The sequence below is a fragment of the Oncorhynchus clarkii genome, chromosome 12 (assembly GCF_045791955.1).
Source record: "Oncorhynchus clarkii lewisi isolate Uvic-CL-2024 chromosome 12, UVic_Ocla_1.0, whole genome shotgun sequence".
NCBI classification, from domain to species: Eukaryota; Metazoa; Chordata; class Actinopteri; order Salmoniformes; family Salmonidae; genus Oncorhynchus; species Oncorhynchus clarkii.
The window spans coordinates 90,368,563-90,610,594 of NC_092158.1; the positions used below are offsets into that span (position 1 = coordinate 90,368,563).

General features: G+C 42.4%; 6 protein-coding genes and 1 long non-coding RNA gene across 10 annotated transcripts; 4 read left to right on the plus strand and 3 right to left on the minus strand.

Annotated features, from left to right (window-relative positions):
* The first annotated feature begins 1,878 nt into the window (after positions 1-1,878).
* On the plus strand, positions 1,879-8,723 carry LOC139422597 (NLR family CARD domain-containing protein 3-like). The gene is made up of 9 exons (XM_071173742.1): positions 1,879-1,895; positions 2,255-2,371; positions 2,683-2,843; positions 3,171-4,962; positions 5,203-5,376; positions 6,188-6,361; positions 7,340-7,513; positions 7,692-7,738; positions 8,170-8,723. Exons 1-9 carry the CDS (start codon positions 1,879-1,881, stop codon positions 8,721-8,723), a joined length of 3,210 nt encoding a protein of 1,069 aa, XP_071029843.1.
* A 17,214-nt stretch (positions 8,724-25,937) lies between these two features.
* Positions 25,938-32,035, minus strand: LOC139421636 (NLR family CARD domain-containing protein 3-like). Its single transcript, XM_071172704.1, has 7 exons — positions 31,994-32,035; positions 31,642-31,864; positions 29,475-31,275; positions 29,007-29,180; positions 27,361-27,534; positions 27,077-27,123; positions 25,938-26,491 (listed from the first exon to the last, which is right to left on the minus strand). Exons 2-7 carry the CDS (start codon positions 31,844-31,846, stop codon positions 25,938-25,940), a joined length of 2,955 nt encoding a protein of 984 aa, XP_071028805.1. The 5' UTR covers positions 31,847-31,864; positions 31,994-32,035.
* Positions 32,036-32,308: 273 nt separating this feature from the next.
* On the minus strand, positions 32,309-42,939 carry LOC139421638 (uncharacterized). Its single transcript, XR_011635662.1, has 3 exons — positions 42,889-42,939; positions 39,888-39,986; positions 32,309-32,425 (listed from the first exon to the last, which is right to left on the minus strand). It is a non-coding gene; the product is annotated as an uncharacterized lncRNA (long non-coding RNA).
* Positions 42,940-56,391: 13,452 nt separating this feature from the next.
* Positions 56,392-90,905, minus strand: LOC139421616 (epidermal growth factor receptor kinase substrate 8-like protein 1). Of its 4 annotated transcripts, none has more exons than XM_071172679.1 (15): positions 90,885-90,905; positions 77,046-77,151; positions 76,845-76,903; positions 76,257-76,389; positions 75,082-75,170; positions 74,084-74,158; positions 72,735-72,883; positions 72,001-72,145; positions 70,977-71,032; positions 68,189-68,297; positions 67,685-67,825; positions 66,968-67,100; positions 61,520-61,685; positions 60,480-60,612; positions 56,392-56,899 (listed from the first exon to the last, which is right to left on the minus strand). In XM_071172679.1, the coding sequence occupies exons 2-15, from the start codon at positions 77,149-77,151 to the stop codon at positions 56,813-56,815; spliced, it is 1,581 nt and encodes a 526-aa protein (XP_071028780.1). In that variant the 5' UTR covers positions 90,885-90,905; the 3' UTR covers positions 56,392-56,812. The 4 variants fall into 4 exon arrangements, with proteins under 4 accessions (XP_071028780.1, XP_071028781.1, XP_071028777.1 ...); XM_071172680.1 differs by lacking the exon at positions 90,885-90,905 and adding an exon at positions 82,088-82,137 and having other exon boundaries at positions 77,046-77,129; XM_071172676.1 differs by lacking the exon at positions 90,885-90,905 and adding an exon at positions 82,088-82,131.
* Positions 87,981-118,335, plus strand: LOC139421611 (sodium-dependent neutral amino acid transporter B(0)AT2-like). Its single transcript, XM_071172669.1, has 12 exons — positions 87,981-88,241; positions 92,571-92,811; positions 101,016-101,173; positions 106,540-106,666; positions 106,959-107,134; positions 107,687-107,797; positions 108,207-108,448; positions 109,169-109,349; positions 111,393-111,594; positions 112,322-112,481; positions 115,884-116,046; positions 117,696-118,335. Exons 1-12 carry the CDS (start codon positions 88,239-88,241, stop codon positions 118,029-118,031), a joined length of 2,100 nt encoding a protein of 699 aa, XP_071028770.1. The 5' UTR covers positions 87,981-88,238; the 3' UTR covers positions 118,032-118,335.
* A 9,328-nt stretch (positions 118,336-127,663) lies between these two features.
* LOC139421613 (vesicular glutamate transporter 1-like) lies at positions 127,664-187,719 on the plus strand. The gene is made up of 13 exons (XM_071172672.1): positions 127,664-127,741; positions 154,863-155,115; positions 157,939-158,057; positions 159,525-159,639; positions 159,846-159,933; positions 167,689-167,775; positions 169,204-169,346; positions 169,586-169,735; positions 172,344-172,476; positions 182,244-182,354; positions 185,627-185,754; positions 186,601-186,670; positions 187,301-187,719. Exons 1-13 carry the CDS (start codon positions 127,680-127,682, stop codon positions 187,558-187,560), a joined length of 1,719 nt encoding a protein of 572 aa, XP_071028773.1. The 5' UTR covers positions 127,664-127,679; the 3' UTR covers positions 187,561-187,719.
* Positions 187,720-191,687: 3,968 nt separating this feature from the next.
* On the plus strand, positions 191,688-198,741 carry LOC139421635 (GTPase KRas-like). The gene is made up of 5 exons (XM_071172703.1): positions 191,688-191,983; positions 193,619-193,731; positions 195,004-195,182; positions 196,692-196,851; positions 197,706-198,741. Exons 2-5 carry the CDS (start codon positions 193,621-193,623, stop codon positions 197,817-197,819), a joined length of 564 nt encoding a protein of 187 aa, XP_071028804.1. The 5' UTR covers positions 191,688-191,983; positions 193,619-193,620; the 3' UTR covers positions 197,820-198,741.
* The last annotated feature ends 43,291 nt before the right edge of the window (positions 198,742-242,032 follow it).

The following is a 242,032-nucleotide window of genomic DNA, read 5'->3' on the forward strand; positions in this document are numbered from 1 at the left end:
CTTTCAGTTAAGCGCGAATGCTCCCATCTACCATATTGGTAAATGTGTCAATATTATTTGCTGAACATACTCTGAACATATCCCAGTCCGCGTGATCAAAACATTGTTGAAGTGTGGATTCCGATTGGACAGACCAGTGTTTAATAGTCCTTACCACGGGTGCTTCCTGTTTGAGTTTCTGCCTATAGGAAGGGAGGAGCAAGATGGCGGGGGTGGGCCTTTTATGCATTCCTGACGGTAGTGTAACAATGGTTGAGAGTTTTACCTGCTCGAGTGCAACAATTGATATGTTGATAGAATGTCGGAGCCTTTTTCTCATATGCTTTGTTAAAATCCCTAGCTACGATACATGCATCCTCAGGATATGTGGTTTCCAGTTTGCATAAAGTCCATTGAAGTTCTTTGAGGTACGTCGTGGTATCGGCTTGAGCGGGCATATAGAAGTTTTGCATGACACAATCACTTTGCCTACTCTTAATTATTGCCTAATATGTTGGCACGCATCTTTTTTTTTTTACCAATTCTGATGGTTGTTACAAGTGGAATTTTGACAATTTTTATAGGATTCTTTGACCAGAACTCTAGATGTTCTTCTTCGCTGAAACAAAATGGTTCCATATAGAACCCTGCATGCTGCCAATTGTGAGATAGGCCTACTACTATTAAATAGTAATATTTTTTTCTGAGAATATAATTTATTCTTAGCAAAAAATAGGAATGTTTGAAATATCACATTATTAATTTAAAGTATCATTGGAAATAGCAGTGTTGGGGAATTTGGAAAGCCATAGTCAGTCAATCAACAATAGAATAATACATCTTTAACTTAGTCTGTGGATCGACGCTGAAGATGAGAAGCAGGTATGAGGAGTTTAACATTTTAATGAGGAACAGAACGGTAACAGGACAGGAACAGCGTCAGCTCACGGGTATACAAAGCCATACGAACGTTAATGCTGGAGGGGGGAACAGAGCGGGGGAACAGACGGGTGAATCCAATAATCGCTGATCCGCGTGGCAGGGGAAGGCAGGTGTGCGTAATGCTGGGGAACCTAGCACTTTTGTGCGCCAGGGGGGAAGAGCAGGAGCAGGCGTGACAATACCCTTCCCTCTAAAGGCGCCACCCGGAGTCCCACCTGGGTGAGCCTGACGGGCCGGCCAAGGCAAGGGCGCTGGACAAGCTGGCTGGGCGTGAAATCCCGACAAACTAGCAGAGGCGTGAAAGACTGGTGAGCCGGCTGAGGCACAGGATCCTGATGATCCGGGTGAGGAATGACTGCCTGTCAATCCCGCTGAGGCATGGGAGCCGGCTGGGAGTAAATACCTGACGATCCGGCTGAGGTCTGACGTGGAATGGGCACCTTCCGAGCCAACTGGGGCAAGAAACCTCTTGAGCCAGCTAGGGCGTGACATCCCAACGAGCTGGCTTAGGCACCCCCGGTTCCATCGGTGGCGGCCCCCGGACCCGACGTCACCATTAACCGGAAAGCCAGCACTCCCTAATGCTTCGTTTGGTGGCTTCAGCATCCTGTAAGGACCGACGCTGGAGATGAGAAGCAGGTACGGGACTTGAACATTTAATGAGGAACAGACAGGTGACAGGACCAGCATCACACAGGTATACAAAGACATACGAACATTAATGCTGAAGCGGGGAATAGAGCGGGGGAACCGATATAGGGGAGGTAATGACGAGGTGATTGAATCCAGGTGAGTCCAATAATCGCTGATGCGCGTGACGGGGTAAAGCAGGTGTGTGTAATGATGGGAAGCCTGGGAGAAAAGCAGGAGCAGGCATCGCACTATGCGACTAGAAAGGTTCATGTAAGACATCACAGCACAGTTGCAATATATTGGGCATATGGGAACCAAAAGACGATGGTCTATGGAGATAGGTGAGCTGGGCTGAGAGTAGCAGAGGAGTGGGATTAAAGAAGCTCATGCTCGGTAATATGAATTACTGTAAACACTATAGATGTCTAAGTATCTATCCAAAATGTAATGTGTATAATGAATTATTTATATGTATAATATATAAAATATATTTTATTTTCATTGAACAACATAATGCCATGATGACCTAGTGAAAAAAACACACCAGTTGCTTTCATAATTTCTTTAAACAATAAGATCAAATCTACTAGCATTTCCCATAAATGGATATGTATCATTTTGGAAGGAAACGTTTCTCATGTTTCCCCATCTGAGCTCAGAGTAGATGAGATTCCTAATGTTTGTCTCTGTTGTGTTGAAGTCCAATCAAGCAGGAGAGACCAGCCTCACCTGTACCCAGCTGTGTGTCCATGAAGAGTGACTGTTCTATGCTTGAACCTATAAAGTTTAGAGAAGTAGACTTTTCACCTGAACAAAGGTAAGAAGAACTCATGGGTTATGGTCAGTGAGTTAAACAACACTGTCTCTTGTCATTTCTCCTCTCCCATTTTCCCATTTATTTTTGTTGTTTTCATAATCCATAGGCTTATCCTTTTCTTCCATTTTCACAGTCCTAAAACAATATGAAACAAACACAACATTCCCTCCGTGTGTGTGTGCACTCCTGCAATGTTTTGTCCACAGAAACCAACAGGAGGGATCAGAGTCAGAGATTCTCAGTGGTCAGTCTTCCCAGAGTCAACATATAGACCTGACCATATTCAGTGTATGTCGTCCTGTTTTCCTTAGTCCAGAACTCGCACATGTCTGTGAGAGTCAGAAGCAGGATAAAGAATTGGACGCTGAAGATGAGAAGCAGGAGAGAAGTGCCAGAAAGGGGTCTCTGAAGATCACACTGCACGACCTGAGGAAAATGAACCAGAAAGAGCTTGCTGACACACTGGAGAAAAGTAAGAGCTGTCTGCCTCATGTTGAATGCTGTTTTATAACATGTAAAAGCTGTAGCTAAAGTACAGCTAAAGTAGCTGTGTAACTCAATGTTATTGTAGCAGCCTTAACACACACCTACTTATAGAGAGACAACATTAATGAAACCATCAATAATAATATAATCAGTAACACCAGTGTGTAATGCATTAAGAAAACATTTACATGTTTCCACAGGAATTTAAGATAATAATTTATTGTAATGTACAACCTTCTAACACAGTCCTACAATACAGTAGGCAATAAAACAGATGTAATATTAATATCCTTTGTGTTATTTCTAGATTCAGACGAGCTTGCTGAGATTTGCCAACGTGAACTCAAATCTAATCTAAAGAAGAAGTTTCAATGTGTATTTGAGGGGATCGCTAAACAAGGAAACCCAACACTTCTCAATAAGATCTACACAGAGCTCTACATCACAGAGGGTGGAACAGGAGAGGTCAATAATGAACATGAGCTGAGACAGATTGAGACAACAACCAGGAAACAAGCAAGACCAGAGACTGCAATCAAATGTAACGACATCTTCAAACCCTTAACTGGACAAGACAAACTTATCAGAAATGTCCTGACAAAGGGAGTCGCTGGCATTGGAAAAACAGTCTCTGTGCAGAAGTTCATTCTGGACTGGGCTGAAGGACAAGCAAATCAGGATGTCCAATTTGTATTTTCGTTTCCTTTTCGGGAGTTGAATATGATGAAAGCGGAAGAACACAATTTGATTGAACTTCTCAATCACTTCTCAATGGAAACCAAACAATCAAGAATCTCCAACTACGACAAGTACAAAGTTCTGTTAATCTTTGATGGTCTGGATGAGTGCCGACTGCCCCTAGACTTCCAGAAGAACAAGATCTGTTGTGACGTCACTGAGTCAACCTCAGTGGATGTTCTGCTGACAAATCTCATCAAGAGGAATCTGCTTCCCTCTGCTCTCCTCTGGATAACAACCCGACCTGCAGCAGCCAATAAGATCCCTTCAGAGTGTGTTGACCAGGTGACAGAGGTACGAGGGTTCAATGATCCACAGAAGGAGGAATACTTCAGGAAGAGATTCAGTGATCAGGACCTGGCCAGCAGAATCATCTCACACATAAAGACATCAAGGAGCCTCCACATCATGTGCCACATTCCAGTCTTCTGTTGGATTTCTGCAATAGTCCTTGAACACATGCTGGAACATAAGAGAGAAGAGATGCCCAAGACTCTGACTGAGATGTACACACACCTTGTGGTGTTTCATACCAAACAGAAGAATGAAAAGTATCTTGGGAAAGAAGAGACTGGTACACTCTGGAATCAAGAGAGCATTCTGTCACTGGGAAAACTGGCTTTTCAACAGCTTGTGATTGGCAATCTGATTTTCTATGAAGAAGACCTGAAAGAGGCTGGCATCGATGTCAATGAAGCCTCAGTGTACTCAGGATTGTGCACACAGCTCTTTAAAGAGGAATGTGGGCTGTACCAGGACAAGGTGTACTGCTTTGTGCATCTGAGCATTCAGGAGTTTCTGGCTGCTGTATATGTGTCACTCTTATTCATCAACAACAATGAGAATCTAATGGCTGAACCTCAATCAACGTCAAGGGACTTTTCTTCGCTGTTCAGAGACAAGCCTGACGTTACTTTCTACAAGAGTGCTGTGGATAAAGCCTTACAAAGTGAGACGGGAAACCTGGACCTTTTCCTCCGCTTCCTTCTGGGCCTCTCAATGGAGTCCAATCAGAAGCACTTACGAGGTCTACTGACAAAGACAAGAAGCAGCTCACAGAGCCATGAAGAAACAGTCAAGTATATCAAGGAGAAGATCAGGGAGAATCCCTCTCCAGAGAGGAGCATCAATCTGTTCCACTGTCTGAATGAACTGAATGACCATTCTCTAGTGGAGGAGATCCAAAGATACCTGAAATCAGGAAGTGTCTCCAGTGAAGAACTCTTACCTTCACAGTGGTCAGCTCTGGTCTTTGTGTTGCTGACTTCAGAAAAAAATCTGGATGTGTTTGACCTGAAGAAATACTCCAGATCAGAGGACGGTCTTCTGAGGCTGCTGCCAGTGATCAAAGCCTCCAGAGTTGCTCTGTGAGTACATAAAATGACATTTAAGTACTAATCATCAGGAAGAAATATTATGTTTAGAGAATATTGAATCAATGCATTGCTGTTCACATTAGTATGACAATAAGCGCATACAATTGTAGGAGACGGAAGATGAATCTGTTTTTTGAGAGAATAAGCCAAATGCATCTGACATTGTCTTTCTACACTACTTGTGTTAAATTGACAGTATGTTTGAAATCATAATGATGATCTCTTTGTCAGGCTGTCAGGCTGTGGAGTCACAAAGGAAGGCTGTGCTTCTCTGGTCTCAGTTCTGAGGTCAAACCCCTCACACCTGAGAGAGCTGGATCTGAGTAACAATGACCTGAAGGATTCAGAAGTGAAGCTGCTCTCTGCTGGACTGGGGAATCCCCACTGTAAACTGGAGACTCTGAGGTCAGTGTTCTTGTATTTGGAATACAATGATCCACATGTGTTTACCAGACACACATATGTTAGCATGTTTTGTTGTAGCCTCTGTACCTCGCTCTCATTATTATTCATGATTCATTCATGCTTTTCTTAATGATGGCATCATCAGGATTAATTTAATAGTGTTTAGAAGCATGTTATCTACTCACTTAGAAATAAAATTACTCCAGTCATCATCCACAGTTAGTATTGGGCAAAACATAAACCAAAACAAACTGCAAATGCAACCAACTAGTTTTGGACTGGATACTAAGCTGTTTACTACTTTAATACACTGTAAGTGAATTGGTCAAAATACTTATGACTTCTTCAAATAGGTGGACTAGATACATAAAGTGCATTAATTTCTAAACGGTGAAACAGATATGTATGAAAATACCCTCAAATAAAAGGTGGCATTATACACTGTCACCTCATAGGAAACATTTGATCTCAAATCCAAAATGCTGGAACATAGAGACAAATTTAAAATGATAGCTTCATTGGCAAACTAGATATGGTGTGGACTTTTTACTGAATACAATCTAAATCTGATACCTCACTGTTTTTTGACTGATACTGCTTTTTAAACTGGTCTGGTCAGTCTACTCAAATATGTATACTATATATTTCTCTCTACAAGCAATACTTTGATAATTTTACCTTTTTAATAATGGTGCATCCGTTTATGAATAGCTATGGTAGGTTTATGGACACTGACATATCTGAAAATGTTGAAAAAATATACTGCCACAAGTTTAGCAGTGTGATTTTAAAATAATTTTTCTCTTTGCAGGCTGTCAGGCTGTCGAGTCACAGAAGAAGGCTGTGCTTCTCTGGTCTCAGCTCTGAAGTCAAACCCCTCACACCTGAGAGAGCTGGATCTGAGTAACAATGACCTGAAGGATTCAGGAGTGAAGCTGCTCTCTGCTGGACTGGGGAATCCCCACTGTAAACTGGAGACTCTGAGGTCAGTATTCCTGTAGTTGGTCAACAATTGATAACTGTTAATTTAACAGATCCACATGTGTTTACCAGGCACACACAGTCCACACCATATGTCTTTGGACAGTGAAGATTACGGTTTTAAATTTAGCGCTATGCTTCAGCATTTTGAATTTGAGATGCGACGGTACAGAATGTCACCTTTTATTTGAAGGTAATCATACATATTTGTTTTACCGTTTAGAAATGACGTTTGTAGTTCTCCCATTTGAAAAAGTTTTAGTAAGGATGACCATTTTGTGCATTTTGTAGTCAAAAGTTTAGTATTTGGTCCCATATTCTTTGCCTGCAGTGATTACATAAAGCTTGTGACTCTACAACCTTGCTGTATGCATTTGCAGTTTGTCCTGATTGTGTTTCGGATTATGTTTTTCCCAATAAGAACTGAATAATGTCCTGTCATTTTGGAGTCACTTCACTTGTATTTTAAGTAAGAATAGATGATGTTTCTAAACACTTCTACATTCATGTGGATGCCACCATGATTATGAGTAATTATGAATGATGATGAATGAGAAAGTTACAGAGATCATACTGTTATTGGTAATGCTGAGAGATTATATACTGTCACCTCATATGAAACATTTGATCTCCTATCCAAAATTCTCTAGTATAGAGCCACATTTGAAATGTTAGCTTCATTGTCAAACTAGATATGATGTGGACTCAATACAATCTAAATCTGATACCTCACTGTCTGTCTTTTGACTGATACTGCTTTTTAAACTGGTCTGGTCAGTCTACTATAATATTTGCACCATATGTTTCTATCTACAAACAGTACTTTGATCATTTATCATTGTTAATAATGATACATCCATTTATGAATGAATGTCTGGTTTCAGGACTCTGAAATATCTGAATATATTGGAAAAATATACTGCCACACTTTTCCCCAACACAGAATAGCAGTGTGATTTGAACATGATTTTACTCTTTGCAGGGTGTCAGGTTGTCTATTCACAGAGGAAGGCTGTGCTTCTCTGGTCTCAGCTCTGAAGTCAAACCCCTCACACCTGAAAGAGCTGGACCTGAGTTACAATCACCCAGGAGACTCAGGAGTCAGACTGCTCTCTGCTGGACTGGAGGATCCACACTGCAGACTGGAGAAACTCTGGTATGTTTATGGGTTTATGTCAATGTTCATATCAGACATGTTTGATTTAAGACAAACAAAGTTATATGCTGTGTGTGTGTGTGTGTGTGTGTGTGTGTGTGTGTGTGTGTGTGTGTGTGTGTGTGTGTGTTCACGTGTATCACTCATTGACTGTCCATTATTCTGCTTACCGCTACAGTGTGGATCATGGTGGAGAGTACACAATGAAACCTGGGCTTAAAAAATGTGAGTGTTTACTGCTGTGAAGAATATGACTAAGAATAAGTCTTAATTCAAGTTAAGCCAAAGTCAAAGACCACCATCATGACTTACTTGGTCATATTAAATATCAGCTGTGGTTCTACAGAAGCAGAAATCAGGGACACCAGGGTCTAGAAAGAGTTGGTTTGACAATGTGTGTGTTTGTTACACTAGTCAGGTGTGTGTGGTGTGTGTTTTCATGCATGCATACAGGTGTAATTGTGTGTAATTAATCAGAATAAGTGTGTTTTATGTTGCCCTACAGTATAACATATGATCTTTCAACAAGTCTCAAGTCACCATAGCTTCTCATTTTGATACCTAGAAACATCTACATCAATTAATTAGTGAAGTGAGTTAACATTCTAATGTGAATGATGATGATTTCTAATATTGTGTCTTGTTTCATCCATCAGATGCCTGTCATCTCACACTGGACCCAAACACAGTAAACAGACACCTCTCTCTGTCTGAGGAAAACACAAAGGTGACATATAGGACAGAGGAGCAGCCGTATCCTGATCACCCAGAGCGATTTGAGGACTGGAGACAGGTGCTGTGTAGAGAGGATCTGACTGGGCGCTGTTACTGGGAGGTAGCGTGGAGTGGGAGAAGGGCTGATATAGGATTAACATATAAAGGCATCAGCAGAAGAGGACAGGGTGATGACTGTGTGATTGGATGTAATGACAAGTCCTGGAGTCTGGTCTGCTCTGACAACAGCTACGATGCCTGTCACAATTATAATCTCCATACCATAGCCGTCCACTCCTCCAGATCCCACAGAGTAGGAGTGTATCTGGACTGGCCAGCCGGCACTCTGTCCTTCTACAGAGTCTCCTCTGACACACTAACCCACCTGTATACATTCCACACCACATTCACTGAGCCCCTCTATCCAGGGTTTAGGCTTTATAATGACTCCTCAGTGTCCCTGTGTCAGGTCGTCCCTGTGTCAAACACAACATAATGTTTCACTCTAATCATGTGTTTTTATGTTTGATCACATGGAGTAACACACACACACTCCAGTTTCAGCCAGTTTATTCCTGTAAACAATAACCATGGTAACTCTCTCTTTCCGTGATCCTGAACCCTGAGAGAACAGTTCAGACACACTGGACACACACATACACTGGACATAAATGCACTGGACACACCCACATACACACCAGTTTGGGCCAGTTTATTCCTGTAAATACACGGAACGAAAATAAACATGTTTCATGAGCTGAAATAAAAGATCCCATCCTTTATTCCTTTATTACTGTTGATTTGCTAAGATCATCCATCTGTTTCAAGAAGCTGATTAAAGAAGTGCACCTTCCCTGGGGACAGTAAAAGATGTGCAGTTTAATCAAATAACACAACGCCACAGATGTCTCAAGTTTTAAGGGAGCGTGCAATTGGCATACTGACTGCAGGAATGTCCAAAAGAGCTGTTGCTAGAAATTTGAATGTTCATTAGTCTAAGCACCCTTGAACATTGTTTTAGAGAATTTGGCAGTACGTCCAACCGGCCTAAAAAATGCATACCAAGTGTATGGTGTAATGTGGGTGAGTGGTTTGCAGATGTCAACGTTGTGAACAGTGGTGATGTCATGATATGGGCAGGCAGGGTAGCCTAGTGATTAGAGTGGTGGACTAGCAACCGGAAGGTTGCAAGTTCAAATCCCTGAGCTGACAAGGTACAAATCTGTCGTTCTGCCCCTGAACAGGCAGTTAACCCACTGTTCCTAGGCTGTCATTGAAAATAAGAATTTGTACTTAACTGACTTGCCTAGTTAAATAAAGGTAAAAACAATTAAAAGGACAACGAACACAAGTGCATTTTATCGAGGGCAATTTGAATGCACAGAGATACGGAGATGAGATCCCATTGTCGTGCCATTCATCTGCCGCCATCACCTGATGTTTCAGCATGATAATGCACGGCCCAATGTCGCAAGGATCTGTACACAATTCCTGGAAGCTGAGAAAAAAGTTATTCCATGGCCTGAGTACTCACCAGACATGTCACCCATTGAGCATGTTTCGGATGCTCTGGATAGACGTGTACGACAGCGTGTTCCAATTCCCATCAAGATCCAGCAACTTTGCACAGACATTGAAGAGGAGTAGGACAACATTCCACAGGCCACAATCAACAGCCTGATCAACTCTATGAGATGTTATGTCACGCTGCAGGAAGCAAATAAATGGTGGTCAGACCAGATACTGACTGGTTTTCTGATCCATACTTTCTTAAAGTGTCTGTGAGCAACAGATGTATTTCCAGTCATGTGAAATCCATAGATTAAGGTCTATTAATACATTTTATTATATGAACTGTAACTCAGTAAAATCTTAGAAATGGTTGTGTTTATATTTGAGTTCAGTATAATAAAAAAGAGCAGTTCTTTTTTTTTCAATGTAAAGTTTTATCAAGTTTTCTTGTTTTTCAATCAACCAACAAAACACATTCCACATTCACAGGCTTTAAAAAAAGAAAAAGTCAAAAAATAATAATACATATGAAAAAATAAAAATACAATTAAAATGAATGATAAAGTCAAATAAAAGCATTTATTTTCCTTGGTGCATATATATATATATACACACACACATACGCACACGTACTCAAAAACGAAATTAAAATAAAAACACACAAAAAAAACATATAACACTTGCAGCAGCACTATCAAGGTTCTAAATGTTTGACATATTACCTCAACTAACCGGTGCCCCCGCACATTTTTATTCCTTTTTTTTATTTAACCTTTATTTAACCAGGTCGGCCAGTTGAGAACACCTTTATTTAACCAGGTCGGCCAGTTGAGAACACCTTTATTTAACCAGGTCGGCCAGTTGAGAACACCTTTATTTAACCAGGTCGGCCAGTTGAGAACACCTTTATTTAACCAGGTCGGCCAGTTGAGAACACCTTTATTTAACCAGGTCAGCCAGTTGAGAACACCTTTATTTAACCAGGTCGGCCAGTTGAGAACACCTTTATTTAACCAGGTCGGCCAGTTGAGAACACCTTTATTTAACCAGGTCGGCCAGTTGAGAACACCTTTATTTAACCAGGTCGGCCAGTTGAGAACACCTTTATTTAACCAGGTCGGCCAGTTGAGAACACCTTTATTTAACCAGGTCGGCCAGTTGAGAACACCTTTATTTAACCAGGTCGGCCAGTTGAGAACACCTTTATTTAACCAGGTCGGCCAGTTGAGAACAAGTTCTCATTACAACTGAGACCTGGCCAAGATAAAGCAAAGCAGTGCGACAAAAACACCAACCCAGAGTTACACATGGAATAAACAAGCATACAGTCAATAATACAGTAGAAAAATCTGTATACAGTGTGTGCAAATGAAGTAAGGAGGTAAGGCAATAAATAGGCCATAGTGGCAAAGTAATTACAATTTTGCAATTAACACTGGAGTTTGCAGATAGGACACCGGATAAATCAGGAGAAACACTCCAGATATGACAAACTGACCCTAGCCCCCCGACACATAAACTACTGCAGCATAAATACTGGAGGCTGAGACAGGAGGGGTCAGGAGACACTGTGGCCCCATCCAATGATACACCCAGACAGGGCCAAACAGGCAGGATATAACCCCACCCACTTTGCCAAAGCACAGCCCCCACACCACTAGAGGGATATCTTTAACCGCCAATTTACCATCCTGAGACAAGGCCGATTATAGCCCACAAAGATCTCCGCCATGGCACAACCCAAGGGGGAAGAGCACGTCAGTGATTCAACCCACTCAAGTGTCGTACCCCTCCCAGGGACGGCATGAAAGAACACCAGTAAACCAGTGATTCGGCCCCTGTAATAGGGTTAGAGGCAGAGAATCCCAGTGGAGAGAAGGGAATTATAATGACAGAGTATTGGATATTATAATTCTAGAATAGTAGATAATATAATGACAGACTAGTGAATATTATAATGACAAAATAGTGGATATAATAATGGCAGAATAGGAGATAATATGATGACAGACTAGTGGATATTATAGTGACAGAATAATGGATATTATAATGACAGAATAATGGCTATTATAATGACAGAAAAGTGGATATTATGACAGAATAGATCATATTATAATACCTTAATAATGGATATTATGACAGAATAGTTAATATTATAATGACAGAATAGTGGATATTATAGTGACAGAATAATGGATATTATAATGACAGAATGATGGATATTATAATGACAGAATAGTGGATATTATAGTGACAGAATAATGGATATTATAATGACAGAATGATGGATATTATAATGACAGAATAGTGGATATTATAGTGACAGAATAATGGATATTATAATGACAGAATGATGGATATTATAATGACAGAATAGTGGATATTATAGTGACAGAATAATGGATATTATAATCACAGAATGATGGATATTATAATGACAGAATAGTGGATATTATAGTGACAGAATAATGGATATTATAATGACAGAATTATGGATATTATAATGACAGAATAGTGGATATTATAGTGACAGAATAATGGATATTATAACGTCAGAAAAGTGGATATTATGAGAGAATAGTCATATTATGACAGAATAGTTAATATTATAATGACAGAATAGCGGCTATTATAATAACAGAATAATGGATATTATAATGACAAACTAGTTGTCACATCTGCTCCTGCAACACCTTCTAATGCTCATCCTGTGTCTCCTTGACCTGCCGCCACTCCCCAGTACTCTCTCCTTCTCCCTCCCTCCCTCTCTGTGTGTGTGTTTGTGTGTGTTTGTGTGTGTGTGTGTGTGTGTGTGTGTGTGTGTGTGTGTGTGTGTGTGTGTGTGTGATTGTGTGATTGTGTGGGCGGAGACAGGTGTGCTGGAGTCAGAGCAGATCCCCACCAGCTGCAACCTGTTCCATAATCAAGACCTCTACAAATACTCAGCCCTGCTACTTCCACACTGCCAGATCGTAATCTCTTCTCAGTCAGTCTACGTTTCCAGCCGTTTGTTACTATTCAGATCCTGTTATCCTGGTGTGCCTGATTTCCTTGCCTGACGCTGTTTTCCTCTCTGCTACAGTTCTGCCCGCTCTGACTCTGGTCCCTGTCTCCAGTCCCACGTCTCGTTATCCTGCTACTCTGTCCTGGATTCCCCACTCAAGCACTCCGTTGGATTCCCCTCTGGACCTGCTTACCTTGTCTCAACCCCTTTCGCTTCAGCCTCTGCCTCCGCACCTGGTTTCCAGCAACCTGCCCAAGCTTCCCCTGACCTGCACTCCATTGTCCCCCTGTGTTTCAATAAATACCTTGGTTACTTCATCCCAGTCTCCTCGTCTGAGTCTGCTCTTGGGTTCCCTGTTCCACTCCGCGTAACAGTACGATCTGGCCAAAGAGATGAACCCAGCAGACTCTGCTACTCTCCACAAACCCTCGTCGGCCAAGGTGCTCTGCTCGAGCAACATGACCAAGCCCTGAAGACCCTTCTGGAGCACATCAAGGAGTTTTCAGAGCCTGTCTGACCTACTGGGCCGACCCTTCGCCCAGAGCTCACAACCAGTTCCAAGTCCTTCTCTTCCGCTCTGGGAGCCGTTTGTTCCGACTCCCGAGCGTTATGATGGAAACCTCGGAGCTTGCAGAGGCTTTTGGTACAATGTTCACTAGTATTTGAGCAGCTGCCCTACTCTTATGTTAGCGAACGGGCCAAGATTTCCTTTCTGATTGGCTGCCTCGTGGAGCAGCGCTCACCTGGGCCACGGCGGTGTGAGAGAGACGGTCCCCAATCTGCTTCTCCTACTCCAGATTCACGGAGGAGATGAAGAAAGTCTTCGACTGTGCCTGTGTCTGTGAGAACCGTCCCTGTCATCCTGCGTCTCTCTGGAAATCACCAGTAAAAGATCCGTTTCCACATAATCGACTATCCTTACTCTCCCCTGGTTCTTGGCCATCCCATGGTTAAAGCTACACAACCCACAGATTGACTGGACTGCCGGAAAGGTAACCACTTGGAGTTCATTTTGTCACTCTAATTGTCTATATTCTGCCCTTCCCCCTGCCTTGTCTGTGCCCAAGTTCATTCCAGAACCTCCGGACCTGTCATCAGTTCCTCCCGAGTATCATAATCTAGCTCCTGTGTTCAGCAATCATCCCGCCCTGTCGCTGCCACCTCAACGGCCGTACGACTGCGCCATTGACCTCCAGCCTGGAGCTCCTCTCCCCAATAGCCGGTTGTGTAACCTCTCTTGCTCCGAGTAAGAGGCTATGGAGAAGTACATCCAGGATTCTCTGGCTGCTGGACTTATCACGCCATCTTCCTCCCCGGTGGGTGCTGGGTTTTTCTTTGTGAAGAAGGATAGGTCACTGAGGCTGTGAGTAGACTTCTGTGGGCTGAATGATATTACAGTAAAGAACAAGTACCCTTTGCCACTCATCAGGTCTGCTTTTGCCCCCCTCCATGGTGCCACAGCGTTTACCAAACTCTACCTCCGGAATGCCTACCACCTTGTTCGCATAAGAGAGGGGATGAGTGGAAGACTGCGTTCAACACACCAGTTGGTCACTTTGAGTATTTGGTCATGCCTTTTGGTCTTACTAACGCCCCTGCTGTTTTCCAGAAACTAGTCAATGACGTGCTGAGGGATGTGATTGGACGCTTCGTTTTTGTCTATTTAGATGACATCCTGACATTTTCCAAGGACCCCGAGGCTCACCAGCAACACGTTCACCAAGTTCTTCAACGGCTGTTGGAGAATAAGCTCTTTGTTAAAGCTGAAAAATGTGAGTTCCATGCTGCCTCAGTGTCTTTCCTGGGTTATATTATTGCACAGGGACAGTTACGAATGGACCCCACCAAGGTCATGACAGTCACAGAGTGGCCTGCGCCCTCTAACCTGAAGCAGCTACAGCGTTTCCTGGTAGGCATATAGGCTTTTCACTAGGGTTGAATTTACTCATCAGTAAACTTTGGAAACAGCTTGATTTTACTACTTTTAATGATAAGAATAAGCCCATATCTGATTGATCAGAGGGGTTATGTCCACATGTCAAGCCAACAGGCGCAGGGCGAGAGCTTAAAACGCTTCGTTTTTACAATCTGAACACCTGAATCACTACATGGACTAGGGTTGAATATACTCATCCTATAGGCCAGGCTACACATATTCATATACAGCATACATAGGCCTACAAGGTCATACAGATTTTAGGTTTTAGGTCAGAGGCATGGTGCCGCGACGTGTTGACTCACTTGAAGCTGACTGCTGTGTTCCTGAGTGAGCCGAGATAGAAGGGAGTTCTGTGTTACCATCTGAACTCTGACTCTCATATCTGCTGCCGATGAAACAGGTTTAAAGGGCTCTATTCAATCCGTGTCACTGAAGTCAAGCTTTACAGCGCAATTAAAATTTAAGGAAATGTTCCTGCTTTCATGGAGACTGCATTCACGGTAAACGCTGCATATGTCGGATCAATCTGAAATAGGGCTGTCCCGAGCCATACCATTACCCAGCATCCAAGAGGATACTTCCATGGGCTTGGAGGTAAAGCAGCTGGAAGAGTGGGCCACATCCAACAACATGATCCTGAATGGGAAAAGGTCTGTGGAAATTGGGATATGTTTTTCTAGAGACCATCCGCAATCTGTACCATTGATAGAGGACAGGAAGTACTAGTGGTAACAACCAAGTATCTTGGTTTTCATCTAGACTCGAACCTCAGTGGTAACACACATGTGTGGCAGTCAGTGAGGAAGGCCTCAAAATTGAATATCTGGTCAGTCTATACTACACTGGTCAGTCCTTGTCTGGAATACGGTGGAGTGCTGTTAGTTGGATGCAGTAACACGGTGGAGTTCTGTTAGTTGGATGCAGTAATACGGTGGAAGGCTGTTAGTTGGATGCAGTAATAAGGTGGAAGGCTGTTAGTTGGATGCAGTAACATGGTGGAGTTCTGTTAGTTGGATGCAGTAATAGGGTGGAAGGCTGTTAGTTGGATGCAGTAATAGGGTGGAGTTATGTTAGTTGGATGCAGTAACACGGTGGAGTTCTGTTAGTTGGATGCAGTAATAGGGTGGAGTGCTGTTAGTTGGATGCAGTAACACGGTGGAATGCTGTTAGTTGGATGCAGTAATAGGGTGGAGTGCTGTTAGTTGGATGCAGTAACACGGTGGAGTTCTGTTAGTTGGATGCAGTAACACGGTGGAGTTCTGTTAGTTGGATGCAGTAATAGGGTGGAGTGCTGTTAGTTGGATGCAGTAACACGGTGGAATGCTGTTAGTTGGATGCAGTAATAGGGTGGAGTGCTGTTAGTTGGATGCAGTAACACGGTGGAGTTCTGTTAGTTGGATGCAGTAATAGGGTGGAGTGCTGTTAGTTGGATGCAGTAACACGGTGGAGTTCTGTTAGTTGGATGCAGTAACACGGTGGAATGCTGTTAGTTGGATGCAGTAACACGGTGGAGTTCTGTTAGTTGGATGCAGTAATAGGGTGGAGTTCTGTTAGTTGGATGCAGTAACATGGTGGAGTTCTGTTAGTTGGATGCAGTAACACGGTGGAATGCTGTTAGTTGGATGCAGTAACACGGTGGAATGCTGTTAGTTGGATGCAGTAACACGGTGGAGTTCTGTTAGTTGGATGCAGTAATACGGTGGAATGCTGTTAGTTGGATGCAGTAACACGGTGGAGTTCTGTTAGTTGGATGCAGTAATAGGGTGGAAGGCTGTTAGTTGGATGCAGTAACACGGTGGAGTGCTGTTAGTTGGATGCAGTAATAGGGTGGAATGCTGTTAGTTGGATGCAGTAATAGGGTGGAAGGCTGTTAGTTGGATGCAGTAATAGGGTGGAGTTCTGTTAGTTGGATGCAGTAACATGGTGGAGTTATGTTAGTTGGATGCAGTAATACGGTGGAGTTCTGTTAGTTGGATGCAGTAACACGGTGGAGTTCTGTTAGTTGGATGCAGTAACACGGTGGAGTGCTGTTAGTTGGATGCAGTAATAGGGTGGAATGCTGTTAGTTGGATGCAGTAACACGGTGGAGTGCTGTTAGTTGGATGCAGTAATAGGGTGGAATGCTGTTAGTTGGATGCAGTAACACGGTGGAGTTCTGTTAGTTGGATGCAGTAATAGGGTGGAGTTTTGTTAGTTGGATGCAGTAAAAAGCAGCAGGTCAACTAGACAGGGTGCAGAGGAGGGCCTTGAGGATAATCTCCAGAGGTGGAGCAGTCCAAACACAGCTCCCCTCACTGCAGAGCAGGTGAGATCAGGCTGCAGTGCATCTGGTGAAGGACATGCACACTCTTGACCATCCACTGAATGACCTGCTAACCTCCAAAAAGAGGGAACTGCACCACCAGACTCTTGAGAAACAGCCACAAACTGTCCTGTATGACTGTCCTGTACAACTGTCCTGTATGACTGTCCTGTATGACTGTCCTGTATGACTGTCCTGTATAACTGTCCTGTATGACTGTCCTGTATAACTCTCCTGTATAACTGTCCTGTATGACTGTCCTGTATAACTGTCCTGTATGACTGTCCTGTATAACTGTCCTGTATGACTGTCCTGTATGACTGTCCTGTATGACTGTCCTGTATAACTGTCCTGTATAACTGTCCTGTATGACTGTCCTGTATAACTGTCCTGTATGACTGTCCTGTATGACTGTCCTGTATGACTGTCCTGTATAACTGTCCTGTATAACTGTCCTGTATGACTGTCCTGTATAACTGTCCTGTATGACTGTCCTGTATGACTGTCCTGTACAACTGTCCTGTATAACTGTCCTGTATAACTGTCCTGTATGACTGTCCTGTATGACTGTCCTGTATGACTGTCCTGAATAACTGTCCTGTATAACTGTCCTGTATGACTGTCCTGTATAACTGTCCTGTATGACTGTCCTGTATAACTGTCCTGTATGACTGTCCTGTATGACTGTCCTGTATGACTGTCCTGTATAACTGTCCTGTATAACTGTCCTGTATAACTGTCCTGTATAACTGTCCTGTATGACTGTCCTGTATAACTGTCCTGTATAACTGTCCTGTATGACTGTCCTGTACAACTGTCCTGTATGACTGTCCTGTATGACTGTCCTGTATGACTGTCCTGTATAACTGTCCTGTATGACTGTCCTGTATAACTGTCCTGTATGACTGTCCTGTATAACTGTCCTGTATAACTGTCCTGTATGACTGTCCTGTATAACTGTCCTGTATAACTGTCCTGTATAACTGTCCTGTATGACTGTCCTGTATAACTGTCCTGTATGACTGTCCTGTATGACTGTCCTGTATAACTGTCCTGTATAACTGTCCTGTATGACTGTCCTGTATAACTGTCCTGTATGACTGTCCTGTATAACTGTCCTGTATAACTGTCCTGTATAACTGTCCTGTATGACTGTCCTGTATAACTGTCCTGTATGACTGTCCTGTATAACTGTCCTGTATAACTGTCCTGTATAACTGTCCTGTATAACTGTCCTGTATGACTGTCCTGTATAACTGTCCTGTATGACTGTCCTGTATAACTGTCCTGTATAACTGTCCTGTATAACTGTCCTGTATGACTGTCCTGTATGACTGTCCTGTCCTGTATGACTGTCCTGTATAACTGTCCTGTATAACTGTCCTGTATGACTGTCCTGTATGACTGTCCTGTATAACTGTCCTGTATAACTGTCCTGTATAACTGTCCTGTATGACTGTCCTGTATGACTGTCCTGTATAACTGTCCTGTATAACTGTCCTGTATGACTGTCCTGTATGACTGTCCTGTATAACTGTCCTGTATGACTGTCCTGTATGACTGTCCTGTATAACTGTCCTGTATGACTGTCCTGTATGACTGTCCTGTATAACTGTCCTGTATGACTGTCCTGTATAACTGTCCTGTATAACTGTCCTGTATGACTGTCCTGTATGACTGTCCTGTATGACTGTCCTGTATGACTGTCCTGTATAACTGTCCTGTATGACTGTCCTGTATAACTGTCCTGTATGACTGTCCTGTATGACTGTCCTGTATGACTGTCCTGTATAACTGTCCTGTATAACTGTCCTGTATATCTGTCCTGTATGACTGTCCTGTATGACTGTCCTGTATGACTGTCCTGTATGACTGTCCTGTATGACTGTCCTGTATGACTGTCCTGTATGACTGTCCTGTATAACTGTCCTGTATGACTGTCCTGTATGACTGTCCTGTATGACTGTCCTGTATAACTGTCCTGTATAACTGTCCTGTATAACTGTCCTGTATGACTGTCCTGTATGACTGTCCTGTATAACTGTCCTGTATAACTGTCCTGTATGACTGTCCTGTATGACTGTCCTGTATGACTGTCCTGTATAACTGTCCTGTAACTGTCCTGACTGTCCTGTATGACTGTCCTGTATAACTGTCCTGTATGACTGTCCTGTATAACTGTCCTGTATAACTGTCCTGTATAACTGTCCTGTATGACTGTCCTGTATGACTGTCCTGTATGACTGTCCTGTATAACTGTCCTGTATGACTGTCCTGTATATAACTGTCCTGTATGACTGTCCTGTATAACTGTCCTGTATGACTGTCCTGTACTGTCCTGACTGTCCTGTATGACTGTCCTGTATGACTGTCCTGTATGACTGTCCTGTATACTGTCCTGTATAACTGTCCTGTATGACTGTCCTGTATAACTGTCCTGTACTGTCCTGACTGTCCTGTATGACTGTCCTGTATGACTGTCCTGTATGACTGTCCTGTATAACTGTCCTGTATGACTGTCCTGTATGACTGTCCTGTATGACTGTCCTGTATGACTGTCCTGTATAACTGTCCTGTATGACTGTCCTGTATAACTGTCCTGTATGACTGTCCTGTACTGTCCTGACTGTCCTGTATGACTGTCCTGTATACTGTCCTGTAACTGTCCTGTATACTGTCCTGACTGTCCTGTATAACTGTCCTGTATGACTGTCCTGTATAACTGTCCTGTATGACTGTCCTGTATGACTGTCCTGTATGACTGTCCTGTATAACTGTCCTGTATAACTGTCCTGTATAACTGTCCTGTATGACTGTCCTGTATGACTGTCCTGTATGACTGTCCTGTATGACTGTCCTGTATGACTGTCCTGTATAACTGTCCTGTATTACTGTCCTGTATGACTGTCCTGTATAACTGTCCTGTATGACTGTCCTGTATAACTGTCCTGTATAACTGTCCTGTATAACTGTCCTGTATGACTGTCCTGTATGACTGTCCTGTATACTGTCCTGTATGACTGTCCTGTATAACTGTCCTGTATAACTGTCCTGTACTGTCCTGTATGACTGTCCTGTACTGTCCTGACTGTCCTGTATAACTGTCCTGTATAACTGTCCTGTATGACTGTCCTGTATAACTGTCCTGTATGACTGTCCTGTATGACTGTCCTGTATGACTGTCCTGTACTGTCCTGTATGACTGTCCTGTATAACTGTCCTGTATAACTGTCTGTACTGTCCTGTAACTGTCCTGTATGACTGTCCTGTATGACTGTCCTGTATAACTGTCCTGTATAACTGTCCTGTATAACTGTCCTGTATGACTGTCCTGTATAACTGTCCTGTATAACTGTCCTGTATAACTGTCCTGTATGACTGTCCTGTATAACTGTCCTGTACGACTGTCCTGTATAACTGTCCTGTATAACTGTCCTGTATAACTGTCCTGTATAACTGTCCTGTATAACTGTCCTGTATAACTGTCCTGTATGACTGTCCTGTATGACTGTCCTGTATAACTGTCCTGTATGACTGTCCTGTATGACTGTCCTGTATGACTGTCCTGTATAACTGTCCTGTATAACTGTCCTGTATAACTGTCCTGTATAACTGTCCTGTATGACTGTCCTGTATAACTGTCCTGTATAACTGTCCTGTATGACTGTCCTGTATGACTGTCCTGTATAACTGTCCTGTATGACTGTCCTGTATAACTGTCCTGTATGACTGTCCTGTATAACTGTCCTGTATAACTGTCCTGTATAACTGTCCTGTATGACTGTCTTGTATGACTGTCCTGTATAACTGTCCTGTATGACTGTCCTGTATAACTGTCCTGTACTGTCCTGTATAACTGTCCTGTATAACTGTCCTGTATGACTGTCCTGTATGACTGTCCTGTATACTGTCCTGTATAACTGTCCTGTACTGTCCTGACTGTCCTGTATAACTGTCCTGTATAACTGTCCTGTATAACTGTCCTGTATAACTGTCCTGTATAACTGTCCTGTATGACTGTCCTGTATGACTGTCCTGTATAACTGTCCTGTATAACTGTCCTGTATAACTGTCCTGTATGACTGTCCTGTATGACTGTCCTGTATAACTGTCCTGTATGACTGTCCTGTATGACTGTCCTGTATGACTGTCCTGTATACTGTCCTGTAACTGTCCTGTATAACTGTCCTGTATAACTGTCCTGTATAACTGTCCTGACTGTCCTGTATAACTGTCCTGTATGACTGTCCTGTATAACTGTCCTGTATAACTGTCCTGTACTGTCCTGACTGTCCTGTATGACTGTCCTGTATAACTGTCCTGTATGACTGTCCTGTATAACTGTCCTGTATGACTGTCCTGTATAACTGTCCTGTATAACTGTCCTGTATAACTGTCCTGTATGACTGTCCTGTATGACTGTCCTGTATAACTGTCCTGTATGACTGTCCTGTATAACTGTCCTGTATAACTGTCCTGTATGACTGTCCTGTATGACTGTCCTGTATAACTGTCCTGTATAACTGTCCTGTATAACTGTCCTGTATAACTGTCCTGTATGACTGTCCTGTATGACTGTCCTGTATAACTGTCCTGTATAACTGTCCTGTATGACTGTCCTGTATAACTGTCCTGTATAACTGTCCTGTATAACTGTCCTGTATGACTGTCCTGTATGACTGTCCTGTATGACTGTCCTGTATACTGTCCTGTAACTGTCCTGTATGACTGTCCTGTATGACTGTCCTGTATGACTGTCCTGTATAACTGTCCTGTATGACTGTCCTGTATAACTGTCCTGTATAACTGTCCTGTATGACTGTCCTGTATGACTGTCCTGTATAACTGTCCTGTATAACTGTCCTATATAACTGTCCTGTATAACTGTCCTGTATAACTGTCCTGTATAACTGTCCTGTATAACTGTCCTGTATGACTGTCCTGTATGACTGTCCTGTATAACTGTCCTGTATGACTGTCCTGTATAACTGTCCTGTATGACTGTCCTGTATGACTGTCCTGTATAACTGTCCTGTATAACTGTCCTGTATAACTGTCCTGTATAACTGTCCTGTATGACTGTCCTGTATGACTGTCCTGTATGACTGTCCTGTATAACTGTCCTGTATGACTGTCCTGTATGACTGTCCTGTATAACTGTCCTGTATGGCTGTCCTGTATGACTGTCCTGTATAACTGTCCTGTATGACTGTCCTGTATGACTGTCCTGTATAACTGTCCTGTATAACTGTCCTGTATAACTGTCCTGTATGACTGTCCTGTATGACTGTCCTGTATGACTGTCCTGTATAACTGTCCTGTATGACTGTCCTGTATGACTGTCCTGTATAACTGTCCTGTATGACTGTTCTGTATAACTGTCCTGTATAACTGTCCTGTATGACTGTCCTGTACAACTGTCCTGTATAACTGTCCTGTATAACTGTCCTGTATGACTGTCCTGTATAACTGTCCTGTATAACTGTCCTGTATGACTGTCCTGTATAACTGTCCTGTATAACTGTCCTGTATGACTGTCCTGTACAACTGTCCTGTATAACTGTCCTGTACGACTGTCCTGTATAACTGTCCTGTATAACTGTCCTGTATGACTGTCCTGTATAACTGTCCTGTATGACTGTCCTGTATAACTGTCCTGTATAACTGTCCTGTATAACTGTCCTGTATAACTGTCCTGTATGACTGTCCTGTATAACTGTCCTGTATAACTGTCCTGTATGACTGTCCTGTATAACTGTCCTGTATAACTGTCCTGTATAACTGTCCTGTATAACTGTCCTGTATGACTGTCCTGTATAACTGTCCTGTACAAACCACCTGAGAAACCCACTCTGCTGTCAGACTGTATGGTAACTCTACCAAACATTATATTTTTTACAATCACATTTTAACATTTTAATTTCCATCATGACAAATGTCCTGTAATGGATCAACTGTTCTGTATTTTATTCATGTCACTTATGTGTTATGTATTTTGAATGAGTTTTTTTGTTATTATTCATTTTGGAAATTCTGCATTTCTTAAGTTTTATCCAAGCAAGAATAAATAAACTCAAACTCAAACATGATTAAAGGAGCCCAAGGCACCTTGATTACATAGATCACACAGAGGAGAGGTTATGATGTTCATTAAATTATGTTTTCTAGGTGGAAGTTATACCTTGTGTATGAGATTAAAATGTATCAACTGGTGATTAGGATGAACCCACTAAGTTCCTGATGAAGTCAACTAGTGAGCCTCTATAGCAGCTAGTTCCATGGACAAAGTGATTTCAATGGACTTTGACAAAGTCAGATGACTTTCAGTCAACAATCTCTTTTGTGTAGCTTCACTCCGTAGCCCACATACTAGTGGTGTCATTTAGAACACCATTCAACTCAGTGTTCTGATAGTTTCTTTAATGCAGCAGCAAACGTTGTCACCGATTCTCCCTCTTCCTGATGTCTCCTGTGTAACCTGAACCTTTCAGCATTAACTAGTGGTTCCTGTGAAAAATGTCCTTTAAGTATCTCCACAATATCCCCATACGTCTTATTACCTGATCTGTCTGACTGTAGCAGGCTGCCTAGTAAATTACATGTCACAAAAAAAATGGAGGCACAATGTTATCCGCATCAATGTCCTTTGCAAGAGCAAAATATTCAAACCGTTCTATATATGAGCTCCATTGCTTAATACTTTTATCAAACTGTCCAATGTTTCCAACACTTGCAATCATTTTTTGTTTCTCAATAGGCTCCTGATTGTCACTCACTTCAATATTGTCCTCAAGCACAGCAATATTTTCCTCATTCACATGATCTTCATTCACTTCACTTATTGATGTTTCCTCCTAAGTTTGCTCATTTAGCACTTTTTACTTCCAAAGTTTGTCTTGAAAAGTTGAATAAATGTCCTTTCCTTTACTCATTCCTCCCTTTTCAATCACGTTGTTTTCCTGCTCCGACGTCCGTCTCAGGTCCTTTTCTGCCATCCCTGACGATGTTAACTCTCTCTTTCTTAGCTAGCTCCACTATGCACTTGCCTCTGCTAGCAATATACTGCGCTAACATTAGCCTATACTGCACCACAGAAAATAACAGTTTTAAACATTTGTAACAACCGACTTCTTCCAGACAGAATAGTTCCTGTAGATTCAGACTTACTCATCACCAATCCTTTGTTATGTCTGGTGGGTTTCATAACCACGTCTGTATGACAATTCAATAATGATGAGACAGGAGACAGGAATCAGTTCAACCATTTATCTGGAACGCGATCATCTCAACACATACAAACCCCCATGATGCTCTTCTGCACAACCCCAATATACAACCCCAAGCAGACAAGAACACTGAGACGTGTGAGGAGGTCAGGGGTGAAACACTAGATCAGGACATGATAGAAATGGCAGGGCTGGAAATAGACACAGAGACACATTCTGATCATGGTGCATACCTGACCTGAGACACCCAAACAGAAGATGCCATAGCAAAGTCCTGACCTGAGACACCCAAACAGAAGATGCCATAGCAAAGTCCTGACCTGAGACACCCAAACAGAAGATGCCATAGCAAAGTCCTGGCCAGTAAGTTATATGGGATTTCCTTTCATCAAAATCCAGAACACTGACATGAGGCATCTGTCAATATAAAGTTACTTTAGAGCTTTAGTGAAAGGATGGAATGACTTAGTGTTACTACCATTTAGTGAAATCAAATCAAATCAAATGTATTTATATAGCCTTTCGTACATCAGCTGACATCTCAAAGTGCTGTACAGAAACCCAGCCTAAAACCCCAAACAGCAAGCAATGCAGGTGTAGAAGCACGGTGGCTAGGAAAAACTCCCTAGAAAGGCCAAAACCTAGGAAGAAACCTAGAGAGGAACCAGGCTATGTGGGGTGGCCAGTCCTCTTCTGGCTGTGCCTGAAAGGGTGGAATGACTTATTGTTACTATCATTTAGAGAAAGGATGACTTAGTGCTACTAACATTTAGAGAAAGGATGACTTAGTGCTACTAACATTTAGAGAAAGGATGACTTAGTGCTACTAACATTTAGAGAAAGGATGACTTAGTGCTACTAACATTTAGAGAAAGGATGACTTAGTGCTACTAACATTTAGAGAAAGGATGACTTAGTGCTACTAACATCATATCAGTAAAGAGAGTCACACACAGCGAATAAATTATAAGCTATAAAAAAATAACGTGCTGACTAACGGCGAATAAACTATAGACTTTAAAAATAAAGAGAGTCGCACACTCCATATTTAACCTCCCAGCCATTTATTGGGTAAATCACCAACGTTTCGGCAAGGTACAGTGTTAAATGACTGCGAGTTTATATATGGAGTGTGCGACTCTTTATTTTAAAAGTTTATAGTTTATTTGCCGTTAGTCAGCACCTCCACACAAAATCATTTTTTAAATATTCTATTAACATCATATCAAACATAAAACATTTAGAACTGCTCTTTTTTATTATACTGAACTAAGATATAAACGCAACAATTTCTAAGATTTTACTGAGTTACCGTTCATATGAGGAAACCAGTCAATTGAAATAAATTCAATAGGCTCTAATCTATGGATTTCACATGATTGGGAATATTAAATTATCTAGCAACAGATCTGTTGGACATTCCTGCAGTCAGCATGCCAATTGCACGCTCCCTCAAAACTTGAAACACCTCTTGCATTGTGTTATGTGACAAAACTGCACATTTTGGAGTGGCCTTTTATTGTCCCCAGCACAAGGTGCACCTTTGTAATGATCATGCAGTTTAATCAGCTTCTTGAAATGTCACACCTTTCAGGTGGATGGATTATCTTGGCAAAGGAGAAATGCTCACTAACAGGGATGTAAAACTTCTAAGCTTTCTGTGTGTATGGAACGTATTTAAACGTCATATTCTGATCAAACATAAAACACATGATTAGAGTGAAACATCATGTTGTGTTTGACACAGGGACCACCTGACACAGGGACACTGAAGAGTCATCACAAACACTAAACCCTGGATAGAGGGGCTCAGTGAATGTGGTGTGGAATGTGTAACGGTGGGTCAGTGTGTCAGAGGAGACTCTGTAGAAGGACAGAGTGCCGGCTGGCCAGTCCAGATACACTCCTACTCTGTGGGATCTGGAGGAGGGGACGTATTTGGTAGTGAGATTATTATTGTGCCTAGCTGTGTAATTATTGTCAGAGCAGAACAGACTCCAGGACTTGTCATTCTGTCCAATCCCACAGTCATTAACCCTTCCTCTCCTGCTGATTCCTTTATATGTCACTCCTATATCAGCCCATCTCCCACTCCTCTCTACCTCCCAGTAACAGCGCCCAGTCAGACCCTCTCTACACAACACCTGTTCATCATCCTCAAATCTCTCTGGGTGATCAGGATACGGCTGCTCCTCTCTCGTACATGTCACCTTTCTGTTCTCCTCAGACAGAGAGAGGTGTCTGTTTACTGTGTTTGGGTCCAGTGTGAGATCACAGGCATCTGATGGATGTAACCAGACACAATATTAGAAATCATCATCATTCACATTAGAATGTTTACTCACTTTTCACTAATTAATTTCATGTAGATCATTCTAGGTATCAAAAGGAGAAGTTAAGGTAATTTGAGACTTGTAGAAAGAGGAGGGAGGGAAGCGCTACTAAGGTACACAACAGTACATTTAGGTAGATGGAAGGTGCTCTTTGGTAAAAGGGGTAAATTGGACATCAAAAAGAAAGGAGGACCAAGGCACTCTTCATATAATTGATTAAAATGTAACTTGAGACTTGTTGAATGATAATATGTTATCCTGTATGGTAATGTAAAACACACTTATTCCATTAATTACACACAAACACCTGTATGCATCATGAACACACACAAACATTTCTAATGTAACACGAACACGACACACACATTGTCAAAGCAACACTTTCTAAACTTTGGTGTCCCTGATTTATGCTTCTGTAGAACTAAACTTATTTTTAATGTGACCAAGTAAGTAATGATGGTAGTCTTTGATTTTGACTTAACTTGAATTAAGACTTATTCTTAGTCATATTCTTCACAGCAGTCAACACTCACATTTTCTAAGCCCAGGTTTCATTCTGTTCTCACCACCATGTTCCACACTGTAGCGGTAAGCAGAAGAACAGACAGTCCTTGAGTGATACACATGAACTCACACACACACATATAACTTAGTCCAACCTGTCTGAGGGGTTGGATGCATTCAGTTGAACAACTGACTCGGTATCCCCCTTTCCCTTTTCTCAATAGGTGGTAAGAATGTTTGTCTTAACTAGCTTGATAACGCCTGATAACGCAAACATGTCTGATATGAACATTGACATAAACCCTGTCCATACTTGAGTTTCTTCAGTCTGCAGTGTGGATCCTCCAGTCCAGCAGAGAGCAGTCTGACTCCTGAGTCTCCTGGGTGATTGTAGCTCAGGTCCAGTTCTCTCAGGTGTGAGGGGTTTGACTTCAGAGCTGAGACCAGAGAAGCACAGCCTTCCTCTGTGACTAGACATCCTGACAGCCTGCAAAGAGTCAAATAATTAAAAAAAACAAAATTCTGTTCTTTTCTTTAGATATATCAGTGTCCTGAAACCTGCCATATCTATTCATAAATGAATGTATCATTATTATAAATGACAAATTATCAAAGTATTGCTTGAAGAGAGAAAAATAGAAATAACAAACTATTTGAGTAGACTGACCAGACCAGTTTAAAAAGCGGTATCAGTCAAAAGACAGACTGTGAGGTATCAGATTTAGATTGTATTGAGTATACAGCCCACACCATATCTCAATGGTCATCCCCAAAGCCAATTCTTCCTTTGGCTGCCTTTCCTTCCAGTTCTCTGCTGCCAATGACTGGAACGAACTGCAAAAATCTCTGAAGCTGGATACTCATATCTCCCTCACTAGCTTTAAGCTGTCAGAGCAGCTCACAGAGCCCCTGTACATAGCCCATCTGTAAACAGCCCATCTATCTACCTACCTCATCCCCATACTGTATTTATTTATTTATTTTGCTCCTTTGCACCCCAGTATCTCTACTTGCACATTCATCTTCTGCACATCTACCATTCCAGTGTTTAATTGCTATATTGTAATGACTACGCCACCATGGCCTATTTATTGCCTTACCTCCCTTATCCTACCTCATTTGCACACACTGTATATATACTTTTTCTACTGTATTATTGACTGTATGTTTGTTTATTCCATGTGTAACTCTGTGTTGTTGTATGTGTCAGACTGCTTTGCTTTATCTTGGCCAGGTCGCAGTTGTAAATGAGAACTTGTTCTCAACTGGCCTCTCTGGTTAATAAATAAAGGTGAAATAAATCAAATAAAAAATAAAATATATTTTGACAGTGAAGCAGCATTTTTAATTTGGCTCTATAATCCAGCATTTTGGATTTCAGATCAATTGTTTAATATGAGGTGACAGTATATAATGTCATTGTTTATTTGAGGTTATTTTCCTACATATCTGTTTCACCGTTTAGAAAAATAAAAGCACTTTATGTATCCCGTCCCCCCATTTGAAGAAGTCATAAATATTCTGACAAATTCACTCAAAGTGTAATAAAGTCATTAAATGTTTACTATCTGGTCCCATATTCGTTCAACGCGACGACTACATCAAGCTTCTTTGACTGTGTTTTGGGTGTGTGTCCAGTGTGTGTTTGTGTGTCCAGTGTGTGTTTGTGTGTGTGTGTGTGTGTGTGTGTGTGTGTGTGTGTGTGTGTGTGTGTGTGTGTGTGTGTGTGTGTGTGTGTGTGTGTGTGTGTGTGTGTGTGTGTGTGTGTGTGTGTGTGTGTGTCCAGTGTGTGTATATGTGTGTGTGTGTCAAGTGTGTGTGTGTGTGTGTGTCCAGTGTGTGTATGTGTAACTTCACTGTCCAAACACACATGGTATGGACTACAGTATGTGTGCCTGGTAAACACATGTGGATCTGGTGAACAGTTATCACTTGTTGACCAACTACAGGAATACTGACCTCAGAGTCTCCAGTTTACAGTGGGGATTCCCCAGTCCAGCAGAGAGCAGCTTCACTCCTGAATCCTTCAGGTCATTGTTACTCAGATCCAGCTCTCTCATGTGCGAGGGATTTGACTCCAGAGCTGAGACCAGAGAAGCACAGCCTTCCTTTGTGACTAGACAGCCTGACAGCCTGACAAAGAGATCATCATGATTTCACAAACACAGTTAATTTAACACCAGTATTGTAGAAGGACAATGGCAGATGCATTTGGTTTATTCTCTCAAACAACATATAGATTCATCTTCCATCTCCTATAATTATATGGTCATTTTGTTATACTAATGTGAACATCAATGCATTGATTTAATATGTTTATCAATATAATATTATATATTATATAAATATTATAATACATATTTTTGTCTAAATTGAAAATGTCTTTCTTCCTGATGATTAGTACTTAAATGTCATGTTTGTACTCACAGAGCAACTCTGGAGGCTTTGACCACTGGCAGCAGCCTCAGAAGACCTTCCTCTGATCTGGAGTATTTCTTCAGGTCAAACACATCCAGCTCTTTTTCTGAAGTCAGCAACACAAAGACCAGAGCTGACCACTGTGAAGGTGAGAGTCTGGCTTCTGAGAGACTTCCTGATCTCAGGTATCTTTGAATTTCCTCCACTAGAGAATGTTCATTCAGTTCATTCAGACATTGGAACAGATTGATGCTCCTCTCTGGAGAGGGATTCTCCCTGATCTTCTCCTTGATGTACTTGACTGTTTCTTCATGGCTCTGTGAGCTGCTTCTTGTCTTTGTCAGTAGACCTCGTAAGTGCTTCTGATTGGACTCCAGTGAGAGGCCCAGAAGGAAGCGGAGGAAAAGGTCCAGGTTTCCCGTCTCACTTTGTAAGGCTTTATCCACAACACTCTTGTAGAAAGTAACTTCACGCCTGTCTCTGAACAGAGCAAAAAAGTAGCTGAACATTGATTGCGGTTTGGCCATTAGATTCTCGTTGTTGTCGATGAATGAGAGGAACACATATACAGCAGCCAGAAACTCCTGAATGCTCAGATGCACGAAGCAGTACACCTTGTCCTGGTACAGCCCACATTCCTCTTTAAAGAGCTGTGTGCACAATCCTGAGTACACTGAGGCTTCATTGACATCGATGCCAGCCTCTTTCAGGTCTTCTTCATAGAAAATCAGATTGCCCTTCACAAGCTGTTGAAAAGCCAGTTTTCCCAGTGACAGAATGCTCTCTTGATTCCAGAGTGTACCAGTCTCTTCTTTCCCAAGATACTTTTCATTCTTCCATTTGGTATGAAACACCACAAAGTGTGTGTACATCTCAGTCAGAGTCTTGGGCATCTCTTCTCTCTTATGTTTCAGCATGTGTTCAAGGACTATTGCAGAAATCCAACAGAAGACTGGAATGTGGCACATGATGTGGAGGCTCCTTGATGTCTTTATGTGTGAGATGATTCTGCTGGCCAGGTCCTCATCATCACTGAATCTCTTTCTGAAGTACTCCTCCTTCTGTGGGTCATTGAACCCTCGTACCTCTGTATCCTGGTCAATACATTCTGAAGGTATCTTATTGGCTGCTGCAGGTCGGGTTGTTATCCAGAGGAGAGCAGAGGGAAGCAGATTTCCCTTGATGAGATTTGTCAGCAGAACATCCACTGAGGTTGACTCTGTGACGTCACAACAGATCTTGTTCTTCTGGAAGTCTAGGGGCAGTTGGCACTCATCCAGACCATCAAAGATGAACAGAACTTTGTACTTGTCGTAGTTGGAGATTCTTGATTCTTTGTTTTCCATTGAGAAGTGATTGAGAAGTTCAATCAAAGTGTGTTTGTCCTCTTTCATCAAATTCAGCTCCCGAAAAGGGAATGAAAACACAAATTGGACATCCTGATTTGCTTTTCCTTCAGCCCAGTCCAGAATGAACTTCTGCACAGAGACTGTTTTTCCAATGCCAGCGACTCCCTTTGTCAGCACAGTTCTGATAAGTTTGTCTTGTCCAGTTAAGGGTTTGAAGATGTCGTTACATTTGATTGCAGTCTCTGGTCTTGCTTGTTTCCTGGTTGTTGTCTCAATCTGTCTCAGCTCATGTTCATTATTGACCTCTCCTGTTCCACCCTCTGTGATGTAGAGCTCTGTGTAGATCTTATTGAGAAGTGTTGGGTTTCCTTGTTTAGCGATCCCCTCAAATACACATTGAAACTTCTTCTTTAGATTAGATTTGAGTTCACGTTGGCAAATCTCAGCAAGATCATCTGAATCTAGAAATAACACAAAGGATATTAATATTACATCTGTTTTAATGCCTACAGTATTTTAGGACTGTGTTCTAAAGTTGTACATTACAATATTTTATTCTCTTTACTGTGTAATTAAATGTGTAAATGTTTTCATAATGCATTACACAGTGGTGTGACTGATTTATATCATTATTGGTATTAGTGATGGTATTGTTCATGTTATCTCTCTCTCGGTCTCTATCTGTCTCTCTTCTTCTCTCTGTCTAAATGATTCAACACAACGCATCCTTGCTGCTACTTGATGAGGTCACTAGGGGTTGTGTTAAGGCTGCTATTTCATCATTGAGTTACACAGCTACTTTAGCTACAGCTTTTAAATGTTTGTACTTTTCTCCAGTGTGTCAGCAAGCTCCTTCTGGTTCATTTTCCTCAGGAAGTGCAGTGTGATCTTCAGAGCCCCCTCTCTGGCACTTCTCTCCTGCTTCTCATCTTCAGCATCCACCACTTCCTGCTTCTGACTCTCAAAGCCTTCTGGGAGTTCTGGACTAAGAATCCTCTTAAACATCTTCAGCTCATTCTTCACAAATGTCATAATATTCTCTTCAAGCAACTGAAATAAATAAAGTAAATAAGTTAAGCAAGAGAAGAAACACTTTCTCATCAACACATTAATGAATGATTGACAGATCAACTTGACTTGATGTAAACCAAAATAAATGTACATAACAGGACCACATACACTGAATATGGAGGTCAGGTCTATATGTTGACCCTGGGAAGATTGACCACTGAGAATCTCTGACTCTGATCTCTCCTGTTGGTAACTGTGGACAAAACATGAGATTACATCTCCTCATCCAGGGAGGTCACACACACACACACACACACACACACACACACACACACACACACACTGTTCATTGTTTTAGGACTATGGAAATGGGGGGGAAAGGATTAGCATATGGATTATGAAAACAGCAAAAGTAAATGGGAAATGGGAGAGAAATGACAGTGTTGTTTAACTCACTGTCCATGACCCATGAGTTCTTCTTACCTTTGTTCAGTAGAAAAGTCTCCCTCTCTAAACATTATAGGAGGATCCATAGACTCATCACTCTTCATGGACACACAGCTGGGTACAGGGGAGGCTGGTCTCTCCTGCTTGATTAGACTTCAACACAACAGAGACAAACATTACATCTCTCATCTACTCTGAGTTCAGATGGGAAAACATAAGAAGAGTTTAATTCCAAATGTTGGTAAATTAGCTTTTATTGTTCAAATAAATTCTGAAAGAGATTGGTGTGTTTTGTCACTATCTAATCATGGCATAGGGTTGTTCAATGACAGACATGTATTTGTTTAAAATCTATCAATTCATGGTTTCATTTGAGACAAATATATATATTGTTAAATGCTAAACATTTTCCTCAATCTCAGAGAAGTAAGTAGTACTGCTTGGTTTTACACAGTCAAATGTAACAAATACAGTGGGGCAAAAAAAGATTTTGTCAGCCACCAATTGTGCAAGTTCTCCCACTTAAAAAGATGAGAGAGGCCTGTAATTTTCATCATAGGTACACTTCAACTATGACAGACAAAATGAGGGAAAAAAATCCAGAAAATCACATTGTATTAGTTTTAATGAATTTATTTGCAAATTATGGTGGAAAATAAGTATTTGGTCACCTATAAACAAGCAACATTTCGGGCTCTCACAGATCTGTAACTTCTTCTTTAAGAGGCTCCTCTGTCCTCCACTCATTACCTGTATTAATGGCACCTGTTTGAACTTGTTATCAGTTTAAAAGACACCTGTCCACAACCTCAAACAGTCACACTCCAAACTCCACTATGGCCAAGACCAAAGAGCTGTCAAAGGACACCAGAAACAAAATTGTAGACCTGCACCAGGCTGGGAAGACTTAATCTGCAATAGGTAAGCAGCTTGGTTTGAAGAAATCAACTGTGGGAGCAATTATTAGGAAAGGACAAAGAATGCTGAGTTGCAGCCAAAGAACACCATACCTACTGTGAAGCATGGGGGTGGAAACATCATGCTTTGGGGCTGTTTTTCTGCAAAGGGACCAGGACAACTGATCCGTGTAAAGGAAAGAATGAATGGGGCCATGTATCGTGAGATTTTGAGTGAAAACCTCCTTCCATCAGCAAGGGCATTGAAGATGAAACGTGGCTGGGTCTTTCAGCATGACAATGATCCCAAACACACCGCCCGGGCAACGAATGAGTGGCTTTGTAAGAAGCATTTCAAGGTCCTGGAGTGGCCTAGCCAGTCTCCAGATCTCAACCCCATAGAGAATCTTTGGAGGGAGTTGAAAGTCCGTGTTGCCCAGCAACAGCCCCAAATCATCACTGCTCTAGAGGAGAACTGCGTGGAGGAATGGGCCAAAATACCAGCAACAGTGTGTGAAAACCTTGTGAAGACTTACAGAAAACGTTTGACCTCTGTCATTGCCAACAAAGGGTATATAACAAAGTATTGAGATAAACTTTTGTTATTGACCAAATACTTATTTTCCACCATAATTTGCAAATAAATTCATTAAAAATCCTACAATGTGATTTTCTGGATTTTTTTTTCTCATTTTGTCTGTCATAGTTGAAGTGTACCTATGATGAACAGGCCACTCTCATCTTTTTAAGTGGGAGAACTTGCACAATTGGTGGCTGACTAAATACTTTTTTGCCCCACTGTAACTACATTTTTTATAAAGAGCTGTACAAATGATAGATCTGTGACATCAATATTTATATGCAAAACTTAACAAATAATTATATACAGTAATCTGTATGTAAAATATTTACTTTTGAATTTAGCAGATGTTTTCATCCAGGGCCCGATTTCACAACGGCATCTCAAGGCTAAATTCATCATTAAAACCTTCATAGGAGCATTGTGAAATCTCTGAGTGGTTTCCCAAAACCATCAAAAACGCCCAAAATCTAACACCTGCCTCAGACCAAGCATAGAACAGCTAAGGTCATTGGTAGATGCTTTTTCACCCTCCCGCATCATTTTATACACAGAAGAGCTCTGTTAAAAATAGAATCACCAGTGGTTAAGGGCGCTGTACTGCAGCGCCAGCTGTGCCACCAGAGACTCTGGGTTCGCGCCCAGGCTCTGTCGTAACCGGCCGCGACCGGGAGGTCCGTGGGGCGACGCACAATTGGCCTAGCGTCGTCCGGGTTAGGGAAGGGTTGGCCGGTAGGGATATCCTTGTCTCATTACGCACCAGCGACTCCTGTGGCAGGCCGGGCGCAGCGCACGCTAACCAAGGTTGCCAGGTGCACGGTGTTTCCTCCGACACATTGGTGCGACTGGCTTCCGGGTTGGATGCGCGCTGTGTTAAGAAGCAGTGCGGCTGGTTGGGTTGTGTATTGGAGGTCGCATGACTTTCAACCTTTGTCTCTCCCGAGCCCGTACGGGAGTTGTAGCGATGAGACAAGATAGCAGCTACTAAACAATTGGACACCACGAAATTGGGGAGAAAACGGGGTAATAAATAAAAAATAATAAAATAAAATAGAATCACATGGTTACTCCGTCTCTCTGTGACTGCTGATAATTTCAGTACATAGTTGACTACAAATACAAAGTTGCAAGTGTCTTTGAAATGTATAGAAACAAGCGATGTATAAAATGATGCTTCAAATGAAAGCCCAGATGACTGCATTAAAATATTAACAGTAGGCTATAGACCTATTTCAATCATATTGAAATACATTTCATGGTCAATCAATTGAGCTAAATGTTGCTTCTTGTAGACTACGGTCTGTAATTTGCCTCAGTATATTTCAGTGATGTGTCGAATCTGTGACTTAGTACATTTTTATTGGGTAGGCATTAGAATAAGCCGCCTCAATATTTTCAGGCGTAGGTGATAATATCTCTCTAGGAGCTGATCCATCATCAGTATTGTGAAATAAATATAATGTTAAGGAAAGATGTGAATGGAGAAAGAGCAAGAGCAGCGCTCCCTTTCTATCAATCCTCTAAATAACAACATGCTCCAACAACGCTCTTAGTGACCGTTCTCTCTGCGTGATGCATGGGAAACATATGTTACATCTTCAGCCGTTGTGGGAAAGATATGGGATCAATATCATGCTAAATGTATTGTGAACTCACAGCATGCATTTTGTATTTGTGTATCATTATCTGTACAAATAAGTACCAATCCACACATGTAAATCACCAATCCACAAATGTAAATCACCAATCCACAAATGTAAATCACCAATCCACAAATGTAAATCCCTTTCCTCAAATGTAAATTACTATCGACAAATGCAGTTCACTATCCACAAATGCAGTTCACTATCCACAAATGCAGTTCACTATCCACAAATGCAGTTCACTATCCACAAATGCAGTTCACTATCCAATAACAATCACCTTTAAATTTGTATTTGTAAATCGATATATTGCATTTGAATGTGTCACGTTCTGACCTTAGTTCCTTTTTTTTTTTTTTTTTTAACTCTGTTTATTAAGTTTTGAACATACACACACACAGACAAGACAAAGCAATATAAATAATATACTCAACTAGAAAAAAAAATACAAATAAAAATACAAATAAAAAAATAGCTATAAAGATACCATACTTTAGACAAGTTAAACACACCAGGCAGAAGGCTACAGAGGTTAAAGGGCAATCTATAGTACAGGGACAGGGCAAACATCTCACCATTGTTCCTGTAAACAGTCAAGGGATAAGGGTGGAGAAATGCAACCACTCACAGAGAGTCATGGCCACAGACCGACCATCCACTGGACAAAAAAAAAGTTTACAATGCTTTAAAATAAAAAATGATTATTCATGTAGGCGTGAACAAAATGTAAAAATAACTGGGAAAAACAAGCTCACACTTCAGTCTCTGCCTGGGCAAGATGAACAAGGCATCTGCGGACCACAATCAATAAGCACATGGACCTTAATACCCCCCAGCAAAAACACAGAGAGAAGCTCCTCCAACCCTTAAGTCACAGACTTATTTTAGTATTAATTGGGATGCCATCAGAGGATGGACTGTTTAAAGTAAGACCGGAATGGAGCCCAAGCCTCATCAAACAGTTTGGGGTTCCCACGTGAATTTAATTGAATTTTTTCTAGTTTCAGAGAGCACAACACATCCCTCACCCAATATTTATAAGATGGGGGAGCTGCCATCTTCCAGTTCTGTAGTATTAGCCGTCTAGCTAAAAGAGTTAAGTATAAGCAACAGTGTCCGACTGGATTCTTGATAGGGGGGTACCCATGGTCAATACTCCAAAAAGGGCTGTAAGGGGAGACGGATCTATAACAGTGTCATATATATCAGAGAAACATTTAAATATTAATTCCCAGAAACCTGACAGTTTATGACAGCCCCAAAACATATGCAACAGTGTGGCTGGTTCCACCTTACATCTGACACAGGTAGGATCAAAATCAGAGAATATTCTTCCAAGTTTGGCCCCCGACCAGTGGATACGGTGAACCACCTTGAATTTAATGAGGCTGTGTCTAGTGCTAAAAGAGGACGAGTGCACCCTGTGCAGCACAGATTCCCAGGCGTCTTTCCCAAGTTCCTCCCCCAAATCCTTTTCCCATCGAGTCTTTAAAGGCACCAAAGAAGGGTTCTGTAAGTCATGAATGATTGCATATACATCTGAAATTGCGCCCCTAGGAAGCTTGTTCAGCTCCAAGATGCTCTCTATAGCTGTATTCGCAGGCCTATTGGGAAATCCAGGTGTGTTAGCCCTGACAAAGTTTCTAGTCTGGAGATAGCGGAAAAAGTGGGATTGGGGGAGATTTAACTTTTCCTGCAGCTGAGAAAAAGAGGCAAATGTACCATCAAAGAATAATTGGGCTAGCGAGGAAAGGCCTAGTGAGTGCCAAATGCCAAAAGCCCCATCATTCAAAGATGGAGGAAATAAAATGTTCTGATTGATTGGGCCTGATAGAGAAAAGCCTCGGAGGCTAAAGGCTAAACGGAACTGATTCCAAATTTGAAGAGACTGCTTTACAATTGGGTTGGCACACCTTTTGCCTAGGGACACTGGGAGAGACGAGCACAGCACAGAGGAAAGTGCTGCAGGTTTACACGATTCAGACTCCATCTGGACCCAGAGTGGTCTAGGGCCAGTAGGATCAGTCTGCAGCCAGTACAGAACGGCTCTAAAATTTGCAGCCCAGTAGTATGTCTGAAAATTTGGTAGAGCTAAAGCCCCCAATGACCTAGGCTTCTGTAAATGTTTTCTACCAATCCGTGGTACCTTGCCATCCCAAATAAAATGCATGAATGTTTGATCCAGTGAAATAAAAAAAGATTTTGGAATAAAAATGGGTAAACATTGAAATAAATATAGAAATTTGGGCAACACATTCATTTTAATGACATTAATCCTTCCGATAAGAGAAAGGGGTAGCGAATTCCAAAAAGTAAAAGATTGTTTCAATCTGTCTGCTAGAGCAACAAAGTTTTCCTGAAACAAATTAGAATATTTCCTTGTCACTTTTACTCCCAAGTAAGTGAATTGATACCTTAGTTCCTTTTTGATGTCTCTATTTTTGTTTGGTCAGGGCGTGAGTTGGGGTGGGCATTCTATGTATTTCTTTCTATGTTTTGTTCTGTGTGTCCTATTTCTATGTGTTCGGCCTGGTATGGTTCCCAATCAGAGGCGGCTGTTTATCGTTGTCTCTGATTGAGAACCATACTTAGGTAGCCTGTGTTCCCACCTGGGTTTGTGGGTAGTTGCTTTCTGTTTTTGTGTGTCTGCACCAGACAGAACTGTTTCGGTTGTTGTTTTGTTTTTTATTCATTTAGGCCAGCAGCATACCACCCTGCATACCACTATCGGCTTGCTTCTGAAGTTAAGCAGGGTTGGTCCTGGTCAGTCCCTTGATGGGAGACCAGATGCGGCTGGAAGTGGTGTTGGAGGGCCAGTAGGAGGCACTCTTTCCTCTGGTCTTAAAAACATCCCAATCCCCCAGGGCAGTGATTGGGTACATTGCCCTGTGTAGGGTGCTGTCTTTCAGATGGGACGTTAAACGGGTGTCCTGACTCTCTGAGCTCATTATAGATCCCATGGCACTTATTGTAAGAGTAGGGGTGTTAACCCCGGTGTCCTGGCTAAATTCCCAATTTGACCTTTGAACCGTCACCTAATAATCTCCAGTTTACAATTGGCTCATTCATCCCCCTCCTCTCCCCTGTAACTATTCCCCAGGTTGTTGCTGCCAATGAGAACGTGTTCTCAGTCAACTTACCTGGTAAAATAACAGATACATAAATAAAATACAATTCAGTGTTCAGTTCAAAATAAAAAGACGAATACGTACCACGCTGAACCTTGGTCCTCACCTTCTTCAACCCACGACGGCTGTTACAGAATTTTTTAATAACTGCAGATATGCAGGTAATTTCTAAGGGCCTTAAGTAAAATGATTGTCTTGAAGAGGAACGGGTGTACACCACAATAGTGTTGCAAATATAGAGTAATCTAGGGCTATGGTTTTGATTATTTACGTTGGACTTACTATGGTTACACACATGGTTAACATATTATGGTTACCATAGTTTTTGCTACCTTGAAAGGCAGGCATCAAAATTGCATCAAAATCTATTAACACAAATCGCTTTCTATTTCTATTCGTGATAACCTTTAGATATTTCTTGTCATCAAATCCCTGCCAAAAGTCAGGTGACCTAAGCTCTTCCAAACATGGAGTTGCAGGTTTACCATCTGTCATATTTGCGCATAACTCTCCTATGTGCAAGTCTTTAAGGCAGTCAGTTTACTTAAGGCCTTTGGAAATGACCTGCATATCTGCAGTTATAAAAATAAATCTAATGCAATACATCGATTCACAAATACAAATAAAAAAGGTGTTTGTTTGTGGACAGTGAACTGCATTTGTGGATTGGTGATTTACATTTGTGGATTGGTGATTTACATTTGTGGATTGGTGATTTACATTTGTGGATTGGTACTTATTTGTACAGATCATGATACACAAATACAAAATGCTGTAAGTTCACAATACATTTAGCATGATATTGATCCCATAGAAAGACACATCTTAAAACAGCCTAAAATCCATCGCTATCTGGAAACTGGGTCAGAGTGACTTACAATACAAGTTAGCGTACTGTAGTGTATTCAAGCTTTAAAAAAGGCTTCTATCGTTTGTAATTTCCAATTTAAAAAAATTCCATCTTAATTTGCCCTAACACATTTTTGTAATGCATTATAAAACACATAATAGTTCACATGTCCTGTTGCTGCAGGATTATTTCCCTGCTGTGAGAAACTGGGTCAAATTAACATCTATCTGTAAGTGCATTCATCTTAAGATATCTAGGTGACACAACCACATATCACAGTCAAATAATCAGGATACCAACATTTCATTCCAGTTAAACAATGGGTATATAGCTTTTTACAACAACAAAAAACTACTTTCATACACATCTAAAAACTATTAATAAAACATTTTGAGAACAGTAATATTGAATGTACCCACGAGCAATAATGTCTGATGAAAAAACTAATGTGAAAGAATTGTGGATATAGGTTTTTGGAAATAAACATAATAAATTCTTAAAGAAAATTGTCATCTCACCTCTTAGCTTTGGTGTCATGTTCCCCAGAGAGACTCATTTTAGAGGCAGGGCTCCCCTCCTCTCTCTCCCCAGAGAGACTCATTTTAGAGCACTGACCCCTAAACAGAGATCCAGCATGTTGGTTGTGGTTAACACAATGACAACTAATTATTTAATGTCAATCGTTCTCATGTATTCATTATCTCTTATAAATAAAACATTAACTAATAGACACATCCAAACAGTTAGGGGACTTAATGCAATCACATGAACATGTAGTTGTGACGTCACTTCTCCTTGGTAACTGTCAATAATAATAAGCCACTGTTTGTCAAGGTAGTTATAGACAGTGTGGAAACACAAGGCCATGTCTCACACTTATTTTTATACAATTTTATAAATTTATTGTCTTTTAATTGGTTATTTTCTAAACGTATCTGAGAATGTAGACAGAAGGGCTAAAATGGGCATGATTGATCTGAGGGGGAAATCATTGATTCGAACAAAAGTTTTTTTTGCAACAAGTAAGAGATTTTATATTGAGTAAAGCAGGCTATGTTCAAATGTGTGACAGTGGTTTGTTAGTGATATTCAGATGAATGTCTTTACCTCGGCTATAGTCTACATATTCTAGATGACCAACCTAAACCTGTTCAGATCAGTTCACATAATATACTGGCCTACCAGTAAGTAGCAGGACAGAGCATGTACACTATACTGTATATACAAAAGATTGGCCCGTACTGAAGAGCTCAGTAACTTTCAACGTGGCACCGTCAGAGAACGTCACCTTTCCAAAAAGTCAATGTGTCAAATCTCTGCCCTGCTAGAGCTGCCCCGATCAACTCTAAGCACAGTTATTGTGTAGTGGTTACGTCTAGGAGCAACAACGGCTCAGTTGGTGGGCCACACAAGCTCACAGAACGGGACCGCAAAGTGCTAAAGCGCATGAGAATCGTCTGTCCTCGGTTGCAACACGCACTACCAAGTACCAAACTGCCTCCGGAAGCAATGTCAGGACAAGAGCTGTTTGTCGGGAGCTCCATGAAATGGTTTTCCATGACTGAGAAGCCGCACACCAGACTAAGATCACCATGCGCAATGCCAAGCATTGGCTGGAGTGGTGTAAAGCTTGTCGCCATTGGACTCTGGAGGAGTGGAAACGTGTTCTCTGGAGTGATGAATCACGTTTCACCATCTGGCAGTCCCTCGGACTAATCTGGGTTTCGCGGATGACAGGAGAACGCTTCCTGACCCAATGATTTGTGCCAACTGTAAAGCTTGGTGGAGGAGGAATAATGGTCTGGGGCTGTTTTCCATGTTTCGGGCTAGGCCCCTTAGTTCCAGTGAAGGGACATAGTAACGCAACAGCATACAATGATTCTGTACTTCGAACTTTGTGGCAACAGTTGGGGAAGACCCTTTTCTGTTTCAGCATGACAATGCCCCGTGCACAAAACGAGGTCCTGACAGAAATGGTTTGTCCAGATCAGTGTGGAAGAGCTTGACTGGCCTGCACAGAGCTCTGACCTCAACCCTAGTGGGATTCATTGGAACGCCGACTGCGAGCCAGGCCTAATCGCCCAATATTAGTGTCCGACCTCACTAACACTCTTGTGGCTGAATGGAAGCAAGTCCCCTCAGCAACACTTCAACGTGTAGTGGAAAGCCTTCCCAGAAGAGTGGAGGTTGTTATAGCAGTAATGTTCTAACACAGTGGAAAGCCTTCCCAGAAGAGTGGAGGTTGTTATAGCAGTAATGTTCTAACACAGTGGAAAGCCTTCCCAGAAGAGTGGAGGTTGTTATAGCAGTAATGTTCTAACACAGTGGAAAGCCTTCCCAGAAGAGTGGAGGTTGTTAAAGCAGCAAAGGGGAACCAACTCCCTATTAATGCTCATGATTTTGGAATTAGATGTTAAAACAAGCATTATTTTGGTCATGTAGTGTATATAGCCTAATCTATAGCCTAGGCCAGATATTTTTCACAATATGTCCAATGCAGACCATCAGGTCGGTCGGCATGATAAGTGATCATAATGTAGCTCAAACCTACTTTGACTATTGAATGTCTGACGACGACCTAATTTTATAATAGTTAGTAGTCTACACACCACAATCAGCCCTTCAAATCAACAAATATATCCCTCTTCTAATGGTGCCAAGACATATGCGCCACAGTTTCAGACATTTTGTAACTGCGTAGGTAATATTTCTGATTGTCACTGGGCAAGTTCGTTTTCCATGGCCCGGTTACCCAGATGAGCAGAGTTTGCACATTGTAGACCATTCAATTGGTCCTTAAGTGAAATGTCCACTCACTCAAAGCACCGGGTCATGCCAAATGAACTGTCCCACTGGTGCAGGGCACAGAGTTCTAAACCCAGAGGCACAACATCACAAGACTTCAGGGAATGTTTCATGGCACGACACCTTTATATAACAACAGTAACCAGAGGGTGGCGCTAACAGTCAGTTGCATGCCACAGCAGTAACTCATGACATTGTACCGAATCTTGTTTTGTTTCAGGTTGGTAGTCCTCCTTCAAGACATCTCTCTTCCATTAATTTAGCTAAACATATACTTTACTGGAAACCAGGTTTAGTTGTAGTTTTTTTTTCCTCGAATGTGATTTACTGTAGTCCTTTAAAAATTGTAAACGGGCCTGCCCTACAAACCCAAAAGGTTTTAATTTGAGAATGTTAATTTGTATGCCTCAAATATTAAACTGTCTTAAAATATTTGATGATTAGTTGAGTCAGGTGTGTAAGTGCTGGGCAAGAACAAAAGGACTGAGAAACCCTGAGATAAACATAAAGCCCTATAATGTAAATGCTCCTCCACCATCTTTACCAGACGTTTGACTGATAACATGTAGGTCTACTGATTAGTTTCCACAAAACTGCTGTCTGTCAGCTACTCAGCTGTAGAAGTAGAAGTTCTACTAACTAGTAATATCTCATTCCAAGTATTCATTCTCTTACTCTGTCCTTTAGAATATATTATTGTTCAGAAATACTTACTTTATTATTACTTCTCTCCAGATAGTGTTTTCTGCTCTGTCATCTCAAAATGGATTCTGTACAAAGGAACAAATGTACTTTCTGTTTCAGCTCGGTGGACTCCCACCCTGATAATAAAGTATTTTATTAGTATCTTCCACTAGATGGCAGTAAACACCTGCGGTATCTAGACTTTACAACAGTATGTGTTCCGTGTCTTGGTCCTGGTGAATCCACTTCTCCATAAAGGCAGTGTACTAGAAATGGACTACAGTATCAGGTCCTCCTCTCCATGTAATCTGACTCATTATGATCTAGGATCAGGTCCTTCTCTCCATGTAATCTGATTCATTATGATCTAGGATCAGGTCCTCCTCTCCATGTAATCTGATTCATTATGATCTAGGATCAGGTCCCCCTGTCCATGTAATCTGATTCATTATGATCTAGGATCAGGTCCTCCTCTCCATGTAATCTGATTCATTATGATCTAGGATCAGGTCCCCCTGTCCATGTTATCTGATTCATTATGATCTAGGATCAGGTTCCCCTGTCCATGTAATCTGATTCATTATGATCTAGGATCAGGTTCCCCTGTCCATGTAATCTGACTCATTATGATCTAGGATCAGGTCCTCCTCTCCATGTAATCTGATTCATTATGATCTAGGATCAGGTCCCCCTGTCCATGTTATCTGATTCATTATGATCTAGGATCAGGTTCCCCTGTCCATGTAATCTGATCAATTTTGATCTAGGATCCGGTTCCCCTGTCCATGTAATCTGATTCATTTTGATCTAGGATCAGGTCCCCCTGTCCATGAAATCTGATCCATTATGATCTAAAAGGCTAAACTGATCCTCAGCACCCATGCTATTTTTTTATACTGTGATAGGTGACTCCTCAAGATGAGGCTCATGATTTCTAAGTTATATTCTTTAAGAATAAATTAATTGAATTACAGTTTTTTCCAACTGGTTACACACAAAATCTTTTCATGTCACACAATTTTTGAAACCTCTCACTCAAAGTGCAAAACTACACACCAAATATCCAAAACCATAAGCTATTTCTCAGCCTTTGACTCAGTTATCAATTGCATAAAACACTTTTTTCAAAACACTACACACAATTCTCTACCTAAAACACAAAAATCTAACAGGAAGTGACTTGCTTTCCTTTTCCAAACACAACCAATCAAAATGCTACAATTATTCACCAGGTCACACACACACTCCTCACATGTGCAAACACTAATAGCTTAACTGATCACTTACCAACCACTGCTTTACTGTAGTATAGGCCTATAAATAGGTCAAAGGTCAGATTACCTGTTTTGAACAATGGATGCCAACAATGAACAGAGAGCAAGAGGAGTAGGAGGGAGAGGAAGAGGAAGAAGAGGACGGGGGCAAAGAAGAGAAGGAAGGAGAGCCATCTCTGGTGAGATTAGGGCAACACTTGTTGATCATGTGATCAACCACAGTTTGACCATGAGAGAGGCTGGACTGAGAGTCCAGCCCAACTTGAGTCGATTTACAGTGGCGTCCATAATTCGACCCTTCAGAAATGAGAACAGGTATGCAACTATAGCCATCCATTTACTGCAATGCAATGAATGAATGAGGTTGGTTATCATGCTGTACTACATTTTTTTGTACATTGTTTACAGTTCCTATGCTGAACACATACTGTGTTTGAATTCTGTACAGAGTGGAAAGGCAAAGACATATTGGAGGACGAGAACGCTTGTTTACAGATGTACAAGAGACTGCAATTACAAATATGGTTTTGGCCAACAATGCAATTAGGATTCGGGAGATAAGAGAGCATATCTTGAATAATGACACCATATTTAACAACATCAATGCTGTAAGCCTGTCGACCATACAACGCATCCTCCAACAGCACCGAGTGACGATGAAACAACTTTACAAGGTGCCATTTGAGAGAAACTCTGACAGAGTCAAGAATATGCGGCATGACTTTGTAGAGGTATGTATGCAACACTACTTCCAGTACTTCAGACATATCAAATTTACTCATCTGTATATCCTTTTGTCTGTTACAGAGAGTATTGGAGCTGGATGCCCATGTAATTCGCCATGAATTTATTTATGTGGATGAGGTTGGCTTCAACCTCACCAAAACCAGGCGCCGCGGAAGAAATGTAACAGACAGAGGGCAATTACCAATGTCCCAGGACAGCGTGGGGGTAATATAACTGTGTGCTGCCATCACTCAAAACGGGATCCTCCATCACAATGCCACACTGGGTCCGTACAACACCGGCCATATGCTCACTTTCTGGATGCAATTTACACAATGCTTGTCCCTGATCCAGATCAGGAGCCTGCTAGATTTGTGGTTTTATGAGACAATGTTAGTTTTCACCGGGCTGTTCTGGTCCAAAACTGGTTTGCCACCCATCCACAATTTGTAGTTTTGTACCTACCCCCATATTCACCTTTTCTAAATCCCATAGAGGAATTCTTCTCAGCCTGGCGCTGGAAAGTGTATGATCGCCAACCCTATGCCCGCATGCCGCTTCTCCAGGCTATGGAGGACGCATGTGGGGACATAGAGGTTGCCTCTGTCCAAGGTTGGATACGCCATGCTAGGAGATACTTCCCTCCATGTGGGGACATAGAGGTTGCCTCTGTCCAAGGTTGTATACGCCATGCTAGGAGATACTTCCCTCCATGTGGGGACATAGAGGTTGCCTCTGTCCAAGGTTGGATACGCCATGCTAGGAGATACTTCCCTCCATGTGGGGACATAGAGGTTGTCTCTGTCCAAGGTTGGATACGCCACGCTAGGAGATACTTCCCTCCATGTGGGGACATAGAGGTTACCTCTGTCCAAGGTTGGATACGCCATGCTAGGAGATACTTCCCTCCATGTGGGGACATAGAGGTTGTCTCTGTCCAAGGTTGGATACGCCATGCTAGGAGATACTTCCCTCCATGTGGGGACATAGAGGTTGCCTCTGTCCAATGTTGGATACGCCACGCTAGGAGATACTTCCCTCCATGTGGGGACATAGAGGTTGTCTCTGTCCAAGGTTGGATACGCCATGCTAGGAGATACTTCCCTCCATGTGGGGACATAGAGGTTGCCTCTGTCCAAGGTTGGATACGCCATGCTAGGAGATACTTCCCTCCATGTTTGGCAAGAGAAAACGTATCTTGTGATGTGGACGAAGTATTGTGGCCAGACCCAGGCTGGAGAAGAGAGGAAGCGTAGCTTAGCACTGGTGACTGCCCCCCCCCCACCAATTCCTGGACTGCCCCCCGGGACCCCACACACACAATTGTGTTCTTTACTGTATTCTAAAGAATATACTTTTGGTTTACATATGTTACAGTTTTTTTTGATTGCTTACACACTAAAATTAAAAGTAGTACACTATTATCAAAACCTTACACTCAAGAAGCAAAACATCAGCCCATATTTGCACAACTATAAGCACATTGTCAACCTCACACTTGTTGCAAAACTATACACACAGTGATTTGCAAAACACTAAACACACTTAACATACATTACACACAAAAATCTATCATGAAGTCACGTCCTTGCAATACCAAAGCACTGACTGTCAAATTACCACACCGTCCAACCAATTGGTTCAACACAGTCATCAGGTGTGCAAACACTTGTTTGCTTAATTGTAGACACACCAATCAGGTGTATACACTAGCACTATAAAAAGCAGCAGGTGAGTTCATCGGTCTTCAAGCACAATGGAAAGAGTCAGAGAAAGAGTAAGACGAGGAGGAGGACGACGACGACGAGGAGAACGAGGAGGAGGAGGACGAGGAGGAAGAGGAAGAGGAAGACAAGAAGGTGCTCATAGAGGACCGAATCTGACAAATGAGATCCGCTCAACACTGGTTGACCACGTTTCCAACCACGGCCTGACGCTGAGGGAGCCAAATCTAAGCCGATATACAGGGGCAAGTGTGATGAGAACATTTCGACTGGAAAATAGGTATTGTAAAAATATCATCATATCAAAACCATCTGCACGGTTTCAGTAACTGCTTACAGTACTGTATTCTCTGCACTATCAGCACTTCTGTTACCTTTTCCTGTGAAATTACTGTACTATTGTATACTGTTTTTTATACATAGGATTGAGGGTCAGGGACGACAAGGGGGAAGGCCTCCTATGTTCACAGAACAGCAAGAGAAGGAGATAGTAAACATGGTTTTGGCCAACAATGCTATAACACTCAAGCAGCTCCAAGCTAACATTGTCAATAACCACGCCATTTTCCACGATATCCATCAGGTCTCAACATCAACACTGCCACGCATCCTAAAAAAAAACATATTCAAATGAAGCAAATTTATCGAGTGCCTTTCGAGCGCAATTCCGAAAGGGTGAAACGACTGCAGCATGATTATGCAGTGGTTTGTATTCACTTTAGCAGTGTGATCTTGCTAAAAGATCTCACAATCTTTTACTGTACTGTAATATGTATACTAGATCTACACTGAACTACACAATTTTGCCTGACACTGTTTTTCAGAGTTTTACGAATGGATGGAGAGGAGATCCAGCATGAGTTCATTTACGTAGATGAGGCTGGGTTCAACCTGACGAGTACACGAATGAGGGGAAGAAACATCATTGGCCACAGGGCTATAGTCAATGTCCCAGGGCAACGTGCAGCCATTACCCAGAATGGGGTCCTCCACCACCATGCCCATATGGCCCCTTACAACACAGCACTCATACTTACATTCTTGGACCAATTGCACAACATAACAGCAGCAAATCAAATCGATCATATGCAATACATTGTTGTCTGGGACAATATGTCTTTCCACCGCTCTGCTCTGGTTCAGAACTGGTTTCAGCAACATCCACATTTCACCTGTTCTATATCTTCCACCATACTCTCCATTCCTCAACCCTATAGAATATTTTTTTCTCGGCATGGCGGTGGAAGGTATATGATCTCCGTTCCAGGCTAAGGTAACCCTCATCCAAGCCATGGAGGAGGGCTGTGACCATATGGAGGTAGCAGCAATGCAAGGATGGATTCGTCATTCAAGACGTTTCTTTCCAAGGTGTCTTGCTAATGACAACATTGCCTGCGATGTTGATGAAATTCTCTGGCCAGATCCAGCTAGGCGAAAAGACAATGTCTAGTTATTTTTTTATTTATTTTTTTGAACTTACAATATGTAAAGTGACGTTTGGTTACAGTATTATGAATCTCCATGTCAACATTTTGGGCGTGTTGAGAAATAAATTAGTTTCTTCAGTCTGCAACATTGGTCTTGTGTAGTGTTTGGTGAATTTACATTATATTTGTACTTTGTTGATAGTAGCCTACTCTAATCATAGGGAAGTAGAAGTGCTAAAAGTGTTTTAGGTTTATCACAGCAGAGTGTAACTCGTGTCAACAGAGTATAGTAATGTGAAACGTGTGTGTTTCATATGGTAACAAAGTGTGGTTTTTAAAAAGAAGTGTATAGTTTTTACAAGAGTGTTTAATTTTGCAAAGGATCTGTGGTGTTTTGCTATTTGGGTGTGTGGTTGTGCTAATTGTGTGTAGTGTTTTGAAAACACGGGCCCTGTTTTGAAAATCGTGCTTAAGCAATCCAAAAAAACTGTAATGGTTTTGTTGTATGCTACTGTATACAGCAGTAATGTTTGGCCTAATAAATATTTTTTGTTTCTACATTGCATTGGTGTTTACAGTGTACTTGTTACCCCTCTCAGCAGATTACTTTCACTGTAGAACATTGTATTGAAATGTAGATATAAGCCTATGAAAGACCAAAGAGCTCTAGATTTAGAACAACAGTGTTTACAGGGTATATCCAAAAATGTACTATTATGAAAGCAGTGTTTGCCATTTGACGCAAATGCTTCATTCTGACATGTGTTTATGGCATTTTGAATGCAGTGTTACATTTTGAAGGAGATGTGAGGCATTTTGCATTTTGTGTGTGCAGTTTTGGGAATTGTGTGTAGAGTTTTGAAGAAAAGGAGACAGTTTTGAAAACGTGTGTAAGCAGTTGGAAAAAACTGTAATTGACCTGCTTTGCCATGAACAGATCTATGAGATCTTAACGTAAAGGTACTATATAAACCTTATGCTCATTTTAATGGGGTTGAACATCCATCCCATCAGATTGTGTAAAGGATTTTATGACTTCAGAAAAATACTGACTTGGAAGCATCTCCCTGACCTCATTCTGCTGAAACACACTCAAGTGAAGACCACATAGCTACAATTATATTATACAGTTAAATGCTTTTCTGTTTTTACCCACAGAGAGAATAAAGTAGACGGCACGGGTCAAAATTTTGATTTATGACCCTGTGTCCATGATGACGTATACATGTCCAAATATGGGCCTCCGGCCAGGACATCCTGTTCCTGTGGTCACGTGTTAGAGAGTGTGTTATTTTATATCTATATTGCATCATTTGAAGTTGTCATTCTGATTGATGTCTAGGGACCTGGTTGAACTGGGGGGTTCTGTGTTTGAACTTTTGAAAGAGTATGGCCCCACACCCCCAGTTTTATTGTGGTTGCTATCTATGAAGCAGGAATGTGTGTGTGTGTGTGTGTGTGTGTGTGTTAGAAACAAGGAATGTGTGTGTGTGTGTGTGTGTGTGTGTGTGTGTGTGTGTGTGTGTGTGTGTGTGTGTGTGTGTGTGTGTGTGTGTGTGTGTGTGTGTGTTAGAAACAAGGTCCCTTGGGATTGTGTCCATTTCAAGCTTTCAACAATAAACTTTCAGTAGAAAGTGTAATGGAGCATTTGCTGTGAACTTTGACCTAATGGGAGGGGAAATAGTCGGTGTCGCAACAGAATGCCATTTTGCTGTGGCGCATTTCTCAGTGAGTGCTACGGCTGTTCCAATCAGCCCCAGATGAAAACGAATGATTCGGTTGGAACGTTATTGGATATATATGATTATAACATCCTGAAGATTGATTCTGTACTTAGTTTGACCAGTTTTTTCGACCTGGAATATATATTTTGGAAGTTATCTTGGACCAGAAGTCAGTTTTTGGGCACGTGAGCTGAAAGTGATAGCAAATGCTGCTACTTGGACACTAGTATTGGACATTATGGAACAAAACAACGATTTATTGTGGAACTAGGACTCCTTGCACTACATTCTGATGAAAGATCATCAAAGGTAAGGGAATATTTATGTTTTAATTTTGTATTTCTGTTGACTCCAACATGGTGGAGAAATATTGTTACGTCTGAGCGCCGTCTCAGATTATTGCAATGTTAGGCTTTTTCCGTAACGTTTAAAAAAAATCTGACACAGCAGTTGCATTAAGAACCAGTGTATCTTTAATTATATGTAGAACATGTATCTTTAGTCAAAGTTTATGATGAGTATTTCTGTTATCTGGCGTAGCTTTCTATAATTCCTCCGGATATTTTAGAGGAATTTCTGAACATGGCGTCAATGTAAACCGAGATTTGTGGATATAAAATGCATATTATCGAACAAAACATAAATGTACTGTGTAATATGTCATATGACTGTCATCTGATGAAGATTTTCAAGAGGTTAGTAATCCTGCTTTTGTGATTTTATCTTTGGCTGGAAAAAATGGCTACGTTTTTTCTTTGGTTTGGTGGTGGTCTAACATAAATATATGTTGTGTTTTCGCTGTAAAACATTTTAAAAATCTGACATGATGGGTATATGAACAAGGTGTTTATCTTTCATTTGAGGTATTGGACTTGTTAATGTGTGGAAGTTAAATATTTCTAAAGAATATTTTTGAATTCCCTTTCCCTTTCAGCTGAACGGGGAGTGGAGTTTCCTGATGGGAACGCCTTGCCCCAACAGGTTTTAACATTCTGGGAACCTGGTCTGTAGGAGAGGGTGAAGGAAAAGCGGGTGAAAAACATGGCCCACCTTGCCTGGCGATGGTTCAGTCTCCTCGCTGCTCGAATGTACTCCAGATTGCGGTGGTCAGTCCAAATGAGAAAAGGGTGCCTGGTCCCCTCAAGCCAATGTCTCCACGCTTTCAGAGCCTTGAAAACCGCCAACAACTCCCTGTCCCCCACATCATAGTTTCACTCTGCCGGGCTGAGCTTCTTCGAAAAGAATGCACAGGGGCGGAGCTTTAGTGGAGTACCCGAGCGCTGAGACAGCACAGCCCCTATCCTTGCCTTGGATGCGTCCACCTCAACTATGAACACTAAGGAGGGATCAGGATGAGCCAGCACGGCAGCCGAGGTAAACAGAGCCCTCAGGTGACTAAAAGCCCTGTCCGCCCCAGCTGACCACTGCAGTCGCACCCGTCCCCCCTTCAGCAGTGAGGTAATGGGAGCCGCTACCTGACCAAAACCCCGGATAAACCTCCGGTAGTAGTTGGCAAACCCTAAGAACCGCTGCACCTCCTTTACCGTGGTTGGAGTCGGCCAATTACGCACGGCTGAAATGCGGTCATTCTCCATCTCTACCCCTGACGTGGAAAAGCGGTACCCTAGGAAGGAGACGGACTGTTGGAAGAACAGACATTTCTCAGCCTTGCCGTACAGGTCATGTTCCAACAGTCTACCAAGCACCCTACGTACCAGGGACACATGCTCGGCGCGTGTAGCGGAGTATATTAGAATGTCATCTATATACACCACTACACCCTGCCCCTGCAGGTCCCTGAAAATCTCATCTACAAAGGATTGGAAGACCCGTACGGCATGACTAGGTACTCATAATGCCCAGAAGTGGTGCTAAATGCTGTCTTCCACTCATCTCCCGCCCAGATACGCACCAGGTTGTAAGTGCTCCTGAGGTCCAATTTTGTGAAGAAGTGCGCCCGTGTAATGACTCGGTCATACTGGCTATGATGCGCACCAGGTTGTAAGTGCTCCTGAGGTCCAATTTTGTGAAGAAGCGCGAGCCGTGTAATGACTCGGTCATACTGGCTATGAGCGGTAGCGGGTAACTGTATTTTACCGTGATCTTATTTAAACTTTGATAATCAATACACGGGCGCAAACCTCCATCCTTCTTCACAAAGAAGAAACTCGAGGAGACAGGTGAGATGGAAGGCCGAATGTATCCCTATCCCAGAGATTTGGTGACATATGTCTCCATAGCCGCCGTCTCCTCCTGTGACAGAGGATACACGTGACTACTGGGAAGTGCAGCTTCTACCAAGAGATCTATCGCACAATCCCCCTGTCGATGGGGTGGTAATTGAGTCATATGCCAAATCGGCATAGTCGGGGGGAATGTGCATGGTGGAGACCTGGTTTGGACTTTCCACCGTAGTGGCACCTAAGGAAAGACCTACACACCTCCCTGAGCACTGACGGGACCATCCCTTGAGAGCCCTCTGTTGCCACGAAATAGTGGGATCATGCGAAGCCAACCAGGGAATTCCCAACACAACAGGGAACGCAGGAGAGTCGATGAGGAAGAGACTAATTCTCTCCCTATGATCTCCTGCGTTATCATAGTGAGCGGAGCTGTGACCTCCCTAATTAGCCCCGACCCCAAAGGACGACAGTCTAAGGCATGTATAGGGAAGGGAACATCAGACACGAGGGATCCCTAATCTCATAGCAAAAGAACGATCGATAAAGTTCACAGCTGCGCCTGAATCTACTAGTGACTTATGCTGGGAACACGGGGAAACCTCTGGAAAATTGATCGACAACCACATGTGTGCAACAGGGAGCTCTGGGTGAGTGGTGTGCCTACTCACCTGGGATGACCCACCAGCACTCAGCCTGCTACCTCTACCTCCTGGGGAATCCCCCCAGCACCAACCAGCAGTGTGCCCTCTGCGGCCACAGTTGGTGCAGGGAATTATCCCCCCCCGGTCCCCCTCGTTGCAGCCTCCCAACTCCATAGGCATTGGATCAGGAGCGCTGGGTGTGACATCAGGTTTAGGTTGGTCATCTATGATATGTATTTTTTTATTTATGTATCCGTTATTTTACCAGGTAAGTTGACTGAGAAAACGTTCTCATTTGCAGCAACGGCCTGGGGAATAGTTACAGGGGAGAGTGAGCCAATTGTACAGGAGGATAAATGAGCCAATTGTAAACTGGGGATTATTAGTTGACTGTGATGGTTTGAGGGCCAGATTTGGAATTTAGCCAGGACACCGGGGTTAACACCCCTACTCTTATGATAAGTGCCATGGGATCTTTAATGACCTCAGAGAGTCAGGACATCCGTTTAATGTCCCATCTGAAAGACGGCACCCTACACAGGGCAGCGTCCCCAATCACTGCATTCACTGGTATTGGAATATTATTTTTAGACCAGAGGGAAGAGTGCCTCCTACTGGCCCTCCAACACCACTTCCAGCAGCATCTGGTCTCCCATCCAGGAACTGACCAGGACCAACCCTGCTTAGTTTCAGAAGCAAGCCAGCAGTGGTATGCAGGGTGGTATGCTGTAGGCTATAGCCGAGGTATAGATCTCGATCTGCATATCACTAACAAACCGCTAATATACATTATAACCTAGCCTACTTTACATAATATAAAATATCTTGTTGCAAAAAACCTTTCTGAATGGATCAAGGATTTCCCCCTCAGATCAATCATGTCTGTTTTAGCCCTTCTGTCTACATTCTCAGATACGTTTAGAAAATAACAGATTGAAATGAATAGCCTACTTTTAATGAATACACATAAGTTTGAGTGGGTGGAAGGGCTGACAGGGATGTGGCCTTGTGTGGCCGCACTGCCTATAACTACATAAAACTAACAGTGACACATTAGTTTTCCTTTTCTGGTTCAACTTTAGTGGGCAATCATGGTGGGTGTCTTTTAGGTCCCACTTTCTTGTTGCTAGTCAACATTCAGTGGGCACTAGTGATGGGACGACTGATATCGGAACTCTGATGCTCTGATGCAGTTTTAAAAGCACTACTGATTCGACACAACGTATCAATGCAACGATTATGGATAAACTGACAAGATACAAGTCTCTCTGCCCTAACATGGCGAGTCGTTGTCCACAAAGCAGCACGGCAGGCGTTCTAGCTCCCGCCTATCCTTTCTTTGGATTGGTGGATGCATCTCATTATTGTAATCCTTTTTTGAATATTCGAGGGTTGTTGACGTCAACCTGTCTGTATTCAATAGAGAGAGGTGATATGCTAGCAGGGCCATGGTTGTGGGTTCGATTCCCAAAGGGGACCAGTATGATTTTTTTTTAAATGAAATATAACACTCACTACAGTAAGTCACTCTGGATAAGAGCATCTTGTAACAAGATGGCACCGACTGAAAGGGCAGTTCTGCTTCCAGCTCCTTAGCAACTTTGCAGTGTTTTGTTTTTTTTGTGTGTATTTCTTACATTACTAGCCCAGAAAATGTTTTGTGTTATTACATACAGTCAGAAATAACTTTTGGATATCAGAGCGGCGGTAACTTACCAGCATTCCAACCGGGAATACGACTTTCCCGAATTGGATCGTGTTTTTGTACTGTACCCCCCAGGGCAATTAAACTGATTCCAAAGGCTGATCCAAAACACAGCCGATGGAGAAGAGGTATTCGGAGTGGACTTTTAGTCCGACTCAGTAGGCGTGCACACCATCCACCGCTTCCGAGTATATTACTATCTAAAGATCAGTCTCTGGATAACAAAGTAGACAAGCTCAGGGCAAGAATCTCCTTCCAGAGAAACATCAGGGATCGTAACATCCTATGTTTCACAGAAACATGGCTCTCTCGGGATATACTGTCTTTGTCTACACAGCCAGCTGGGTGCTCAGACAGGAGTAAAGAACTCTCCAGGAAGAAGAAAGGTGGGGGTGTTTGTTTCATGATTAACTACTCATTGTGTGATTGTGATAACATACAGAAACTCAAGTCATTTTGTTCACCCGACCTAGAATACCTCACATGTTCCGGGTAGCCTCGAAGAATAACATTGGCAAATACACGGACACGGTGACTGAGTTTGTCAGGAAGTGTATAGGAGATGTTTTACCCACTGTGACTAGTAAAACCTACCCAAACCAGAAACCGTGGATAGAGGGCAGCATTCACACAAAACTGAAAGTGAAAATCATCGCATTTAAACATGGCAAGTTGACTAGGAATATGGCCGAATACAAAAACTGTAGTTATTCCCTCCGTAAGGCAATCAAACAGGCAAAACGACAGTATAGAAACAAAGTGGAGTCGCAATTCAACGGTTCAGACACGATACGTATGTGTCAGGATTACAAAGTAAAAACTAGCCACATTGCGGACACAGACGTTTTGCTTCCGTACAAGCGAAACACCTTCGCCTGCTTTGAGGATAATACAGTGCTGTCGATGCGGCCCGCTACCAAGGACTGTGGGCTCTCCTTCTCCGTGGCCGACATGAATAAGGTATTTTATATAATTTAACCATTATTTAACTGGGCAAGTCAGTTAAGAACAAATTCTTATTTACAATGATGGCCTACACCAGCCAAACCCGGACGACGCTGGGCCAATTGTGCACTGCTCTATGGGACTCCCAATCATGGCCCCACTTGCTTCAAGATGTCCACCATTGTTCTTGTACCCAAGAAAGCAAAGGTAACTTAACAAAATGACTCTCGCCCCATAGTACTCACATCTGTCATCATGAAGTGCTTTTCCTTCTACTTGGAGGATTCCCAGATTTCCTACTTATTCCCTCCCCTAATTTGGGGAAATGTGTAACATTAACATATAACCTTGAAGTCATCCTGTCTAACACAAACCAGGTCAAACAGCAGCAGGGGAAATGTGCAACATTAACATATAACCGAGAAGTGTCATACCCTGATCTGTTTCACCTGTCTTTGTGCTTGTCTCCACCCCTCTCCAGGTGTCGCCCATCTTCCCCATTATCCCCAGTGTATTTATACCTGTGTTCTCTGTTTGTCTGTTGCCAGCTCGCTTTGTTCATCAAACTTACAGCGTTTCCCCCTTGCTCCTGTCTTGTTCTAGTTTCGGTTTTCTAGTTTTCCCGTTTTTTTTTTTTTTACCTTTCTGCCTGCCCTGACCCTGACCCTGCCTTTCTGTACCTTGTCACACCACATTGGATTATTGACCTCTGCCTTACCTGACCCCGAGACTGCCTGCTGTTTTGTACCTTAGGGACTCTGATCTGGATTACTGGCCCCTGCCTGCCCTTGATCTGTCATTTTGCCTGCCCCCTGTTCTAGTAATAAACTTGTGTTACTTCGACACTGTATGCTTCTGGGTCTTCTCCTAAAATGTGATAGACTGCTTGCAGGGTAAAGGCGTCAGCAGGCTTCAGTTTGGCTGGCGCCTAGCTGAACTCGGCTAGCCGAACTGAACAAAAAAATCGGCAACAGTACTGTTTGTCCATTTTGAGATGCCGTAACCAGTATACACCTCCTCAAAATAGTCAGATTTGTTCTAAGATACTGTAACTCAAGAAATCTGTCATTCATTTTGACATTTTTTCAGAGGAGATCTTAGTCATACAATTGTCCATCTAAAGATGTTTGGTGCAGTATTTCTCAATGAAAACTCTTGCATGAAAATGAGTCATCTCTCGTTGAATGACAACAAAGACTTTATTGAAAAATCCCTACTGTTGACCAATCACAGACGAAGGGGCGTAGACTTCGACTCAAAACTTCTGCTTGCATCCAGAAAAATGTTGTGCCTGAACAGCCTAAACAACCTTCACCAATGTCCAAAACAAACAACGTCACAAAATGTCATCATAATATAAGCACAAACTCTTCCGAACTGTTTTGGCTGGGAAGCATGCGGACGCCTTAAGAAAACCAAGTCATTTTATAGTTTGGGTGAACTACCCTTTAAAAGTGAAATCTCTGTATCAGAGTATCCATATAGACAATGTTAGTGAGTGTGTGTGTGTCCTCTTAATGAGTGACAGTGATGTTATTGTGTTGGCATCCATCAACCAGTGATATCTGTGTTTCAGTGATATACATGTGTATAGCTTGTTCTTGGTCACAGCCTCCTGCTCTCCAGCTGGAAGTCCGCTTTCTGTTTCTGTTTCTCCATCATTGTCTCCAGCTCTGTGGATTTGCGGACATCCTAATAGAAATGGAGAGAGAGACCGAGAAAGAAAGGAAGAAATACAGTCTGTTAAGGCGCTAGTAGTTACTTTGCTAACATTAGGGAGCTAGTAGTTACTTTGCTAACATTAAGGAGCTAGTAGTTACTTTGCTAACATTAGGGAGCTAGTAGTTACTTTGCTAACGTTAAGGAGCTAGTAGAGTTACTTTGCTGACGTTAAGGAGCTAGTAGTTACTTTGCTAACGTTAAGAAACTAGTCTGTAGCAAAGCACAGTAATGAAAGGTCAAGTCACTACTGGTTGGTCAGATTATAAAATGTGAGTGAACTACTCTCACTTCCAGTGAGACAGTATGTGCTGTGATATTGTAGTGAACTCAGGGGGAAGCCCAGACTGGGACTCCAACCCAAGTCCAGCCAACACCTAGCAACCTCGTCAAGAGGTTCAGACCTCTTGGCGTAACGGTCATTACCCCCTTCCTTCTGGAGAGTGTATCCCCACGCTTTACCAAGTCCCTCATGTGTACGCACCTCTCCGATGGAGGTGCCTTCCTTGAGTCATCCCCCTTCTGACATGTAGTCCTGGCCACAGTGTAGCAAATTCAGGGGTAGCCCAAACCGGGACTCTAACCCTGGTCCAGTGACTGTCAAGCTAACACCCTAACCATTACACCAAGAGGTCTGAACCTCTTGAGGAAGTCTCTAGGTGTTGGATTAAGGTTCTATAATATATTGGTTAGATTCCAAAATGGAAAATGACTCACTTCACTCCCTTCATTAAATAAAACAGAAAGTATAGTCCGTTTAACATAACTTGACATTTTAAACAACCTTGTCCATCCAACAATATATTGTATGAGATTCATGTGTTACACATCTAACACTTCATTAGAAGTATTAATTCATCTGCACCCAGAAACTCCCAGAGACTCCCAGTCACACTGAATAGGAAAGAGGAGAGAGAAGGGGGGATGGAAGAGGAGAGAGAGAGGAGAAGGAGGGAAGAGGAGTGAGAGGAGAAGAAGGGAGGGAAGAGGAGAGAGAGGAGAAGGAGGGAGGGAAGAAGAGAGAGAGGAGAAGGAGGGAGGGAAGAAGAGAGAGAGGAGAAGGAGAGAGGAGTGAGGGAATATGAGAGAGGAGAAGCAGGGAGGGAAGAGGAGAGAGAGGAAAAGGAGAGAGGAGTGAGGGAATATGAGAGAGGAGAAGCAGGGAGGGAAGAGGAGAGAGAGGATAAGGAGAGAGGAGTGAGGGAATATGAGAGAGGAGAAGCAGGGAGGGAAGAGGAGAGAGAGAGGAAGAGGAGTGAGGGAATATGAGAGAGGAGAAGCAGGGAGGGAAGAGGAGAGAGAGGAAAAGGAGAGAGGAGTGAGGGAATATGAGAGAGGAGAAGCAGGGAGGGAAGAGGAGAGAGAGGAAAAGGAGAGAGGAGTGAGGGAATATGAGAGAGGAGAAGCAGGGAGGGAAGAAGAGAGAGAGGAAAAGGAGAGAGGAGTGAGGGGAATATGAGAGAGGAGAAGCAGGGAGGGAAGAGGAGAGAGAGGAAAAGGAGAGAGGAGTGAGGGAATATGAGAGAGGAGAAGCAGGGAGGGAAGAAGAGAGAGAGGAAAAGGAGAGAGGAGTGAGGGAATATGAGAGAGGAGAAGCAGGGAGGGAAGAGGAGAGAGAGGAAAAGGAGAGAGGAGTGAGGGAATATGAGAGAGGAGAAGCAGGGAGGGAAGAGGAGAGAGAGGAAAAGGAGAGAGGAGTGAGGGAATATGAGAGAGGAGAAGCAGGGAGGGAAGAAGAGAGAGAGGAAAATGAGTGAGGGAAGAAGAGAGAGAGGAAAAGGAGAGAGGAGTGAGGGAATATAAGAGAGGAGAAGGAGGGAGGGAAGAGGAGAGAGAGAAGAAGGAGGGAGGGAAGAAGAGAGAGAGGAAAAGGAGAGAGGAGTGAGGGAATATGAGAGAGGAGAAGGAGGGAGGGAAGAGGAGAGAGAGAAGAAGGAGGGAGGGAAGAAGAGAGAGAGGAAAAGGAGAGAGGAGTGAGGGAATATGAGAGAGGAGAAGGAGGGAGGGAAGAGGAGAGAGAGAAGGAGGGAGAGAAGAGGGGAGAAGGAGGGAGGGAAGAGGAGTGAGAGGAGAAGGAGGGAGGGAAGAAGAGAGAGAGGAAAAGGAGAGAAGAGTGAGGGAATATGAGAGAGGAGAAGCAGGGAGGGAAGAGGAGAGAGAGGAAAAGGAGAGAGGAGTGAGGGAATATGAGAGAGGAGAAGCAGGGAGGGAAGAAGAGAGAGAGGAAAAGGAGAGAGGAGTGAGGGAATATGAGAGAGGAGAAGGAGGGAGGGAAGAGGAGAGAGAGAGAGGAGAAGGAGGGAGGGAAGAAGAGAGAGAGGAAAAGGAGAGAGGAGTGAGGGAATATGAGAGGAGAAGGAGGGAGGGAAGAGGAGAGAGAGAAGGAGGGAGAGAAGAGGAGAGAGGGGAGAAGGAGGGAGGGAAGACGAGTGAGAGGAGAAGGAGGGAGGGAAGAAGAGAGAGAGGAATATGAGAGAGGAGTTAGGGAATATGAGAGAGGAGAAGGAGGGAGGGAAGAGGAGAGAGAGAAGAGGAGAGAGGGGAGAAGGAGGGAGGGAAGAGGAGTGAGAGGAGGAGGGAGGGAAGAGGAGTGAGAGGAGAAGAAGGGAGAGAAGAGGAGAGAGAGGGGAGGGAGGGAAGAGGAGTGAGAGGAGAAGAAGGGAGAGAAGAGGAGAGAGGAGAAGCAGGGAGGGAAGAGGAGAGAGAGGAGAAGGAGGGAGGGAAGAAGAGAGAGAGGAAAAGGAGAGAGGAGTGAGGGAATATGAGAGAGGAGAAGGAGGGAGGGAAGAGGAGAGAGAGAAGGAGGGAGAGAAGAGGAGAGAGGGGAGAAGGAGGGAGGGAAGAGGAGTGAGAGGAGAAGGAGGGAGGGAAGAGGAGAGAGGGGAGAAGGAGGGAGGGAAGAGGAGAGAGAGGAGAAGGAGGGAGGGAAGAGGAGTGAGAGGAGAAGAAGGGAGAGAAGAGGAGAGAGAGGAGAAGCAGGGAGGGAAGAGGAGAGAGAGGAGAAGGAGGGAGGGAAGAAGAGAGAGAGGAAAAGGAGAGAGGAGTGAGGGAATATGAGAGAGGAGGAGGAGGGAGGGAAGAGGAGAGAGAGAAGGAGGGAGAGAAGAGGAGAGAAAGAGGGAGAGAAGAGGAGAGAGAGCGGGAGAGAAGGAGGGAGGGAAGAGGAGAGAGAGGAGAAGGAGGGAGGGAAGAGGAGAGAGAGGGAGAGAAGGAGGGAGGGAAGAGGAAAGAGAGCGGGAGAGAAGGAGGGAGAGAAGAGAAGAGAGAAAAAAGCATGGGAACCAAGGATCTATCTATAATGTGAGAGTTGTGTCAACCAGAAGAGAAGGAAACAGAGGGAAATGAGAAATAAGAGGATTAATGAGGAAGTGATGTGTTTTGATACAACACTATAAGAGTTGTGATGAGAATGGGGTTGCCAGTGTATGAGGCTGCCAGTGTATGAGGCTGCCAGTCAATAGGGTTGCCAGTCAATAGCATTGCCAGTCAATGGGGTTGTCAGTCAATGGGGTTGCCAGTCAATGGTGTTGCGAGTTAATAGGGTTGCTTGTACCTCCAGTAAAGCCTTCTGCACCATCATCTGGCTGTACACTCTGGCACCCTCCTCTGGTGAAAACATACGCAGGTCCTCTTTACTCAGGGCAAACAGCTCAGCACCAGTGAGTCTCCCCAGCAGTGTTACTGTCCTGAATGGAGAGAGAGATAAGGAACAGTAAGGTGGTTAGAAGTGTTACTGTACTGAACGGAGAGAGATAAGGGACAGTAAGGTGGTCAGAAGTGTTACTGTCCTGAATGGAGAGAGAGATATGGGACAGTAAGGGGGTCAGAAGTGTTACTGTCCTGAATGGAAAGAGAGATAAGGGATAGTAAGGTGGTCAGAAGTGTTACTGTACTGAATGGAGAGTGAGAGATATGGGACAATAAGGTGGTCAGACATGTTACTGCCCTGAATGGAAAGAGAGATAAGGGATAGTAAGGTGGTCAGAAGTGTTACTGTACTGAATGGAGAGAGAGATATGGGACAGTAAGGTGGTCAGAAGTGTTACTGTCCTGAATGGCGAGAGATAAGGGACAGTAAGGTGGTCAGAAGTGTTACTGTACTGAATGGAGAGAGATAAGGGACAGTAAGGTGGTCAGAAGTGTTACTGTCCTGAATGGCGAGAGATAAGGGACATTAAGGTGGTCAGAAGTGTTACTGCCCTGAATGGAGAGAGAGATATGGGACAATAAGGTGGTCAGACATGTTACTGCCCTGAATGGAGAGAGAGATAAGGGACAGTAAGGTGGTCAGAAGTGTTACTGTCCTGAATGGAGAGAGATAAGGGACAGTAAGGTGGTCAGAAGTGTTACTGTCCTGAATGGAGAGAGAGATATGGGACAGTAAGGTGGTCAGAAGTGTTACTGTCCTGAATGGAGAGAGAGACATGGGACAGTAAGGGGGTCAGAAGTGTTACTGTCCTGAATGGAGAGAGCGATGGGATAGTAAGGTAGTCTTTATTATGGCCATGCTAGAAAGGATAGACGTGTGACAGAAGTATAGTGTATATCAAGTATACTGTAGTAGATTGAACTAGCTCCACTACACCCACTCACGGCTCAGTGAAGCCCTTCCCTCTCAGCCAGCCCTCTACCTCCGCAGGAGGGGAGTGGTAGTCCAGGGGGGCCGAGGTGTCTGTGGTGCGGGGGATCACTAGGGGACGGATGGAGCCCGCCCTGCCGTTGGCCAGCCGCTGGAGGAGCTCATCGTTCACCATAAAGCCTGTGTACAGGGGTCACACACACATTTAATGTCAGTGAAGAATGTGCACATACTGTGTACACACACTGTTACAAGCATGTTCTCACTTATAAACATGTATTCTATCACACACACACAACTACACACGCGCGCGCACATCTACACGCACGCACGCACACACACACACACACACATTGACTACACATTGACTACACAGCTTTAGGGTTAGACATTACATTGACTACATTGACTTGGACTACACAGCTTTAGGGTTAGACATTACATTGACTACATTGACTTGGACTACACAGCTTTAGGGTTAGACATTACATTGACTACATTGACTTGGACTACACAGCTTTAGGGCTAGACATTACATTGACTACACAGCTTTAGGGTTAGACATTACATTGACTACATTGACTTGGACTACACAGCTTTAGGGTTAGATATTACATTGACTACATTGACTTGGACTTCACAGCTTTAGGGTTAGACATTACATTGACTACATTGACTTGGACTACACAGCTTTAGGGCTAGACATTACATTGACTACATTGACTTGGACTACACAGCTTTAGGGCTAGACATTACATTGACTACATTGACTTGGACTACACAGCTTTAGGGCTAGACATTACATTGACTACATTGACTTGGACTACACAGCTTTAGGGCTAGACATTACATTGACTACATTGACTTGGACTACACAGCTTTAGGGTTAGACATTACATTGACTACATTGACTTGGACTACACAGCTTTAGGGTTAGACATTACATTGACTACACAGCTTTAGGGTTAGACATTACATTGACTACACAGCTTTAGGGCTAGACATTACATTGACTACATTGACTTGGACTACACAGCTTTAGGGTTAGACATTACATTGACTACATTGACTTGGACTACACAGCTTTAGGGTTAGACATTACATTGACTACAATGACTTGGACTACACAGCTTTAGGGTTAGACATTACATTGACTACATTGACTTGGACTACACAGCTTTAGGGTTAGACATTACATTGACTACATTGACTTGGACTACACAGCTTTAGGGCTAGACATTACATTGACTACATTGACTTGGACTACACAGCTTTAGGGTTAGACATTACATTGACTACATTGACTTGGACTACACAGCTTTAGGGTTAGATATTACATTGACTACATTGACTTGGACTACACAGCTTTAGGGTTAGACATTACATTGACTACATTGACTTGGACTACACAGCTTTAGGGCTAGACATTACATTGACTACATTGACTTGGACTACACAGCTTTAGGGTTAGACATTACATTGACTACACAGCTTTAGGGTTAGACATTACATTGACTACATTGACTTGGACTACACAGCTTTAGGGTTAGATATTACATTGACTACATTGACTTGGACTACACAGCTTTAGGGTTAGACATTACATTGACTACATTGACTTGGACTACACAGCTTTAGGGCTAGACATTACATTGACTACACAGCTTTAGGGTTAGACATTACATTGACTATATTGTAGTCATTTAACCCATTTTACCAGAGGGATCTAGAGTGGGTGGATATTATCAGGAGGCTTAGCAACATGATACAGAACATGCAGGTATAACACAACCACTAAACCTTTAGAAGTAGCCAGCCGGTCTGCAGTGCTATGAACAGAAAACACAGTGTCTGATAAGAGTAGTGCTATTCTGAATCCCAAATGGCACCCTATTCCCTATATAGTGTACTATTTCTGGTATTGAATTGTATTAAAAAAAAAGAGTAGTGCACTATATAGGGAATAGGATTGTTAAAACAGCCACACATTCAGATTTAGTTATTCTCTATACACCCCTAGTTTGTCCCTTTATTTACAATGCCTAACAGCTCATCAGTCAATCACCCCTAACTTTCTACCCAATCAGAGACATTCTCTTCCACCTGTTAGTTGTAAGTCCCGCCTCCAGCCAGTGAGTTGCAGTGATGGAAAGTTTGGCTCTTTTTACTGACTCGGATCTTTCAGACTCGTTCAGTCAAAAGAACAAATGTTTTGACTCATTAGGTTCATTTGAGTCAGTAATGCCCAGAGCGTGCAGGACCCCCTACCGGCGAACAATGAACTGAAAACTCAAAAAACGTATGATTCTATAAGCCTCTCATTCACATGTTGTTCACCAGCCACCATAAATTCATTAAAAATCCTACAATGTGATTTTCTGGATTTTTTTTTCTCATTTTGTCTGTCATAGTTGAAGTGTACCTATGATGAAAATTACAGGCCTCTCTCATCTTTTTAAGTGGGAGAACTTGCACAATTGGTGGCTGACTAAATACTGTTTTGTCCCACTGTATCTTTATTATAGTGGTTACTTTATGTCTGTAAGACAGTCATATATTAGTTATAGTGGTTACTTTATGTCTATAAGACAGTCATATATTAGTTATAGTGGTTACTTTATGTCTATAAGACAGTCATATCTTTATTATAGTGGTTACTTTATGTCTGTAAGACAGTCATATATTAGTTATAGTGGTTACTTTATGTCTATAAGACAGTCATATATTAGTTATAGTAGTTACTTTATGTCTATAAGACAGTCATATCTTTATTATAGTGGTTACTTTATGTCTGTAAGACAGTCATGTCTTTGTTACAGCAGTTACATTCTATGCAGAGTTGGTGTCATACTGTACAGCCTCCTCACTACTGCAGCAGCTTATTAGTCATGTATAGCATGTTGAGTTGGGTTAGTGAGCTATGAAGAGTTAACACGGCTGTCATAGAATGTTGTAGTGTCATGTAAATGAAGAGTTAACATGGCTGTCATAGAATGTTGTAGTGTTATGTAAATGAAGAGTTAACATGGCTGTCATAGAATGTTGTAGTGTTATGTAAATGCAGAGTTAACATGGCTGTCATAGAATGTTGTAGTGTCATGTAAATGAAGAGTTAACACGGCTGTCATAGAATGTTGTAGTGTTATGTAAATGCAGAGTTAACATGGCTGTCATAGAATGTTCTAGTGTCATGTAAATGAAGAGTTAACATGGCTGTCATAGAATGTTGTAGTGTTATGTAAATGAAGAGTTAACATGGCTGTCATAGAATGTTGTAGTGTTATGTAAATGCAGAGTTAACATGGCTGTCATAGAATGTTCTAGTGTCATGTAAATGAAGAGTTAACATGGCTGTCATAGAATGTTGTAGTGTTATGTAAATGCAGAGTTAACATGGCTGTCATAGAATGTTCTAGTGTCATGTAAATGAAGAGTTAACACGGCTGTCATAGAATGTTGTAGTGTTATGTAAATGCAGAGTTAACATGGCTGTCATAGAATGTTGTAGTGTCATGTAAATGAAGAGTTAACACGGCTGTCATAGAATGTTGTAGTGTCATGTAAATGAAGAGTTAACATGGCTGTCATAGAATGTTGTAGTGTCATGTAAATGAAGAGTTAACATGGCTGTCATAGAATGTTGTCGTGTCATGTAAATGAAGAGTTAACATGGCTGTCATAGAATGTTGTAGTGTCATGTAAATGAAGAGTTAACACGGCTGTCATAGAATGTTGTCGTGTCATGTAAATGAAGAGTTAACATGGCTGTCATATAATGTTGTCGTGTCATGTAAATGAAGAGTTAACATGGCTGTCATAGAATGTTGTAGTGTCATGTAAATGAAGAGTTAACACGGCTGTCATAGAATGTTGTAGTGTCATGTAAATGAAGAGTTAACATGGCTGTCATATAATGTTGTCGTGTCATGTAAATGAAGAGTTAACATGGCTGTCATAGAATGTTCTAGTGTCATGTAAATGAAGAGTTAACACGGCTGTCATAGAATGTTGTAGTGTCATGTAAATGAAGAGTTAACATGGCTGTCATAGAATGTTGTAGTGTCATGTAAATGAAGAGTTAACATGGCTGTCATAGAATGTTGTAGTGTCATGTAAATGAAGAGCTAACATGGCTGTCATAGAATGTTGTAGTGTCATGTAAATGAAGAGTTAACATGGCTGTCATAGAATGTTGTAGTGTCATGTAAATGAAGAGTTAACATGGCTGTCATAGAATGTTCTAGTGTCATGTAAATGAAGAGCTAACATGGCTGTCATAGAATGTTGTAGTGTCATGTAAATGAAGAGTTAACATGGCTGTCATAGAATGTTGTAGTGTCATGTAGTGTCATGTAAATGAAGAGTTAACATGGCTGTCATAGAATGTTCTAGTGTCATGTAAATGAAGAGCTAACATGGCTGTCATAGAATGTTCTAGTGTCATGTAAATGAAGAGTTAAAATGGCTGTCATAGAATGTTGTAGTGTCATGTAAATGAAGAGTTAACATGGCTGTCATAGAATGTTGTAGTGTCACGTAAATGAAGAGTTAACATGGCTGTCATAGAATGTTGTAGTGTCATGTAAATGAAGAGTTAACATGGCTGTCATAGAATGTTGTAGTGTCATGTAAATGAAGAGTTAACATGGCTGTCATAGAATGTTGTAGTGTCATGTAAATGAAGAGTTACCATGGCTGTCATAAAATGTTCTAGTGTCATGTAAATGAAGAGTTACCATGGCTGTCATAGAATGTTGTAGTGTCATGTAAATGAAGAGTTAACATGGCTGTCATAGAATGTTGTAGTGTCATGTAAATGAAGAGTTAACATGGCTGTCATAGAATGTTGTAGTGTCATGTAAATGAAGAGTTAACATGGCTGTCATAGAATGTTGTAGTGTCATGTAAATGAAGAGTTAACATGGCTGTCATAGAATGTTGTAGTGTCATGTAAATGAAGAGTTAACATGGCTGTCATAGAATGTTGTAGTGTCATGTAAATGAAGAGTTAACATGGCTGTCATAGAATGTTGTAGTGTCATGTAAATGAAGAGTTAACATGGCTGTCATAGAATGTTGTAGTGTCATGTAAATGAAGAGTTAACATGGCTGTCATAGAATGTTGTAGTATCATGTAAATGAAGAGTTAACATGGCTGTCATAGAATGTTGTAGTGTCACGTAAATGAAGAGTTAACATGGCTGTCATAGAATGTTGTAGTGTCATGTAAATGAAGAGTTAACATGGCTGTCATAGAATGTTGTAGTGTCATGTAAATGAAGAGTTAACATGGCTGTCATAGAATGTTGTAGTGTCATGTAAATGCATCATAATGCAGAAACCTCATTGGCTAAACTATTTAAATACATGGAGGAAAATGTGTCAACGGTCAGAGGGAGGAATGTGTACCTGGAGGTGGGTGGTGACACTGACCACTATAGACCACCAAACCACAGGCTTACCTTTGTCTCTGTCGCCCCCTGTCATGGTGGAGGGGGACATGCTGTGAGGACGGCGGGGCACGGCGGGGAGGTTGGCCCCTTCTCTGCTGGAGGGGGTGTAGGAGAAGTGCCTTGCAGGGGCGAAGGGCACCTTCTGTCAAACAGAAACACAAACACACAGGGTAACTCAGATGAGTCGGTGAGTATGTGTCTATTAAGCCCAGTTCAGATACAACAGCCGAGATGAGACGGTTTTATGCCATTTTAGAACGAAATTAGCTTGATCTGTTGTAGTTTTAGAACGTCTCATGTTGTCTGCGGTAGTTTCCAAGATTCAACACCTCAAATCTTAGCTAAAGATGAAATGGATCCGTTTAGCCAATCAGAAAACAGTGTGCTGACATTCTGTGTTTAGCCAAGCAGCTAGCTAGCTAACCAAGCAGACCACTAGCTAGTTAACCAAGCAGACCACTAGCTAGTTAACCAAGCAGACCACTAGCTAGTTAACCAAGCAGACCAATAGCTAGCTTGCTGATATTTATCTGACAAGTCACAAAGTGTTTATTTCATAATACTTGTTTGCTACAACAAGTGGGGACTTTGTATCAAAGTTGTATCACATCATTGTAAAGAGGCACCGTTAGTGTGGAAATGGTGTCAACCGTGTGCGTGTGCGTGTGTGTGTATGTGTATTTGTGTGTGTGTGTGTGTGTGTGTGTGCATGCGTGCGTCCATTACCTTGGACTGTCTGAGTGCCACTGGGCTATCCCTATGGTTGTTGTTGAGGGCAGACAGAGGCTCCAGAATGTTGAAGGGAACAAACCCAATCTGGTCAAAGTTATTGCGGCACTTCCACCAACGATTTGACGACTCAATCACCTAAAAGAGAGAGGATTCGAATTAGGATTTTTATTCATAATATGGAATTGTGATTCACTTGTTGTTATAAATAATGTGTTTGCTCTATGTGTTCATGGCCGTGTGAGATATACTGAATCAAGACAATAAAGCTCACAGAATGGAATTAATTTGTGAGAACTGTTTAAGTAAGGAGGATAATTCAATACATGTGAACTTCTGTAAATTATAGTTGAGTGACACAAGGAGACCTTATAGGCTCTGGTCAATGGAAGCGCACTATATATGGAGTAGGGTCTTGTTTGAGACTCAGACAGTATTTAACATGCAGTTCACACATTATTATAGTGTTGTCATGTAGTACAAACATTCTAGAATAAAAACCTCCAGAGTTTCTCCCTGCAGCACGGAGAGTTCACTGCTGTTCCTGGCAACAAAGCCGTAGCTGCAGCTGAACATTCTCTCGCCCTCAGGTGGGAGTTCACTGCCATCTCTGGAGGATAAACAGACAGTCCTAGGGTCAATCTCAGTTGTCAGACAGTCCTGGGGTCAATCTCAGTTGTAACAGACAGTCCTAGGGTCAATCTCAGTTGTAACAGACAGTCCTGGGGTTAATCTCAGTTGTCAGACAGTCCTGTGGTCAATCTCAGTTGTCAGACAGTCCTGGGGTCAATCTCAGTTGTCAGACAGTCCTAGGGTCAATCTCAGTTGTCAGACAGCCCTTGGGTCAATCTCAGTTGTAACAGACAGTCCTAGGGTCAATCTCAGTTGTCAGACAGTCCTGGGGTCAATCTCAGTTGTCAGACAGTCCTGGGGTCAATCTCAGTTGTCAGACAGTCCCTGGGGTCAATCTCATTTGTCAGACAGTCCTAGGTCAATCTCAGTTGTCAGACAGTCCTGAGGTCAATCTCAGTTGTCAGACAGTCCTGGGGTCAATCTCAGTTGTCAGACAGTCCTGGGGTCAATCTCAGTTGTAACAGACATTCCTTGGGTCAATCTCAGTTGTATCAGACAGTCCTTGGGTCAATCTCAGTTGTCAGACAGTCCTGGGGTCAATCTCAGTTGTAACAGACAGTCCTAGGGTCAATCTCAGTTGTAACAGACAGTCCTAGGGTCAATCTCAGTTGTCAGACAGTCCTAGGGTCAATCTCAGTTGTATCAGACAGTCCTAGGGTCAATCTCAGTTCTATCAAACAGTACTGGGGTCAATCTCAGTTGTATCAGACAGTCCTAGGGTCAATCTCAGTTGTATCAGACAGTCCTAGGGTCAATCTCAGTTGTATCAGACAGTCCTAGGGTCGATCTCAATTGTATTTCCTTGATTCCTCAAGTCCAATCTCCTCGCCAACTTCTCAGCCATATTGGATTAGAAGGTTGACAGTCCCTCCCCTCTGATCTAATTGAGAATTGAGGAAAGATGAATTTGCCACCCTTCTGCCAAAGCATGCACTTGCCCACTCCCTATCATGGTGAGTTTCCAACGTTGGTAAATCCATAATGGGGAATGTGCACATGAAGAGACGGGTGTAGATTAATGAAACTCCCATTGAACTGTGTGATCAGTTTGTGTTACATGTCATTTAACTGTGTGATCAGTTTGTGTTACCTGTCATCTAACTGTGTGATCTGTTTGTGTTACCTGTCATCTAACTGTGTGATCAGTTTGTGTTACCTGTCATCTAACTGTGTGATCAGTTTGTGTTACCTGTCATTTAACTGTGTGATCCGTTTGTGTTACCTGTCATCTAACTGTGTGATCAGTTTGTGTTACCTGTCATCTAACTGTGTGATCAGTTTGTGTTACCTGTCATCTAACTGTGTGATCAGTTTGTGTTACCTGTCATCTAACTGTGTGATCAGTTTGTGTTACCTGTCATCTATCTGTGTGATCAGTTTGTGCTACCTGTCATCTATCTGTGTGATCAGTTTGTGTTACCTGTCATTTAACTGTGTGATCCGTTTGTGTTACCTGTCATCTAACTGTGTGATCAGTTTGTGTTACCTGTCATCTAACTGTGTGATCAGTTTGTGTTACCTGTCATCTATCTGTGTGATCAGTTTGTGTTACCTGTCATCTAACTGTGTGATCAGTTTGTGTTACCTGTCATCTAACTGTGTGATCTGTTTGTGTTACCTGTCATCTAACTGTGTGATCAGTTTGTGTTACCTGTCATCTATCTGTGTGATCAGTTTGTGTTACCTGTCATCTAACTGTGTGATCAGTTTGTGTTACCTGTCATCTATCTGTGTGATCAGTTTGTGTTACCTGTCATCTATCTGTGTGATCAGTTTGTGTTACCTGTCATCTAACTGTGTGATCAGTTTGTGTTACCTGTCATCTATCTGTGTGATCAGTTTGTGTTACCTGTCATCTATCTGTGTGATCAGTTTGTGTTACCTGTCATCTATCTGTGTGATCAGTTTGTGTTACCTGTCATCTATCTGTGTGATCAGTTTGTGTTACCTGTCATCTATCTGTGTGATCAGTTTGTGTTACCTGTCATCTAACTGTGTGATCAGTTTGTGTTACCTGTCATCTAACTGTGTGATCAGTTTGTGTTACCTGTCATCTATCTGTGTGATCAGTTTGTGTTACCTGTCATCTAACTGTGTGATCAGTTTGTGTTACCTGTCATCTAACTGTGTGATCCGTTTGTGTTACCTGTCATCTAACTGTGTGATCAGTTTGTGTTACCTGTCATCTAACTGTGTGATCAGTTTGTGTTACCTGTCATCTATCTGTGTGATCAGTTTGTGTTACCTGTCATCTCTCACACACAGATGTTGTTTCTTTATAATATTGATGGTGTTTTGAAAAACAGTAGGACTGTTCATTACAGCGTGGAATAAAGAGTTAATAACATGGGAGTAAAGGAAACTAGTTTTAATGACTTACTGTTTTACTATATTAATGATGTAATTAATATATAATTAATATATAATGTTATATATTATATATGAAATATGTAAATAGTAGAAAAGTAATAACTTTAAAAAAAAACACCCCTCTGTTTTATGGACACAGGAAGTTATTGGATCCAAGCACTCTATCATAAAACTTGGTGAAAGGTGAAAGGTGCCACAATCGGTGGTGAAACTGTGTTTCTCGTGAACTGTGTTTATCAGTAAACAAAAAGCTTTACAGCAGTTATTGGGGAAGTCAGAAACGTACGATTCGTCAGTGTGCTGGACTGAGCTGGGTCCTTCCTCAGCCTGGTCAGGAGGGTCCTAAATTAGGGAAGGAATGATTACATAATTAATTACATCTAATCAATTACAATCTAAGATTAAGATACCTCTACACTGTACAGTTCCACTAGACAATGCTACAGTAAGTATACCTCTACACTGTACAGTTACCCTAGAAAATGCTACAGTAAGTACACCTCTACACTGTACAGTTCCACTAGACAATGCTACAGTAAGTACACCTCTACACTGTACAGTTCCACTAGACAATGCTACAGTAAGTACACCTCTACACTGTACAGTTCCACTAGACAATGCTACAGTAAGTATACCTCTACACTGTACAGTTCCACTAGACAATGCTACAGTAAGTACACCTCTACACTGTACAGTTCCACTAGACAATGCTACAGTAAGTACACCTCTACACTGTACAGTTCCACTAGACAATGCTACAGTAAGTATACCTCTACACTGTACAGTTCCACTAGACAATGCTAGAGTAAGTATACCTCTACACTGTACAGTTCCACTAGACAATGCTACAGTAAGTACACCTCTACACTGTACAGTTCCACTAGACAATGCTACAGTAAGTATACCTCTACACTGTACAGTTCCACTAGACAATGCTAGAGTAAGTATACCTCTACACTGTACAGTTCCACTAGACAATGCTACAGTAAGTATACCTCTACACTGTACAGTTCCACTAGACAATGCTACAGTAAGTATACCTCTACACTGTACAGTTCCACTAGACAATGCTACAGTAAGTATACCTCTACACTGTACAGTTCCACTAGACAATGCTACAGTAAGTACACCTCTACACTGTACAGTTCCACTAGACAATGCTACAGTAAGTATACCTCTACACTGTACAGTTCCACTAGACAATGCTACAGTAAGTATACCTCTACACTGTACAGTTCCACTAGACAATGCTACAGTAAGTATACCTCTGCACTGTACAGTTCCACTAGCCAATGCTACAGTAAGTATACCTCTACACTGTATTGAAGAGCGTCCTGTTTGTGCTGTGACTTGATTGGGTCCTCCCAAAGTTGACCTTCTGGGTCAAAGGCCTCAGGCTGCCATCCATCCAGAAAGACAGGTGAGTATGGAGGGACAGACTCAACAAGCTGGGAGCTGGGAGAGAAAGAGGCCAAGGGTCAGGACTTGTCTTGAGCCTTGTCTATGGATGACAATGTGCATATGAACTACACACAATCATACAGATGCCTTATCTTAATTTGATAATCCTGTTGTTGCAGGAATTTTCCTGCTCAGCAGGAAATCTTTACTTGTAGTGTATTCCAGGGTTAAAAAGGCTTCTAAAGTTTGTATTTTCCATTTTAAATGTCTTACTTACACCCTGCAAAAAATGTCTAACTATAATCTACACAACAACACACATTTCCTGTTGCTGCAGGATTATTTTCCTGCTTTGTGAATCATGCTCAAATTAAGATACTGCATCTGTACAGCAATAAGCACAGACATCATAGCAGTACACACACACACACACACACACACACACACACACACACACACACACACACACACACACACACACACACACACCAGTTTCACCTATAGTTCAGTTGGTAGAGCATGGTGCTTGTAACACCAGTATAGTGGGTTTGATTCCCGGGACCACCTATATGTATGATGCATAAATGACTGTAAGTCGGTTTAGATAAAAGCATCTGCTAAATAGCATATATGATTATATTACCAGTGTAAGGTCCAGTTAGGCCCTAGGGAGATCCAAAGCTCCTTCTCTTCATCGGTCAGGTGTTTCTGCAGTAGAGACACAGCACCACTGGTCAAGGCTGGACTGACCACAGTCGCCCCCATCTCTGGCCCGTCAGTAGTCTTCACCATCTGAAACCAGAGAGCGAGAGAGAGACATGGATCGATATCAGACTTAACACTGATGTCCACCTGTGACACAGAGACAGATAGACAGACAGACAGATAATCATACAGTATCACCACAGATAGAACAATGAACCAGATATTTCAACAGGTGAATGTGAAGCATCCGATTGGCGTTTCCACTCACTACCAAATATGGTCATGAGAGGAAGCTCATTGATTTTGGCCGACATTCTGCTAATTTTCTCATTGCTGAAACATTTGATCTCTATAAAGTTTTCTGTTCCCAAAACTATAATTTGTTACGAACAGAGTGGACTAAGTTTTGTAGACTTTACCGTTTGCCAAAGTTTCTAAAATGTGCGTTGTTTAGAAGGAGTGCAAGGGTGGATGGAGTTATTGCACATGCACACTTCACAGATAGCATTGCTGGTTAGGTATCCTGTGGCTGTGCTGATAAGGAGTGAACATCTAGCCTGGTCCCAGGTATGTTGGTACAGCATTGTCAGCAACCAATGGAGTTGGCCACTACAGAACACACAGATCTGGGATCAGGCCAGTAAATACCTACCAAGACCAGTGGACAGATCTGGGACCAGGCTAGTAAATACCTGCCAGGCCTTGTGGACAGGTCTGTGATCAGGCTAGTAAATACATACCAGGCCCAGTGGACAGGTCTGGGATCAGTCTAGTAAATACCTACCAGGCCCAGTGGACAGGTCTGGGATCAGTCTAGTAAATACCTACCAGGCCCAGTGGACAGGTCTGGGATCAGTCTAGTAAATACATACCAGGCCCAGTGGACAGATCTGGGATCAGGCTAGTAAATACATACCAGGCCCAGTGGACAGATCTGGGATCAGGCTAGTAAATACATACCAGGCCCAGTGGACAGATCTGGGATCAGGCTAGTAAATACATACCAGGCCCAGTGGACAGATCTGGGATCAGGCTAGTAAATACATACCAGGCCCAGTGGACAGGTCTGGGACCTGTGGACAGGTCTGGGATCAGTCTAGTAAATACCTACCAGGCCCAGTGGACAGGTCTGGGATCAGGCTAGTAAATACCTACCAGGCCCAGTGGACAGGTCTGGGATCAGTCTAGTAAATACCTACCAGGCCCAGTGGACAGGTCTGGGACCAGTCTAGTAAATACATACCAGGCCCAGTGAACAGATCTGGGACCAGTCTAGTAAATACATACCAGGCCCAGGGGAATAAAGACGTGATGCACCAGCTCCCCAGAAGACGGCTCTGTGATGGACGACTTCAGGCGGTCCTGAAAGCAAAATAATGGAATCATAATAATCATAATATTTATCCTAAGCAACTTAACAGTCGTGCTGCATATATTTGATGTACGGCTGGTCCTGGGAATGGAAGCCTGCCGATGCTAATGCTCTACTAACTGAGCTACAGATAGTAAAACAGAGGACTGAGATTCTTTTTCTAAAGGGAAAACAGAGATCTGTATTTTTATTACATGATAGGACAGATGTAGGAACATATTGGGAGATAGACAGAGGGCAGACAGATGTAGGAACATATTGGGAGATAGACAGAGGGCAGACAGATGTAGGAACATATTGGGAGATAGACAGAGGGCAGACAGATGTAGGAACATATTGGGAGATAGACAGAGGGCAGACAGATGTAGGAACATATTGGGAGATAGACAGAGGGCAGACAGATGTAGGAACATATTGGGAGATAGACAGAGGGCAGACAGATGTAGGAACATATTGGGAGATAGACAGAGGGCAGACAGATGTAGGAACATATTGGGAGATAGACAGAGGGCAGACAGATGTAGGAACATATTGGGAGATAGACAGAGGGCAGACAGATGTAGGAACATATTGGGAGACAGAGGGCAGACAGATGTAGGAACATATTGGGAGATAGACAGAGGGCAGACAGATGTAGGAACATATTGGGAGATAGACAGAGGGCAGACAGATGTAGGAACATATTGGGAGATAAACAGAGGGCAGAAAATATGTAAGGATGCTGGAACCCCGTCTCCAAGGGGACATGTGTTGTCCAGAGTCGAGAAGGTTAGCACTACACCAGACCCCGGAGTATACTGAGGTGAGAAAATTAGAAAGAAATTAGCCTTTCATACGAAAGATTGATTTTGTGTGACAGAGAGGGACAATGGACAGAAACAAATGCCTCTGTTAGTCCACTAGATGGGCTCACCAGCAGACAGAAGGAGTACTTGACTTTCTGAAAAATGTCAACAAACTCCTCCTCAGGTGGAGGGCAGGCTTTCAGGGTCAGCAAATCATCTGCACACAAAACACAAAACAATCAACTACTATGATTTGGATTCATCAATGAAATAACATGTAACAATAGTACCCAGAACGCATGTACAACTTTATTCATTTCACTAGACCCTTCCTCCTGCTAGACCCTTCCTCCTGCTAGACCCTTCCTCCTGCTAGACCCTTCCTCCTGCTAGACCCTTCCTCCTGCTAGACCCTTCCTCCTGCTAGACCCTTCCTCCTCCTAGACCCTTCCTCCTGCTAGACCCTTCCTCCTGCTAGACCCTTCCTCCTACTAGACCCTTCCTCCTGCTAGACCCTTCCTCCTGTTCATCGCTTCTTGAGGTGCCACTGTACAGTTCCACTAGACAATGCTACAGTAAGTATACCTCTACACTGTACAGTTCCACTAGACAATGCTAGAGTAAGTATACCTCTACACTGTACAGTTCCACTAGACAATGCTACAGTAAGTATACCTCTACACTGTACAGTTCCACTAGACAATGCTACAGTAAGTATACCTCTACACTGTACAGTTCCACTAGACAATGCTACAGTAAGTACACCTCTACACTGTACAGTTCCACTAGACAATGCTACAGTAAGTATACCTCTACACTGTACAGTTCCACTAGACAATTCTACAGTAATCTACACTGTGTTGAAGAGCATCCTGTTTGTGCTGTGACTTGATTGGGTCCTGAGATTGCTACATGAGTTTTCTTACTTTTAAATTAATGATATGTGCCCATTGATTATTGAAGAATATAACTTCTAAATGCCTTATGAGCCATACCCCATCAGAACCCGAAATATATTTTTTACCTCCAATGTTTGTAAACAATGCAATTGTAAACAAACACTGTATAGCCAAAAAACATGGCTAAAACTATTATTTTGGTCTCATTTTTGGTCTCATCTATTTTTGAGAGTTGAGAGTGGTTACATTCCTCCAGCCCCATCCGACAGCTGTTTACCACCTTTAATAACTCTCTCTCTCTCTCTCCCACCCTCTCTCTCCTCTCTCTCTCTCTCTCTCTCTCTCTCTCTCCTCTCTCTCTCTCTCTCTCTCTCTCTCTCTCTCTCTCTCTCTCGCTCGCTCACCATCCTGCTTCTCTTTCTTCTTGCTTTTTCTGCTCTTCCTCTTCGTCTGGTTGAGGATGCTCTGAGCCTCAGCAGCCTGCTGCAGGCGTCCCATGAAGCGCTCCACGTCATCAAAACAGTGGTTTAGGATCTCCTGAAGGAAGAACACATCCCAGCTTAACCAGACACATCAATGCATTGGTCTGGTGAGAGCAGCCATGCACACACACACAAAGAATCACAGACACACACACACACCTGCACATGCACACACACACAAAGACACACACAGATACATACACGCACAAACACAAAGACACACGCACACACACACGCACGCACACAAGCGCGCGCACATACACACACGCACATGCACACACACACAAAGACACACACACAAAGACACACAAGCACATGCACACACACACACACACAGACACACACACACATGCACACAAACACACACACAAAGACACACAAGCACGCAAACACACGCGCACACATGCACCCACACACAAAGACACACAAACACACACACAAAGACACTCACACACATGCACACACACATTTGCATACATACTGTATGAACACACAAATACAGATACATACCACCTCTCTCTCTGCATGTCCTCGAGATGTGTATTTTGGCTCACTACTGGCCCCATTCACTGACGAGAGATATAACATAGATGTCAGTTTAAACAACACACACACACATTCACGCACACATACACATACAGTGCACACACATACACACACACACACACATGCACGCACACATACACATACAGTGCACACACATACACACACCTTTGAACACCTTTGCGTAGCCATGGGAAGGAAGTTGACCATCATGGGGCATGACTCTAACACCTGATGGCTTCCTAGAACGTACTGGGGGTGGTGTCCCAGACATCTGAGAGGGAGGGAGGGAGGGAGTTAGGGAGGGAGGGAGAGAGAGAGAGAGAGAGAGTGTGTGTGTGTTTAAAAATATATAGTTCACCTTTATTTAACCAGGTAGGCCAGTTGAGAACAAGTTCTCATTTACAATTGCGACCTGGCCAAGATAAAGCAACGCAGTTCGATACATATAACAACACAGAGTTACACATGGAGTAAAATAAACATACAGTAGAAAAATAAGTCTATATACAATGTGAGCAAATGAGGTGAGATAAGGGAGGTAAAGGCAAAAAAAAGGCCATGGTGGCAAAGTAAATACAATATAGCAAGTAAAACACTGGAATGGTAGATTTGCAGTAGAAGAATGTGCAAAGTAGAGATATAAATAATGTTGTGCAAATGAGCAAAATAAATAAATACAGTAGGGGGAGAGGTAGTTGTTTGGGTTAAATTATAGATGGGCTATGTACAGGTGCAGTAATCTGTGAGCTGCTCTGACAGCTGGTGCTTAAAGCTAGTGAGGGAGATAAGTGTTTCCAGTTTCAGATAACTGGAAGAAGAGGCAGCCAAAGGAAGAATTGGTTTTGGGGGTAACCAGAGAGATATACTGAACCTGCTGGAGCGAGTGCTACAGGTGGGTGCTGCTATGGTGACCAGCGAGCTGAGATAAGGGGGACTTTACCTAGCAGGGTCTTGTAGATGACCTGGAGCCAGGGGGTTTGGCGACGAGTATGAAGCGAAGGCCAGCCAACGAGAGCTTACAGGTCGCAGTGGTGGGTAGTATATGGGGCTTTGGTGACAAAACGGATGGCACTGTGATAGACTGCATCCAATTTATTGAGTAGGGTCCTGGAGGCCATTTTGTAAATGACATCGCCGAAGTCGAGGATCGGTAGGATGGTCAGTTTTATGTTTGACAGCATGAGTGAAGGATGCTTTGTTGCGAAATAGGAAGCCAATTCTAGATTTAACTTTGGATTGGAGATGTTTGATGTGAGTCTGGAAGGAGAGTTTACAGTCTAACCAGACCTAGGTATTTGTAGTTGTCCACATATTCTAAGTCAGAACCTTCCAGAGTAGTGATGCTGGACGGGCGGGCGGGTGCAGGCAGCGATCGGTTGAAGAGCCTGCATTTAGTTTTACTTGTATTTAAGAGCAATTGGAGGCCACGGGAGGAGAGTTGTATGGCATTGAAGCTCGTCTGGAGGGTTGTTAACACAGTGTCCAGAGAAGGGCCAGAAGTATACAGAATGGTGTCGTCTGCGGTGGATCAGAGGTGGATCAGAGACTCACCAGCAGCAAGAGCGACATCATTGATGTATACAGAGAAGAGAGTCGGTCCAAGAATTGAACCCTGTGGCACCCCCATGTAGACTGCCAGAGGCCCGGACAACAGGCCCTCCGATTTTACACACTGAACTCTATCAGAGAAGTAGTTGGTGAACCAGGCGAGGCAATCATTTGAGAAACCAAGGCTATCGAGTCTGCCGATGAGGATGTGGTGATTGACAGAGGCGAAAGCCTTGGCCAGGTCAATGAATACGTGTAATGGTGATGCCATCAATAAGTATTTTTGTTATAGTTCTTAAGACGTCAGCATGCTTCAGTTCGTCTGGCGGCTAGTCCGAGTGTGCTTGCATACTTCCCGAAAAGACTTTCGCTTGAAAAACGAGAAAAAAGCGTCAATAGTACTGTTTGTCCATTTTGAGACGCTGTAGCCAGAATACACTTCCTCAAAATAGTTATCTGTTAATTTTGACGTTCTTGCCGAGGAGATCTTAGTCGCGCAATTTTACATATCAATAAATGAGTCTAGCGACCAGCTATCTAATTTAAATTTGATCTACTCCCTATGGCAAAATATGCAGAATTGCAGGAATTTAACTAAAAACATATAGAATATATTGATGTTGGCAGACCTAAGAGCAACTGAGGTCCCTCATGATGAGTTCAGTTTTTTTGTGGCCCCACCCCCATCAGTTACCCATCCCTGATCTACACTGATCCACTTCCTTCAGATCTGTAATGGCTCAATAGGTAGGGACTAGCACTTAGATTAGGACAGAGATTCAATCAAGATGTAGGGACTAGGATTTAGATTAGGACAGAGATTCAATCAAGAGGTAGGGACTAGGATTTAGATTAGGACAGAGATTCAATCAAGAGGTAGGGACTAGCACTTAGATTAGGACAGAGATTCAATTAAGAGGTAGGGACTAGCACTTAGATTAGGACAGAGATTCAATCAAGACGTAGGGACTAGCACTTAGATTAGGACAGAGATTCAATCAAGAGGTAGGGACTAGGATTTAGATTAGGACAGAGATTAAATCAGGAGGTAGGGACTAGGATTTAGATTAGGACCGAGATTCAATCCGAGGCAGGTTGTAGCGCATTTGACATTAACCTTTGGTGACTAGAACTTGCAACCCCCAAAAATTCCTAACTTTATGCAAACGTCAGCACTTCAACCGTGCAATAACCAAATGGGGGAGGGAAGCTCTCACTAGCAAACTTTGACATAGACTACCACCATGTGATTCAGAAGGCAGTACAACCATAGACTATCACCATGTGATTCAGAAGGCAGTACAGCCATAGACTACCACCATGTGATTCAGAAGGCAGTACAACCATAGACTATCACCATGTGAATCAGAAGGCAGGACAACCATAGACTACCACCATGTGATTCAGAAGGCAGGACAACCATAGACTACCACCATGTGATTCAGAAGGCAGTACAACCATAGACTACCACCATGTGATTCAGAAGGCAGTACAACAACCATAGACTATCACCATGTGATTCATTAGGTACTGTACAACCACGGGGGGATTTCATTTTAACTGCCCGGTCAGATCTCACCAACAGGGGGCAGCAGTTTAACTGCCCAGTCAGATCTCACCAACAGGGGGCAGCAGTGTAACTGCCCAGTCAGATCTCACCAACAGGGGGCAGCAGTGTAACTGCCCAGTCAGATCTCACCTACAGGGGGCAGCAATGTAACTGCCCAGTCAGATGTCACCAACAGGGGACAGCAGTGTAACTGCCCAGTCAGATCTCACCAACAGAGGGCAGCAATGTAACTGCCCAGTCAGATCTCACCAACAAGGGACAGCAATGTAACTGCCCAGTCAGATCTCACCAACAGGGGGCAGCAGTGTAACTGCCCAGTCAGATCTCACCAACAGGGGACAGCAGTGTAACTGACCTGTCATATCTCACCAACAGTAGTATAACTGCCCAGTATAACTGCCCAGTCAGATCTCACCAACAGGGGGCAGCAGTGTAACTGCCCAGTCAGATCTCACCAGCAGGGGGCAGCAGTATAACTGCCCAGTCAGATCTCACCAACAGGGGACAGCAGTATAACTGCCCAGTCAGATCTCACCAACAGGGGGCAGCAGTGCAACTGCCCCGTCAGAATACAAAAGGTAGAAAAGTTAAGAGAAATACAGTCGGTTGTCTTATGACAACACAATGCTTAACAGAGACATACATAACGCATTGGACATTACAAATATATTGCAGAAAGTCAGGTCAAAAGTGCATCAGCACGAAAGTAAAACAAAAATTGCCTTGTGGATGAAGTACCTTGGTCAAGGGCACAACGGCAGTAGATGGCACATGAGATTGTAGCAGTTCTCATCTCACTTATCTCCTGTAAACTCTTCCACATACAGTACATACACCCTTAACAACATAAATCACCAACTGACTTTTTAAATACCGTGAGGTATTTTACTAGGCAAGTCAGTTACAATTACGGCCTACCCCGGCCAAACCCTCCCCTAACCCGGACAACGTTGGAACAATTGTGCGCCGCCTCTATGGGACTTCCGATCACGGCCGGTTGTGATACACCCCGGGATCGAACCAGGGTCTGTAGTGACGCCTCTAGCACTGAGATGCAGTGCCTTAGACCTCTGCGCCACTATTATCAGTTGATAGAAACATGCTGTGTGAAATGAAATATGTGTCACTCCAGTCCTGAATAGCTACTGGGAACGTGTGTTCGTTCCATCCCAGCAGTAATACACTTCATCTAACTCATTGTGGTCCATATTGAAGACCATGCTTCATTAACTGAAAACAGTGGAAGATGAGATCCCTCTACTACCTGTACTGTAAAACAATAAATACAACAACAAAAAACAGGAAGAGGCCTGAGGTGTGCGTCACATTGTCACATTCCCTCAGCTGACAGTGAGAATGCTGTTTAGCATTCCAATGTGTGTGTCTGTGTGTGTGTGTGTCTGTGTGTGGGTCACTGACAGATTCAGTGCAATGACATCATAGACCAAATCCATAATCCAAGTTATTTTCCTGATATTGACTTCTTCTATTGAAATCCATAAGGCTGATTTAAAAAATGTATTTTAAAGAAAACCGTGTGTCAAAATATGTTTCTATAATTCTGATCAGACAGTCTGCCTCTAAAGGGTACTGTCAAGATACCCTGCTCCTTTTAACAATGTATTGACTTTAACTCACATGTCAAACTCATTCCACAGAGGGCAGAGTATTTTTGCTCCTCCCTTGTAATTGGTTGATGAATTAAGGTTACTAATTAGTAAGGAACTCCCCTCACCTGGTTGTCTAGGTCTTAATTGAAAGGAAAAAAACAAAAACCAGCAGACGCTAGGCCCTCCATGGAATGAGTTTGACACCCCTGGTTTAACTGGTCCTTACTCTGCTCATCTCTCTCTCTGTCTCTCTTTCTCTCTCACTCCCCTTGTCTATATTCACAACAACTACACACGACTGACAGTCCTGTCTAACCTCACACCAAACTGTTCATGATGGTCTTCACATCTTTCTCACACACACACACACACACACACACACACACACACACACACACACACACACACACACACACACACACACACACACACACACACACACACACACAGGGTATAATCCATATAGAAATTGTCAGTACCTTTTGGTGTGTGTCTGCGTGTATTCCTCCAGCCCAGTCCAACAGCCTTGTCTGTCTACTGTCACATCCTGCTCTGTTTACACCAGTCTGTCTGTCCCTCCTTCTGGAGATATGCAAGAACGAGAAAAACAAGTCTAGCCTTCCTCTCTCCACAAATCTCACTTGGTTTCTCTCTCTCTCTCTCACTCACTCACTCACTCACTCACTCACAGACACACACTTTCTCTGTGACACAGTTCTGTGCTAAGGGCTGATCTGATCTGAATCTGAAGTGTAAATAAGCCCTGCCATGCAATCTCCAATGACAAACACGTCTGTTTAAATATGTTTTCCTGTTCTTAGTAGCGTTGTTATCAATGAATGTCTAAGTGTCACCAAACACCTACATTTTCAAAACATGATATTGCCTTGCAGTACAATTCTTCAAATGGTAGAAGTTGTGTGTACGTATGGACATGGCCCGAGGTGTCTGTGGAGATACTTTCCTGTCTAGTTCAAATTGAATAAATATCCACCTTTGCAGGAAAAGGAAAACTGGAGCACGAAGGTTTGGAGTCTTTTCTTGTGCGTATGCACCTTTAATACGTGATAATGAGATGAGATGTATTTCATTGTTTGTTAACTTACAGAGAACATAAACATCTCTATGCTCACAACTCAGACACACACATCCTGAAGGTCTGGAAGCTATGGGTCGATGGAGGTCCCAGGGCTGTGATCACACACATCCTGAAGGTCTGGAAGCTATGGGTCGATGGAGGTCCCAGGGCTGTGATCATTTGAGCCTGCTGCCAGCGGTGCAGGTCACCTTCATATCCTGGGACCTGCAGGTTGACTCTCCAATACCTCACCAGGTTTATCTGATTGATCCTCTACACCACCCTTTGAAGCTGGTCCTTTTTAAAACATTTCCAATCCCTCCTCTGTAAGATCACTGAGGTCCGATATGCCTCCTGTGTGTTCGTAGGTCTGACAGGACCTGGAGAAATCTCAAGTCAACCTCTGACTCCACATTACAAAACATGACCCACATAATGCTGCGTATAAACAACACTGTCTGTGTTTCATAGGTCTTGTGTCTGTGTGCTGACATGGTTTGGTGGCTTTGTGGCTTTCCTCCATTCATAACTGACTTGTGCCTTCCAGTGAGATACTATAGGATCCATGTGGTGTGGCTGTGTGGCTGTGTTTGTTTCACAGTCTGCTTTTCTTCTCATCTCTCTCCACCCCCACCCTCTCTTGCACTCTCTCTCTCTCTCTCTCTCTCCCTCTCCCTCTCACTCTCCCTCTCTCTCTCTCTCTCTCTCTCTCTCTCTCTCTCTCTCTCTCTCTCTCTCTCTCCCTCCCAAACTCTCTCTCTCCATCTCCCTCCCTCTCTCCCCTCTCTCTCTCTCTCTCTCTCTCTCTCTCTCTCCCTCCCAAACTCTCTCTCTTTATCTCTCTCTCTCCCTCCCTCTCTATCATTCTGTCATGGTGTCTGTGTTCTGGTGGAGCTGGTTTGTCCAGGGTCATAAAGTCACATAGCTTCAGTCTCTCTCCATTGACCTGTCTGCCACAATGCCTCACACTCTCTCTCTAACCGGTTATGGATGACACACACACATCACACCCACATCCCCACCCACACACACCCACATCCACACCCACACACATACACACAGAGACGTCACACGATGCATAGTATCAGAAGAATGGTGTTACTTCAGTGGTGTAGGCATTCGTGTTACATCTCCATGAATTAGTCACAACAAGTACAGTTACTATATACAGTAGTGATAATATATGATACAGCAGCTAAGGTCCTCAGGTTGTACTGCATAGAGCCATGACTACATGGAACTGATACAGCAGCTAAGGTCCTCAGGTTGTACTGCATAGAGCCATGACTACATGGAACTGATACTGCAGCCAAGGTCATCAGGTTGTACTGCATAGAGCCATGACTACATGGAACTGATACTGCAGCCAAGGTCATCAGGTTGTACTGCATAGAGCCATGACTACATGGAACTGATACAGCAGCCAATGTCATCAGGTTGTACTGCATAGAGCCATGACTACATGGAACTGATACAAGCAGTAGAATCAGATTTAAAACACAGATACAAATACACCTAATGGAACAGCGGGGACTGTGAAGAGACACACACAAAGGTACAGACACACACTTACACAGACACATGACTAGACACACTCTACACACACGTACTGTACACATTCATTTTGTATTGTAGATATGTGATAGTAGAGAAATGGCCTGAGGGAACACGCTTAATGTGTTGTGAAAGGAACTAATATGGATATGGTTTTGGTAAGGGAGCCTAGTGGTAACCAGACCATATGGTTTTGGTAAGGGAGCCTAGTGGTAACCAGACCATATGGTTTTGGTATTGGAATCTAGTGGTAACCAGACCATATGGTTTTGGTAAGGGAGCCTAGTGGTAACCAGACCATATGGTTTTGGTATTGGAGTCTAGTGGTAACCAGACCATATGGTTTTGGTAAGGGAGCCTAGTGGTAACCAGACCATATGGTTTTGGTATTGGAGTCTAGTGGTAACCAGACCATATGGTTTTGGTATTGGAGTCTAGTGGTAACTAGACCATATGGTTTTGGTTTTGGAGTCTAGTGGTAACCAGACCATATGGTTTTGGTATTGGAGTCTAGTGGTAACCAGACCATATGGTTTTGGTAAGGGAGCCTAGTGGTAACCAGACCATATGGTTTTGGTATTGGAGTCTAGTGGTAACCAGACCATATGGTTTTGGTATTGGAGTCTAGTGGTAACCAGACCATATGGTTTTGGTTTTGGAGTCTAGTGGTAACCAGACCATATGGTTTTGGTTTTGGAGTCTAGTGGTACATAAGGATGACAACAGTGGAACTGGAGCTTAGCCAGTCGTGGTGCTACCAACTCACAGCCTTACCTTGGCATGAACTAATTAACTTATTATGTGGGTAGAGAGGAGGATGGATGGTGATGTTATTGTGTGGGTAGAGAGGAGGATGGATGGTGATGTTATTGTGTGGGTAGAGAGGAGGATGGATGGTGATGTTATTGTGTGGGTAGAGAGGAGGATGGATGGTGATGTTATTGTGTGGGTAGAGAGGAGGATGGATGGTGATGTCATTATGTGGGTAGAGAGGAGGATGGATGGTGATGTTATTATGTGGATAGAGAGGAGGATGGATGGTGATGTTATTGTGTGGATAGAGAGGAGGATGGATGGTGATGTTATTGTGTGGATAGAGAGGAGGATGGATGGTGATGTCATTATGTGGGTAGAGAGGAGGATGGATGGTGATGTTATTGTGTGGGTAGAGAGGAGGATGGATGGTGATGTTATTGTGTGGGTAGAGAGGAGGATGGATGGTGATGTCATTGTGTGGATAGAGAGGAGGATGGATGGTGATGTTATTATGTGGGTAGAGAGGAGGATGGATGGTGATGTTATTGTGTGGATAGAGAGGAGGATGGATGGTGATGTTATTATGTGGATAGAGAGGAGGATGGATGGTGATGTCATTATGTGGATAGAGAGGAGGATGGATGGTGATGTTATTGTGTGGGTAGAGAGGAGGATGGATGGTGATGTTATTGTGTGGGTAGAGAGGAGGATGGATGGTGATGTTATTGTGTGGGTAGAGAGGAGGATGGATGGTGATGTCATTATGTGGGTAGAGAGGAGGATGGATGGTGATGTTATTATGTGGGTAGAGAGGAGGATGGATGGTGATGTTATTGTGTGGGTAGAGAGGAGGATGGATGGTGATGTCATTATGTGGGTAGAGAGGAGGATGGATGGTGATGTTATTATGTGGATAGAGAGGAGGATGGATGGTGATGTTATTGTGTGGGTAGAGAGGAGGATGGATGGTGATGTTATTGTGTGGATAGAGAGGAGGATGGATGGTGATGTCATTATGTGGGTAGAGAGGAGGATGGATGGTGATGTTATTGTGTGGGTAGAGAGGAGGATGGATGGTGATGTTATTGTGTGGGTAGAGAGGAGGATGGATGGTGATGTCATTATGTGGGTAGAGAGGAGGATGGATGGTGATGTTATTGTGTGGGTAGAGAGGAGGATGGATGGTGATGTTATTGTGTGGGTAGAGAGGAGGATGGATGGTGATGTTATTGTGTGGGTAGAGAGGAGGATGGATGGTGATGTTATTGTGTGGGTAGAGAGGAGGATGGATGGTGATGTCATTATGTGGGTAGAGAGGAGGATGGATGGTGATGTTATTATGTGGATAGAGAGGAGGATGGATGGTGATGTTATTGTGTGGATAGAGAGGAGGATGGATGGTGATGTTATTGTGTGGATAGAGAGGAGGATGGATGGTGATGTCATTATGTGGGTAGAGAGGAGGATGGATGGTGATGTTATTGTGTGGGTAGAGAGGAGGATGGATGGTGATGTCATTATGTGGGTAGAGAGGAGGATGGATGGTGATGTTATTGTGTGGGTAGAGAGGAGGATGGATGGTGATGTCATTATGTGGGTAGAGAGGAGGATGGATGGTGATGTTATTGTGTGGGTAGAGAGGAGGATGGATGGTGATGTTATTGTGTGGGTAGAGAAGAGGATGGATGGTGATGTTATTGTGTGGGTAGAGAGGAGGATGGATGGTGATGTTACTATGTTCTGTAAGATTTAATTCTATCTATTTATGTATTCTATGTAGAAGTAGCAGTCATTTTTAATTGTCCAAGACAAATTCTCCCTTGGGACAATAAAATACACTGAGTGTACAAAACATTATGAACACCTGCTCTTTCCATGACATAAACTGACCAGGTGAATTCAGGCGAAAGCTGTGATCCCTTATTGACGTCACTTGTTAAATCCACTTCAATCAGTGTAGATGAAGAGGAGGAGACACGTTAAAGAAGGATGTTTAAGCCTTGCAACAATTGAGATGTGTATTGTGTAGGTGTTCCATTCAGAGAGTGGACAAAATATTTAAGTGCCTTTGAACAGGGTACGGTAGTAGCTGCCAGGCGCATCGGTTTGTGTCAAGAACTGCAATGCTGCCGGGTTTTTCGCACGGGGGAGGGGGGGGGGGGGGGTAAATCATATCCTATCTCATCCTCCCCCTTTGGGCAGGTGTAAAGCTCTCTGTAGCTTAACTAATAAAAAAAGGTTTTAAAAAGTCAAAACACACTCCGGACACCCATTTGTGTGTGTGTGTGTGTGTGTGTGTGTGTGTGTGTGTGTGTGTGTGTGTGTGTGTGTGTGTGTGTGTGTGTGTGTGTGTGTGTGTGTGTGCATGTGCGTGTGTGTGTTTTCAGGATGAGCTCATGAAATACCATGTGTTAACTTAGAGCTCCCCACTGTGGATAAAGTTATTACATATGAACTGACCAGTCGAATTCCACTATTGGAATGTCATTCAACATTCAATAGTGCTACTTGTGAAGAGTTCATTTAACACTAAGAGTAAGTCAAAAACTAAGTATATAAAGTAGGCAGGGTCTTAAATACCTAAAGACACAGTAACAATTTCAGATTAACGCTGTCACGTCGACGCTGCCTAATGAATAAGATATGTTCTAATGAATAAAAAATAGAGTGATTATCTTTTAAAGCTGAATTGATTGTTTATAGTCATGCACTAGGCTTACAACGGTTGTCTCTCCTACAGTTCCTAAAAAAGGACACTTGACATGAAAATTACTTTACACCGAATTGCAATTTGTTGCGCATTTGTGGCATGTAATTCAAACACTTCGGTCAACATGCAGCTAACTAAAGAAACCAATCTCAAGCGAACCACTGATATCGGCCCTGTGTGTATTTTGTAATATTATAGGGGGCTGTGAAGGGAGGGACTGTGAAGGGAGACCAGAGCCAATCAAAAGACGAAGGGAGTTGGTCTTCTTGATATCTTGGCAAGACGACAGATCATGCTTCTTACAGTGCTACAACGTGGCGCCTGTGAAGTTTTGTATAGGATTCCGAATAGCAATGATCAAGTTGAGCGCTCCAGAGAACCCTTCGTTATTATTTGCGTCAACCCAGACGTAATTTAGAGACAAGACAAGGTTCTCGTTCTGCTGGGGTAACGGACCAAGACTGGCAGTGAGAAGTTGTCCGACGTCAGAGACTACTCCCCCAAGTGCACAGCGCGACGTAGAGGGCACACCATGGTATGTTCAATATTACCACTGAGAACGTTATTGAATATCTTGTTAGGTTGATGCACTCATGCGCTGTTTGCAAGTGAGACTTGGTTTTAAAAGCGTCTTTTCTTTTACACAGAACCCCCCTCTTCCTTGCGTTCTAACCTTAATGGCATCATGACTACATAGCGACCTTTGTCTACCCTTTTACATCTTTTAAAATGTTCAGTAAATAGCCTAATTGTTTTTCGTTTACTGCCGATTGCGTGTGGGTTATTTTCTCACTTGAAAAATGTGTACTATTACTTATGGAATAGCCCGATTGGCAGCAATTCAGTTTGTTTCTTTTCACTTCGGGGTAGTAATATTTGTGTAATATTCATGTAATTATAATTCATTTATTCTGTCCTATTTCTATGGTAATGCCCTGACCTCATTTCAAATGATATGGATGAAGGATTTTTTAAATGTACATTTTTACATTGTTGTCAGTTTGTCTCAACCTATAAACTGTTTTCTGTGTAGCGAAAGTGTAGGACTATAGGACCTCATCAGAGAAATAAGTAGGCTAGCAACCTTTTTATAACCCGACAAAGATCAGAGTTTACGCCAAACAATGCTGTTCCCAAGGTGACTTGAAGAGCCAGTACCCAAACTCATTTTGGAAAGTACTTTGTTAAGGCTGGAAAGAAACACTTCGTTTTTCGTTTGGGTTGGAAGTAAAAAGAGACATTTCCATGTTCTGAAAAGAAAATGGACTGGGAAATATTCTTAGACAACAGAAAATCGTACACACATCTTGGTCTGTGTCCGTCTTTGTCTGTGTGTCTGTTCCAAGTGTCTTGCCAAATCTAAACATGTACAGGGTTTCTGTTGAGGTTGGAAATATGTTACTTACTGCAACATAATAAATAGTATTTCAACCAGTGTAGGGTTTTCACAGTGCCATTGTCTGTGGATCACTGACATTCACTCTGTGGATGGATCTTGCTGCGATGCACTTTGCATATTGAACTAGAAGGTAAACAACCACATGCTAGTAAAGTTCCGTTCTCATTATAACACATTATACAGTTACAATAGATCCACAGGATTATGATGCACTGGTGAGTTTAGTTAGCATATAATCTCCATTACAATGTACCTGTAGTGTTAGTTTGTCCCATAGGGCTCTGGTCAAAAGTATTGTCAAACAAAACGTTATGTAATATTATTTCATTCAGATTTCTCTCACTTACAAATACATTCATGTAACTGCAACTGAGTTATTGACCGGAGGCGTGGGGTTTATTATGACCCAGTCTGAGAATCGCTGTTTACACACAGTTAGTTTTTTTACAAATCAAGTGTTGGGTGTGTATTTATTTAACATAACACTTTGGGTGTGTGTGGCTCTCTGGGACGCCATGTTCTCTCTTTACTGATAGTGTTTCACTGACCAGTAGCCTAGTTAAATAAAGGTTAAATATATATATTTTTTTTTAAATAGCCCAAAATGACCATGGACTCCATGTTCTCTCTTCACAGACACAGTGTTTCACCGACCAGTAGCTCAAAACAACTCTGGACACTGAACCACTATGGGGGGCAGAGGGTTAGGGGTGAAGAGGTAGAATTAGAGGTGAGCTATATTTAGAGAGAGGCAGAGAGAGAGGCAGAGAGAGAGAGAGAGAGAAGAAAGACAGAGAACTAGAGGAGTCAAAAGGGGTGATGTGTTGAAAGAGTGAATGACAAAGCTGTTTGGAGTTGAGTACTAAAGTCTAACCTGTTTAGGACTACTCCTGCAATACCTCCTTGAGAGGCTAAATTGAAATGAGCAACATCAACATGAGAGTCTCAACAACAAAATGGACCCTCAAAAAACAGCAGCAACAACAACGATGACAACAACAACTAAAAAGACTCTAAATCAGTATACAACCTATAGTCTTGTCTATACCTGTCCTCTCTTACTAAGCACTGACTGATGATAGCTGATGTAGATGAATGTACCCAGCTGAATGTACCTAGATGAATGTACCCAGCTGAAGGTACCCATCTGAATGTACCTAGATTAATGTAGCCAGCTGATGGAACCAAGCTGAATGTACCTAGATGCATGTACCCAGCTGAATGTACCGAGATTAATGTACCCATCTGAATGTACCTAGATTAATGTAGCCAGCTGAACGTACCCAGCTGAATGTACATAGATTAGTGTACCTATATTCATGTACTCAGCTGAATGTAACTGTAAGAGTGTCTGTAAGAGTGTCTGCTAAATTACCAAAATGTAAATGTAGCCTAATAGTCAATCTACCAGTTTAACCAGAGTGTATTGGCTATTGTAAACCAATCAGCTCAGAGCAGATCTAGTAAGGTGCTCCAAATAGCTTCCCTATTCCCATAGTAGAATGACTCTGTGGTAACTCCTGCCAGTAGTAGTGTGGATCCATTACAATACCCCTCCTCCTGCTGTAAACCAATGTAACCCTCGAGTCACACTTGTCAGAATAGATTTACCCAATGGAAACCACATGTTTGACTCTGTCTCATTAATTACATTCCAGCCATTACAATGAAGTGTGTGTGTGTGTGTGTGTGTGTGTGTGTGTGTGTGTGTGTGTGTGTGTGTGTGTGTGTGTGTGTGTGTGTGTGTGTGCGTGTGCGTGTGCGTGTAAGAGACACTACCTGTTCTATCTGGCTGCAGCTAGGTTCTTCTCCACTCTTACAGCTGATACTAGCCGTGCCCCTGTGCCAAGGAGGTCACTATAGTAAATAACCTTGCACAAGCCTTGGCCTCTGCGAGTCAGAACGCCTCATAGGAGCCTGTTTCTGTAGCATGAGGCAGCTTGATGTTCAAGTACATCCCCTGGACAGGAGACTAGTGGTGTAAATGTGGTTCCCCGGTGTGGAGAATCCAGGGTGGGTTCAGTTGGCAGTTGGTTTTATCACCAGAACACAGAGCAGTGGTAGAGAGATCATGGTTGATATATCTGCTGCTCATGGTAACAGAGGGAGACCACAGCTTCTATTTGATACTCTAACAGCTTCCATTTGATACTGTAACAGCTTCTATTTAATACTGTAACATAAAATGGATGGACTGAATCCCGTCGAGTCACCAGCTGTGAAAAACAAGTACCAGACAAATAACAGAGTCTGTGGGGAAACAACCTTTGTTTATAGTCTATTGACACCCACTCACTATCAGAACCTGTACATTAAGCCCCATGTTTATAGTCTATTGACACCCACTCACTATCAGAACCTGTACATTAAGCCCCATGTTTATAGTCTATTGACACCCACTCACTATCAGAACCTGTACATTAAGCCCCATGTTTATAGTCTATTGACACCCACTCACTATCAGAACCTGTACATTAAGCCCCATGTTTATAGTCTATTGACACCCACTCACTATCAGAACCTGTACATTAAGCCCCATGTTTATAGTCTATTGACACCCACTCACTATCAGAACCTGTACATTAAGCCCCATGTTTATAGACTATTGACACCCCCTCACTATCAGAACCTGTACATTAAGCCCCATGTTTATAGTCTATTGACACCCCCTCACTATCAGAACCTGTACATTAAGCCCCATGTTTATAGTCTATTGACACCCACTCACTATCAAAACCTGTACATTAAGCCCCATGTTTATAGTCTATTGACACCCACTCACTATCAGAACCTGTACATTAAGCCCCATGTTTATAGTCTATTGACACCCCCTCACTATCAGAACCTGTACATTAAGCCCCATGTTTATAGTCTATTGACACCCACTCACTATCAGAACCTGTACATTAAGCCCCATGTTTATAGTCTATTGACACCCACTCACTATCAGAACCTGTACATTAAGCCCCATGTTTATAGTCTATTGACACCCACTCACTATCAGAACCTGTACATTAAGCCCCATGTTTATAGTCTATTGACACCCACTCACTATCATAACCTGTACATTAAGCCCCATGTTTATAGTCTATTGACACCCACTCACTATCAGAACCTGTACATTAAGCCCCATGTTTATTGTCTATTGACTGTTTATTGTATATAATATGAGACATATCTAGCAGGCCTGTGAAGAGCCCCCCTTGCCTTTCCTGCTCTAACACCTGCACTACCACTGACTTTTCTCATAGATTCTTTACTGAGGGAAGATCTACTTAATACAACTGTGATATGTGGTTGTCCCAAACAGCTAACATAATATATAATGTTAGTCGCTCTGGATAAGTGTCTGCTCAATGACTCAAATGTAAAATGTAAAAAGAAACCAATGTGGCACACACACAAACACACACACTCACACACCTATCTCTATTGGGACACCTGTTCTTCGTTTCCTTTGTCTAGATGGAGAAGCCTCCATTGCCTAGCGATGAGGAGGGCACTAGGATGGGAGAGAGTCGGTCGGAGGCGGAGCTCCTGGACTTGGGAGTGCAGGGGACCTCCGGGGGCGTGGCGTCGTCTGGGGATGCAGACGACCGCCCGGCGTGGGACAGCAAGCTGCAGTATGTACTGGCTCAGGTGGGCTTCAGCGTGGGCTTGGGGAACGTATGGAGGTTCCCCTACCTCTGCCATCAGAACGGAGGAGGTGAGTTTCACCCTGAGAGGGAGAGTGAGAAAGGGAGTGAGAGGGAGAGGGAGAGAATGGTATATTTCAAATTCCATAAGGCAACTTTACATGCACTCTTAGAAAAAAAGGGTTCCAAAAGGGTTCTTTGGCTGTCTCCATAGGAGAACCCTTTTAGGTTCCATGTAGAAGCCTCTGTGGAAAGGGTTCTACATGAAACCTAAAAGGTTCTACATGAAACCTAAAAGTTCAACCTCGAACCAAAAAGGGTTCTTCAAAGGGTTCTTCAAAGGGTTCTTCAAAGGGTTCTTCTATGTGGACAGCCGAAGAACCCTTTCAGCAGCTACTCCTGAATTATTTGACATATTTGACATAAATACACAAATAAAGGGGGAAAGGGGGGGATTCCTAGTCAGTTGTACAACTGACTGCATTCAACTGAAATGTGACATCCACGTCTTTGTTGCCCAGGGAACAGTTGGTTAACTTAGTTTGAATTTTGTAAAGTTAGTGTGGGAGAGGTGGGGAAATTATTGTTATCGATCAATAATGACAAATCTCCTGGCATTGACAACTTAGATGGAAAGCTACTGAGGATGGTAGCTGACTCCATAGCCACTCCTACTGAGGATGGTAGCTGACTCTATAGCCACAACTACTGAGGATGGTAGCTGACTCTATATCTACTCCTACTGAGGATGCTAGCTGACTCTATAGCCACTCCTACTGAGGATGGTAGCTGACTCTATAGCCACTCCTACTGAGGATGGTAGCTGACTCTATAGCCACTCCTACTGAGGATGGTAGCTGACTCTATAGCCACTCCTACTGAGGATGGTAGCTGACTCTATAGCCACTCCTACTGAGGATGGTAGCTGACTCTATAGCCACTCCTACTGAGGATGGTAGCTGACTCTATAGCCACTCCTACTGAGGATGGTAGCTGACTCTATATCCACTCCTATCTGTCAGATCTTTAATCTGAGTCTAGAGGAAAGTCTTTCCCTGGAGGGAAGCCAAAGTCATTCCGCTACCCAAGAGTGGTAAAGCAGCCTTTACTGGTTCTAACAGCAGACCTATAGGCTTGCTGCCAGATCTTAGCAAACTGTTGGAAAAAATTGTGTTTGATGAAATACAATGCTATTTCTCTGTAAACAAATTAACAACAGACTTTCAGCATGCTTATAGAGAAGGGCACTCAACATGTACTGCACTGACACAAATGAATGATGATTGGTTGAAAGAAATTGATAATAATAATATTGTGGGAGCTGTAGATTTCAGTGCAGCCTTTGATATTATTGACCATAACCTGTTGTTGAAAAAATGTATGTGTTATGGCTTTTCAACCTCAGCTCTGAATCCACGATATGGCAATCTATCTAATAGAATTCAATGGGTTTTCTTTAATGGAATCTTCTCTAATGTCAAATATGTAAAGTGTGGTATACCGCAGGGCAGCTCTCTAGGCCCTCTACTCTTTTCTATTTTTACCAATGACCTGCCATTGACATTAAACAAAGCATGTGTGTCCATGTATACTGATGATTCAACTATATATGCATCAGCAACCACAGCTAATGAATTCACTGAAATCCTTAATAAAGAGTTGCTGTCTGTTTGTTCTGGTCCTGAACATCTCTAAAACTAAGAGCATTGTATTTGGTACAAATCATTCCTTAAGTGCTAGACCTCAGCTGATTCTGGTAATGAATGGTGTGGCTGTTGAACAAGTTGAGGAGACTAAATTACTTGGCGTTACCTTAGATTGTAAACTGTCATGGTCAAGACATATAGATTCAATGGTTGTAAAGATGGGGAGAGGTCTAGTCGTAATAAAGAGATGCTCTGCTTTTTTTGACACCACACTCCAAAAAGCAAGTTCTGCAGGCTCTAGTTTTGTCTAATCTTGATTATTGTCCAGTCATTTGGTCCAGTACTGCAAGGAAAAACCTAGTTAAGCTGCAGCTGGCCCAGAACAGAGCGGCACATTTTGCTCTTAATTGTAATTAGAGGGCTGATATAAATGCTATGCTGCCAGTTTCTCTTGGCTAAGAGTTGAGGAGAGACTGACTGCATCACTTCTTCTTTTTATAACAAACATTGTTTGCATAGTCAACATCCCAAATTGTTTGCATAGTCATCTTACACACAGCTTTGACACACACACTTATCCCACCAGACATGCCACAAAAGGGGTCTTTTCACAGTCCCCATATTCAAGAAAGCCTACAGTATTATATAGAGCCCTTACTGCATGGAACTTCCATCTTATATTGATCAAATAAACATCAAACCTGGTTTAAAAAAACAGATAAAGCAAAACCTCACGGCACAACGCCTCTCTCCTGTTTGACCTAGATAGTGTGTGTGTATGCATTGATATGTAGGCTACGTATCAATGTGTCTTTAAAAAAATGTATGTTGTTCTGTCCTTGAGCTGTTCTTATCTATTAATGTTCTGTATTATGTCATTCTGTATTATATTTCATGTTTTGTGTGGACCTCAGGAAGAGTAGCTGCTGCTTTTGCAACAGCTAATGGGGATCCTAATAAAATACAAAAAAAAATGACACGCTCAGGGGCAGAACAACAGATTTTTACCTTGTCAGCTCGGGGATTTGATCCAGCAACCTTTCGGTTACTAGCCCAATGCTCTAACCACTAGATACACAATACACAATAAATTAATCAACAAACGTTTTATCACTAATTATTATTACAACCAGCACTTTCAGTCCTTATTATGTGGGACTAGGACCATCACTATCAGACTTTATGCTGTGGGACTAGGACCATCACTATCAGACTTCATGCTGTGGGACTATAACCATCACTTTCAGACTTAATGCTGTGGGACTAGAACCATCACTTTCAGACTTTATGCTGGGGGACTAGAACCATCACTTTCAGACTTTATGCTGGGGGACTAGAACCATCACTTTCAGACTTCATGCTGCGGGACTAGAACCATCACTTTCAGACTTTCTGCTGCGGGACTAGAACCATCACTTTCAGACTTTATGCTGCGGGACTAGAACCATCATTTTCAGACTTTATGCTGTGGGACTAGAACCATCACTTTCAGACTTCATGCTGGGGGACTAGAACCATCACTTTCAGACTTCATGCTGTGGGACTAGAACCATCACTTTCAGACTTCATGCTGTGGGACTAGAACCATCACTTTCAGACTTCATGCTGTGGGACTAGAACCATCACTTTCAGACTTCATGCTGTGGGACTAGAACCATCACTTTCAGACTTCATGCTGTGGGACTAGAACCATCACTTTCAGACTTCATGCTGTGGGACTAGAACCATCACTTTCAGACTTTATGCTGTGGGACTAGAACCATCACTTTCAGACTTCATGCTGTGGGACTAGAACCATCACTTTCAGACTTCATGCTGTGGGACTAGAACCATCACTTTCAGACTTTATGCTGGGGGACTAGAACCATCACTTTCAGACTTCATGCTGGGGGACTAGAACCATCACTTTCAGACTTCATGCTGTGGGACTAGAACCATCACTTTCAGACTTTATGCTGTGGGACTAGAACCATCACTTTCAGACTTTATGCTGGGGGACTAGAACCATCACTTTCAGACTTTATGCTGTGGGACTAGAACCATCACTTTCAGACTTCATGCTGTGGGACTAGAACCATCACTTTCAGACTTCATGCTGTGGGACTAGAACCATCACTTTCAGACTTCATGCTGTGGGACTAGAACCATCACTTTCAGACTTTATGCTGTGGGACTAGAACCATCACTTTCAGACTTCATGCTGTGGGACTAGAACCATCACTTTCAGACTTCATGCTGTGGGACTAGAACCATCACTTTCAGACTTCATGCTGTGGGACTAGAACCATCACTTTCAGACTTCATGCTGTGGGACTAGAACCATCACTTTCAGACTTTATGCTGTGGGACTAGAACCATCACTATCAGACTTCATGCTGCGGGACTAGAACCAATCACTTTCAGACTTCATGCTGTGGGACTAGAACCATCACTTTCAGACTTCATGCTGGGGGACTAGAACCATCACTTTCAGACTTCATGCTGTGGGACTAGAACCATCACTTTCAGACTTCATGCTGGGGGACTAGAACCATCACTTTCAGACTTTATGCTGTGGGACTATAACCATCACTTTCAGACTTCATGCTGTGGGACTAGAACCATCACTATCAGACTTGATGCTGTGGGACTAGAACCATCACTTTCAGACTTCATGCTGTGGGACTAGAACCATCACTATCAGACTTCATGCTGTGGGACTAGAACCATCACTTTCAGACTTCATGCTGTGGGACTAGAACCATCACTATCAGACTTCATGCTGTGGGACTAGAACCATCACTTTCAGACTTCATGCTGTGGGACTAGAACCATCACTTTCAGACTTCATGCTGTGGGACTAGAACCATCACTTTCAGACTTCAGGCTGTGGGACTAGAACCATCACTATCAGACTTCATGCTGTGGGACTAGAACCATCACTTTCAGACTTCATGCTGTGGGACTAGAACCATCACTTTCAGACTTCATGCTGTGGGACTAGAACCATCACTTTCAGACTTCATGCTGGGGGACTAGAACCATCACTTTCAGACTTCATGCTGTGGGACTAGAACCATCACTTTCAGACTTCATGCTGGGGGACTAGAACCATCACTTTCAGACTTTATGCTGTGGGACTATAACCATCACTTTCAGACTTCATGCTGTGGGACTAGAACCATCACTATCAGACTTGATGCTGTGGGACTAGAACCATCACTTTCAGACTTCATGCTGTGGGACTAGAACCATCACTATCAGACTTCATGCTGTGGGACTAGAACCATCACTTTCAGACTTCATGCTGTGGGACTAGAACCATCACTATCAGACTTCATGCTGTGGGACTAGAACCATCACTTTCAGACTTCATGCTGTGGGACTAGAACCATCACTATCAGACTTCATGCTGTGGGACTAGAACCATCACTTTCAGACTTCATGCTGTGGGACTAGAACCATCACTTTCAGACTTCATGCTGTGGGACTAGAACCATCACTATCAGACTTCATGCTGTGGGACTAGAACCATCACTTTCAGACTTCAGGCTGTGGGACTAGAACCATCACTATCAGACTTCATGCTGTGGGACTAGAACCATCACTTTCAGACTTCATGCTGTGGGACTAGAACCATCACTTTCAGACTTCATGCTGTGGGACTAGAACCATCACTTTCAGACTTCATGCTGTGGGACTAGAACCATCACTTTCAGACTTTATGCTGTGGGACTAGAACCATCACTTTCAGACTTCATGCTGTGGGACTAGAACCATCACTTTCAGACTTCATGCTGTGGGACTAGAACCATCACTTTCAGACTTCATGCTGTGGGACTAGAACCATCACTTTCAGACTTCATGCTGTGGGACTAGAACCATCACTTTCAGACTTCATGCTGTGGGACTAGAACCATCACTTTCAGACTTCATGCTGTGGGACTAGAACCATCACTTTCAGACTTCATGCTGTGGGACTAGAACCATCAGTTTCAGACTTCATGCTTTGGGACTAGAACTATAACTTTCAGTCTTTATGCTGTGGGACTAGAACCATCACTTTCAGACTTCATGCTGTGGGACTAGAACCATCACTTTCAGACTTCATGCTGTGGGACTAGAACCATCACTTTCAGACTTCATGCTGTGGGACTAGAACCATCACTTTCAGACTTCATGCTGTGGGACTAGAACCATCACTTTCAGACTTCATGCTGTGGGACTAGAACCATCACTTTCAGACTTGATGCTGTGGGACTAGAACCATCACTTTCAGACGTCATGCTGTGGGACTAGAACCATCACTATCAGACTTCATGCTGTGGGACTAGAACCATCACTTTCAGACTTGATGCTGTGGGACTAGAACCATCACTTTCAGACTTCATGCTGTGGGACTAGAACCATCACTATCAGACTTCATGCTGTGGGACTAGAACCATCACTTTCAGACTTCATGCTGTGGGACTAGAACCATCACTTTCAGACTTCATGCTGTGGGACTAGAACCATCACTTTCAGACTTCATGCTGTGGGACTAGAACCATCACTTTCAGACTTCATGCTGTGGGACTAGAACCATCACTATCAGACTTCATGCTGTGGGACTAGAACCATCACTTTCAGACTTCATGCTGTGGGACTACAACCAATCACTTTCAGACTTCATGCTGTGGGACTAGAACCATCACTATCAGACTTCATGCTGTGGGACTAGAACCAATCACTTTCAGACTTCATGCTGTGGGACTAGAACCATCACTTTCAGACTTCATGCTGTGGGACTAGAACCATCACTTTCAGACTTTATGCTGTGGGACTAGAACCATCACTTTCAGACTTCATGCTGTGGGACTAGAACCAATCACTTTCAGACTTCATGCTGTGGGACTATAACCATCACTATCAGACTTCATGCTGTGGGACTAGAACCATCACTTTCAGACTTCATGCTGTGGGACTAGAACCAATCACTTTCAGACTTCATGCTGTGGGACTAGAACCATCACTTTCAGACTTCATGCTGGGGGACTAGAACCATCACTTTCAGACTTCATGCTGTGGGACTAGAACCATCACTTTCAGACTTCATGCTGTGGGACTAGAACCATCACTATCAGATACTTTTTGAAGAAGTAGGTTTCTTTCTCTCTAACTCGCCCCCCCCCCTCCCTCCCTCTCTCCCTCTCTCTCTTACTCTCTACTTTATTCCAATGTTTTATCTCTCCCTCCCCTGTCTCCTTCACTCGTGTTTTTCCATCTGTTCTCTGTCTAACCCCATTCACTCTCTCTCTCTCTCTCTCTTTTTTCCTCTCTACTTTATTCCATTGTTGCATCTCTCCCTCCCCTGACTCCTTCACTCTTGTTTTTCCATCTGTTATCTCTCTAACCCCATTCAGTCTCTTTCTCTTGAGTGGCGCAACGGGCTAGAGGCGTCACTACAGACCATGGTTCGATCCTGGGCTGTATCACAAACTGCAGTGATTGGGAGTCCCGTAGGGCAAGGCACAATGGTACCAGCGTTGTTGGGGTTAGGGGAGGGTCTAGTTAAATAAAGGTTAAATAAAAAAAAATCTATATATTTTCAATATCTCTCTCTCGTTAACCCCATTCATTCTCTATCTAGCTCCATCTCCATTCAACTCTTACAGAATCTCTCCATCTGAGGCATAACTTTGTATCTTAAAGGGTCAATCTGCGATTGCTACATACATTTTGGGACTTATCTTTTCATGATACAGTGGGGAGAACAAGTATTTTATACACTGCCGATTTTGCAGGTTTTCCTACTTACAAAGCATGTAGAGGTCTGTAATATTTATCATAGGTACACTGAGAGACGGAATCTAAAACAAAAATCCAGAAAATCACATTGTATGATTTTTAAGTAATGAATTTGCACGAGAATTTTCAATCCCAATGATAATAACTAACAATTATTAAAGCTTTGACTAATTCCCGAGGTTTGTAAGACCTTGGGTTTAATAATAATTTAATAATAATTAGGCCAAGACTCAGCTTATGCAAAAGGTTCATTGTAGTTTATTCATGAGAGCTCTAAAAATCATATAATGCGCATAGCCTTTTATATAACTCCTACAAGCACCTACAAGTCTACAAGCGCATCTGTTCCTCCCTGGGTGGAGGAACTTTATCTCCTGTCTTTGGTCTCACAGTACCAAAACATGTCTGTTGTCAAGTTCCTCTTTATCACACACAAACACAATGTTCCCACTGACTCACAATATTCTAGAATTATGTCTAAACACATTGTCTAAGCTTCTGTAACTATTAGGGTGAAATACTTTAGTCATTACTCTTAATGTCATTCAGATTCTCTTATTATTACTCTAAACATATACATTCCCTTATCAATAACTTAAAAATGCCTCATGACCTTAGTTCAACTGTCTAATTCCAAAACTCAAGAAATAAGCTTGTTTTGTTCATTTGTTTGTAAACAATGCAATTGTAAACTATATATGTTTTAATCTTATGGATTGTCAGTCCTTGGATCATAGCTATGTCTTTGAATCTGAGAGTGGTTACATTTCTCCAACCCCATCCCTCAGCTGTTTACCGAAACAGTGAACTGCAGATTTCCCCTTTAACTCTCTGCCTCCTCTCCCTCTCTCTTCTCCTGGCAGGCGCATTCATGGTTCTCTATGTCATGCTGTTGTTGGTGGTGGGGGTTCCCCTGTTCTTCATGGAGCTGGCTGCGGGCCAGTGTATCCGTCAGGGCAGCATCGGTGTGTGGAAGCACATCTCCCCTAAGCTGGCCGGTATCGGCTACTCCAGCTGCATGGTGAGAACAACAGGTTGGCCGGTATCGGCTACTCCAGCTGCATGGTGAGAACAACAGGTTGGCCGGTATCGGCTACTCCAGCTGCATGGTGAGCACAACAGGTTGGATGGTATCGGCTACTCCAGCTAGATGGTGAGAACAACAGGTTGGCCGGTATCGGCTACTCCAGCTGCATGGTGAGCACAACAGGTTGGCCGGTATCGGCTACTCCAGCTGCATGGTGAGAACAACAGGTTGGCCGGTATCGGCTACTCCAGCTGCATGGTGAGCACAACAGGATGGCCGGTATCGGCTACTCCAGCTGCATGGTGAGCACAACAGGTTGGCTGGTATCGGCTACTCCAGCTGCATGGTGATCACAACAGGGGTTGGTCCCAAATGGCACCCTATTTCATACTGTATGTACAGATGCCGTACCTTAATTTGAACCTGCTTCTCACAGCAGGAAAATAATCCTGCTGCAACAGGAAATGTCAATTATTATGTGGATTATAATTAATGGACATTTATGTAGGGAAAATCAGGTCTGAAATGTTAAAGTGGAAATTACAAACGTTAGAAGCCTTTTTAAAATTTGAATTCACAAAAATGAGCATTTCCTGCAAAAATGAGCGTTTCCTTTTCCTGTGCAGGAAAATGATCTGCAACAACAGAGTGATTAAATTAAGATGATAGATCTGTAGTGCACTACTTTTGACCAGAGAGGCAGAGCCCCAATAGGTCCTGGTCAAAAGTAGTGCTGCACTTTATAGGTAAATAGAGTGCCATTTGGGATGCACATTTTGTCAACTAACTAACAATACACATTCCCACCACACACAGGGACTAGTTTCTCAACTAACTAACAATACACATTCCCACCACACACAGGGACTAGTTTCTCAGCTAACTAACAATACACATTCCCACCACACACAGGGACTAGTTTCTCAACTAACTAACAATACACATTCCCACCACACACAGGGACTAGTTTCTCAACTAACTAACAATACACATTCCCACCACACACAGGGACTAGTTTCTCAACTAACTAACAATACACATTCCCACCACACACAGGGACTAGTTTCTCAACTAACTAACAATACACATTCCCACCACACACAGGGACTAGTTTCTCAACTAACTAACAATACACATTCCCACCACACACAGGGACTAGTTTCTCAACTAACTAACAATACACATTCCCACCACACACAGGGACTAGTTTCTCAACTAACTAACAATACACATTCCCACCACACACAGAGACTGCTTTCATCTGATTACCATTCTGGTGTTTGGTTGGCACTGCTTTCATCTGATTACCATTCTGGTGTTTGGTTGGCACTGCTTTCATCTGATTACCATTCTGGTGTTTGGTTGGGACTGCTTTCATCTGGTTACCATTCTGGTGTTTGGTTGGTTACCATTCTGGTGTTTGGTTGGGACTGCTTTCATCTGGTTACCATTCTGGTGTTTAGTTGGTTACCATTCTGGTGTTTGGTTGGGACTGCTTTCATCTGGTTACCATTCTGGTGTTTGGTTGGTTACCATTCTGGTGTTTGGTTGGTTACCATTTTGGTGTTTGGTTGGTTACCATTTTGGTGTTTGGTTGGTTACCATTTTGGTGTTTGGTTGGTTACCATTTTGGTGTTTGGTTGGTTACCATTTTGGTGTTTGGTTGGTTACCATTTTGGTGTTTGGTTGGTTACCATTCTGGTGTTTGGTTGGTTACCATTCTGGTGTTTGGTTGGTTACCATTTTGGTGTTTGGTTGGTTACCATTCTGGTGTTTGGTTGGTTACCATTCTGGTGTTTGGTTGGTTACCATTCTGGTGTTTGGTTGGTTACCATTCTGGTGTTTGGTTGGTTACCATTCTGGTGTTTGGTTGGTTACCATTTTGGTGTTTGGTTGCGGTACAAGAAAATGTTATTTATTTCTTCTGCTTGTCATGAGAAACATTTGGACGATGGCTGAAGGAACATTTTGACTTCGTCATTATTCAACATACAAGGAACCTCGTAGAAAGAGGAGGAAGGGAAGCGCTACTAAGGTACACAATAGTACATTTTGGGAGATAGAAGGTGCTCTTTGGTAAAAGGGGTGAATTAGTCATCAAAAAGAAAGGAGGACCAAGGCACTCTTCATATAATTGATGAAAAAGGCCTTTATTGGTATGGCATGTTCAATAGAAACAAGGTTTTAAAAATCTGACGCGTTTCGGGCTGCATGGCCTTCGTCAGGGAGTACAAAGAAATAATACAATGTCCTCTTTGAACAGATTTTCCAATTAGCCCTAATTGGAAGAGGGAGTGGTTACACAATTGATTGGACACACCTAGTAAGCAATACTATACACATTCAAAAGTGAAATACTGTAGCTATGTTATCATAAAAATACAACTCCAAGCTAGAAGCATCATAACACTTAGAAAGGTAGTTCTAACCTTAAATATGACTGGGAGAAGTGTCAAGAATAAGAAAGCCATATATTATGGTACACTAGAACGCAGCAAAACATGAACTACAACCGTCTAAACATAGCTGAGGGCAATTGAGCAAAATACAAGGAACCTCCTTCCATGCCCCTTGATTTGTCACAATGTTGCTAGACTGTTCCTACAATGTTTTCAAAAGGAACGTTCTCAGGAATTAGAAACACTGGAACATAGGCTGTTCCCTGGCCTGACAGAAATGTTTTGGGAGCCAAGCATTGTCACCAGGGTGACGGTTAAGGCCTAATGTTGAGGCTATAGATCTGTGGTGAAGGCAAAAAAATAGACCAGGACCCGACACAATAAACCTGTTGACTAGATTTCCAGGTAAGTTAAAAACAGCTCCATGCATGCAGAATGCATATTTGAATATGCATAAATATCCATAATATCAGTCAACAGTGTGATTATGGCTCCTAGTGTTGTTAACAGGTCCTGCACCAATGACTGTGGACGTGTTTGGAACCTAACCTTAAGCCCTGAGGCAAAGAAGAACAGCAGAACAGCTTGCAGAAGTAGACTGGTGTAGTCTATCAGTCAGAATCAGTCAACTTTGTTTAACCATGCAGGAGGTCATAGAAACAGCATAGTTATAGTGAGAGATCACTCCATAATTAACTTTTTAGTCACCTCATGTCTGGTAAACAGAGATACAAAACAAACTGACTCGTACACCTGTGTGGCTCGAGAAGCCTAGAGGTTTGTGTCTGTGTGTGTGTGTGTCTGTCTGTCTGTCTGTCTGGGGTTAGGGGAACGATCTCTTTCTAATGTGTGAGAAGTAGTTGCACACTCCTCTCTCCCCTGTGTTAGTATGACTTATGCACTGACACCCTATTGGTTAACACTGACAGCCTAGGGCCTCCTGAGTGGGGCAGTGCTCTCTCCCGCTGTGCCACTAGAGATTCTGGGTAAGAGTCCAGGCTCTGTCACAGCCGGCCGCGACCGGGATACCCATGGGGTGGCGCACAATTGGCCCAGCGTCACCCTATTGCTTAACACTGACACCCTATTCATACTCATTCTGTCAGTGCTGATGTCAGGGAGCTGCTATAACAATATTTAAAGGGATAGTGTGATACTTTAGGAATTACTTACCCAGAGTCAGAGAACTTTGTGATTTGATGTCCCTGCATACAGTTTGAAGGAAGTTTAATTTAGTTTTGCGAGCCATTGTTAACTAGCGTTAGCGCTGCTAACTGCTACTACTTGCAGTTTTATTATATGTATAGTCACTTCACCCTTCACCCTTCACCTACATATACAAATTACCTCGACTAACCTGTACCCCTGCACACTGACTCGGTACCGGTACCCCCTGTATATAGCCCCCACACTTCACCTACATATACAAATTACCTCGACTAACCTGTACCCCTGCACACTGACTCGGTACCGGTACCCCCTGTATATAGCCCCCACACTTCACCTACATATACAAATTACCTCGACTAACCTGTACCCCTGCACACTGACTCGGTACCGGTACCCCCTGTATATAGCCCCCACACTGACTCGGTACCGGTACCCCCTGTATATAGCCCCCACACTGACTCGGTACCGGTACCCCCTGTATATAGCCCCCACACTGACTCGGTACCGGTACCCCCTGTATATAGCCCCCACACTGACTCGGTACCGGTACCCCCTGTATATAGCCCCCACACTGACTCGGTACCGGTACCCCCTGTATATAGCCCCCACACTGACTCGGTACCGGTACCCCCTGTATATAGCCCCCACACTGACTCGGTACCGGTACCCCCTGTATATAGCCCCCACACTGACTCGGTACCGGTACCCCCTGTATATAGCCCCCACACTGACTCGGTACCGGTACCCCCTGTATATAGCCCCCACACTGACTCGGTACCGGTACCCCCTGTATATAGCCCCCACACTGACTCGGTACCGGTACCCCCTTTATATAGCCTCCACACTGACTCGGTACCGGTACCCCCTGTATATAGCCCCCACACTGACTCGGTACCGGTACCCCCTGTATATAGCCCCCACACTGACTCGGTACCGGTACCCCCTGTATATAGCCCCCACACTGACTCGGTACCGGTACCCCCTGTATATAGCCCCCACACTGACTCGGTACCGGTACCCCCTGTATATAGCCCACACACTGACTCGGTACCGGTACCCCCTGTATATAGCCTCCACACTGACTCGGTACCGGTACACCCTGTATATAGCCCCCACACTGACTCGGTACCGGTACCCCCTGTATATAGCCTCCACACTGACTCGGTACCGGTACACCCTGTATATAGCCCCCACACTGACTCGGTACCGGTACACCCTGTATATAGCCTCCACACTGACTCGGTACCGGTACACCCTGTATATAGCCCCCACACTGACTCGGTACCGGTACACCCTGTATATAGCCTCATTATTGTTATTTTATTGTGTTACTTTTATTATTTTTTACATGAGTTTATTTGGTAAATATTTTCTGAACTCGTCTTGAACTGCGCTGTTGGTTAAGGGCTTGTCAGTAAGCATTTCACGGTACTTGTTGTATTTGACGCATGTGACAAATAAAGTTTGATTTGATTTGCAATGACTGGAAGTCTACAGGTGCAGCTAGCATGTTAAATACTGCATTAACCCTGTCTTCCTTCCTCAGGTGCAGCTAGCATGTTAAATACTGCATTAACCCTGTATTCCTTCCTCAGGTGCAGCTAGCATGTTAAATACTGCATTAACCCTGTCTTCCTTCCTCAGGTGCAGCTAGCATGTTAAATACTGCATTAACCCTGTCTTCCTTCCTCAGGTGCAGCTAGCATGTTAAATACTGCATTAACCCTGTCTTCCTTCCTCAGGTGCAGCTAGCATGTTAAATACTGCATTAACCCTGTCTTCCTTCCTCAGGTGTGTTTCTTTGTGGCTCTCTACTACAATGTCATCATCGCATGGAGTCTCTTCTACATGGGCAACTCCTTCCAGTATCCTCTACCCTGGGAGCAATGTCCCATCAACATGACCACCAATAACACTGGTATTCACTAGCTGTGTGTGTGCATGTAGTATAGTATTTTGTCCCCACAAGGTTAGTTGTACAAGTGTGTGTGTGTGTGTGTGTGTGTGTGTGTGTGTGGTTCATATCATGCTTCTCCTTATTTGTGTTTAGATGTGTAATGGACACGTTGTATTCTACAAAAGCAGGGTTTGTGTATGTAAACTATAAATCTCTCTCCCTCTCTCTCACTCACTCTCTCTCACTCCCCCTCTCTATCTCTCACTTCCTCTCCCTCCTTCTCTCTCTATCCCTCGCTCTCTCTGTCTGTCAGTAAAGGAATGCTTAGGTAGCTCCCCAACCTCATACTTCTGGTTCCGGAAGGCTCTAGACATCACAGACTCCATCGATGAGTCTGGTGAGTTTAACCCCATCATGACGGGCTGTCTGCTGGCTGCCTGGGCCATCGTCTGTCTAGCCATGATCAAAGGCATCAAGTCCTCTGCCAAGGTAAGGACGCTCTCAGTTCATCTTTTTCACAACATATAGCATGTTACAAACAGTATAACGGGTCACCACCTGCCTTGACCCTCAGTAGTGTCGCCCCCGGCAACCACTAACCATGATTATGGTAGGCTAGTAGTTAACACGCTAGCTGTGAAGGAAAGTGACTGAATTCTGTTTTTGGCAAATGTTACTTTTAAATTGTTTAATGTTAATGTTAATGTCCTCCTTCGTTGACCTTGTCTTGTTAAATGTTTTTTTTTCATGTATAGTTTTTAAAAGAGAATGTAGAATGTCTTTTGATAAATATTGATTTAATCCAATATCTTATGGTACTTAGTCTGTGTCCATGAACCCAGCCCTATATCTACCTATAGGTAAAGTTAAAGATACATTCTGAAATTGGAAAAACAACAAAGCGGCAACCCCACCACCTGTCCTGGTATACAGCTGAGGAGTGGGGCTGGAGAAATACAACCTCTCCCAGATCCATAGACATATTTTACAATCTCCATTAAAATAAGTGATGGTTCCTAATTGTAATTCTCTTCTCCTTAGGTGATGTATTTCTCCTCAGTCTTCCCCTATGCTGTGCTGTTCATCTTCCTCGTCAGAGGCTTGATGCTGGATGGAGCCAAGGAGGGAATCGCCTACATGTTCTACCCTAAAGTAAGTACAATAATAACAATAATAATAATATATTTCATTGATTTTGCGCTTTTAATTACAAGTAGAATCTCAAAGATGTACAAAGATGCTTAAAAACAAGAATAATAATTTTAAAAAAAAGAATTTCTATTCACTTCCTGAATTGACAGAATATAAATAGAATAGAATTTAGTCTTATGCTCTCTCTCTCTCTCTCTCTCTCTCTCTCTCTCTCTCTTTCTCTTTCTCTCTCTTTTGTCTCTTTCTCTCTCTCTTTCTCTCTCTCTCTCTCTTTTGTCTCTCTCTCTCTTTTGTCTCTCTCTCTCTTTTGTCTCGCTCTCTCTTTTGTCTCTCTCTCTCGTCTCTCTCTCTCTCTCTCTCTCTCTTTTCTCTCTCTCTCTCTCTGTCTCTCTCTGTCTCTCTGTCTCAGATAGAAATTTGGGCTGAGGTGCAGGTGTGGCGGCAGGCAGCCACACAGGTGTTCTTTGCCCTGGGCCTGGGCTACGGCTCTGTGATTGCCTACTCTTCCTACAACCCCATCCACAACAACTGTCACCGTGACGCGCTCATGGTCTCTTGCATCAACTTCATGACCTCAGTGCTCGCATCACTGGTGGTGTTCGTAGTGCTGGGCTTCAGGGCCAAGAACATTGTCCTGAACTGCATCACCCAGTAAGTATGGAGTCAAGGGGGGGATTGTGAGTGAGTGAGTGAGTGAGTGAGTGAGTGAGTGAGTGAGTGAGAAATGTCATTTTGTTACTTCGGATGAACTATCCCTTTATAAAGCATGTCAATATTATGGAAACATATCCAAGACATGTCTATATGTACACTCTTAGAAAGAAAGGTGCTATCTAGAACCTTAAAGGGTTCTTCAACTGTCCACATAGGAGAACCATTTGAAGAACTATTTTTGGTTGCAGGTAGAACCCTTCTGGTTCCAGTTTCTACATGGAACCAAAAAGGGTTCTCCCTGGGACCAAAAAAAGGGTTCTACCTGGAACCAAAATGGTTCTCCTATGGGTCCATCTGACTAACCTTTTCGGAACCTTTTTTTCTAAGAGTGTAAGCATACCTTCAAATAAAGTATTAGCGATGTACCTGAAGGGAATTGCGATATTGAGAGCTTGGAATTATCATGTTCTATCTGCAATTTTGCCCAAATTGAGTTCTGGACATTTTCTTGTTCTGTTCAATGTTCTCTACCTATATAGTACTCTAAATACCCCCCAATTCATGTTGTTAAGTGAATAAGGATATGAGATAGAAATTGCTCACACCATTCAAAACAATAAGGTTTGGTAACTTTAAAGCCAATTATCTCAGAATCAACTTTTTACAGAAGGAACCTTATAATTCTAAGCTCCGACTACATCACCTCCCACCCTTCAGAAATCTGGGCCTGTTAAACGACATGGCCACACATGGAAGCAACCATCACTGGTGGCCGTGGTTCAACATGTCTGATCCTGCCTCCGTCACCATACCTGACTACAGAGAGTGGTACCATCACTACGGCTCCCAGGTGGGGACAAACATCACCGACTGTGACCTGGATGAGGAGATGAGCAAGGTGAGGGTTAGATTAGGTTTTAGGGGGCTTGTGGTTCAAATCCTATTTTCAGAAATAATGGAGAAAGGAGTCGTAGGCAGAAAGTTATTTATAAGGAGCTGTCTTTACCTGGCTCTAACTGTTTCCCTACCTTGTATTCCCTCTCTTTCTTCACCCCTTACAACCTCCTGTTAACACCTTGCCCCCCCTCACTCATTCTCTCCCTCCCTCACTCATTCTCTCCCTCCCTCCCGTGTTCTCTCCTTCCCTCGTTCCCCCGTTCTCTCCCTCCCATGTTCTCTCCCTCCCTCGTTCTCTGCCTCCCTCCCGTGTTCTCTCCCTCCCTCGTTCTCTGCCTCCCTCCCGTGTTCTCTCCCTCCCTCGTTCTCTCCTTCGTTCCCTCCCTCGTTCCCACTGTTCTCTCCCTCCCTCCCATGTTCTCTCCCCCCTCCCTTCTGCCCTCCCTCGTTCTCTCCCTCCCTCCCGTGTTCTCTCCCTCCCTCGTTCTCTCCTTCGTTCCCTACCTCGTTCCCCCCGTTCTCTCCCTCCCTCCCATGTTCTCTCCCCCCTCCCTTCCTCCCTCCCTCGTTCTCTCCCTTTCTCTATTACATTTTTAACCCCCCTTTCTAACCCCTCTCTAACCCATTTCTAACCCATATCTAACCCCTCTCTAACCCATATCCTACCCCATATCTAACCCCTCTCTAACCCATATCCTACCCCTCTCTAACCCATCGCTAACTCATATCTAACCCCTCTCTAACCCATGTCTAACAAATTCTCTAACCCATATCTAACCCCTCTCTAACCCATATCCTACCCCTCTCTAACCCATCGCTAACTCATATCTAACCCCTCTCTAACCCATGTCTAACAAATTCTCTAACCCATATCCTACCCCTCTCTAACCCATCGCTAACTCATATCTAACCCCTCTCTAAACCATGTCTAACAAATTCTCTAAGCCTTATCTAACCCCTCTCTAACCCATATCTAACCACTCTCTAACCCATATCTAACCACTCTCTAACCCCTATGTCACTCAAACCCTCTTAATTTCAATACATTGTTGAGAAAGGCAGGTTGCAAATATCAACAAACTCCACATAGAATACAAGTTACAAATATCAACAAACTCCACATAGAATACAAGTTACAAATATCATCATATTCCACATAGAATACAAGTTACAAATATCAACAAACTCCACATAGAATACAAGTTACAAATATCAACATACTCCACATAGAATACAAGTTACAAATATCAACAAACTCCACATAGAATACAAGTTACAAATATCATCATATTCCACATAGAATACAAGTTACAAATATCAACATACTCCACATAGAATACAAGTTACAAATATCAACATACTCCACATAGAATACAAGTTACAAATATCAACATACTCCACATAGAATACAAGTTACAAATATCAACATACTCCACATAGAATACAAGTTACAAATATCATCATATTCCACATAGAATACAAGTTACAAATATCAACATACTCCACATAGAATACAAGTTACAAATATCAACATACTCCACATAGAATACAAGTTACAAATATCATCATATTCCACATAGAATACAAGTTACAAATATCAACATACTCCACATAGAATACAAGTTACAAATATCAACATACTCCACATAGAATACAAGTTACAAATATCATCATATTCCACATAGAATACAAGTTACAAATATCAACATACTCCACATAGAATACAAGTTACAAATATCATCATATTCCACATAGAATACAAGTTACAAATATCAACATACTCCACATAGAATACAAGTTACAAATATCATCATATTCCACATAGAATACAAGTTACAAATATCAACATACTCCACATAGAATACAAGTTACAAATATCATCATATTCCACATAGAATACAAGTTACAAATATCAACATATTCCACGTAGAATACAAGTTACAAATATCAACATATTCCACATAGAATACAAGTTACAAATATCATCATACTCCACATAAATGAAAGTGTTTGTCCCTCTTGTCCCTCTCTCTCTAACCCCCAGGGTGTGGAAGGGACGGGCCTGGCGTTCATTGCCTTCACAGAGGCCATGGCCCAGTTCCCTGCCAGCCCCTTCTGGTCCACGCTCTTCTTCCTCATGCTGCTCAACCTGGGCATGAGCACCATGTTCGGCACCATGCAGGGGATCCTCACCCCCCTCATGGACAACTTCAGCCTGCTGGGACGCCACCGGACCATGCTCACAGGTAATACAGACATGTTCACACACACCAATGACCCAATACACAAATGCACCCACGTACACACACGTGCGCACACACACTCAACTAAATGTTTCAAAGACAGACAAAGAGCACAACTACAAACTAAAACACCAAAAAATATAACAAGTTTTAGTTTGTAGTTGTGCTCTTTGTCTGTCTTTGAAACATTTAGTCTGTGTGTCACTAAATATCTGTGTTCTTTGTCATTATGGTTCAGTGTGTCACTAAATAGCTGTGTTCTTTGTCATTATGTTTCAGTGTGTCACTAAATATCTGTGTTCTTTGTCATTATGGTTCAGTGTGTCACTAAATAGCTGTGTTCTTTGTCATTATGGTTCAGTGTGTCACTAAATCGCTGTGTTCTTTGTCATTATGGTTCAGTGTGTCACTAAATAGCTGTGTTCTTTGTCATTATGGTTCAGTGTGTCACTAAATATCTGTGTTCTTTGTCATTATGATTCAGTGTGTCACTAAATAGCTGTGTTCTTTGTCATTATTGTTCAGTGTGTCACTAAATAGCTGTGTTCTTTGTCATTATGATTCAGTGTGTCACTAAATAGCTGTGTTCTTTGTCATTATGATTCAGTGTGTCACTAAATAGCTGTGTTCTTTGTCATTATGATTCAGTGTGTCACTAAATAGCTGTGTTCTTTGTCATTATGATTCAGTGTGTCACTAAATAGCTGTGTTCTTTGTCATTATGGTTCAGTGTGCAGCTGTGCCCTGGGCTTTGTGATCGGACTTTTGTTTACCCAGCGCTCAGGGAACTACTTTGTGACAATGTTCGATGACTACTCTGCCACCCTACCCCTGATCATCGTGGTGGTCTTTGAGACATTCGCTGTGGCCTGGGTGTACGGAGCTGACCGGTAAGATGTCCAAACAGGTTTACCAATACCAATGTAATAGTATAATACCAGTGTAATAGTATAATACCAGTGTAATAGTATAATACCAGTGTAATAGTATAATACCAGTGTAATAGTATAATACCAGTGTAATAGTATAATACCAATGTAATAGTATAATACCAATGTAATAGTATAATACCAATGTAATAGCATAATACCAATGTAATAGTATAATACCAGTATAATACCAGTGTAATAGTATAATACCAGTGTAATAGTATAATACCAGTGTAATAGTATAATACCAGTATAATACCAGTGTAATAGTATAATACCAGTGTAATAGTATAATACCAATGTAATAGTATAATACCAATGTAATAGTATAATACCAATGTAATAGTATAATACCAGTGTAATAGTATAATACCAATGTAATAGCATAATACCAATGTAATAGTATAATACCAGTATAATACCAGTGTAATAGTATAATACCAATGTAATAGTATAGTACCAATGTAATAGTATAATACCAGTGTAATAGTATAATACCAATGTAATAGTATAATACCAGTGTAATAGTATAATACCAGTGTAATACCAATGTAATACTATAATACCAGTGTAATAGTATAATACCAGTGTAATAGTATAATACCAGTGTAATACCAATGTGATAGTATAATACCAGTGTAATACCAATGTGATAGTATAATACCAATGTAATAGTATAATAGCAATGTAATAGTATAATACCAATGTAATAGTATAATACCAGTATAATACCAATGTAATAGTATAATACCAGTGTAATAGTATAATACCAGTATAATACCAATGTAATAGTATAATACCAGTGTAATAGTATAATACTAGTATAATACCAATGTAATAGTATAATACCAATGTAATAGTATAATACCAGTGTAATAGTATAATACCAGTATAATACCAATGTAATACTATAATACCAGTATAATACCAATGTAATAGTATAATACCAGTGTAATAGTATAATACCAGTGTAATAGTATAATACCAGTGTAATAGTATAATACCAGTGTAATAGTATAATACCAGTGTAATAGTATAATACCAGTGTAAATGTATAATACCAGTGTAATAGTATAATACCAGTGATGTACAGTATAATACCAGTGTAATAGTATAATACCAGTGATGTACAGTATAATACCAGTGTAATAGTATAATACCAGTGATGTACAGTATAATACCAGTGTAATAGTATAATACCAGTGATGTACAGTATAATACCAATGTAATAGTATAATACCAGTGTAATAGTATAATACCAGTGTAATAGTATAATACCAGTGTAATAGTATAATACCAGTGATGTACAGTATAATACCAGTGTAATAGTATAATACCAGTGATGTACAGTATAATACCAGTGTAATAGTATAATACCAGTGATGTACAGTATAATACCAGTGTAATAGTATAATACCAGTGTAAATGTATAATACCAGTGTAATAGTATAATACCAGTGATGTACAGTATAATACCAGTGTAATAGTATAATACCAGTGATGTACAGTACTCCTTTCTTACGGTACGATCCTGCCTACTTTCTGGATCATGTCCAATACGTCACATTGTGATGTCCCTCCGTAATACGGTACGATCCTGTGTCCCTCCGTAATACGGTACGATCCTGTGTCCCTCCGTAATACGGTACGATCCTGTGTCCCTCCGTAATACGGTACGATCCTGTGTCCCTCCGTAATACGGTACGATCCTGTGTCCCTCCGTTATACGGTACGATCCTGTGTCCCTCCGTAATACGGTACGATCCTGTGTCCCTCCGTAATACGGTACGATCCTGTGTCCCTCCGTAATACGGTACGATCCTGTGTCCCTCCGTAATACGGTACGATCCTGTCTACTTTCTGGATCATGTCCAATACGGTTTTTGAATTGGGCTTCAAGAATATAAAATCAAATTCATCAGGTTGAGAACACCTTTATTTAACCAGGTAGGCTAGTTGAGAACACCTTTATTTAACCAGGTAGGCTAGTTGAGAACACCTTTATTTAACCAGGTAGGCAGGTTGAGAACACCTTTATTTAACCAGGTAGGCAAGTTGAGAACAAGTTCTCATTTACAACTGCGACCTGGCCAAGATAAAGCAAAGCAGTTCGACACATACAACAACACAGAGTTACACATGGAGTAAAACAAACATACAGTCAATAATACAGTATAAACAAGTCTATATACGATGTGAGCAAATGAGGTGAGATAAGGGAGGTAAAGGCAAAAAAGGCCTTGGTGGCAAAGTAAATACAATATAGCAAGTAAAACACTGGAATGGTAGATTTGCAGTGGAAGAATGTGCAAAGTAGAAATAATGGGGTGCAAAGGAGCAAAATAAATAAATAAAATAAATAAATACAGTAGGGAAAGAGGTAGTTGTTTGGGCTAAATTATAGGTGGGCTATGTACAGGTGCAGTAATCTGTCATATGGGGGAGCACGTTCGATCTAATGAGTGAACATATAGTTAATCTTAAAAATTCTTACGAGAGTTTGTTAACAACATGTATTTCGTTTTGCCCATATTAAGCACAAGTTTTAAATCAGCAAGGTATTCCAGAATAGCTATAAAATCTTACTGTAGTTTTAACACAGACAGATTAACGGTTGGGGCATTAGCATACATAATTAAAAAGAAGAAACATTTTTTTACCTTTATTTAACTAGGCAAGTCAGTTAAGAACAAATTCTTATCATCCGCATATAGATGAAGTTGAATTTTTTTTTACAGATTGACCAATGGTGTTTATATAAATAGTGAAGAGAATATGTCCCAAAATAACCCCTGTGGTACACCTTTATGTACTTCAAGACATTCAGACTTAACCCCATCAATTTTGATGGCCTGAGTTCTGTCACTAAGATAATCATGAAACCATGAACGGGCATCAGAGTTCAGCCTTAATCAAGGACAACTTACATAGTGATCAGATTTAGCCTTTCTGATTTGTCTTAGACAATGATTCCTCAGTTGCTTAAAAACTTACCAGTCCAGGCCTAATCATGTGTCCCTGGCCTTGACCCAAACATCAACTGTTTTATGAATGACTTCTGCATCCTCCGGAGTGTACCAGGCATTCGATTGACTTTTAACCCTTCATTTTCTGAAGGGAACATGATTATCCGCAATAGTATTGAAGACATCTGCAAAATGTCTCAAAGCTAAATCAGGTTCAGAGATATCTGAAGTACAACCAAGCCTCTGATAGGCTGAGTGGAATTGTTGCCATATTGTGGACAGCTATCTAATCCTCTAACATCTCCACAAGAGTCTAGCGGGCTAGAGGCTATATGGGGTTGGTTTGAGATTCAGCATCTGTGATGACGACACATCTAGCATCTCCTCTCCTCCCTAGCTTCTTGGATGACATTGAGATCATGCTGAAATGGCGCCCCCCGGTGCTGTATAAGTACCTGTGGAAGTACGTGTGTCTGTTTGCTATGGTGGGCCTGCTGGCGGCAAGTCTACTGCGAATGGTCTTCAAACGACCGACCTACACAGCCTGGAACCACACCACGGTGAGATACCCCTACAATGGCCCTGGTCCCTGTTCCTGGCTGGCTAGATGGAGGGTTTCCTTTCCTTCCTTCCTTTTGACCTTCCTAACTTCCTTGAAGTACATTTTTCCTCTCAATTGCTTGATTACAATCATGTTCTTTTTTCACTCTCTTCTGATCCCTCCCTCCCTCTTTATTTATTTTCTCTCTTTCTTTTCTCTCTCTTTCGCTCTCATCCCCCTATACAAGGTGCTATCTAGAACCTAAAAGGGTTATTTGACTGTCCCATTTTGAGAACCCTTTGAAAAACCCTTTTTGGTTCCAGGTAGAACCCTTTTGGTTCCAGGTAGAACCCTTTTGGTTCCAGGTAGAACCCTTTTGAGTGCCGCACATTGTAGGAGCTCAGATGCAATAATTGAATAACCTAAAAACCAACGTTTCGACAGACAAGCTGTGTTCATCAGGGTGTAATGACAAACACTGCAGGGTGCCTAGTTTATATAGTGTCAAAGGACACACACAGGTGTCTGTAATCATAGCTGGGTGTGGCCTGATATCATTGGTTAATTCTCAGATATAAAAATAACATACCAAAAACATGAATGGATAGCATACGATCATAGAAGCAATCTGGCTACATAAGCCTACAAACATTTATAACAGCAAAATCACAATAATCACAAGAATGGCTTCAGATCACAGTCTACGTTGAGACCGAAGGGAGCAAGGGTCTTTTTAACAATAAATTGTCGAGACCACCCCCTCTCCTAGGGTTCGATGCCGATATAACGTAAGGACGGAATCGAGTGGTTTGCTTCCAAAAAGTGGGCCGCAACTGGGTAAGTCGAGTTTTTGTACCTAATGGTGCTACGATGCTCTGAGATACACACTTTTAATTTGCGTTTTGTTTTACCCACATAATTTTTACCACAAGGACAAGTTATAAGACAAATAACTGCCTTAGTGGAGCATGTGATAACACCTTTGATTGGGATCTGTTTCCCTGTTTGTGGGTGTTTGAAGGATCGACATTTATAAGTGCCATTACATTGAGCACAGCCGTTACACTTGTAGTTTCCATCCAGTAGGGGCACAAATAGATGTTCTGCAGGGATATCTTGGTGTGGGTAAATCAGAGTTTACCAATTAATCTCTGAGATTTCTGCCCCGCGAGAATACGATCAAGGGAAGGTCCGAAAACACATTACCGAGACGATCATCGGATCTTAGGATGTGCCAATGTTTGTGAACGATTCCGTTAATTTGTTCAGAACACTTTGAATAGTGGGTAGTTAGAAGGCAAGAATGCTTCTTTTTCTGAGACTGACCTTGAAAAAGATCATGTCACCCTGCAGTGTGTATTATTATACCCTGATGAAGACAGCTTGTCTGTCGAAATGTTGGTTATTTGGTTATTCATTATTATAAATTGTTCAAGTGTTCTACTCCGCTGGCCAGCACCTCGCCAAAATAGGTGTGCGTTTATTTTGCCTCTAGAAGAACCCTTTTGAGTTCCATGTAGAACCCTTAACACAGAGGGTGATACATGGAACCTTAAAGAGTTCTACCTGGAACCAAAAAGGGTTCTACCTGGAACCAGAAAGGGTTCTCCTATGGGGACTGCCGAAGAACCCTTTTGGAACCCTTAGAATGTATGTCTTCCTCTCCAGGCATCGGAGACAACTCTGGAGTACCCAGGCTGGGCCCTGGCCATGTTGGCCATGCTGATCCTGGCTGCCACCCTGCCTGTCCCTGTTGGCTACTTCCACTCCTGGCTGAAGAACCGTGGCATGGGCCCCGAGGGGGAGCTCGCGGGCCAGGAGATAGACAGAGAGAGGTACACCAAGTGCAACTCCAGCGACGCCCTGGACTCAAACTCCCAGCATACCCCTTCGGTGGAGGATAATGGCCGACCCAGGGCTAGCTTCCTACCACTGGGCCTTGACCACTACAGACTCCTCCCACAACAGGAAGACGTGGAGGAGGAGGAAGAGGATACGATGTGAGAGAGGGGTTTGAGAATCAAGGGACGAAGAGAGGAGAGTGGCAGTCGGAAAGAGAGCCCCACTTTAGAGAGAGAGCGTCTCTTGACTGAAATAGTGGAAAGGACTCCACTTATATCCCCAGACTTTTAATTGATAGTGAATCTTAATAATGTATTACAATGTATATGACCGTTCATCCATATTACCAAAGAAACCTAACATTAGCATAATGTAATAACCTGTATCCTTAGTGCCAACGCACACCTATCAGTGACCTATCATAAGTCACCTATCATAAGTCACCTATCATAAGTCACCTATCATAAGTCACGTATCATAAGTCACCTATCATAAGTCACGTATCATAATTGACCTATCATAAGTCACCTATCATAAGTAACATCATAATTGAACTATCAGAAGGGACCTATTATAAGTGACCTGGGGTGGCAGGTAGCCAAGTGGTTAGAGTGTTGGGCCGGGAACTGAAAGGTTGCTGGATCGAATCCCTGAGCTGACAAGGTACAAATCTGTTGTTTTGCCCCTGAACAAGGCAGTTAACCCACCTTTCCCTGGTAGGCTGTCATTGTAAATAAGAATTTGTTCTTAACTGACTTGCCTAGTTAAATTGACTATTTACAAAACCTATCATAAGTGACTTATTATAGGTGACCTATCATTATACTGATAAGTACTGTAAGAAGTGCCTTATTATAGGTGACCTATCATTATACTGATAAGTACTGTAAGAAGTGCCTTATTATAGGTGACCTATCATTATACTGATAAGTACTGTAAGAAGTGGCTTATTATAGGTGACCTATCATTATACTGATAAGTACTGTAGGAAGTGCCTTATTATAGGTGACTTATTATAGGTGACCTATCATTGTACTGATAAGTACTGTAAGAAGTGCCTTATTATAGGTGACCTATCATTATTCTGATAAGTACTGTAGGAAGTGCCTTATGGTTCAAGTGCTGTATTAACACACCCAGGATCCTGTTCCTTGAACTGTGATGACAGTTTCAACTAGCTGCTCACAGGTCAATTATAAGTATGACTTGTATTCTTGGGTTTCTTGTAGTTTGACTTGATTCTGCTCCAAAGACACTTCTGAAGGTGAGGAGTATTGAGGGAAGCGAAGGACTTTAAAGTCCAGCTTGTATATTGCGTAGTAATACTCTTGTAAGACAAGTAGAGGCTCTGATCCAGAGAGCCACAAAATATATATTTGATATATTCTGATATGCAGTTTTTTTTATTAGGGTGCTAAACTTAGTTCAAGAAAGTAAGGAGCTGAATTTGGGGCAAAGATTGGGGAAGTTGTGCAGTGGTACTCGGTATGACCAGTAACCGCCCATAAACAAAGATCCTGCAAAAGTAACTTCCAAAGGATGTTTAGAAAAGAACATGCCTTGTGTCTGGGGTTTTACTGGCCTGTAGTATGTGATGGTAGTGAGGAACAGTACAATCCACATAGCTGTGTGTTAGTAGTGTTAATAGTAGTGAACGGACTGAAAGGGAACTTAACATTCACATCATCTCCTGATGCCTATTGTTGGCTCTGACCCTACGTGTCTGTCTGTCTGTCTGTCTGTCAGAGGCCCCATCAGGGGGCTAGAGAGGGCCCACCAGGGGGCTGGTCACCAGGCAGAACCAGTGAGATAGAGAGGCCCCATCAGGGGTCAGGTCACCAGGCAGAACCAGTGAGCTAGGGAGGCCCCACCAGGGGGCAGGTCACCAGGCAGAACCAGTGAGCTAGAGAGACCCCATCAGGGGGCAGGTCACCGGGCAGAACCAGTAAGCCAGAGAGGCCCCATCAGGGGCAGGTCACCAGGCAGAACCAGTGAGCTAGAGAGACCCCATCAGGGGGCAGGTCACCGGGCAGAACCAGTGAGCTAGGGAGGCCCCATCAGGGGGCAGGTCACCAGGCAGAACCAGTGAGCTAGAGAGGTCCCATCAGGGGCAGGTCACCAGGCAGAACCAGTGAGCTAGATAGGCCCCATCAGGGGGCAGGTCACCAGGCAGAACCAGTGAGCTAGAGAGGCCCCACCAGGGGGCAGGTCACCAGGCAGAACCAGTGAGCTAGAGAGGCCCCATCAGGGGGCAGGTCACCAGGCAGAACCAGTGAGCTAGAGAGGCCCCATCAGGGGCAGGTCACCAGGCAGAACCAGTGAGCTAGAGAGGCCCCACCAGGGGGCAGGTCACCGGGCAGAACGAGCTAGAGAGGCCCCATCAGGGGCAGGTCACCAGGCAGAACCAGTGAGCTAGAGAGACCCCATCAGGGGGCAGGTCACCAGGCAGAACCAGTGAGCTAGAGAGACCCCATCAGGAGGCAGGTCACCGGGCAGAACCAGTGAGCTAAGTATCTAAAAATATATTTTGGACATAGTGTATATCCAGTTCATAAGAAACACTTACTTGAAACAGGAATTGCATTTTTGACTCTTACTTTCAATGAGCTGCAACTTTACCTCTCTTATGATCTAGAGACCATGGTGCAAAGTCTCAGTCCTCAAAAGCAGACTACTCCTTTAACCTAATCACACTGCCGTTCTGATCCTAACCATACTGGTCTGGTTCTACTCCTTTAACCTAGTCACACTGTCGTTCTGATCCTAACCATACTGTTCTGGTTCTACTCCTTTAACCTAGTCACACTGTCATTCTGATGCTAACCATACTGTTCTGGTTCTACTCCTTTAACCTAATCACACTGCCGTTCTGATCCTAACCATACTGTTCTGGTTCTACTCCTTTAACCTAGTCACACTGTCGTTCTGATCCTAACCATCTAACCATTCTTACCACCTTGTCCTTTGCAGGCCAGTTCAGCTTGGCTCAGATCGACTCTGTAGTGTGAAAATAACTGTTTTTTCATCCTTGCCTTGTTACCAGAGATTGATTTGTCACTGGGAAACGACGTGTGTGCACAGGTCAGCCAATCATTAGTTGATCATAAGTACCAGGGAGAAACACTAACTTAGCAGGACTGTGGATGTCGAGGGCCTGAGTTTATGCACACTTGATCAAGACAATCAACTGTTACTGTATTTCTCAGTGTTGAGTTTATCCAGGTCAACTGTTACTGTATTTCTCAGTGTTGAGTTTATCCAGGTCAACTGTTACTGTATTTCTGTGTTGAGTTTACCCAGGTCAACTGTTACTGTATTTCTCAGTGTTGAGGTTATCCAGGTCAACTGTTACTGTATTTCTCAGTGTTGAGTTTACCCTGGTCAACTGGCTAACTCATTGATCCTGCCTGGTGAGTTTACCACCCAGCTCTGCCCATTCATGTCGTTAGATATAAACTGGGATTTCTAAGTGCTCTGCACAGCTATAACCATCAAAGCAAAGCTAGTAGCTGCAATGGAGACTGCAGAGAGAACAGAATCCTCCACAGTTACAACTGGGATGTAGACTTCACAATGATTGAACAAACATCATCATGGAAACACAGCGTGACTTAGGCCTTATTAGTAACTGTAATGAAATAACAAATGGAATGATTTAATACCAGACATGTACCCAGTTACAGTCCTCTTCCACTGCTTTTCCATTTAAATCGTGTTTGAAATTACTATTTGAAAAAAATACAAATTCTAATTCATATGAAAAAGGGAATCTAAAAGTAGTGACATTTCCAAAACTTGTTTACGACCCTGTTATTACATGGTAATTACACAGCTTATTTCATTGGTTGTTAATATGGTTTAACAAGGCAAAGCCTATGGTGTCAAGTATGGCCAGAAACCTTACTGTACTAGAAGTATTGGTACACTTGTAGTCCCGCAGTCAAACACACTCCAGGTCAGGGATGGGCAACTCCAGTCCTCCAGCGCCTGATTGGTGTCACACTTTTTCCCCATCCCCAGCTAAAACACCTGACTCCAATATCATGATCTTCAGTTCAGAATGTAATTAGTTTAATCAGCCGTGTTGGCTAGGTGTGGGTCAAAGTGTGACACCATTCTGGCCCCAGGGGACTGGAGTTGCCCATCCCTGCTCCAGGGGACTGGAGTTGCCCATCTCTGCTCCAGGGGAATGGAGTTGCCCATCCCTGCTCCAGGGGACTGGAGTTGCCCATCTCTGCTCCAGGGGACTGGAGTTGCCCATCTCTGCTCCAGGGGACTGGAGTTGCCCATCTCTGCTCCAGGGGACTGGAGTTGCCCATCCCTGCTCCAGGGGACTGGAGTTGCCCATCTCTGCTCCAGGGGACTGGAGTTGCCCATCCCTGCTCCAGGGGACTGGAGTTGCCCATCTCTGCTCCAGGGGACTGGAGTTGCCCATCCCTGCTCCAGGGGACTGGAGTTGCCCATCTCTGCTCCAGGGGACTGGAGTTGCCCATCTCTGCTCCAGGGGACTGGAGTTGCCCATCCCTGCTCCAGGGGACTGGAGTTGCCCATCTCTGCTCCAGGGGACTGGAGTTGCCCATCCCTGCTCCAGGGGACTGGAGTTGCCCATCTCTGCTCCAGGGGACTGGAGTTGCCCATCCCTGCTCCAGGGGACTGGAGTTGCCCATCTCTGCTCCAGGGGACTGGAGTTGCCCATCTCTGCTCCAGGGGACTGGAGTTGCCCATCTCTGCTCCAGGGGAATAGAGTTGCCCATTCCTGCTCCAGGGGACTGGAGTTGTCCAACACAACAGTGGTAGGCTTGATTACCAACAACGATGAGACGGCCTACAGGGAGGAGGTGAGGGCCCTTGGAGTGTGGTGTCAGGAAAACAACCTCACACTCAACGTCAACAAAACTAAGGAGATGATTGTGGACTTCAGGAAACAGCAGAGGGAACACCCCCCTATCCACATCGATGGAACAGTAGTGGAGAGGGTAGCAAGTTTTAAGTTCCTCGGCATACACATCACAGACAAACTGAATTGGTCCACTCACACAGACAGCATCGTGAAGAAGGCGCAGCAGCGCCTCTTCAACCTCAGGAGGCTGAAGAAATTCGGCTTGTCACCAAAAGCACTCACAAACTTCTACAGATGCACAATCGAGAGCATCCTGGCGGGCTGTATCACCGCCTGGTATGGCAACTGCACCGCCCTCAACCGTAAGGCTCTCCAGAGGGTAGTGAGGTCTGCACAACGCATCACTGGGGGCAAACTACCTGCCCTCCAGGACACCTACACCACCCGATGTCACAGGAAGGCCATAAAGATCATCAAGGACATCAACCACCCGAGCCACTGCCTGTTCACCCCGCTATCATCCAGAAGGCGAGGTCAGTACAGGTGCATCAAAGCTGGGACCGAGAGACTGAAAAACAGCTTCTATCTCAAGGCCATCAGACTGTTAAACAGCCACCACTAACACTGAGTGGCTGCTGCCAACACACTGACACTGACTCAACTCCAGCCACTTTAATAAATGGGAATTGATGGGAAATGATGTAAATATATCACTAGCCACTTTAAACAATGCTACCTTATATAAATGTTACTTACCCTACATTATTCATCTCATACGCATACGTATATACTGTACTCTATATCATCGACGGTATCCTTATGTAATACATGTATCACTAGCCACTTTATACTATACTATGCCACTTTGTTTACATACTCATCTCATTTGTACATACTGTACCCGATACCATCTACTGTATCTTGCCTATGCTGCTCTGTACCATCACTCATTCATATATCCTTATGTACATATTCTTTATCCCCTTACACTGTGTACAAGACAGTAGTTTTGGAATTGTTAGTTAGATTACTTGTTATTACTGCATTGTCGGAACTAGAAGCACAAGCATTTCGCTACACTCGCATTAACATCTGCTAACCATGTGTATGTGACAAATAAAATTTGATTTGATTTGATTTGATTTGGAGTTGTCCATCCCTGCTCCAGGGGACTATGAGTTGCCCATCCCTGCTCCATGGGAATGGAGTTGCCCATCCCTGCTCCATGGGAATGGAGTTGCCCATCCCTGCTCCATGGGAATGGAGTTGCCCATCCCTGCTCCATGGGAATGGAGTTGCCCATCCCTGCTCCATGGGAATGGAGTTGCCCATCCCTGCTTCAGGGGAATGGAGTTGCCCATCCCTGCTCCAGGGGAATGGAGTTGCCCATCCCTGCTCCATGGGAATGGAGTTGCCCATCCCTGCTTCAGGGGAATGGAGTTGCCCATCCCTGCTCCAGGGGAATGGAGTTGCCCATCCCTGCTCCAGGGGAATGGGGTTGCCCATCCCTGCTCCAGGGGAATGGAGTTGCCCATCCCTGCTCCAGGGGAATGGAGTTGCCCATCCCTGCTCCAGGGGAATAGAGTTGCCCATCCCTGCTCCAGGGGACTATGAGTTGCCCATCCCTGCTCCAGGGGACTATGAGTTGCCCATCCCTGCTCCAGGGGAATGGAGTTGCCAATCCCTGCTCCAGGGGAATGAAGTTGCCCATCCCTGCTCCAGGGGGATGGAGTTGCCCATCCCTGCTCCAGGGGACTATGAGTTGCCCATCCCTGCTCCAGGGGAATAGAGTTGCCCATCCCTGCTCCATGGGAATGGAGTTGCCCATCCCTGCTCCATGGGAATGGAGTTGCCCATCCCTGCTTCAGGGGAATGGAGTTGCCCATCCCTGCTCCAGGGGAATGGATTTGCCCATCCCTGCTCCAGGGGAATGGAGTTGCCCATTCATGCTCCAGGGGAATGGAGTTGCCCATCCCTGCTCCAGGGGAATGGAGTTGCCCATTCATGCTCCAGGGGAATGGAGTTGCCCATCCCTGCTCCAGGGGAATGGAGTTGCCCATCCCTGCTCCAGGGGACTGGAGTTGCCCATTCATGCTCCAGGGGAATGGAGTTGCCCATTCATGCTCCAGGGGAATGGAGTTGCCCATCCCTGACCCAGGTGACTGGAGTTGCCCATTCATGCTCCAGGGGAATGGATGACAAAAAGTGAGGGAGACTGAAAGACAGATACACAGTCCTGGGTTCACTAAGGCCTGAGAGTCAAGGACACGCCCTGAGATAGATGAACTGCAGGAACGCTGGGTTGTAGTGATTATGGCAGAGCGTAGCAAAATGTTTTGCAACTAAAAACAATTGTTTTTTATTGTTCAGGTATCTGTCCCTGTTTCAGTCAGTTTTCTTCTGTTTGGTGCATAGTAAACACTACCCTGTTGAGACAGTGAGAGGCCACATTGTCATAGAGACTCCGCACTCCAGACAATCAAGGCAGCTTTGTGTTTGTTTTTGTGTGTGAGTTCATTACAGCACAATCTTACCAACGCCAAAGAGGTTTGCATGCAGTGTTTTACTGTATATTATGAAAAAGCTTGAGCTATTATGCTGCAATTTCAGCTTAGCTTGATCCATGTTGAGGATGGGTTTGCATGGACACCACCTTGGCCTTGTTAGCTCCCTAGGAACTGTGATTATGTATGTGTGAATGTATGCCTCTGACTGAATCTATGTCAGTGTAAAACTGAGCGTGTGTGTGTCTGTCTGAATATATATATGTATATATGAGTTGTTTTGAAAGATGTCTTACCTCAAGTATGTATGTGTTGTTGTCTAATAAGAGGATTGTACTGTTATATACCAAATAAAGTATCCTTTTGAACATGTGATTTCCTGTTCCGTGTTTGTCTTTGGCTTCTATTCCTCCTAGGTCAGGGCTCTCCAAGTCCGGTGATGGGGAACTACTGGGTGAGCAGGCTTTTGTTCTATCCCAGCGCTAACACATTTCCAATAAGGATCTGCATAACTGATCATGGCCTTGAGATATGTTAAGAAAGGGGATTGAGAGAGGTAGATAAAGGGGGTTGAGATATGTTAAGAAAGGGGATTGAGAGAGGTAGATAAAGGGGGTTGAGATATGTTAAGAAAGGGGGTGGAGATAGGTAGATAAAGGGGGTTAATATAGGTAGATAAAGGGGGTTGACATAGGTAGAATAAATATCTATTATATTTTACTGTGTTCTATTCTGAAGCAGTGGTCCAGTGGGTGAGCAGCCTCCGAGGTTATGATGGAGTTTTACAGTGTATTGGATTTTAAAGAGGCAATCGGCTTTAGAATAGAACAAGAGATTAGAATATAATATAGATACTTAATTTTCCGTTTTGTGAGAAACGGAAATATCATATATTTAAAAGTCCAAACAAAGATAGGCTACATGAGGTGTGGATAGGCTGAAGCTAAAAAAAAGGTCCAACCGAAAACCTGTGGAACTTCCTTTAAACTGCTGCTATCTGTGGTCCTATTGGGCAGCCTACCCCTGGCCCCTCCTAGTTCCCTTCACCATAACTCCTCCTTTCTCCTGAAGTGTAGGTATACTCTCCTTCACTAGGCTACTTCCCACACATCTAAAAGCATTGGATTGGTGGAGGCATTTAGGCTAGAGGGGGTTTATACCAAATTTATTTTACCAGTGATTTCCTTCAAATCAGTGAAGGGGGAAGTTAACAAGTGCAAACTTTGGGAGGAAGGAGAGATAATTGCGTCTTACATCTCTACAGATCGGTGTCCCACCCTCAGGGCGGTTGAGCTAATGTGCGGTAATGTGATTAGCATGATGTTGTAAGGAACAAGAACATTTCCCAGGACATAGACATATCTGATATTGGCAGAAAGCTTAGCTGTACTGTTCCATTACAGTAGCTATTACAGGGAAAGAATACCATGCTGTTGTTTGAGGAGAGTGCACAGTTATGAACTTGAAAAGTTATTAATAAACATATTAGGCACATTTGGGCAGTCTTGATAAAACATTTTGAACTGACTTGCTATGGTTCATTGGATCAGTCTAAAACTTTGCACATACACTGCTGCCATCTAATGGCAACAATCTAAATTGCGCCTGAGCTGGAATAATACATTATGGCCTTTCTCTTCCATTTCAAAGATGGTACAAAAAAAGGTTGTTTTTTCTTTGTATTATCTTTTACCAGATCTAATGTGTTATATTCTCCTACATTCATTCTACATTTCCACAAATGTCAAAGTGTTTCCTTTAAAATGGTATCAAGAATATGCATATCCTTGGTTCAGGTCCTAAGATACAGGCAGTTAGATTTGGGTATGTCATTTTAGGCGAAAATTGAGGGGGAAAGGGGGAGGAAACTTTTAACCACTGTCGCCATCTAATGTGAAAGTAAGTGGCCGCTAGATGGCAGCATGAGTGGAGAGACTGGTCACGAGGCAGTGCGTGTCAAAAATAAGTGGATGACAGAAAAGTTTTAGTATCGTGTTTTTTAATCACATGACGACAAAACTATGTTTATTACTTTTATCATGTCAATTGATTAAAATAATTTAAAATGGCAGCCTTGGCTTTAATATATGCAGAGACTAGGTCTAGGCTACTCCAAATTATACATAGGCCTGGTGGATGAGAGCTCTATCAATGTTGTTTCGAGAGGGAAGTGTAGGCTATACTATCCTGTGAAAGAAAAGTCACTTCCGAATGGGCGCAATAATAAAGATATGCCTGCCTATAGGCTAGACTAGGCTACATCTAAATGTTGGCTATTGTATTTAGAAATATACATTTTATGACAAGCAATTCCTGTTGTGCATAGGAGCGCAAGAAGTGGTAGGGATGGACTGGTGGAGTGTGTAAGAGAGAGAGAGAGAGAGAGAGAGAGAGAAAGAGAGGGACTGCGCTTAGAGCTGGAGTGCGCGCGGGCTAGCACACCGGCTGGATCGGGGAGTCGCGAAGATGGAGATCCGACCAGACAGGTTTAAGGCGGTTGCAGCCAAGAATCTGGGAAAGATACACAGGTACCTCCTTAACTTCTTAACAATTGCTTATGGCTTGCCTTATTTTTATGTAAACCGTTTGTTGAAAATAGCTTTTTCTATATGCTGCGGTAATATAACTTTTATTGGTGATATTCAAAGCCCAAAAGGGCAACTGTTTGTGAAAGTGACTAAAAAGAAGTGGCACTTTCAGACAATGTAGCGCCACGGTCGATACCTGGATCTCAGTGGCGCGCACTGTATGCTAGGCGCACCTGGACTCGTTTGGACAGTGTGCGCTCAGGGGCACAGCAAAATGGCAACATCTGGTGTGCATCCAGAGATGGGGTGGACATTATCACCAGAAAACTAGAACAACTCAAACAAATTGAGAGCGTGTATTTATGAAATTCGATTCGGATAGGCTGTATAACATTGTGCAATACTCCAGTCGAAATGTATTGATGTAAATTGATTGTAGCAGGGTTGGGGTCAGTTCGAACTGAATGCAGTCAATTCAGGAATTAAACTGAAATTCCAATTCAATTATTTGAAAAGGGCATACATTTTCAGTGACTTCTCAATAAACTGGAAAGTAGCTATTTATTTCAGAAGTACCATTTTTTTTTTTTTTTAATTACTTCCTAAATGAACTGCTTTAAATTAAATTCGAATTGCCCCCAACCCTTCGATTGTAGGCTACCTAGATTGTTTCGGTTTTGGCGTTCAGGTGAGATGTGCCACTCTTGGTTTCAGCAGAGAGTGCGTGCGGTATCTGGGACCTGTGTTGCTCGGAGAGGTGTGATTACATAATGTTTTCGTGCGTAATTGACGCGCACTGGCCGATTGACAAAGTTGTCCAGGTGGAAAGGAATAGAGAGAATCAGATTAGCCTCATGTAACATGTATGGTCCCCGGTGCCGATGACAGACCGAAACATCGACAGACAGACAGGACACTCAGAAAGACATACATACAATACCCATCGCCATCCTAATTGTCGCGTGTTCAATCAAGTGGTTTACATTCAACCTGACGGTTCGTTACAATGGCTCTGAACATGTACATAGTTGGAAAAGGATTTGAAACTTCCCCTGCAACTACAGGTGCGGATTATAGGCCTATCTTTCGCTATGCAAGTGCAGTGGTCACGTGCATCCACTGGTTTAATAAATAATGTTTCCAATCTATTTTTATTTAGTAACTTTGAAATGTATTCATAAAAAAAGCCATATGGCGTTCAAATAGGCCTACAATAAAATAAAAAGCCCCAGTCATTGTTATGATGACCAGATTTATAGATGTGTATGCACAAAATCATCTTTCAACATGAACATTTCATCACATTAGACTAAATGTCCATAATTTTAGCTTGGAATTAACTAATTGGGATATTTAGGCTGTGATTAAAATTGGAAATATTGTCAAATCAATAGAGGTCTTTCCAATAACTTTTGCCAGGTGTATTAATTGATTGATTGCATTTATTGGATAATTAAATGTATCGCGGTGCTCCAGCCAGACGAACTTCCGTGCGTCGACTAGGCCTACAGGTTATTTTGTCAGACGGATTCTCCGTAGGTCGACTGGACACTCAGGCAGGAGTCACTGCTAAACTAAAGGCTATAAAATAGGTGTCGGAAAAAAACACATTTTAAAGCTCCTGCAGCCTCCTGTCGAAACCCTGAATCGAAGCATAACTCCAAACGTTTTGAAGATTTCAGAAATCTCACGTTTTCTTTATTTTATTATTATTAGCCCATTATTAATATCGTTTACATGTTTTATATATGTTTACAACAGCATGGCCTAAACAAATGCAGCGTTACGGAAGGAAAAACCTGTGAGAAAACACAATTTCATGTTCATTTAAACCGGTCGATAATCTACATAATAAATTACCATATACAGTTTAAAATAGAATATTAAAAAGTGATCAATTGATCGTCTGTGTAGGTGACAAAAAATGAGAGATTATAGTCATTGATAGGGCAGCACACTCGAGCTCTCCCGGGGTTTGAGGTAGCAACCAAACATATAAATCCCCATCCTGAAATAGCCCGTTTCTCCGCCCAGCTGTCGGTCCACGCAAATCCCCTAACTCTACCCCTCCCACATTCCCACTCCAAGCCCAGCCCACTGTCACTTCCTCTCGCCCCCCTCCTCTCACCCCATCCTCATTCACAGACCAGCCTACTCCATCATCTCATCCGGGGCCCCGGATTAAGAGTGTAAGGGCACCCGAGTCAAATCGCTTTTTTTCCCCCTGGCTCTCGTGAGGCACGTGCATGCTGGTGTCCAATGCTATTTGCTTTGAAATACTGTATGTGATTGGATTTGATTTATTTATATAGGGCCTTTCTACCAATTCTTTCTACCAACTGAGGTAGTAGGCTAAAGGAGGTACTGAAAGCGCTTTACATAGTAGGCTAAAATGGGGAAATCACCTTCACACTACACTTCTTGCATGACTGTGAGGGCTCACCCTCAGAGGAACTAGCTATATGACTGTAGTGTATCAGACTGAGGGCCAAGAGGAACTAGCTATATGACTGTAGTGTATCAGACTGAGGGCCCAGAGGAACTAGCTATATGACTGTAGTGTATCAGACTGAGGGCCCAGAGGAACTAGCTATATGACTGTAGTGTATCAGACTGAGGGCCCAGAGGAACTAGCTATATGACTGTAGTGTATCAGACTGAGGGCTCAGAGGAACTAGCTATATGACTGTAGTGTATCAGACTGAGGGCTCAGAGGAACTAGCTATATGACTGTAGTGTATCAGACTGAGGGCCCAGAGGAACTAGCTATATGACTGTAGTGTATCAGACTGAGGGCCCAGAGGAACTAGCTATATGACTGTAGTGTATCAGACTGAGGGCCCAGAGGAACTAGCTATATGACTGTAGTGTATCAGACTGAGGGCTCAGAGGAACTAGCTATATGACTGTAGTGTATCAGACTGAGGGCTCAGAGGAACTAGCTATATGACTGTAGTGTATCAGACTGAGGGCTCAGAGGAACTAGCTATATGACTGTAGTGTATCAGACTGAGGGCTCAGAGGAACTAGCTATATGACTGTAGTGTATCCTAATCAAAGGGTTGAACTAATCCATATTTTGTAAATGATTGGTGTATTCACGTATATGGTAGGCCTACAGTACCAGTCAAAAGTTTGGACACAGCTACTTATACTTGGGTGTTTCTTGTAGAATAATAGTGAAGACATTAAAACTATGAAATAACACACATGGAATCATGTAGTAACCAAAAAAGTGCTAAACAAATAAAAATATATTTTAGATGAGATTCTTCAAAGTAGCCAGCCGTTGCCTATATGACATCATTGCACACTCTTGGCATTCTCTCAACCAGCTTCATGAGGTAGTCACCTGGAATGCATTTCAATTAACAGGTGTGCCTTGTTAAAAGTGAATTTGTGGAATTCTGTTCCTTCTTAATGTGTTTGAGCCAATCAGTTGTGTTGTGAAAATGTAGGGGTGTTATACAGAATATGTCCCTATTTGATAAAAGACCAAGTCCATGTTATGGCAAGAACAGCTTGAATAAGCAAAGAGAAACTACAGTCCATCATTACTTTAAGACATGAAGGTCAGTCAATACGGAACATTTCAAGAACTTTGAACGTTTCTTCAAGTGCAGTCGCAAAAATCATAAAGCGCAATGATGAAACTGGCTCTCATGAGGACCGCCACAGGAAAGGAAGACCCATAGTCACCTCTACTGCAGAGGATAAGTTAATTAGACTTAACTGCACATCCGATTGAATTGCTGCAAAGAAACCACAACTAAAGGACACCAATAATAAGAAGAGACTTGCTTGGGTCAAGAAACACGAGTAATGGATATTAGTCCGGTGGAAATCTGTCCTTTGGTCTGATGAGTCTAAATGTAAGATTTTTGGTTCCAACCGCTGTGTCTTTGTGAGACGCAGAGTAGGTGAACGGATGATCTCCACATGTGTGGTTCCCACCGTGAAGCATGGTGGAGGATGTGTGATGGTGTGGATGTGCTTTGCTGGTGACACTGTTGGTGATTTATTTAGAATTCAAAGCACACTTAACCAGCATGGCTACCACCGTATTCTACAGCAATACGCCATCCCATATGGTTTGAGCTTAGTGGGACTATAATTTGTTTCTCAACAGGACAATGACCCAACACACCTCCTGTGCCTTGAATTCTAAATAAATCACCAACAGTGTCACCAGCAAAGCACATCCACACCATCACACATCCTCCATCATGCTTCACGGTGGGAACCACGCATGTGGAGATCATCCATTCACCTACTCTGCGTCTCACAAAGACACGGCGATTGGAACCAAAAATCTTACATTTAGACTCATCAGACCAAAGGACAGATTCCCACCGGTCTAATATCCATTACTCGTGTTTCTTGACCCAAGCAAGTCTCTTCTTATTATTGGTGTCCTTTAGTTGTGGTTTCTTTGCAGCAATTCAATCTGATGTGCAGTTAAGTAAGGCCAATTTGACCAAGAAGGAGAGTGATGGAGTGCTGCATCAGATGATCTGACCTCCACAATCACTTGATCTCAACCCAATTAAGATGGGTTGGGATGAGTTGAACTGCAGAGTTTTTAGTTTTTATTTTACCTTGGCAAGTCAGATAAGAACAAATTCTTATTTAAAATGACAGTCTAGGAACAGTGGGTTAACTGCCTTGTTCAGGGGCAGAATGACAGATTTTTACCTTGTCAGCTCAGGGATTCAATCTAGCAACCTTTCGGTTACTGGCCCAACACTCTAACCACTAGGCTACCTGTCCTCCAGTGAAGGAAAAGCAGCGAACAAGTGCTCAGCGTATATGGGAACTACTTCAAGCCTGTTGGAAAAGCATTCCAGGTGAAGCTGGTTGAGAGAATGCCAAGAGTGTGCAAAGCTGTCGTCAAGGCAACGGGTGGTTACTTTGAAGAATCTCAAATATAAAATGTATTTTGATATGTTTAACACTTTTCTGGTTACTACATGATTCCATATGTGTATTTGTTTTGATGTATTCACTATTATTCTACAACGTAGAAAATAAATAAGAAAAACCCTGACTACGTGTCTCCAAACTTTTGATTGGTACTCTATATTCAAACAATAGGAAGTATGTGTGTGTTTGTGTGTGCGTATGTGAGCGTGTATACTGTGTGAGTGGTCTACCTCACCGACAGAACTGTGATCCCTCCCTGTGAATGCTGCCAGTAGTTCATCTATTATTTAGAGTTTTTCTCCATCGGAATGCGTCTCTTGTTTCTATATTAAACTAGGTAGGCAAATACTATGGTAGTGTAAGGTACAGAGCAGCCCCAACACCTTCTCCTCTCCTCTCTAAGGTACAGAGCAGCCCCAACACCTTCTCCTCTCCTCTCTAAGGTACAGAGCAGCCCCAACACCTTCTCTTCTCCTCTCTAAGGTACAGAGCTGCCCCAACACCTTCTCCTCTCCTCTCGAAGGTACAGAGCAGCCCCAACACCTTCTCTTCTCCTCTCTAAGGTACAGAGCAGCCCCAACACCTTCTCCTCTCCTCTCTAAGGTACAGAGCAGCCCCAACACCTTCTCATCTCCTCTCTAAGGTACAGAGCAGCCCCAACACCTTCTCTTCTCCTCTCTAAGGTACAGAGCAGCCCCAACACCTTCTCCTCTCCTCTCTAAGGTACAGAGCAGCCCCAACACCCTCTCCTCTCCTCTCTAAGGTACAGAGCCCCAACACCTTCTCCTCTCCTCTCTAGGGTACAGAGCCCCAACACCTTCTCCTCTCCTCTCTAAGGTACAGAGCCCCAACACCTTCTCCTCTCCTCTCTAAGGTACAGAGCCCCAACACCTTCTCCTCTCCTCTCTAAGGTACAGAGCCCCAACACCTTCTCCTCTCCTCTCTAAGGTACAGAGCAGCCCCAACACCCTCTCCTCTCCTCTCTAAGGTACAGAGCAGCCCCAACACCCTCTCCTCTCCTCTCTAAGGTACAGAGCAGCCCCAACACCCTCTCCTCTCGTCTCTAAGGTACAGAGCAGCCCCAACACCTTCTCCTCTCCTCTCTAAGGTATAGAGCCCCAACACCTTCTCCTCTCCTCTCTAAGGTACAGTACAGAGCAGCCCCAACACCTTCTCCTCTCCTCTCTTCTCTTCTCTACCTTCACCTCTTCCCTGCAGTCATTCCCTTGTCATCCGTCAATAAGTAATCATATTTAGCAGAGGCTTTTATCCAAAGCGAGTTACAGTCATGTGTGCATATATTTAATGTCTGGGTGGTCCTGGGAATCAAACCCACAATCCTGGTGTTGCAACCACCATGCCAACTGATCTAATGAGGACCATGCTCTACTAACTGGTCTACAGAGGACCATGCTCTACTAACTGAACTACAGAGGACCATGCTCTACCAACTGGTCTACAGAGGACCATGCTCTACTAACTGAACTACAGAGGACCATGCTCTACCAACTGAACTACAGAGGACCATGCTCTACTAACTGAATTACAGAGGACCATGCTCTACCAACTGGTCTACAGAGGATCATGCTCTACTAACTGAATTACAGAGGACCATGCTCTACCAACTGAACTACAGAGGACCATGCTCTACCAACTGAACTACAGAGGACCATGCTCTACTAACTGAACTACAGAGGACCATGCTCTACCAACTGGTCTACAGAGGACCATGCTCTACCAACTGGTCTACAGAGGACCATGCTCTACCAACTGAACTACAGAGGACCATGCTCTACTAACTGAACTACAGAGGACCATGCTCTACTAACTGAACTACAGAGGACCATGCTCTACCAACTGGTCTACAGAGGACCATGCTCTACTAACTGAGCAACAGAGGACCATGCTCTACTAACTGAACTACAGAGGACCATGCTCTACCAACTGAACTACAGAGGACCATGCTCTACCAACTGGTCTACAGAGGACCATGCTCTACTAACTGAGCAACAGAGGACCATGCTCTACTAACTGAACTACAGAGGACCATGCTCTACCAACTGGTCTACAGAGGACCATGCTCTACTAACTGAACTACAGAGGACCATGCTCTACTAACTGAACTACAGAGGACCATGCTCTACTAACTGAACTACAGAGGACCATGCTCTACTAACTGAACTACAGAGGACCATGCTCTACCAACTGAACTACAGAGGACCATGCTCTACTAACTGAACTACAGAGGACCATGCTCTACCAACTGGTCTACAGAGGACCATGCTCTACCAACTGGTCTACAGAGGACCATGCTCTACCAACTGAACTACAGAGGACCATGCTCTACTAACTGAACTACAGAGGACCATGCTCTACCAACTGGTCTACAGAGGACCATGCTCTACCAACTTAACTACAGAGGACCATGCTCTACCAACTGGTCTACAGAGGACCATGCTCTACCAACTGATCTACAGAGGACCATGCTCTACCAACTGGTCTACAGAGGACCATGCTCTACCAACTTAACTACAGAGGACCATGCTCTACTAACTGAACTACAGAGGACCATGCTCTACCAACTGATCTACAGAGGACCATGCTCTACTAACTGAACTACAGAGGACCATGCTCTACCAACTTAACTACAGAGGACCATGCTCTACTAACTGAACTACAGAGGACCATGCTCTACCAACTGATCTACAGAGGACCATGCTCTACTAACTGAACTACAGAGGACCATGCTCTACCAACTGGTCTACAGAGGACCATGCTCTACCAACTGGTCTACAGAGGACCATGCTCTACCAACTGAACTACAGAGGACCATGCTCTACTAACTGAACTACAGAGGACCATGCTCTACCAACTGGTCTACAGAGGACCATGCTCTACCAACTTAACTACAGAGGACCATGCTCTACCAACTGGTCTACAGAGGACCATGCTCTACCAACTGATCTACAGAGGACCATGCTCTACCAACTGGTCTACAGAGGACCATGCTCTACCAACTTAACTACAGAGGACCATGCTCTACTAACTGAACTACAGAGGACCATGCTCTACCAACTGATCTACAGAGGACCATGCTCTACTAACTGAACTACAGAGGACCATGCTCTACCAACTTAACTACAGAGGACCATGCTCTACTAACTGAACTACAGAGGACCATGCTCTACCAACTGATCTACAGAGGACCATGCTCTACTAACTGAACTACAGAGGACCATGCTCTACCAACTGATCTTTGGAATCTAGCTTATTAGATAATGGTCATCACAACAGAGCTATCTCAACCTATAGGCTATCACAGCGGAGCATTCTCAACCTATTGGCTATCACAGCGGTGCTCTCTCAATCTATTGACTATCACAGCGGAGGTCTCTCAAGTTAGGGGGGGGGGGGGTCATACACCCAATTAGTACAGCCTGTAAAAGACCCCGACATGCAGGGTGACATTTTGGCAGAGCCATAAAGTGCTATCATTGTCAAATTGATGGAATTCATGGTTAAGATATGTAGTGCCAGCTGCACTGTCATTTTAAACCCTCATATTGATGGAATTCATGGTTAAGAAGGACATGCTACCACAGGCATGGGGAGGGAAATGCTACCACAGGCATTGGGAGGGAAATGCTACCACAGGCATGGGGTGGGAAATGCTACCACAGGCATGGGGAGGGAAATGCTACCACAGGCATGGGGTGGGAAATGCTACCACAGGCATGGGGAGGGAAATGCTACCACAGGCATGGGGAGGGAAATGCTACCACAGGCATGGGGAGGGAAATGCTACCACAGGCATGGGGAGGGAAATGCTACCACAGTCATGGGGAGGGAAATGCTACCACAGGCATGGGGAGGGAAATGCTACCACAGTCATGGGGAGGGAAATGCTACCACAGTCATGGGGAGGGAAATGCTACCACAGGCATGGGGAGGGAAATGCTACCACAGGCATAGGGAGGGAAATGCTACCACAGGCATGGGGAGGGAAATGCTACCACAGGCATGGGGAGGGAAATGCTACCACAGGCATGGGGAGGGTAATGCTACCACAGGCATGGGGAGGGAAATGCTACCACAGGCATGGGGAGGGAAATGCTACCACAGTCATGGGGAGGGAAATGCTACCACAGTCATGGGGAGGGAAATGCTACCACAGGCATGGGGAGGGAAATGCTACCACAGGCATGGGGAGGGAAATGCTACCACAGGCATGGGGAGGGAAATGCTACCACAGGCATGGGGAGGGAAATGCTACCACAGGCATGGGGAGGGTAATGCTACCACAGGCATGGGGAGGGAAATGCTACCACAGGCATGGGGAGGGAAATGCTACCACAGGCATGGGGAGGGAAATGCTACCACAGGCATGGGGAGGGAAATGCTACCACAGGCATGGGGAGGGAAATGCTACCACAGGCATGGGGAGGGAAATGCTACCACAGGCATGGGGAGGGAAATGCTACCACAGGCATGGGGAGGGAAATGCTACCACAGGCATGGGGAGGGAAATGCTACCACAGGCATGGGGAGGGAAATGCTACCACAGGCATGGGGAGGGTAATGCTACCACAGGCATGGGGAGGGAAATGCTACCACAGGCATGGGGAGGGAAATGCTACCACAGGCATGGGGAGGGAAATGCTACCACAGGCATGGGGAGGGTAATGCTACCACAGGCATGGGGAGGGAAATGCTAGCACAGGCATGGGGAGGGAAATGCTACCACAGGCATGGGGAGGGAAATGCTACCACAGTCATGGGGAGGGTAATGCTAGCACAGGCATGGGGAGGGAAATGCTACCACAGGCATGGGGAGGGAAATGTTACTTTCCACACCGACGACGCTTCACTGCAATGTCAAGACAGTACTACTATAGTTCTACATCTGTAAAGCACCTTTCATAAACATTAAAACACTGCAAATATATTTAAAAAAACATTACATACAGTACATACATGGGCAGCAGGTGGTTAAAGAGTTGGACTTGTAACCGAAAGGTTGCAAGATCGAATCCCCCAGCTGACAAGGTAAAAAAATCTGTCGTTCTGCCCCTGAACAATGCAGTTAACTGTTGCTAGGTCATCATTGAAAATAAGCATTTGTTCTTAACTGACTTGCCTAGTTTAATAAAGGTAAAATAAATAAATAAACATAGTAAACAAAACAAAAACAAAAAATATATATATATATATGTAATAACATATAATCAAAAAATAGTTGGTGGCGTTTTAATATGTATTGATAGTGACTTCCTGGTTTTACAGTATGTCACATGGATGCTGTTTTACAGTATGTCACATGGATGCTGTTTTACAGTATGTCACATGGATGCTGTTTTACAGTATGTCACATGGATGCTGTCTTTCTAAGTTCTGTGAATTGCCATGCAGTTTGCAGTGTGAGTAGTAATATCTCATATCTCTTCAAGAGCAGTCCTGTACAACTGCATGCTGTAGGTTTGTGTGTGTGTGTGTGTGTGTGTGTGTGTGTGTGTGTGTGTGTGTGTGTGTGTGTGTGTGTGTGTGTGTGTGTGTGTGTGTGTGTGTGTGTGTGTGTGTGTGTGTGTGTGTGTGTGTGTGTGTGTGCATGAGCGAGTTTGTACTAAGTTGTTTCACAATGTCTGGGTGTAATTTTGTTTCTGGGGTGTATAAAGGTCATGCAATGTGTGTGTGTGCGTGCGTGTTTGTGTGTGTGTCTATGACGGAGATCGTGTGACAGGAGGGGGGAGTATGACTCCCTAGGTAACATCGTCCCATAGAGACACAATCTGTTCACTAGAGAGGAGGGCAGGGTGAGAGAGAAAGAGAGAGGTGGAGGGGGGATAAGGGAAGCCATCACTGTTATCTTAATTCAAATGGCAATAGCAGCAATCATTTAGAGCGTCAAGAGGGAGATTTGAAGAGGATTTTAATCAATCTCATCAGACAGCGCCCAATGTTCAATATGTCCACCTTCAACTTTCACTAGGTTTCAAATAAACCACTGGACTTAATGAAGGTTTCCATTCAAGGTTTCCCAAATGGCATCCTATTCCCTACAGGGCTCTTCATTTAGTTGAACTTTAGAGCTGGAATCCTTAGTTGCTACATCCATTTTTGGACTCATTAATTAATGATTTATACACATTAATTCTTGAATAATCTAACTTGTAAATGCTTAGTTTAACTGTTGTGCCCCATCAGAACCCCAAACTATAAGCTTGTTTTACTCCAATGTTTGTAAACAAAGAAAATGTCAACAACCTCTGTATAGCCTCAAAACATGGTTCCAACTATACTTTTCATATCATGGATGTTCTGTCCTTGCATTTACTGTACACAGCTCTTGTTTTGAATTTTAGAGTGGTTACTCGTCTCCAGGCCCATCCCTCAGTTTATTTGACCAAAACACAGGCGGTGTGCCCACTTGTTGTTGTTTCAATATAGCATTCCAGCTTTAACTTTGTTTTTCATTAACAAATTCCAAAGCTGAACACCTCAACAGTTTGATTATTTATCAATATTAAAAGGAATCAGCACATGTTTCCCCATTTCATTTAGTGAATGGTTTTGGATGAGTGTAGTTGCAGCAGCTCTTTCACAGTCTCCCACCCACCTAACACAATGACATAGTGTCCTCAGTCCAGACTGCAGGGATGTATATATGCTGTATGTCACAACATTAGACTGTACAGCAGACACTATGACAACAGTGGATATAATGACAATAGAGACAAGTGGAGGGAGGAGAAAGGATGACATAAAGACAGGATGAGAGGGAGGGACAGCAAGAGGAGGGAGGGACAGCAAGATGAGGGAGGGACAGCATGAGAAGGGAGGGACAGCAAAAGGAGGCATGGACAGCAAGAGGAGGGAGGGACAGCAAGAGGAAAGGACAGCAAGAGGATGGAGGGACAGCAAGAGGATGGAAGGACAGCAAGAGGATGGAGGGACAGTAAGAGGAGGGAGGGACAGCAAGAGGAGGGAGGGACAGCAAGAGGAGGGAGGGACAGTTAGAGGAGGGAGGGAGAGCAAGAGGAGGGAGGGACAGCAAGAGGAGGGAGGGACAGCAAGAGGAGGGAGGGACAGCAAGTGGAGGGAGGGACAGCAAGAGGAGGGAGGGACAGCAAGAGGAGGGAGGGACAGCAAGAGGAAAGGAGGAAAGGACAGCAAGAGGATGGAGGGACAGCAAGAGGATGGAGGGACAGTAAGAGGATGGAGGGACAGCAAGAGGATGGAGGGACAGTAAGAGGGTAGAGGGAAAGCAATCGGATGGAGGGACAGCAAGAGGGCAGCAAGAGGAGGAGGGACAGCAAGAGGGCAGCAAGAGGAGGGAGGGACAGCAAGAGGAGGGAGGGACAGTAAGAAGGTAGAGGGACATTAAGAGGGTAGAGGAACAGTAAGAGGGTAGAGGGGCAGCAAGAGGAGGGAGGGACAGTAAGATGGTAGAGGGGCAGCAAGAGGAGGGACAGCAAGAGGGCAGTAAGAGGAGGAGGGACAGCAAGAGGAGGGAGGGACAGCAAGAGGAGGGAGGGACAGTAAGAGGGTAGAGGGACAGTAAGAGGGTAGAGGGGCAGCAAGAGGAGGGAGGGACAGCAAGAGGAGGGAGGGACCTCGGAAATATCATTATATATGGACAAGTGATCACTAGGGCGTCTGAGATGACGTAACATTTTACTCTCTCCTCTCGCTCCTCTCTCTCCCTCTATTTCTCTCTGTCTGTCTCTCATCCTCTTATGAGGGGATTATCAGGAACGCTCTGTGAATTTGAGAATTTAATATAAAAGGTAACAAAAGAGTTGTCATCAGCTCATTTGCCAAGCCAGTCTGTTCTATCTGTTATAACACACATGGAGGCCCAGCCAGTCTATCTGTTATAACACACATGGAGGCCTAGCCAGTCTATCTGTTATAACACAAATGGAGGCCCAGCCAGTTTATATGTTATAACACACATGAAGGCCCAGCCAGTCTATATGTTATAACACACACGGAGGCCCAGCCAGTCTATATGTTATAACACACATGGAGGCCTAGCCAGTCTATATGTTATAACACACATGGAGGCCCAGCCTGTCTATATGTTATAACACTCATGGAGGCCCAGCCAGTCTATATGTTATAACACACATGGAGGCCCAGCCAGTCTATCTGTTATAACACACATGGAGGCCCAGCCAGTCTATATGTTATAACACACATGGAGGCCCAGCCAGTCTATATGTTATAACACACATGGAGGCCCAGCCAGTCTATGTGTTATAACACACATGGAGGCCCAGCCAGTCTATATGTTATAACACACATAGAGGCCCAGCCAGTCTATATGTTATAACACACATGGAGGCCCAGCCAGTCTATATGTTATAACACACATGGAGGCCCAGCCAGTCTATGTGTTATAACACACATGGAGGCCCAGCCAGTCTATATATTATAACACACATGGAGGCCCAGTCTGTTCTATCTGTTATAACACACATAGAGGCCCAGGCTGTTCTAAATGTTATAACACACATGGAGGCCCAGCCAGTCTATCTGTTATAACACACATGGAGGCCCGACCAGTCTAGATGTTATAATCCATGCGTTTCCTCAATAGCATGCATCCAATTCCTAGACAGAAAGCCGAAAAGACTATGATAGTGCCACCAGAGGGACTGGCTGTACATGTAGATATGGATACACCATAGTGCCACCAGAGGGACTGGCTGTACATGTAGATATGGATTCCATAGTGCCACCAGAGAGACTAGCTGGGACTGGCTGTAAATGTAGATATGGGTTCCATAGTGTCACCAGAGGGACTAGCTGGGACTGGCTGTACATGTAGATATGGATTCCATAGTGTCACCAGAGGGACTGGCTGTACATGTAGATATGGATTCCATAGTGTCACCAGAGGGACTAGCTGGGACTGGTTGTACATGTAGATATGGATTCCATAGTGTCACCAGAGGGACTGGCTGTACATGTAGATATGGATTCCATAGTGCCACCAGAGAGACTGGCTGTACATGTAGATATGGATTCCATAGTGCCACCAGAGGGACTGGCTGTACATGTAGATATGGATTCCATAGTGCCACCAGAGGGACTGGCTGTACATGTAGATATGGATTCCATAGTGCCACCAGAGGGACTGGCTGTACATGTAGATATGGATTCCATAGTGCCACCAGAGGGACTAGCTGGGACTGGCTGTACATGTAGATATAGATTCCATAGTGCCACCAGAGGGACTAGCTGGGACTGGCTGTACATGTAGATATGGATTCCATAGTGCCACCAGAGGGACTGGCTGTACATGTAGATATGGATTCCATAGTGCCACCAGAGAGACTAGCTGGGACTGGCTGTACATGTAGATATGGATTCCATAGTGTCACGAGAGGGACTGGCTGTACATGTAGATATGGATTCCATAGTGCCACCAGGGGACTGGCTGTACATGTAGATATGGATTCCATAGTGCCACCAGAGGGACTGGCTGTACATGTAGATATGGATTCCATAGTGTCACCAGAGGGACTGCCTGTAAATGTAGATATGGATTCCATAGTGCCACCAGAGGGACTAGCTGGGACTGGCTGTACATGTAGATATGGATTCCATAGTGCCACCAGAGGGACTAGCTGGGACTGGCTGTACATGTAGATATGGATTTCATAGTGCCACCAGAGGGACTAGCTGTACATGTAGATATGGATTCCATAGTGCCACCAGAGGGACTAGCTGTACATGTAGATATGGATTCCATAGTGCCACCAGAGGGACTGCCTGTACATGTAGATATGGATTCCATAGTGCCACCAGAGGGACTAGCTGTACATGTAGATATGGATTCCATAGTGCCACCAGGGGACTGGCTGTACATGTAGATATGGATTCCATAGTGCCACCAGAGGGACTGCCTGTACATGTAGATATGGATTCCATAGTGCCACCAGAGGGACTAGCTGTACATGTAGATATGGATTCCATAGTGCCACCAGAGGGACTGCCTGTACATGTAGATATGGATTCCATAGTGCCACCAGAGGGACTGCCTGTACATGTAGATATGGATTCCATAGTGCCACCAGAGGGACTAGCTGTACATGTAGATATGGATTCCATAGTGTCACCAGAGGGACTGGCTGTACATGTAGATATGGATTCCATAGTGTCACCAGAGGGACTAGCTGGGACTGGTTGTACATGTAGATATGGATTCCATAGTGTCACCAGAGGGACTGGCTGTACATGTAGATATGGATTCCATAGTGCCACCAGAGGGACTGGCTGTACATGTAGATATGGATTCCATAGTGCCACCAGAGGGACTGGCTGTACATGTAGATATGGATTCCATAGTGCCACCAGAGGGACTGGCTGTACATGTAGATATGGATTCCATAGTGCCACCAGAGGGACTGGCTGTACATGTAGATATGGATTCCATAGTGCCACCAGAGGGACTAGCTGGGACTGGCTGTACATGTAGATATAGATTCCATAGTGCCACCAGAGGGACTAGCTGGGACTGGCTGTACATGTAGATATGGATTCCATAGTGCCACCAGAGGGACTGGCTGTACATGTAGATATGGATTCCATAGTGCCACCAGAGAGACTAGCTGGGACTGGCTGTACATGTAGATATGGATTCCATAGTGTCACGAGAGGGACTGGCTGTACATGTAGATATGGATTCCATAGTGCCACCAGGGGACTGGCTGTACATGTAGATATGGATTCCATAGTGCCACCAGAGGGACTGGCTGTACATGTAGATATGGATTCCATAGTGTCACCAGAGGGACTGCCTGTAAATGTAGATATGGATTCCATAGTGCCACCAGAGGGACTAGCTGGGACTGGCTGTACATGTAGATATGGATTCCATAGTGCCACCAGAGGGACTAGCTGGGACTGGCTGTACATGTAGATATGGATTTCATAGTGCCACCAGAGGGACTAGCTGTACATGTAGATATGGATTCCATAGTGCCACCAGAGGGACTAGCTGTACATGTAGATATGGATTCCATAGTGCCACCAGAGGGACTGCCTGTACATGTAGATATGGATTCCATAGTGCCACCAGAGGGACTAGCTGTACATGTAGATATGGATTCCATAGTGCCACCAGGGGACTGGCTGTACATGTAGATATGGATTCCATAGTGCCACCAGGGGACTGGCTGTACATGTAGATATGGATTCCATAGTGCCACCAGAGGGACTGCCTGTACATGTAGATATGGATTCCATAGTGCCACCAGAGGGACTAGCTGTACATGTAGATATGGATTCCATAGTGCCACCAGAGGGACTGCCTGTACATGTAGATATGGATTCCATAGTGCCACCAGAGGGACTGCCTGTACATGTAGATATGGATTCCATAGTGCCACCAGAGGGACTAGCTGTACATGTAGATATGGATTCCATAGTGCCACCAGAGGGACTGCCTGTGCATGTAGATATGGATTCCATAGTGCCACCAGAGGGACTGCCTGTACATGTAGATATGGATTCCATAGTGCCACCAGAGGGACTGCCTGTACATGTAGATATGGATTCCATAGTGCCACCAGAGGGACTAGCTGTACATGTAGATATGGATTCCATAGTGCCACCAGAGGGACTGCCTGTGCATGTAGATATGGATTCCATAGTGCCACCAGAGGGACTGCCTGTACATGTAGATATGGATTCCATAGTGCCACCAGGGGACTGGCTGTACATGTAGATATGGATTCCATAGTGCCACCAGAGGGACTGCCTGTACATGTAGATATGGATTCCATAGTGCCACCAGAGGGACTGCCTGTACATGTAGATATGGATTCCATAGTGCCACCAGAGGGACTGCCTGTACATGTAGATATGGATTCCATAGTGCCACCAGAGGGACTGCCTGTACATGTACAGGAGATATGTGCATGTGTTATCTTATCTGCAAGTCAACAGCAGATACTGTCAGCTTAAGGCCACCTCTGATTCACTTTAGCCTTCTGTTGATAAATGTGAAACAAATTACCATGCTACGCTCTCATTGCATTATGGGTAGTGCAGTGCTTCACGCCGCACACACAGTCAAGGCTGAAACGTACCCGTTGAATAAACCAAGGTTGCTATTTGACATTTGACTGGAACAGCAATGGAAAGAGGACCTGAGTTATCTGTTGTGCCCCTCAATGTAATGATAATGGTATTCCTCGACTGTCAACGTGTTGTATTGGGTTTATAAAAGGGCACCGTTAAAAAAACGGACAGAAGAAATCAAAGAAAAGTGTTTCCTATCAGACACAATGGAACGATGGAGCCAATGGAACTGTTCCTAAAGCACCCACGTTGCAGGCCAGGATCGCTACACCAACCACAAGTTCTCCCAACATTCAGAGTACAGTATTTCTACCTGGTTTGCTCCAGGCTGTCGGCCTAGTACTGTCTGACCTGTCTCTGAATGGCCCAGGAACCTCTTCTCGGCAAACAGCGAACATTAGGTCACTTTCTAATGGAGTCCCAATTTGGTGTACAACTAATGTTAGCATGACCACATCTCATTTCTGTTTGTTTTTGACATTTCTAGAATGTTTTTTGTCCCGTGGGGAGCATCCCTGAGAACCCCAGTTAATAATTCAGAGAACTTTTAGAGACGTTGACATTTTAAACCTTCTCAGAATGTCCCTTCTAACATTTTGGGAATGCAGAGGTACCGGTAAACATCAATTGTTTTCCAGTGTAACAGACATCACTCTGTTTGCTTAGTACCGCTTCCTCCTGATTTGGCTCATACCAAGGCTCTAACCCAGAATCTCTGCCTCGCAAACACACCTGACCGCCCTGCTGATTTGGCTCATACCAAGGCTCTAACCCAGAATCTCTGCCTCGCAAACACACCTGACCGCCCTCCTGATTTGGCTCATACCAAGGCTCTAACCCAGAATCTCTGCCTCGCAAACACACCTGACCGCCCTGCTGATTTGGCTCATACCAAGGCTCTAACCCAGAATCTCTGCCTCGCAAACACACCTGACCGCCCTGCTGATTTGGCTCATACCAAGGCTCTAACCCAGAATCTCTGCCTCGTAAACACACCTGACCGCCCTCCTGATTTGGCTCATTCCAAGGCTCTAACCCAGAATCTCTGCTTCGCAAACACACCTGACCACCCTCCTGAAATGTCTTATCCAGCTATTCGGTAGCAGGTGGGGATCTTTCAGGCTAAGGAGTGAATTTCACACATCCCCATGTGTTACACTGGATTCCTTCTTCCTGACATCATTAATACAGTGCCTAGGGTCATCTGACTCATGCCTCATGTCTCGTTTCCTACCTCTTCATTATGTGTGTGTGTGTTTCCTACCTCTTAACTGCTGCCAGCTGAGACCAATCAGAACACACTATATGAACTGTATCAGCTGACCGGGAAATGAAGTGGTTGAGCTTCAAATGAGGACACAGAAAGATGATAATGGTAATGATGATGGTGGGGATGATGATGATGGTAATGATGATGGTGGTAATGATGATGGTGGGGATGATGATGGTGGGGATGATGATGATGGTGATGATGATGGTGGGGATGATGATGGTGGGGATGATGATGGTGGGGATGATGATGATGGTAATGATGATGGTGGTAATGATGATGGTGGGGATGATGATGGTGGGGATGATGATGGTGGGGATGATGATGGTGGGGATGATGATGGTGGGGATGATGATGGTGGGGATGATGATGGTGGGGATGATGATGATGGTGATGATGATGGTGGGGATGATGATGGTGGGGATGATGATGATGGTAATGATGATGGTGGTAATGATGATGATGGTAATGATGATGGTGGTAATGATGATGGTGGGGATGATGATGGTGGGGATGATGATGGTGGGGATGATGATGATGGTGATGATGATGGTGGGGATGATGATGATGGTGATGATGATGGTGGGGATGATGATGATGGTGATGATGATGATGGTAATGATGATGGTGGGGATGATGATGATGGTAATGATGATGGTGGTAATGATGATGGTGGGGATGATGGTGATGATGATGCTGATGATGGTGGTAGTGATGATGGTGATGTTGATGATGGTGGTGGTGATGATGGTGGTGATGATGATGATGATGTTGATGATGATGGTGGTGGTGATGATGGTGATGATTATGATGGTGGTGGTGATGATGGTGATGATGATGGTGGTGAATATGATGATTGTGATGGTGATGGTGATGTTGGTGATGATGATGGTGGTGGTGATGATGATGATGATGGTGGTGATGGTGATGTTGAAGATTGTGGTGGTGGTGATGATGATGGTGGAGTGATGATGTTAATGATGATGATGGTGATGGGGATGACGATGGTGATGATGATGGTGGAGTGTTGATGATGGTGATGATGGTGATGTTGATGGTGATGATGATGTTGATGGTGGTGTTGATGGTGATGATGATGGTGATGGTGATGATGATGGTGATGATGGTGATGGTGATGATGGTGGTGGTGTTGGTGATGATGATGATGATTGTGATGTTGATGATGATGATGATGGTAGTGATGATGATGTTGATGATGGTGATGTTGATGATGGTGATGGTGGTGGTGGTGATGATGATGGTGATGGTGGTGGTGGTGGTGGTGATGGTGATGATGGTGATGTGGATGTTGATGATTTTGATGGTGGTGGTGGTGATGATGATGGTGATGGTGGTGGTGGTGGTGATGATGATGTTGATGATGGTGATGTTGATGTTGATGATGGTGGTGATGATGATGATGATGGTGGTGGTGGTGGTGGTGGTGATGTTGATGATGATGATGTTGATGATGGTGATGGTGGTGATGTTGATGATGATGATGATGATGATGGTGGAGATTATGAGGATGATGATGGTGGTGGTGATGATGATGATGATGATGATGGTGCTGAATGCTTGTAACATGCCAGAGGGTTACATATCTTGTGGTCTCATACCTGGTCCATGACTAGCTACCAACCAGAAACAGAGAGTTTTACAGTGTTAAAGAGACATTGATACATCGTCACAGAGGTTATGGCAGCAGAAGAGGGACAGACCTTTTAGTTACAGCGTAACTAATCCTTTTCACAAACTTCCTTTCAGTTACTCTGAGTCACATTGATACAGTGATCACGATGTTCCATTTTGATTTAGTCCATTCAGGAGATGGATGGAAATTCTATCCATTCATTGAATGTGTTCATATACTTATTGAATTACGTTTTAAATGTAATAAATTGAAAAGTTAATTTCCAGAATATATTAAATTAACATTACAAGTGAATTTAGCCACCTTGATAGTGCTCTTAGGTTAAAGAGACTGCACAATACTGTAGAGGACGTCCCACTAGAGTACTGCCGAAGCCCTGGACCAGAGACCACACACCGTGGGGGAAAGAGCAGCCCTTTGAGTGAATAGAAGTGTAATTAACGTTAATTAACCCTGTGGGCTAGTCTCGTTAGCAGGTAGCATATGTGCTGGTGCCAGGCTGCAATCTGTTTCGTTGGTTCTCAATACAAAGGATGATGGTTAATGAAGGCCCTCCTGCAACATCCACACCACTCAGCTCAGCTGTGATGGGGCTGGTAGCACTCTGGTGTTTAGTCACCATCTCATCTCCTCCATTTGTATTGGGTGGATGGATACCATGGATAGCATTATTCAGCAGATTGGTAGAGGTGCTAAAATCCCAAATGTGCAAAGGGAAATCCAAAGGGACTTAATATTATAAATAAACAACATATTATGGGCTGGCCACCACATCCAAATTGCTTACTTTAGACAAAGAAACTGTGTCATCTCAATCAAATATGCATATTGAAGGAAATAAGTCTGACTAGTTTATTCTATTTTGATATTTGAAATACTGTGTAGTGCACATAAGTAGGTAAGTATGCTAAACAATCCTAGCATACATCAGTGCTTTGTGTACCAGTCATCCTTCTCATTAACTCAATTTAATAATCAGTGCAATTCCCCAAGTGTGACTTATTGCTAAAATCAAGAGATGGTTAGTAAAGAATACTGTATGTCCATCCAAAAAAGAGAGATATAAAAGAAAGGGTGGAGTTAGGGAAAGACATGTTGGAGCAGATGGGTTGAGTGTGTTAGAGTTAGAGGGAGAGAGTGGAAGAGAGAGTGAGAGAGAGTTAAAGAGTGAGCGAGAGAGAGACAGAGAGTTAGAGAGAGAGAGAAATGGTGTTCCACAAAAGAATAAAGACAGTCAGAGAAAAGTAAAGACTAGAGGATGGAGAGGTAGAATGAGGACTAGAGGATGGAGAGGTAGAATGAGGACTAGAGGATGGAGAGATAGAATGAGGACTAGAGGGTGGAGAGGTAGAATGAGGACTAGAGGATGGAGAGGTAGAATGAGGACTAGAGGATGGAGAAGTAGAATGAGGACTAGAGGATGGAGAGGTAGAATGAGGACTAGAGGATGGAGTAGTAGAATGAGGACTGGAGGATGGAAAGATAGAATGAAGACTAGAGGATGGAGAGGTAGAATGAGGACTAGAGGATGGAGTGGTAGAATGAGGACTAGAGGATGGAAAGGTAGAATGAGGACTAGAGGATGGAGAGATAGAATGAGGACTAGAGGATGGAGAGGTAGAATGAGGACTAGAGGATGGAGAGGTAGAATGAGGACTAGAGGATGGAGAGGTAGAATGAGGACTAGAGGATGGAGTGGTAGAATGAGGACTGGAGGATGGAAAGATAGAATGAGGACTAGAGGATGGAGAGAGAATGAGGACTAGAGGATGGAGTGGTAGAATGAGGACTAAAGGATGGAAAGGTAAAATGAGGACTAGAGGATGGAGAGATAGAATGAGGACTAGAGGATGGAGAGGTAGAATGAGGACTAGAGGATGTGGAGGTAGAATGAGGACTAGAGGATGGAGAGGTAGAATGAGGACTAGAGGATGGAGAGGTAGAATGAGGACTAGAGGATGGAGATATACAATGAGGACTAGAGGATGGAGAGATACAATGAGGACTAGAGGATGGAGAGATACAATGAGGACTAGAGGATGGAGAGGTAGAATGAGGACTAGAGGTTGGAGAGGTAGAATGAGGACTATAGGATGGAGGGGTAGAATGAGGACTAGAGGATGGAGGGGTAGAATGAGGACTAGAGGATGGAGAGGTAGAATGAGGACTAGAGGATGGAGTTATAGAATGAGGACTGGAGGATGGAAAGATAGAATGAGGACTAGAGGATGGAGAGGTAGAATGAGGACTAGAGGATGTGGAGGTAGAATAAATAATAGAGGGTGAAGAGGTAGAATAAAGACTAGAGGGTGGAGAGGTAGAATGAGAACTAGAGGATGGAGAGATAGAATGAGGACTAGAGGATGGAGAGATAGAATGAGGACTAAAGGATGGAGAGGTAGAATGACGACAAGAGGATGGAGAAATAGAATGAGGATGGAGAAATAGAATGAGGGCTAGAGGATGGAGAGGTAGAATGAGGACTAGAGGGTGGAGAGGTAGAATGAGGACTAGAGGATGGAGAGGTAGAATGAGGACTAGAGAATGGAGAGGTAGAATGAGGACTAGAGGATGAAGAGGTAGAATGAGGACTAGAGGATGGAGAGGTAGAATGAGGACTAGAAGATGGAGAGGTAGAATGAGTACTAGAGGATGGAGAGATACAATGAGGACTAGAGGATGGAGAGATACAATGTGGACTAGAGGATGGAGAGGTGGAATGAGGACTAGAGGTTGGAGAGGTAGAATGAGGACTAGAGGATGGAGAGGTAGAATGAGGACTAGAGGATGGAGTGGTAGAATGAGGAATAGAGGATGGAGTGGTAGAATGAGGAATAGAGGATGGAGTGGTAGAATGAGGAATAGAGGATGGAGAGGTAGAATGAGGACTAGAGGATGGAGAGGTAGAATGAGGAATAGAGGATGGAGAGATAGAATGAGGAATAGAGGATGACCCACTAGCGTAGTATGTGTTGCGCTTGATGCCATCGTTTATTCCTCCAAATTCGTTTCCGGAAGTAAATATTTTTGGGTAATCCTAATCTGAATGTTGTGACAGATTAAGAGGGAGTGGGAGGAGAGATTGGGATCACTTGAACAGCGCATGAGAGATGGAAAAGGGGAGAGAGCGAGTGAGGAGGGAGGGAGAATACACCGGAAGAGGTACAGTAGCAGGGGATAGGATAGAGAGAGAGAGAGGGAGGGAGGGAGGGAGGGAGGGAGGGAGGGAGGGAGGGAGGGAGGGAGGGAGGGAGGGAGGCAGGGAGGGAGGGCATAACATTTAATCCCATTTACATCCAAATAAACTGTTTTTTATCCCTCTATCTATACATTGCATTAGTCACTATAACAATACACTGTATACTACTTTGCTAAATAAATATTATGTACATTTCAATCTAGAACCAAGTTTTCTCTCTATCTTCTATGCTGTTCTTGGTTTGCGTCTTACTGATTGCGTGTTTTCAGCGTTTGAAGGGATTACAACAAATCTGCTTTGTTGAAAGGGGGAGGTACAAGCTGCAACATAAGAGCATTGACCAACATACATATAGAGAGATGTACTGAACAAAAATATAAACGCAACATGCAACAATTTCAACCATTTTACTGAGTTACAGTTCATATGAGGACATCAGTCAATTGAAATAAATGCATATACATGTACTGCCAATTTCTCTAAAACTACATTGGAGGTTTCTTATGGTGGAGGAATGAATATTAAATTCTCTGGCAACAGCTCTGGTGGACATTCATGCAATCAGCATGCACCTGTGTAATGATAAGGCTGTTTAATTAGCTTCTTGATATGCCACACCTGTCAGGTGGATGGATTATCTTGGCAAAGGGAGAAATGCTCACAAACAGGGATTTAAACACATTCGTGCACAAAATTTGAAAGAAATAAGCTGTTTGTGCATCTGGAAAATATTTCTGGGATCTTTTATTTCAGCTCATGAAACATGGGGACCAACACTTTACATGTTGCGTTTATATACTTTTCTTCAGTGCAGACAGACAGACAGACAGACTGACAGACAGACTGACTGACTGACTGACTGACTGACTGACTGACAACAAGAGAGAGAGAGAGAGAGAGAGAGAGAGAGAGAATGATGATGGAAAGAGAGAATATTAGAAGGGGTATAACTCAATAATTCATCTCTCCCCAAAATCTATTAATATTTAATCAATCTAAGAGTTGGACTTGCTTGTGTGTATTGTGTATTTGTGTTCATTCAAATCAAATTGTATTTGTAACATGCGCTGAATACAACAGGTCTACCTTACAGTGAAATGCTTATTGTGTGTCTGTGTGTGTGTTCAGTGTGTGTCTGTGTGTTTGTCCAGTGTGTGTTCAGTGTGTGTGTGTTCATACTTGTGGGAGAAAAATAATGGAAGAGGAGAATAGAGTGAGGCAAGAATCATCTCCAGGAATCTCTAAATCACTTGATTTGAATAAAGGATGAGTCTTTCTATTTAGACATTCTATTTGATTTAGTCCGGACTGATTCACAATGAATCAACTCTTTGGAACACAATGACTCCTAGCATTGATTCCGGCTGCTTTTGTCGACCTCACTGAGTAACTGGAACCTCCATGGAAACCAGACAACCTGTGAGCTCCTGTGTGACCCTGTACAAACACACACACACATGCACATGCAGGCACACACTAAAACACTGATACACACACACACCTACACACACCTATATATATACACACACACACGCACACAAACACAAACACACCTATACATACACCTATATAAACACACACACACCTATACACACACACAAAACATCTCTAATTCTGTCTCTGTCCCTCTCTGTCTCTCTCTACCCCTCTCTCATTCTGTATCTCTCTGCCCCTCTCTCATTCTGTATCTCTCTACCCCTCTCTCATTCTGTATCTCTCTACCCCTCTCTCATTCTGTATCTCTCTACCCCTCTCTCATTCTGTATCTCTCTACCCCTCTGTCATTCTGTCTCTCTAATTCTGTCTCTGCCCCTCTCTGTCTTTCGATCTACCCCTCTCGGTCTCTCTCTCTACCCCTCTCTCATTCTCTCTCTCTAATTATGTCTCTGTCCCTCTCTGACTTTCTCTCTACCCTTCTCGGTCTCTCTCTCTACCCCTCTCTCATTCTCTCTCTCTAATTATGTCTCTGTCCCTCTCTGTCTCTCTCTCTACCCCTCTCGGTCTCTCTCTCTCTTTCTTTGCCATGCTAGCTATAAGTGAAATTAGCCATTGCATATATACTGTGATTGTGTGTGTGTGTGTGTGTGTGTGTGTGTGTGTGTGTGTGTGTGTGTGTGTGTGTGTGTGTGTGTGCGCGCGTTCAATAATGATCATGGTGGTTTTGTTATCGAGGTCCAAGGTTCTGTATGGCTACGTCTTTACCGTGGATACACGGCTCCACATTTGATTAGATACCACAGCTCTGTGTGGGTGGGTGCTGGTGCCAGTGTGTGTATGACAGAGTGGACAGTGTCAGAAGGGCTAAGAGCTTATCAGTGATGGTCCGCACAGCAGAGTTCTAGAAAACTAGACCGTTGGTTTTCATACTTTATGAATTCTCAGTGTGGCTGAAGACATTTCTGCAGCCGTCACCACAAGGAAATGTGTAGGAGCTTTGTACACGGAGATGCTTTGGTTGAGAATTTGTGGGAGGTGCATGTTTGGGCTGTGTGTTCCCTGCAGATGGTGATCGCAGAGCAAGATCCAAAATTCTGCATTGTTGGTTAAGTAAGCATTTCCCTGCGCATGTGACAAATAAAATGTGATTTGATTTGATTTGATGTCACAATGGGACTCCGGACTATCACGACTCAGCTGCTTTGGACTCTGAACTGAACTGCGCTTTAGTGTCTAAAGTGTGTGTGTGTGTGTGTGTGTGACAGAGTGGTCAGTGCCAGAGCAGCAGCAGGTATAGGCTACTGTGAAGGACTGAACACTGGGGGAATGTGCCATAGCTGGTACCCACCCACCTAGGGACCAGGCAAACAACAGATGCTCCTACACAGGGGGAGTTGCTGATTCAGAGATGACCTTAACATACTTAACATATGCGTGTGTGTGTGTGTGTGTGTGTGTGTGTGTGTGTGTGTATGTGTGTGTTTTGTGTAAACTTGGGAGAGACAGGCTTTTTGATCATGAAACCCCTATAAAACTGTGGAAAGACAATCTATGTGAAATGTTTGCTTGATATCTTAACCATGTGTACACATGGCTAGGGTCATGTTAACGCAGTCTGTATGGATTGCCAATACACAGTACTGAATTCAGGGAGGGGGGGGGGTAGCCCACCCGGGACTCGGACCTACAACCTTCTGGCTGTGAGGCAGTCATGCTATCCACAGTATCAGTGATGTTCATGTTATACCACGGCTGGGGGGGTGGGGCTTACGACCTCCCAGGCCCTTCAAAAAATGGTTGTGTTGTCATCTCTAGCTTCAAACTGAAATTCATGATATGACTGAACTGAAAAGGGAATTAAGCCCAACCCTGGTAAACATGTAGATGACCTTGACCTTGTCGACATTACAAACACGTTGGTTTACAAAAAGGTGTCCTTTCGACACATCAATGGAAATTTGACTTGGCTGTTGCATTGGTTAGGTCCACATTCTCCCTGCTTACTGACACTACATGACACTAACAGACGCCTTCACCCAAGGAGACATACAGTACAGCTGAGTACACACAGCGAGTACATACACACAGTACACACGTGTGAAGTATACTATGTGATTCAGGGCAACAGGTGGTTTTACCTCTAGTGGTCAGAGCGTTGGGCCAGTAACCGTAAGGTTGCTAGATCGAATCCCTGAGCCGATGGGGTCAAAATCTGTCATTCTGCCCCTGAACAGGCAGTTAACCCACTGTTCCTAGGCCGTCATTGTAAATAATAATTTGTTCTTAACTGACTTGCCTGGTTAAATAAAGTTAAATAAGAAATAATAATAATAAATGATTTGGGAATTGAACCCTTGCCGTTGTTAACACAATGCTCCTTCTTCCAACTGAGCACCACAGGGTTCAATTCCCACTACATTTCACTTTCTTCTTTTTCTTTTATAGAATTGTAAAGCCACTTTGGGTGCTTGAAGAGCGCTACATACCATGTGTAATTATTACTATTGCTACTAACTTTGTCCCTCTCTCTCCCTCTGCTCTTCACCAGAATCCTAGAAAAGCGTCAGCCCAATGGGGAGACCATCGAGCTTTCGGCCGAGGGCCGCCCAGAGCTTGTGGAGGAGAAGGAGATGCCCGTGGTGGACTGCACCTGCTTCGGCCTTCCCCGTCGTTACATCATCGCCATCCTCTCAGGCCTGGGCTTCTGCATCTCCTTCGGCATCCGCTGCAACCTGGGCGTGGCCATCGTCAGCATGGTCAACGACCACACCGTCTGGAAGGGTAACAAGGAGGTCCTGGTGGTGAGGCACACTGTTCTGGCACTTACACTCACACTTCTATTTTCTTCCTACACTTCTAGAACTAAAAAGGTGCTATCTAGAACCTAAAAAGGTTCTTCGGCTGTCCCCATAGGAGAACCCTTTAAAGAATCCTTTTCGGTTCCAGGTAGAACACTTGGTTCCAAGTAAAAACCCATTTGGAAAATGATTATTTTTGGTTCCAGGTAGACCTCTTTTGGAAAAAGGTTCTACCTGGAACCGAAACAGTCTCACGTGGAACCAAAAAGGACTTTCCTTTATAGGACAGCCGAAGAACCCTTGTGGAACCTTTTTGTCTAAGACTGTAGTTCTGACTTTGCTGATGGCTGCTTTAATGAGGAAAACATTTACTATGAGTGTCTGCTTTAATGAGGAAAACATTTACAATGACTGTCTGTTTAATGAGGAAAACATTTACTATGACTGTCTGCTTAATGAGGAAAACATTTACTTACTATGACTGTCTGTTTAATGAGGAAAACATTTACTTACTATGACTGTCTGTTTAATGAGGAAAACATTTACTTACTATGACTGTCTGTTTAATGAGGAAAACATTTACTATGACTGTCTGTTTGATGAGGAAAACATTTACTATGACTGTCTGCTTTAATGAGGAAAACATTTACTATGACTGTCTGTTTAATGAGGAAAACATTTATATCTATGACTATCTGTTTAATGAGGAAAACATTTACTATGACTGTCTGTTTTAATGAGGAAAACATTTACTATGACTGTCTGTTTAATGAGGAAAACATTTATGTCTATGACTGTCTGTTTAATGAGGAAAACATTTATGTCTATGACTGTCTGTTTAATGAGGAAAACATTTACTATGACTGTCTGTTTAATGAGGAAAACATTTATGTCTATGACTGTCTGTTTAATGAGGAAAACATTTATGTCTATGACTGTCTGTTTAATGAGGAAAACATTTACTATGACTGTCTGTTTAATGAGGAAAACATTTATGTCTATGACTGTCTGTTTAATGAGGAAAACATTTATGTCTATGACTGTCTGTTTAATGAGGAAAACATTTATGTCTATGACTGTCTGTTTAATGAGGAAAACATTTATGTCTATGACTGTCTGTTTAATGAGGAAAACATTTACTATGACTGTCTGTTTAATGAGGAAAACATTTACTATGACTGTCTGTTTAATGAGGAAAACATTTACTATGACTGTCTGTTTGATGAGGAAAACATTTACTTACTATGACTGTCTGTTTAATGAGGAAAACATTTACTTACTATGACTGTCTGTTTAACGAGGAAAACATTTACTATGAGTGTCTGCTTTAACGAGGAAAACATTTACTATGACTGTCTGTTTAATGAGGAAAACATTTACTATGACTGTCTGCTTTAATGAGGAAAACATTTACTATGAGTGTCTGTTTAATGAGGAAAACATTTACTATGACTGTCTGCTTTAATGAGGAAAACATTTACTATGACTGTCTGTTTAATGAGGAAAACATTTACTATGACTGTCTGTTTAATGAGGAAAACATTTACTATGACTGTCTGTTTAATGAGGAAAACATTTACTATGACTGTCTGTTTGATGAGGAAAACATTTACTTACTATGACTGTCTGTTTAATGAGGAAAACATTTACTTACTATGACTGTCTGTTTAACGAGGAAAACATTTACTATGAGTGTCTGCTTTAACGAGGAAAACATTTACTATGACTGTCTGTTTAATGAGGAAAACATTTACTATGACTGTCTGCTTTAATGAGGAAAACATTTACTATGAGTGTCTGTTTAATGAGGAAAACATTTACTATGACTGTCTGCTTTAATGAGGAAAACATTTACTATGACTGTCTGTTTAATGAGGAAAATATTTACAATGACTGTCTGTTTAATGAGGAAAATATTTACAATGACTGTCTGTTTAATGAGGAAAATATTTACAATGACTGTCTGTTTAATGAGGAAAACATTTACTATGACTGTCTGCGCTAACGAATCAAATGTAAATGTCTGAAAAGGGGAGGCTCTTTGAAGTGACCGATGGTTCTATGTGGCACTCTTTCTTCTCAAAGAACCATTTTCTTGAAGCGGGTTTTCCCCTTCTTTCTTCGCTGTCTGAATGGTAGCAAATAACCTTGCTAGCTAGTGATGTGGGAAGAGGAGGGTTGGGGTCAGGGGGTTTGGGGTCAGGGGGTCAGGTCAGGGGGAGGGCTGGCTACAGGCCACAACAAAGGTTGTACCTTTGGGCTTGGAGGCTCATAGTGTGTGTAACCTAACGTAGCAGGTGTAAAAATAAATACCTGAGCGGGGTCCACACATCCATGTTTCAGGGGAAAAGCAAGCTAGGTTGAAGATACTGTATCAATGAAAACCGCATACTTCCGGTTGTTTCCGACCTCGCTGAGGTTGGAGTGTGTCCAAGCTTTATTTTTGTGCAGAGGAAGAAGAATACCGTCAATGGACAATGTACTTTGACTTGAAAATACTTATTTATAATCACAATCAGCACCTTTTGAAGTGTAGCCTTTATCAAGGTGCTTGGGAAGCTAACACAAGTCTTCAGGTCTCAGGCAAGGTTTCTCATCACTCAAGCATTATTTAACGAACCCACTCCGCTACACATCCGTAGTCATGGGTTGTGTTCATTAGGACACGCAACGAAAAAATGCTTCAAAAATGTTCTGCCACTGAAAATCTAAATGAGCGTTTCTTATTGTACAAATCCAGGTAGTCCCTTGCTCCCAGATGGTTTTCTTCCGTTTGGTGTCTTATGAGCACAACCATGGTCACTCCTCCTCTTTCTCTCCCCCCAGGCAGCACAGTTCAGCTGGGATCCAGAGACCGTGGGGATGATCCACGGGTCCTTCTTCTGGGGATACATCGTCACACAGATTCCCGGAGGTTTTATATGTCAAAAATATAAAGCTAACAAGTAAGTGCATTTTAGGATACATCGTCACACAGATTCCTGGAGGTCTCATATGTCAAAAATACTAAGCTAACAAGTATGTACGTTTTAGCATGCTTTGGGTTTATTATTCCTCTATTGATTGACTGATTTCCTTATTGTATGTCAATACCTTTCCTCAAACGTGTCGGAGGTCAACTTTTTTACTACTAGGATTCATTTGACTAAAGTATACATTATATTTACAAAAATATACATTATATTTTACTAGAGTAAACATTATATTTGACTAAAGTATACATTCTATTTTACTAGAGTATACATTATATTTTACTGAAGTATACATTATATTTACTAAAATATACATTCAATTTTACTAGAGTATACATTATATTTGACTAAAGTATACACTATTTTGACTAAGGTATACGTTATATTTGACTAAAGTATACATTATATTTTACTAGAGTATACATTATATTTGACTAAAGTTTACATTATATTTGACTAAAGTATACATTATTTTGACAAAAGTATACATTATATTTGACTAAAGTATACATTATATTTCCCACTTTCTCCTTTGTCCCCAAACAACATCTAATAACAGTACTGTTATGATAACATGAAGGGGTCCAATATGACTTATCCATAAGTAGTAGCCTCATCATAACAGGAGTCTGTTATCTCCTGTTTCTGTAGCAGCTTGATGAACAAGTACATCCCCTGGACAGGACATTATTCTCCATCTATCTCCTTAATGCAGAGAGCCAATGGGTCCCATGAATGGGTCCCATTCATACAGCCTTTGGTATGACTTGGCTGGGGATTGAACCCCCTACCTTCCAATCTCAGGGTGGACAGTCCTACCACAAGGCCACTCAGTTGGCTTAACTAACACATTTATAAGCGGTACAAAAACTAAGAGAACAGTATACATTGGCTACTAAACTATGGCTTCGGATGTTGCCTCAATCAAAAAGTGATGTATTCATTTTTCCTAATGTATAGACGGAGCCCTTATAGTCAAGGGTTTCCATCAGACATTTTGAACTGCTACAAAGGTTGGGACAGTCTCATGAATAACACCAAAGACATTTCTCTCAGGATTGGGGTTAATTACATGTTGATATCAGTCAAATGAAATGAAAACCAGCTCATGAATTTAAATCTTTATAGAATTTAAATATTTTATCTTCATAGAAAATATTTGCCAATAATTACTTCCTGAATTAAACTAAATTGAAAATTAAACTGACCCCTAATGAACCATGGTCTCTATCGCTCTCAGTGGTTGAAATGAAGGCTGGTCTCTATAGCTCTCAGTGGTTGAAATGAAGGCTGGTCTCTATAGCTCTCAGTGGTTGAAATGAAGGCTGGTCTCTATAGCTCTCAGTGGTTGAAATGAAGGCTGGTCTCTATAGCTCTCAGTGGTTGAAATGAAGGCTGGTTGTGTTTGTCTCTGACTGTTTCTGTCTTGGTGTGTTTCAGCGTGTTTGGCTTCGCCATAGTGGCCACATCCACTCTCAACATGCTGATTCCATCTGCTGCTCGTACACACTACAGCTGTGTCATACTAGTCAGGATATGCCAAGGCCTCGTCGAGGTACTTAGAGTGCATCTGTCTCTCTCTGTGTGTGTGTGTGTGTGTGTGTGTGTGTGTGTGTGTGTGTGTGTGTGTGTGTGTGTGTGTGTGTGTGTGTGTGTGTGTGTGTGTGTGCGCATGCGTGCGTGCGTGCGTTGAATATTATGTTTGGATATTTACTGTGTGCGGATATTTACTGTGTGCATCACTTCATTACCTCCCTATAGGGCGTATCTTACCCAGCATGCCATGGGATCTGGGCCAAATGGGCCCCGCCTCTAGAGAGAAGTCGACTGGCCACAACAGCATTCTGTGGTAAGATACTAAAATAAATGGATTTAAACATCCTCTCACGCTCTCCCTCCCCTTTTCTCTCTCTTAAACCACACAATGAATGAATGAATTTCCCCCGGGGATAATAAGGACTACTCTACACATTACTGGATCCAACCATTTGTGATGTTACTTGATGTTCTTGTCAAGAGGGTAGCTAAGATGTGCTTATAAACAACCTCAACATTATAGTAAAGTTCCTATTGGTAACATCCCAAATAAATCTAGTGCAGCACATTGTCTTCCTACATACTGTATGCATGCATTCCACAGGAGGTTGGTGGCACCTTAATTGGGGAGGATGGGTTCGTGGTAATGGCTGGAGTGGAATGGATGGAATGGTATCAAATACATGCCATTCCATTCGCTCCATTCCAGCCATTATTATGAGCCGTCCTCCTCTCTACAGCCTCCATTGATGCATTCTCTGCTGCAGGAAGTGTATGTAGCCCTTTACACTCCAGGGTCCAGGTATGAGATCAAAATGGCAGATTTGGTCACTGATAAGAGCTTAAATTTGAGGCACTTTCAATTGATGATTTTACCTAAACCAGATGGAGATTTGTAATGGACTGTTGTTGGATTGTAGTGGACCGTTGTTGGATTGTAGTGGACCGTTGTTGGATTGTAATGGATCGTTGTTGGATTGTAATGGATCGTTGTTGGATTGTAATGGATCGTTGTTGGATTGTAGTGGACCGTTGTTGGATTGTAATGGATCGTTGTTGGATTGTAATGGATCGTTGTTGGATTGTAGTGGATCGTTGTTGGATTGTAGTGGACCGTTGTTGGATTGTAATGGATCGTTGTTGGATTGTAATGGATCGTTGTTGGATTGTAATGGATCGTTGTTGGATTGTAGTGGATCGTTGTTGGATTGTAGTGGATCGTTGTTGGATTGTAGTGGACCGTTGTTGGATTGTAATGGATCGTTGTTGGATTGTAGTGGATCGTTGTTGGATTGTAATGGATCGTTGTTGGATTGTAATGGATCGTTGTTGGATTGTAATGGATCGTTGTTGGATTGTAATGGATCGTTGTTCGATTGTAGTGGACCGTTGTTGGATTGTAATGGATCGTTGTTGGATTGTAGTGGACCGTTGTTGGATTGTAGTGGTCTGTTGTTGGATTGCATAACATTGTGTGATGGTGGGGATTAATTGTGTGATGGTGGGGATTTTTATTTATTTATTTCACCTTTATTTAACCAGATAGGCAAATTGAGAACAAGTTCTCATTTACAATTGCGACCTGGCCAAGATAAAGCAAAGCAGTTTGACACATACAACAACACAGAGTTACACATGGAGTAAAACAAACATACAGTCAATAATACAGTAGAAAAATAAGTCTATATACAATGTGAGCAAATGAGGTGAGATGAGGGAGGTAAAGGCAAAAAAGGCCATGGTGGCGAAGTAAATACGATATATCAAGTAAAACACTGGAATGGTAGATTTGCAGTGAAAGAATGTGCAAAGTAGAAATAGAAATAATGGGGTGGGAGCAAAATAAATAAATAAATACAGTAGGGAAAGAGGTAGTTGTTTGGGCTAAATTATAGATGGGCTATGTACAGGTGCAGTAATCTGTGAGCTGCTCTGACAGTTGGTGCTTAAAGCTAGTGAGGGAGATAAGTGTTTCCAGTTTCAGAGATTTTTGTAGTTCGTTCCAGTCATTGGCAGCAGAGAACTGGAAGGAGAGGCGGCCAAAGGATGAATTGTTTTTGGGGGGACCAGAGAGATATACCTGCTGGAGCGTGTGCTACAGGTGTGTTCTGCTAAGGTGACCAGTGCGCTGAGATAAGGGGGGACTTTACCTAGCAGGGTCTTGTAGATGACCTGGAGCCAGTGGGTTTGGCGACGAGTATGAAGCGAAGGCCAGCCAACGAGAGCGTACAGGTCGCAGTGGTGGGTAGTATATGGGGCTTTGGTGACAATGGATGGCACTGTGATAGACTGCATCCAATTTATTAAGTAGGGTATTGGAGGCTATATTGTAAATTACATCGCCGAAGTCGAGGATCGGTAGGATGGTCAGTTTTACGAGGGTATGTTTGGCAGCATGAGTGAAGGATGCTTTGTTGCAAAATAGGAAGCCAATTCTAGATTTAACTTTGGATTGGAGATGTTTGATGTGAGTCTGGAAGGAGAGTTTACAGTCTAACCAGACACCTAGGTATTTGTAGTTGTCCACATATTCTAAGTCAGAACCGTCCAGAGTAGTGATGCTGGACGGGCGGGCAGGTGCAGGCAGCGATCGGTTGAAGAGCATGCATTTAGTTTTACTTGTATTTAAGAGCAGTTGGAGGCCAGTGAAGGAGAGCTGAATGGCATTGAAGCTCGTCTGGAGGGTTGTTAACACAGTGTCCAACGAAGGGCCAGAAGTATACAGAACAGTGTCATCTGCGTAGAGGTGAATCAGAGAATCACCAGCAGCAAGAGTGACATCATTGATGTATACAGAGATGAGAGTTGGCCCGAGAATTGAACCCTGTGGCACCCCCATAGAGACTGGCAGAGGCCCAGACAACAGGCCCTCCGATTTGACACACTGAACTCTATCAGAGAAGTAGTTGGTGAAACAGCCGAGGCAATCATTTGAGAGACCAAGGCTATCGAGTCTGCCGATGAGGATGTGGTGATTGACAGAGTCGAAAGCCTTGGCCAGGTCAATACGGCTGCACAGTATTGTTTCTTATCGATGGCGGTTAAGATATCGTTTAGGATATTGAGCGTGGCTGAGGTGCACCCATGACCAGCTCTGAAACCAGATTGCATAGCGGAGAAGGTGCGGTGGGATTCGAAATTGTCGGTGATCTGTTTGTTGACTTGGCTTTCGAAGACTTAGAAAGGCAGGGTAGGATAGATATAGGTCTGTAGCAGTTTGGGTCAAGAGTGTGTGTCCCCTTTGAAGAGGGGGATGACCGCAGCTGCTTTCCAATCTTTGGGAATCTCAGACGACACGAAAGAGAGATTGAACAGGCTAGTAATAGGGGTTGCAACAATTTCGGCAGATCATTTTTAGAAAGAAAGGGTCCAGATTGTCTAGCCTGGCTGATTTGTAGGGATCCAGATTTTGCAGCTCTTTCAGAACATCAGCTGACTGGATTTGGGAGAAGGAGAAATGGGTAAGGCTTGGGCAGGTTGCTGTGGGGGGTGCATTGCTGTTGACCGGGGTAGGGGTACCCAGGTGGAAAGCATGGCTAGCCGTAGAAAAATGCTTATTGAAATTCTCAATTATAGTGGATTTATTGGTGGTGACAGTTTCCTATCCTCAGTGCAGTGGGCAGCTTGGAGGAGGTGTTCTTATTCTCCATGGACTTTACAGTGTCCCAGAACTTTTTTGAGTTTGTGTTGCAGAAAGCAAATTTCTGCTTGAAAAAGCTAGCCTTGGCTTTTCTAACTGCCTGTGTATATTGGTTTCTAACTTCACTGAAAAGTTGCATATCACGGGGGCTGTTTGATGCTAATGCAGAACGCCACAGGGTGTTATTGTGTTGGTTAAGGGCAGTCAGGTCTGGAGAGAACCAAGGGCTATATCTGTTCCTGGTTCTAAATTTCTTGTATGGGGCATGCTTATTTAAGATGGTGAGGAAGGCATTTAAAAATCCTCTACTGACGGGATGAGGTCAATATCCCCCCAGGATACCCAGGCCAGGTCGATTAGAAAGGCCTGCTCGCTGAAGTGTTTCAGGGAGCGTTTGACAGTGATGAGTGGAGGTCGTTTGACCACTGACCCATTACGGATGCAGGCAATGAGGCAGTGATCGCTGAGATCTTGGTTGAAAACAGCAGAGGTGAATTTAGAGGGCAAGTTGGTTAGGATGATATCTATGAGGGTGCCCGTGTTTACGGCTTTGTGGTGGTACCTGGTAGGTTCATTGATAATTTGTGTGAGATTGAGGGCATCAAGCTTAGATTGTAGGAGGGCTGGGGTGTTAAGCATGTCCCAGTTTAGGTCACCTAGCAGCACAAGCTCTGAAGATAGATGCGGGGCAATCAGTTCACATATGCAAATACAGGGCTTTGTTCCAAATAAAATGTTTCACCTAGCCCAAATGTTGCATGAATATTCTTATTATGTCACTGAATGTATCCAGCATATTTCCAGATTATATTATTGACAAATGCTGTGAAAAGTCCAGTAAATGTAAATATCAACAGTAATGTATTTGCTTGGATTGTATCCTCACCTTTGTTCTGTTTTCCCTTTCAACTGCTACCATGGTTATGCTTTTTAAATGTCTTCTCTTTCCACTGCTACCATGGTTATGCTTTTTAAATGTCTTCTCTTTCCACTGCTACCATGGTTATGCTTTTTAAATGTATTCTCTTTCAACTGCTACCATGGTTATGCTTTTTAAATGTCTTCTCTTTCAACTGCTACCATGGTTATGCTTTTTAAATGTCTTCTCTTTCAACTGCTACCATGGTTATGCTTTTTAAATGTCTTCTCTTTCAACTGCTACCATGGTTATGCTTTTTAAATGTCTTCTCTTTCCACTGCTACCATGGTTATGCTTTTTAAATGTCTTCTCTTTCCACTGCTACCATGGTTATGCTTTTTAAATGTCTTCTCTTTCAACTGCTACCATGGTTATGCTTTTTAAATGTCTTCCCTTTCAACTGCTACCATGGTTATGCTTTTTAAATGTCTTCTCTTTCCACTGCTACCATGGTTATGCTTTTTAAATGTCTTCTCTTTCCACTGCTACCATGGTTATGCTTTTTAAATGTCTTCTCTTTCCACTGCTACCATGGTTATGCTTTTTAAATGTCTTCTCTTTCAACTGCTACCATGGTTATGCTTTTTAAATGTCTTCTCTTTCAACTGCTACCATGGTTATGCTTTTTAAATGTCTTCCCTTTCAACTGCTACCATGGTTATGCTTTTTAAATGTCTTCTCTTTCCACTGCTACCATGGTTATGCTTTTTAAATGTCTTCTCTTTCCACTGCTACCATGGTTATGCTTTTTAAATGTCTTCTCTTTCAACTGCTACCATGGTTATGCTTTTTAAATGTCTTCTCTTTCAACTGCTACCATGGTTATGCTTTTTAAATGTCTTCTCTTTCAACTGCTACCATGGTTATGCTTTTTAAATGTCTTCTCTTTCAACTGCTACCATGGTTATGCTTTTTAAATGTCTTCTCTTTCCACTGCTACCATGGTTATGCTTTTTAAATGTCTTCTCTTTCCACTGCTACCATGGTTATGCTTTTTAAATGTCTTCTCTTTCAACTGCTACCATGGTTATGCTTTTTAAATGTCTTCCCTTTCAACTGCTACCATGGTTATGCTTTTTAAATGTCTTCTCTTTCCACTGCTACCATGGTTATGCTTTTTAAATGTCTTCTCTTTCCACTGCTACCATGGTTATGCTTTTTAAATGTCTTCTCTTTCCACTGCTACCATGGTTATGCTTTTTAAATGTCTTCTCTTTCAACTGCTACCATGGTTATGCTTTTTAAATGTCTTCTCTTTCAACTGCTACCATGGTTATGCTTTTTAAATGTCTTCCCTTTCAACTGCTACCATGGTTATGCTTTTTAAATGTCTTCTCTTTCCACTGCTACCATGGTTATGCTTTTTAAATGTCTTCTCTTTCCACTGCTACCATGGTTATGCTTTTTAAATGTCTTCTCTTTCAACTGCTACCATGGTTATGCTTTTTAAATGTCTTCTCTTTCAACTGCTACCATGGTTATGCTTTTTAAATGTCTTCTCTTTCAACTGCTACCATGGTTATGCTTTTTAAATGTCTTCTCTTTCAACTGCTACCATGGTTATGCTTTTTAAATGTCTTCTCTTTCCACTGCTACCATGGTTATGCTTTTTAAATGTCTTCTCTTTCCACTGCTACCATGGTTATGCTTTTTAAATGTCTTCCCTTTCAACTGCTACCATGGTTATGCTTTTTAAATGTCTTCTCTTTCCACTGCTACCATGGTTATGCTTTTTAAATGTCTTCTCTTTCAACTGCTACCATGGTTATGCTTTTTAAATGTCTTCTCTTTCAACTGCTACCATGGTTATGCTTTTTAAATGTCTTCTCTTTCAACTGCTACCATGGTTATGCTTTTTAAATGTCTTCTCTTTCAACTGCTACCATGGTTATGCTTTTTAAATGTCTTCTCTTTCAACTGCTACCATGGTTATGCTTTTTAAATGTCTTCTCTTTCCACTGCTACCATGGTTATGCTTTTTAAATGTCTTCTCTTTCAACTGCTACCATGGTTATGCTTTTTAAATGTCTTCTCTTTCAACTGCTACCATGGTTATGCTTTTTAAATGTCTTCTCTTTCAACTGCTACCATGGTTATGCTTTTTAAATGTCTTCTCTTTCAACTGCTACCATGGTTATGCTTTTTAAATGTCTTCTCTTTCAACTGCTACCATGGTTATGCTTTTTAAATGTCTTCTCTTTCCACTGCTACCATGGTTATGCTTTTTAAATGTCTTCCCTTTCAACTGCTACCATGGTTATGCTTTTTAAATGTCTTCTCTTTCCACTGCTACCATGGTTATGCTTTTTAAATGTCTTCTCTTTCAACTGCTACCATGGTTATGCTTTTTAAATGTCTTCTCTTTCCACTGCTACCATGGTTATGCTTTTTAAATGTCTTCTCTTTCAACTGCTACCATGGTTATGCTTTTTAAATGTCTTCTCTTTCAACTGCTACCATGGTTATGCTTTTTAAATGTTTTCTGTTAGAAACATTTCTGTTTGTCCCTGTCCACATACAGTATGTAATGGGTTATAACTGTAATGCTGTGAATCAGTGAAGGCCCATTTCTGTTTGTCCCTGTCCACATACAGTATGTAATGGGTTATAACTGTAATGCTGTGAATCAGTGGAGGCCCATTTCTGTTTGTCCCTGTCCACATACAGTATGTAATGGGTTATAACTGTAATGCTGTGAATCAGTGAAGGCCCATTTCTGTTTGTCCCTGTCCACATACAGTATGTAATGGGTTATAACTGTAATGCTGTGAATCAGTGGAGGCCCATTTCTGTTTGTCCCTGTCCACATACAGTATGTAATGGGTTATAACTGTAATGCTGTGAATCAGTGGAGGCCCATTTCTGTTTGTCCCTGTCCACATACAGTATGTAATGGGTTATAACTGTAATGCTGTGAATCAGTGGAGGCTGTTGAGGGGAGGACGGCTCATAAAAATGTCTGGAACGGAGCGAATGGAATGGCATCAAACACATGGAAACCATGGAAACCATATGTTTGATGTATCTCATACCATTCCACCTATTCCGCTCCAGCCATTACCACGAGCCCATCCTCCCCAATTAAGGTGCCACCAACCTCCTGTGCTGTTACTTTTCATAGACATTGACAATGAACAGGACTTGTCAATGTGTAAACATTAGTGAAGCCACCTTATCAGTTTAGGAGGCAGCATAATATTTTCTAGCAAAGAGCTAATTAACTGTTCTTACTGTAAGTTAATTGTTTCTCTCCACAGTTAGTTGGCTAGGTCAGCTAGTTAGTTAGTTCGTTAGTTCGTTAGTTCGTTAGTTGGCTAGGTTAGTTCATTAGCTTGCTAGCTAATCTCAAAACCCAGAAACAAATATTGTGTGAGCTAGTTCGCTATTGCTACTGACTTTGATTGTGGGTGCTGAGGTGTTCAGATCTGGCCTGACTGAGGCATTACACAACAACAATAGAAACATCAATGTTTCATATTTCTGTGTCTTGCTCTTTCTTTGTGTCACAGGTTCCTATGCGGGAGCTGTGGTGGCCATGCCTCTTGCTGGGGTGTTGGTTCAGTATGTAGGGTGGCCTTCAGTCTTCTACGTCTATGGTGAGTAAAACCAACCGGGCAGTACCGAGTTTAACTGTCTCATCACCATACAGGTCCCCTAAGATAAACCCCTGCAAGCTTAGCCTAGTGGTTAGAGCGTTGGACTAGTAACCGGAAGGTTGCAAGTTCAAATCCCAGAGCTGACAAGGTACAAATCTGTCGTTCTGCCCCTGAACAGGCAGTTAACTCTCTGTTCCTAGGCCGTTCTTAACTAGTTAAATAAAGGTAAAATACAAAAAAAAATTAGTGGGTGGCCCCTGCTCAGCTGCCTACTGCCCATGACCCAGTGTTGGTAGCCCAGACTATTGAAAGTGGTATGCTGACTACTCAGTTAGCCAGTGCTACCCTCCTTTGGGGAGCTAGCGGTATAGCACCAGTTCATAGGAGGAGAGCGGTAGAGACATGGGTCTTGCTAAGCTTGCTGGGTATTTTTTCTGTGACAATGACATCCAAACTGACACAATTTATGTTATTGCAAACGTGTCATCACTGTAGTGTACTGTAGAGACCATTCTCCCGACCCTACCTTTCTCCTTACTCCACCCTTCTCATTTCCTACCCTTCTCTCCCCTCTTTACCTCTCTTCCACTCTCATCCTCTCTCTCTGCTCTCTCTCTCTCCATTTGACCTCTCTCCTCTCTCGCGCCTCTTTAACTCTACCGCTCTCCTCCTCTCTCTCCCTCTTACCTCTCTACCTCTCTCCTCCTCTCTCTCCCCCTTTACCTCTCTCCTCCTCTCCCCCCTTTACCTCTCTACCTCTCTTCTCCTCTCTCTCCCCTCTTTACCTCTCTACCTCTCTCCTCCTCTCTCTCCCCCTTTACCTCTCTACCGCTCTCCTCCTCTCTCTCCCTCTTACCTCTCTACCTCTCTCCTCCTCTCCCCCTTTACCTCTCTACCTCTCTACCTCTACTGCTTTCTCTCTCCTCTTTACCTCTCTACCTCTCTCCTCATCTCTCTCCCCCTTTATCTCTCTACCTCTCTTCTCCTCTCTCTCCCCTCTTTACCTCTCTACCTCTCTCCTCCTCTCTCTCCCCCTTTACCTCTCTACCGCTCTCCTCCTCTCTCTCCCTCTTACCTCTCTACCTCTCTCCTCCTCTCCCCCTTCACCTCTCTACCTCTCTCCTCCTCTCTCTCTCCTCTTTACCTCTCTACCTCTCTCCTCCTTTCTCTCTCCTCTTTACCTCTCTACCTCTCTACCTCTCTACCTCTCTACCTCTACTGCTTTCTCTCTCCTCTTTACCTCTCTACCTCTCTCCTCCTTTCTCCCTCCTCTTTACATCTACCTCTCTCCTCCTTCTCCTCTTTACATCTCTTCCTCTTTCCTCCTCTCTCCTCTCTCTCTCTCCTCTTTATCTCTCTACCTCTGTCATCCTCTCTCTCCCCCTTTACCTCTCTCCTCCTCTCTCTCCCTCTCCCTCCCTCTCCCAGGCAGTTTTGGGATAGCATGGTATCTCTTCTGGATCCTGGTGTCGTATGAAAGCCCGGCAGCCCACCCCACTATCACCCCTGAGGAGAGGAAGTACATTGAGGAAGCCATCGGAGAGTCAGCAGGTTTTGCCAATCCTCTACAGGTAAGCACCAAGACGCATGAAACATTTTATTTCAAACAAACTGCACTGTCTCACACACACACACACACACACACACGCACACACACACACACACACACACACACACACACAAACACACACACACACACACACACACACACACACACACACACCACATCCCTCTATAATTTCACTTTTTTGCTGTGTGAGAGCTGGTGAGGACTGTGAGCACAACCATCTCTAATTCCTCCTTGTTGCAGAAATTCAAAACCCCGTGGAGAGCATTCTTCACGTCCATGCCGGTGTACGCCATTATCGTAGCCAACTTCTGCAGGAGCTGGACTTTCTACCTGCTTCTCATCAGCCAGCCGGCCTACTTTGAGGAAGTGTTTGGCTTTGAGATCAGCAAGGTGAGACAGAGTTGTAATTATGAATTAACCTCTATCCCCTATTACCTATCCCCTATCCCCTAGCCTCTATCCCCCTAGCCTAGCCCCTAGCCTCTATCCCCTAGCCTAGCCCCTATCCCCTGGCCCCTATCCCCTAGCCCCTAGCCTCTATCCCATAGCCCCTAGCCTCTATCCCATAGCCCCTATCCCCTAGCCTAGCCTCTATCCCCTACCCTAGCCCCTATCCCCTAGCCTAGCCCCTATCCCCTAGCCTAGCACCTATCCCCTAGCCTCTATCCCCTAGCCTAGCCCCTATCCCCTAGCCCCTAGCCTATCCCCTAGCCTATCCCCTATCCCTAGCCCCTAGCCTAGCCCCTATCCCCTAGCCTATCCCCTATCCCCTAGCCTAGCCCCTGTCCCCTAACCTAGCCCCTATCCCCTAGCCTAGCCCCTATCCCCTAACCTAGCCCCTATCCCCTAGCCTAGCCCCTATCCCCTAGCCTAGCCCCTATCCCCTAGCCTCTATCCCCCTAGCCTAGCCCCTAGCCTCTATCCCCTAGCCTAGCCCCTATCCCCTGGCCCCTATCCCCTAGCCTCTATCCCATAGCCCCTAGCCTCTATCCCATAGCCCCTATCCCCTAGCCTAGCCTCTAGCCCCTATCCCCTACCCTAGCCCCTATCCCCTAGCCTAGCACCTATCCCCTAGCCTCTATCCCCTAGCCTAGCCCCTATCCCCTATCCCCTATCCCTAGCCCCTAGCCTAGCCCCTATCCCCTAGCCTATCCCCTATCCCCTAGCCTAGCCCCTGTCCCCTAACCTAGCCCCTATCCCCTAGCCTAGCCCCTATCCCCTAACCTAGCCCCTATCCCCTAGCCTAGCCCCTATCCCCTAGCCTAGCCCCTATCCCCTAGCCTCTATCCCCCTAGCCTAGCCCCTAGCCTCTATCCCCTAGCCTAGCCCCTATCCCCTGGCCCCTATCCCCTAGCCCCTAGCCTCTATCCCATAGCCCCTAGCCTCTATCCCATAGCCCCTAGCCTCTATCCCATAGCCCCTATCCCCTAGCCTAGCCTCTATCCCCTACCCTAGCCCCTATCCCCTAGCCTAGCCCCTATCCCCTAGCCTAGCACCTATCCCCTAGCCTCTATCCCCTAGCCTAGCCCCTATCCCCTAGCCCCTAGCCTATCCCCTATCCCTAGCCCCTAACCTAGCCCCTATCCCCTAGCCTAGCCCCTATCCCCTAGCCTAGCCCCTATCCCCTGGCCCCTATCCCCTAGCCCCTAGCCTCTATCCCATAGCCCCTAGCCTCTATCCCATAGCCCCTAGCCTCTATCCCATAGCCCCTATCCCCTAGCCTAGCCTCTATCCCCTACCCTAGCCCCTATCCCCTAGCCTAGCCCCTATCCCCTAGCCTAGCACCTATCCCCTAGCCTCTATCCCCTAGCCTAGCCCCTATCCCCTAGCCCCTAGCCTATCCCCTATCCCTAGCCCCTAACCTAGCCCCTATCCCCTAGCCTAGCCCCTATCCCCTAGCCTAGCCCCTATCCCCTAACCTAGCCCCTATCCCCTGGCCTCTAACCCCTAGCCCAGAGAAAAACAACTGGTGGTCTACGGGTTAAATTTGGCCCACCATAGTTTCACATTTTTTGTTTTTGTGAAGAAAACAGGCATGGGCATGGGAAACATATGTTTACATTTACAAAGAAAGTGAAATAGATAATAAACTAAAGTGAAATAAACAATCAAAAATTAACATGAAACATTACACTGACACGTTTCAAAGGAATAGACACATTTCAAATGTCATATTATGGCTATATACAGTGTTATATTGATGTGAAAAATAAATAAACATAAATAAACATAAATATAAACATAAATAAATATGGGCTGTGGTGTTTGTTCTTCACTGGTTGACCTTTTCTTGTGGCAAAATGTCACAAATCTTGCTGCTATGACACACTGTGGTATTTCACCCAGTAGATATGGGAGTATAGAAAAATTGGGTTTGTTTTGGAATTCTTTGTGGGTCATTGTGATCTGAGGGAAATATGTGTATCTAATATGGTCATACATTTGGCAGGAGGTTAGGAAGTGCAGCTCAGTTTCCACCTCATTTTGTGGGCAGTGATCACATCGCCTGTTTTCTCTTGAGAGTCATGTCTGCCTACGGGAGCCTTTCTCAATAGCAAGGCTATGCTCACTGAGTCTGTACAGTACATAGTCAAAATGTATGTCAGTCACAGTGGTCAGGTATTCTGCCACTGTGTTCTCTCTGTTTAGGGACAAATAGCATTCCAGTTTGCTCTGTTTTTTGGTAAATTCTTTCCAATGTGTAATTATCTTTTTGTTTTCTCATGATTCGGTTTGGTCTAATTGTGTTGCTGTCCTGGGGATCTGTGGGGTCTGTTTATGTTTGTGATGGCTTTGTTATAGAAGGTTGGGGAATTGCTTCGTTTTAGGTGGAATTTAACTATTTTAACTATTTTCTGGATTTTGATAATTAGGGGGTATCGTCCTCATTCTGTTCTGCATGCATTGTTTGATGTTTTAAGTTGTACACAGAGGATGTTTTTGCAGAGTCTTAATTTGGTGTTTGTTCCATTTTGTGAATTCTCTCTCTCTCTGTCAGGTGGGGATGGTGTCGGCCTTGCCACATCTGGTGATGACCATCATTGTGCCCATCGGGGGACAGCTGGCCGACTACCTTCGAACACACAACATCATGACCACCACCAACGTCAGGAAGCTCATGAACTGTGGAGGTGAGAGCCCACTCCACAGTGAACTTTCCCCTATATAGACACAGATATGGGGTCAGTTTTGCATTTCCCTCACTAATGGTTCAAGTTAGGATTGGGGGAGGGGAAGTTGATCCTAGATCTGTACTTAAGGGAAACTTGGATTCGAAAACAAACACAATTTTTTATTAACTCCCATATCTACCTTGTGAAATACCACAGTGTGCATCACAGCAGCAATATTTGTCACCTGTTGCCACAAGAAAAGGGCAACCAGTGAAGAACAAGTGTAATGTTTAGAACAAGTGTAATGTTTAGAACAAGTGTAATGTGAGTTTAATGTTTACTGTTGTTTTTTATAGTTTGTTTCACTTTGGTTTATTATCTACTTCACTTTCTTTGGCAATGTTAACATATGTCTCCCATGCCAATAAAGCCCTTGAATTGAATTGAAAAGTAGGGGAGAAAGTAGGTGGAGAGAGAGAGGAGGATGGATAAAGTGGAGTGGGAGGGAGGACAAATAGAGAGGTTTTTAGCTGAGCAGGGGGAGGGAGAGACTGAGGCAGAGAGGGGTGGGTCGTGTTGCAGGATAACTTTTATGCAATACACTTCATTTCAAACTTGTAGTGTAATTTCAGATTCAACCTTTCAAAAACTGTCCATGAATTCTAATCCACATAATAATTCACATTTCCTGTTGCTGTTGGATTAGTTTCATGCTGTAGCAAACTGGCTCAAATGAAAATCCTGTAGTTATAAGGGAGGAGAGAGAGAGAGAGAGAGGGGGACAGAGAGAGTGAGGGACAGAGAGAGAGAGAGGGACAGAGCGAGAGAGAGAGAGAGAGAGAGAGAGGGACAGAGAGAGAGAGAGGGACAGAGAGAGAGAGAGAGAGAGAGAGAGAGAGAGAGAGAGGGACAGAGAGAGAGAGAGAGAGAGGGACAGAGGGACGGAGGGATGGAGAGAGAGAGGGACAGAGAGAGAGAGAGGGACAGAGAGAGAGAGAGAGAGCGAGAGAGAGAGAGAAAGAGAGAGAGAGAGAGAGAGAGAGAGAGAGAGAGGGAAGGCCCAAACAGCTGATGACGAAGATGTGTGATTGTGAGTGTAAAATAAAGTGTGTGACTGTGGCGGCAGCTTGTTCATGAGGGCATCATGTGTGTAACAGCAGTATTAAAGTGCCTGAGAGAGCACAGTGTATGACGGTGGCAGCACACAGACATGTTCTGCTGCTGTGAGCTAGTGGTAGTGGTGTGCTAGCCGGGATCAAACTGATGATTCTACAGCTGGGACTGCGCTAACACAAGCATGCTGTGTACGCATCACTGGCCCCTCTGCTAATGAGAGCAGTCTCACAGAACAGAACAGGAGATAGGTAACTCTCAGTGCCAGAACTACGTTAGCTCAACGTTAGCTCAACGTCCCAACACAACCTATTTGTGTCAGAGAGGGGAAGAACAAAACCATCGAACCAATAAAAAGGAATGCAGAACGTTCTCTAATTGTTATATAAACAGAAGGAATGCAGAACGTTCTCTAATTGTTATATAAACAGAAGGAATGCAGAACGTTCTCTAATTGTTATATAAACAGAAGGAATGCAGAACGTTCTCTAATTGTTATATAAACAGAAGGAATGCAGAACATTCTATAATTGTCATATAAAACAGAAGGAATGCAGAACGTTCTATAATTGTTATATAAACAGAAGGAATGCAGAACGTTCTCTAATTGTTATATAAACAGAAGGAATGCAGAACGTTCTCTAATTGTTATATAAACAGAAGGAATGCAGAACGTTCTCTAATTGTTATATAAAACAGAAGGAATGCAGAACGTTCTATAATTGTTATATAAACAGAAGGAATGCAGAACGTTCTCTAATTGTTATATAAACAGAAGGAATGCAGAACGTTCTATAATTGTTATATAAAACAGAAGGAATGCAGAACGTTCTATAATTGTTATATAAAACAGAAGGAATGCAGAACGTTCTATAATTGTTATATAAACAGAAGGAATGCAGAACGTTCTCTAATTGTTATATAAACAGAAGGAATGCAGAACGTTCTCTAATTGTTATATAAACAGAAGGAATGCAGAACGTTCTCTAATTGTTATATAAACAAAAGGAATGCAGAACGTTCTCTAATTGTTATATAAAACAGAAGGAATGCAGAACCTTCTGTAATTGTTATACAAAACAGAAGGAATGAAGAACGTTCTATAATTGTTATATAAACAGAAGGAATGCAGAACGTTCTCTAATTGTTATATAAACAGAAGGAATGCAGAACGTTCTCTAATTGTTATATAAACAGAAGGAATGCAGAACGTTCTCTAATTGTTATATAAACAAAAGGAATGCAGAACGTTCTCTAATTGTTATATAAACAGAAGGAATGCAGAACGTTCTATAATTGTTATATAAACAGAAGGAATGCAGAACGTTCTATAATTGTTATATAAACAGAAGGAATGCAGAACATTCTATAATTGTTATATAAACAGAAGGAATGCAGAACATTCTCTAATTGTTATATAAACAGAAGGAATGCAGAACGTTCTATAATTGTTATATAAAACAGAAGGAATGCAGAACGTTCTATAATTGTTATATAAAACAGAAGGAATGCAGAACGTTCTATAATTGTTATATAAACAGAAGGAATGCAGAACGTTCTCTAATTGTTATATAAACAGAAGGAATGCAGAACGTTCTCTAATTGTTATATAAACAGAAGGAATGCAGAACGTTCTCTAATTGTTATATAAACAGAAGGAATGCAGAACGTTCTCTAATTGTTATATAAACAGAAGGAATGCAGAACGTTCTCTAATTGTTATATAAACAAAAGGAATGCAGAACGTTCTCTAATTGTTATATAAACAGAAGGAATGCAGAACGTTCTATAATTGTTATATAAACAGAAGGAATGCAGAACGTTCTATAATTGTTATATAAACAGAAGGAATGCAGAACATTCTATAATTGTTATATAAACAGAAGGAATGCAGAACATTCTATAATTGTTATATAAACAGAAGGAATGCAGAACGTTCTCTAATTGTTATATAAACAGAAGGAATGCAGAACGTTCTCTAATTGTTATATAAACAGAAGGAATGCAGAACATTCTATAATTGTCATATAAAACAGAAGGAATGCAGAACGTTCTATAATTGTTATATAAACAGAAGGAATGCAGAACGTTCTCTAATTGTTATATAAACAGAAGGAATGCAGAACGTTCTCTAATTGTTATATAAACAGAAGGAATGCAGAACGTTCTATAATTGTTATATAAACAGAAGGAATGCAGAACGTTCTATAATTGTTATATAAACAGAAGGAATGCAGAACATTCTATAATTGTTATATAAACAGAAGGAATGCAGAACATTCTATAATTGTTATATAAACAGAAGGAATGCAGAACGTTCTCTAATTGTTATATAAACAGAAGGAATGCAGAACGTTCTCTAATTGTTATATAAACAGAAGGAATGCAGAACATTCTATAATTGTCATATAAAACAGAAGGAATGCAGAACTTTCTATAATTGTTATATAAACAGAAGGAATGCAGAACGTTCTCTAATTGTTATATAAACAGAAGGAATGCAGAACGTTCTCTAATTGTTATATAAACAGAAGGAATGCAGAACGTTCTCTAATTGTTATATAAAACAGAAGGAATGCAGAACGTTCTATAATTGTTATATAAACAGAAGGAATGCAGAACGTTCTCTAATTGTTATATAAACAGAAGGAATGCAGAACGTTCTATAATTGTTATATAAAACAGAAGGAATGCAGAACGTTCTATAATTGTTATATAAAACAGAAGGAATGCAGAACGTTCTATAATTGTTATACAAACAGAAGGAATGCAGAATGTTCTCTAATTGTTATATAAACAGAAGGAATGCAGAACGTTCTCTAATTGTTATATAAACAGAAGGAATGCAGAACGTTCTCTAATTGTTATATAAACAGAAGGAATGCAGAACGTTCTATAATTGTTATATAAAACAGAAGGAATGCAGAACGTTCTATAATTGTTATATAAAACAGAAGGAATGCAGAACGTTCTATAATTGTTATACAAACAGAAGGAATGCAGAATGTTCTCTAATTGTTATATAAACAGAAGGAATGCAGAACGTTCTCTAATTGTTATATAAACAGAAGGAATGCAGAACGTTCTCTAATTGTTATATAAACAGAAGGAATGCAGAACGTTCTATAATTGTCATATAAAACAGAAGGAATGCAGAACGTTCTATAATTGTTATATAAACAGAAGGAATGCAGAACGTTCTCTAATTGTTATATAAACAGAAGGAATGCAGAACGTTCTCTAATTGTTATATAAACAGAAGGAATGCAGAACGTTCTCTAATTGTTATATAAAACAGAAGGAATGCAGAACGTTCTATAATTGTTATATAAACAGAAGGAATGCAGAACGTTCTCTAATTGTTATATAAACAGAAGGAATGCAGAACGTTCTATAATTGTTATATAAAACAGAAGGAATGCAGAACGTTCTATAATTGTTATATAAAACAGAAGGAATGCAGAACGTTCTATAATTGTTATATAAACAGAAGGAATGCAGAACGTTCTCTAATTGTTATATAAACAGAAGGAATGCAGAACGTTCTCTAATTGTTATATAAACAGAAGGAATGCAGAACGTTCTCTAATTGTTATATAAACAAAAGGAATGCAGAACGTTCTCTAATTGTTATATAAAACAGAAGGAATGCAGAACCTTCTGTAATTGTTATACAAAACAGAAGGAATGAAGAACGTTCTATAATTGTTATATAAACAGAAGGAATGCAGAACGTTCTCTAATTGTTATATAAACAGAAGGAATGCAGAACGTTCTCTAATTGTTATATAAACAGAAGGAATGCAGAACGTTCTCTAATTGTTATATAAACAGAAGGAATGCAGAACGTTCTATAATTGTTATATAAACAGAAGGAATGCAGAACATTCTATAATTGTTATATAAAACAGAAGGAATGCCGAACGTTCTATAATTGTTATATAAACAGAAGGAATGCAGAACGTTCTCTAATTGTTATATAAACAGAAGGAATGCAGAACGTTCTATAATTGTTATATAAAACAGAAGGAATGCAGAACGTTCTATAATTGTTATATAAAACAGAAGGAATGCAGAACGTTCTATAATTGTTATATAAACAGAAGGAATGCAGAACGTTCTCTAATTGTTATATAAACAGAAGGAATGCAGAACGTTCTATAATTGTTATATAAAACAGAAGGAATGCAGAACGTTCTATAATTGTTATATAAAACAGAAGGAATGCAGAACGTTCTATAATTGTTATATAAACAGAAGGAATGCAGAACGTTCTCTAATTGTTATATAAACAGAAGGAATGCAGAACGTTCTCTAATTGTTATATAAACAGAAGGAATGCAGAACGTTCTCTAATTGTTATATAAACAAAAGGAATGCAGAACGTTCTCTAATTGTTATATAAAACAGAAGGAATGCAGAACCTTCTGTAATTGTTATACAAAACAGAAGGAATGAAGAACGTTCTATAATTGTTATATAAACAGAAGGAATGCAGAACGTTCTCTAATTGTTATATAAACAAAAGGAATGCAGAACGTTCTCTAATTGTTATATAAACAGAAGGAATGCAGAACGTTCTATAATTGTTATATAAACAGAAGGAATGCAGAACGTTCTATAATTGTTATATAAACAGAAGGAATGCAGAACATTCTATAATTGTTATATAAACAGAAGGAATGCAGAACATTCTCTAATTGTTATATAAACAGAAGGAATGCAGAACGTTCTATAATTGTTATATAAAACAGAAGGAATGCAGAACGTTCTATAATTGTTATATAAAACAGAAGGAATGCAGAACGTTCTATAATTGTTATATAAACAGAAGGAATGCAGAACGTTCTCTAATTGTTATATAAACAGAAGGAATGCAGAACGTTCTCTAATTGTTATATAAACAGAAGGAATGCAGAACGTTCTCTAATTGTTATATAAACAGAAGGAATGCAGAACGTTCTCTAATTGTTATATAAACAGAAGGAATGCAGAACGTTCTCTAATTGTTATATAAACAAAAGGAATGCAGAACGTTCTCTAATTGTTATATAAACAGAAGGAATGCAGAACGTTCTATAATTGTTATATAAACAGAAGGAATGCAGAACGTTCTATAATTGTTATATAAACAGAAGGAATGCAGAACATTCTATAATTGTTATATAAACAGAAGGAATGCAGAACATTCTATAATTGTTATATAAACAGAAGGAATGCAGAACGTTCTCTAATTGTTATATAAACAGAAGGAATGCAGAACGTTCTCTAATTGTTATATAAACAGAAGGAATGCAGAACATTCTATAATTGTCATATAAAACAGAAGGAATGCAGAACGTTCTATAATTGTTATATAAACAGAAGGAATGCAGAACGTTCTCTAATTGTTATATAAACAGAAGGAATGCAGAACGTTCTCTAATTGTTATATAAACAGAAGGAATGCAGAACGTTCTATAATTGTTATATAAACAGAAGGAATGCAGAACGTTCTATAATTGTTATATAAACAGAAGGAATGCAGAACATTCTATAATTGTTATATAAACAGAAGGAATGCAGAACATTCTATAATTGTTATATAAACAGAAGGAATGCAGAACGTTCTCTAATTGTTATATAAACAGAAGGAATGCAGAACGTTCTCTAATTGTTATATAAACAGAAGGAATGCAGAACATTCTATAATTGTCATATAAAACAGAAGGAATGCAGAACGTTCTATAATTGTTATATAAACAGAAGGAATGCAGAACGTTCTCTAATTGTTATATAAACAGAAGGAATGCAGAACGTTCTCTAATTGTTATATAAACAGAAGGAATGCAGAACGTTCTCTAATTGTTATATAAAACAGAAGGAATGCAGAACGTTCTATAATTGTTATATAAACAGAAGGAATGCAGAACGTTCTCTAATTGTTATATAAACAGAAGGAATGCAGAACGTTCTATAATTGTTATATAAAACAGAAGGAATGCAGAACGTTCTATAATTGTTATATAAAACAGAAGGAATGCAGAACGTTCTATAATTGTTATACAAACAGAAGGAATGCAGAATGTTCTCTAATTGTTATATAAACAGAAGGAATGCAGAACGTTCTCTAATTGTTATATAAACAGAAGGAATGCAGAAAGTTCTCTAATTGTTATATAAACAAAAGGAATGCAGAACGTTCTATAATTGTTATATAAAACAGAAGGAATGCAGAACGTTCTATAATTGTTATATAAAACAGAAGGAATGCAGAACGTTCTATAATTGTTATATAAACAGAAGGAATGCAGAACGTTCTCTAATTGTTATATAAACAGAAGGAATGCAGAACGTTCTCTAATTGTTATATAAACAGAAGGAATGCAGAACGTTCTCTAATTGTTATATAAACAAAAGGAATGCAGAACGTTCTCTAATTGTTATATAAACAGAAGGAATGCAGAACGTTCTATAATTGTTATATAAACAGAAGGAATGCAGAACGTTCTATAATTGTTATATAAACAGAAGGAATGCAGAACATTCTATAATTGTTATATAAACAGAAGGAATGCAGAACATTCTCTAATTGTTATATAAACAGAAGGAATGCAGAACGTTCTATAATTGTTATATAAAACAGAAGGAATGCAGAACGTTCTATAATTGTTATATAAAACAGAAGGAATGCAGAACGTTCTATAATTGTTATATAAACAGAAGGAATGCAGAACGTTCTCTAATTGTTATATAAACAGAAGGAATGCAGAACGTTCTCTAATTGTTATATAAACAGAAGGAATGCAGAACGTTCTCTAATTGTTATATAAACAGAAGGAATGCAGAACGTTCTCTAATTGTTATATAAACAGAAGGAATGCAGAACGTTCTCTAATTGTTATATAAACAAAAGGAATGCAGAACGTTCTCTAATTGTTATATAAACAGAAGGAATGCAGAACGTTCTCTAATTGTTATATAAACAGAAGGAATGCAGAACGTTCTATAATTGTTATATAAATAGAAGGAATGCAGAACATTCTATAATTGTTATATAAACAGAAGGAATGCAGAACATTCTATAATTGTTATATAAACAGAAGGAATGCAGAACGTTCTCTAATTGTTATATAAACAGAAGGAATGCAGAACGTTCTCTAATTGTTATATAAACAGAAGGAATGCAGAACATTCTATAATTGTCATATAAAACAGAAGGAATGCAGAACGTTCTATAATTGTTATATAAACAGAAGGAATGCAGAACGTTCTCTAATTGTTATATAAACAGAAGGAATGCAGAACGTTCTCTAATTGTTATATAAACAGAAGGAATGCAGAACGTTCTATAATTGTTATATAAACAGAAGGAATGCAGAACGTTCTATAATTGTTATATAAACAGAAGGAATGCAGAACATTCTATAATTGTCATATAAAACAGAAGGAATGCAGAACGTTCTATAATTGTCATATAAAACAGAAGGAATGCAGAACGTTCTCTAATTGTTATATAAACAGAAGGAATGCAGAACATTCTATAATTGTCATATAAAACAGAAGGAATGCAGAACGTTCTATAATTGTTATATAAACAGAAGGAATGCAGAACGTTCTCTAATTGTTATATAAACAGAAGGAATGCAGAACGTTCTATAATTGTTATATAAAACAGAAGGAATGCAGAACGTTCTATAATTGTTATATAAAACAGAAGGAATGCAGAACGTTCTATAATTGTTATATAAAACAGAAGGAATGCAGAACGTTCTATAATTGTTATATAAAACAGAAGGAATGCAGAACGTTCTATAATTGTTATATAAACAGAAGGAATGCAGAACGTTCTATAATTGTTATATAAACAGAAGGAATGCAGAACGTTCTCTAATTGTTATATAAACAGAAGGAATGCAGAACGTTCTCTAATTGTTATATAAACAGAAGGAATGCAGAACGTTCTCTAATTGTTATATAAACAGCAGGAATGCAGAACGTTCTCTAATTGTTATATAAACAGAAGGAATGCAGAACATTCTCTAATTGTTATATAAACAGAAGGAATGCAGAACGTTCTCTAATTGTTATATAAACAGAAGGAATGCAGAACGTTCTATAATTGTTATATAAACAGAAGGAATGCAGAACGTTCTATAATTGTTATATAAAACAGAAAGGATATAATATGTGCCAAATGGTAGATGCTTTAATCCAAAATGACTTTACAGTTCAGTGAGGGCAAACATTATAGTATCTGTATATACACGATTCCTGTGGGAATTGAACCCATGACCTTGGCATTGCTAGCGCTCTGCTCTTACCAATTGAGCCACACAGGATCATCATCATCACCACGTCACTGGCACAGGGCATGGGCATGACAGAAGGGGCAAATTAAAACGATCCACTCAACAAACACGACTAAGACAAGACATTAATGATAAAGTTGCAATATGTACATTTTGTTGGGCGAAAAATTCTAAAAGTTATCCCAGCTCTCTAAATGTATGTCTCTGCCCACAACCTGTTTGTCACAGAGTGCAAAACTAAATGGTGATCAACACCCCCACCCACCCCTAATACCAGGACCAACATTAGAGTCAAAGGGTCCTTTCCATATTGTGATCTTTCGTGTTTGTTGTTAGTGGTGATTGTAGTGTGTTTAGTTGTGATTCCTGTTTTATCACCAGGGTTTGGGATGGAGGCCACCTTCTTGCTGGTGGTGGGATACTCTCACACCAAGGTCATGGCCATCTCCTTTTTAGTCATCGCTGTGGGCTTCAGCGGATTTGCCATCTCAGGTAAGAACGTGAAAGATTTTCTCTCCCACAAACAAACCGACTTTAGGACCGTCACTACATCGCTACAGAGCTGTGAGAAACCATATTTAAATTCATATTCAGTTGTTGTGTGATGAGCGTTCTGGCACAAAAATGGTGCCCGTGCATCACCCAAGTGGGTGCTCCACATTGGTGGGGGATGAGGTGAGTTTCCTCCTTACTATGTAAAACGCTTTGAGGACCTCAGTTGGTAGAAAAGCACTATATAAATCCAATCCATGAATTATTAATTATCTATTTGTTTTGAACTGTCAAGGATGTTCTGTTGATGACGTATGTATGTGGCTAGCTATTAAACACCTATCCAGGCATTGTGAGATCATGTGTCTGAAGTGTAGTCAGCCTGGAACGTGTCCACTGTCTGTGCATGAGCATTGGTAGAATCCTCAGTGATGAATGCTTTGTGATGCAAAGGTATGGGTGTCATCTCCCGCCTCTGACTCTGTAATCTGATTTGTCAATTCACTTTGGAGAAAGACAACAACCAATCAGTGAGGGTATTCTTCTGTCAAATTGTAGGTCTGAGAGACGATGCTCAGTTGCACCACTCGCTGGATAAATGGAAGTGAAATGTCCCACTCGTAATTCAATACATGTAGGTTTACCGAGTAACAACAGTCAGGAAGATAATACCAAACTGTCAGTTAGGTTTACTGAGTAACAACAGTCATGAAGACAATACCAAACTGTCAGTTAGGTTTACCGAGTAACAACAGTCAGGAAGATAATACCAAACTGTCTGTTAGGTTTACTGAGTAACAACAGTCAGGAAGATAATACCAAACTGTCTGTTAGGTTTACTGAGTAACAACAGTCAGGAAGATAATACCAAACTGTCTGTTAGGTTTACTGAGTAACAACAGTCATGAAGATAATACCAAACTGTCAGTTAGGTTTACTGAGTAACAACAGTCATGAAGATAATACCAAACTGTCAGTTAGGTTTACTGAGTAACAACAGTCATGAAGATAATACCAAACTGTCTGTTAGGTTTACCGAGTAACAACAGTCAGGAAGATAATACCAAACTGTCTGTTAGGTTTAATGAGTAACAACAGTCAGGAAGATAATACCAAACTGTCTGTTAGGTTTACTGAGTAACAACAGTCATGAAGATAATACCAAACTGTCAGTTAGGTTTACTGAGTAACAACAGTCATGAAGATAATACCAAACTGTCTGTTAGGTTTACAGAGTAACAACAGTCAGGAAGATAATACCAAACTGTCTGTTAGGTTTAATGAGTAACAACAGTCAGGAAGATAATACCAAACTGTCTGTTAGGTTTACTGAGTAACAACAGTCAGGAAGATAATACCAAACTGTCAGTTAGGTTTACTGAGTAACAACAGTCAGGAAGATAATACCAAACTGTCTGTTAGGTTTACTGAGTAACAACAGTCATGAAGATAATACCAAACTGTCAGTTAGGTTTACTGAGTAACAACAGTCAGGAAGATAATACCAAACTGTCTGTTAGGTTTAATGAGTAACAACAGTCAGGAAGATAATACCAAACTGTCAGTTAGGTTTACTGAGTAACAACAGTCAGGAAGATAATGCCAAACTGTCTGTTAGGTTTACCGAGTAACAACAGTCAGGAAGACAATACCAAACTGTCTGTTAGGTTTACTGAGTAACAACAGTCAGGAAGATAATACCAAACTGTCAGTTAGGTTTACTGAGTAACAACAGCCGGGACAATACCAAACAACAGCCGGGAAGATAATACCAAACTGTCAGTTAGGTTTACTGAGTAACAACAGTCAGGAAGATAATACCAAACTGTCTGTTAGGTTTACTGAGTAACAACAGTCATGAAGATAATACCAAACTGTCTGTTAGGTTTACTGAGTAACAACAGTCATGAAGATAATACCAAACTGTCTGTTAGGTTTACTGAGTAACAACAGTCAGGAAGACAATACCAAACTGTCAGTTAGGTTTAATGAGTAACAACAGTCAGGAAGACCATACCAAACTGTCTGTTAGGTTTACTGAGTAACAACAGTCAGGAAGATAATACCAAACTGTCTGTTAGGTTTACTGAGTAACAACAGTCAGGAAGATAATACCAAACTGTCAGTTAGGTTTACTGAGTAACAACAGTCAGGAAGATAATACCAAACTGTCAGTTAGGTTTACTGAGTAACAACAGTCAGGAAGACAATACCAAACTGTCTGTTAGGTTTACTGAGTAACAACAGTCAGGAAGACAATACCAAACCTAAGGACTGTTCTTTCCTTTTCAGACATTGAAAGTGATTTTTGTTGAAATGGTCATGCTATGGGAAAAAATGGGCCATATAATCAGATTCTTATGAGGTTTTTAGTCTTATTTTAGGGTTAGGATAAGGTTGTGGTTATGGTAATGTTGTGGTTAGGGTTAGGATAAGGTTGTGGTTATGGTAATGTTGTGGTTAGGGTTAGGATAATGTTGTGGTTAGGGTTAAGATAAGGTTGTGGTTATGGTTAAGATAAGGTTGTGGTTATGATAATGTTGTGGTTAGGGTTAAGGTAAGGTTGTGGTTATGGTAATGTTGTGGTTAGGGTTAGGATAAGGTTGTGGTTATGGTAATGTTGTGGTTAGGGTTGGGATAAGGTTGTGGTTAGGGTTAGGATAAGGTTGTGGTTATGGTAATGTTGTAGTTAAGGTTAGGATAAGGTTGTGGTTATGGTAATGTTGTGGTTAAGGTAATGTTGTGGTTAGGGTTAGGATAAGGTTGTGGTTATGGTAATGTTCTGGTTAGGGCTGGGATAAGGTTGTGGTTAGGGTTAGGATAAGGTTGTGATTATGGTAATGTTGTGGTTATGGGAACGTTGTGGTTAGGGTTAGGATAAGGTTGTGGTTAGGGTTAGGATAAGGTTGTGGTTAGGGTTAGGATAAGGTTGTGGTTATGGTAATGTTGTGGTTAAGGTAATGTTGTAGTTAGGGTTAGGATAAGGTTGTGGTTAGGGTTAGGATAAGGTTAGGGTTAGGATAAGGTTGTGGTTATGGTAATGGTGTGGTTAAGGTAATGTTGTAGTTAGGGTTTGGGTAAGGTTGTGGTTAGCTTAGATTAGGCAGCCTACTGGTGATAAGGAAAGCCTCATACTTCAGTTGTTTGTAGCATGGTCAGATGGTGAGTCTCTCCAGACAGGCTGCTACATAGCGGGAGATTTGGTTCTGGGTTCCAAACCAACATATTTCTCTGCATTTCTCCTGTCCCCCCATCCCTCCCTCTCTCTTCAGGTTTCAACGTGAATCACTTGGATATTGCCCCCCGCTATGCCAGCATTTTGATGGGCATTTCCAACGGAGTGGGCACCTTGTCGGGAATGGTGTGCCCTCTTATAGTGGGCGCCATGACCAAACACAAGGTACCAAGACACACAGCGCTCTGTTCAATCGAACTGGCATTACATTTAGCCAGTTACATGGAGGTGAATTAAGACACACAGAGCTCTGTTCAATCAAACTGGCATTACATTTAGCCAGTTACATGGAGGTGAATTAAGACACACAGAGCTCTGTTCAATCAAACTGGCATTACATTTAGCCAGTTACATGGAGGTGAATTAAGACACACAGAGCTCTGTTCAATCGAACTGGCATTACATTTAACCAGTTACATGGAGGTGAATTAAGACACACAGAGCTCTGTTCAATCAAACTGGCATTACATTTAACCAGTTACATGGAGGTGAATTACCAAGACACACAGAGCTCTGTTCAATCAAACTGGCATTACATTTAACCAGTTACATGGAGGTGAATTAAGACACACAGCGCTCTGTTCAATCGAACTGGCATTACATTTAGCCAGTTACATGGAGGTGAATTAAGACACACAGAGCTCTGTTCAATCAAACTGGCATTACATTTAGCCAGTTACATGTAGGAGCAGTTTCCCAGACACAGATTAAGCCTAGTCCTGGACTAACATGTAGGCAGGTCCCAGATCGGTCTGTGCTTTACCTACTTCATTGTCATTGTCAAGACAATTCCATGAGTTGTCGGCAAGACAGCAGAAAAAGACTGAAATGAAATTTCAATGGACATGATTTAATGAGAATGGTTTTTACTCCAGGACAAGGCATTAGGTCTAATCATAAACTGCTTGTAAACTATTCAGCTGTCCAGAATTTGTCAACATGATGGTTCTAACATGTTTCTATTTCCATAATTCCCGACCTTAAAACCTCTTCTCTCTCTCTCTCTCTCAGACACGTGAAGATTGGCAGGGTGTCTTCCTCATTGCTTCAGTTGTTCACTATGGTGGAGTGATTTTCTATGGTATGTGTTTATGTGTTGGTTCCTGTGTGAAGCTCCAGTCAGTCCTTCAATGAACCTATAGTTCAGGGAGTCTTTGTGAATTGTATACAAATGGTTAATTTCATCAACAAACCACGTGTGAGGGGTTTCTAAATCACATGACTCCTATGTGAATCGCAATTAAATGATGTGTAAAATACTGGGAATCCAGTTCCAATTTAGTGTGAACCACAAATGAATCGACTGTGGCTCATGTAAATCACCAATATACGAATGAATGCAACTTGAGTTCTGCCGAAATCGCATTTGAATCCAAGATGAATGACTGATATAAATCCTTCACCAAATCAATCATGTGTGAACCCTAAAGGAAATTCAGAATGAATTAAATTAAAAAATCATGTTTGAAACTAATTGCGTGATTTCAATCACAATTGAGAATGTGATTACTTATTTGAATTCACTTTGCCACATAAAGTATTAATCACATCGTAGCAAAAGGTTTTGCTAACCTTTCTAATTGGACAAGCTCAGTTAGTCCCTTTCTGTTTCCATCAGTTTTCTTCCAATTGGTGCCTTATGAATAGACCGAGGTGTGAATCTAATGTGACCCAAACCTGATTCTGAATTATCCTCCTGGCTCTTTCCCAGGAATCTTTGCGTCAGGGGAGAAGCAGCCGTGGGCGGACCAGGAGGACACCAGCGATGAGAAGTGTGGCATCATCGACGAGGACGAACTGGCCAATGAGACGGAAGAGATGTACCGCACTGGCGGAGGGGGGCAGTACGGAGCCATGAGCCAGCCAACAGCGGGCCCCAACGGAGGAGGGGGTGCTGGAGGGGGGGCAGGGTGGGTCCAGGACTGGGAGAAGACGGAGGAATATGTTCAACCTCCGGGATACAACCAGTAACTCTACGGAGGGGAGGGAGAGAGGGAGCTCACATAATGCCCTATTCAGACTTGAGATAAGTTGACTAAACGTGGACCTTAGTCTAAAAAGGCTGACTTAAGTCCATGTTAAGTATACTGTCCCTTTCTCAAGTCTGAAGAGAGGGGAGATAGGGAAGAGAGGGGAGATCGGGAAGAAAGGGGAGATAGGGGAGATGGGGAAGAGAGGGGAGATAGGGAAGAGAGGGGAGATAGGGAAGAGAGAGAGAGGTGAAATAAGAAAGGGCAGATGTTTTGGAAAATGACATGTAGTGAGGGAAGATAGAGGGTTAGCAAATTGTCATAGGTGTGTTTTTGTATATACGTACATTTACACATGTGGGACATTATATGAATTGTATGCATTTGAATAAGTGTGTGTGTGTGTGTGTGTGTGTGTGTGTGTGTATGTGTGTGTGTGTGTGTGTGTGTGCGCGCGTGTGCGTGCGTGCGTGCATGAACATTTTGCCTGTTGAACCTGAAACTCTAATTGGATCACTGTTGCTCACTCATCAGTTGAGTTTAATTTACATGTAATTTACTTTCAAACGAATAATTCTCCATGAGCTGTCTGTCGGCTTTGTGAGTGTCTCTGGAAATCAAATTTAAGTGTCTCGTTTTTGAAAAGCTTGTTGTTTATAAGCATGGGTGGTATGGATGACTGCGACTCGGCCCAATGCTTATTTTCAGTTGCTACTGGCCTATGTTGCACACAGCAGTCCAATGTTTCTAGCATCGGCAAAGTGGGCATTATATCCATGAGAAAGGGCCATGGGTTACTCCACTGAATCTTGTCAGAGAGCAGTTAAATGGTGCTCCAGAATTCTGTCATTATTGTCATATTACCCTCTCAGTATTTTAGGCATTTTGCCAAAATCACTGAATGCACTTATATGTAGAAGTCAATATTTACTGTATGTAGGCTACTGTTCCTTTCTATATACGTTTCTATGTATTAGACAGTATTCTCCCGAAGTGTGTGTGTGTGTGTGTGTGTGTGTGTGTGTGTGTGTGTGTGTGTGTGTGTGTGTGTGTGTGTGTGTGTGTCTGTGTGTGTGTGTGTGTGTGTGTGTGTGTGTGTGTGTGTGTGTGTGTGTGTGTCGGGTGCAGGTGCTGGAACATTGTGCGGTGAGCATGCTGTAATGATGGTTTCATGGGTGCAGTGAGTGCACCACACAACGTGTCCATGTGTCCACGTGTGACAAGAGAAGTAATGATGACGTAGGATGTCAATGTGTGAACACACGCTGCTTTATTATTTCATTTGATGAAACTTGTCGGCCTGTCAGGGAATGACTGACTGTTGGTGAATTGTGTGTTAACCTTTTGTGCAGTGATGGAAAACATGTGCGGTTGCCATTGCACCACAGCGTGCAATGTGTGTCTAGTACTGGTCTTTAGCAATATGAACTGTATCTTCAGGTGTGTGTGTTCTGTCATACTATACAGTGTATGTGTGCGAGGCTAAGGGGGACTGTATGCTTCACGTGTCCTGAACAGAACATTTGAGCAACCAATCCTGGACTTGTTACTCTAGTTGTTGTTGTTGTTGTTTTTCTGTTGATTTCTTTTGTCTCTTGGATTCTTACTTTCCTGTTTCCATGTTCTCCTCCGTCTTGTTGAAACGTACCTGTGGGGATACAACATGTGAAAACACATACAGACATATACATACAAAAACACACAACAAATATGACATGTATGAAATATGTATATGTGTAAAATAAAAGGTGTATATAAAATGGTCTCATCGTTATTAGTCATATAGCATATATACATATATATAACCATCGTTATTAGTCATATAGCATATATACATATATATAACATGGTCTCATCGTTATTAGTCATATAGCATATATACATATATATATAACCATTGTTATTAGTCATATAGCATATATACATATATATAACCATCGTTATTAGTCATATAGCATATATACATATATATATAACCATTGTTATTAGTCATATAGCATATATACATATATATAACCATTGTTATTAGTCATATAGCATATATACATATATATAACATGGTCTCATCGTTATTAGTCATATAGCATATATACATATATATAACCATCGTTATTAGTCATATAGCATATATACATATATATAACCATCGTTATTAGTCATATAGCATATATACATATATATAACCATCGTTATTAGTCATATAGCATATATACATATATATAACCATCGTTATTAGTCATATAGCATATATACATATATATAACCATCGTTATTAGTCATATAGCATATATACATATATATAACCATCGTTATTAGTCATATAGCATATATACATATATATAACCATCATTATTAGTCATATAGCATATATACATATATATAACCATCGTTATTAGTCATATAGCATATATACATATATATATAACATGGTCTCATCGTTATTAGTCATATAGCATATATACATATATATAACCATCGTTATTAGTCATATAGCATATATACATATATATATAACATGGTCTCATCGTTATTAGTCATATAGCATATATACATATATATAACCATCATTATTAGTCATATAGCATATATACATATATATAACCATCATTATTAGTCATATAGCATATATACATATATATAACCATCGTTATTAGTCACATAGCATATATACATATATATAACCATCGTTATTAGTCATATAGCATATATACACATATATAACCATCGTTATTAGTCATATAGCATATATACATATATATAACCATCGTTATTAGTCATATAGCATATATACATATATATAACCATCGTTATTAGTCACATAGCATATATACATATATATAACCATCGTTATTAGTCATATAGCATATATACATATATATAACATGGTCTCATCGTTATTACACCCCTGTTGTCATTACTGTTTACAATCGATCCATAGTTCTGGTTTTATCCCTTTCTAAGTTTACAATAGCATATTGGTTACAGTAGTCGTATAGCACTGGTACTTTTTAGTAAATACAGCGATTGGTATTGTAAGAGCACAAGGAATGTGTAACTTTTTACATAATATTCACATTCATATTCCCAATGTTCTCTCTCTCTCTCTCTCTCTCTCTCTCTCTCTCTCTCTCTCTCTCTCTCTCTCTCTCCTCCATGACAGATGGATGCTGGATTATCTCTGTGATTTTAGGCAAAGATTAGTGAGAAGAGCAGATGCACTCAGTAGGAGAGAGAGAGAGAGAGAGAGAGAGAGAGAGAGAGAGAGAGAGAGAGAGAGAGAGAAATGGGGCAGGATGCAGGGGATTGGCTATAGCCTAGGTTATGGCAGGGAGGTGAGGGGGAGAGACTGGTGTGTGTGTGTGTGTGTGTGTGTGTGTGTGTGTGTGTGTGTGTGTGCGCGCGCGCTTCCCTAAATCCTTAGTGAGCTGTAACACAGTTTGATCCATCACTGTCAGGGTTCCACTACTGACCTTTACAGCACCAATCCTCTCTTTAACGAATGCAGTTCGATACTTACAGCAAACCCAATAGAGATTAAGGTATTCCATTAAGTTTTATTTCCCAATATTATCCTCAACCAATTTGTCAGTTTGAATATCGTTTTTTAAGGAAACCCCATAAAATTGGGCCATCAACCTTGTGCTTGAAACGTGTCAATCGCCTGCAATGAACAAAGCGATCTTGACTGTGTGTCTGTTTTTCACAGACATCTAAATATTGTATACTTTGGTCGGGAGCGGTTAGCTCTTTTTACAGCCTTTCGGTTGGTTAGCCGCTAGTACAGTGATTCCATCTAGTGGTCAAATTATCTCCGCACACTCAACAACCCAAATAATCGAGCCAATCAGACTCGAGTGCGCTCTTTCCAAACCTCCCTGCAGCAATGTCTTTGATTGGTTAATCTTCGTACAAAGGCGGGACTATCAAGGCGTTGAGAGCATGCGATTTATTTTTTCGGACACGACCAATGAGGCTTTCAGTCGGTTCCTGATTGGTCAGTTTCTGATTTGAAGGCGGGTATAACCGGAAGTAGAACGAAAGCCCCATTCTGGTTAGGTTACTCTACTGTCTGTCTATTTCACCACAATGGTATTGGCTGTTAAATCAATACCATTGATTGCTTTTGCCGTGAAAGCCTTACCCCTTTTCAACCACAATGGAGTCTAGAGAGATTTACTCCCCTACTACTAATTCTTACCTTTAAATTAAATCGGGTTATATTCAGCCTATATTTCCCGTTCATTGCCAACAGTGATTTATCATATTTGTGGCTCAATTGCGGCAAAAATTGCAGTTTCTAAAAGCATATATTTGTTCTTAGCTGGCTTCAATCAGGAAATTGTTTCAGGCTATGTAGCACTAATCTCATTTTGTCATTCAAACGCTGCATTTTTGTTTGGTAAAAAAAGACCAACCAAATTAAGGTAAGCGCTCTGTTTTTTGTCAATTTCCTCATGCAATAGGCCTACATTATTATCGCAGAAATGCAGTGATTGTATTCTGCCTAGTGTGTCATATACCGCAGTCTGTTAGTTATGCTATGCTAGCTAACGTTAGCCCCCATACAAATCTGGGTCAAATTAGAGCCGGCCTCTTTGCATGGTAGATTCCAGCATATTTTTGTAATGACCGCGAATAAAGATTGATATCCTGCAATGTTCAGACAATACTCCGGGCCGTAGGCTATTCCAAATCACTGAAAAAAGCATATTATGTGAACTTGTTGTTGGCTGTACTGTAGACACCACAGGTTTCCTCGTGCCTTTGTCTTACTAATGCATTGTTTTCAATTGAAATAGTATACAGAGCGTTTGCCTTTGGGGGATGCTCTTCACTCAAAAGGGGTCCCCCAAGTGTACAGAAATATTGTCTAGAATCTACCTAATTAGACAGAAAGACGAACACCTCATCACACTTGAACAGAAAGTATATAATTTGCCTAAAATGTTGGACTCATTTGGTTCAGAAATGAGTTATGAATTCGGGGACTAGCCCTGACTGGGACACAAACCTTGATCTAGAGACTGTCAAGTCAACACCTTATCCATTATGCAAAGAGGTCAGAATCTCTTGCTGAGGTTTGGTTAAGGTCTCTACATTACCACGTTCCTTCAGGAGAGTGTGACCCACGCTTCTCTATAACAAGTTCCTCTGGTGTACACCCCTCTCAGATGGCCTCACGGGTGCCATCCCACATCTGACACCAGTGTAGCCAATTGAGGGGGTAGCACCGACCAGGACTCAAATCTGGGTCCAGCTACTGTAAAGCCCAACACATGAATCATTACGGCAGGAGGTCCAAGTCTCTTTGAGGTCATTGGGTTAAGGTCTCTACAATGAACCATACAGTCAGGTGTAAATCTGACATGCACACACACAATTACACACACAGACATTTCTGAACTTATTTACAAGTAAGAAAACAGCTAGTACTTAAATCAGTTAACCCACTGTTCCTAGGCCGTCATTGAAAATAAGAATTTGTTCTTAACTGACTTGCCTAGTTAAAAAAAAATAATAATAATAGTAATTAATAAATGTACATGGATTCAACATTAAAAGCTACATTATGTAACTTTTTGGGCGACCCAACAATATATATAGAAATGGGAGTTATAGGTCTGTCATTCTCATTTAGTCTAAGTGGTACATCTGTTCCATGTGTGCTATTAAAGATGCAATATGCAGGAATCACTCTGCCACTTCCTGGTTGCTAAAATTCTAAATAGTTTCCCCAATTTCAGTGAATGTGACAAAACAAGCAGTCATTGTGTAGAGAACCATTGTACCGTCTAAACCGCTGTGAAATATATTTTCCATAAACAAAAGTATTGTATTTTCTATTACAAAAAATATTGTATTTTCAGCTGTTTTGAAGCTGGTGTAAGAAACCAAAAGAAGCAGAAACAAAACATAAGAACGGGACGCATAGTAATAGCTTACATAGAACAGATCTACCACGTAGACTTGCTTTCAATGAGAAGGACAGATCTATAACACACATTTCTATGTGAAGCTTTAATGGAAACACGTGTTTCTCTTTCTCCCGCTCTCTCTAGGCATGACTGAGTATAAGCTTGTTGTGGTGGGTGCTGGAGGTGTTGGGAAGAGTGCCTTAACTATCCAGCTCATCCAGAATCACTTTGTGGATGAATATGACCCCACCATCGAGGTGAGTTGCAGGTGTTTGTCTCTGTGTGACTCTTATTAAAGGGCAACTCCGCCACTTTTCCCCTTATATCTCCAGCACCAAACCAGTGTCTACATATATGAAAATGGCACATTGTTATGATCTGTAGTTAAAAAGTTTAAGAAGGGTTCCTCTAAAATGCTTCTGTGACATCACAGGGTAGAATTAAAAGTAAGAGAAACTGTGATTTTCAAAAACTGCAATGAGTTTCTAGCCAAAGGATGCTATTTCTTGCTCCCCACATCAACGTGAATGTCAGTGTTTGAAAATCATTTTTTGTCTTTACTTTTGATGTCATTTAAAAAAATTTTTTATTTTTTTTATGTAGAAATGAGCCGTTTCCACATATATGGACACTGGTTTGGTGATGGAAATAATGAATAGGAGGTTAGAAAGTTGTGGAGTTGCCATTTAATAGTCAGTTAATTCGATTGAAATCGTCTGCTTCAAAAGTAGCAAACCACTATATGGAGTCTATGTAGATTCTATTCTATAATATCTATCCACAGTCTCCTGATCATTAGGATAAGTGTTGCCGCTAGCTAAATGGTTAGAATGATTTACAGAGTGGTTCTGTAAGCTATGAGGGTGGCAAAGGGGAGGGGTTATTACTTTCCAAACATTGTTACCATCATGCTTTCCAATCCATTCAGATTCACACCAGTACCTATGGGTAGGTGGTAGGAGTCTATTAGAAATTGGCACCTGTTGTCTCTGGATAATGTTCATTTGGGCAGCGGTTCCCAAATCCAGTCCTCGAGTACGCCCAACAGTACATGTTTTTATTGTAGCCCCGGTGAAGCACACCTGATTCTAACTAGTCATCAGGCCCTCAATGAGTTGAATCAGGTCTGTTTGTCCAGGGCTACAAAAATGTGTTCAGATGTGGGTTTCTCCAGGACAGGAGTTGGGACCCACTGCATTAGAGCAACAGGAAAAAAATACAGTTTTGCAATGGAAAACAAAAATAAACATTTTCTCATTGGACAAGTCCAGGTAGTCCCTCCCTGTTTCTGCTTGTTTCCTTCCATTTGGTGCCGAATGAACACACCCCTATTTTAGGACTTGTACTAGGTTGAATATACCCAGGTTAGCAAAACCTAATAATTCCATGTGGAAGCTTCTGAAAATTAACAGATTCCCAGCGGTGTTGCTTAATAGCATCGCTGGTCCCATTGTTTTGAATTCCTCCTAATTTATGCTAAGAGTTCTAGGATATTAGAATCCTGTTCTTAAGCTTTATGTTCAATCTAGGACTCGTACAGGAAGCAGGTGGTGATTGACGGAGAGACGTGTCTGCTGGACATCCTGGACACAGCAGGTCAGGAGGAGTACAGCGCCATGAGGGACCAGTACATGAGGACAGGCGAAGGCTTCCTTTGTGTGTTCGCCATCAACAACATCAAGTCCTTTGAGGACGTTCACCTGTACAGGTACTGACTGACTGTCCGTCACAGTGTCTGCTGTCCGACACCTGGAGTGTATTCATTATTAGCAGACCGTAGTGAAACGTTTGGCCTGTTTGTGAAAAGTTTTGCAACGGAAACCGTTTACACTAGGAAGCAAACAGAAGGAAACTGGGAGGGACCTACTTGAATTTGTCCAATATAAACTCTAGTTTCCATTGCAAAATGGTTTCCGTTTGGAGTAAACTATTTCCGTTGCAAAATGCTTTCCGTTTGGAGTAAACTATTTCCGTTGCAAAATGTTCCGCCACAGACCAAAGGTTTTGCGACTACTGAATACAACGCTGTGGAGTCATTATCATGTTCCATTAGCATGCATTATTTTCCCTGTTGTCAGACTCCGTTAGGCATCACGCCCCAATTAAGGCCCAACTCTAAATGTGGAACAACAGCTAAACAGCGTTCCCACTACTTGGTTTGCTTTAAGTAGCTTGGTCACGAAAATCAGAAAAGCAATCAAAAAAATAGTTCACCTTTGATCTTTGGATGTTTTCACACGAGACTCCCAGTTACACAACAAATGTTCCTTTTGTTCCATAAAGATTATTTTTATACCCAAAATACAGATGTTTGTTTGTCGCGTTATGTTCAGAAATCCACAGGAAAGAGCGGTCACGACAACGCAGAGGTATATTCCAAATAGTATCCATAATGTCCACAGTAACATGTCAAGCGTTTTTTATAATCAATCCTCATGTTGTTTTTAAAATATATATTTGATAATATATCAACAGAGTGTGTAGGTTTTTCAATAACAGCGGGAGGAACAATGGCGGCTTTACTCAGTTGCGCAAAACTCACTCGGAGCCCCCACCTATCCACTCACGCAATGTGATCCTTCACGCTCATCTTTCAAAATAAAAGCCTGAAACTATGTCTAAAGACTGTTGACACCTTAGGGAAGCCATAGAAAGGGGAATCTGGTTGATATCCCTTTAAATGGAGGATAGGCATGCATAGGAACGGAGAGGTTTCAAAATAAGAGGCACTTCCTGATTGGATTTTCCTCAGGCTTTCGCCTGCTATATCAGTTCTGTTATACTCACAGACAATATTTTTACAGTTTTGGAAACTTTAGAGTTTTCCATCCTAATCTGATTCTAGTTTCTGGGGCTGAGAAATAGGTTGTTTCAAATGGTATGTTTTTTTTGCCAAAAACTAAAATACTGCCCCCTACACACAAAAGGTTAAAGCTGAGGGATGGGACTGGATATCTGTAGCCACTCAAATGTATAGATGGCTCTATGAATGCAAGGACTGACGGTCCATGAAGTCAACGTGATCATTTGAACCATGTGGGTTCCCGTCCGGCCGGGCGGACATGGAGGAACTGCGTTGTCACTGACAATGGAGACGAGGCTTTGGAATTGGAAGTATATTTAATGTTTTTTGTCATGTCCATTTGTTTGGCACATGACTCTACCTCTTGGTCCTATTCTTCCTTTCCACTTCTCCGTCCTTTTTTCTCCTCCTCAGAGAACAGATCAACAGGGTGAAGGACAGTGACAGTGTGCCTATGGTGCTGGTGGGGAACAAGAGTGACCTGGGGAGTCGGAGCGTGGAGAGCAGGCAAGCTCAGGAGCTGGCCCGCGGCTATGGTGTGCCCTTCGTGGAGACCTCTGCCAAAACCAGACAGGTGGGTTTTCCAGCCAGGGGAACGACACGGGGGAGCGACACGGGGGAGCAGTAGGAATGGACCAGCTACACTGGAAGCAGAACTTTTAGCAGCACGTGATCCACTTCATCACGTGTTCACAGGCGGGAATGTTGAAATAGAACCAGACGCTGAGCAGCGCCTCGCTCTCCTACTTCTTGTAGCAGGCCTGTTAGGCCTCAAACTGGACAAATCTAAACAAACTTTATTTGTCACATGCGCCGAATACAAGTGTAGACCTTACCGTGAAATGTTTACTTACAAGCCTTTAACCAACAGTGCAGTTCAAGAAAAGCTAAGAAAATATTTACCAAATAAACTAAAGTTAAATTTTTTTATACAAAGTAACACTATAACATAACAATAACGAGGCTATATAAAGGGGGTACCGGTACCGAGTCAGTGTGCGGGTGTACAGGTTAGAGGTCATTTGTACATGTAGGTAGTCCGGTGGCCATTTGATTAATTGTTCAGCAGTTTTATGGCTTGGGAGTAGAAGCTGTTAAGGTTTTGGTCCTAAACAGGGAGGGTCAGAGGAGATGTGTTGTCCTGACAGACTCCTGTGTCTTAACTGTTCTGTGTCTTAACTGTTGTGTGTATCATTTGAATAAACTCAACAGACTCACTAAAGGTATTGGGTAACATAACACATTTATACACAGCTGTCGTGTCAGTATTTGAGGGCACAAATGGGATAACTTTGATATTGGATACCTTCAGGTAGCACTCTTCTATTCTACTCGTTTGCTCTGTTGAGTCTACTGAAGGCGACCAAGCTGCATTCCATCACGCTTCATCTGAGTGTAAAGTTTCTGCTTTTTGCGTCTTTGTTTCAGGGCGTGGAGGAGGCGTTCTACTCTCTAGTCAGAGAGATCAGGAGGTATAAGGAAACCAACCGCAGCAACAAGAAGAGCAAGAAGAGCACTCAGAGACGTTGCACCATTCTATAACACCACACTGCACATAGCCCATAACCCCCCCCAACACACTGCAGTTCCTTTACCACATGGGAGACGTATTGACAGGGGATCTGGAATGGTGAACGCATCAAGTTCCACTTTCTGTCATTAGTGTCGTTACCGCAGTAACGGAAACTTCACTTCCTGTTGCTTCTCATTGGCTGCTCCATTAGAATTGTGACTTCAGTTTATGCACGTTGTTTTCTGACAATTGTAACAAGAAACTAGAAGTTGTAGCGTTGAAGAGGGGATTTATAGATTGGGTTTAAAGCCGCCATCTTCGGTTGGTTTAAATATGAACGTCACTTTACTGCCCCTAGTGGTAAATATCTGAAGAGTAATGAATTGATTAATTAATGGTGCAAGTCGCATAGCTACACATTCCAAATGATCATCTTGTTTATTTTTTCACCCTAAGGGGGAAAAAATAGATGTTTGGTCTTTGCCAACGTGTTCTGCATTGCAAGAAGCTAGCCTACACTGGCTTTTCTTGCATTCCAAGGTAGTTTTCTCTTCAGTATTTACACAAGTGGCTATCTCTGTTATTGTTTTTTAAACGATTCAGCAGGGTTGTAATAGAGAAGGTATTTTGGTCCTCACTAGCCTCACTCTCACTTTCTGTATTTAAAAAAAATCCAATCACAGAGTCGAAGGCCACAACTTACTATTGTGTCATTAGGCAGCGTTTACATGGGCAGCTCAATTGGGATTATTTTTTTTTTTTCAATTATTGGCAAAAGAGCTGATCTGATTGGTCAAAAGACCAGTTAGTGAGGAAAATATCAGAATTAGGCTGCCTGTGTGAACACGGCCTTATACTGTTGCCATTTCTATAGGATCATGTCCAATTATTTAGGCTAGCTGTTCAGTGTCCTAGCTTGAGGTCCATTAAAGGTAAAGTTGTGCACATGAACATGTCTATTGTGACTTCTGATCGCCAGATTCCATTTTGATGTCCGTCGTGTGGTATTATTTCAGATACAAATTCTGGATGTGTTCCAATGTCCATGCTAGCATACTCCTTAGTGCATGCCCAATAGTTTCGTGCTAAGTGGCATGGTGGTTTAGTGGTCAAGAATTTGAGCTGAATGATCTCAGAACTCAATCGGCCTTTGCAAATGAGTAATGTGTAATTTGCTAATATCTCTAGCTTTACATTCTTAATAGCGGAAGCCAGGGACTTTTCCCCAAGAGGTTGAAATAATAGAATGTGTCAGAAAACGTGATTCTCTTCTGTGGAGATCGAAACAGCGTTCATTCTATACCATGTATTTCAATCTGCAACATTTGAATTACTTCAGTCTACAGGTATCTGAAATGTTAGACAAGAGAATCGGAGGACAAAAACAGGTATTTACACACACACTGAAAGGTGTCAGACCAACACTTTGAGTGAAAACATGCTGTTTTATTGGTTGGAATTATGCTAAATGTGGTCATTGGACACTTTCTAGTCTCATCCCAAATGACTGATGTAATATGTGGGCTGAGGTGAACCCACAATGACCCTGGTGTTGCCAGCAGGATGTGCAGAGGAAGAATCCCCCTAAAGATTCAGTAGTTACTGAGTGTAACCTATAGGTGTCTATGGTAGCGTTACATTGCCCAGGCCGGTGCAACAGTACTATTGTTCTAATGGTGTTACTCAACTCTCCGGGAGTGTAGTCTCTCATGCCCTCGCCCCCCTGTTGCACGTATTTGTTATAGCCCAGCACTAACACACTTGACGCAACCTCTCGAGCTTGTTGATCGTTGCAGCAGTTGTGCTACTGTAGTCTTGGACTAAAGTAAACAATTGTGCAACCCTTAGGGTCCTCAAACTCAACTCTGGACCTCGAAGCCGGTTCTACTGCAATTTTTCATTGTTGCCCTCTAATCAGGGACTGATTTAGACCTGGGACACCAGGTGGGTCCAACTAATTCAGGTAGAACAGGAAACCAGCAGGCTCTGGGCCTCGTAGGGTAAGAGTTGAGTACCCCCTGCCCTAGGGGGACCTGTGACGGAGTTGAGCAACACTGCTAGATTACATTCCACTTTGAGAGACTAGACAGCATACCGCCAGTTACTGAGTTGTATCGCCAGTTACTGAGTTGTATCGCCAGTTACTGAGTTGTACCGCCAGTTACTGGGTTGTGCCGCCAGTTACTGGGTTGTGCCGCCAGTTACTGGGTTGTGCCGCCAGTTACTGGGTTGTGCCGCCAGTTACTGGGTTGTGCCGCCAGTTACTGGGTTGTGCCGCCAGTTACTGGGTTGGTGCCGCCAGTTACTGGGTTGGTGCCGCCAGTTACTGGGTTGGTGCCGCCAGTTACTGGGTTGGTGCCGCCAGTTACTGGGTTGGTGCCGCCAGTTACTGGGTTGGTGCCGCCAGTTACTGGGTTGGTGCCGCCAGTTACTGGGTTGGTGCCGCCAGTTACTGAGTTGGTGCCGCCAGTTACTGAGTTGGTACCGGCAGTTACTGAGTTGGTACCGGCAGTTACTGGGTTGTGCCGCCAGTTACTGGGTTGTGCCGCCAGTTACTGAGTTGGTACCGCCAGTTACTGGGTTGTACCACTCCTTCATACTCCTGGTCTAGTCACTTTAAGGTTGTTTCATAAATAAAGTGGCTTTTGGCTATTTGGACTTGTGTCTTTGTTTTTGGTGGAAACAAATTGAATAGAAAGACACTTATGGGCCCTCCTTTCTGTCAATCAGCTAGTATCAGCTACATTTATGCCTTTACTAGACTATGGGATGTTTTTTATATGAATGCTTCCGCTCAGTGTTTGAGATAAATTGACACCCTTTACCATGGTGCTTTGAGATTTATTTTAAACTGTAAAACCCTTACGCACCACTGTACTTTGTATACCAGGGTTGGCTGGCCTTCTCTAGTCACTCATAAGCTCAGTCACTGGTATACTTTTATTTACAAAGCCGTTTTGGGTTTACTACCTTTTTATTTGGGCATTTTTATTGTTCAGAAATGTGGTGGGAACTCTCTTTGTTCGCAGGACTTTATCCTGCTAACTGTTCCAAATGTCCGAAATGAATTTGGTAAAATGGCTTTTATGTACTCTGCGCAATCGTCTTGGAACGCCTTACAAAATACTTTTAAACTGGAATAACTTCCCATTGGTGTTTTTAAATCACTGATGAAGAATTTTGACTGACAGGTCAGGGAATCATTGTTTTTAATTTGCTGTTTTATGATTTTGATATAATCTTGTGGATTCTTTGGTTTTTACAAGATGACTTGTAGTTTTGCATGTTGTCTGTCTGTAATTGTGTAATGACTTGGTGCTGTCGATCTTGTCCAGGACGCTCTTGAAAAATATATTTCAAATCTCAATGAGCCCTTCCTGGATAAATCAAATATATCAGTGAGCAGGATCAAATGGAGGGAGACCGCACTCTAGTGGCACAATGGCTCTGCTTCTCTAGACGGAGTATCTGAGCGGAGCAAGGAGCGAGATTCCCGACATCTGGAGCGTCTGCCTTCTCGCCCGCTTCAATAACACTCCCAAGTTGCGCTCAGTACATGCTGAGCCCAGCATGCATTTGTAGTCTACTTGTGTGCTGCTATATCCCTTTGCTTTAGTAACTGTCATGGAGTTCACTAAATATTTTCATAAAGAAACTGATTAAACGCTAAAGCAAGGTGACTTACAAAAATGAGGATCAAAAGCAAGAGAGTGCTGTGACTTAGAATTAAATACAAATTAAACAAATGACTTAATGCCCTTAAAGTATGATGGTGTACTTACTACGTGCACATGCTTAAAGAAAGGAACGAGTTGGGTAGATAACTGTTATTGTAGCAAAATATTTAAACTAAAATTCAGATCCCTTAAACGTTTAGTTCGTTTTTGTTCTATTTATACAATAGCCCTGGCATATTCCCACGTTCAATTAGCTTTCCGTTTTGAATGGGTTATTTTGCCTAAAAACCTTTAGGCGTACCTAATAGAAAAACAAATATACAACTCTAAATTTGATCATTTAAAAATTATACCCTTTTTAATAATTTTCAAACGGTTATATGGGGTTCACTTCTAACCCTATTTATGTTGAGGTCGCAGGCATAGGGTCTTCTTCAGCCAGACCGTCTTCTTCAGCCAACAGTGTTTCTGACATTCTGAAAGGAGAGAGGGAACCAGATGTCACTTAAAACTTGGGGAACGTGCATACTTCGGGAGAAAGGAAATATTATTGTGACTAACCCGTAAATCATCAAAGTTATTTTCAAGGGAGAAACTTACAGCCAGAGTGTCATACTCAGGAGACATTGTCCTTTTATTCAGAGTCATGTACGTGTCATCAGACTGCGCCTTGTGTGTCGGTTTACCACAAGGTACCATCTGTGCCTCCCCGATAAAGTTCATTCCTCTTGGGGCTTTCCTGGAGAGAGTGACAGATGACATGTAGGAGTCCCAGGTCAACAGGCCATAACGCTGTAATGTAGTAGTCTCAGGACAACAGGCCATAACACTGTAGAGTAAAGGTCATGTAGTAGTCTCAGGACAACAGACCATAACACTGTAGAGTAAAGGTCATGTAGTAGTCTCAGGACAACAGGCCATAACACTGTAGAGTAAAGGTCATGTAGTAGTCTCAGGACAACAGGCCATAACACTGTAGAGTAAAGGTCATGTAGTAGTCTCAGGACAACAGACCATAATGCTGTAGAGTAAAGATCATGTAGTAGTCTCAGGACAACAGACCATAACGCTGTAGAGTAAAGGTCATGTAGTAGTCTCAGGACAACAGACCATAACACTGTAGAGTAAAGGTCATGTAGTAGTCTCAGGACAACAGACCATAACACTGTAGAGTAAAGGTCATGTAGTAGTCTCAGGACAACAGGCCATAACACTGTAGAGTAAAGGTCATGTAGTAGTCTCAGGACAACAGACCATAATGCTGTAGTCTCAGGACAACAGACCATAACACTAGAGTAAAGGTCATGTAGTAGTCTCAGGACAACAGACCATAACACTGTAGAGTAAAGACACACTTATTTTTTTATATGCCATAATTTCTTAACTGGATTCTAAATACTTTGCCTCTTAGAAGCACAATAAGCTGTTCAATGAAATGCTATGTCTTTAAAACATAGGTGTCCTAATGGCAGGGTTGGGATCAATTCCATTCAAGTCATTTCAGGAAGTAAACTGAAATTTCAATACTTTTCAATTAGGAACATTTGAAATTGGATTTTGGTTTACTTTCTGAATTGACTGGAATTTAAGTGGAATTGACCCCAACCCTGGTATCTTAATGGACTCACCTCTTCTTCAATGTGCCATAGAGGATGACTAGCAGAGCTCCAGCTGCCAACACAGCCACCACCCCCACAACGGGAGCCCAGGGAAACACTGGTTTACCTGGGAGAGGATGAATTACCAGATAAAGACACATCATGACTCACATCAGAACATTTATCCTACAACCCTGGTGAAGGTGACCACCTACAGAAGTTGACTAGTTGAGACCGGCCCACTAGGCCAAATATAAACCAGCATATCTGACAATTAATCATTATCATGTAGAATGGCCCAATAGGAAAAATATTAACCAGCCCATCTGACGTTTGCCCGACCTACAGTATGGCCGGTCTATTCTGCCTTAAGTAAATGGATGTCTTACCTGCTACACTGAGATGCACAGGTGCAGAGTCAAGTGGTCCGTATTGATTCTCAGCCTTACAGAAGTACTGCCCGCTGTCCTCATTGCTCATTTTAAGGATGACGTAACTCTGCCCTGATCCTTTTTCTGAGAACCCCGTCCGTTCTTCATTCTTCTTGTACCAGGTGTATTTGTCCACTGGTGGGTTGGCATCACTGCTGCAGGTCAGAGTCACTGATCTGCCCTCCACTATTTCACCAGAGGGACTGACTGTGACTGACACTGAGGTGTTCTTTGGGAAGTCTGGAGGAGAAAATGAAGACAGTTTGTGACATCTAGATTAACACCCACAGCTCATGTTGTGGTGACATTGAGCTGTTTATGGCATGTTATTTAGCACATGCTGACTGGGGTCCTTCCACTCCAGAGGGGGTTACTACGAAGCAGGGTCAATGAGTTAGCCAGTTGCCTAAATATTCTAAAATAATGTTTTATTCATAGAAAACAAGCTTAAAATGACATGGTCTAATTGACTGAACAACCAAAAACACACATTGAAGTTCAGCTTTCTTAATGAATCAGGAAATCAATGGTTATTTCTGGTTGTTTATCAAAGTTAGCTGTAGTATACCCCTTCGTTGTTTTTCAAGCTAATGCTAAGATATAGGTCAGTAAACAAAGCCATATTTGGGTTGCTGACTCTCAGAACCAATAAATGATTTGCTAGTGACATAAACAGATGAAATTCATACATTTCTAATATCCTCTCTATACACTACTTACATCCCACTACAAGGATCACTGCCGGACCAGGGGAATCCTCTCTGCCGCTCACCGCACAGGAGTAGCTGCCTGCATCTTCCCTGCCTACCGGGTCTAGTTCCAGGTAGTTGGCCATAACCTTGACCTTGTTGGTGTAGTTCAAAGGCTGTTTGTTCCTGTACCAGGTGTAGGTGGGATTTTCACTCAAGAAGCAGGAGCCACAGGTAAGGTCTGCCCACTCGCCGTCCAAAGCTAGGTCAGGGGTCAAATCAACATGGAGCCCTGGGTAAAGTGGGGGTCATTTTAATTCGAGTTTTGATTTGATTTCAAACAAAATAGCTTTATTAGATCAAGTCAAACCCAGGAAAAGAACAGACAGTAACATAAAGAATAATACATTCTTCTCCCAAAGCTTCTACAAGATTCTCCTATGTTATTGTTTCTTAAAATGACAGATGAAGCCAATGTTTTTTTCAATGTGAATCCGCTGACGGATGATGGACAGAGGAGATGATTGTCCGTCTAAAAGATGCATCTGCTTTTCAAAAAGAATAGAGGACCAAGTCACTCTTTATATAATTAATTAACATGCCTTTATTAGTATGGCATGTTCAATGGAAACAGAGTTGACAAACTCTTACGCGTTTCGGCTGCATGGCCTTCGTCAGGGGGGGACAAAGAAGTGATAATACAATGTCCTCTTTTGAACAGCTTTTTCCCCTAAAAAATAAGCTGTTCAAAAGAGGACATTGTTTTATCGTTTCTTTCCCTGATGAAGTCGATGCAGCTGAAACGCGTTGGACTTTTTAAACTGTGTTTTATATGAAGAGGGCCTTGGTCCTTCTTTCTTTTTGATGACCAATTTACCCCTTTTACCATAGAGCACCTTCAGTCTACCAACATCTACTACTGTGTACCTTAGCAGCGCTTCCCTTCCTTTTCTACGTACAGGCTTTTGTCTGCCTTTGTGAAGACTTTGTGCATATGCAACTCGTCCAAAAATTGCTGAGTTGAACATTGGCGGACAACGATTTTATCCATATTCATGTGGATGAATTCATGCCGTGGCCTTACCTGTGACATTTAACCTGACTCCTGGATTCCCCATCCATCCCCCAGGATTGACGTCAGTCCCAAACAGGAAGCTGTAGGTTCCTGAATCGCTCTCTCTCAGGTCTGTGATTCTCAGTGTACATAGTTGGTTACTGTCCCCTAGATACTCCACACGGCCTTTGTACTCAGGGTTCAAATTCAGATCCAGAGACTCAGCACCAGGCACTTGACCTTTGAACCAGAAAGCTGTTGTGACTTTGTGACCCTTGGGAAATGTGTAAGAGCAGGGCATGGTCACAGAAGAGCCCTCTAAGGAGCAGACTCTCCTTGGGGTGTAAGTCACACTCCCGTTGTCCTGACCCAGACACCCTGAAACATAGGTCACACATCAGGACGCTGAATCGTAATTCCATCATTAATTAATTGATACTGAAGATGGTCACACTCTATATACTATGAGAAGTCAACCTCTTGTGGTGAATGTGTTTTTTACTGACAAACTAAAGGAGAAGTTCCAAGAAGTAAGAAGTACATTTGTGTTGTTGAAATCTATTCTAGGAGAGTTCCAAGTGTTAGAGAAAAAAACACCAAAAGAGAAGTACTGTGAGGTTTAGTTGTCAACTGGAAACTGTACGCACTATTTTCCCTGTATGACTGTATACTGCTATATGCTCAACAACGTCATAAATCCAGGATAATTCCTTTTCAGGAGGTAAACAAACAAATACAACTAAAATCATATTTAATCTCATTCAGTTTACCTGTAGTCATGAGCAGGATGATTACCAGGTTGGAGTACCAGGTAACCAGGTTACCAGGTTGGAGTACCAGGTAACCAGGTAACCAGGTTACCAGGTTGGAGTACCAGGTAACCAGGTTACCAAGTTGGAGAGATCCAGCACCCTGCAGAGAAACAAGATGAAAAAGAAGAGGATTTCAAAAGCATCATTATCATCATCATGACAGAACATACTTCATGTACAGTATACTAACCAGCCAACATCATCATCATCATGACAGAACATACTTCATGTACAGTATACTAACCAGTCAACATCATGACAGAACATACTTCATGTACAGTATACTAACCAGTCAACATCATTATCATGGCAGAACATACTTCATGTACAGTATACTAACCAGTCAACATCATGACAGAACATACTTCATGTACAGTATACTAACCAGTCAACATCATGACAGAACATACTTCATGTACAGTATACTAACCAGTCAACATCATCATGACAGAACATACTTCATGTACAGTATACTAACCAGTCAACATCATGACAGAACATACCTCATGTACAGTATACTAACCAGTCAACATCATGACAGAACATACTTCATGTACAGTATACTAACCAGTCAACATCATGACAGAACATACTTCATGTACAGTATACTAACCAGTCAACATCATGACAGAACATACTTCATGTACAGTATACTAACCAGTCAACATCATGACAGAACATACTACATGTACAGTATACTAACCAGTCAACATCATGGCAGAACATACTTCATGTACAGTATACTAACCAGTCAACATCATGACAGAACATACTTCATGTACAGTATACTAACCAGTCAACATCATGACAGAACATACTTCATGTACAGTATACTAACCAGTCAACATCATCATCATGACAGAACATACTTCATGTACAGTATACTAACCAGTCAACATCATCATCATCATGACAGAACATACTTCATGTACAGTATACTAACCAGTCAACATCATGACAGAACATACTTCATGTACAGTATACTAACCAGTCAACATCATCATCATCATGACAGAACATACTTCATGTACAGTATACTAACCATTCAACATCATCATGACAGAACATACTTCATGTACAGTATACTAACCAGTCAACATCATGGCAGAACATACTTCATGTACAGTATACTAACCAGTCAACATCATCATCATGACAGAACATACTTCATGTACAGTATACTAACCAGTCAACATCATCATGACAGAACATACTTCATGTACAGTATACTAACCAGTCAACATCATGACAGAACATACTTCATGTACAGTATACTAACCAGTCAACATCATGACAGAACATACCTCATGTACAGTATACTAACCAGTCAACATCATCATCATGACAGAACATACTTCATGTACAGTATACTAACCAGTCAACATCATGACAGAACACACTTCATGTACAGTATACTAACCAGTCAACATCATGACAGAACATACTTCATGTACAGTATACTAACCAGTCAACATCATCATCATGACAGAACATACTTCATGTACAGTATACTAACCAGTCAACATCATGACAGAACATACTTCATGTACAGTATACTAACCAGTCAACATCATCATCATCATGACAGAACATACTTCATGTACAGTATACTAACCAGTCAACATCATGACAGAACATACTTCATGTACAGTATACTAACCAGTCAACATCATCATCATGACAGAACATACTTCATGTACAGTATACTAACCAGTCAACATCATGACAGAACATACTTCATGTACAGTATACTAACCAGTCAACATCATCATGACAGAACATACTTCATGTACAGTATACTAACCAGTCAACATCATGACAGAACATACTTCATGTACAGTATACTAACCAGTCAACATCATGACAGAACATACTTCATGTACAGTATACTAACCAGTCAACATCATCATGACAGAACATACTTCATGTACAGTATACTAACCAGTCAACATCATGACAGAACATACTTCATGTACAGTATACTAACCAGTCAACATCATGACAGAACATACTTCATGTACAGTATACTAACCAGTCAACATCATCATCATGACAGAACATACTTCATGTACAGTATACTAACCAGTCAACATCATGACAGAACATACTTCATGTACAGTATACTAACCAGTCAACATCATGACAGAACATACTTCATGTACAGTATACTAACCAGTCAACATCATCATCATGACAGAACATACTTCATGTACAGTATACTAACCAGTCAACATCATGACAGAACATACTTCATGTACAGTATACTAACCAGTCAACATCATGACAGAACATACTTCATGTACAGTATACTAACCAGTCAACATCATCATGACAGAACATACTTCATGTACAGTATACTAACCAGTCAACATCATCATCATGACAGAACATACTTCATGTACAGTATACTAACCAGTCAACATCATGACAGAACATACTTCATGTACAGTATACTAACCAGTCAACATCATGACAGAACATACTTCATGTGCAGTATACTAACCAGTCAACATCATGATAGAACATACTTCATGTACAGTATACTAACCAGTCAACATCATGGCAGAACATACTTCATGTACAGTATACTAACCAGTCAACATCATCATCATGACAGAACATACTTCATGTACAGTATACTAACCAGTCAACATCATCATGACAGAACATACTTCATGTACAGTATACTAACCAGTCAACATCATGACAGAACATACTTCATGTACAGTATACTAACCAGTCAACATCATGACAGAACATACCTCATGTACAGTATACTAACCAGTCAACATCATCATCATGACAGAACATACTTCATGTACAGTATACTAACCAGTCAACATCATGACAGAACATACTTCATGTACAGTATACTAACCAGTCAACATCATGACAGAACATACTTCATGTACAGTATACTAACCAGTCAACATCATGACAGAACATACTTCATGTACAGTATACTAACCAGTCAACATCATCATGACAGAACATACTTCATGTACAGTATACTAACCAGTCAACATCATGACAGAACATACTTCATGTACAGTATACTAACCAGTCAACATCATGACAGAACATACTTCATGTACAGTATACTAACCAGTCAACATCATCATCATGACAGAACATACTTCATGTACAGTATACTAACCAGTCAACATCATGACAGAACATACTTCATGTACAGTATACTAACCAGTCAACATCATGACAGAACATACTTCATGTACAGTATACTAACCAGTCAACATCATCATGACAGAACATACTTCATGTACAGTATACTAACCAGTCAACATCATCATCATGACAGAACATACTTCATGTACAGTATACTCAATGCAAAATAATAAGAGAATAAATACTATGATATGAAAAGTATGAGATGACACACAAGGCCTGATAAGAGGGACACCTGTTCAGATGTACAACATACATAATACTAAATGGCTAATTAAACCTGGTTTTAACAAATCACTCTATTCTAATACTACAGCTATATTTTTCTCGATAGTGGAGTCTTCACATCCAGACCACCACAAGGGACTATCAAATACCCTTCATGGTGATTCAGATCCTCCTACTGTGTGTGTATTTATACTACTGTGTGTGTATTTATACTACTGTGTGTGTATTTATACTACTGTGTGTGTATTTATACTACTGTGTGTGTATTTATACTACTGTGTGAGATCTCTAACCAAATCCTTCCAATGTATGTATTTATTTTAGTAACTGCCAATGAACTAGTTGAACTTGAACAAATAAAAACATTATATAGAAGCACTCTTACCATGTTAAACAGGAGTCCAGTAACAGAGACTCTTACCATGTTGAAACAGGTGTCCAGTAACAGAGACTCTTACCATGTTAAACAGGAGTCCAGTAACAGAGACTCTTACCATGTTAAACAGGAGTCCAGTAACAGAGACTCTTACCATGTTAAACAGGAGTCCAGTAACAGAGACTCTTACCATGTTAAACAGGAGTCCAGTAACAGAGACTCTTACCATGTTAAACAGGAGTCCAGTAACAGAGACTCTTACCATGTTAAACAGGAGTCCAGTAACAGAGACTCTTACCATGTTAAACAGGAGTCCAGTAACAGAGACTCTTACCATGTTAAACAGGAGTCCAGTAACAGAGACTCTTACCATGTTAAACAGGAGTCCAGTAACAGAGACTCTTACCATGTTAAACAGGAGTCCAGTAACAGAGACTCTTACCATGTTAAACAGGAGTCCAGTAACAGAGACTCTTACCATGTTAAACAGGAGTCCAGTAACAGAGACTCTTACCATGTTAAACAGGAGTCCAGTAACAGAGACTCTTACCATGTTAAACAGGAGTCCAGTAACAGAGACTCTTACCATGTTAAACAGGAGTCCAGTAACAGAGACTCTTACCATGTTAAACAGAAGTCCAGTAACAGAGACTCTTACCATGTTAAACAGGTGTCCAGTAACAGAGACTCTTACCATGTTAAACAGGAGTCCAGTAACAGAGACTCTTACCATGTTAAACAGGAGTCCAGTAACAGACTCTTACCATGTTAAACAGGAGTCCAGTAACAGAGACTCTTACCATGTTGAACAGGAGTCCAGTAACAGACTCTTACCATGTTGAACAGGAGTCCAGTAACAGACTCTTACCATGTTGAACAGGAGTCCAGTAACAGAGACTCTTACCATGTTAAAACAGGAGTCCAGTAACAGAGACTCTTACCATGTTAAACAGGAGTCCAGTAACAGAGACTCTTACCATGTTGAAACAGGAGTCCAGTAACAGAGACTCTTACCATGTTGAAACAGGAGTCCAGTAACAGAGACTCTTACCATGTTAAACAGGAGTCCAGTAACAGAGACTCTTACCATGTTAAACAGGAGTCCAGTAACAGAGACTCTTACCATGTTAAACAGGAGTCCAGTAACAGAGACTCTTACCATGTTAAACAGGAGTCCAGTAACAGAGACTCTTACCATGTTGAAACAGGAGTCCAGTAACAGAGACTCTTACCATGTTAAACAGGAGTCCAGTAACAGAGACTCTTACCATGTTGAAACAGGAGTCCAGTAACAGAGACTCTTACCATGTTGAAACAGGAGTCCAGTAACAGACTCTTACCATGTTGAAACAGGAGTCCAGTAACAGAGACTCTTACCATGTTGAAACAGGTGTCCAGTAACAGAGACTCTTACCATGTTGAAACAGGAGTCCAGTAACAGAGACTCTTACCATGTTGAAACAGGTGTCCAGTAACAGAGACTCTTACCATGTTAAACAGGAGTCCAGTAACAGAGACTCTTACCATGTTGAAACAGGTGTCCAGTAACAGAGACTCTTACCATGTTAAAACAGGAGTCCAGTAACAGAGACTCTTAAGATGTTGAAACAGGAGTCCAGTAACAGAGACTCTTACCATGTTGAAACAGGAGTCCAGTAACAGAGACTCTTACCATGTTAAACAGGAATCCAGTAACAGAGACTCTTACCATGTTAAACAGGAGTCCAGTAACAGAGACTCTTACCATGTTAAACAGGAGTCCAGTAACAGAGACTCTTACCATGTTAAACAGGAGTCCAGTAACAGAGACTCTTACCATGTTGAAACAGGAGTCCAGTAACAGAGACTCTTACCATGTTAAACAGGAGTCCAGTAACAGAGACTCTTACCATGTTAAACAGGAGTCCAGTAACAGAGACTCTTACCATGTTGAAACAGGAGTCCAGTAACATAGACTCTTACCATGTTAAACAGGAGTCCAGTAACAGAGACTCTAACCATGTTAAACAGGAGTCCAGTAACAGAGACTCTTATCATGTTAAACAGGAGTCCAGTAACAGAGACTCTTACCATGTTAAACAGGAGTCCAGTAACAGAGACTCTTACCATGTTAAACAGGAGTCCAGTAACAGAGACTCTTACCATGTTAAACAGGAGTCTAGTAACATAGATTCTTACCATGTTAAACAGGAGTCCAGTAACAGAGACTCTTACCATGTTAAACAGGAGTCCAGTAACAGAGACTCTTACCATGTTAAACAGGAGTCTAGTAACAGAGACTCTTACCATGTTAAACAGGAGTCCAGTAACAGAGACTCTTACCATGTTAAACAGGAGTCCAGTAACAGAGACTCTTACCATGTTAAACAGGAGTCTAGTAACAGAGACTCTTACCATGTTAAACAGGAGTCCAGTAACAGAGACTCTTACCATGTTAAACAGGAGTCCAGTAACAGAGACTCTTACCATGTTAAACAGGAGTCTAGTAACAGAGACTCTTACCATGTTAAACAGGAGTCTAGTAACAGAGACTCTTACCATGTTAAACAGGGGTCTAGTAACAGAGACTCTTACCATGTTAAACAGGGGTCTAGTGTTAGGAATATTATGATTAAATGACTGAACAAATCATTTTAAATGGAACTGTAACTAAGTAAACTTATACTCTGTTTTATTATATCTGATTAACAATATGAGTTCATAAGAAGGGATTGTGTGACACGGACAAGGAGTAATTAAAGTTAATGAACACCATTCCAACTAGGCAGAAAGGAATGAGTTGTGGATTAAGTAAGCAGATAAGATAGTTAACCTATGGTTGAACCGACAAAACTGAGCTCTGGTGTGTTTTAGTTAAGGCAGTGAGTGCATTCCTAGGTTTTCTGTTAATTAGAACTGTCAGCTAAGTGGTGATCGATAATGTTGAGGGGTCAAAAGTTATTTCAGTTGTGTTGTGTGTCCTGTGTATGTGCTAGTTGGTCAGAATGAACTCAGAATAAACCTTTAAAGTTCCCTTTGTCTCGGTCTGGAGGAGGAGATTAATTTTAGAAGCAATGAAATGACGTCATGTTATTGTATATAAACTGTTGCTCGTGGTAACGCGCTCCGAGAATAAATACTTTTATATTTTATTGATAAGACTGGTCTCCGTCTATTTTATGCAAACAAGAATCTTACAAATTCTCATAAAATAGATTAAGGGAATTCAATTAATGAAAACATATTAAATTAAATTACAGTAACACTAATAACAGACTCTTACCATGTTGAAACAGGAGTCCAGTAACAGAGATTCTTACCATGTTAAACAGGAGTCCAGTAACAGAGACCCTTACCATGTTAAACAGGAGTCCAGTAACAGAGACTCTTACCATGTTAAACAGGAGTCCAGTAACAGAGACTCTTACCATGATAAAAAGGAGTCCAGTAACAGAGCCTCTTACCATGTTAAACAGGAGTCCAGTAACAGAGACTCTTACCATGTTAAACAGGAGTCCAGTAACAGAGACTCTTACCATGTTAAACAGGAGTCCAGTAACAGAGATTCTTACCATGTTGAAACAGGAGTCCAGCCAGAGCTCTTTCTCACCGTCACTAGAAAATAAATGTAGACAGACACTGATGGAACTTCCTCTTCTCTTTTTGTCATAGTTTTTCCTTAGTATTTCACGCTGAATAATTACCAGGCCGAAACTATACCTTTAGGTGTGTGTGTGTGTGTGTGTGTGTGTGTGTGTGTGTTTTCTCCTATTTTTGTGGGTACCTAAAATCAATAAAACAAGTACAATTCTCCATCGTGGGGACATTTCCCTCGTCCCTTCCCTTAGAGGACAAAGGCTACTTTAAACTTAGGGGTTAGGGTTGGGGTTACAATTAAGGTTAGAGTTAGTGGCTTATTAGTGGGCAGTCTCATGATAACCCCACAGCACCTCACTAGACCTTATAGTGGTTTATTAGTAGACAGTCTCATGAAAACCCCACAGCACCTCACTAGACCTTATAGTGGTTTATTAGTAGACAGTCTCATGAAAACCCCACAGCACCTCACTAGACCTTATAGTGGTTTATTAGTAGACAGTCTCATGAAACCCCCACAGCACCTCACTAGACCTTATAGTGGTTTATTAGTAGACAGTCTCAACCGTATGAGTGAAAGGTGGATAAGACTTCTTCTTCATCTTATGCTCTAATAACGAAGCTGTTTTATTCTGACTCTGTCCTTACAGAACTCATACAGAGAGTTAAAGAGGAACATAAAGCCAGTCTGAAGAAGAAGTTTAGGTTTGTGTTTGAAGGCACTGCAGAGGAAGAAACTCCCCTCAACAGCATAAAAGTAAACCCAGTTATCAAAATTTACTGTGATAAATAACTACGAGAAACCGTGTCATGTCATGTGAAACCGTGTCACTGTCATGTGCATATTTTGTTAATCACCTATATAATTACTATTTTTTTGAATCACAGTTATTAATTAATTTAATCATAATTTTTTTAATTTATCCGTTATTTTACCAGGACAGTTGACTGAGAACACGTTCTCATTGTAACGGTCGTCGTATGAAGGAGAAGAGGAGGACCAATACGTAGCGTGGTAAGTGTCCATATTTAATAGAACAAACTGAACACGACAAAATACTAAAATAACAAACCGAAACAGTTCAGTGTGGAACACACAGACACAGGAAACAATCACCCACAACTCAAAAGTGAAACCAGGCTACCTAAGTATGGTTCTCAATCAGGGACAACGATTGACAGCTGCCTCTGATTGAGAACCATACCAGGCCAAACACAGAATCCCAAATTATAGAAAAAGGAACATAGACTGCCCACCCCAACTCAAGCCCTGACCATACTAAAACAAAGACAAGACAAAGGAACTAAGGTCAGAACGTGACGCTCGTTTACAGCAACGACCTGGGGAATAGTTACATGGGAGAGGAGGGGGATTAATGAGCCAATTGTAAATTGGGGATTACTAGGTGACCGTGATGGTTTGAGGGTCAGATTGGGAATTTAGCCAGGACACCGGGGTTAACACCCCTACTCTTACGATAAGTGCCATGGGATGTTAATGTGTTGATATTCTCCGTAGGCTCGACCTGTTGGTTGTTATAATGGAACGTAAAATAACTGTCTCAGGCGTGGCTATACCGAACCCCCTGCCCCGTGGCTATGTAAGGTCCATGACAGGGGTTTGGGCGCAGTAGCCCTTGAGCCCGACAGGAACGTGCAATCCTTCTCCAGTGACCTATATTCACAAGATTATAAACACAGGCCTATGACATTACTTCATTAGAAGTGTAGCCTACATAAAACACCGTGCCATTACGCACACATTCGGCTGCTGGCTGAGCTGTTACTCTCTAAAATATACTATACAAGGTGTTGGTATACGCAGGGGCCTGAGTATAACATTGCAGTGAATTCAAAGGTTACCATAACAGGGCCTGATGCACGCAACTTCATGTCCCTTTGCAGTCTGACAACGCACCATGGCCGTTAGAATGTTATTGCAAATAAATTCATTAAAAATCCTACAAATGTGATTTTCTGGATTTTTCTTTTCTCATTTTGTCGGTCATAGTTGAAGTGTACCTATGATGAAAATTACAGGCCTCTCTCATCTTTTTAAGTGGGAGAACTTGCACAATTGGTAGCTGACTAAATACTTTTTTGCCCCACTGTATGTAGCCTGTTAATATTTGTTACGGTTTTCACATGCCAACCGTTGTTATGCTACTTTATTGATAAAGCAACACACACAGTATTTAAATACTTGGATGGCTCACAACTTCCTCCGGCTAAATCAAGAGAAGACCGAGCTACTTATTATTGGAGCCAAAGCGCACAGAGAGAATCTGGACTTTAAAACAGCAGGTAGAACACCTAGGTGTCATTTTAGATTCTGAACTCCATTTCGATTACACATTAGGAATGTAACCAAATAGCTTTTTACCACCTTAGAAACGGCCGCACCTTGGCAATGTTCCTATCTCAGGCTGATACAGAGAGACTCATCCGTGCTTTTATTACAAGCAGGCTTGACTACTGTAATACTCTCCTGTCTGGTCTACCCAAGAAAGCCATTGGTCAACTGCAAAACATACAGAATGCTGAAACACGGGTACTGACCAAAACCAGACAGAGAGCACACATTACACCGGTATTAACCCTTGTGTGGTGTTCATGTTTTTCACCCAATGTTCGTGGGTCGGATGGATCCACAACATTATTCAGTTTAAAACAATACAGCCATAACAATTTACGTAAAAAATACTTAATACTTGACTTGAATCAATTACAAGCAATATATGATCTGCCAGATCACATTTATTAATAAAAATGCTATTCATTTTTTTTATAAAATGGGATTTTTGTAAACAAAAACCTATTATAATCAAGACATGGGTGGAATATGTCATGTTTAGTATTGTAATATTGTTCCAATCTGTATTGTAACAGCAGCCAGGACCAGCCCATCAGCAGCCAGGACCAGCCCATCAGCAGCCAGGACCAGCCCATCAGCAGCCAGGACCAGCCCATCAGCAGCCAGGACCAGCCTATCAGCAGCCAGGACTAGCCCATCAGCAGCCAGGACCAGCCCATCAGCAGCCAGGACCAGCCCATCAGCAGCCAGGACCAGCCCATCAGCAGCAAGCGCCAGGACCAGCCTATCAGCAGCCAGGACTAGCCCATCAGCAGCCAGCAGCCAGGACCAGCCCATCAGCAGCCAGGACTAGCCCATCAGCAGCCAGGACCAGCCCAATCAGCAGCCACACCAGCCCAATCAGCAGCCAGGACCAGCCCCATCAGCAGCCAGGACCAACCCATCAGCAGCCAGGACCAGCCCATCAGCAGCCAGGACCAGCCCATCAGCAGCCAGGACCAGCCCATCAGCAGCCAGCCCCAGGACCAGCCCATCAGCAGCCAGCAGCCAGGACCAGCCCCATCAACAGCCAGGACTAGCCCATCAGCAGCCAGCAGCCAGGACCAGCCCATCAACAGCCAGGACCAGCCCATCAGCAGCCAGGACCAGCCCCATCAGCAGCCAGCAGCCAGGACCAGCCCATCAGCAGCCAGCCCCAGGACCAGCCCAATCAACAGCCAGCCCCAGGACCAGCCCAATCAGCAGCCAGGACCAGCCCATCAGCAGCCAGGACCAACCCATCAGCAGCCAGCCCCAGGACTAGCCCATCAGCAGCCAGGACCAGCCCAATCAGCAGCCAGGACTAGCCCATCAGCAGCCAGCAGCCAGGACCAGCCCATCAGCAGCCAGGATCAGCCCTATCAGCAGCCAGCAGCCAGGACCAACCCATCAGCAGCCAGGACCAGCCCATCAGCAGCCAGGACCAGCCCAATCAGCAGCCAGCCCCAGGACCAGCCCAATCAACAGCCAGCCCCAGGACCAGCCCAATCAGCAGCCAGGACCAGCCCATCAGCAGCCAGGACCAGCCCATCAACAGCCAGCCCCAGGACCAGCCCAATAAGCAGCCAGCCCCAGGACCAGCCCATCAGCAGCCAGGACCAGCCCATCAGCAGCCAGCCCCAGGACCAGCCCATCAGCAGCCAGCCCCAGGACCAGCCCATCAGCAGCCAGCCCCAGGACCAGCCCATCAGCAGCCAGCCCCAGGACCAGCCCATCAGCAGCCAGCCCCAGGACTAGCCCATCAGCCCCAGGACAAGCCCATCAGCAACCAGCTCATCAGCAGCCTGTAGGACATAAAGTCTTCTTTTGAATTGTTCATCCCAGACACCATCCAGAAAATCATTCTGAACTGCACTAATTTGAAGGGAAGGTGTGATTTCGGAGAGAGATGGAAGGAGATGGACCAAACTCATTTACATGCATACTTTGGGGTTCTTATCCTTGCTGGTGTTTTCATATCCAATGGGGAATCCACAGGATCCCTGTGGGATGCAGAAACTGGAAGAGAACTTTTCCGTGCAACAATGTCTCTGGAAAACTTCACATTATTTCCAGGATTATTCATCTCGATAACTGAGACACCAGACCAGCTTGGTGGCAGAGAGACAAGCTAGCTGCATCAGGACAGTGTGGGTCAAGTGGGTGGACCACCTTCCCCTGTTTTACAACCCTGGGCCCAACGTTATTGTTGACAAGCAGCTTATGCCATTTAGGGGCCGCTTCCCCTTCAGGCAGTACATACTGTCTAAACCCGCAAAATATGGAATCAAGGTCTGGGCTGCCTGTGATGCTGCTTCATCACGTGTGTGGAACTTGCAAGTGTATACAGGGAAGCCAGATGGAGGAGCCCCTGAGAAGAACCAATCAATGGATGTGGGTTGTCCTGGACGTGACACAGGGACTTTGTGGCCACAGCATCACATGCAATAACTTTTTTACTTCGCACAAGCTGGGACAGGAGCTCCTCAAGAGGAAGCTGACGATGGAAGGAACAGTACGAAAAAAAACAAGTCAGAGCTCCCACCTCAGCTGTTGAATACACGGAACAGGCCTGTCAATTCCTCTAAGTTTGTGTTCACGGCCGACACGTCCCTAGTGTCATGTGCCAAAGAAAGGCAAAAAATGTGGTACTCATGAGTACGCTGCATAGGGATGGGAGAATATGTGGCCAGGAACATCAAAAACCAGAAATCATAATGATTTACAATGCCACAACAGGAGGGTGGACAATTTAGACAAGCTGGTGACTGTCTGCAGCTGCGACAGAAGAACCCTACACTGACCTCTTGTGATATTCAACATCTTGGACATCTCGGCATACAACGCATTTGCCATCTGGATGAACCCAGATTGGAACAGTTTAGTATTGTAATAGCATTGTTCAGGTTCCTGCAAGACATTGTGTAGTTTCACACACTTCAAAGGTTAAAGAGAGCGAGAAAAGTGGGAGATAGCACCAATAACCGGTCTGTCTGCCTGCCTATGTTGAAACAGCAGGCCCAGTGAGGAGGAAGACAGTGAAGACACACAACAAACCTTTTTGTTTAATTTTGACTTGTTTTTACCAACACACACACACACTTTTTCACACTTTTATTACCCTCAGGCAGACACAAACACTACATATGTCATATAAATGTGTAGGGGGGTGCAGTGTGCACTCAATGAAAATGTATTATTTTAGTCCAATGAGTCTCGGGTTGAAAAGATAATTGTATAATTTTTCTTTAGGTAAACATTGAAAATGAATCATGACATCTGGCGAGACCCAGATGCAGACACAGGAGGCAGATGGTTGGAGTCTTATAATATTTATTAATCCAATAGGGGAAGGCATGAGAATGGTCGTGGAGAGGCAAAATGTACCGAAGGGCAGGCAGAATCAAGGTCAGGGCAGGCAGGATGATCAGGCAGGTGGGAAAGTAGTCCAGAGTCAGGCAGGATGATCAGGCAGGTGGGAAAGTAGTCCAGAGTCCGGCAGGATGATCAGGCAGGTGGGAAAGTAGTCCAGAGTCCGGCAGGATGATCAGGCAGGTGGGAAAGTAGTCCAGAGTCCGGCAGGATGATCAGGCAGGTGGGAAAGTACTCCAGAGTCAGGCAGGATGATCAGGCAGGTGGGAAAGTAGTCCAGAGTCAGGCAGGATGATCAGGCAGGTGGGAAAGTAGTCCAGAGTCAGGCAGGGGTCAAAACCGGGAAGACTAGCAAAAGGTGTACAGCAAAAAAAAAAACACACTGGCTGATTTGACTAACATACAAGACGAACTGGCACAGAGAGAAAGGAAACACAGGGATAAATACACTGGGGAAAATAAGCAACACCTGGAGGGGGTGGAGACAATCACAGAAACAGGTGAAACAGATCACGGCGTGACAAAATGAGTCCCACAGACCCGAACACCACACAAGGGTTAAAGTCTCTGCAATGGCTGCCTGTGAGTTTTAGAATACATTTGAAGATTATTCTATTGGTTTTCAAATCAATCCACAGTCATGCACCCCAATACATATCAGACATGCTTTTAAGTTATGTACCCAGTAGGTCCCTCAGGTCCTCTGGCACTGGCCTTTTAACTATCCCCAAGCCTAGGACCAGGAGGCATGGAGAGGCAGCCTTTTAACTATCCCAAAGCCTAGGACCAGGAGGCATGGAGAGACAGTCTTTTAACTATCCCAAAGCCTAGGACCAAGAGGCATGGAGAGACAGCCTTTTAACTATCCCCAAGCCTAGGACCAAGAGGCATGGAGAGACAGTCTTTTAACTATCCCCAAGCCTAGGACCAGGAGGCATGGAGAGACAGCCTTTTAACTATCCCCAAGCCTAGGACCAGGAGGCATGGAGAGACAGTCTTTTAACTATCCCAAAGCCTAGGACCAAGAGGCATGGAGAGACAGCCTTTTAACTATCCCCAAGCCTAGGACCAGGAGGCATGGAGAGGCAGCCTTTTAACTATCCCAAAGCCTAGGACCAGGAGGCATGGAGAGACAGTCTTTTAACTATCCCAAAGCCTAGGACCAAGAGGCATGGAGAGACAGCCTTTTAACTATCCCCAAGCCTAGGACCAAGAGGCATGGAGAGACAGTCTTTTAACTATCCCCAAGCCTAGGACCAGGAGGCATGGAGAGACAGCCTTTTAACTATCCCCAAGCCTAGGACCAGGAGGCATGGAGAGACAGTCTTTTAACTATCCCAAAGCCTAGGACCAAGAGGCATGGAGAGACAGCCTTTTAACTATCCCAAAGCCTAGGACCAGGAGGCATGGAGAGACAGCCTTTTAACTATCCCAAAGCCCAGGACCAGGAGGCATGGAGAGACAGTCTTTTAACTATCCCAAAGCCTAGGACCAAGAGGCATGGAGAGACAGCCTTTTAACTATCCCAAAGCCTAGGACCAAGAGGCATGGAGAGACAGCCTTTTAACTATCCCAAAGCCTAGGACCAGGAGGCATGGAGAGACAGCCTTTTAACTATCCCAAAGCCCAGGACCAGGAGGCATGGAGAGACAGCCTTTTAACTATCCCAAAGCCTAGGACCAAGAGGCATGGAGAGACAGCCTTTTAACTATCCCAAAGCCTAGGACCAGGAGGCATGGAGAGACAGCCTTTTAACTATCCCAAAGCCTAGGACCAGGAGGCATGGAGAGACAGTCTTTTAACTATCCCAAAGCCTAGGACCAGGAGGCATGGAGAGACAGTCTTTTAACTATCCCAAAGCCTAGGACCAAGAGGCATGGAGAGACAGTCTTTTAACTATCCCAAAGCCTAGGACCAGGAGGCATGGAGAGGCAGTCTTTTAACTATCCCAAAGCCTAGGACCAGGAGGCATGGAGAGGCAGCCTTTAGTTACTATACCCCCTGCCTCTGGAATAGCCTGCCAGAGAACATGAGGGGGGCTGAATATTTTAAAGATCTTAAAACAAACATTTTTAGCTTTACTTTTGCTTTCAGTTTTAAATAGTTATTATTTTGTTTTTTTAATCCTCTTTTATGTTTTTATTTTCAGATTTTAGATTTTTTTTTCCTGAGAAGTGCATTGTATTTTAGCTCATTCATGTCTAAAATGTGTTATATAAATAGAGCTTGATTTGAGTTCCAGAATTAGTGGGCATTGGAATGACCCTGGTGCTTCCTACACTGCAGCCTCCTCAGCAGTTTATTAAATCCTTTGCAGGAGCAATATTTTCATCCAGGCTTTTTCCCTTGGAAAGGGTAGTGGCTATTAATACATTAATATAATAATTAAACAGATGGAGTTTTGGAAAAGGAGGTACTTTAGTCAAAACACCTCCATCTAGTGGATGTATAGTGCCATTACAATGAGTAGGAAATCACTATTCAAGACAAGGCTGGAGGAACATACTGTTTCTATAAAATAATGAATAAATGATGGAGGGGATTTGTTTTACAGGTAGCCTAGTGGTTAGAGTGTTGGGCCAGTAACCGAAAGGTTGCTGGATTGAATCACCGAGCTGACAACATAAAAATTGGTTGTTCATTCCCTGTTCCCCGGTAGGCTGTCATTGTAAATAATAATTTGTTCTTAACTGACTTGCCTAGTTAAAAAGTTTTAAAATGGCATTGAGCTCTAGAATTGCATTTGTTTGTCATCACAGGGAGTCTGTGTAATGCAGCCAGTTTGACCCTCAGCTACTTTTTTATTTTATTTTGTTATTTCACCTTTATTTAACCCGGTAGGCTAGTTGAGAACAAGTTCTCATTTACAACTGCGGAGCAGTTGACGGCCATGGAAGGAGAGTTTTATGGCATTGAAGCTCATTTGGAGGTTAGTTAACACAGTGTCCAAAGAAGGGCCAGATGGATACAGAATGGTGTCATCTGCGTAGAGGTGGATCAGGGAATCACCCGCAACAAGAGCGACATCGTTGATATATAGAGAGAAAAGATTTGGCCCGAGAATTGAACCCTGTGGTACCCCCATAAGACTGCCAGAGGTCCAGACAACAGACCCTCCGATTTGACACACTGAACTCTGTCTGCGAAGTAGCTACAATCCATAGGGCACTTTTCTGATATCAATGGACACGAATTTGGTATTATTGCTCACATTTAAAAAATATAAAAATAACATTCCTAATTAAGATAATGTATTAACAATAATTGCATTTGGAACACTAGTCCCTTTAATGTTTTCATATCTTGCATTTCTCATCTATGTACAGTGGGGAGAACAAGTATTTGATACACTGCCGATTTTGCAGGTTTTCCTACTTAAAGCATGTAGAGGTCTGTACTTTTTATCATAGGTACACTTCAACTGTGAGAGACGGAATCTAAAACAAAAATCCAGAAAATCACATTGTATGATTTAAGTAATTCATTAGCATTTTATTGCATGACATAAGTATTTGATACATCAGAAAAGCAGAACTTAATATTTGGTACAGAAACCTTTGTTTGCAATTACAGAGATCATACGTTTCCTGTAGTTCATGACCAGGTTTTCACACACTGCAGCAGGGATTTTGGCCCACTCCTCCATACAGACCATCTTCAGATCCTTCAGGTTTCGGGGCTGTCGCTGGGCAATATGGACTTTCAGCTCCCTCCAAAGATTTTCTATTGGGTTCAGGTCTGGAGACTGGCTAGGCCACTCCAGGACCTTGAAATGCTTCTTACGGAGCCACTCCTTAGTTGCCCTGGCTGTGTGTTTCGGGTCTTTGCCATGCTGGAAGACCCAGCCACGACCCATCTTCAATGCTCTTACTGAGGGAAGGAGGTTGTTGGCCAAGATCTCGCGATACATGGCCCCATCCATCCTCCCCTCAATACGGTGCAGCCGTCCTGTCCCCTTTGCAGAAAAGCATCCCCAAAGAATGATGATGTTTCCACCTCCATGCTTCATGGTTAGGATGGTGTTCTTGGGGTTGTACTCATCCTTCTTCTTCCTCCAAACACGGCGAGTGGAGTTTAGACCAAAAATCTATTTTTGTCTCATCAGACCACATGACCTCCCATTCCTCCTCTGGATCATCCAGATAGTCATTGGCAAACTTCAGACGGGCCTGGACATGCGCTGGCTTGAGCAGGGGGACCTTGCGTGCGCTGCAGGATTTTAATCCATGACGGCGTAGTGTGTTACTAATGGTTTTCTTTGAGACTGTGGTCCCAGCTCTCTTCAGGTCATTGACCAGGTCCTGCCGTGTAGTTCTGGGCTGATCCCTCACCTTCCTCATGATCATTGATGCCCCACGAGGTGAGATATTGCATGGAGCCCCAGACCGAGGGTGATTGACCGTCATCTTGAACGTCTTCCATTTTCTAATAATTGCGCCAACAGTTGTTGCCTTTTCACCAAGCTGCTTGCCTATTGTCCTGCCCTGATGTCCTTACACAGCCCTCTGGTCTTGGCCATTGTGGAGAGGTTGGAGTTTGTTTGATTGAGTGTGTGGACAGGTGTCTTTTATACAAGTAACGAGTTCATACAGGTGCATTTAATACAGGTAATGAGTGGAGAACAGGAGGGCTTCTGAAAGAAAAACTAACAGGTCTGTGAGAGCCGGAATTCTTACTGGTTGGTAGGTGATCAAATACTTATGTCATGCAATAAAATGCTAATTAATTACTTTAAAAAATCGTACAATGTGATTTTCTGGATTTTTGTTTTAGATTCCGCCTCTTACAGTTGAAGTGTTCCTATGATAAAAATTACAGACCTATATGCTTTGTAAGTAGGAAAACCTGCAAAATCGGTAGTGTATCAAATACTTGTTCTCCCCACTATCCTATGCCGCTCTGAACAAGTCATTTAATAGCAAATTCTTATTTTCAATGACAGCTTTCTGCCCCTTATTCGATCTTGCAACCTTTTGGTTACTAGTCCAATGTGCTAACCACTAGGCTACCTGCTGCCCCATTCATCCGAATCTGCCCAGCAGATAGATAGATGGCTTGTATAGCAGAGACCGAAGGTGAGATCTTGGTGTTCACATGTGCCAGTAGTGACTCAGTAGAGTTCGTTGTCCCTTGTGATGTATATCCTGTTTTGATATGCATTCAGGATTTTGGTGAAATTCAGGATGTGTAAAATATACTTGTATTGTATTTCACAGAAAATCCCTCATTTATTTTCATTTATTATTTTAAGGTTATTTTGAGATGTATTACACTATTTTCAAGAGTGAACTATTTTATTGTATTTATTTTCTAAATTGTGTTAATGTCGTCATCGGGAGCCATGCTTTTACTCCTCAGTTTGCACAAGGCTTGATGAGGAGAGGTATGTGTTTATGTATACACATGTTCGCAAATGCACAAAAAAGACAAGCAAAAAATGATATTGTCATTGATTTAGTGTTGTTCCACTACTGCTCGTAGCAATATAGATTAGCGTGAATGGGGATAATTTTCAATTGCAACTTTGCAAGGCTAGCCCAGCTACGGTTAGCTTTGGTTGCGGTAGAGGGTCTCTTTCGGGTAACAGACAGCTTGAGTTTTCTGACGATTTTCTCACGGGCATTCTTGCACTGTCTTTTATCAGGCAAATATACTTGTGTATGAGAGTCCAGGCGGCAGCATTAAAGTTAGTCTTGCATTATATCTATTCCATGCAGGTATGTTGTGAAATGTGACGTTTTTGTATTTCATGTTTAATGTGCCTAGTTAGCTGTCCTTCATTTTGTTACCTGTCCGGTCATGTCAAAAATGGGGTTGTTGCCTCATTAGTATGCCTCAGGTATAATGGTACAATAGTACACTCAAATATTTAGCAATTAGACAATTAGTGTAATGGTGTTAAAGGTTTATAAAATGAAATGTGAGTCTCTTGAAAATATGAACATGTACATTTTCTACAATGCATTTTTTTTTGTGGTTTTTGCTCAAAATGTGATGAGAGGCAAATATACTTGTATGGAGTCCAGATGGCAGCATTAACGTTTGCCTTGCATTTGTATCCATTCCATGCAGCCATTAAAAGAGAGACAACTGGCAGAATCGTGTTCAGAGCCTTCCCTTCCACCTGCACCTCACCAGAACACAAACACAGAAAGGTACCGGTGCAGAACCTGGTTACACATCATCTAATCGTCTAGTACAACTAAAATATAACGATTTAGTCCAATCAACTGAAGCTAAATATGTGGTTATCCATGGTTCTGATTTCTGTGTGCATGCTTGTTCGGGAAAGTAGAAAAACATGTTGACTCACCTTGTAGAGAAATGCCAATGCCATCCTCCTCTCTTTCATGTTGCCTAAACGGCCTATGACTGTCATACAGTACACATTTTGTATTTTTTGTTGTCCTAGGCTACCTGGTTAAAATACTTACTCGCTTGCCTAACTTCCTTTCATGGGCAATGATATGCCATGCCAGCTAGTTAACATAGCTATACTACATCTGGCTCCATGTTGAACTTCCATAATCTCAGGCCAGCGGCACAGTATTCATTTATGGTTGGATCAGAATCACTGGCTTCCCTTCACACTTTTTGTTTGGTGCATCAGGACCATTCACAGCTGAACTCGTTCGGCTTAGCTCAATGCTGATTGGCTATTATTTAATACATTGTTTTATCAAGGGAGGCCAAATGCTTGCTGGCTTCCCTTGCATTCAATGCTATGGGCGGCAACAATGTCATACTCTTTCTGACCAGACAGGATCAGATAGATACTCTACACATACTAAGACCTGAGTCAGAGGGGCGCTGTTTCGTTCGCTCTGATGGTTTCTCGAGTGAGATACATTCAGCCTCTTGCGAATTGAAGGAAATTCATGTTTTTTTGGGGCGGAGGCATCAGTAGGAACCCCTCTTTGTACTTATATTGATACATTTTTAAGCAATAGCTGTTTATTTTATTTTTTATTTCACCTTTATTTCACCAGGTAGGCTAGTTGAGAACAGTTTTCATTTGCAACTGCGACCTGGCCAAGATAAAGCATAGCAGTGTGAACAGACAACAACACAGAGTTACACATGGAGTAAACAATAAACAAGTCAATAACATAGTAGAAAGAAAAAAATCTATATACATTGTGTGCAAAAGGCATGAGGAGGTAGGCAATAAATAGCTGTGTTCTAATACCTTTACTGTATACTACATACTTAATGAGTATATACTACATACTATTAGTTCATTTTAGTATACTGTAAAGGAACGGTATCGTTGAGCGTACTAGCGCTTCACCTGTCTACCGGAAGTTGATGCTGTTGCTATGCAACCTCTTGCTAGCTTGTTAGCATAACAAATTACTTGCTAAACATTTTTTAAATCCAGAGCGTTGTCAGATTGTCAGTTCATCAAATTCAGAGCATTTTGCTCTCGGAGCGTACTGGACACTCTGGCCGAGGGGGGTTGATCCGAGTGTTCAACTGCAGTCAGGCACCCAAGCTAACTGGCTAACATTAGCTAGCTACTTTTAGCCACAAATGAGAGAACACCTCACTCTGACTATTTTATTCGCCCTAGCCTAGCAGAGCTGGTTAGGCTGTTTTCATGTTATCCAGTGCGTTGGTGACTGTAACTGTGCTGCTAGCAACAATTTAATTACGCTTTTTTAATACATTTTTTGCTTATGTTTACTGACCATATTCAACTGGTGTTGAGCGTTCGTAAATTCATCAGTTATTCTGCGCTCTGGCACACTCAGACGAGAGAGCTGTTAACTCCATTGAAAGGCACAACGACTATACCACTTAGCTAAGCATGATGTGAATAATCAAGTCAATGTTGGGTAGTTAGTTAGTTAATATACTGCCTTGCAAGTTCGATGTAGTAGACAACTAATGTTAGGTAACTCGCTAACATACCGGTACATACTGCTGTAATGCTATGCAGTTCGTAAGGATAGCGTAGCTAACAAATTGTCCACCAACATAATGTGTAACTTATTGGAAAAGTCATTTCTTTATTATATTTCTTAACATTTGTCATAATTAGTTGCAATTATTTTGTATCCACTCTCATTGGACTTCAGCTGCATATTTTCCACCATTTTCTTCAACTCTGAAAACGTTGTGAAGCCTCGCCCGTTTTCTGAAGAATTGCATTATGGCAACTATTGCATTATGTCTAATGCGTGTATATGTCCTATTTTGGCGAATTTAGTACAACATCCGGGATCTTTTGGCATACTAACTAGATCCATGTTCATAGGTGGGAGGCAGAGGCGCTCCAGAACAGTAAGTGGCGGTAATGTATGGGGTCAATTTCATGACATATGTATTGAATTCAAAATAAAATAAATTGTGAACATGAAAAATAAAGTTGTGAATGTATAAACATATTTTCGAGGATGGGTGAAGTAATGGATGTTGAAATCAAAAACCAAACAATTGAAAGCAAAATGTACAGAATTGTCAACAAAAAGAACACATCAAAAGCAAACCCCCAAAACTTATAAACAAATAATTTTAAAGCGAGAGCAAAACTCTATGACAAATATTTGAAAACGAATGCAAAAATGGTTTTCGGTTCAACTTTCCCAGCAACCAATCCCATTGAATACATGTTGCCTACGCTCTTGCCTGCATGTACTACCTTTTGGTTACGCTACTCGTATATTTTCTTTCGATGTCTGTTTCTTTGCTTAAACTGCCAGTCTTTTAGATTGCGAGTTGTACCATTATTTTCCCATGAGGCGTAGACAATGAGTCTCCTTTAGTCTGCTAGTTTTGGAGTGACGGTTCGTCTTAACCCAATCAATGATTTGATGTGTCATTGGCTCTGACCCTTCTAACTACTTAGGTAAACATATGAATTACCTGTTGCACAACGTTCGGCGCAGGTGTTGGTAACAGGTTCGCCATGTTCAGAATATAGGGGAAGATTTGGCGCGTAGTGGTGAAGTCAGACCGTCTACTTAAGTAGGCAATAGAAAAAAAGCATGTCTTTTTTTTCTCATTGAGATAATATCTCTTTTCCAAGAGAGACCTGGTCCAATAGCAGCAGGGGGAACAACGTTTCAGACAAAACAACTTACATACACTAACACAACATTAAACAAAACTATAAACACACATACAGTACAACAATTACATATTCATTAAAAACACAAACATCTTGACTAAAAACAGCTGGCCTAAAAACAATTACACTCTTCTATGATATATACATCGATCAAGTGTTTAAACTCCACCAACGAAACTAGATCATCACATTTTAAAATGTTCAGGAGAGAATTCCAGGACCACGGTGCTAAGTAACTAAAACTATTTCTACCATGACCTGTAATAATTTTTGGTACTGTTAGAAGCAAATCAGAATGTAATTGATATTTGAATACAATGCCAAAAAAGATGCAACACTGTTTCTGGGTGGACCCTCTGCATTTACCAGTTGGCTCACCCATAGGATATTATGTGGGAACCAATATTCTAGAACGGCCTTATCTTCGTAGAGATTGTTTGCTGACAGTCCTGCTGTGCCCTGATCTAAGATAACAACCTGCCAAGATAGGGGTTCTCTTTCTCTTTCATTCTTGCTCTCTCTGTCTTTCTTTCTCTCTCACACACACACAATAACATGACATTCACACCGCAGTAAATTTCTATTACCAGAAAGGTAAGGATCTTCTTTTAATAATTACAATATGTTCGATTTGTTTTGGAGTAACTTCTGATGTAAATCTTTGTTGAACCGAATATTTAGATTCACCTTAAGGAGGAATGGAAACACTAGGATTTACAACACCAGCTAACTGTAAATCGCCATATTGGCATTGTTGCGTCACTGGCAGGAGAGAACATTATGGAACTCCCAAAAATGGCTGAATTACCAAGTAGCTCCGAGTCTGAGAATTCGTTTATTACAGAGAATGAAATTGTTAGTTAGGGAGCCAATAAACCTACTGAAGCCGTTCATGTTTGAGCCGACTGTTGCCCGAGATCAGAGTTCGTTTTCGTAGCAGTAACAACACAGATATGCCGCCTGAAACACCTCAGCTAGAGGGTCTGCGTAGCAAAACTAACAGGTGTGAGTGGGGATGCTGCCAGATAGAATAGGAGTGTGTGTGTGTTGTAGAGAGATGGTGGCGAAACAGCACAAAATCCCAGCGGATGGTGGCTGTATTACATCCAGTCAGGTTCCAGTCAGTCTGTCTGGATGGTGGCTGTATTACATCCAGTCAGGTTCCAGTCAGTCTGTCTGGATGGTGGCTGTATTACATCCAGTCAGTCTGTCTGGATGGTGGCTGTATTACATCCAGTCAGTCTGTCTGGATGGTGGCTGTATTACATCCAGTCAGTCTGTCTGGATGGTGGCTGTATTACATCCAGTCAGGTTCCAGTCAGTCTGTCTGGATGGTGGCTGTATTACATCCAGTCAGGTTCCAGTCAGTCTGTCTGGATGGTGGCTGTATTACATCCAGTCAGAGGTTCCAGTCAGTCTGTCTGGATGGTGGCTGTATTACATCCAGTCAGAGGTTCCAGTCAGTCTGTCTGGATGGTGGCTGTATTACATCCAGTCAGAGGTTCCAGTCAGTCTGTCTGGATGGTGGCTGTATTACATCCAGTCAGAGGTTCCAGTCAGTCTGTCTGGATGGTGGCTGTATTACATCCAGTCAGAGGTTCCAGTCAGTCTGTCTGGATGGTGGCTGTATTACATCCAGTCAGGTTCCAGTCAGTCTGTCTGGATGGTGGCTGTATTACATCCAGTCAGAGGTTCCAGTCAGTCTGTCTGGATGGTGGCTGTATTACATCCAGTCAGGTTCCAGTCAGTCTGTCTGGATGGTGGCTGTATTACATCCAGTCAGGTTCCAGTCAGTCTGTCTGGATGGTGGCTGTATTACATCCAGTCAGAGGTTCCAGTCAGTCTGTCTGGATGGTGGCTGTATTACATCCAGTCAGAGGTTCCAGTCAGTCTGTCTGGATGGTGGCTGTGTTACATCCAGTCAGAGGTTCCAGTCAGTCTGTCTGGATGGTGGCTGTATTACATCCAGTCAGAGGTTCCAGTCAGTCTGTCTGGATGGTGGCTGTATTACATCCAGTCAGGTTCCTGTCAGTCTGTCTGGATGGTGGCTGTATTACATCCAGTCAGAGGTTCCAGTCAGTCTGTCTGGATGGTGGCTGTATTACATCCAGTCAGGTTCCTGTCAGTCTGTCTGGATGGTGGCTGTATTACATCCAGTCAGGTTCCAGTCAGTCTGTCTGGATGGTGGCTGTATTACATCCAGTCAGAGGTTCCAGTCAGTCTGTCTGGATGGTGGCTGTATTACATCCAGTCAGAGGTTCCAGTCAGTCTGTCTGGATGGTGGCTGTATTACATCCAGTCAGAGGTTCCAGTCAGTCTGTCTGGATGGTGGCTGTATTACATCCAGTCAGGTTCCAGTCAGTCTGTCTGGATGGTGGCTGTATTACATCCAGTCAGGTTCCTGTCAGTCTGTCTGGATGGTGGCTGTATTACATCCAGTCAGGTTCCAGTCAGTCTGTCTGGATGGTGGCTGTATTACATCCAGTCAGGTTCCTGTCAGTCTGTCTGGATGGTGGCTGTATTACATCCAGTCAGAGGTTCCAGTCAGTCTGTCTGGATGGTGGCTGTATTACATCCAGTCAGGTTCCTGTCAGTCTGTCTGGATGGTGGCTGTATTACATCCAGTCAGGTTCCAGTCAGTCTGTCTGGATGGTGGCTGTATTACATCCAGTCAGAGGTTCCAGTCAGTCTGTCTGGATGGTGGCTGTATTACATCCAGTCAGAGGTTCCAGTCAGTCTGTCTGGATGGTGGCTGTATTACATCCAGTCAGAGGTTCCAGTCAGTCTGTCTGGATGGTGGCTGTATTACATCCAGTCAGGTTCCTGTCAGTCTGTCTGGATGGTGGCTGTATTACATCCAGTCAGGTTCCAGTCAGTCTGTCTGGATGGTGGCTGTATTACATCCAGTCAGTCAGTCTGTCTGGATGGTGGCTGTATTACATCCAGTCAGGTTCCTGTCAGTCTGTCTGGATGGTGGCTGTATTACATCCAGTCAGGTTCCAGTCAGTCTGTCTGGATGGTGGCTATATTACATCCAGTCAGGTTCCAGTCAGTCTGTCTGGATGGTGGCTGTATTACATCCAGTCAGAGGTTCCAGTCAGTCTGTCTGGATGGTGGCTGTATTACATCCAGTCAGAGTTTCCAGTCAGTCTGTCTGGATGGTGGCTGTATTACATCCAGTCAGGTTCCAGTCAGTCTGTCTGGATGGTGGCTGTATTACATCCAGTCAGAGGTTCCAGTCAGTCTGTCTGGCGATGTATTTATTGGACGTGTCACTAATCGTTATGAAGGACTTCCTGGCTGAAGAGGTTTCTCGACCAGTCTGCAGCCGATATGCCAGTTAAATAATTGGTGACATTTTGCTTGATTATAAATAGTTTAAGGTTAATATCTGTAGTGGGTAGGTGCTCAATATATATATAATCAGTATCCTATAGAGATGTTTTATCAGCGCTGTTTGGCGCTATGGTAACACATTTAACTTTAGATTAGATGACCGGAGTTGGAATCGCAGACATCATGATTCATGAAATCTCTTTTTAACCAAATATGGGACGTGCTCATTATATGATTTAGTTTCGATATCAGACTAACTTTTCTTATGATTTTTCCAGTTCACCCTATGGGCAAAAGGGAGAATTGGACGAGGTGTACGGAATCTCATCCCTGAGTGTGTCGTTTCTTCTATATGTAAAAATAGTATTAGTTAGCTTGTCCGGTATAAACAACAGGTTCAAGCGTAACCAGATAAAACTACTTTCAATACATACTAATCCCATGTCCCTGCCGCTACAGAGACTTCAACCAGCTTCCACTGCCATCTATTGGAAAGGAATGGTAACTACGCTGGGCAGCTAGTTGGCAGAGTTAAAGTAGACTTCAATAATATATGCCATTTAGCAGACACCTTTATCCAAAGCGAACAGGGTACATGGTAGTGGAAACAGATCAGAAACAGGATTACAATTTTGATATCATGGATGGTCAGTTCTTGCATCTATAGCTCTGTCTATGAATTTGTGAGTGGTTACATTTCTCCAGCCCCGTCCCTCAGCTTTTTACTGAATAAGGAGCAGGGAGAACACTTATTGTTTCTACTGATGATTCCCACTTTAAGAAATAAGATGCAGATTAAGTACACATCAAAATATGTTACAGATACTATAAATGTCCCATCACTCAGACAGTTAGTGAACACACAGCATCCAGCACAGCAAACAATCAATCAAATGTATTTTACAAAAGCCATTTTTACATCAAAATAATAACCACAGTGGTTATAGAGGGTGCAACAGTTCAACACCTCAGGAGAAAATGTCAGTTGGCTTTTCATAGCTGAGCATTCATGGGTTGAGAGAGAGTCGAAACAGCAGGATCGGGACAAAGTAGCACATCCATTGAAACCCCTAAAAAAATGTGTGGAAAAACAATTTCACTCCGATTCCCTTTATGGGTGGGTGTTTTTTAGAATTAGCTGTTGAATGGCCTGCTCCTTCTCAGAACACCAGCCCGCTCCCCCAAAGTGATTGATAGTATATATTGGCTCGCTCTGTGATGATTGTGATTCTGAGCTCTCAGGTTCACACAGCGAGTTCTGGTCTTCAATGACCTCACTCTCCGTCAACTCCATCTGTGGCGTATAGGGGACTCAGTATCAGTATACAGGACTTGGTTATATACTGATGGTCGTGAGCACAATCTAGCTGGGCCCTGAGGTCTTCAGTGATGGTCCCAGTGGACCTCTTCTCCACCGCAGCACAGGAACACTCTGGCACCCAGGGGTCAGTTTGGCATGCTGTACTAACCGTTCTTTCCTGTTGGTAGATAACAAATAAGGCATCTATTAGGCTATAGTTAGTTGAAGTCGGAAGTTTACATACACCTTAGCCAAATACATTTAAACTCAAGTTTTTCACAATTCCTGACATTTAATCCTAGTAAAAATTCCCTGTCTTAGGACAGTTAGGATCACCATTTTATTTTAAGAATGTTAAATGTCAGAATAATAGTAGAGACTTTTTTATAGTAGTACTTTTTTTTAAGCTTTTATTTCTTTCATCACATTCCCAGTGGGTCAGAAGTTTACATACACTCAATTAGTATTTGGTAGCATTGCCTTTAAATTGTTTAACTTGGGTCAAATGTTTTGGGTAGCCATCCACAAGCTTCCCACAATAAGTTGGGTGAATTTTGGCCCATTCCTCCTGACAGAGCTGGTGTAATTGAATCAGGTTTGTAGGCCTCCTTGCTCGCACATGCTTTTTCAGTTCTGCCCACACATTTTCTATAGGATTGAGGTCAGGGCTTTGTGATGGCCACTCCAATACCTTGACTTTGTTGTCCTTAAGCCATTTTGCCACAACTTTGGAAGTATGCTTGGGGTCATTGTCCATTTGGAAGACCCATTTGCGACCAAGCTTTAACTTCCTGACTGATGTCTTGAGATGTTGCTTCAATATATCCATATAATTTTCCTCTGTCATGATGCCATCTACAGTGCCTTGCGAAAGTATTCGGCCCCCTTGAACTTTGCGACCTTTTGCCACATTTCAGGCTTCAAACATAAAGATATAAAACTGTATTTTTTTGTGAAGAATCAACAACAAGTGGGACACAATCATGAAGTGGAACGACATTTATTGGATATTTCAAACTTTGTTAACAAAACTTTGTTAGCAAAATTATTCAGCCCCTTTACTTTCAGTGCAGCAAACTCTCTCCAGAAGTTCAGTGAGGATCTCTGAATGATCCAATGTTGACCTAAATGACTAATGATGATAAATACAATCCACCTGTGTGTAATCAAGTCTCCGTATAAATGCACCTGCACTGTGATAGTCTCAGAGGTCCGTTAAAAGCGCAGAGAGCATCATGAAGAACAAGGAACACACCAGGCAGGTCTGAGATACTGTTGTGAAGAAGTTTAAAGCCGGATTTGGATACAAAAAGATTTCCCAAGCTTTAAACATCCCAAGGAGCACTGTGCAAGCGATAATATTGAAATGGAAGGAGTATCAGACCACTGCAAATCTACCAAGACCTGGCCGTCCCTCTAAACTTTCAGCTCATACAAGGAGAAGACTGATCAGAGATGCAGCCAAGAGGCCCATGATCACTCTGGATGAACTGCAGAGATCTACAGCTGAGGTGGGAGACTCTGTCCATAGGACAACAATCAGTTGTATATTGCACAAATCTGGCCTTTATGGAAGAGTGGCAAGAAGAAAGCCATTTCTTAAAGATATCCATAAAAAGTGTCGTTTAAAGTTTGCCACAAGCCACCTGGGAGACACACCAAACATGTGGAAGAAGGTGCTCTGGTCAGATGAAACCAAAATTGAACTTTTTGGCAACAATGCAAAACGTTATGTTTGGCGTAAAAGCAACACAGCTCATCACCCTGAACACACCATCCCCACTGTCAAACATGGTGGTGGCAGCATCATGGTTTGGGCCTGCTTTTCTTCAGCAGGGACAGGGAAGATGGTTAAAATTGATGGGAAGATGGATGGAGCCAAATACAGGACCATTCTGGAAGAAAACCTGATGGAGTCTGCAAAAGACCTGAGACTGGGATGGAGATTTGTCTTCCAACAAGACAATGATCCAAAACATAAAGCAAAATCTACAATGGAATGGTTCAAAAATAAACATATCCAGGTGTTAGAATGGCCAAGTCAAAGTCCAGACCTGAATGCAATCGAGAATCTGTGGAAAGAACTGAAAACTGCTGTTCACAAATGCTCTCCATCCAACCTCACTGAGCTCGAGCTGTTTTGCAAGGAGGAATGGGAAAAATGTTCCGTCTCTCGATGTGCAAAACTGATAGAGACATACCCCAAGCGACTTACAGCTGTAATCGCAGCAAAAGGTGGCGCTACAAAGTATTAACTTAAGGGGGCTGAATAATTTTGCACGCCCAATTTTTCAGTTTTTGATTTGTTAAAAAAGTTTGAAATATCCAATTAATGTCGTTCCACTTCATGATTGTGTCCCACTTGTTGTTGATTCTTCACAAAAAAATACAGTTTTATATCTTTATGTTTGAAGCCTGAAATGTGGCAAAAGGTCGCAAAGTTCAAGGGGGCCGAAAAGGCACTGTATTTTTTGAAGTGCACCAGTCCCTTCTGCAGAAAAGTACCCCCCCAATATGATGCTGCCACCCCCGTGCTTCACGGTTGGGATGGTGTTCTTCGGCTTGCAAGCATCCCCCTTTTTCCTCCAAACATAACGATGGTCATTATGGCCAAACAGTTCTATTTTTGTTTCATCAGACCAGAGGACATTTCTAAAAAAAGTACGATCTTTGTCCCCATGTGCGGTTGCAAACCGTAGTCTGGCTTTTTTATGGCGGTTTTGTAGCAGTGGCTTCTTCCTTTCTGAGCGGCCTTTCAGGTTATGTCGATATCGGACTCGTTTTACTGTGGATATAGATACTTTTGTACCTGTTTCCTCCAGCATCTTCACAAGGTCCATTGCTGTTGTTCTGGGATTGATTTGCACGTTTCGCACCAAAGTACGTTCATCTCTGTTTCAAATATTTTTATTAAACACACACAAGAATGGTGTATAAGGAATACAAGACAGGTATACAATTCTCATCTAAACATAAAAGAGCATAAAGGAACAACAAGACCCAGAGTCCTGGGTGCAGAACAAATAATACAAAACACGACATACAAAACAAGGACACGTAGAAAGAAAGAGGGAAGATTCCCCCCCTACCCCCCCCCCCCCCCTTATTACCCCCCTACCCCCACCAACTGCTCGGGTGGCAGGGCCAGCACATGCTGCCCAAAGGTAGATTAAAATATTACAATTGAGAGTGCGTTAATAAGTACAAATTCACAGCGCCGACTCGTCCAAGTAGGAGAGGAAAGGCTGCCAGATTTGATCAAATGTTGATAATTTATTGTTCAGAATATATCTAATTCTTTCTAAGTGTACAGTGTTTGCCAATTCACTGAGCCATAATTTGGTAGAGGGCGCTTCCCTCCTCTTCCAAAACAACAAGATTAGTTTTTTTGCCAAGATGAGACCGTACGAGATTAGTTGTTTTTGGGGGTAGGTTAATCCGTTTAGGGACTCAGATACTCCCAGGATTATCAGAAGCGGGTCTGGATCTATTGAAGTCTCCAAAACTTCAGAGAGGATCCCAAAAATTCCACTCCAATAACCATGCAAGCTAGAGCATAGGGCAAAGCAGTGGAGTAGTGTACCCTGCGTAGCTTGACATTTATCACATGTAGGGGATGTCTCAGGAAATATCCTATGCAGTTTAGTTTTGGAATAGTGTAATCTGTGTAATACCTTGAATTGTATGAGACTATGTCTGGAATTAATGGAGCATGTGTGGATATACTCCAAGCTCTCTTCCCAGTCTGCCACCGAGATGTCAGTCCCTAGTTCTTCCTCCCATTTTGCCTTGATGGCATCAGTGGAAGGTGTGCTAACAGATTGAAAAGCATCATATAGACGCGATATCAGTTTATCGGAGGTGGGGCATATTTTTATGCATCCGTCAAACATGGAAGGTTTAGCATTCCCAAATGTTGGGAGGTGTTTTCTAACGTAGTCTCTAATTTGTAGGTATCTGAAAAAATTACTTCTGGGAAGGTTATAAGTTTCCCTCAGCAACTCAAAGGAAGCAAAGGTCCCTTCTATGTATAAATCCCCTATGGTACTTATCCCCAACTCTCCCCATCGCTCAAAGGTGTTATCAAGGTTAGAAGGGGCAAAGGAGGGATTCCTGGCGACAGGGAGCATGAATGACATTGGTCTAAGCTCAAAGTGGACTTTAATTTGCTTCCAGATTCGAACGGTGCTATGTATAATAGGATTGTTACAATAAAGTGACATCTCCAGATTGACAGGCGACAAAATCACAGCGCCAATAGAGAAGGGGTGACACTCCTCACGCTCCATACTAAGCCAGCTGGATGCCGGAAGTACGTCATCCAGCAGAAACGTAACAATGCGGAGGTTAGCGGCCCAGTAATAAAATATAAAATTTGGGAGAGACAATCCTCCTTCCATCTTAGATTTACAGAGGTGTTTTTTACCTATCCTGTGTGTTTTATAATCCCAGATGAAAGGATTGATAATTGAGTCCAGTTGTTTATGAAAGGATTTAGGTATGAATACTGGGATGTTCTGATATAGGTAGAGCAGTTGTGGGAGGAAGACCATTTTAATGGCATTAATTCTTCCGAGCAGAGAAATTGGGAGAGTTCTCCAAAATAGTATGTTTGCTTTGAGTTTTTGTATCAGAGAGGGGAAATTATCTTTAAACAGTGAGGAGTATTGTTTGGTAACTACAATTCCTAGGTAGGTACATTTTTCTGAAGATAACTTAAATGGGAGATGTTCTAGCCAGGAGGTATTTTGCGACCGTATGGGCATTAATTCACTCTTGTTCCAATTTATTCTGTATCCCGAAAAGGTACCAAACAAATTGATCACATCAAGAATAGCTGGGATACTAGCCTGGGGTTCTGTTATATAGAGGAGGATGTCATCTGCGTATAGGGAGATCTTATTTAGAGTATCTTTAGTATTATAGCCGTGTATTGCTGCATGAGATCTAATCGTCTGAGCGAGCGGTTCGATAATTAGGGCGAAGAGCATAGGCGACAGCGCACAACCCTGCCTTGTCCCCCTGTTGAGGTTAAATCGGGGCGACAATGATTGGTTAGTGAGTATTCTGGCACAGGGGTTCTTATATAAAAGCTGGATCCAATTTATGAACCTATCTCCCATATTAAATTTCTGTAGGACCTTGAATAGATAGGGCCACTCAACTTGGTCAAAGGCCTTTTCGGCGTCAAGAGATATGACGGCAAGGTCCACGTTGGGTAACCTCTGAGAATACATAATATTGAAGAGGCGCCTGAGATTGAAGAATGAGTTTCTATTAGGGATAAAGCCGGTCTGATCCGAATGGACCAATTTGCCAATTAAAGTGCTAAGCCTGTTAGCCAGAGTTTTTGCTAAAATCTTTTGGTCTGTATTAAGGAGAGAAATTGGTCTGTATGACCCTACCTCTTCTGGATCTTTACCCTTCTTATGTATAACTGTAATGAACGCTTCGTCCAAAGTAGAAGGGAGAGCTCCATCCTCATTGGCCTGAACCAACATTTTGTGCAGATAGGGAGAGAGCATGTTGCTGAATGTTTTATAGAATTCACCAGGGTATCCATCTGGGCCCGGGGTCTTGCCACTCTTTAGAGCTTTAATTGTTTCTCGAATTTCATCGAGATATTTCCTTATTCAGGAAGTTAGAATCTTCCTGGTTCAGGGCAGGAAGATTACAGTCCTCCAAAAATGTTTGCATAATTAAGGGGTTAGGATCCGCTTTAGATGTATATAGAGTCTCATAAAACTGCCGGAATCTGTCGTTGATGTCTTTGGGGGAAGAGAGTAATTCCCCAGATGCAGATTTAACCCTGTGAATCATTCGGTCACTCACATTTTTTCGAAGTTGTCTGGCGAGTAATTTGTGTGGTTTGTCACCAAACTCAAAATATTTTTGCTTGGCATAGAGAAAAGATTTAGCAATTTTAGCTGAGAGAATCTGATTATATTCAAATTTTAAAGAGGTAATTTTTTTATGTTTCTCCATAGATGGGTGGCTAGCATTCTCCCTATCCAGTAAGTGAATTTGTCCCTCCAGTTCTTCCAGTTTTCCTCTGTTTTGCCTACTCCTGGCAGCCTGAAAGGAGATGATACAGCCTCTCAGATAAGCCTTCAGTGTTTCCCACAATAATGCTGGGGAGGTCTCTGTGTTGTCGTTGGTATCAAAGAAAAATGTAATTTGGTCTTTAAGATATTCACAGAATGTTGGTTCTGTGAGGAGCTGAGGATTCAACCTCCAGACCCTCTCGTTTGGTACAATGTCACCCAATCTCAGGGAGAAGGTGAGTGGACTGTGGTCCGAGATTATAATATCATGATACCTCACATTACAGGTATAGGGGAGTAGTCTAGCATCCAACAAAAAGTAGTCAATTCGAGTGTAAACCTTGTGAACATGAGAGTAAAAGGAGTATTCCCTACCCGTAGGGTTAGCGATCCTCCATATATCAAATAAGTTCGAATTTTTTATGTAGGTATTCAAGAATTCGCTTGAATAGGAGGTAGGGGTTCGCCGGGTAGAGGATCTATCCAAATATTGGTCTAGCACACAGTTAAGGTCCCCTCCAATGACCAGATTAGTATGGGAGATATCTGGAATCAGGGCAAGGACTCTTTTGAAAAAAGAGGGGTTGTCAATGTTTGGCCCATAGATATTTAGTAGAGTTACTGAGGTAGAGTGGATTTCTCCTATTGCGATCACATACCGACCCTCTTTATCCGCAATAGTAGTTTTATGTAGAAAGGGAATTCCTTTCCGTACCAGAATCGCTGTGCCTCTAGTTTTGGCAGAGAAGTTAGAGTGATACACTTGCCCCACCCACCTACACTTAAGTCTGCCATGAGAGTTATTCTTCAGATGGGTTTCTTGCAAAAATATAATATCAGACGAGAGTGCTTTCAAGTGGGCTAGGACCTTGCCCCTCTTAATTGGTTCGTTTAAACCCTTGACATTCCAGGAAGTGAATGTAAGCCCCGCCCTCCTCTCGTTTGTAGTTCCTATGGTGGCCTGCATACCATGTAACTTGATAAAAAGGTAAGAAAGCGCACCAAACCATCACGATCAGCATATGTAGCACCTACACCCGAGCAGTATCCAACCCACCCCTCCCACCCTGCAAGCACCTTTACTTCCCACCCTGTTCCCCTAATTTCCCCAACACTTACCCCCCCAATCAACCCACATTTAACAGGCATGCACAAACAGGAGAGAAAAAAAAGGAAAAATAAAAATAATAAACACATTGTCTGGCCGATGCCAAAAAAGCACGGCGCGACCTCGAACAAGAGGTAAAACAAAAATAAAATCCCAACTATACGTTCACCTCTCACTATCCTAGAACTTCTACTAACATATGAACTGAGGAGGCTCCCGCGAGTTAAGTGTTCAGTTAACATCTAATAAACCTAAACAGAATAAGTTGCAACTTAAACATATTGCGCATTTAAGCGTCATCCTGGGTCAATCCCAGAGATAAGCAAGATATAGCCTCAAGATTATATTGCTAAGCACTGCCGGTCAAAAAATAAACCATCCGCAACCGACATAGTCAGCCGTACCTTTACATACTGTGGGTCAGGAGATCGGAACAAGGATTTGTTAAATTAAACGTTCCCCCCATAAACAAAATATGTTTAATAAAAAATAAATACAAATATATACATTATATATATATATATATATATATACATACACACACATACACACACACACACACACACACATACACACACACATATATACATACATACACACATACACACATACATACACATATACATACATACACACATACATATATATATATATATACACATACACACACACATACATACATACACACATACATATATATATATATATATATATATACATATATATATACACATACACAGATACACACATACACATACATACATATACACATACATACACACACAGATATACATATACACATACATACATATACATACACACACACACACATACATACACATACACACATACATATATACACACATATATACATACACACATACATATATACACACATACATATATACACACATACACACACCCATATATACATGTATGTATACATACACAAAAAAAAAAATTATATATAAAAATATATATTTAAAGAATATGTATATACATCCACATGCACACATACACATACAAACATTCATACCCCAGAATAACAATCTACCCTGATTTAAAATATACACATACATAGCATTTTAGTATTAAGAGAAAGTAGTAATAAAGTACAAATAGTAAGTATATGTACGCACACCTACACAGACATAAACACTACAGCGGGCTGGTGGGACTCTAGTCGGGAGAGAGGCCCACGGCCAGACAAAGGCAGAACGGAACAAAACATCAACCTGCTAACCAGGTGTCTGCCCCCTCCCAACCATCACCCCCAGTCCCCTGCAAGCAATAAATAAATGGTATGGTAGTAAGAATAATGTAAGGATTGTAAAATAAATAACGAAACAAAACAAAAGTGGGGGAATATAAGTATATCCGTCCGAAGGTGTCAGTGATCAAACCTGGAAGTAAAAAATATGCATCGCTCTGAGCACAGCCGGGATGAAAGTGAATGTAACGTTAATTGAGAGCTCTGACCGCCATCCATTGGTCTGCTCAGCGTTTTACATGTTCGGTAGCCCTTGTTGAGCCCGTTTAATACGTTTTCACCCAGTATGGTATAGTATGGATTCGAGTCCATGAGCAGACCCTAACACGCAATAACAAGGCACTCTAACCTGTACGGGGGATTGGTGTATATCCCCGGATAAACTTCTCTGCGTCCAAAACCGAGGAGAGCCAAATCTTCTCACCGGAAGGCGGGGTAATTCTTAGCCTTGCAGGGAAGAGTAAGGCTGGGCGAAGATGGAGTTTGTAGAGTTTGGTCATGACATCTCTGTAGTCGGCGCGATGCTTTGCCACATCGGGCGCATAATCCTCATAGACACGGAATGGATGCCCTTTATGTGACAGGTTGCCCCTCATTCGAGCTTCACGCAGGATAAGATCCTTGGTCTTGAAACTGTGACAGCAGATGATTACTGGGCGAGGACGTTTGCCCGGTCCAGGCACTGGGACAAGGGAGCGATGTGCGCGGTCCAGCTGGGGATCCGAATCCAAAACATCCGATCCCATTGCATCCTTCAATAGCTTGGCGAAGAAGTCGGTG

Coding starts and splice junctions, on each gene's coding strand:
- LOC139421611 (XM_071172669.1), top strand. Junction 92,812..101,015: donor CTGCCATCAGAACGGAGGAG/GTGAGTTTCACC, acceptor TTCTCCTGGCAG/GCGCATTCATGGTTCTCTAT. Junction 111,595..112,321: donor CCACCGGACCATGCTCACAG/GTAATACAGACA, acceptor ATTATGGTTCAG/TGTGCAGCTGTGCCCTGGGC.
- LOC139422597 (XM_071173742.1), top strand. Junction 4,963..5,202: donor AAAGCCTCCAGAGTTGCTCT/GTGAGTACATAA, acceptor TCTCTTTGTCAG/GCTGTCAGGCTGTGGAGTCA. Junction 7,514..7,691: donor TGCAGACTGGAGAAACTCTG/GTATGTTTATGG, acceptor TTACCGCTACAG/TGTGGATCATGGTGGAGAGT.
- LOC139421613 (XM_071172672.1), top strand. CDS start 127,680: ATGGAGATCCGACCAGACAGGTTTAAGGCGGTTGCAGCCAAGAATCTG. Junction 159,640..159,845: donor TATGCCAAGGCCTCGTCGAG/GTACTTAGAGTG, acceptor ACCTCCCTATAG/GGCGTATCTTACCCAGCATG. Junction 169,347..169,585: donor GTTTTGCCAATCCTCTACAG/GTAAGCACCAAG, acceptor TCCTTGTTGCAG/AAATTCAAAACCCCGTGGAG.
- LOC139421616 (XM_071172679.1), bottom strand. CDS start 77,151: ATGTCTGGGACACCACCCCCAGTACGTTCTAGGAAGCCATCAGGTGTT. Junction 72,884..74,083: donor TCTTTATTCCCCTGGGCCTG/GTATGTATTTAC, acceptor CTCTGGTTTCAG/ATGGTGAAGACTACTGACGG. Junction 71,033..72,000: donor CTCTTCAATACAGTGTAGAG/GTATACTTACTG, acceptor TCCCTAATTTAG/GACCCTCCTGACCAGGCTGA.
- LOC139421636 (XM_071172704.1), bottom strand. CDS start 31,846: ATGACATTTGTGAAGAATGAGCTGAAGATGTTTAAGAGGATTCTTAGT. Junction 31,276..31,641: donor TGCTGACACACTGGAGAAAA/GTACAAACATTT, acceptor TGTTATTTCTAG/ATTCAGATGATCTTGCTGAG. Junction 29,181..29,474: donor AAAGCCTCCAGAGTTGCTCT/GTGAGTACAAAC, acceptor TCTCTTTGTCAG/GCTGTCAGGCTGTCTAGTCA.
- LOC139421635 (XM_071172703.1), top strand. CDS start 193,621: ATGACTGAGTATAAGCTTGTTGTGGTGGGTGCTGGAGGTGTTGGGAAG. Junction 193,732..195,003: donor AATATGACCCCACCATCGAG/GTGAGTTGCAGG, acceptor TGTTCAATCTAG/GACTCGTACAGGAAGCAGGT. Junction 195,183..196,691: donor GAGGACGTTCACCTGTACAG/GTACTGACTGAC, acceptor TCTCCTCCTCAG/AGAACAGATCAACAGGGTGA.